Source organism: Nuphar pumila, chromosome 7 (genome assembly GCF_984573655.1).
Source record: "Nuphar pumila chromosome 7, dmNupPumi1.hap1.1, whole genome shotgun sequence".
Classification (NCBI taxonomy): domain Eukaryota; kingdom Viridiplantae; phylum Streptophyta; class Magnoliopsida; order Nymphaeales; family Nymphaeaceae; genus Nuphar; species Nuphar pumila.
The window spans coordinates 126,483,510-126,710,280 of NC_143255.1; the positions used below are offsets into that span (position 1 = coordinate 126,483,510).

At 36.8% G+C, this 226,771-nt stretch overlaps 2 protein-coding genes across 5 annotated transcripts; one reads left to right on the top strand and one right to left on the bottom strand.

Annotated features, from left to right (window-relative positions):
- Window positions 1–6,453: 6,453 nt before the first annotated feature.
- LOC149833413 (glycosyltransferase family protein) lies at window positions 6,454–65,100 on the top strand. 4 transcript variants are annotated; one of them, XR_016433168.1, is made up of 13 exons: window positions 6,454–6,584; window positions 36,504–36,580; window positions 46,237–46,312; window positions 46,425–46,497; window positions 46,582–46,633; window positions 46,751–46,812; window positions 60,690–60,753; window positions 61,789–61,846; window positions 61,948–62,034; window positions 62,930–63,023; window positions 63,936–64,060; window positions 64,211–64,252; window positions 64,872–65,100. XR_016433168.1 is itself a non-coding variant. In XM_090012825.1 (12 exons), exons 1-11 carry the CDS (start codon window positions 6,472–6,474, stop codon window positions 64,026–64,028), a joined length of 849 nt encoding a protein of 282 aa, XP_089868951.1. In that variant the 5' UTR covers window positions 6,454–6,471; the 3' UTR covers window positions 64,029–64,060; window positions 64,211–64,348. The 4 variants fall into 4 exon arrangements, 2 of the variants coding, with proteins under 2 accessions (XP_089868951.1, XP_089868952.1); XR_016433169.1 differs by having other exon boundaries at window positions 63,936–64,039; XM_090012825.1 differs by lacking the exon at window positions 64,872–65,100 and having other exon boundaries at window positions 64,211–64,348.
- A 23,998-nt stretch (window positions 65,101–89,098) lies between these two features.
- LOC149833414 (uncharacterized) lies at window positions 89,099–217,443 on the bottom strand. Its single transcript, XM_090015101.1, has 7 exons — window positions 216,969–217,443; window positions 197,390–197,489; window positions 144,888–144,956; window positions 107,013–107,124; window positions 89,990–90,072; window positions 89,722–89,783; window positions 89,099–89,583 (listed from the first exon to the last, which is right to left on the bottom strand). Exons 1-7 carry the CDS (start codon window positions 217,169–217,171, stop codon window positions 89,484–89,486), a joined length of 729 nt encoding a protein of 242 aa, XP_089871227.1. The 5' UTR covers window positions 217,172–217,443; the 3' UTR covers window positions 89,099–89,483.
- Between the last annotated feature and the right edge of the window lie 9,328 nt (window positions 217,444–226,771).

Here is a 226,771-nt window from a genome sequence, read left to right on the forward strand (position 1 = left end):
TTAGATCCAATGACTTACACCATTACTACTTAAACCTTGTAAAAAAGAAAACCACCATTACTACTTAAACCTTGTAAAAAAGAAAACCCTACCCTTTCTCTCCTCTCTCCCTTTCTCCTGCTTCCACTCCTCTCTTAGACGCACATACCTCTTCTCCTCCAGCTCCTCTCTCGGACGCCCATACTACTTAAACCTTGGTTGTGAACAACACCTAACATCCGTTTTCTGGTTGTTTAGTGGAGGACGATAGAAGAGGCAGAGGGAACACAAGAAGGAATTGGAGGGACATGAAGTTTTATGTTATCCTACATATGAGGGACCATTTCCAAATGATAAATTTGAGTATTGTAGCAAACAGAAAAAGCGACCAAAGATTACAAAGCCCAACAAAAGATTACTAATGATAATCTTACAAGTTTTAAAAAATGTCTCAGGTTAACATTTGAAAAACCCTCATCTAGAGGTGAGGAGATGAAACCCATAATATTTTAACAAATTTTAAAATATGCAACAAAAAAACATTGTTCATTGAAGAAGAAGAAGAAAGAGATCCTTACGAAAGGGGGGCATGGGTCATCGATGTTGAGGAGATGACACAAGTGATGGTCGATAGTGGCGAGGAGGCGAGGCAGTCCACTATGGTAGTGGTGGCAAGCACAACGTCAGTGGCAAGAGAGGAGCGGGAGGAGAAGTGTAATGCCTGCTATTTTTCGTGAGTATTCCTATAGATGATAATTGGATAATTATAATGAGTGCTATAAAATTTAAATAGATTACATCTTAGAAAAAAAATCTCAAAATGACTGTGTCTTGCCGACCCTAGTGGAAATCGCTTTCGAATTCATTTTTTTAGTGAAAATAGCATTTTGAGAAAAGAATTTAGATAATTGAAATAAATTAGTGTTTAAAAGAATTTCATATACATTTGAAATAATTTGGATTGTATGTAGAGTCATTTAATTTAAATTTGAAATGTAAATTTGAAAATTTTGAAATTCAAAATATCAAATAAAATCAATTAATAAAATAAAGAAACAATAGAATAAAAATTTGGATTTAACTAAAATCCATAAAATAGTAGAGGTTCATAGGTGGGTTGTCCCCTATGGGGCCATCTTATTTGGCACCTCAATATTTAGTTGAAAATCAAATTTAAAACTTTAAATTAAAGACTTCTTAAAAGTTACAAAAAACTAAATTTTAAAGAGCAAAGTCAAAACTTACTAAAAACTAAAGGGGAGACCTCCCAAGGGGGGGAGCCATCCCATCCTAAAAGATTCTAGGATGGGTTGGTTGACTAAAAAAAAAGAGAAATAAGAAAAGAAAGGAGGAAGGAAAGAAAAAGAAAAAATAAATAAATAATAGACCAAATCAAACTTGCATGCCAAGCAAGCAAGTTTGACAAAATTAAAAAATTGAAAAGAGAAACCCCATAACAGGGTGACATCCAACTTATGGGGGCTATACTTTATATAATGTATATCTTAGTACATTATATGAATTAATAACCTAAGCTAACTAGATAGGGAAAAAAATTGATTAGAAAATTTAGAAAAAAATATATAGAAGAAAGGAAAGAAAAGGGAGATCTAAATCAATGGCTGAGATTTTCTCTAGCCCCTTGATCTAGCTCCATGTATTATAAAAAGAGAGGTGGGGCTCATGCCCCCCCCCCCACCTGCCCCTATTTTGTCACTTTTGGTTTTTGTTCTCTCTTCTCTAACTCTCTAATTCTCCTTCTTTCTTGTTCTTCCTTTTTTCTAGTTTTCCTCTTATACACAACCAAGAGAAGTACACACATACGTTGGAGGGAGCCGATTTGATAGAAAATTTTATTTTTTTAACTAGAAGAGACATTTTTCTCGAAAAAGGTAGGGAGTTTTATTCTCTACACATAGATCGAAACTCGTATGCACGAGTTTATTTCAATTTCTAAATAGATGTATCTTGTACCGAACCTCCCATGTGAGGATTCAATGATACATTCCTCAAATTTAGAGTAGAGGCGATTTTTTGAATAAAAACCCTCTAACAAATCGGTTTGGTTCAATTGATTTTTATAAATCTTAATTAAAATTGAGTTATGACATTAATATGCGTATATACACTCTGAATGAGAGGTGTACACAAGCATATACGTGTGAGAAAGGCTCTGGTTTTAAGCCTTAACAAGAAAAAAAAACAAATATAGGACATACATTGTGTTTGAATACGGGCATAGCCAATTAGCCCGAAATTGAAGTATGAAGGGTTTTCAAATGAAAGCCCTTCGCAAACCTTAAAATATATTAATGAAGAAGGGGTTGATCTACTTTCTTAGAGAAAATTCAGTTCGATGCCTAGAAAAAAATGTTTTGTTTGAATTGAAAACTCAAGATATGATGTCAACCATGTGTGAGGGATTTTTCAAAAATAAGTCATTTTTGAAATACAATAGGATAACATATAATTGATTCTTTGTAAAAAAATTAGTTAGAAGGCTTGATTTAATGCCCATATTCGCATTTTATGCTGTCAATTAAAAATATGTCAATGTTGTTGTGAAAAAAATAAATCTATGAATGAATCTAAGAAAAATACCAAAAATATTTTTAAGAAAATAATTTTCGAGAAAACGAATCGATTTCCCAGCCTAATGGCTATGAAAATGAGATTTGTCTATAGAGAAATATGTAATATCATGATTTTAGATTTTTAAAATAATATTTGAAGTGCTGTTGAATAAATTTTGAAAATTTTAATTCGGTGGGCTATTTCTGCTCACCCGAATGCAAGTTTCTCGTTATTTTGTATTTTTGGCCTGATACTCGACCAGTAAAACGTTCGTATCTTTCTCATCTAGAGAAGTTTTTATGAACAGTTTGCTGAGTTGAAAAATTAACAAAAATTTATAGAATCCGTAAAATTTTGAGCTCCGTTCTCAAAATGAGCACTGAATTGTGATAGTCAGAACAAAAAAGTATAGACGTGCACTAAACTAGTTGTATCTTTTTCATACAGAGAGATTTTTATGAACGGTTTGTGGCATCATAAAGCTGACATAATTTTTTGTAACTTATCAAAATTTTAGCTCTGTCGCATATAGTACACATCTCTGTAATAGTCATAACAGTAAGATAGTTTAAGGGTCTGATTAGCAATACATGTGATATTTTGTAAGGCATTCAAATATGCTTTTATGTGAATTAAGTAATGCTGCATATGTACTGTTAAATTTTTTTTATATGTAGATTGAGTGTCCAATTTGGGGCAATAACTGAATGAAGTGTTTCCACACTACTTGGCTTTTATCGCTATTTGCTATTGAATTGAACGAAATGAGTACGGATTATAATTGAATATAGATGCTTTAATTGTTTATGACTAGTGCATATTGATGAATGGATGTTAAAGTTAAAAATGAATTGATGCATAGTTATTGCTTCGCATTTCAAACATGTGTTTCTCAAATATGGGTTTGTTGGACAATGACTTACGACATTAAGTTCTTTTAGCATAGAACTTGTTTAGCACAAACACATTATATATATATATATATATATATATATATATATATATATATATATATATATATATATATATATATATAATGGGTCTATGCTAAACTCATTTGATGTTAAACTGCATGTTAAATGGGTTTTTGGCCTTTTTCATTTTATTTTTTAATTCTGATCGTACTTGATTTTGTAGGGATCAACTCTTGAAGCGTTTGATTCCAACACAGGTAGATTTTTATAATATTCAAAAAATCAACGATCCAAAATCTTTGTAAAATTTTGAGGCTCCAAACATCATTATTTTCATTGAAAACACATGATCCAGGTGTGGATTCTTAGTAAATCGATCATGCCCAACACATTTACGAGGCCAGACCACATAAAAGGCACTGGAAAAGCCCGAAAAAAACAATTTAGTACGTGGTTTAGCAGCAAATGGGTTTAACGCAGACCCATTACTCGTAATGGGTATGTGCTAAACCCATTTGGTGCTAAACCGCATTCTAAATAAGGTTTTTGGGCTTTTTTATTTTTATTTTTAAACGTTGTTCGTACAAATGTGATCTATGTACTTGATTTTATAGGGATCAAATCTTGAAGCTTTTGATTCCAACACATAGGTTGGTTTTTATAAAGCTCAAAAAATCAACGGTCTAAATCTTCATAAATTTTTTACGCTCCAAACATCATTTTTTTCATCGAAAACACATGATCTAGGTGTGGATCTTAATAAATCGACTATGCCCAACACATTTATGGGGGCTGGAACTGCATAAAAAGCCATGAAGAAGCCCAAAAACCCATTTAGCATGCGGGTTGGCATCAAATGGGTTTAGCACCGACCCATTACTCTCTCTCTCTCTCTCTCTCTCGAGTAATGGGTCGGTGCTAAATGCATTTGGTGCTAAACCACATGCTAAATAGGTTATTTTGTTTTTTTTTTTTCATTTTATTTTTAAATTCTGACCATACAGATGTGATCTGTGTACTTGATTTTATAGGGATCATCAACTCTTGAAGCGTTTGATTCCAACACATGGGTGAGCTTTTATAAAGTTCAGAAAATAAAAAAATCTTCATAAATCAAACATCATTTTTTCATCGAAAACACATGATCCAGGTGTGGATTCTTAATTAATCGACTATGCCCAACACATTTATGGGGGCCGGAACCGCATAAAAAGCAATGGAGAAGCCCGAAAACCCATTTCGCATGCGGTTTGGCATCAAATGGGTTTAGCACAAACCCATTACTATATATATAACACCTTAGACAAAGGGCCCAGCCAGCAGTGTTCAGACAGGATTGTTCTACATGGTCTTGTCTGCGTAATCAAACGGCAATGTCCCCACCCTTGCTGTCGATTGCATCTTGATCCTGCGTGTTAAAACGAGCCCATATAGATCACATTTACGCGTGAGCTTGTCGTTGATGATTAGTTTTGTGGCTCAGATTATACAAATGGGAGCATCCGAGCTGCCGCCCTTCTGTCATAAATAATTGTGACGGTGAGACTAATTTCACAAAATTTGGTCTCGGGATCTTTTCTTGACAAGTGGAAATCGCACCATATATTAGTGGGGTTCTATGTTTCACGCTGCAGAAATGAGAATCAGTGGAAAGTGAAATCCCTCCAAAGCCTCCCCTTGGACGGAAAATGCATACCAGGGGGAGGTATGACACCGCTTTCCATTGGAATCCTTTATTTGGATGAAAAACTTATGGGCCCCACTCGCTCCTTCCTGCTTGACATTAATATGGATGGAAAATATGTCTTTCACATGAAAGTGGAGGGTGAAACAAACGGCCCTTAGAAGTTTTCGTATTTTGTGGGGAAAATTTCGACAAAGAATTAACAAATATAAAAACAAAAAATACAAAACGTATAAAAAGATGAATGTATAAAAATTAAAAACAGTTTTTTCTTGGGTTAATATCGCTATCTTTGCAAAATACACGGCCGTTTTCAAAATAATATTTGAGGTTTTAAATTAGTCCTTGAAAATATTGCGATAAAAACACGATATATTCACAATATTGGCCGTATTTGTTACATAACTTGAGTCAAAGTAGGGGTGTCAATGGGTAGGGTTTACCGGGACCCGACCCGTACCAAACCTCATAGAGTCCGGGTATGATGGTAAATAAGAAGATCCGATTAAAACCTGGATCTGGATCCAAAGGTTCGATTAATACATGGATCTGGGTATATTTTGTGAAATTTTATAACAGACCCGGCCCCACCCGAGTTCCGATTAAGACCCACAAATTTTCAATGTAAAAATGCTAAAAAAATATTACTTTATCGAGTATGGACCGGGTCTGTTTCATGTAGTTCTTATTGGGTCAGGGTACGGTTTCTCTTATGGTGTATCCGATTAGACCTGGGTCCAAACCCGGTATCATACCCAAAAATTGGAGCCAGGTCTAGTTCCACATGGGTCCGAACCAAACCCAACCCATTGACACCCTTACTAAGGAGCGTAAATGGATAGGATATGAACTGTTTCTGATTAACCTGAACATAAATTTTAAGCAAGAGATCTGAATCCGGATTGAGAGCTAACCGATAAAGTAGAGAAACATCCGGATCAAAGTTTTGCCTGATAATACTGGATCCGAGAAGAGAAAGGAACATGTTTTTTTTGCAGGCAAAAACAATAAAAATGATCAGATTTTATCTGGGCCTGAATGTAAGCCCCATATAAAAAATTGTCATCTAAATCCGAATCCAAGAAGGCCTGGCCGGAAGAATCGCAACCCGATTCAATTACTCATTCGGATCTGATTTTGAGATCCATATCCGAGAAACATAACCCAGAAAAAACTGTCGGATACGAATCAAAGATGCGAACCCATCCGATCCATTTGCACGATGAAATTTAGACTGTACCTCCATCTTCCTGCTCTTCAAAAACTCTCTTTCTCTCTCCTCTCTCTTTGATTAGAGGGGCTCTCCCTTAGCTCCCACCGATGGAGTTTTTGCAGGAGAATTCTGGCCGTTGGATCTCTATTGTCAAGTTCCTCCTTCCGTTCATCTGTTGTCTCGTCCTCTCCAACTACCCGAGCTCCGTCATGGGAATCCGGTAAGGTTTCTTTCTTACTTCTGATTTTTGCGCTTCGCGGTTTCCCTTTGCATGAATTATGCTAAAATCGCGAAATCTCTCCCAAAAATGTAAATTTATAAGGTTTTTGTGTTTCATGGGAGAATTCCTTAGGGGTTTTTCCATTAGAAAAGTAAGGCGAATCTGGAATGGTTTCTTTGGATAGAAAATTTGTGCAATCCGTAACTTTTAGGGGTTATGGATTCCACAGACGGTTCTTATAGGGTTTATTGAAGATTATTTTATTTGTTTTAGAATATTGGCAGCCGTCGAAATTCGTCCTTTTGATCTAAAGGATGAATGCTGGATTTTGAATCTTCAAGTCGGTCTGACGGCCAGAAATTTGGGGTCGTTTCTGTCGTCATGGGTGCCGTCTGATGTTTGGGGGATTTCCTTCATCATGTCAAAGCAATGCACGTTGAATTCTGACATTTTCCCTGTTGGTTATAGAAAACTGTTCTTTCATGTCTGAAGTGGGATTTGTGTCAAAATTTTCACACTTATAATCTCTGAAGATGAAGTTCTTGATTGAATATTCTCCATAACGTGCCAGCTTTATTGTTGATTTTCACGAATTTATTTTTCTTTTTTGAGCCATACTTATAATATCATAATTATATTAGACAAGTGTTACAACCCCAACTAACCCTAAAAAAATAGTGTTTTTTTAAAACAATTGTGAAAACTATCCTAAAGATTCGGGACCTCATATTTAATATACCAAACCACAAACAGACCAGACCATGCATTAGATCCAATCAAACTTTATTAATCAATAAATGTCAAATAGGCTCAGAACAAAAGTTGTCTATCACATACGAGTCATCATGTAGTAGAACCAGAAACTACTCTAAGGGCTTGCAGTTTCAAGCCAGCTAGTTAGGACATAAGGGCTCAAAACAATTTTATGAAAATGGGTAAGAACCAAAGTTTTGCATATGGTTTTTATTGATTTAGAGAAGGCATACGATAGAGTACCTAGGGACGTTCTCTGGTGGACAATGATGAAGAAAGGTGTTCTCTCAAGTACATTAGTATAATTAAAGATATGTATGAAGGAGTAGTAACCAATGTCCGCACTTGTGGAGGGGTGACAACCAATTTTCCGATAACGGTTGGGTTACATCAAGGATCTGCTTTAAGCCCTTTCCTATTTGCGATAGTGATGGATGAGCTTATGAGATCAATTCAAGAAAATGTACCGTGGTGTATGTTGTTTTGATTGATGAGTCTAGAGCTGGGGTTAATGCTAAGTTAGAATTATGGAGACAGACATTGGAAGCTAGAGGTTTTAAGTTGAGTAAGAGTAAGACTGAATATATGGAATGTCGGTTTAGTAAGCAACGAAGTAGTGATGGGAGTGTAGTGAAGCTTGGTGAGCAAGATATACCGGTGAATGATTATTTCAAATATTTGGGATCCATCATTCAAAAGTATGGAGAAATTGATGGAGATGTAAATCATAGGATAAAGGTTGGGTGGATGAAATGGAAAAGTGCTACTGGAGTGCTGTGCGATCGTAGAATGCCATTGCGGTTGAAGGGAAAGTTTTATAGGACGACTATTAGACCCGCTTTACTATATGGTACGGAATGTTGGGCTGCCAAGAGACATCATATTCAAAAAATGAGTGTAGCTGAGATGCGGATGCTTAGATGGATGTGTGGAAATACAATAAAAGATAAGATTCGGAACGAAGAGATACGTAAGAAGGTAGGTGTTGCACCCATTGAAAATAAGATGCGAGAGAATCGTTTACGGTGGTTTGGACATATTCGGCGAAGGCCTAATGATGCTCCAGTTAGAAGGTTGGAGAAATGGGAAAATATATTAGTTAAAAGAGGTCGGGGTAGGCCTAGGAAGACTTGGATGGAGATGATAGGAAAGGATATGAATGCTTTGAACCTCACCGAGGACATGGCGTTGGATAGAAATGATTGGAGGAAAAGGATTCATGTGGAAGACCCAAAATGAATTTCTTTTTTGGTTCATATCGCTGACCCAAATTGTTTTGGGATGAAGGCGTAGTTGTTGTTGTTGTTGTTGTTGGGTAAGAACCAAAGTTCTTTATATGAATTCCTCTAAAAATTCAAACAATAATAAAATAGCATAAACCAAATTCATGCATAAATTTTAGAGGAATATCAGAATAACAATTTATCACAATCAACTTATCATTCAAGCATCTACACAAGATATCATGCGAAACAAAATAAGCATGAATGCATGAACTAATGTTAAACAGTAAATATGCATAATTCAATGCACATGCATGAATAACTTATTAAGTTATTTACAAGGGTTATTTTTCATGCATGTCCCTATTAAATGCATACAATTTTAGTTTTCACTTTTTCTTAAACTCGCGGATACTCAAAACGAGCACAACATTCCCAAATTCAAAATTAGGTTCTCAATTGTAGCTTAACAAACAATTTGTATTTTATTACTGAGTTTCACACTTGTTCTTCGACTAATATCAGGAATCAATACTATCCATCAGAACATTAGAAATCAACTTCTAATGCCGGAACATCAGAAAAATCAACATCCACTAACGCTACTTTCTTAGTATACCAATAACTACAGTTGAGTCAACACCACCACCCTCAGGCAAAGTGATTGAATATCCCTAAAACTATGATCGGAAAGTGAACCGACATATCAGGTCCAGGAGAACACTCACATACGGAGTTTTAGTATCCTCACGGTCCTACCAAGACCGCCATCAAGGATTCCCACACTGTGAAAGGGACATCAAGGAAGAGATTAATTATACTTTTTGGTCTCTTTTACCTTTTTAAACAATTTCAAGTTCTTTACACAAGAACCGTTTTGCAAATCAACATGTAAAACCACTTTCGGGCCCTAGCCCCCCACATTTTAATAATGTAATAAATTTTGGAAAACAAAAAATTTTCAAAAATAATTTTGCAATGTATAAACAAAATCAACAAGTAGAGCAACACTTGCTTCCGGCCTACACGACCTGCAGTGGTTCATATCTGGCCACCAAAGTATCTCAAAAGTGATTTATACATCTTTTGCAAAATTTCAGTGAACATGCAACACACACCTTATTTCAAACATGTTCATAATGCACATTCAAACACAAAAAATGAATGTATATAAGGCTAAACACATACACATGAGAATAGATGCTTGTAACACGCATTATCATGATCAATGCTACTTATAAATACCCAAACATGCACATGATCATATTTATGCAAACATCAAAATAAACTTCAGATTCATGCGTATGATATGCAAATTTACAACATGACATTCGACTGCATGAACATGTATAATCAATCAAATATATAATTAATTACATAAGCCTGCAACTCGCGTGAATGTCAGCCTGTACGTAACAAACTTGTTCAATTTATATAGCATGAAACTTAACAAATTCTGGTCAACTTTACATATTTTTTGGACTTAGCAAATCTGATCAGATTGCAAACACATAATACATCTGTCAATCTGATCAGATTGCTCACACACCACATATCAGTGTCTGAACAAATTGCACATGCACACATACATCGGCAGTCTGATCATATTACACATGTACACACATCGGCAGTCTGATCAAATTGCTCATGTACACATATCGACAGTATGATTAGATTGCACATGCATACACATATTGGCAGTCTGATTAGATTGCACATCTATACACAGATCGACAGTCTAATTAGATTGCACAACAAAACACGATGGCAAATTTGATCAATTCGCACACACAACACACAGTGCATTTAACAACCCTAACTCGTACCCATGAAAAAGTGACATTTTTTTTTCAAGTGCGAAAACATTCTCAGAAACCCAGGGCCTTTACAGTTACAACACATTCACAACCACGAGGGATCTTATACTCATACCAAACTTTATTTATTAAAGTGCATAGAGTCTGAGACATAAACAAATAAAATATAAATAAAGTAGAAAGAAGAGCCACGCTGTTCCAAGAAAAGCCTGCCAAATAGTCACATAGCCGTCGTAACTCCTCGCAAAGCAAATCACCTCACTGGGTCTTTGAGGCTGCGAAAAACATAAAAGTAGGGGTGTCAGAATCCAAAGAATTGTGTGTACGAATCCCTTTAATGAAACAAATAAGTAAAAAGAACACCAATAAGATTCATGTAATATTTTAGAATGATGCAATTATGACAAATTCATAACTCAAGTAATCATTTAAACAACCGTGAACATAAATTAAGCATTAAGAACAATTATCATGCAATAGAAAACACATATCATATAATCACCAATATATCTCAAATAAGGAATAAGTAAATATGCATGATCTAATGTATAACAAAAATATGCATGATTTCAGTGCACATGTATGAATACATTATTATCTTTTATCAAAGTTTTCTTTTCATATGCATGTTTCTATTAAATGCACACAATTTAAGTTCATCTTTTTATTACCGTTGCTCGCGGATACTCTAAACGGGTAAAAGTTTTCGAGGTCAAGTTAGGTTCTCAATTGTAGCTAAACACACAATTTGTATTTTATTACTGGGTTCCAAGTTTATCCCTTGTAATGAAATATGTGGAAATAAAAACAATGTCTTACAATGGATATTCACATATAGAAAGCAAAAAACAAGTCCAAAAAGGACATACACAAAAGCCAACAATGGCTTGCAAACATAAATTCTTATAAATGCAAGAAAGGGCTTCAAGAAGCCAATACTTTACAAAGGGGGAGACCCCACTTATTTATAGGCAAGGAGTGAGAGAGAGGGAGAAAAGTAAGAGAGAGAGACCACATTGGGAGTCCCAACAAGGTGTCATTGGGCTCCCAACGGTGACAATTGTGACTGTTGGGGGCCCAACGACTCTTAGTTGGGACCCCCAATGTGAATTTATTAAATGCATTTTAGGAAAAAGAAAAAAAAAAAATAAAAGAAAGAAAAAGGAAAATAAAAGAGAAAAATAAAAAAGACTACAATGCCCCTATTGGGCAAAATTACATGAATACCCTTATCAGATATGATTGAATATATATATATATATATATATATTGATTACATGTATTTTAACACCCTCCCTCAAGCTTTACGAGGATATAACCGAAAGCTTGTTGAGAAGGAACATAAAACAAGGAGCAACAAGGGCTTTAGTGAAGAAGTCTGCCAACTGGTACTCGGATGTGACGTAAGGCAGTGCTATGGTTCCTCTTAGGTATTCATTACGAACGTAGTGGCAGTCCATCTCGATGTGTTTAGTACGCTCATGGAAGGTGTGATTGCTTGCGATATAGATTGCGCTTTTGTTGTCACAACACATCTTCGAAGGAGTAGAGATGACTATGCCCATATCACTGAGGAGACTTCTAAGCCACACAAGCTCCATGGTTGTATTGGCCATTGCACGATACTCCGCTTCTGTTGAGGACAATGATACTTTGTGCTGCTTCTTGCATCTTCATGAAATCATAAAGTCATTTAAGAAAACACAAAAACCAGTAGTTGAGACTCTATTATTGGGATTTCCTCCCCAATCATCATCAGTATAAGCAATTAAATCAAGTGATGACGAAGAGGAAAGAAAGACTCCCTTAGTTATGGTGTTTTTGATGTATCTGACTATCCTTAAGACTGCACTCATGTGCACAGTCGTAGGTGCATGTTGAAACTGACTGAGTGAACTGCATGAGCTATGTCTGGCCGAGTGATGGATAAGTAGGTCAGAGACCCAACAAGTTGGCGGTATGGAGTAGGATTCTCGAGGAGTGTTCTATCTTCCAACCTTAACTTTGCATTGATAACTTCAGGGGTTTCTGTCTTCTTATCATCGGAGATGCCAGACTTGGAACAAATGTCAGCAGCAAGTTTCATCTGAGAGAAAATGTACTCTCAAGGAGAGTACGCTACTTCAATTCCTAAAAAATATCTTAAGAAACCAAGGTCAGACATGTCAAAATTCTCTTTTAAAACTTTCTTAATATCATTGATTCCTTGCTCATTACTTCCAGTGATGATCATATCATCAACATAAAGTAGTAGAATAACTACTGAAGACCCTGCACTTTTCACAAACAAAGCAATGTCAGTATAGCATATAGCATGAGCGAAAATTCAAACTTGTCATTACATTGCTAAATCTATCATTCCAAGCCTTTGGAGCTTGCTTTAAACCATATAATGCCTTTTTAAGTTTGAGAATTTTATTTTCACCAATACATACTCCTGGTGGAGGATCCATGTAAACCTCTTCATTTAATTCACCATTTAGGAATGCATTCTTAACATCTAATTGATAAATAGGTCATTTTTTAACTGACGCAACCGCAATAAGAGTCCTAACACTAGTCATCCTAGATACGGGAGCGAAGGTTCCTTCATAGTTTGTACTGTATTTTTGAGCGTATTTTTTTGCTACCAACCGAGCTTTATAGCGTTCTAATGACCCATCACTTTTTAGTTTTAATTTTGAAGACCCATCTACATCCAATAGATCTCTTTCCAGTGGGTAATGAGGTTATTTCTCAAGTTTTTGCCTTTTCAAGGGCACTAAGTTCTAACTTCATGGCTTCAACCCACTGGGAAATGTTTTTGGCTTCATTATAATGTGAAGGTTCATGAAAAGAGTGTAGCGCAATTAAACACGCTCTATACTGTGGTGTTAGAGACTCATAGGAAACAAACCTATTAGGAGGATTGAAGATTCGGCCGGATCTCCTTAAAGAGATTTCTTCTATGTTGGAACCTTGAGAGTTTTTCTAAGGCACTCATGGGAACTTGTTGACCACGCCTAACATAGGTTTGGATGGGTCTATCACTTTCATTTTCAACATTGTTAAGAGGAATATCCTCTAGATCATTCAACAAATCATTAGAGATTTCCTCTTCTTGAGGAGTCACATCTTCTTGAGAGAGAAGATCAAATAAGAAAGCATATTCACTTTCGTCAATATCTTTAGTTTTCTCAAAGCCATTTTCATTTTCTAAAAAGGTTACATCTTTAGATACATATAGTTTGTTATTTTTAAGGTTGAAGCATCTAAAACCCTTTTGATTTTCTCCGTACCCTAAGAAAACACATTCAATAGCTTTAGGGGATAATTTATCTCTTTTATGTGTAAGGACAAAATATTTTCACCCAAAAATTCTTAATCTATTGGAATCGGGTGTTCTTTCAAATAATTTTTCATGTGGAGATGTATTTTGTAAGGATGAAGATATCATTCTATTTATCAAGTAAGTTGAAGTTAAAGCGGCTTCGGCCCAAAAACTTTTTGGAATTTCTTTGGAAATAAGAAGTGCCCTAGTGGTTTCCAAAATGTGTCTATGCTTTCTTTCGGCTAGGCCATTTTGTTAAAGAGTCCTAGGACATGATCTTTGATGACAAATTCCATTTGTTTTTAAATAATTTTGAAATTCATTTGATAGATACTCTCCATTCGAATCAGATCTAAGAGTAGAGATATTACTTGAAAATTGATTTTTGACTATCATATGAAATTTCTTGAAGAAGTCAAAGACTTCGGATTTTAAATTGAGAAAATAGATCCACACATATCTAGTGTAGTCATCAATGAAAGTAACATAATAGGAGTATCCTCCTTTCGATATGACCGGAGAAGGGCCTCAAACGTCCGAATGGACTAACTCAAAAGGTCTTTTGGACACAAAAGTTCTATTTGGAAAAGGATTGGATTTCGTTTTTCCAAAAATACAATTCTTGCAAACAAAATGTTTCTCATTACAAAATTTTTTTCCAAAAGGAAAAGAGTACATTTTTGAGAAACTTGGATGTCCAAGTCTTTGGTGCCAAGTTTCAATATTTTTATCTTGGACATGATTACAAAAAGAGTTAGTGAGAAGTTTCAAGTTGCTCATGTAATAGAGATCTCCCCTCCTATGGCCTTGCCCAATCTACTTCCCGGATCAGAGATCCTGTATAGAGCAATCCTTAGTTGAGAAGGAGATTTCACATCCATGATCACATATTTGAGAAACGGAAAGGAGATTTAAATTAAGTTGATGTACCACTCTTACGTTTGGCACAAAGAAATCTTTGGAAAAATTTAAAGTTCCAAAACTTTTTACTTGTAAAGATGTACCATCGGTGGTTGAAACATAAGAGTTTTCAGAGTTATTACACAAATCGGAAAGCGCATTTTCAAGAGGGGTCATATGAAAGGAAGCTCCAGAATCAAGAATCCAAGAAAACATACCTGGAGGAGAATAAGAAACTTTGGCGGCACCCGAAGTTGATGGCGATTTGAGTATATTTTGAAGTGCTTCAGATAGTTGAGCAAGAGAGAATGACTCTTTCCCTTTGATAGTCTCCTCCTTCTTTTGAGTAATTTCTTTAACGAAGGCAACCTTACTTTTTGGTGCTTCATTTAGCTTAGGGCAATTAGGTCTTATATGACCCGGTTCTTGGCAATGATGGCAAATGACTTTTCTATAATTGCTATTATAGTTATTTTGCCTCCCAAAGTGTGAAGGCTTATAGGCTTTCACATGATTGCCAGGTTTAGACATGGCCAAAACTTCATCTCCTCCTTTAATCTTGGCAAGACGAGTTTCTTCTTGGCATATTTCGGCAATGACATCTTCCAAAGGAAGAGGCTTAGATCTATGAAGTAGGAAAGATCTAACTTGTTCATATTCGGGCCTAAGCCCATGTAGAAATTGGAAAAAGTGTTCTTTTTCCATTTATTCTCTTCTTAGTTCCACATCTATACTAGAAACCCACTTTGGTTCTAGTAGAGATAGCTCATCCCATAAGGGTTCAAGGGTGCTAAAGTAATCTCTTACACTCATTTCCTCTTGCTTAATAGGTCGTATTTTTTCTTGGAGAAAGAATTGACGAGCAAAGTCTTTTTGAGTATACATACCTTTTTATAAAGAATCATGCTTCATTTGCCATCCGAAATTTAGCAATGTTGGCGCAAATTTTAAGCTCCACATTGTTCATGAACCAAGCAAGAATTTTTGCATGCTTGCTTTCCCAATCTTTCACTTTAGATTGGTGATCTTCAATGGCCTTCATGCGGGCATTTCCTTCAAGAGCTTTTTCTTGATCACCATCCATCTTGGTGAGTTGGAGTTGCGGTTCCGGAATAGTGACCATGACGTATCCCCAAAGCTTTTTACCCTTGAGGTTGTTCTCCATGGCGACGGCCCACATCATGTAGTTGAAACCATTAAGTTTCAAGGAGAGATCAATCTTTTGTTCTCCTTCCATTTTAAACTCAAGAAGACAAACCAAGAAAGAGAAATACAAAATGAAAAATATAACTAGTCAACTAGCTATATCAAGAATCAAGAGCATACACTTGGCTCTGATATCATGTAATGAAATATGTGAAAATAAAAACAATGTCCTACAATGGACATTCACATATAGAAAGCAAAGAACAAGTCCAAAAAGGACATACACAAAAGCCAACAATGGCTTGCAAACATAAATTCTTATAAATGCTGGAAAGGGCTTCAAGAAGCCAATACTTTACAAAGTGGGAAACCCCACTTATTTATAGGCAAGGAGGAGTGAGAGAGAGGGAGAAAAGTAAGAGAGAGAGATCACGTTGGGAGGCCCAACAAGGTGTCGTTGGGCTCCCAACCGTCACAATTATGACCGATGGGGGCCCAACGACTCTTAGTTGGGACCCCCAATGTGAATGCATTAAATGCATTTTAGGAAAAAGAAAACAAAAAAATAAAAGAAAGAAAAAGGAAAATACAAAAGAACAAAAAAAAAAGATTACAATGCCCCTATTGGGCAGAATTACAGGAATACCCTTATCGGGTATCTATATATATATATATATTGATTACATGTATTTTAACAACCCTCGACCGAAACAGCCTTCGAAACATTAGAAATCAACATCTAATGTCGTGACACTATGAAAATCAACAACCTGTTAAAATGTAAAACTATACATATATGTATATATAATAATATGATATATATATATATATATAAATACATTTTTCATTTCTTTATTTTCTGTAATTTTTTTCCTTTATTTTTTGTCTTTATGTCATCTAGTTTAGTTTGAACTAGAATGACTGTTGCTAGTCAAGTCCTGTCCAGACTTGACTAGCAATAGAGCTGTTGGACTGACACATTCCAACAGCTCTTAATAGAGCTGTTGGACTGTGCCCAACAGCTCTATTGAGTCCTCTTTCAGCTGTGTATATAAAGGGGTGCAGCCCCTCTTGTATTTTATTCCAATGCTTCTTAAGCAATTGGTTTTTCATATCAATAAAGAATACATTTTTATTTTTATTTTGTTTCCAGTTATACCCTTTTTAAGGGTTATGCTTTAGTGTCATTCTTGACACTTGCCCTTGTTAATCTAAGCTCGTGTTTCGAAGATCCCTATTTCATTTCATGGTATCAGAGCCGCGGAAGTACTAAATCTTGAGGAAAAGCTGCCTCGGTTTTCATGCCCGTTTGCAAAAGTGTTCGCCACTTGAAGAGAAGTGTTTTATCACTTCATTGGAGAAGATTTCACATCTTGTTGTATTGTTTTTTTTTCTCTTTCTTTTTCATTTTCCTTCTTGTTTCTCTTCTATCCCTATTCTTTCTCTCCTTGTAATCGATGGATGACAATGATAAAGTCACCATCATGCCTATGAAACTAAGCGATACGAACTATGTAACATGGGCTTCAATCATGAAGCACCATATATGGGGAAAAGGCTTATGGGGGATTGTGGATGGTTCCGATTCGGAACCTAAGCTATCTCTTACTAAAAAGGAGAGAGATAAAGAGGTCCCTCTATCGGAAGAAGAGAAAATCAAGGCTATTGCCTCATACGAGAAGAAATGGAAAGAATGAAGAATATCTCATGCGAAGATAATGTGGCTTATCAATAGCGTTGACATTAAAAAATGCTCAAGTCTTGCCAAATTTGATCATGCCGATAAGGCATGGGAATACCTTAAGAATATGTATTCCCTTAAAGATATTGCACACGTGTGCAACCTCCAAGAAAAAGTTCGAATGATGACACAAGGAGACAAAACTATTCGTGAATATTACAATGGGTTGTCCGAACTTTGGGAAGAACTTTCCCTTTTAGAACCAAAGTGGCATTGTGCCGAAGACATCAAGCTTCGTTAGAAACAACTCGATGCTGAACATTTTTACCAGTTTATCACTGGATTAAGGCCGGAATTTGAAACCACTAAATCGGCCCTACTTCACCGGGGAAAAATTCCTTCTATTGTTGAAACTATTGAAGAGTTAACAATGGAAGAAAATCGTCTCCGGAAAGGTTCTTTAAAAATTGAAGATGATTCCGTTTTAGCCGTGTCTAGACCAGGGAATCATGTTCGATCATATAGGCCTCCTTACTTTAACCGACAAAATGGTGACTATGATAAGAAGAAAGTTATTTGTCATCACTGTCATGAACCGGGACACTACAGGCCACAATGTCCCAAACTTAAGGAGCTGAGAGAAAAAAAAGCTGCAATTGCTGGATCGGAGCATAAAGATCAGGATGCACTAGTTTCCCTGGCCCAACTAATGGAGATTCTTCAGCCTCTCATCAAAGGTGCCTCTTCCTCATCTGAAGCTTCAATCGGAGCAGCAACCTCATCTTTTTCTGATCTAGGTAAAATTTCTTGGCTTCTTGACTCTGGTGCATCTTTTCATATGACCCCAAATAATCAAAGTCTATCCAAATGTGTTAAAAATAAAACAAGTGTGTCAAAGGTCTTTACTGCTGATGAGACTTCTCTTGAAATAGAAGGAATAGGAAATTTTGAAAAAATTTATAAAACAAATTTTTTTTTATTCCAGAAATTAGACATGTTCCCAATATAAATTTAAATCTTTTATCTGTATCTCAAATTTCTGATTATGGGTGTAATATTTCTTTTTCTTATCATGGTTGTTGGGTACAGGATCGCCAGTCAGGCAAGCTGATTGTGGAAGGCCATAGAGAAGGAGGACTCTATTACATGGATTTTTTGGAAATGCCGAAGAAAGCTTTTTGTTATAATATTCAAAAAATAGAGTTCGAACTGTGGCATAAGAGACTTGGTCACCCATATATAGCCAAAATCCAACATTTTCCAAATCTAGGGAAATTTTGTAACTCTGAATCATTTGATTGTAAAGATTGTATTCTCGGCAAAATGAAAAGATTACCATTTCAGAACAGAACCTTTTTCTCTTCAAGACCACTTGAATTAATACACTCGGATGTTTGGGGTCCTGCACCAGTAATTTCTAAAGGAGGATTTGTTTACTATGTTATTTTTGTCGATGATTTCTCCCGACATACGTGGATGTACTTTCTCAAACATAAGTCTGAAGTATTTTCATACTTTCAAACTTTTCATAATATGGTTAAAAACAAGTTTCAAAATGATATTACTATTTTTCGCACAGATTCAGGGGGAGAGTTTTTATCCACAGATTTTCAAAATTATCTTAAATTGCATGGCATCACACATCAAAGATCTTGTCCTTATACACCTCAACAAAATGGACTGGCAGAACGAAAACATCGCCATATTATAGAAACCACTAGGACTTTATTAATAGCAAATCAAGTCCCGAAAGACTTTTGGGCAGAAGCTGCCTTAACTGCCACCTATCTCATTAATAAGATGCCATCTTCTTCGTTACAAAATATCACTCCCATTGAAAAACTTATGAACATTTCTCCAGACTACTCTAGACTAAGAATATTTGGGTGCAAATGTTTCATATTTACTGACAAAAATGATAAACTTTCCCCTCGTGCGATTCCCTGTGCCTTTTTAGGATATGCTGAAAACCAGAAAGGTTATAGATGTTTTGACTTCAAAAATAATAAACTATATGTGTCTAGAAATGTTTCCTTTCTTGAAAAAGAGAGCTTCTTTGATTTTAGAAAATTAAAAGTCGTCACTGAGTACTCCTTTTTGCTAGATCTAACATCAACATCTGATGAATATGACCTTGACTGTAACTTTGATGATGATAAAAGAATTATTGATCTTAATGTTGAAAATGAAGAAGTTCATAGAGATACTAGTATTCAATATTCCAGGCGACAAGAGTCTAATCCTCCATGTGCACTTGAGAAACATTCTAACATTCCAACTAGACAATCATCCCGAATCTCGAGGCCTCCAGGAAAGTTTGTATCATATGAGTCTTTTTCACCCACATATAGGGCAATTATTGCATTAATTCACTCATATGAAGAACCATCCACATATTTTCAAGCAAAAAATGATATCAAATGGATAGAAGCCATGAAAGCTGAATTAGATGCACTTGAAAAGGCTTCTACATGGAATATTCATGATTTTCCTCCAGGGAAGAAAACTATAGGATGTCGATGGGTTTATAAAATTAAAACCAAGAGTGATGGTACTCTTGAAAGATATAAAGCCCGTTTAGTAGCCAAAGGTTATGCCCAAGAATATGGGATTGATTATGAAGAAACCTTTGCTCCGGTGGCTCGTATGACTACTGTCCGAACCTTAATTGCCTTAGCTTCTATCAAAAAATGGTTTATTTTTCAAATGGATGTCAAAAATGCTTTTTTAAATGGAAAGCTAGTTGAAGAAGTACATATGGAACCCCCTTCTGGTCTAAGTATTCCTAAGGGTAAAGTCCTTCGCTTAGAAAAAGCTCTTTATGGACTTAAACAAGCACCAAAAGCTTGGTATGATAGGTTTAGTCGTGTTATGATTGATATTGGTTTTCAATTCTGTTTAACTGACACTGCTTTGTTTATTAAGAATTCTGATGCAGGGATCATTGTGCTTCTTCTCTATGTGGATGATATGATCATCACCGGAAGCGATAAACAGGGAGTTGAAACAATCAAAACACTTCTTAAATCTCATTTTGAAATGACTGATTTGGGCTTGTTGAAATATTTTTTAGGCATTGAAGTTGCTTATTCTCCTAGAGGATATTTATTATCTCAGACTAAATTTGCTTTTGATATTGTTTTCAGGTCTGGTATTACTGATGATAAGAAAGTTGACACTCCAGAAGTTGTTAATGTTAAAATGAAGATTGATGATGGAGAACTTCTTGTAGACCCTACTCCTTACAGACAACTTGTCGGAGCACTTTCCTATCTATCAATTACCAGACCAGATATAGCACATGCTGTTCATACAGCAAGTCAATTTCAACATGCTCCTACTTCTGTTCATATGGGAGCAGTCATGCGTATTATCAGATACATCAAGTCCTCTCTTTCACGAGGACTTTTCTTATCTTCCTCCTTTTCTCTTGATTTAATTGCATATACTGATGCTGATTGGGGAGGTGATCCCAATAACAGACACTCAACCACTGGCTTTTGTGTCTTTTTAGGGGAATCATTAATCTCGTGGAGGTGTAAAAAGCAGCAGAAGGTATCTCTCTCATCCACCGAAGCTGAATATAGAGCCATGGCAACCACGACCATGGAAGTAGTTTGGCTCCGACGACTGCTTGCTGACATGGGAGCTGAAGCAACAAAGACTTCACAAATGTGTTGTGACAACAAAAGTGCGATCTACATTGCCAGTAATAGAGCATTCCACGAACGCACCAAACACATCGAAATGGATTGTCACTACGTCAGAGAGGAATATCTACACGGGATAATTGATCTGCCATATGTCACTTCAGAATATCAGTTAACAGACTTCTTTACAAAGCCTCTCGCTGCTCCCCGATTTCACTTTCTTTTAGACAAACTTTCGCTCATTGTACCGTAAGTTTGAGGGGGAGTGTTAAAATGTAAAACTGTACATATATGTATATATAATAATATTATATTATTATATATATATAAATACATTTTTCATTTCTGTAATTTTTTTCCTTTATTTTTTGTCTTTATGTCATCTAGTTCAGTTTGAACTAGAATGACTGTTGCTAGTCAAGTCCTGTCCAGACTTGACTAGCAATAGAGCTGTTGGACTGACACAGTCCACATTCCAACAGCTCTAAATAGAGCTGTTGGACTGTGCCCAACAACTCTATTGAGTCCTCTTTCAGCTGTGTATATAAAGGGGTGCAACCCCTCTTGTATTTTATTCCAATGCTTCTTAAGCAATTGGTTTTTCATATCAATAAAGAATACATTTTTATTTTTATTTTGTTTCCAGTTATACCCTTTTTAAGGGTTATGCTTTAGTGTCATTCTTGACACTTGCCCTTGTTAATCTAAGCTCGTGTTTTGAAGATCCCCATTTCATTTCACAACCATAATGACACTTTCTTGGTATACCAAAACAACAAATGTGTCTACACACCACTCCCAAGTAAAGTGACAGATTCTCTCTAAAACCGTGGTCAGGAGAATAACTTTAATATCGGGTTCAGGGGCACAACAACGCACGCAGAGTTTTAGTATCCTCACGGTTCTCCAAAACCGCAATGTTCAAAATTTTCATACTGTAGAAGAGACATCAAGAAAACGTAAATTACACTGTTTTTTTAATTTCTTTTATCTTGTTTTTAATTCATCTCTTTTAATTTGCAATTCAACATGCAAAATTAATAACACAAGCTCGCAAATCAACATGCAAAGCTATTCACGGGAGTACAGCCCGTGGCAACATAGAACAATGCAATTAAAACAACAATATCACATTTGATTTTTGCAATGCATAGAACAACTAAAACAAAGAGCAACACATGCTCAAGGCTCACACGACCTACGATGATTCATTTTGACCATCAATGCATTCTTATGCAAAAACCATGAATAACATGCCACTATGCATTTATTTCACATGCTCTATCAATGCACAATCATATATGACAATATAGAAATGTGCATGAAACAACAATATTCATATGCATATGCATGAGTTCACAAATTCATGTTAAGTGCATGCTTTCATTAATGAATCATTTCAATTAAACATGTGAACACTCATGCAATTATTTAAATGCAAAATCATATCAATTACACATATACATGAAAACAACCGTGCATTAACACTTGGATTAAGCATGACGGACTAAGTGGAAGCATGTGGAATCTTATTCTTTTGCATGCATCAGAAATCAAATTTCGAATAGCAAATCTGAAATTTTATGCACACAATATCGACTATGCCCATTGTCTGGACACTACATCCTCATAAACTGATGAGCATTTCACATTGAAACTTTTAAAACATACCGGTTCATAAGTATGCAAATCACAAAAACATGAGAAAAGTTTCCATATTTCGAATCCATTACAAAAAAAAACTCCGTTTCAACCATTTGCACCCAGCCAACTGGGTCGGCTGGGGTTCAGCTCAAACCCAGCTGAGCTCAACCGGCCAGGTCTGACCCGAGTAGATCCTGGCGAAGCCGGGCAGGCCAGCCAAACTCAGTTCGGCTGGGCTACCAGCCAACCCAGCTATAAAAAAACAATTTTTTTTTTTTTTTTTTATAAAGGGGCTGCCCAGCTAGCATAAGGCCAGGTCTGGCCTGGCCCGACCAACCAAACTGAGTTCGGCTGGTCTGCCGACCAGACCCCAACCGAGCCACCCATAGGGCCTGGCAAGTTAGGCAAGCCTGACAGGATTTGGCTGGTCTGACAGCCAGCCCACCCAAAAATATTAAAACATTTTTTTTAAACGTTTGTCGGCCCATTGGCTGGCCTGGCAGGGTCTGCCTTGCCTGCACCAGCCTACTGGGCCTGGCAGGGCCTAGATTTGCCTCTATCGAGCCAGTCAAAACTCAGAAAATTTTGTTTCTATAAAAGAAAATTTTACATCGGATATGCATGCGTATGCGTGTTCAGATTTAGGCTGCAATGTATATGAAATTTTCACCTCTTAAGTAAACATGGTTCTATTCAGTTTACATACACATACAAACCCATACCACATGTATACATTTAGATACTTATTCAAAATCAAGAATACGTGCACATTCAGATTTGCATAAATTCATAAACTAATAAACCACCATTATACAGACTTTTAATGAAGAATGCATGCGCAGAAAATATTCTATCACATGCTTACATTGCATCTAACGATCCATATCATAGACTATCCATGAAAAATCGATATTCATCAAAGGACAAGCTCTAAATAAGCACTTCTATCATGAATCAAAATTCTGTTTTACCATAGAAATAAGTATATACAGTATTTTGTTTTTGAAAAGATGAATATAATAAAATAAAGAGAATACATCCATGAAAGAGGATCCGTATTTTAGAGTAAACATCTAGATTTACTTTTTTTTCATGGATTTCCACCAAAATATTGTATGGAAATCCAATCTATATTCAATTTCTCACTTGAATCAAGAGAAAAAACCCGTACTATACTTGTAGATCGAAAAAGAATATGAATTTGATGGTGGAAACGTTGGATGATTAAAGAAGAAAGACCCTTCTTCCTCTTTCTCTCTTCTCCTTTATTTTTCTCTCTCCCTCTTTTTCTCTCTTTCTTTCTCTCTACTGAGTTGACATTTTTTTTGTACTATATATAGAGAAGTAGGGGGTGATGCCGCCCCCCCTTTTCCAGCCCCTTCTAGATGAGTCAGAGAAGATAGTGCAGCCCCATATGGGACTCTCTCACCCACTGAAATTCCGAAACTTTTAAAACTCTAAAGTGTTGACTTTTCAAAGTTTCATTTTAAATGGACTTTCTAAAACCCTCTTAGATCTTCAGAAGTGTTTAAGGACTCTACTAAGAGTCTTAAACAAATATCAAAATAAAATTTCAGAATTAAATAAAATTAATTAATTATTAAACATTAAATAATAAATAAATATCCAAAAGCTTTCAAAAGTTGACATATTAACTTGGAAGACTTCTTGACATTAATTAACTTCAATTTAAAGGTATCCAATGAATTTAAAGTTGGAAAAATGGTTGGGCATGAATTTGGATCTGGATCCAAGATCTAAATCCATCTCCAAAAATCCAAATGGGTCTTGAGATGGATCAATACCAGATTAATATGGGTCTTTGATAGAGTCTAGATCCATATTAATTTGGATCAAATCCATCAGATCCGGTCTGATCCAAATCCGAATCAGAACCGACAAACTACTCATTTTCCAAATAAACACGATTTTCGGGTCAGCCGTAACTCGAATCAAGGAAAATAAAATATTGTTACATTCAGAATTTCGAGACGCATCCAACGATATATAACTTGAATTTCGCCTCTGAAATTCATCCGAAAATAACCCGAATTTCGCTTAAATTTAAAAGTAAAAAATAAAACTTTTTCTCACGTTTTAAGTGGCTCGTTTAGGCCTTGACAATGAGACCTGGGCCAAGCCCAGACTCAAAAGCATCGGCCAAAAATTGAGAAACTACCGATTTTTCTTCTATACTTGGCCAAATTTTAAAAAATCTCAAATTTAACTAAGTGTGAAAATATGCGATATTACAGTGCAGATCTGATCAAATTACACACACGCAACCCAGTGCCAGATTTGATCAGATTGTACACACGCAATATAGTGCAAATCTGATAAGATTGCATATACTCAATATAGTGGCAAATCTGATCAGATTGCACACACGCCACCCAGTGGCAGATCTGTTAAGACTGCTCACAAAAATATATCGGCAGATCTGTTAAGACTGCTCACAAAAACATATCGGCAGATTTGATCAGACTGCATCAAACACATATCGGCAGATTCGATCAGACTGCACAAACACAGTATATTGGCAGATCCAATCAGGTTTGCTTATATGCTAAAATCGGCAAATCTGATCCAAACAATAAATTTTTTTCAGAACATAAAAAAAAATCATCATATATCAAGGTCGACTAGGGCAATATATATATATATATATATATATATATATATATATTCAGCATGCAAGGCTATAAAAAAAAATCAATAGTATGTATCTCACACTATATGCATATCCAAAATCAACAAAAGTTGAACACATGCTTAAGCAAAAAATAATAACACATTAAACAATGATGAATCACACAAAATCCAGTCATAAAATCACATATAAAACATTTATGGCTCTGTGAGCTGCATAAGACATCATCAAATATCAACTTTCTTATAAGAACAATGTAAAATATTAAATATCTTGCAACTAAGAACATGCCACAAGGCCAGAGTTACCGGAAGCGCCTAGGCAAAAGGGGAAGCGCGCTTCCCCGAAGCGCGAAACGTCGCGCTTCCGAAGCGTGAGGGGAAGCGTCCCCCTTTTTTGGGAAGCACGCTTCCCTTTTATGGGAAGCGCGCTTCCCCCACGCTTCCCCCACGTTTCCCCCACGCTTCCCCCTCGCTTCCCCATTTTTTTCATTTTTTTTCGCTTCCCCTCGCTTCCGGTTCGCTTCCTAGGTCGTTTCCGAGACGGTTCGGAATTTTCTTCTAAGCGGTCCCACGCTTCCCCGCTTCCTAAATTTTTTAAAGTGCCTCGCTTCCCGCTCCCACTTCCCGTATCGCTTCCCGCTCCCGCTTCCTTGACTGGTAACTCTGCACAAGGCTCATTCTTTCATATTATATAAACAAAAATATTATGACAATAGTTGCACTTGATTTTCAATCGGTTTCCGCCCATTACTTGAGTGCCCCATTGCCATGCTGGATCATCTGATGCTATTTTTGTTGGAGGAGCGTGAAGCCTGATTTCTACCTTTATATAAATCTCTAATTTTTGCGGGTCCAACTTCGCGGTAAGTTGGCGGGGGGTTGCAGGGGGCAGTGCCAGGCAAAATTCTTTTAGAGGGTTGCTTTGTAATTTTATTTATAATAAAGATTTTTTACCTTAACTCACTTCAGTGTTGTGAAAAGCGTTGAGGCGTAGCGATGCGCTCCACCAAAAACTGAGGCGAGGCGTAAAGCGTAAGCCTCAATTTTTTTTTTAAAACTTTAAAAAAATTATAAAAAATTATCTAAAAATATAAATAAAAAATGCTTTATTGATGAAGTAACAACCAATAAGAAATAGAAAATCCCAAATAAGTACTAAAAAATATGAGATTAACATATAAAAGTAACTAAAAAACTGATTACATAACTGGAAAACTAATTATATAATTGAAAAATATAATATCCTATAAAGCAACAACCGATAAGCAATAAAAATTCTCAAACAAGTAGTAAAAAATATGAGATTAAGGTATAAAAGTTAGAATATATGAGATTTAAAAACTAATTAAATATAACATATAAATGTTTCTTCTTTTTCTTCTTCTTCTTTTTTCACGCCTCAGGCTGGCGCCTTGAGGCGTAGAGGGCCTCGCCTCAAGGCGAGGCATACCTTTTGCGCCTCAAGGCGCGTTTTTAATAACACTGACCCACTTGAGTGAAAAAATGGTGAAAATGCACTTTTACTTTAGCAAACCACAAATGCCCTCTCCCTTGCGTACGAATCGTTCCCCAAATCACTCTCACGAGTTATAAGGTGCGTGAATACCTCTCTAATGGCTTCTATACAAACGAGGGATTCGGCCCTCAAGATGTCTTTAAAGCCCAAAACTATAAAATTATGATTCAACCCCTTTTTAAGTGCATCAACTCTCTATCGTACGATACGGTACTGTACGGTACAAATATGATACATATAAATATGATACATATGATACATGTTGAGATTAAGAGGTTTTAAGTTTAAGTTTTCTTAAACTGTAGGTTATTTGATATTTCTTGTTTAATGAGGGACTTGTATGTAAATTTTTTACATTGGCCTCTCTCTATTTAACATAGAGATTAGCCCTAATCAAAATTAACGAGTTCTCTCTCAGCCAATCTCTCTCTCTCTCTCTCTCATCTCCTCTCGTCTGCCTCGGCTCTGGTGCTCCTTATTCAAGTCGCCAAATGGTATCAGAGCAGTGGATCTTGGGAGCCTGAAAACGTGATCGTTCTACACCAAATCGTAAACAGGTGTGGTTATTTTTTTTTATCTAATTGCATAGATCTGATCACAGATCTGATGTCTGACTAATGTCATGACACATATCTGTAATCAAATCTACAGATCGATTGCAGTTGGGAGTTACGGAACAACAGACGTGATTTTCTGTTTCGTGGAAGGTTTTTTTTTCAGGTGTGATTTCTGTGCCATGGAAGCAACCTGTTAATCAGTTTTTTGTTAATTTCTGTGTTGTGGAAACAACAGTCGTGATTCCTGTTTTCGTGGAAGTTTTTTTTTTAGCAGGCGTAACCTGTGTGCCGTGGAAGCAGCATGCTAATATTATTTTTTTGTCGTGGAAGCAGCAGGCGTGATTCCCTGTTTTGTGGAATTTTTTTTGGCTGTCGTGGGATTTATGTGTTGAGTGCAGGTGCTAAAATCAGACCATGAACAAGTTGTCATGTTGGACGCTGTTCTAGCTTTCTCAGATCTATATTTCTGAGTTGTTTTTCCCATTGTGTCTGACGTGGGTTGAATAGTCAGGTGCGGTTGTGGTATTGGCTGATGCGTGATTGTGAAACACGCTGCTTTCTGTGTCAATTGTAGCCTGTCGTGAATTTATTTATGGTGTGGCAACCTTTGTGTAGTCGTGGACTTGGCTGACGTGTGATTATAAAACACACTGTTCAAGTTTGGATTTTGTTTTGGCAGCTGCAATAGCATCAAATATTCAGTATGGGTGAAACTTCGAAATGTGATTCCAAAAATGAATATATTGGGGAGTATAAGGCTTTTGCAAATCCCTTCTCGTATGGTTCTTCTGTGAGATTAAATGAAACTAACTATGCCAGGTGGTCCAGAACTTTTATGATGTCGGTATCTGGACATCGTAGAAAACATATTGTGTTGGAAAATGAACCTAATGAAAAGGTGAGAAAATACGTTACTTGGGATGAAGATAATGACATCGTTATGTCATGGATCATGAATAGTGTCGAACCCCATATTGCAGATGATCTAATTTATTATAATACAGCCAAACAGATGTGGGACAATCTTCGAGATACGTACTCACAAGAGACTAATGTGAGTCGTATCCTGCAAGTTGAACAGGAGATATATAATTTGCAGCAGGGAGATCAGACCTTGGCCCAGTACTATGCCTCCGTCCAAGCTGCGTTTGAAAGACTCAATGCTAACAGACCTCTTTGTTGTTCGAAGCAAAAGGATCATCAAGAACAAACTATGGTTGCTCGGTTTCTTATAGGTTTATCTTCAGAATTCTCTGTTGCAAAAGTCCAAATGTTGACTGGATCAAATGTACCTACTCTTGCTGATGCATACAATCATCTGAGTAGACTTGCGATCTCTCTTCCATAATCTCACCCTGTGTCCCAGTCATCTGCTCTAGCTGTCTCATCTAGTTATGGGCGTGGAAATATTCAGAATATCAGAGGACGAGGTCGTGGCAGAGGTATGGGAGGCAGAGGAAAACTTCAATGTACATTTTGTGGAAAATCTGGACATTTAGAAGATCGTTGTTGGGATAAGCATGGTCGGCCAACCTCTTCTTCATCAAAGTCAAATGCTCCAAAAGCAAATGTTACTACACTAGAGGCAACAAATGCACATGATAATACCTCTGCAAGTGACAGTATTACCCTCAGTCGAGCAGAATATGATGAGCTGATAGCTCTTCGCCCTTCGAGCTCCTCCTCTCCTGTAGCCGGTGTTGCCTGCTCAACAGGGAATCATCTTCATCTGAATAATAGTAAGTGGATTATTGACTCTGGTGCATCCAAACATTTGTGTGGAAATTCGCTTGTCTTTTCAGATCTAAAGGATATTATTGTTCATCGAGGAGTCTCATTAGCCGATGAGAGTTTCTCACCAGTTGTTGGTCAAGGAAATATTTCTATATCCTCCACCTTATAGTTGAAAAATGTTCTTCATGCTCCCAACTTTCCTCAAAGTTTACTCTCTGTTAGTTGCCTTACAAAAGAACTAAACTGTAGAGTGATATTTGATCCGATGGGTTGTCATTTTCAGGATTTGCTGACGGGGAAGAAGATTGGTGGAGGCTATGAAGAAAATGGAGTCTACTACCTACATCATCCAGTGGGTAATGTTTATGCTGCAATAGAACACTCATCCAGTCCTGTTCAGTGGCATCGTCGTCTTGGTCATCCTTTATTGTCAAAGCTTCGTTATGTCTTTCCTCAAATTCCTTCTACTACATCATTTCAATGTGAAGCATGTCAGTTGGGCAAGCATCATCGAAGTTCGTTCCCTTCTAGTCAGAGTCAGTCCAGTCATAAAGTTTTTGAACTTCTTTATGCAGATGTATGGGGTCCTAGTAAGATTCCTACTAGGACTCAGTGTCGATATTACCTTGTTATTGTTGATGATTTTTTTAAGTTGTCGTGGGTGTTTTTAATAAAAGAACGATCTGAAGTTCCAATTATTATCAAATCTTTAATTCTTGAAATAAAAACTCAGTTTGAATATGTTGTCAAGATTGTTCGCATTGATAATGCTCTTGAGTTTAAATCAAAAGTCCAGATCATGGCATTCAACCCCAAACTACCTGTGCCTATTCATCTCAACAAAATGGGGTGGCTGAGCGAAAACACAGGCACCTGCTTGATGTCGCACGAACCCTTATGATACAATCCAACGTTCCTGTGTTATATTGGGGTGATGCGATTATCACTGCTTGTTATCTGATCAACCACATGCCTTCATCTTCTGTGGGTGATCAAATTCCATTACATATCCTAAAACCTAATGCCCTACTCCTCTTTCTCACCAAAAAATATTTGGATGTGTTTGTTTTGTACACAAACTTGGCCTTGATCGTGATAAATTAGCTGCTCAAGCTACAAAATGCATATTTATAGGTTATCCAAAAAATCAAAAGGGATATCGATGTTATGATCCAATTTCTCGCCGAGAGTATGTCAGTGCGGATGTATCTTTCTTGGAATCCATTCCATATTACTCTAGTACCAGTTCCCCGATGCAAGTTGATCCAGCTGAGTCTTTTCCATTACCTATACCTCATTTTCCTTTAGAGTCTGTGCCCTCATTACCGAACGAAACTTTATCCTCTTCACGATTTAATGATCCTCCATTGGTATATGTGCGTAGAGCTCCACCTCCTCCAGTGCCTTCATCTTCTTCTTCTCCTGAGGTAAGTACTACTGACAATAGTGATCTTCATGATGATGATAATAGGCCAATCCCTCTACGAAAGGGGACACGACAATGTACCTTATATCCCATATCTCATTTTGTCTCCGATGTCAGAATTGAAAATCAGAAGAAAACTTTTATTTTAGCCTTACCTGCTGAAACTATTTCTCTGAACTATCAACAGGCAGAGCTAGATAACAGGTGGAAGTTGGCTATGCAAGAAGAAATGGATGCTTTATTGTCTCAGCATACATGGGATTTAGTTGATTCCCCAGTGGATGCTGACATTGTTGGATGCAAATGGGTATATACAATAAAGTACAAATCGGATGGTTCTATTGAAATGTACAAGGCCAGATTAGTAGCAAAAGGGTATACTCAGACTTATGGTATTGATTTCTTTGAAACTTTTTCTCCTGTTGCACGGATGGGCACCATTCGTCTTGTTCTCTCAGTAGCTGTTCATCATGGTTGGAGCTTGTCTCAATTAGATGTGAAAAATGCATTTCTATATGGGGATCTATCTGAAATAGTTTACATGCAACAACCTCCAGGATTCGAGGTTAAGGGGGCGTGTCAGAAGGTGTGTAAATTGAGAAAGGCGATTTATGGCTTGAAACAAAGTCCGCGTGCATGGTTTCAAAAGTTGTTTGAAGTGATGTCACACTTTGGTTTTAATAGGTCAGCGGCAGATTATACACTATTTATCAAGAAAACTAACTTAGGCATAGTTGTTATGGTGGTATATGTGGATGACATCATTCTTACAGGAGATGATGTGAAAGATATTAAAGCCACAAAGGCTCATCTTCAAAAACACTTTGTTACAAAAGACCTTGGTTCACTAAGATATTTTCTGGGTATAGAAGTTGCAAGGAGCCGTGAAGGGATGGTTTTGTCTCAACGGAAGTATGTTCTTGACTTATTAAAGGAAACTGGAATGTTGGGAGCTTAACCAGCTAATATTCCCGTGGATCATAAAGTTCACTTGTTTGAAGAAGGGTCGAAACCAGTTGATAGCAAAAGCTATCGCTCACTAGTAGGAAAGCTACTATATGTAACTGTGACCAGGCCTGATATTACTTTAGTAGTAAGCAAAGTTAGCCAATTTATGGACAAACCAACTGAGGTACACTGAAATGCAGCTATAATGATTCTCAGGTATTTAAAATCTTCTCCTGGAAAAGGGTTATTATTCAAGAAATGTGGAACTCTGGAGATAGTGGCTTACTCTGATGCTGACTATGCAGGATCTGTAGTGGATAGAAAATCTACTACAGGATTTTGTGTGTTTTTGGGAGATAACTTAATTTTATGGAGAAGTAAGAAGCAAAATGTGGTTTCTAGGTCGAGTGCAGAATCAGAATATAGGGCTATGGCCCAAACAACTGCTGAATTAATGTGGGTTCGTACTGTTCTACATGATCTTCAAGTGAAGGTTTTCTCTCCTATGACCATGATGTGTGATAATAAGGCTGCCACATATATAGCGAACAATCCTGTCTTTCATGAGAGGACAAAGATATTGAGGTTGATTGCCACTATGTAAGAGATATGGTTCAAGCTGGTCATATCACTACCAAATATCTAAAGTCGGAGGACCAAGTTGCAGATATGTTTACAAAGCCTCTTGCTAGACCAAATTTCTCAAAATGCTGTGACAAGCTGAGCATGATTGATATCTATGCTTCAGCTTGAAGGGGAGTGTTGTGATTAAGAGGTTTTAAGTTTAAGTTTTCTTAAACTGTAGGTTATTTGATATTTCTTGTTTAATAAGGGACTTGTATGTAAATTTTTTACATTGGCCTCTCTCTATTTAACATAGAGATTAGCCCTAATCAAAATTAACGAGTTCTCTCTCCGCCGACCTCTCTCTCTCTCGTCTGCCTCGGCTCTGGTGCTCCTTATTCAAGTCGCCACAATACAAATACGATACACACTCGTATCACTTTACGAGTGTGTATTGTATCGATATTCCTCATAGTAACAATACGTATCGTAAATACAGTATGAAACATATAACATTGCTCTCAACCATCAATAAACCTTTTTCAAAAAAGAAGAGCCCTTTCTTTTTGGCCTTTCTCCCTTGGTTCATGCCTCCCCAAAAAATTCTTTCTTTTTTCCCTTTTTTAGGATCTATCTCAAAGACCCCCTCATCATTGCCTTCACGCCCAAAGCAACCGCCCATTCTCCCCCAATCAGTCCTCACCTCGTGGTTAACGGCCATGAGTGGGAAATGATGGGACTCATCCTCCCCCTTCGGTCAGAAAACGCTGGCCTCGTTGGAATCCTGGTTTTCCCAGCGGTTCAGTATTTCAGCTTCCTGGACGTGTTTTTTCCTCCACGTCCTCTTTTCAGACTTATTTCGAGGTTTCCGGTGGAGGCAAATTCCTTCTGATCGAACCTTCTCCCACTGGCAGGATCCTTCTGCTGCTGTCATTGCACACCACCCGCCCTGTTGCATGGCTTTTCCCTTCATGGTACAACCCTTCGTCTCTGGCCGTCAAGCTTTGTCAACTCAATTTGACCACATAGATGTGTTCAACATGGTTTTTTGCTAAGGATCAAACCTCGTGTCATTTTGATCTAAAAATATGATTTTTTTTTCATAACAGAATTGGCAGAATTAGGGCCCCCCCCTTTTACAAACGACCTTTAAGCCAACCAAAACCGGCCTGTTTAAACTACCAGGCAGTTATTCAACCACCTGTATACCAGTGGGTTCGAACTTGCAACGTCCCATTACATGGTGACTTGTACAAACTGCTCCTACCAGATGGTCGGAGCCCCTGTTGGTATCTAAAAATATGATTTTTGAGTCGTGAAATTTTAATGCATTTTGGGTTGTTTTTAAGCCCTTAAACAACCTGTTTTCATGTCACAATGGCATGTTTCAAAACCCATTTTCTACTAAACAAACCTTCTAGATCACATCCATAAGGTCCAATATACAAAAAAATCTAAAACATATGAAAGTAAGGTGATTTATACTTGATAATTCCATGCCTTTAGTAGCACCAAATATTAACCTTATATATATGTATGTATATATTATCATAGTCACCTATATCGTTTAAGGTAATTTTCTGGTGAGGTTTTTTCTTAGAGATATTTTAAAAAAACTGACAAATCTCATAAGCTTAAAGAATTGAAAAAATATAAATAATAGTAAGAAAAAATAAGTTGTCTATTGTTTTTCTTACAAAAATATAAAAGAAACAAGTTTTAAAAGTTTTTAAAATACAAAAGAAGCAAAAAAAAATCTGTTTAAAATATATAAAATAAGTTTTTTTAGATTTTTTTTGTAAAAATATCGTGATAATGTCACAATATTTTAAAAATATAGTGAGATTTTTCTGATATTATTGGCTATCTTAAAATTTCAGAATTTCTCATATTTTCAAAATATCATCGATATCGGTGTCAATGATGTGTATGTGTGTATATATATATATATATATGTATTCTTATTTTCTTAACCAAAATCTATAAAACATATCATCTCAAGTGAAAACTCTTAAACAACAATTCTAAATCACTATAATTAAAAACATCAAATAATAAAACTAAGTTGAAATTGAAATGTAATGCAATTAATGACAAATTTTAAAAGAAAAAAAATTCAAGTGTAACAAAAGTAATCAAGATCATAAGAAGAGATAGATAAAGTTAATGACACAATGTTAGACTGTGTCCAACACTCGTTTGATTGTTACCATGAAGTGTCTTGGTGTGTTTGAGTGTTGTTTTGTGTTGACATGGGATACACATGTAAGTTTATTGTCCATGTGACATGGGTGGGTTTATATATGTATATAGAGCAAGGTTGTAAGTAGAGTATTGTTATCCGTATCGGTCCGGCTAATAGTAACATTGTATCGTTTTGTATGGTAAACATATCAATTTTTTTAATAAAAAACTTTAAAAAATCTAAAAAAATAAGAAAAAATTAGTAAAAATTCTAAAAAATCATCACATCGAATGATGATGAATTACACAAAATACAACCATAAAAACACATATGAAGCATTTACGTTTCTATGAGTTGCATAAGACATCATCAAACATCAACTATCTCACAAGAACAATGCAAAATATTAAATATCTTGTAATTAAAAACATGCACAAGACTCATACTTTCATACTACATAAACAAAAATATTATGACAATAGTTGCACTCAATTTTCAATCAGTTTTCACTCATTACTTAAGTCCCCCATTGCTATGCCAGATCATCCGATGCCATCTTTGTTGGAGTGTGGAGCCTGATTTCTACCTTGATATAAATCCTTAATTTTTGCGGATCCAATTTTGTGGTAAGTTGCCAGGGGGTTGTATGGGGGCAGCGCCCCTTGCGACAAAATTTTTTTGGATTAGCTTTGTAATTTTACTCATAATAAAGATTTTTTTACCTTAACCCATTTTCTTGAGTGAAAAAAATGGTAGAAATGCATTTTTTTTATCTTAACCCACTTTTTTGGGTGAAAAAACAGTGAACATGCACTTCTAATGGCCTCTAGACAAATGGAGAAGTTGGCCCTCAAAAGGCATTTAAAACCTAAAATGAAAAAAAAAATGATTTTTTGCCTTTTAAAAGTACACTGAAGGTGTATGTAAAGATACGCTTTGTATCATATGATACAACACGATACAAGAGTGTATCGTACGATACACCCGATACGGGTATGTACACACTCGTATCGCGATATGAGTGTGTATCGTATTGTACCATATCGTACGATACGGCACGATACAAACAACCTTGATATAGCATACTTGGTTTGTCCTACCAAATTTGAGTATAGACAGGATGTAAATGGGTTGGATTTTGGTCATATACAGGTATTATCAAATGCAACTAATCGGTTATGTCACAATTAGAGTGGATTTCAGATTTGGATTCTAATATAAAAAACTCAAACTGAATTCAAGTCCAAATGCTTAAATAGGGACTAGTTTTGAACTGAAATCAGATAAGCAGGCAATCCATTTCAAGTTTACCAACAAAAGCTTTCTGCATTGTTGTCACAAGCATATTCCGTCCGTTTCAAAAGTCATTATCAGTCTTGACTCTCACTGGCACCTTACCTTTTTGAAGCTGTATAAGAACCTGACCAGATTGTGTAAAAAATCTGAATCCCACTCTGATTGAGCAAACAGACCTGATTGGAACTTTGCAGTGAAAAGTTTTTCTATTGAAACAATTCGACCCAAAACCTGTTTTGTAGTGAACAGGTAATAACAATGACATCTACCAAATCAGATCAAGGAAAAAACACCTGCAGCTATCACTTTTTGAAGCGGTCCATACTGGTTGATAATCAAATTGGAACTGGTTGTGGAAGGACATGGCCCATATTGGTTTGTTATATGCTTTATAAATGAAACCATATAAATGTGATTTCTAGAGTTTATTTAGTAGAAAACACATGCAAATTTGGGGATTTTATTTTTAGATAGGATCTAAAGAATCTAAAAATCAACAGCCGGCCCATATTGCACCAAAACTTCGCGATAAATGATCAACTTTTTTTTTTCAATGAAATAATTAGTCTCAAACCATGTTTTTCTGTAAACAAGAGATGATAAACTCATATCCATGCTTCATGTTTTTCAATGAAATATGCCTGTAGTTGGGACTTTTTGAAATGGTCCATGCTTGGTCTGTACTGAAGTTGATGAGACCTGACCAACTCATAAATGTTGTAATGGCATTAGTGCTTGATTTATCTATTGAGGATTGTACGGTGGAGTTCATAAAGCACTGATTCTCTTTGGTGTTGATTACTTGATTTCTTTTTTCATGCCGATCTGCTTATTCTGTTCCTTGGCATATTTTGCCAAGGAATTGGCTGCATAAATTTTGTATTATTCTTGTAACAATTTGTATCATTTTTATGTAGGAAAGATATTGGGTTTCAGCTGAAAGAAAGGTGCAAAGCAACTGTTCAAGGAAGATACCTGCTTACAGATGATAATGGTTGGTGAAAGACTGTTCCTTTACTGTAGCAGTTGTGCTCTAGGTGCATCTAGTCATTGGTAGTTAGTGAATTCAAAGTTTCAAGGCAAGACAGTTGTAGCACTACCATGGCTACAGATGGTTGACAGCTATAGAGGCTCCAGGAAATGCATGCAGATTTTCTAGTCTAGTTTAACTATATCGTGATGATGACAGAAGTCTCGTAGAAAGCTTTTCTTTCTGCATATATTCAAATTTCAAAGTTGGAACCTTCACTATCTTGAATATGGAGCCAAAAAACAACTTGCAGTTCATGAAAAGAACCGTTTAAATTTTAAGTATCTCGATCAACCCTTTATGAATTGAACTCGCACCAACTTCTTTACCAGATTGTCTTCTTTAAATATTGAAGAAATTAAGTAAGAAAGTAATAGTAATTCTCTCAATAATATTACAGATTTTTTTTATTCTGATATATTATTTTATTTTGCATACTGAAAATTCTGTAGCATGATCTTAGGAGTACTATCCTGTTGTCATTGGGAAACCATGACATGCAGAGAATATTCTTTTCATAATTGTGGTTTTGAACTTTCAGTAGTTGAGTTTGAAAATTGATACAGGTATTTATGAACATGTAATACATTAAAGGGGTTGTCAACATATTTGGTTGTTTTGCCATTTACTGAGAAGCCGTGGTCTAGTATAAAGCTGTTCAACTATATATATATATATATATATATATATATATATATATATATATATATATATATATATATATATATATATATATATATATATATATATATATATATATATATATATCTTTTGATGTAATAAGTAAATACCATTAGGGGTATTTTTGTCATTTTCTTAATTGTAATTGGATGTGCCCATTAAGGACACATCAGTCTTTTGTTTTTTATATTTTTTATCTTTTTTGTTAGCTAATGTCCTTAGCAAAAGATAAGGGCATTAGTGTCTTTTGCCATTAGAGTTGTTGGGACCTCCCCCAACGACTCTATTTCTAGACGTTGGGGAGAGTCCCAATGACTCTATGGCCTCCTCTGTTGTATAAATAGGGGGCTTTTCCCTCTTGTTTGTTTATGCTTGTTCTCAAGCATTCTCAATAAATTCTTTATATTTTTTATGTTGTCGGTTAGAACCCGAATTCCCACGGACGGTTCTAAGGATTTCAGCGAGCTGGACATGAGGCACGACTGTAGAAAGAGATGCACACCACGAGCAAGAGGGGCGTGCAGCGTTGGGAGAGATAGAGAGTCGTCTCTCCTGGTCAGCTACACAGAGAAGCATGAGGTAGATGAGGGGTCGACAACAAGCGAGGGAGAAAAAACATTCCCTCTGAGTCGATAACGAGCGTGAAAGAGAGATGAGGGACAAATACATTCCCTCATAAAACAATAACAAGAACCAAGAATGAAGCTTAGAGAAATCTCTAAATAAACTTAATTAAGTATAAACTAAGCAGGATACAACTATTTATAGAATTACAAGAGGACAAAAAAGTAAAAATCATAAGGGGCGTTTCAGCCGAGATGGGACTCTAGGCTAGTTGACCTGTACAGTTATAGCTTGGGTAGGACTCTAAGCTGATTGATCTACGCAGTCCTAGTGGGGTTGGACTCTTGCACAGTCTCAGCTTGGGTGGGACTCTAAGCTGGGAGGCTCTTCTGGTCTCTACACACAGTCCCAACCTAAGTAGGATTCCAAGCTGGGCGGCTTCTCTGGATCGGATCCAAGGCGGTTTGTAACAAACCACCCCTCTCAAACTCGCCTTGCCCTCAAGCCGAGAACTCTTGATACTGAGCTGCCAGCCGGTCTTCCTCTTCTTTTTTCAATCTCGTTCTACCTTGTGGATTATCAGTCCGCAATATGGAACCAGATCTCGGTGCTGCTCTATAAACTGAATGAACCAAGCAAGATCTACCCCAACATGCGACTGAAGCCAAGAATAATCTTTCCGAACCAACCAAAATCATCTAACGGGCCTCTAAAGTGGAACAAGTTAAACGGATTTAGAGTGGCTGGTTGAGACAAAATATGGATCCATTTTGAAGGAATTTGATTGGGTTCAAATAAGTTGAAGGTCTAGAGTACACTTGGGTTATATAATATGGGTTTGAGACGGGTTTGGATTTGATTAGGAAATTGGATATGGGAAGGTTTTGAGATTGGATTTAAGAAGCTCAGGTTTAGATTCATTTTAAGGTTTGAGGGTCCACAGTGGGTTTAGGAGGGCCCAACATAGCAGATTTGGATTCACGACAAGAGTTTGGATCCAAATCTTCTTGAATTGGATTTGGGTCTTGAGAAAGGTCTTGGATGGGTTCTAAGGGAGGGATGTCTGGATTAGGTCTCGATTGAGTTTCATCTACTGGGGTTTGAGTAGGCTGAGGGGTGTCAAAAAGCTTTTCCTTTTCCCTATTGAGTTCTTTTTCAATATCTAAAGCATGCTGAATAGCTTGCTCAAGAGAAGTGGTTGTCATGCTTTTCATTTTCTCGGATATACAAAAATCAAATCCTTCAATATACCTGATAATCCACTTCTATGTGGTTTCCTGAATCTGGGTTCCCCATGTGGCGCAATGAAACATCTTTGTGTATTCTTGTATGGACATAAAGCCTTGAAAAAGGAAGAGGCATCAAATCTCCATCATCAAATCTTCATCCATTGTCTGCTTGTGTCCTGTTGTTTGCCTGCAGGACAGATTATTGCTGGTCCAAAGTTCAGGTGGTGCAGAGGGATAGGCTAGGGTTTCAGGGGGGTTCTAGGTTTGGTCGTCTGGTCTAGGGTATTAGGTATATAAAAATATTTTTTTGGGTTTTTAAAAGGTCAGAACTAATTTATTTCTGGGATAGGATAGGCCATTATAGGTTCAGTTCAGTTTTCTAGGTTTTGACAGGTTCTAAAGATCGGACCAGATCTCAGCGATCCGGATGAATTTTTGGGATCTATAAATTGGGTTTGAAAGCTAATAAATGGAAGTTCCTAGGGTAAAAATTTCAGGATTTATGGATCTAAGATCAAGCCTAGGTTATTTTTTGAAGTTTAGAAAACATCAGGTCGTCAGGATCCAGTCGCTGGATCTGACAGGTTTCGGTAAAACAACGATATCTAAAGATCAAGATCTGATTTTTTTCAATCTATAAATTGGGTTTGGTTTAGGACAGATAACTCTATTTAGGGTGATTTTTTTAGGATTTTTAAGGTTGTCAAAATGAATTTTAGAAAACTGGACTTGGATGCATGCCTGTACCGATCCTTCTCAAGAACATGCAAAAATTTGGCCTGACTTTCGAAAGTTGGATCAAGGTCACAAGAGGTCGGATTCTAACGATTCCAAATTCAAATTTGAAGTACAAGAATCAAAGAACTTGATGCCAATGAGATCTTCTTGGAACAATCAAGGGAGAGATCTTTTGATGCAGATCACTACGGTCGATGTAGATCACTGTTGGTCACAACTATATTTGTTGTGTGGAGTTGTGAATGGCTTGGGCCCTTTCTGCATTGACCATGATAGTCTGGTTGGTCGACACGATTTCCCATAAGCGATGCTCTGATATCACTGCTAGAACCTGAACTCCCACAGAGGACGGTTATACAGATTTTGGCGAACTGGACATGTGGCACAACTCTAGAGAGAGATGTACACCACGAGCAGGAGGGGCGCACAACATTGGGGGAAAAAGCGTTCTCTCCAAGTCGATGACGGGTGTGAAAGAGAGGCGAGGGAGAAATACGTTCCGTTAGAGAACAAAAACAAGAACTAAGAACGAAACATATACAAATCCTTGAATAAGCTTCGTTAATTATAAACTAAGCAAGATACAACTATTTATAAAATTACAAGAGGAAAAAAGAGTAAAAATCATAAGGGGCATCTCAGCCTAGATGGGACTCTAGGCTGGTCGACCTGCACAGTTCCAGGATGGTTGAGCTACACAGTCCCAGCGGGGCTGGACTCTCGCACAGTCCCAGCCTGGGTGGGACTCCAGGTTGGGCGACTCTTCTGGTCTCTACACACACAGTCCCAACCTGAGTAGGATTCCAGGCTGTGCGGCTTCTCTGGATTGGATCTTGGGGCGACCTCTTTGGATTAGATCTAGGGTAATCTGTAACATTGTCTCTCTTGCTCATTAGTGACATTGTATTTGTGATTGTATATTTACCCATAAGTGGTCTCCATTGGTATATGTTGTACTTTGACCATAAGAGGCATTTTATTTGTGATATTTCATTATATGGTATTAGAGCTTTGGTGCTCTTGGGTTGCAACTTGTACGTGACGATCAAGAGGAGAATCATGAGATTGGTGGAACATTGGTTTGTTGGTTCGTTGCCTTGGGAAGCACACCATCCAACTTCTTTAACATTTTTTTTCTTGCAATATTCTTTTTTCCCTCTCCTTGTCTCTATCTCTTTTTATTCTCCGTTATGGTTGATAAAGAAATTGTAACAGTTTTTTTCATCAAATTTGATGGAACAACTATAATATTAGGGCCGCGGCGATGAAAAGAATTTTCATGAGTAAAGATATGTGGCAATTTGTTGATGGTTCAATTGTGATATTAATGTTCTTATTGCACGGTTCTATGTTGCCATGGGTTGTGGTCCCGTGAAGAGCTGCGCATGTTGATTTGCGAGTTTGTGTTATTAATTCTGTATGTTGAATTGCAATTTGAAGCAGATGGATTAATAACAAGACAAAAGAAATTAAAAGATCAGTGCAATGTACATTTTCTTGATGTCCCTTCTATAGTATGAGAATCTTGGACATTGCGGTTTTGGGAAACCGTTAGAATACTAAAACTCTGTGTGCGTTGTTGTTGCTCCTGAACTCGATATTGAGGTTCTTCTCCTGACCACAGTTTTAGGGAGAGTCCACCACTTTGCTTGGGGGTGGTGTGTAGACACAACTGCTGTTTTGGTATACCAAGAAAGTGACATTATGGTTGTTGATTTCCATAGTGTCCCAACATTGGTTATTGATTTTCAATGTTTCGATGAATGATGTTGATTCCTGATATCGGTCGAGGGCTAAGTTGGGAACCCAGTAATAAAATACAATTTATTTGCTAAGTTATCCTGAGAACCCTACTTGACCTCGAGAACTTTTACCCGTTTAGAGTATCCACGGGCAACGGTAATTAAAAAAAAGAATTGAAATTGTGTGCATTTAATAGAGACATGCATATGAAAAGAAAACTCTGATAAAAGATAATAATTTATTCATGCATATGCACTGAAATCATGCATGTTCCTGCTATATATTAGATCATGCATATTTATTTGTTCCCTTAGTTGTTTTATATTGATGAATGCATGATGTTTGTTCCTTAATGCATGTTAAATGTCTTTACTGCATAATTGATGTTCTCTATTGATAATAAATGTTTCTTCTTATTTAACACTGGTTGTATGTTGCTTAAATGATTACTTGAATTATGTATTGGTCATAATTGTATTCCTCTAAAATATCGCATGAATCTTATTTATGTTCTTTTTACTTGTTTTATTAGAGAGATTCATACAAAGAATTCTTTTGATTCTGACACCCCTACTTTTGTGTTTTTTTTGCAGCTTCAGGGGCCTAGTGAGGTGACTTGCTTTGAGAGGAGCTACGAGAATTGCGCCACTACTTGACAGACTTTTCTTGGGACAACGTGACTCTTCTTTTTGCTTTATTTATATTTACTTGCACATGTCTTTTAGAGTTCATGAATTTAATAAATAAAGTTGTGTTTGGTTTGGATGATGGGTATAAGATCCCTTGTAGTGGGGGTGGTTGTGTTTGAACTGTAAATGCCCCGAGTTTCTGAGAATGTTTCCGCACTTGAAAAAAAAATTGCTACTTTTTCACGGGTACGAGTTGGGGTCGTTACATAGGCCACCATTGTCATAAACCGGGGCACTACATGTCTCAATGTCTTAAGTTGAAGAGAAAAGAAGAAAAGAAAAGAAAAGAAAGTTACATCAGTTGGTTCAGAATCAAAAGATCAAACCAATCAAGATGTACATATATCTATGGCATAATTAATGGAAATCCTTTAACCTTTTCTCAAAGGAGCATCCTCCTCAATTGAAGCCTCAACCAGAGCCGTTATCTTATCCTTCTCTGATCCCGATAACTTTCTTTGGCTCCTTGACTTTGGTGCTTCTTTTCATATGACCTCAAATATCAATAGTTTGCCTGAATATCTTAACAATAACTAAGTGTGTCAAAAGTTTTCACAGCAGATGGTACATCTCTTGAAATAAATGGAATAGAAAAATTTGAAAACCTTAAAAAATCCAAAAAATTCTTTATTAAAGAAGTTAGATATATTTTCAAACTAAATCTAAACCTTTTATCTGTCTAAAATATTTGATTATGGTGTACAATTTCCTTCTCTTCTCATGATTGTTGGGTACAAGATCACTGGTTACAGAAGCTGATTGGGGAAGGCCATAGAGGAGGAATCTACTATATGGATTTTTTGAAATTACCTAAGAATGCCTTTTGTTATAATGTTCAGAAATTAGATTTGGATCTATGACATAAAAGACTTTGCCATCCTCATATATCTAAAGTCCAACACTTTTCAAGTTTAGGAAAATTTTGTAATTCTGAAAGTTTTGCTTGTAAAGATTGTATTCTTGGTAAAATGAAAAGATTATCATTTCATGATAGAACTTTTGTTTCATCTAGACCACTTGAGTTAATATATTCAAACGTTTGGGGTCACGCACTGATCATATCAAAAGGCGAATATGCATATTATATAATTTTTGTTGATGACTTCTCTAAGCATACTTAGACCTACTTCCTTAAACATAAATTAGAGGTCTTTTCTCATTTTCGCACATTTCACAAAATGGCTAAAAATAAAATTTAAAATGATATTTTCATTTTTCGCACTGATTCATGCAATGCAGAGCTCTACTGAGTGAAAAATGCATCGAGTGTAGGAACGCGGTATGCGTTCGCTTGATCAGTGACGTGCGATGGTAGCACGACATGCGATAGGCATCAATATCGTCGTTAATGCATCGCTGTGTGGCAGCACAAACGTGGAGCATTGTTTGGTTAAGCAGTGTCAGCGAATCAGATGATGTTGCCTTTGGAGATTTGGTTAAGGACCTCTCGGCTTGCAAGATTGTTCCATGCGTAGCGGTTGGACGCACGGGGGTGCATGTGGGTTAGAGTTAATTCTCCCAGGAATCACATTAGGTGATTCCAACCGAGTATGGTGACTTTGGGCTAGGCGAGTGAATGCCTAGGCGCCGGCGAATGAGTCTGGATGGTGCTCTTCTCTATGGTGTTCAATCATCAACTGGTCTTTGGACTGGGTGCCGCAAGGTCTTGTTCTTTCGGTGGCGAGGTTTTGCTATGTCGTGCGCATGGAGCTGCAATATGCTTCATGGCACGCAATGCTAAGGCAAAGTTTGTGCCTCTTTCGGAAGTGATAGCTGGTATGAGACGGCTATGCACTAAGTGACATGGACTATATGGAATGCGCATTTAGAAATGCGCTTGATCAGCTTCCGCTAGGCAGCTGCGCACGGGGTGGTGCGCAGGGCTAATGAAAATGATTCAACACATGGAAAGGTGTTGGTACGTGGCCTTTGGCCGTTAGACTAGCCAACTTGGGCAGCTTAGCGCATCACGGGTTTGCGAAGCATTCTATGCCCGTAACAAAGCGATAGAAAGGCTTGCGGTGGTAAGGAAGGACCGTCGCACCACATTGGCTTATTGGAAAAAATAAGCCCTTGAGAGTCTAGGCATAAAACAAAAAATTCCTTTCTAATATTTTTATTTTACAGACCTTGGAAAAACCATTTCAAGCAAACTTAGATTGAGATAATAAATAACCTCGAGGAGAATAAGCAACTTCAATTTCTAAAATATATCTCAATAAACCTAAATCAGTTATTTCAAAATGATTTTTAATAATTTTTTAATGTTTTCAACTCCCTGTTTGTCGCCTCCGGTGATGATCATGTCATCCACATAAATGATAAGAATAATAATCCCATCATAAAAAATCTTAATAAACAAAGCAGTGTCAGTCACACAAGTTCTGAATGTAATATCAAGCATAACATGACTAAACCTGTCATACCAGGCTTTTGGTGACGGATGATGATCCCACCTCTTACAAACAACTTATTGACACACTTTCCTATCTCTCTATTACTAGACCTAATATAGCACACGCTATACACACAACCAATCAGTTTCAGCACGCTCCCACTTCTGTTCACATGTGAGCAGTTTTGCGTATTGTTAGATACATCAAGTCTTCACTTTCACGAGACCTCTTTTTGTCTGCTTCATCCTCATTAAATTTAATTGCTTATACTAATGCTGACTGGGAGGTGATCCCAATAACAGATACTTAACCACTGTTTTTTGTGTGTGAATCCTTGATTTCATGGTGGTGCGAAAAATAGTAGAAGGTCTCTCTTTCGTCCATCAAAGCTGAATACCAAGCCATAGCCACCACAACAATAGAGATAGTTTGGCTAAGAAGACTGCTGGGTGATGTGGGAGTTGAAGTGACACAAGTTTCACGCATGTGCTGTGACACCAAGAGTGCAATTTATATTGCCAGCAACTGAACATTCCATGAACGCACCAAACATATTGAAATAGATTGACACTATGTCAAAGAGTGGTATATACATGAAACCATTGATTTGTCATATGTTACATCATAATACCAATTAGCAGATTTCTTCAACTAACATCTCGCTGCTCTTAGATATCATTTCCTCTTAAATAAACTTTCACTCATTGTATAGTAAGTTTGAGGGGAAGTGTTGAAAAGTGTACTCATCCATGTAACTATATATAATATAATATATAGTTTTTTATATTTATTTATTATATTTTTATTTTTGTTTATTTTCTTTTTTTTTTCTTCCTTTTTTGTATTTTTATTGTTGTCTAGCTCAAATTGAACTAGACCTTAAACTAGTCAAGATCCAACTAGATCTTGACTAGTCAAGGTAGCCATTGGAGCTAATCCAACGACTACAATTAGAGCCGTTGGACTAGCTCCAACGACTTTACGGAGCTCTTTAGAGCTCCTCTCTCTCCCTCTCATTTTGTGTATAACTAAGGGGTGATCCCCATCTCCATTGTAATAATGCTTTTATGCATTTCATATAAATGAAATAAAGTTTATTTTATCTTTTGTGTTCTTCCATTTATGCCTTTTTGTAGGTTATGATTGTAGTGTCTTCAATAGACAACTATTACAAGCATTTGTGCTTTCGTGGAAGATCCTCATTTCCTTACAGGGACCTCCCCAACAGCTCTATTTCTAGCCGTTGGAGAGAGTCCCAATGGCTCTATGGCCTCCTCTCTTGTATAAATAAGGGGCTTTTCCCTCTTGTTTGTTTATGCTTGTTCTCAAGTACTCTCAATAAATTCTTTATATTTTTTATGTTGCCTCTCTTGCTTATTAGTGGCATTATGTTTGTGATTGTATCTTGACCCATAAGTGGTCTCTATTGGTGTATATTGTACTTGCCCATAAGTGATATTTCATTACAAAAGCTTCAACAGGAATTTTCTTATTTTGTACGGATTAATTTTGCTGCACCATCTGATTCCAAGTTAACTGAATATATCTTTATGAATCTATTCCCCTACCATATTTTGTAGGCCGTGTATGTAATGCTTTCAGCATCAATCCTTGGACACGGTGTTGTCCTGAAGCAGGAAAGCAGTTCCTTTGTCAGTGAGTCTCTTCCAGCTTCTGTTTATTTTTGTGAGCACTTGTCCAAATTGCATCTGTTGCAAGAGAAATCAATTAAATATTATGGCTTGGTTTTTACCTTATCTATTTGCAGAGGGTGCAATCTTGTCTCACAATGCTGTAACTCGTATGAATATTGTGTATCTTGCTGTCTTGATCCAGCTAGGGTAGGTTCATAGACTATTTATCGAGTTATATGTAAATGAGAATATATATATATATATATTAATAGTTTGAGATATTCTTTGCAGACTAAGCCGGAGCTTGCTTTGAAGATGAGGATAGCCAAGCCAATAACTGCAGGTTTCTGCTGCTCATTGAAGCTTCGTGCATGAAGGATGTGAAATGCTTGAACTTTCAACATATTTTGACAGACATTCTGAAACTATGTGCTGATCCTGTCCTTTTCCATATGTGCAGGCACTTATCAAAGTGTTTTTAATTTCTGTGCTGGAAGGTGCCGCCATAATTCTGCTAGTGTGGTAAATAGTTTTTCACAGTAATCTTTTTCTTCTCTATATTTGTCTTGTTTTGATGCTCAAAGAGCAGTCCACCTTATCATAGGAACATCCACCATTCTATGTTCTGTAAAATCATCTTGATCCTTATTTTTGTTTTCTTGTATAATTAGTAAAATCTCTTGCGTATGCTTTGAATTCAACAGAACCTCTTTTCTTCTTGCAGAATAGTTCTTTACCATATAAATAAAATATTCTCTTTTTTTTTCTTTTCGTTTCCACTGATATGAATCTTCCCAATCAAGAATAATAATATCATTTACTATGCTTTGGTATACACAATAATCTGGATTGATTCATAAAATAAACTTTTTTTTTACTATCAAACAAACTTAAAAGAATGAACAAATAATAACAATATATTCATTCTCTCAGAGAGAGAGAGAGAGAGAGAGAGAGAGAGAGAGAGAGAGAGAGAGAGAGAGAGAGAGAGTATATTCTGAACTCACATAATAGAATGAAAGGGGAGCTAAGGGAACCCTGTTGATTCATTCATGGGTCCAATTGATATGCGACTGAATCCTGTGTCAGAGTCTAATGCAAGGTATGCATTTATTTGCATGACTTCATGCACCAGGGATGTGATATAGAGGGAAGCTGGCAGTAGCATCATCAGATTCCAAATTGCTGATACATATGGATCCTTGGCATATTGAAATGACTCCATTATTAGTATCGATCTAATAGCAGTAGGTTCATACCTGCTAAATCTTCTATGGATGTGTGGGCCAAAGCAACACTTTCCATTTTAGGGAGGTGTTTGTATCTACAAATGCTTATCTCTAACTACAAAACTGGTGGCCCCTTTGGCAAGCTACAGTGGCAAAATGTAACAACCCCAATTCATACCCGTTGAAAAGAGGCAATTTAAAAAAAAAAAAATACTTGTGGAAACATTCCCAGAGGCCCGGGGCCTTTATAATTATAACACATCCACAACCATAAGAGATAGACATGTACACAATAATATAAATAAAGCAAAAGTGTGGAGCTATGCTGTTCCAGAAAGAGCTCCTCGCAAAAGCAAGTCCTATTACCAGAGTTACCGGAAGCGCCTAGGTAAAAGGGGAAGCGCGAAACGTCGCGCTTCGGAAGCGCGAAACGTCGTGCTTCGGAAGCGCGAAACGTCGCGCTTTCGAAGCGTGAGGGGAAGCATCCCCCTTTTTTGGGAAGCACGCTTCCTTTTTATGGGAAGCACGTTTTCCTTTTATGGGAAACACGCTTCCCCCTCGCTTCCCCATTTTTTTCATTTTTTTCGCTTCCCTCTCGCTTCTGGTTCGCTTCCTAGGTCGCTTCCAAGACGGTTCAAAATTTTCTTGTAAGTGGTCCCACGCTTCCCCATTTCCTAAATTTTTGAAAGTGCCTCGCTTCCCGCTCCTGCTTCCCGTATCGCTTCCCGCTCCCGCTTCCTCGACTGGTAACTTTGCCTATTACTAGGCCTCAGAGATTGTAAAAAGACAAAAGTAAAGGTGTCAAAATAAAAAATCCTGCGTACATGTCCCTCTAATAAAACAAACAAGTAAAAAGAGCACAAACGAGAATCATGCAACATTTTAGAGGAATGCAATTATGATAAATTCATAATTCAAATAATCATTCAAGCAATATGGAACAATTACTAAGCAAGAGAAAACAATTATTATCAATAGGGAACATCAATTAAGCAATAAAGACATTTATCATGCAATAGGGAGCAATATCATGCAATCACCAATATATCATAAATAAGAAAACAAGTAAATATGCATGATCTAATGCATAACAGGAATATGCATGATTTCAGTGCACATGCATAAATAAATTATTATCTTTTATCAGAGTTTTTTTATATGCATATCACTATTAAATGCACACAAACTTTAGTTCTTCTTTTTATTACTGCTGCCTGCAGATATTCAAAACGGGTAAAAATTTTAGAGGTCAAGTTAGGTCTCCAGTTGTAGCTTAACAAACAATTTGAATTTTATTACTGGGTTTCATACTCAGCCCTCGACCGATATTAAGAATCAATACCATCCATCAAAATATTAGAAATCAACATCTAATGTTAGGACATTATGGAAATCAACATCCACTAATGTCACTTCTTTTGGTATATCAAAACAACAATTGTGTCTACATACAACCCCCAGACAAAGTGACAGAATCTCTCTAAAACTGTGGCAAGAAGAAAAACCTCCATATCGGATTCAAGGGCACAACAATGCACACAGAGTCTTAGTATTCTCACGGTTCTTCAAACCACAATGTCCAGGATTCTCATACTATAGAAGGGACATCGAGGAAGCATAAATTACACTGTTATTTTTTTTTATTTTTTTATTAATTCAACTTCTTTAATTTGCAATTCAACATGCAAAATTAATAACACAGGTTTGCAAATCAATATGCGAAGCTCTTCACGGGACCACAGCCTGTAGCAACATAGGACAGTGCAACTAGAACAATAATATCAAGTGTGATTTTTGTCATGCATAAACAAGTAAATAAGAAGCAACATATGCTCGAGGCTCTCACGGCCTACGATGATCCATTTTGATCATCAATGCATTCATATGCAAAAACCATGAATAACATGCCACTATGCATTCATTTCACATGCTTTTCAATGCACTATCACATATACTAATTTAGAGGTGTGCATGTTTAATATTCATATGCATATGTTTAATATTCATATGCATGAGTTCACATATTTATGCCAAATGCATGCTTTCATTCATGAATCATCTCAATTAAAACATGTGAACACTCGTGTAATTATGTTCATGCAATAACATATCAATTTCATGTATTCATATGCACATTAAAGTAAATTCGCATTTACAACTTAATTAAGCAAGATATATCAAGACTAAGCATGTGAAAAAGTTTCCTCCTTAGCATGCATAAGCCAAAACTAATACATTAAGAAATCTGGAAAACTTTGTTCATCTAGCTGAATTTCTGCATGCCCAGATCAATGTATTTCATGTGAGAAATATGAACATTCGTCATGCTTGAAACCGAACTTCAACTACGCATAAATCTATACATAAAAAAAGGTATTCGAAGCATGAACGGTCTTATTTTCTTGCATTCATACATAATCACATGATTATACATTCATATAGTCCATTAATATGGCACATTCTGGTCAAAATACACTGCCCAGAAAATTACTTTATAATTTTTTTTTTAAAGCACCCGCCCCAGCCAACCCACTTGACTGGGCCCTGCTAGGGCCAGTTGCCCAGCCAACAGTAGGTCGGCTGGGTTTTCTTTTCTTTTTTTCATTAAAATCTGACCAGACTGAGCCCAGCCGATCCAGTTGGCTGGGGCTCAGACCCTGCCCAGCCGACCAGTTGGCTGGGCCCGATCTGGGCCAACTGCCCAATAAGAAAATGTTTTTGTTTATATATATATATATACACGTTTTGCTTTCTTTTCTTTGATAAAGCAATTTAGATTCCTCTGCTAGATAAAAAAAAACAGTTAACTCCTATTTGGATCTATCATCCATATAGTTTCTTTGTTCTTTTCCTACTATAGAAATTAAAAGTTTTAAGAGTACTTGCAGAAGGGGCCACTGAGTCATGTAATCTATATGCAATATGCCATCGTGTCCACAATGGTTGGGCTGCCTATTGTCTATGCAGTCATTGGGGTCAGATATCATATCACTGGTTCCAGTAAGTGATTAATGATAGTAGTTTACAGGAAGTTGAGCATTCCATTGATGAATCTCTCGTAACTACGGTTCATTAGTTGTGCTGCCACACGTCTGAAGGTTTTATGGAGCTAACTGCAGTATAGGAAGAGGAGGTGGGAACCATATATCCTTAACAAGGAATTTATATACGGATAATAGAATGAAAAGCAATTACATATGGATCCAAGAGTCAATCAAAGTGTGAAGTATAACATCCAGGAGGTGAATTGTTGGGAAAGCAGGTCTCCTCTTGGAGAGCAAGCTCTCAAGCTATTGCAGAAGCTTCAGATAACTATGTCAAGCATCAACAAAATTCCACTTTGATGGACATGTACAAACAAGTAACTGAATTAGCATATTCTATTCAGTTCTACCCTATTTTGATAAATATCTTTCCTTTCTATCGACTGGAAGCTGTATTTTTTTTTTATTTAAGACTATTCAGACCGAGCCCAGCCGACCCAGCCGGCTTGGGCTCGGAACCAGCCCAGCCGAGCCCAGTCGACTGGGCTTGTCAGCCCAGTGGCAGCCCCAACACTAAAACACCTATCCATTTTTTTTCATGTTCTTTACTTTCCGTTTTCTTTTTTTTTATCTGTTTGACAGCGTGCCAGCCCCAGCCGGCCAGTCGACTGGGACTAGTCTACTCTAGATTCAATCCAGCCGACTGAATTGGCTGGAGCCATCATATATATATATATATATATATATATATATATGTGTGTGTGTGTGTGTGTGTGTGTGTGCACATGTGTATTATAATATTTTGCACATTAACAGCAGTCCAGCACCAATCTGGACAGTTGTTTGGGACTGGACAGCAGACTGTCCTGTCCCAGCCAACTGTCCAGGCTGAGACTGGACAGCTGTTCGTCCTGTCATGGACCAAAAACCTCCAAAAATCCAAATTTTCTACATTAACTGAATGTGCACATATATTTATTTTCATAGATCTGGTTTAGTTTTAAGAATCATAGCCCCATGTCCACCTGTTCATAAATATATACCAGTCTCGGGGACAGATCTGTCCAGAACAGACAGCATGAACAAGAGCTCAAATCTGGCTAGATCTGCCCATCATCACGATGTCCAGATCTGCTCGATAAAAGCATGGAACAAAACTGTCCAGACCTGTCCAAAGTGTCCATGCAAGGCAAAAACATATATATGCATATGTATACATGCTTCTCTCTCTCTCTCTCTCTCTATATATATATATATATATATTGGAAAAAATATAAAAACATGCAGAAAATCTTAGGAAAACAAATACCAGATGATCTAAGCCTTCCTACATCAATTACCATGGATTAAATCATGAAAAATCAAGATAGAATCCATGGTTCCTTATAAAAACATTGCCTAAAGCTTATTTAGGCTCTTTTTCTCTTCCGAGACAAAAGAAAGACCCGTACCTTTTCTTGAAGCTTTCGAAAGACCGAAAAACAACGGATGGTTGGAGAGGAAGAGGATCTCCTCCTCTTCTTTCTTCTTCTTTTCCTCCTTCCCTTCTCTCTTTCTCTCTCTTTATTTTCTTTCTTATTTATTTATTTATTTATTTTTAATCATTTCATAGAGGAATAAGCCCTTATCCTTCCAACCCCTTCTAATGTGGGCTGGAGAGAGAACTGAAAAGAAGTCGTCATTATGTATATGTCTGACCCGATCCATTTATATAATGGAAATGGATCGGGTCCAGACCCAATTAGTGTATAATGTAAATTAGCATGTTATTAAGGGGTATTTCTGTACCCTAGTTTTATACACTTAACATATTAATAGAATGAAAGGTGCAACCATGACAGACTGACGCCCTTTCTCTGGAATCTCTCTCTCTTTCTCTCTTTCTCTCTCTCTCTCTCTCTCTCTCTCTCTCTCTCTCTCTCTCGGTGACAGGTCTGTGTAGAAATCAAGGGCTCCTTTCTTACATGGTATCAGAGCCAACGTGACGTCTGGGAGTGAAGGGCTGCCTCGTTTTCACCCTATCAACGTGATAGTCAACAACCGCATGGATCTGCGTGGATCTAACCAAGTCTGGGTGTGAAAAGGTTGATCTCGGTTTCACGATGACAGGTTCCCCTCTCTTTCTGTGAGAAACTCGACCACGTGAATCTGGAAACGTAAAGTGCAGGTTCCTCTTTCTTTCTGTGAAAAACTCGACCTCTGTGATTCTCTTTCTGACTGCCTGTGATCCTCTTTCTTTTTGTGAGAAACTCGACCTCTGTGGAAACGTAAATCTGTTTTTATTTCAGATCACTGTGATTCTCTTTGATTTTCTACAATCTACACTTCTGAAATTTTTGTTAATCTGTGATTCTTCTATTAATCTATGTTGTTTTCGTGGGTTCTGAAATTATTTTTTATTGTATTTTCTGGAAACGCGTTATTCCTTTTTTGTTTTTTTCTCTTTCTGTCTGCCGAGTATCACCTGGTGCATCAGCCTGCCGAGTATCACCTGGAAACCACGTGAACTTTTTTTCTATCATCTGTCAGCCGAGTGTCCTGTTAGCTGAGCCCTCTATTTTGTTTCTCATACCTAAGTGTCAGTTCAGGTTTTCTCTGAAATGGATTTTACTCATGCACAGTCATGTCTGTCCTCAAGTTTTCTCGGTCAACTAGTCTCTGAAAAACTGAATAACTTCAATTTCTTAACCTGGAAAAGACAGATCATCCCATTTATAAAGAGTCAGTGTCTCTCTGGTCATCTGGATGGATCGATTCCACCGCCTCCAGAATTCTTTTCGCAGGAAAAAACGGACGATAAAGGAGAACAATCTGTTGTTCTTCACAAGAATCCAGAATATGTTGCTTGGATGAAGAGGGATCAATCGCTAGTGGCATACATCACTTCAACTCTCTCACAGGAGGTCCTTATTGCTCTTTCTGATGATTGTTCGGCAAAGGAACTGTGGGATAAGTTAATTCAAACATATTCACAAATTTCTCAGGCAAGAATTATGTTTCTTAAGCGAGAGTTTCAAATGCTGAAGAAAGATTCCATGTCTATTATGGAATACCTGAACAAAATAAAAGACATCACAGACCAGCTGGCTGTTGTTGGGTGTCTTGTCAGTGAAAAAGATAAAGTACAACAAACCTTGAGTGGATTGGGGCTAAACTATCATGTTATGACGACAACCTTACTATGTTTACCAGAACTTCCAAAGTTTGAAGATCTTCGTGCGAAATTATTGCAATATGAGATGACTCTGAAAGGATCTTCTGAAGATTCTCATGGGCATTCAGGAACACAAGATGTGCTGGCTATGAGAATGAGTTATGGTCGAGGACGAGAAAGTTCTTTTCGAGGAAAAGGAGGCCAAGGGAGAAACACCTATGAAGGTCGTGGCATACTTCCAACACCCAATATACAAGGACAAAGACCCATTCCCACCTGTTTCCTATGCAACAAGAAAGGGTACATTAAAGCAAATTGTTGGTTTAATCCTCAAAACAAAGGGAAAGCTCCACAAGCAGAGGCTAGGAAGGATGGAGAAGTAAAGGAGTTGATGTTGGCAGCCTTGGCAGGATTGAATATGAAGCAAAATGACAAAGGAATTAGGTATGTCGACTCTAGAGCAGCTACTCATGTCACGGGTGATGTAGGTAAACTCTTGACTCTTACTCCTTATGTTGGTAAGAATAGCATAGTCACAGGAGATGGATCTCATCACTCAATCTCACATACTGGAAATGCCATTATACCCATGTCAAAGTCCTCTCTTAAACTTTCAAGTGTCATCCATGCACCTAATATTCAAAAGAACATTGTTTTTGTCTCAAAACTCGCTGATGATGCTAATGCTTCAGTTGAATTTACTCCCTCTTCTGTTTATGTCAAGGATATTCGCACGAGCAAGACATGCGCTGAAGGAAAACGATGGGGCAACATGTACATCTTTCAAGAAGATCCTTCCTCCATTCATTTCGACTATTCATCCTTGAAGCCTCACCAACGTCAATTTTTTTATCCTGATTTTATATTTACTATTTCTGAATGTAATAAGCCAAGACTTTGGCATAGTCGTCTTGGCCATTGTGGTCGCCATTTTATTGGAAAACTTGTCTTGAATAATCTTATTCTTAAGTCCAGTCTGAGTTCAGAGGTCGTTGATACAAAGTGTTCTAGTTATTTATGTAAGAGTCATGTTTTACCATTTGCTTCCATTAATAAAAGAGCTTCAAGGCCATTTGAGGTCATTTGTTCAGATGTCTGGGGTCCTGCCCCAATTACTTCTCTTTCTGACAGTAAATACTATCTTATTTTTATTGATAGTTACTCACGTTATACTTGGATATTTTTTATGAAGCACAAATAAGAAGTCTTTGGATTGTTCCAGAGATTTCATTCTTTTGTTCAAAATCATTTCTCTACTAACATTCTCAATTTTCAGTGTGATGGAGGAGGTGAATTCTCCTCGAGTGACTTTGTTAGTTTCCTTCAACATAATGGGATAAAGAGAAGAGTGTCTTGCCCGCATATACTTCAACAAAATGGGATTGCTGAGAGGAAGCATCGACATATTGTTGAGACTGCAATGAGCATGATGCACGAGAGCAATCTCTCTGTATCATTATGGACTGAGGCTTTTCACTCCACAGTTCATGTGATAAATCGATTGCCCATGAGTATCTTAGAAAATAAGTCACCATATTTCTCTCTTTTTGGCATACAACTTGATTATCATGAATTACGTGTGTTTGGGTCTGTTTGCTATGTTCACATTGACAGCTCACTCAGGCACAAGTTCCAAGATAAAGCCTTAAAATGCAGGGTTATAGGATATGTAGAAGACTACAAAGGGTACAGGTGCCATGATCCCCTGAGTAAGTGTGTCAAAATATCAAGGAATGTAATTTTTGATGAAATGAACTTTGATGATCAGGATGCTAATTCAACCCTTCATGCTGATAACTCAAGCCCCAACATTGAGGTATACTACCCATGGTTAAATTCAAAACTCTTTTTCAATCGTAAAGTAGATTGTTCAGAAAATTGCAGTCAGAAGGAGACACATGGGGAATCAGCCAATGAAACTCAAACGGAAGAGACTGTTACACATGACTTGGAGCCAGCAACGTATAAGGGTATTGTGTACACCCGGCGAGAGAAAAAGCCCTCATTCATTTCTTGTACGAGTAAGGATCCATCTGGATCACCCGCTTCACAGACAATGGATATCAGAAGATCCTCACGGATTCGACATCCGCTTGACAGGTGGGTAAGTTATAAAAAAATTTCATTGGATTTTCAGTTGTTCTTGACATCCATAAGTAAAGAGGATGAGCCCCTCATGTTCTATCAAGCTGCGAGCTCTAGAAGATGGGTAAAACAATGAATGAAGAAATGAAGGCCTTACATGAATGTGGGACATAGGAGATTGTACCTAGACCACTAAACAAAAATGTTGTTGGGTCAAAATGGGTGTACAAAATAAAGTATAAACCAGACGGGAGCATTAAAAGGTACAAGGCTAGACTTGTAGCCAAGGGATTCACACAAGAGGAAGGCCAAGACTTTGATGAAACATTCAGTCCTGTAGTTAAAATGGGGACCATTCTCATTGTGTTGAGTCTAGCCATTAAACATGGATGGACATTGAGCCAGCTGGATGTAAAAAATGCATTTCTGCATGGGGATTTAAAAGAGGAGGTCTACATGGAACAACCCACTGGATATGCAGAACGAGACGCCAAAAAATATGTATGCAAGTTAAAGAGAGCACTCTATGGTTTGAAACAAGCTTCTTGTTCCTGGTTCGACAGTTTTTCTCTAGAGATACAACAGCATGACTTCTCTCGATCCCTTCTGGATCACTCATTATTTATTCACAATGAACAAGGAGTCGCTACTGTTCTATTAATATATGTAGATGACATCATCATCACAGGGAACTGTAAAAGTCACATTGAGCAGGTGAAGAAGTTATTAAATCAGAGATTTAAGATGAAAGATTTGGGAGAGCTACGATATTTTCTTGGGATAGAAGTTGATAAAAGAAATGATACACTCACCCTCACTCAACACAAATACACGTTGGACATTCTCAGCAGAGCAGGCATGACAGATTGTAAGCCGTTAACAACTCCAAGTGTCATTCATCAGAAACTGAGTTCAAAGGAAGGAGATATATATGAAGATCCCACTAAGTATCGCAGCTTAGTTGGCATGTTGCAATACCTGACTTTTACTAGACCTGATATAGTATATTCGGTTAATCAGCTATCCCAGTTTATGCATGAACCTCGTATGTCACATATGGAGGCAGTCAAACATATACTTCGTTACCTGAAGGGTACAGTTGGTGATGGGCTGATATGCAAGAAAAAAGAATTAGATCCAGGCGGGGGCCATGAGGGCCATGAGATCGTCACTTATGCTGATGCTGATTGGGCGGGTGATCCAGACGAACGACGATCAATATCTGGTTATTGCAGCTTCATTGGGCCAAACTTGGTATCCTGGAGCAGTAGAAAACAAAAGGCGGTTGCTAGATCAAGCACTGAGGCTGAATACAAATCGATGGCCACTGCCACGGCCGAGGCTACATGGATAAGACATCTCCTGACAGAAATGGGAGAACTGATTGCTCGGTCACTGTTGTTGTGTGACAATCAAAGTGCCATCAACATGTCCTTCAATCCCATCCACCATAGTCGAGCAAATCACATTGAAATAGATCAACATTTTATTAGAAAAAAGGTTGAAGATAAAGAGATTGAGCCCATGTATGTGCCAACTGAAGAACAAGTTGCTGACATCCTCACTAAAGGGTTGACAATGGACAGATTTTGGTTTCTGAAAAGCAAGTTGTTCATGGTTCAGCACCATTCACAACTTGAGGGAGGCTGAAAAGAAGTCGTCATTATGTATATGTCTGACCCAATCCATTTATATAATAGATCGAGTCCCGACCCAATTAGTGTATAATGTAAATTAGCATGTTATTAAGGGGTATTTCTGTACCCTAGTTTTATACACTTAACATATTAATAGAATGAAAGGTGCAGCCACGACAGACTGACGCCCTTTCTCTGGAATCTCTCTCCCTTTCTCTCTCTCTGCATCCCCTCTCTCTCTCTCTCTCTCGGTGACAGGTCTGTGTAGAAATCAAGGGCTCCTTTCTTACAAGAACTTCCCCTTTTGGGACTCTCACTTTACTAACTTTTCAATTTTTCTAAAACTCTAAAGTTGACTTTTCAAAACTTCTTCCTAATTTCATTAAACTTTCTCAAACCTTCTTAAGCCTAATACACCTATATAAGGACTCTCCTAAAGACTCCCAACTAATAACCAAAAAGTGAAATTCAGAATTAATTAAAATTAATTAATTAATTAATTAATAATAATTAAATATCTAGAAACTTCCAGAGGGTACCTTATCCCTCTGGGAGTCTTTTTATCTCTAAATTAACTTTAATTTAAATATAAAAGTGAATTTAAAGCTGAATTTTCATTGGGCATGGGTTTTAGATCTGAATCCGGATCCAAGATCCAAATCCATATCCAAAATTCAATTGGGTCCTGGGCTGGACCAATTCCAAATTAATATGGGTCTTGGATAGAGTCTAGATCCATATTAATTTATATCAAATACATTAGATCCAGTCCGATCCAAATCCGGACCCGACCCGTCGAGGATGTCCTTTTGCGAAAAAATGTGATTTTTGGGTCAACCGTAACCCGAATTCAGAAAAGTAAAAGATTGTTACGCTCAGAATTTTGAGACGCATCCAACTATATATAACTTGAATTTCGCCTCTGAAATTCATTCGAGAATAATCCGAATTTCGCTTGAATTTAAAGGTTGAAAATAAAACTTTTTATTACCTTTCAGTGGGCTCATTTAGACCTTATCGATGAGACCTGGGCCAAGCCCAGACTCAAAAGCCTCGGCCTAAAATCGAGAATCTACCGATTTTTCTTCTATACTTAGCCAAATTTTCGAAAAACTCAAAATGACTAAGTGTGAAAATACGCGATATTACACAGAATACCTTTATATTTGTTAAAATTGAAACAAAGTTGCATAGAGTCTTTGAATGTTGATTTGACTTTCTAGAGTTTATTTTAAAGATTGATAGCTTTATGACATGACATTTCAATCATTCAAATCTAGTTCCACATTTTAGATAATCAATAACTTGCATTCTCGTTGTTCTTTTGTCCCAAATGCTATGAATCTGTAAATATTAGCAAGCTTATGACTTAATAGGAGATTGGTTGGAGGATTGCATCAGTCAATTCTAGATCATGGTAATAAAGCTTTTGTCAGTTACATACGGATCATTCTGCTGAATTTGGTTAATAACCAACTTCATCCAGTAAGGATGAACCGAGTGCAATATCTCCATTAGTTTTGGGATGGTACATGTTACTACTAGTTTTTCACTATAGAAAGTTTATCACTTCGAATGTGGAAGTATTATTTATGATTTAGCCTCCAGTCAGTCTAAACCATTGGTTGATTAGTTCACGGCACTTGTGGAATTTTTACTACTGGACTGAATGCTATTCCCTCCCTTCTCAATCTCCCAGTATTTTCGTTTCCAAAAATAAGTGAAAACACTAAAATAGAACAAATCTCCCACCAAGCTCAAATAGAGAGAGATGTTTGTGTTGATGCATCTTTCTTCCCACTTTCTACTAATAAGTGAATAGAGAATGCAATAGCCTCTCTTGCCTTTACAGTTGGCATTATTTACCAAAAGTATGGAAAATCCATTAAAATAAAAAGAAAAAAGATGGAGGTGCTAAAAGATGGAACCGAAGTGCTTCGTGGATAACAGAGAATTCAGTTGAAATAGATTGGGGCAAGTATTTGTAAATCGTTTCTTCCATTCAAGATGATTGAAAAGATGTTCTATTAAACTTCTTCAGCTTTTGGAATAGTCAATTGCACCATCATATTACTAGCTTTGCATGGTCGAGCAACCAAACTCTTTGCATAACAATACAACCCATTTTATTTTTAGATGCCTATAATGTTCTTTATTTAAAGTGCTGCTAAGATGTATAACTATCTAATATTTTATCATTCAAATGAAGTATTCTGTCTTTTTGCTTTCCAATTGGTTGTTGAAGATGGTATGGGATTGAATAAGATAGACTAGGCACTGAGAAGCTATGTAACATTGGTACTTCAGGCCATGCTCGTGGTAGGTGCTTAAAATGCTAGGCCTACCTGTGTCAACATTGGTACTTCAGGGCATGCTCGTGGTAGGTGCTTCCACATGTGCGTGTATTATATACTGTACATATGTGCGTATTACATTTATATACTTTTATATTATTCTATTTTTTGCTTCATTTTTAGCATCATATCCCTGGATACGGAGTCAATATCATAACTGTGGGGTCTTGGGTTCAAATCATGATTGCAAATATTGGCAATCTATTTAGTTTAGTATCTGAGCATGGTTCGTCACTGATGGCTACACAACTTGAAACATTAGAACAACATAGGAAAAAGCCTAAAAGTCGCATTTTCTTGATCCATGCTTACTGAGCTGTAAAGGTGACCTTTCAAAGTACTCTTTATAGGGGAAGGAGTGGGTCATGCCTCTTCATCCCCCTAGATATGGAACTAAAAGCTTGAGGCATGAGTACACAACCATACATATAACATTGTAAAATACTTGAAAATACTGAAAGTTTAAAACATGAAGTAGTCAAATATTTAAAGCCTACATTAAATTTTGAACATAAGCACTATAAAGTAAAAGGAAAAGTCTAGAACTAATATGAATCGAATTTGGGTTAAAGACAACCCATATCTAAATTAGGCATGGGTCTGTTTTGATCCGAGTCAGACCTGGGTCAAAGCAGATCCAGGTCTGAATTAGACCTGGTGTCTGAATCAGACCTGGGTCAAAGTGAACCCAGTTTTACCAGGTAAATATATATATATATATATATATATATATATATATATATATATCCACACCCCTTACCTAAGTTTTTTGAAAGTGCTGTGTTGCTGCACCGGCACTTGCACCTGCATCTGGACCCACACCTATGTAAAAGTTGAAAAATTTTAGAGCTCAATGCGCTTCTAAATTGTTTGCAAAAATATTCTGAATTAATTTACACAAAAATTTTGCTGTGGTTGATATCTCATATGCCCAGATAATCCGTATCTTATTTCAGGTTCATGAGAATGCTTATGCAAGCGAGTTTCATCACTGCTTTTCTTTGCAGATAAACTTTTCTGGTAAGCTTGTCTACTTGCTCTGGCGATCACATGATAATGCAGTAATGCATGTATTAGCCAGTAGCTTCTTTTACTAGTAAAACATCCATGCCATCACACCCAGAAACTGATTAGTTATATGCTATGTAACATGGACACTTCTAAAAGGGAAATGCACCCGTGTCACAGCTGCGTTGGTGCGGGTGCGACACTGGGAGTACCAGCTGTCCGAAACAGGACTCGGTTAACCCTAACCAAGTCTAGCTTCATCTATATTATATACATGACACACACACACACACACACACACACACATATATATATATATATATATATATATATATATATATATATATATATATATATATTATCTTCACCTCACACCCTCTGCACCCGCATCTGCATCCGCACTTATGTGATATAGGTTGTGGTGTTTTTTCTCTGACTTTTGTTATCTTCCAACCATGCTCAAATTTCATTCTCAGGAAAAGTGTCAGAGAAAAAAAAACACCACACCACCTATATGATATATCCTATGTCACAGGGATTCGGCCAGACAGGTGCCGCACCAGCGTTGATGCGACACGGGTGCGGCACCCGGTGCGGTCAACGCACCCAGGGTCATTTTGGTCTATTTTTGGATATTTAAAAAAAATTGCCCTATGAAATGGGCTGCAGAATTAAAAAAAAAAAGTCTTGGGTGGGGGGGGGGGGCGCTGCCCCCCTATAATCCCCTGCCAAGGGTGGCCCCCCCTGACCCCCCCCCGCTGACTGCGCAGCGAGACCCGTGCCGGGGGGACCCTGGGACCTCCTTCTATATATATATATATATTGCCACACCCCCGCACCCAAGGTTTTTGAAAGTGCCGCACCCCCGCACCCGCACCCATGTGACATAGGATATATCACATTGACTTGTCCATGATGTTTTATTGGCTTACTTAAATTTATGTTCCAACAAAACCTGTATATAAAGGATTATTTACGGAAATTTCTCCATATTATGAATTTGAATTTTCTTGCTTTTAATTTGATGAGCAATCTTTGGTAATTCAGGGTCTGCAGATGCCAATCTAGAATCTAGGTTGACAGGCATTAATGTGATTGTGGGAAGGTGAGGTTATTCTCAAGTGTGTCATCGATGATGTAGAAGGCATGAATTGCTCATTGGTGTTAAACTAATTTTTATTTCTCTTTTTATGATGTGGAGAAAAGGCAAGGGGAGCCATGCAACTCAGTCTGCAAGTCTAAGGGTCAATCATGTGTACCAACCAAACTACTGGTACTTAACAAATGTGACATGTAAGTTATCTGATTCTTTTCCTGTTGGTTTTCTGTGGGAAGAGTTTCAAATTTTTCATCTTAAATTAATTCATCAATGAATACTCATAAAACTAATTTGTTGTAGTTGCTTTTCCTTGTCCATTTAGGAGAGCCATTTTGCCTATATGATCAATTCTTTGTTGAGGCATGCTCAAGGCGCTATATTAGCTACAACTTTACATTGCCTGAATATTTTTTTCCTTTCAGAACTGGTATATTTCTGTATGGAGCAATTAACTAGGCCATGACATGAAAAATTGTTGCTTGACCAGTTTAGGCATGGTCTGCAGTTATTATTGTCCGGATGACCTTTCTAGCTAGGTGCATGTTGATACTGTCAAATGGATTTATGACCTGCTTCTGGGAGACTGAAATCCTCACCAGCCTTACTTTTTTCTTCTTCTCAAGGATTTTCATTAAGCAAGCTAAAGTGAATTATACTTCCGAATACAAGAACGGCCAAGGGAACTATAGAAAAAGAAAATTAATGTATTGCCTTTCGATCACTAAAGACAAAAAATGCATGAAGGTGCATCAGTCCTTTTATTTTTGGCATGTTTTTGCAAGTATGTTCATGTCAACAGTGAGGATGTACACTCTTTTACAAATACTTGATAAGGACATATTTAGAGGTATGTATTATTAGTTCGTCACTTCCTGTCTAGTTACTTGTGTATCCAGTCTCCTATAGTTGAATATCCTTTAAATTCTGTCTGTGCAGGTGTCATCAAGAACTACTGATTTTAGTTGTAAAAAAGATAAAGAAAGATATATGCACATATAAAATTTTACTGCATATGGTTCATGTTATAAACTTGGTGGTTATATTTGGTAAAATTGTGGTTGCATTTGGCTTCTGTATGTTTCAAAACAGTATGCAAAAGTACATGAACTGCAAGTGTGGATGTATAGCCAGCATTGGAGCTGACCAACCTGCAGAAGTTGTTGATGATGCCCCGAAGGATCTGGTGTGTATGACCATTTAGCCTTCATTTTTCACCATCTAATGTTTATGTTCTGAATGGTTCCTATTTGTATAACTTGGAAGCTCTGTCACAGACATTTCCAGTATTTTGAAAATGTCATGATTTTAATGTGATATTTCAGTGAATGATATTTTACTGAAAATGAATGATTTTAACACAAAGCCTATGTCGAAGATATCACATTTATAATGTTATTTTAACCCATTATTAACACGATAAAAAGTTTTTTGTATAGAATTTTATACTATCAATATGTTTACTATATTTAATTATTTATTCATATATATTTTGTATATATCAATATTTTCTTGAGGTTTTCCTAAGAAATCTAGATTTTCAAAATATCATATGATTTTGAACATGGTTGGAAGATAACAAGTCAACCGAGGCAATCCTCATCCAGTCAAATAACCACATAAAGACCAATCTTTCAATTCTTTTTTTAACGATTCTGTGCCATTCCAATCTTTAAATTTAATTATCAATGACAAATTTGTCTGCATCATGATCTCTCTTTATCAAATTGCAATATGCTTAAGTTTGTTCATAGGACCCAGAATGGTGGAATTGTTAAAACCGAGCAAATAACTCAAGATATTGTCACTGATTTTTTTCAAGAAGTTTAGGGTAATTACCTTGTTTTTTTTTTTGCTTTTGTTGTTTCAAGTAGTTATGGTTTCTAAATGCTGGGTTGTCTTATTGGTTTTCACAAGCTTTCCATTTATAAGAAATGATCCCACTGTGCGTCCATCTTTGTCTTTATGACTAAAAATATATCCTCGATTCCCATTTGTCAGTAGATCCTGCATTCAAGTTTCTGACTTTCCATCTTTTGCATACTTTTAAATGTCCCATTGTAAACTGTTTGCTGATGATAATGTGTTTGGGTCTCAGAATCCTGGAGCATGCTTGTACACAGACAAGCAATCAGTCTTGTCTTGTGATGGCTCACATCCTCATACAAAAAGACTCTGCCCCTGTGCTTAACATAACTCAAGGTGTGAGTTGTTAATACTGAGGTATCTCTTGTAATACGTTTAGGGTTTGTACTGGAGAAAGCTATCCATTCTGATGCTCGCTTCATACAAGTTGTTTGTTAATTCTGTTATTCTCTTGATATGTATGTACAACTCGTACTTATGCTTTTCGTGTACTTCATCCTCTTTCAGGATGCTGTCATTGTGAGCAGCTGCAAATGGGTAGTTAACAAGGTAGAGTTGAATATTCAGAATGCTCGAATTCTAGATTTCCTTCAACATTACATATCATAATCTAAGGTCAATGAAAATAACACATTTTTAGCACATGATTTCTGAATGTCATCTATAATGCGAACAACCCCTTGCATGGTTAGAGCTTCTAGTTTTTTCTAAATGCAATAGGGATCTATTAGGAGCCTTGAATCAGAGGTGTGTTGCGGTTTCCCCATTATGCCCTCATGCTCTCTGCTGTTTGGGAGCAGCGGTGTTGCCAAAAAAATGCTTTGGGAATGGTGTTGGCTGCCCCAACACCACATTTCAATGCCATTCACAAGAGGATGTTTTTGGGAACTCCATTCTCAGCATAACATTTTGGCAACACATGGAAATGATGTTTCCATCCCATTGCAAGGCTCCCAAATAGAACCTAAATGTTTCTTATGCTTTGGTGAGATCATTTCACATTGGAAACGACATTTGGAGACTGGCATGTTAAAAATGCATTACTTTCAACAATTTATTTCTTACGAACAGGAAATATTACTGTTCAAGTAAATGTGAAGGGTCTGTATGGTGAACATTTGATTCTAGCAGATTGATTTTTCACACGCACAAATAATACACTCTGCAGAGCTCTCCATATGGTCCTACATATGGATCTGATATCGAAGATAAAGGTGTCTTATTTGGTATCTTTTGGCACCTTCTGTTATCCTGAAAGGGTTCAAGACTGCACATTCTTTCTCTAATGTGTAAAGTGGATTCTGATGCCTGAATCGGCCGATTCAAATCAATGTGGCACCTCACCGCTGCAATATGCCCCAAGTGGGCCAATACTGCCTGAATCAGTTTTTTTTTTTAAATTCATTTTCTTGTGATCATTATGGTTTTTTGTCATTATTATGTTTAAGCATTGAATGTGTGTTTTAGAATTTGATTGATCCCTATGTCATCATTTTATTCAGTTGTATATTTTATTTTAGATATTTTTCATGATTTTTTTTATTTGTTTTTTTTCTATTTTCATAATTTTTGAATTTAAAATCTTTTTTGGAACAAACCAACCCAAAATTGATTCCATTCAGTCTGATTCGGACCGATTTTCTGGATCTTTTTGAAAATCAACTCTGTTCAGAAACCTAGTTTGGCAACATTGTGTTGGTTTCTTTTTGTGTAAGAGACTGCATTCTCTTCCGCACAAATGTCTTCAGCAACATGTAAAAGCTCTGCTGGGTAGGGATGCGAGCCTTTATGCTCGGTTCGAGCTCGTCCGTGAACATAAATGAGCCAAGCTTCTCAATTAGGCTTGCATAATATATATATATATATATATATATATATATATATATATGTATATATATATCCGAGCTTGCCACTTCTGATCCGAATCCGAACCTTTTACATCCCTAAGGGGGCATTTGCATGTCATGGAAGGGGGCACCTACCACGAGCATGCCCTGAAGTACCAATGTTACATAGCTTCCCAGTGCCTAGTCTATCTTATTCAATCCCATACCATCTTTAACAACCAATTGGAAAGTAAAAAGACAGAATACTTCATTTGAATGATAAAATATTAGATAGTTATACATCTTAGCAGCACTTTAAATAAAGAACATTGTAGGCATCTAAAAATAAAATGGGTTGTATTGTTATGCAAAGAGTTTGGGTGCTCAACCATGCAAAGCTAGTAATATGATGGTGCAATTGACTATTCCAAAAGCTGAAGAAGTTTAATAGAACATCTTTTCAATCATTTTGAATGGAAGAAACGATTTACAAATACTTGCCCCAATCTATTTCAACTGAATTCTCTGTTATCCACTAAGCACTTCGGTTCCATCTTGTAGCACCTCCATCTTTTTTCTTTTTATTTTAATGGATTTTCCATACTTTTGGTAAATAATGCCAACTGTAAAGGCAAGCCAGGCTATTGCATTCTCTATTCACTTATTAGTAGAAAGTGGGAAGAAAGATGCATCAACACAAACATCTCTCTCTATTTGAGCTTGGTGGGAGATTTGTTCTATTTTAGTGTTTTCACTTATTTTTGGAAACGAAAATACTGGGAGATTGAGAAGGGAGGGAATAGCATTCAGTCCAGTAGTAAAAATTCCACAAGTGCCGTGAACTAATCAACCAATGGTTTAGACTGACTGGAGGCTAAATCATAAATAATATTTTCACATTCGAAGTGATAAACTTTCTATAGTGAAAAACTAGTAGTAACATGTACCATCCCAAAACTAATGGTAGATATTGCACTCGGTTCATCCTTACTGGATGAAGTTGGTTATTAACCAAATTCAGCAGAATGATCCGTATGTAACTGACAAAAGCTTTATTACCATGATCTAGAATTGACTGATGCAATCCTCCAACCAATCTCCTATTAAGTCATAAGCTTGCTAATATTTACAGATTCATAGCATTTGGGACAAAAGAACAACGAGAATGCAAGTTATTGATTATCTAAAATGTGGAACTAGATTTGAATGATTGAAATGTCATGTCAAAGCTATCAATCTTTAAAATAAACTCTAGAAAGTCAAATCAACATTCAAAGACTCTATGCAACTTTGTTTCAATTTTAACAAATATAGAGGTATTGTGCCACTCTGGCTTGCCAAAGAGGCCACCAGTTTTGTAGTTAGAGATAAGCATTTGTAGATACAAACACCACCCTAAAATGGAAAGCGTTCCTTTGGCCCACACATCCATAGAAGATTTAGCAGGTATGAACCTACCGCTATTAGATCGATACTAATAATGGAGTCATTTCAATATGCCAAGGATCCATATGTATCAATAATTTGGAATCTGCTGATGCTACAGCCAGCTTCCCTCTATATCACATCTCTGGTGCATGAAGTCATGCAAATAAATACATACCTTGCATTAGACTCTGACACAGGATTCAGTCGCATATCAATTGGACCCATGAAATCAACAGGGTTCCCTTAGCTCCCCTTTCATTCTATTATGTGAGTTCAGAATACACTCTCTCTCTGTTGCAGAAGGAATATATTGTTATTATTTGTTCATTCTTTTAAGTTTGTTTGATAATAAAAAAAAGTTTATTTTATGAATCAATCCAGATTATTGTGTATACCAAAGCATAGTAAATGATATTATTATTCTTGAATGGGAAGATTCATATCAGTGGGAATGAAAAGAAAAAAGAGAGATTATTTTATTTATATGGTAAAGAACTATTCTGCAAGAAGAAAACAGGTTATGTTGAATTCCAAGCATATACAAGAGATTTTACTAATTATTACAAGAAAACACAAATAAGGATCAAGATGATTTTAAAGAACATAGAATGGTGGATGTTCCTCTGATAAGGTGGACTGCTCTTTGAGCATCAAAACAAGACAAATATAGAGAATAAAAAGTGGATAGTTCTGCTCGTGAACCTTTAATTGTCGTGATGCATAAGCTATAACTTTATCATTTTGCATCATCACACAACCCAAGCCGATTCTAGAGGCATTTGTATATACAACAAATCCACCTCAACCAAAAGGCAAAGTTAAGACTGGAGTAGTCGTAAGATTTGTCTTCAAAATTTGAAAACTTTCTTCACACTTATCCATCCATTCGAATTTGATTCTTTTTCGTAGGAGTTTGGTCATAGGCAAGGCAATTCTAGAGAAGTTTTGAATGAATCATCGATAGTAACCTACTAACTCAAGGAAATTCCTAATGTCACTGATGCTTTTCAGATGCTTTTAATCCAGTACAACCTCTACCTTTGTAGGATCTATGGATATTCCATTCTTAGATATCATGTGACGAAAAAATATCACTTTTTTGAGCCAAAATTCATACTTGAAAAATTTAGCAAACAATTGGTGTTCTCTAAGGACTCCTAGTATGATCCTCAAGTGTTCTTGATGTTGCTCTATACTTTCTGAGTAGATTAAGATGTCATCTATGAATACAATTATGAATGTATCTACATAAGGTTGGAATGCTCGGTTCATAAGACCCATGAAGGTTGCTAGCGCATTAGTGAGTTTGAATGGCATTGCTACGAACTTATAATATTCATACCTTGTTCGAAAGGCAGTCTTTGGTCTATCTTCGTTCTTAATCCTAAGTTGATGATACCCGGTTCTAAGGTCAATCTTAGAAAACACTTTTGCTTTTTGTAGTTGATCGAACAAATCTTTGATATGGGGTAACGAATACTTATTTTTTATGGTAGCATGATTGATCATCCTGTAGTCAATGCACAATCTCATCGTTTCATTTTTCTTCTTCACAAATAATACTGGTGCACCCCAACGTGATACACTCGGTCGAATGAATCCTCGATCCATAAGCTCCTGTAATTGCTTCTTTAACTCCTCGAGTTCTACTGGTGACATTCGATGTGGTGCTTTGAAAATCGGTGTTGTTCTTGACAGTAACTCGATGTTGAATTTCACTTCTCGTTGTAGTTGAAGTTCAGGTAGCTCTTTCGAGAATACATCAGAGAATTCTCTTACTACGTCTAACTCTTCTATCGACGCAGTTTTAGGCTCGACTTGGTTGATAGTAACAAGAAAAGCAGTACATCCCTTCTTAATGTACCTTTAAGTTTTCAATGATGATATAACTTTGCCCTTCAATGTGGGCCTAGACAGTTTAAATTCTACAGTCGAACAATTTGGTCTTGTCAAAACGACCTTTCCTTCCTGACATATAACTTGTGCATGGTACTCAAACAACCACTCTATGCTCAATATGACATCGAAGTCAGTCATATCGAGTAAGATTACGTCAGCAAGTAAGTTCTTTCCTGCTATTAGTACCTCTATATTTGGTACATAGGTGATGCATAAAGAATGTTCACCAGTTAGAGTATGTACCTCTAATGGGTAATTCAGGGTTTTGATGAGTATATCTAATTGTTTTATGAATTTCTCCGAGATAAAAGAATGAGTGGCACCACAATCGAATAAAGTAAGGGTTGCTCGCTCAGCGATTAGTACTGTACCTTGCACCAATTCGCCCTTGGTCAGTTGTTCTATAGTGGTGGTATACACTTGCCCTGCCACTGCTTTCTGACCAGCTGGCTTTTGTTGTTGTTGATGCTGCAGTAGTCCTTGTGTTGGTTGTTGCGATGTTTTCGCTCCGCTTCTCCATTCGTTGAATAACTTTGTTTGACATTCCTTCACATAGTGTCCTGGCTTGCCACAATATAAACATCCTCCAGTTTTATGGGGACATGGTTGCTCTGGATGGTAATTCTTACAATTAGGGCAAGGTTATGTTTGCCCTTGTTGTTGTTGTTAAGGCCTCGTGCCCCCTTGTTGTTTTGATCTCTTGTTTGGTGGTACAAACCTTTTGTCACCTGATTGTTTGTTAAAGAACCTTTTCCTAGGCCAGCTCTTCTGACTTAATGATTGTTGAACCCCTCGATTATTCAGGGTTCTCTAAGAATCGTTCAAATCTTGTTCCAGGAGAGTAGCCACTTTTATGGCTTCATCCAAAGTTTTAGGTCCACGTGTATAGACCTTTGTCCTTAAGCTTTGCTTAAGCCCTCATGCAAACTTCATGGCATGTTCTTCTTTGGCGTTGTAGACGTTTGGACAGTATCGTTCCAATCCTCGAAATCTGGTGGTGTACTCTGCTAGGGTAGCTCCTCCTTACTGAAGATCCAAGAATTCTTGCATTTTTTTGCTTCTTTCATGTTGTGGAAAATAAGTTGAATAGAATATTTCGACGAATTGTTCCCATAGCATGGATCCATTGTGGAACTTAACTTCCAGAATGGTATCCCACCATCTTTTCACATTCTCTCTTAATTGATAGGTTCTTAAATCTACCTTAATGTCCTCAGGGACTTGTAGGACTTTAAAAATTTGTTCAATCTCTCGTACCCAGTTTTCTATCACTTCCGGGGTTAGATTTTCTAGTAAAAGAGGGAAGATTCATATCCATGAACCTCTCATATGGAATTTCATTCGAAAAAAAGGGTACAATTGCAGAACGCTCATATGCAACTTGTTGGAGGTTATCACCCATAGTCCTCATTGCTTTCACTTGTTCCACAACCCCAGTGAGATTGGTTAGTGTGTCCATAATCGTGTTAGACCTTTCTTGCCACAGTATCTATGCAAGAAAGTTCTATGTTAAGTGAGGTTTAGTCTTTTCGTCTTGGTACCGTATTGTTGGGGTAAAGTTGCGTGTATCAATGTTAGTTATCCATGCCAAAGATACGTAGAGGTAGTCATATATATATATATATATATATATATATATATATATATATATATATATATATATATATATATATATATATATATATTGACTTTAGCCTCACTATCACAGAAGCAAAGGAAAGAAAAACACAAACATAATTGTCGATACTTGGCCATATAGTGCCTACAAAAACTTAGGAGTTGCTAACTCCTAACAGGTTGGACGCTACTATATCTAGGGACGACCTATATAGTTCTTGCGGTATTCCACTCGATTTTCAGTACGCCTTTTCTTGGGCATGGGTGCTTGAGTAAGTGATGCTGGTATGTACTATGGAGACTCGGGGGTGTGTTGATTGCCCCAGGGGTGTACTCAGGGGATGTCAGTGTGTAGATCGGCGAATCTGGCCCTGGTTCCCAAAACATTGGATTTGGGTCCTCCACTATCAGTGGGAATGACATAGGGTCATTTTGCGAGAGTATGCCCACTTGCATTTCAGCATTACCCTGTCACTTTTCATGTTCTTGTTTATGTTGGCATTCGTCTATGATATGCTCTTTCATCCCGCAATAGATGCATTAACTAAGTTCGTGCAGACATATCTGTCTGGTGTGATCCATATTGCATTGTTTACATATTTGGGCTTCTTGTAACAGTAGTTGCATGCTATATGTCAGAGTGGTGATGGCTTGATTTAGTTGATTGGCTCCTTGAGCCAGGTCATGCATAGCCCCTATCATAATTTGACATCTGTTTTCCCACGACATCTAAACATAACATGCTACTGAGTTTTTACTAGTTATAATAATGCAAGTGATACAATGCAATTGCTGATGTCGGTGAACCTTGAACCAATTTTTTCTAACTTTTTCTTTGATACCAATGTTGTAACACCCCAAAATTTCTAACTTAAAAACTTAGAATTTTAACCTTATTTTTTTTAAATAACACATCAAAAATAGTATAGGTTTTGAAAGAGTCAGACAATATCGACATGTTACAGAAATGAGAAATATGTTTAAAACAGAGTTTCATTGCATAATCATAAGAAGTTAAACCCATTCCATGCATTGTAAATAAAGTTTATACATCATCAAAAGTTTAATGAAATATCCCATTAGAGTGAGAATAGTAACAGTTGGTTCCAAGATCAGAACGTACTTAGAGGTATTTGGATCAAGGTCCCGCCACGTATCAAGCTCTTGCACTGCATTATTCTTTATTACCTGCGCCCCATAACAACGAGGTGAAACTCTTACAAGCAGGTAAGCAAACTTAAGCATCATGCATTATGATAAGAAATCAAAATATCTATCATATTTTTCAATATGCAATTATCAATGTAACTAACATGCTAAAATTATGAAATGACGTATTCATAAGCTTAACAACATCAATAGCATAATCACAATACTGAGATATCAATACAAACAACATAATTTCAAATAAATTGCATTTAACTATGCCAATAAGTTAGTAGTGTTAGCATTAAGTTTTGATAGTCTTACTCCTTCGGGTATGCAGAGGTGGTTATCGCGACAACGAGAGATACTACAATATTTATTATGCAAGGGGTAAATTTGTCATAGTCTTTGTTGTCCGGATCCCCAACCCAAACCGCGGTCTCCTCAGGACCGAGAGATGATTGGTGTATGGGTAAATTTGGATTGCAATCCCTACTGCTGCAGCATCTAAGGTCTACCATCTGTCTGGTGACATGGACCTCCCTAACTTTGAGTGACGGATGTCTAAGGACACCTTGCTCCTCATTTTTTAAGTCGGTACGATATATAGTTATAAAATTCTACATGAGACATTTGTCACTCGAGGTTGTACCATTCACCCTCTCCTAGTGAACCAGTGTGAATGGGTGACATAGGCAACTCCATCTTCATTATGGGTATGTTAGTAGTCATGCTCCCATGTCATATGAGGTTTCAAAGCTCAATAGCCTCATACTTCTCGCAAAGTAGTATGTCATGACAAGGTCTCTGCCCAGCTCAAATCACATGCTCCTTCGAAAAGCACTTTGCCAGTAACGACGTAAATATTATATTTAAATATGTGGGAGTTAGTACAAGTAGTGAGACTTCATCTCACGGGGTGCAGCCACCCAGCTCTCAACAGAGCACTTATTGCCTTTTTGCAATTTAATTCATTCCACAAACATATGAGATGCCCATCATGCCTTAATGCATTAATAATTAGCATGTTAAGTTGAGTGCACTAATATTTCATTTTACAAAGGCATTATGTATGAAACTATGAACATCAATATCACTGGCCTATATGCAACATGTGCTACTTATGCATTTCATTTGGCATATGCGCCTACTTTGCCTAACTTTTCATTTTGTAGGCAATACACACACTAGCACATGAGTGTTGTATATATCCATATGATATTTGGCCTATGTATAGACAAGTATTTAATGTACTTCAAGCATAAGTTGTTAGTCTAAGTCAATGCACATTCATCACATTTACAAGCACATGTATGTATTTTTCATATATAATTTTATCGTATTGTTGCCTAGCCTTTGGCATGAGTTCATAGAGTTTTGATTGCTTCTTGCATGCATGAACTCTTTTCAATATTTGGCTATGGTCTAAATATAGACATATCTAGCCCATTTCTAAGGCGACAATATTTGTGACTCATATGATGGTTGAAATCGTCAATTTCAAATATTGGATGCGAACTTCTTGGTAGCCTCTTTCCTTTGAGCATAACACCCTTACATGTGTGGGTTTCGTATCAAATTATTTCTAAAGATTTGCATACGACTCATATTTGAAAAGAATTTCTTTGGTAGAATATTTTTGACATTTTCCCAAGGTCTAGTTGGTGAATACAGATTCCAAAAAATCCATTTAAGTAAATCCAATTTACACAACTCTATTAAATGAATCAAAAAATCCATTTAAGATGGTCAAATTCATTTGGGTAGATCCAAATCCAAAAATCCATTTGAAAGAATCTAAATCCATTTGGGTAAATCAAAATTCATTTGAGAAAATCAAAATCCAAAAATTCATTTGAGAGGATCCAAATCCATTTGGGTAGATCCAAGTTTATTTGAGAAAATCCAAATCCAAAAATTTATTTGAGATGATCCAAATTCAAAAATCCATTTGAGTGAATCCAAATCCATTTGAGTTGATCTAAATTCAAAATTCATTTGGGTAAATCCAAATCCAAATTCATTTGAGAAGATCCAAATCTATTTGGGTAGATTCAAATCCAAAATCCATTTGAGTAAATCCAAATCTAATTGAGTTGATCCAAATCCAAAATTCATTTGGGTAAATCCAAATCTAAAAATCCATTTGCCATTTTTTTTCAAAAACCTATAGTTATTCAAAAATCTGATTTTTATTTAAAAAAAATACAAATTTTCAAAAGAATCTATTTTCTTTGGTTAGATGGACCACAACTATCTAAATTTCTTCAATTTTATCTTTAATTCATCTATTTTACTTTGAACATCATTCTAATGATCATTGTTGCACGATTTTTCAAAAATTTATTTTTTTTCAATCATATCATGCAAACTTTTGAGCATACACTTTTCCATATCCACGTGAATAAGATTCAAAAATGCAATTATAATCACGACATATCCTTTCACACGAATTTTTAAAAGTACAATTCCAATTTGTCATTAGCACATAAATTTCTAAAAAGTATGATTTGAATACTTCTAAAATGCATGAATGCACATATCTTAAAACAAAATCCCTCTTAATGCCAACTAAACCTTTCTATGGTAATAAACTATGAAAAATCAATTTTCTTTTCATATGAACATAATAAAGAAAATCATATAACTTGAGAAGGGATAAATATAGAAAGAGTAGCAACATGCTCAATTCTTATATCTACATGTGCTATGAAAGCACATGTTTATATGGTTGAGAATAGAGATTAGGAGATAGAAGAGAAATTGAATATTATCAAGATGCATAAATATTAAATTTACTTACCTTGACTTGAGATTTAGGCTTGAGCTTCTTCTTGCTTTGGATCTTTCAAAACACTAAGGGAGTAGAGAAGAGTTCTTAGAGAGGCACCCTTCACTACTCTCAAGTGAAGAAAGAAGAAACAAAAAAAAAATAAAAAAGAGAGAGAAAAACAAGAAAGAGAAGGAAAAGAGAAACTCTTGGATGCTTGAACCTCTCCAAGGGATGGGTATTTATAAGGGAAATGTAATGATTACTTTCTAAATGGATGGTTAAGACTAATTACAAGGAATAAAGGGTTAAGATAGATCATCTCAATTCTCCAACAATTTCCTCCCAAGCATAACCCTTGACCCTATTTTGAAGACCTATTTAAGCTATATATTTTAGCCTGTAGAAGATATTTTGGAGATTCACATGAGATTTACTTAGATTTAAGAAATATTTAGAGATTTTATTAGATTTAGAAAATCTAATCTAATCATGAGAAAAAATCGCCCCTCTCTAGTGTACTTGCATTTGGTTTGATTCAAATTGGTAATTTCTACCTAATTGTACTTTCTAGTTACTTTAACTTTTTATTATTTTATTTAATTAGATTTCAACTATAATTATTATTTAGTTGTCTTTTCTACTTACTTTAACTATGTACCTTTTTATTCCTTTTGAATATTCTTACTTACTTTATGATAACTTCATATTGAGTCTCGCATTATCCAAAATTCAATTACAATGCTACACTTTCAAAATTCCATTTACAAGGTTATACTTTTCAAAATTCATATACAAGGTTATATTTTTTCAAAATTCATATACAAGGCTATATTTTTCTAAAATTCATATACAAGGCTATATTTTTTCAAAATTCATTTACAAGGTTATTTTTTTCAAAAATTTGTTTACAAGGTTATATTTTTCCAAAATTCATTTACAAGAATATATTTTTTTAAAATTCATTTGCAAAGCTATATTTTCCAAAAATTCATTTCTGACAAATTATTCTAAGTTTGATTGATCCTATCAATTTATTCTAGATCTTGGAGATAGGAACCATAAGTAAGATTGACATAAGAAAAATACTTGGACATTCGTGGGTCTTACAATTATGCTTTCATGGCCAAAATAAGTCGTTATTTGCTCTCCTTTTTGCTAGCCTTGTACTCAAGTATAGACTGATCGGGGTGAGTAAATTGGATGCATCGCTCACGATAAATCATATAAGCGTAGTGCTCGTACATCTAATTTATATCGAGTATGACATCGTAACCTACCATATCCAATAGGATAAGGTTGGTAGGGAGGTTTTGCCTAGAAATCATAACTTCTACCTTCGGTAGATAAGTGCGTGTGATAGAGCTATCGCTCGATAGTGTGATAACTTTCAAAATGTATCCCAACAGAATCAGTGTAACATCAATCAAGTTTGCAAATCATGTAGATACAAAAGAATATGTAGTGCTAGTGTCAAAAAGAACTTTAGCATCGAACTTTGCAATAGGGATTGTACCTTTGATGACATTTTCATCATCTTGCAACTCCTCTGCAAAAGTCGCGTAGACGCGGCTTGTGGCTCTCCTTTGTCTTTGTGCCTGGGACTGCTGGAGCTACTGCCCTCACGGTATAGAGGTCGCTCCTTCCTAAGTCAGCTTCTTAGGGCAGTCCTTGATGAAATGCCCCATCTCACCGCATCTGATACATGAATGAGTGGCTTTGTAGCAAACTTTAGGGTGTCTCTTCTTACAGTGCTGACATACTGCATATGATTGTGGTGGTTGAATACCACCTTGTTGCACCCTGGCTTTCTTCGAAGGTGACGCTCTACTGGTCTCAGTGACAGGTCAAGGGGCCTTGTTCCCACTGCCCTTCGACTTGTCGAATCGTCTAGGTTGAGTCTTCTTGGAAGACTCTCAGTCATCCTACGACACAAAAATTAGCGTTACTATCTATTTAGGTTTGTCTTTGGAAAATAAAAGATAAAGTTTTAAATTTTCCCACCTGAAGTATCATGTCCATCTCAATGGTCTGGTTGAGGTTTTGAGGACGACTAGTCAGCACACGTGTCCTCAGTCCATCGTGCAGCTCGTGCACATACTTCTTGGCTCGTGCCTCATCAGTAGTGTAAGTGTGCGGGCAACACTTTTCTAGGTGTTGGAATCGTGTGGTGTATTTCATCACCTTCATCGAGTCCTGATGGAGATCCAGGAACTCCTGTATCTTACAATCCTAGGTATACTGTGGAAAGTATGTATCTGAAAACACCTCTAAAAACTCCTTCCAAGAGAGTGTGCATCGCTCGTCCGGTGTATAGCGCACCTCACGTGTGGTCTCCCACCAACTCTTGGCGTCGCCCTGGAGTCGGTAGGTGGCGTATGAGACCCGCCTCTTAGTGGAAACTTCAAGAATCTCAAAGATCTCATCGATGGCGCAGACCCACTCCTCTGCAGCGTCTGGGTCCTCCTTCCTAGTGAAAGCAGGAGGACTCAACTCCATAAAGCATTTGTAAGATGCTCATTGGGTTGCAGCAACAGGTGGTACTGTAGGACCTTCTCACTGATGGCCAGCACCATTGTCGTTACCCCCATTACCAGCGAGGTTCTAGCAAATGGCGGTCAAGGTCACGAAGGCTACGAAAATAAAGTCCCTCTGGGCAGTCCAACCAGCGGACTGTCGACAGGCCATCTACAATCTCATACATGGATTTGAATTGCTTTTAAGTTTAGCATAAATAAAATGATTGTTAATGTGACCCTACACGACATCTACGTTCTGATTTTTTTGCACAACTATAAAATAAAAGCATACTATTTTTATCTCATACATCAAACTTAACAAAATTGAAATATACTTACAGCGATGGTGGTCGGCTAGACGAACTTTGAGCCATATTTTTCTTACGCTTTAATACCAATTTGTAACACCTCAATTTTTAAAACCCGAAAAATGGTAGAAATTTTTTTTTTTTGAAATACTTTAACGAATACAGTGAAAAAACTCAACATGTTAAAATTTGGCATACTACTTTTCGTGACCATCCATAAACATATAATTATGGAATTTAAATGAAATCAATTCAAACATCCATAAAATAAATCAAAATTCACAATCGTTCATAATTAATTATATTTGTCCTTTGAATTAAAAATTAAATAAATAATCAGAGTCCAAAATTTATGGAGACATAGGAAAGGTAGGCTCGGTTTTCGTCGCAACCTCTCACCTTCGCTTGTGAGCTTATTCACTTCCTTAAAAACATTAAATCATATAGGGCCAAACATAAAATGTTCCAGTAGGGTAGATTATACTAAACTTGAAAAACAAGAATACGAAACAAGAATTGCATCCAACTTTTCATAATTTAAATCTAAAGAACAACTCACACATTTGCATAGTTGACATGAGTATACAATTCATTAATTTAAACAAGTATGTATCAATCATTTCAAACAAAGCAGATGAAATGCATGAACAGTTAAAATGTATGAACTTACCAAATGCAAAAGTTATTAAATGCATGAACTAATTTTTATCTTTAATTATATTTTCTTTCTTAAATGATGCATGCAATGCTTAACTAATGTACATACATCTTAAGTTATCACTTCTTAGCCTCGTGGGTACAACACAGGCATGAACTTGGATCAAAGTCATGGTGCACGGGTATTTTCATACAAGGGTGACTTTGACCTGGCCAGGCACTTTTCACTAGTCTTGGGTGAGGGACGACAATTCGAAAGAGACTCTCAACACCTCCATCCTGATGCATCAGAATTTCACTCATAAGTATTTTTCATCCTACACTACAGTATAATGGAAAGGGTTTCCCCTATCTTCGTGTGTGGGGGGGGGAGCAACTTTTCATGCTCGAACATGACTTGCCCCATGAAGTCAGATGTACTGCTTGCCACTCTTCTAGCAAGCATCTTTTACTTGTGATGTGACATTGTTTTGCTTACATTAATTAACGCCTTTCATGCAATCATGGTAATTTGAATCTAACAGAAGGATTTGTTTCCTTGTTGGGCAATTGATGCATTTATAAACCTTGGCATTAATTCACTCATTCATGCTTATAAACGTATGTGTAAATGAAATAGAACATCCATGTGAATTGCATACATACCTTGGCATACATTCATGCATTCATGTCATCAACCATATCATTAACATCACATAAATTTGCATAATTTAGCAGCATGTAAAACATTAAACTTTCGCAATCACACTACGCAAATCGAACCTCTTGGTTCCTTAATTCGTAGCACCCTTCTAGGCATCATATCTTAATATTGCAACACAAATTCATGCCTTAGGATAGGCATGTCATACCTTGCATAAAATCAAACATCTATATGCATACACATTCTACATACTGATCATAAAAAGAAATTACGCAAAGTATAAGTAAACTATGCAAGTATCGGGGTTTGGTCCTTAGATCGGTTCTAATTTATAAAACTCCTAACTCTTTCCAACTGTTACAGAGTTAATAAAAAAAAATTCAGTCGGTGAATAGAACTTAGTTTTTCACAAATTAAAGAAAATTTTGTCAGCTTTCCATAACCGCGAACCGTTCATAAAAATTTATCCATATGAGAAATTTACGAACGTTTTACTACTATAGACATGCACTTTTTTGTTTCGACTATCACAGAATCATGCTCAGTCCATGAACAGAGCCCAAAATTTTACAATAGGTGTGAACTTTGGTTGGTTTTTCAACACAACAAATCACTCATCAAAACTTCTCTAGTCGAGGGAGTTATGAGTGTTTTAATGGTTAGATGTCTAGTTGAAAAACTGTAATACCGGGTCTATGCATTCGGGTGAGGCCAAACCGGGTCACTCGAATCCATACACCCATAATTTTTTAACATAATTTAACTCAAAAAATTGACTCAAATCACACATTTCAATTCAATATAATTCATAGTAGACAAATCTATTTTTTCTCAGCCGTTTGGCCAAAAAAATAGACCCGTCTTATACATGACTTACTTTTCTCATAAATAAATTTGATAAAAACATGATTTAATAATTAACACGCAAAATTTCTCTACAAATAAAAATCAGAAAAAATAAAATAAATACAGAATATTAGCATGTACCTATTCTACCAACTACAATTAAAATTTACAGGGAATCCATTAACTATTTCAAAATTTTACTAAATTTACCAAAAATTTTTCTGAAAAAACCTGATAAGATTAAATTCACAATATCCAAGGATTTCGACCATGAAAATCCTTCAAATTTTTACAGAATGTCAATAGTATCACACACTACTGACCCAAATTATTTTTTGCAGAAAAATCATAGCCTAACTTACGTATTTTGAAAATCTATGGTTTTATTTTCTGAGAAATCAATTTTTGGGGAAAACGTGTTTTCAATAGGTGTTTTCTCTAGGAAAACCATTCTCTTTCTATATTTTGATAGCCCTAAGCCAAACCCACGTAATTGAGGCTTGGTTTAGGGTCTATGCTTATGAAAAATCAATGAAATTCATGCTACAAATTTTGTTTCGCAAGAGAAGTATAGATCACCCTACCTTTTGGCGAAAAATCTGCTCCTACGCAAGTCGGTTGGCCTTGTCGCACGATCCCACCGTACCACACGAGCCACGAACCCGAAAATAGCTTTATAAGCCTCCTCTTACGTACGTAGCACTCTTCCCTTGCTGAACCAAGGGTGAAACACCAATGGTTTGGTATTGGGAAAAGAGGGAGAGAAGAGATTTGGGAGAAGGAAAAAGATCTAAAAGCAAAAGTATCAAATAGGGGGGTCCATGAGCCCCTCCTCTACTTTTATAACCTCTTTAATTAGCTCAAGGTCTGGGGCTAACCTCAGCCCTTGATCTAATCTTGAATAAGTTTCTAAATCTCACTAACTTTCTTGCCTTTTTCTCTTTTATTTTATTTTTTTTCTTGTTTTTTTCTCTATTCTTTTCTAGCATAATGTATGATATAATTGTATATATAATATATACTATATACATCATATAGGGGCTTCCATAGGATTGGTCGACCCCCCTATGGGAGCCAAACCTTTCCATTTTGCAAAATTTAGCAACTTGCTTGCTTAGCAAGCGAGATGACTAATTTAACTCTATTTTTTTTTCTTTTTTCTTCCTTTATTTCCTTTTTCGTTCTTCCTTCTCATAATTTTTTTTCTTGACTTGATCCAGCCCCCTTCTAGAGAGCTCTAGGGTTGGTGCCACCCTTATGGGCTCCTCTTTGAAAATAGAAAATGTTGACTTTTTTTTTTCTCCTCTTTAGTTTAGGTTTTTGGTAAGTTTTATATTAACTCTATTTTAAAATTTATTTTTGTTTTTATCATTTTAAACTTTAATTTAGGATGCTACATAGGATGGGATGGCCCACCTATGGACTCTGACCCAATTATATAATACACTTAATATTTGAATTTTATTCCACTAAATGAAATCCTAATTTAATTTAAATTAAATTCAAATGAAACCTTTCATAAATGAAAATGCAAATTCACCTGCAATGTAAATACATGGAATCTAAATTAAATCTACATCTAATTAAGTTTTAGTAATACATTTTCAAAATCTTAAGTATTTAAATTACTTAAATTAATTAGTTTCTCTAAGAGTCAATTCAAAATTTTCAAAAACTATTTAGGAAAATATATTTCAAAATTCTAGAAAATCCTAGGCGTGTAAGGGTTATTTTTCTCTATATTTAAAATTTTCAACTAAACCCTACAAACCCTCTAGTGCACTTCTTACTAAAGTTTAGAATTATAATTTATCATATAATAACTCAAACACCAAGAAATCAAGAAAAAACCTCAAAAAAAATTGGGTATTATAGGGACGACCCACCTATAGACTCCTACAAAATCATTAAATTTAATTAATTTATAAGTTTCATTTCACTAAATAAATTTCAATTTAATTCACTTGAAATTCAAATTTAATTAAAATATGGAATTAATGAAATGACTCTAAATAAAATTAAATTAGGCTCAAATGTAAATACATTTCATCTATTAAAATTTGAATATCCATGTATTTTTAATTCTTCAAAAATAATTTCTGAAGAAAGGAATTTAATAGGGTCAATGACAACCCTAGGGTGTGTGGGTGTGTTTCGTACACTTAATATAATTTTCTAAGTTTCACATAACATATAGCATAACACTCAGTTCGTATTATCATTATCAATTTATTTAGACTATTTAATTCATTTTTTTCTAGAAATGTTGTTTCCACATAAATGAACTTCGAAAGGGTTTTCTACCAGGGTCCGCAGGACCTAGTGTCGATTTGAGTGGTTTATTTTATTTTTTTGTAAATTGATTTACAACTCAAGAACTAAATTCAAAGTTATTGAATTTACATTAAATACATATCAATTTACCCTAAATTTGTTTGAAATCCTATCAGACTTTATTTCGATGAAATTTACTAGTTATTTTATTAAATTCACTATTTTTCTTAAACTCGATTCTGAATGTGAATTTTGCTAAAATCAACTCGAATCAACTTTAATTTTTCATAAGATACTTCTTATAATTCATCTTAGGCTAATTTATAATTTTATATTTCTTTCTAGTAAAGTTCATTATTAATATTGTTTTATTCATTAAAAATACACTAAAGAATTGCAGGTATTACATCCGAATTCAATTTAAATTCTAAAATCATTTTTGACAAATATTCACAATATTGTATAACTCAAACTTTAATTGACATTCAGTTAAATCTTAATTTAGATTTGAATCAAAGTCGAATCCAATTATAATATTTGAGACATATTTATTAAATCCGTGTTCAAATCCAAATCTGATCCGGATTCAAATTCTCAAATCGAAATCCAAATTCGATAAACTCTAGAAATTGAAATCAAAATTCAATAAGATTCTAAATTGAAATATACACTCAATTTGAATCCTGATTAATATTAAAACTCAAATTAAATCACATTTTAAATTCAGCTTAAATCCAGGTTAAATTTGATTAAAAAACCAAACCTTGATTCAAAATAAATTCTCAACTTGAATTTTTTTTTGAATCCTAATTAATGCTCGAATTATAATTTAAATTTTTATCTTAATTTCAAATAATATTTTAGCCTTAAGCTCACTATTATTTCTCATAAAATATAAAAAAAATTATGGGTTTTACATCTTTCCCTCCTTAAAGAAATTTTGTCCTCGAAATTTAACTAGGGTTACTTATCGACAAAATTCTGGATGTTTTATTTTTATCATTTATTAGTTTAATAACTATAAAAAATTTATGGGTATTATATTATTTTTCCCAAAAAAAGAATTTTGTCCTCAAAATTCAATATCAATTAACTGAACCTGATAAATTTAAAAATATAATTCATCATACGTATTTGATTCATTAAATCAATTATCTCAAAAATTAAAACATGTATATTTCAAATCATGAAACATCTAAAGATCGATTTCTGCAACAAAAGTTTTTCTATGTTTGCATAACCAAATTTATCTACTGATGTCCCTAGTAGGCATCTAAGTTCTGCACTTACAACACTTAAAAAAATGTAAGCAATTAAGGACAATATTTTCATAACGAGGCATAAAACATAAAAAGAAGAATATACTCAGCGATATTAGTCGATTGGACAAGACTTGAGCCAAACTATTTCTCCGCTCTGATACCAAGTTGTCTTTACATAAAGACATATTAGTATCTCCAGAGAATCTAATCCCTGCTTTGATACTAAGTTATAACACTCCAACTTTTGTATCTCGAAAATCATGATTTTTTTTTAAAATACTTTTTAATTCTTTTATAAAATTACAGCAAAAAAATCAAACAGGACAAAACTTGGCGCATTATATTTTTGTTTACAATCACATTCATACATGCATCAAGTTTAAAATAAATTAATAAATATAAATAGATAAAAGTCAAATTACATCTCAATATTAATAATAAAGTCTATTTAACAAATTAAATTAAATATCAAAGTTTTGAACTATTAAAATTGCTCTCAGTCCAAAACACTTAAAGGTTTGGGAAAGACATGGCTCAGTGTCCGTCGCAACCTCCCGTCATCGTATATGAGTTCATTCACTTCCTAAAAATATTAAAATTCATAGGGTCATACAACACTTGTCTCAGTAGGGTAGAATTATACATAACACATAAATTGAAACCAGTAAGCAGAACTTACTTCAAATTTTCATGCATTTAACAAAAGTAAATATAATAAAATTAAACATGCATTTTTTATATTTCATGTAAGCATATATTTACGAAACTAACTTCAATAAATCATTCATTCAAACATAAATAATAATAAAATGCATGAACAGTTACAAATACAGATGTCGATCTTATGCATGAATCAATTCTTATCTTTAATTAACTTTTCTTTTTTAGATGATTCATGCTATGACTATCTAATGCACATTCATTTAGGTTTCACTTCTTAGCCTTGTGAGTACTAACACAGGCTTGTACCTAGATCATGATCGTGGCTCAGACAGTATTTTCATACATTAGTGGCTTTGACCTGGCTGGACACCTTTCACTAGTCCTACGGGTTAGGGACAAGAGTATCGAGATAGCGCTCCCAACACCATCATCCTGATACATCAGATTTTCACTCATGAGTTTCTTCCCTCTATACTGCAGTCTATTGCTGAGGGTTTTTCCTATCTTCATGTTTGGAGAAGTGCAACCTTCCATAATCAAAACTTATTCTCACGAAGCCATAAGTATCACTTGCGCTCTCCTTGCAAACCCTTGCATTAGTTTTACATGTTTCACTTCTTAAATTAAGGCATTTTACATGCAACACCGTATATAAATCCACAAAAGAGGATTCAACCACTTTAGGGTCAATGGATGCATAATTTACACATTAATTTCGATAACATGTTCATACTTCCTTCTTTGCAAATGTACGAGCATATGCATAAATAAAACAATAGCTTTTCTTAATCGTTGCATGCATCCACTACATTCATATCAACATCATTATCAACGTGATCACCATGACAGTCATATAAAGATAAAATGTAGCAGTCCATTCATATTTTTCATTAATTCGCAATACAGACACCTTGGTCCCTTAAGTATTGAAAGGCCATATAGACAAGCACATTCATTCGCATAGCATTAAGTTCAAGCCCCATAAATGGGTACATTATTTCCTGCATTTTTTTTTAACAGTGCATATACAGTCTAACATCCATTCGTAAAGCACGCATTTCAAAACATAATTTACGCAAGTATTCGGTAGCCGATTCCATCTTGCAAAAACTCAACTCTATCCGACTGTTACAGAAGTTAAATAACATTTTTCATTTGACGGTCAGAGCTGAATTTTCACAATTTGTAAAGAATTTTGTTAGCTTTCCAATGTCGCAAACCATTCATAAAAATTCATCCATACGAGGGAGTTGCAAACATGTAAGTGCAAAAATGTACTTTTTTGTTTCGACTGTCATATAATAGTGCTCAGCTCATGAACATAGCTCAAAATTTTACAATAGCTGTAAAATTTTGTTAGCTTGGCTGTCCAACACAAGCAACGGCCACGCCAACGGACTCCTTTCGCTTCTTAGATGAACATAGAGGTACCTCTTGTTGGTATAAGAGGAGAAAACCCAAAGGGAGTGCATGGAAAAAGAGGGGAATCAAGAGGAAATAAAAGAAAACAAGGAAAAAGGGGGAGCATAACTCAAAAGGCCAAATAGGATGGAGCGTGAATTGCTCCTCTATTTTTATAGGGCTTAAGGGAGGTCAAGGGCAGGAATAAATCCTAGCCCTTAATCTAAGATCATGGTTTGTTTTCTAATCCTTACTTTTCTTCTTTTTTTTGTTTTTTCTTTATTTCTTTTCCCTTTTTTTTCTTTCCATTTGGTTAACTTCGGTTTTATATTATATCATATTATATATATCATATAATATGATCTACATGGGCTGGATGACCCACATGGGGTTGGCCCCCTTTCCTAATTTCAAATTGTCAACTTGCTGCTTGGCAAACAAGTTGACTAGTTAAGTCTTTATTTTTATTTTTTTTTCTTCTTCTTTCCTTTCTTTATTTCTTTTTTCCATGTTTTCTTCTTCTCTTTTTTTTTTGTCCAGCCTTTTCTCCTTCTAGAACTCTCTAGGAGGGGACACCCCTCTCATAGAGAGCCAAAACTTGCAAAAAGGCAAGTTTTGACTTTAATGCTTTCTTAAGAAATTTGGTAAGTTTGTTTTTAAAACTTGATTTTTAAACTTTGAGTTTTGTTTTAGTATTTTAAACTTTAAAATGGAGTGCCACATAGGATGGGATAACCTACCTATGGACTCCTACAAAATCATTTAATTTAATTAATTTACAAGTTTCATTCCACTAAATAAATTCTAATTTAATTCACTTGAAATTTAAATTTAATTAAAATATGGAATTAATGAAATGACTAAATAAAATTAAATTAGGCTCAAATGTAAATGCATTTCATCTATTAAAATTCGAATATCCATGTATTTTTAATTCTTCATTAAATACATTCATTCTAAGGATAATTTGTATTCTTCAAAAATAATTTCTGAAGAAAGGAATTCAATAGGGTTGATGAAAACCTTGGGGCGTGTGGGTGTGTTTTGTATGCTTAATACAATTTTCTAAGTTCCACATAACATATTTGTATTATCACTATCAATTTATCTAGACTATTTAATTCATTTTTTCCTAGAAATGTTGTTCTCTCAGAAATGAACTTCGAAAGCATTCTCTACCAGGGTCAGAAGGACCGAGTGTCGATTTGAGTGGTTTATTTTATTTTTTTGTAAATTGATTTCCAACTCAAGAACTAAATTTAAATTTATTGAATTTATATTACATATATATATCAATTTACCCTAAATTCGTCTGAAATCCTATCTGACTTTATTTCGGTGAAATTTATTAGTTATTTTATTAAATTCTATCTTTTTCATAAACTCGATTCTGAATGCGAATTTTACTAAAATCAACTCAAATCAGCTTTAATTTTTCATAAGATATTTCCTATAATTCATCTTAGGCTAATTTATATTTGTACACTTCTTTCTCGTAAAGTTCATTATCAATATTATTTTATTCATTAAAAATATACTAAAGAATCTCATGTATTACATCCAAATTCAATTTAAATTCTAAACTCTATTTCAACGAATATTCACATTATTGTATAATTCAAACTTGAATTAACATTCAGTTAAATCTTAATTTAGATTCGAATCAAGCTCGAATCTAATTATAATATTCGAGACATATTTATTAAATTTGAGTTCAAATCTAAATCTAATCCGAATTCAAATTCCAAAATCGAAATTCAAATTCGATGATCTCTAGAAATTGAAATCAAAATTCAATAAGATTCTAAATTGAAATATACACTCAATTCGAATCCTAACTAATATTAAAACTTAAATTAAATAACATTTTAAGTTCAGCTTAAATCCAAGTTAAATCTGATTAAAAATCAAAACCCTGATTAAGAATAAATTCTCAACTTGAAATTTATTCTAAATCCTAATTAATGATTGAATTATAATTTTAATTTTTATCTTAATTTTAAATAATATTTTAGCCTTAAGTTCACTATTATTTCTTGTAAAATATTAAAAATTTATGAGTTTTACATACAGAGCATGAATTAAATGCTAAGTGAAGAAATAAGCTTGCGTATATGGCTTTTCGCTAATTAAGGGACCATAGTCTCTATTTTGCGAACTTAATAAAAAATGTTAAAAAGATTGTACCTGATGTAATTTATGTTCATATGACTGTCATGATGATGATGATGTGAATGTATGGATGCATGCAATGTTTAAGAAAAACTTTACTTTTGTTTATGCATATGCGCATATGCTTAAAAAGAATGAAGTATGAGCATGTTATCGAATGCAATGTCTTAAAATATGCATCCATTGGTCGTAAAGTAACCGAATTCCTTTGTAGAATTTCTATAAAGTATTAGATGTAAAATATTTAATTTAAAAAAGTTAAACATGTAACACTAAAAAAAAGTGCTCGTAAGGAGAAGGCAAGCGGTACTTACGGCTTCATGGGAATATGTCTTGAGCAGAAAAGATTGCTCCTCCTCAACCACTAAGATAGGAAAAACCTCTGTAATAGACTGCAGCGTAGAGAAAGAAACTCATGAGTGAAAATTTGATGCATCGGGATGATGGTGTTGAGAGCGCTCTCTCGAAACGCTTGTCCCTCACACGTAAGACTGGTGAAAGGTGCTCAGCCAAAACAAAGCTACCTATGTTTGAAAACACTATCTGCACCATGACCCTAATCTAAGTATAAGCTTGTGTTAATATTCACAGGGCTTAGAAGTAAAACTTAAATAGTTGTGTATTAGATAGGCATGACATGCATGTAAGAAAGAAAATTTAATTAAAAATAAAAAATAACTCATGTATAAAATCAGCTTATGTAAAGGTAAGTACATACATTTTTAACTATTCATGCATTTTTAATTGTTCATGTCTAAATGAATGCTTGACTGAATGTATTTTCACAGATGTATGCTTGAATGAAATAATTAAAAATCTATGTTTTATTTGTGTTATATTTAATCTTGTTGATGGCACGAAAAATTAGAGTGATTTCTATTTACTTATTTTAAATTTTCATGTTCTATATAGTTCTACCCTACTGAGACAAGTTTTGTCTGACCCTTTTAATTTATAATGTTTTCAGGTAGCAAGTAAGGTCACATGCAATGGCGAGAGGTTGCAACGAGAATCGAGTCATGCCTTTCCCAATCTCCGAGTGTTTTGGACTGAGAGCAATCTTAATTGCTCTCAACTCTAATATTTAATAATCTTAATTGCTCAAGACTAATAATTAATTTGTTAAATAAACTTTTATTATTAATTTGGACACACATGGACGTTTATTCAATTTAAGAATGTTTAAATTTCTATATTTAAATGCATGTATGAATGTGAATGTAAACAATAATGTAACACGCCAAAGTTTTTGCCTTGACTAGGTTTTCGCTACAATTTTGTAAAAATATTTCAAAAGCATTTTAAAAAAAATCACAATTTTCAAGATACAAAATTTAGAGTGTGACATTATAGGTGCATAGATGTTTTCTAAACTTATATTTGGTGAATTTATGATTTATTCTTTCTTGTTGGATAATGTAAAATTTCATAAAGAACTGCAAGTTCTTAGCCATCCTTTGACATTTTGTCAAATGGTGAAGCTCAAGCTTAATTGAACGGTGTGATAACAAAACTGCCTTACTAAAGATGACAAAATTTATTATCGATTGCTTGAGTTCTAAACGTTTAACATTAATTTAAACTTTATGAACTTAAAGTTAGAGTTTATTAAGTTAAATTATGGCTTGAATTATTTTATTTTAAATTATAATTTGAAATTGATGGTTGGTGCGGTGGATGTAAATTAGTGATGTATCTCAGATCCGTTAGATATTTTTCGCATTAAAAAAATTATATTTTGTTTTCGTTTTGACAAAGAGATCTTGTCTTTAGTCTCTTTCACAAACTCAATTCTAGTGAGCTATTAAACACTAACGCTTGCCCACAAACTGACTCCCTAAAGCTTAGTCCTTTGAAGTAAAACCATAGATCCTGTATCACTTTCCTTTAAAAATATATATATTTTTTATAAAGTGAATTTGGGGTCATTACACTGATTCTCAATATTGAACAGCCATAAGTACAAATAAATATCTTCAGCTTATATACATAAAATTGTTTTCTTCTTTAGGAATAACACATACAAAGATTGAACCTGCCTCATCTCCTTTCAGAATGAAGAACAAAAAACTGCTACCACCGTCCCCAAAAGGTACAGAAGAATCAGAAGTTCTTCCTATAACCCACAACCTCCCAACTATTACAGAAGTAAACTTGATTAGAATGTAATCAAATAATGAAGCAAATAGAAGGAAAATGGTTACTACAAACCAAATGCAGTCTCCAATTACAGGGCCACTGCACTGCAAGCCTCCCATCCTGTTGAACTGTTACATGGTGCAACTCGTAATTGTCAAGGCAAAGGAGTCCAACCAAAGAGTTTGTTTATCCACGAAAAAATGCACACGCTCAAGGCTGCATCGGGGGTAGGATGGAGTTGGCCAGCTCTTCATTCACCTTAACTGGAAGTGGTGGCATCTGCTTCATTACATCCGGCATATCGTTCAAGCTGTGCAAAAAGCTACCCATCAACATTTATACATGTTATGGTGAACATACAACTACAAATGTGCATGATCACGGTGCATGGGTGCTTTTATGTGTGTGCATGTGCGTGAGTGTGCGTGAGAGAGAGAGAGAGAGAGACTCATTCAAGATTGTGAGTATATTGTCCCGAGTTTGACAGAAGAGACTCGTGTTCTCCTGTATCTGCAAGCACATAAACTTGGTCAGTATGACATTTATGTGTGCATAAAAGCTGCTAATGACCAGTGCATGATCAGTGACAGCAATTATGTGCTCCTATGCGTATGTTTCACATCGAAGCAACAGGGCTTCCTGGTGAACTTTTTCAGCAGAAGTAATGACGTATTAAGTAAACAAGCAATTTTAGTGGAGGAAAATGGTAGATGTACCTTGAAAGATGCAAGGTTACTTGTGATCTGGTTGAAAACCTGTGCATTTTGTTCAAGAAGTTGGCCGGTTGCACCACCAATCGCTGCAACAGGAAATTATATTGTCAGGATATTGAATGCACTAAAATATACAATTGAAAACCCCTAGGTGCATAACTTATTATGTCACATGGGTACGGGTACGAAAGGTACAACACGGCAATTTAAAAAACCGTAGATATGGGACACACACACACACACACACACATATATATATATATATATATATATATAATCTGATACTTTGAATGTAAGAGGGAGCAAAATGAAATTTTCTAAAAAAAGCAGAAAAGGGAAGGGGGTAGTAAGATATTTTTCCTTTTTTATTATTATTATAAAAGGAAGGGAAGGTTTTTTCCTTTATTATAAAACATATATGGCTATATATATAAATACAGAGAGAGAGTCTTTTTCTTAAAAAATAATAACATAATTAAATATACATTATTCATACCCTCGTACCCAAAATTTTAAAAATTTACATGTCATACCTTATGTACCCGCACCTGAACCCATACCTGCAACCGTACCTATGTGACATAAAATGCTTATCAATGTTATAATTATCGCACCGGAAGGGCTGGCAAAATGGTTGTATTGTATCATATCATAAGATATGGAAAAACCTCATTTTAAAAATCACAAGAAATAAAAAATACAAAAAAACAGAAAAGTTCTCAGAAAATCAAAAACATAGAAAAGATTGTAGAATGAAATATCAAAAAAATAAAATTTAAGCATTATGAACAATTAAACATGCCCTTACTACTATAACATGTGAAACAATATTGTACCAAACTAACTAACAAAACAAAAGGTTTACTATTAAACAATAGCATTAGATAACAAACAAAAGAAAAAAGTTTTGAATAAACAAACTACAACAATAACATACTTCAAAAATAAAATAAATTTTAAAATAACTATAAAAAATTAAAAATATAACCACAAAGAGAAATAAAACACATAAGTAGCCAAACTACAATATTAAGTAAACTTAATTATGAAATAAATTGAGCATGTTACATTATCAAATATAAAAGCTATAATTATGATGTTATAACAATGTATCCATTACATATATCAAAGGAGTCCAAAATTAAACATTAAAAAGTAAAAATAAAAAAAAGTGATACATTATTTCATAAGTAGTAAGCATTAAAACAAAAAAGAAGTTTCATAATGTCTTTCATTAATTACAATAAGCACAAAAGTTGAATAATTTGTGCTCTTCCATAATAGTACTTCTTTATTGTCTTCACTAATCACAATAAATTAAGAAGACATTTTTAATTTTTTGTTCCCATAGCTTATGAAATAAGTGAATAAGACTACTAAGACCTATTCATATAAAAAATTGCCACTAAAGTGAAAAAGGATCCAAAATAAATTACCTAACAAAATTCAACAAAAATATGTGAAAAAATACGATCCAATACACTGTTTTTTTATTAGGGGCATGTCGAATCACATGGGCTAACAATACTATGATACTCTGTATCATATCATACATGTTAAGATGGATATATTTTTGTATATATATATAAATATGTATGTATATTTTGTTTAATATAATATATATTTATATATGTAATGCCCTAATTTTTTAAACCAATATTTTAAGAAAATTATTTTTTTTTAAATCTCTACACGATTTTCAAGAACACAATGGAAACTCTTTTTAAGTATGGTTCAAGCCTTGTGCGAGTTACAATTACAACACACACTTATAGAATCAAACCATAGTTTGAATTAAACGAATCAAATACCAGTCTAAAAAAGTATCAGAGTTTAGAGGACTTAAAATAACTAAATAATAAATATCAAGTCCTCTCAATAGCCTAAAGAACTGTGACCCTCTTGGTGCCACAATGAGACTTCCTGTCATCACCCTCAAACCTACTCATTACCAGAAATATTAAAAGTAGAGGCATTAGACCAAAGCCTCAGTAGGTAACACAAAAACATGTGAACACAAATATATTTCAATCGCAGAAATAAGCATTGGCCCACTTTCAAATAACATTCAAATCATACAACATAACATATCAGAATTAAGCACAATTTACATTTACACAATCAATCATGCTTGCATTCATATTTTCAGAATAAATATGTTACAATGCATCATGCCAATGAATTAACAATTCATGCACAAATTGAATGATTCCATTCTTGATTCTTTTATTCTTCTTTTCCTTACTCTAAAGGTACACTTTCAGGTTCTTAACTCTGATTCAACCAATCCAAATGAGGGATTTATTATGACATGTATTTTATTAACTGCGTTGAATTAAAGAATCTGCGACCTCCCACGGAGGTTCCACTGGAGAGGTCCATGATCGAGAGAAATTCGCAATGGTTCAGCACGAAATTGATTCTTACTCTGGAGAGGATACCAGGTAGTCTGAGCTCCCTACGAACGAAGACTGAGGACCAAGGGAGACGTCATTGCCTTCCAAAAATCAATAACAGTCAACAAGTCAAATGTACCACCACTCTCTCTAAAGTGGTCCCAGGTTTAGTGGACCAAGTCTGAATGGGTCACAGGTGTTATTTAATTATTAAGCTCATCAATTAAATTTCATGTGCCCACAGCATACACACTCGGGCTCACAAGCCCAATCTCCACACCGGAGATTCCATAATTCAAGTTTGTTCGAACTCATTCAAACAGTGCACAGTTCACACCATAAGCACGACCTCCACGAGGAAATTATACGATTATGTGCATACAACAACTACGCTTTCATCCCAAAACAATTGGGGTCGGCGTTATGAATATGACTATGTGCATGAATATCTTTTTTTTCCTTAGTGCTCTACAGGCACCCATAGGTTCCACCGAACCCAGTCTCACACCCGAGCCATACACATACTCATATCACACATCTTTATCACCATATCATATGCCCACATGCATACATAACTATGTCACACGGACTCGGCTCCAAGGTTGACGCACCCGCGTCGACACGCACCGACACAGGTGCAGCTCAAACTCGGTCAATCCGACCTTGGGTGCGGTCAACGCAACCAGGGTCATTTTGGTCCATTTTTTGGAAAAAAAAATTTAAAAAAAAAAATTCTGAGCTACAGAATTTAAAAAAAAAAAAACCTGAATTAGGCTTCACAACTCATCACTTGTCCCCTAATGGGCACAACTTTGACCGAGTCTTATATATATATATATATATATATATATATATATATATATATATATATATATATATATATATATAAAGCCGAGTCCCCGTGTCCAAAAATTTTGAAATTGTTCCGCACCCGTGTCGCATCCGCACCCATGTGACATAGATACATAAAGGTTGCACACACATGCAATCATGATCATGCTTTAAATAGCAAACAACATGTGTAACCAATTATTTTATACTAATCATGCCTTACGATGCATCATGCTTGTCATATGAATGGTTATCAATCAAGAATAATATGAAATACATTCAGTTTATATGCATATCATACCAAATTTCAATATAAGTATCCATAAACATACTGCACAAAGTAAACCACAACTAGGCACCAATACATGCAATACTGTGCAGTTCAGATCCTTGTTAACTTGATTTCGGAAAACCCACCAAAAAACACAGGAACTGAATTTCACTCTCACAATTTTACAGGGACTGTCCCAACATCTTAGGAACACAATCTAAGAAACAGAACTGCAAAATCAATCGTAATGAAACCAGAAAAATTCTGAGACTGAACCCTGTTAAAAAAAAATATAAGATTGATCCTGTCAACTGAAGAAATTCATCCCGGATTGGAGAATTTCCCACGACTTATAGAGAAATCTTTTCAGAAAAACCTTTTTACAGGATCTTCTGATACATGCTAGCTTTCACCCATATTTCTCACAATTTATTTTGATCGATTTTGATTGGGTTTTTAGAACTTTCAAAATCTCTAGTCGGAAGAATCCTGCTGAGAGGGCAGAAAACATGTGCTATATTGCAATGGACGTTTCGGCCTCAAAACTGACCCAAACAGAACAAAACAAGATTTTAAATTCAAACTCTGCATTTGTAGAACACTCCAATATTTTTTTTATTTATTGACTTCATTTTCATAAAGATATCAATTTTTTTCTGAAACTGGTCGGAACTAAAAACAAAGACAGAATAACCAAGATTTCAAACTCATGCAAGATAAATTAAACAAGAACAAGAATCATGTTATAATCCATTCAATCACGATTTTCAATGCTCTAATCATATTTATAGCATCATAGAACATATCTTTGATCATATTTATGCTAAACTTGCTAAAATTTTAACATCCATCATCCAAAAATCACAAAATCTTCATGCAATATCTCAAATACAATTTTATCTATGCAAGGATCACAAGAAACCTTAAACAACATGAAACCATGCTACACATGAACTAAACTACTATATATGCTCAGATCAACTTTCTTTAACATAAAACATTGAAACTCTAAAACGTTTTTGCTAAAACCTTCTTCAAAAACGATTTTGCATACAAGAACATGGATTCAAGCATATATCGAATTTTCAGAACTTTTAGAACTTATATTTCATTAATATAATATAATCTTAGCATCTTAATCATTCTGGAACAAATAAGATCTAACAAATAACAAGAAAACAAGTTTTCCCAAATCGTTTTTCATATTGAAAGCCCAAAAATAGTCCCATTTTGAAAACCATTTTTCTTTTTTATTCGATGGTGACATGGATCCACCAAAAATGTGTTCTCTAAATTGAAAAGAAATATTAAAGAGGTATTGCAAGGTCTGGTCCCCATTTGTTCAGATTTGAAAATCGTTCCTACACATATCTCATGCGTTTGGATAGATCTGTCTACACGATTGATGCACCTACCTTAATCGGGTTCTCAAATTTAAAATGACCTTCGTCTCCCGTCTTCAAACCTTGGAGGAGCTTCAATGACGGCTGGAAAAACTCCAAGAAGAAGGAAGAAGAAGATGAAACAAGAAAGAAGAAGCGTGAGAGATAGGTTTAAAAAGGCCACCATAGGGGCCGTCCCCCCCCCCCCCTAACAACCCATAAGAGATAGAACTCTATCTCTTCAACCTCTAGGTGGGTTGACCCACCTAAAAGTCTCTCCTAAGACTTCTAACTCAAAATGAATTCATATTCAAGACTTCCAACCAACTATGGACTCTTTTAGAGTCATACTAAATTAAATCTCTAACTAACATGGAGTCCACTAGAGGGGGACGTCCCACCCTCTCTATAACCCTCCAATTTAGTTTTAATTAATTAATTTATTAATTAAATGTTCTCTAGAAAAAGAAAAGTGGGCCCCACCTAGGTGGCGTCCCACTTGGGGTCTAGATCCAAGTGATCTGATCCACAAACTCCCGATCCGAATCCAACCCAAATTGGGTTGGATTCAAGAACCAAATAAGAATCCAAATCCAAAGTTTAAATTAAAGATTCATATCTAAACATGAGATCCAAAACAACATTTGATCCAAAACTTAGGTTTGGATCTGAACCTAACTCATCCAGGATCCATAAAACCTTAATTCACCCCTAAAACTCGTGAGCCACCCTAGCAGCACCTAGCACCCCACTGGGCTAGGCGTGAGCCCCTATGCCTCTCTTGGAACCTAGTTTGAGTCCAAAACACAGCCCGGTCAACTTAGAACAAAAACCAAAACCGCAGGTGTTACAATATATATTTTATATATGTATATATTTATATACATATATATACATATAGTTGTATATAATATATATATATATTATAGTCAACTTAGGTTGACTGTTTCTAGCTGTTGAAAAGGGTCCAATGGCTAGATTTCTAGTTGTTGGAAAGAGTCCAACGGCTAGATTTCTAGTTGTTGGACCCTCTCCAACAGCTAGAAAAGGTACTCCCATTTTCTCTCTTCTCTACCTTATTCTCTATAAATAAGTGGGTGTGTGCATGAGTGAGTTTTAAAAGAGTGATCGGTAGTTCTAGATACTTTTTAGTGTTCTTGAGTACATTTTGTAGTGTGAAGTTTTTATGTATTTTATTGTTCATTATGAATGAAATCATTTATTCACAAAACTTATATTAGTTTGTATCTTGTTAGTATTCAAATGTATTTCGATTTGGCATTTGGATTACAATTTGGAATATCTTGGGTTTCATCATAATTTTGATTCTTTGGTAATATCATGGATATTTTGTATGCTCTTATGTCCCATATTTTTATGTGGCTTCAATGATTGACTTTAAGATATTATTGTCATTGTGCAAAATTAATTCTTTGAAAAACATCGGTTATGCTTGAGAATACAACAACAACAACTACGCCTTTATCCCTAAACAATTGGGGTCGGCGATATGAACCAAAAAAGAAAATCATTCTGGGTCTTCCACATGAATCCTTCTCCTCCAATCATTTCTATCCAATGCCATGTCCTCGGTGAGGTTCAAAGCATTCATATCCTTTCCTATCACCTCCATCCATGTCTTCCTAGGTCTACCCCGACCTCTTTTAACTAATAGATTTTCCTATTTCTCCATCCTTCTAACTGGAGCATCATTAGGCCTTCGCCGAATATGTCCAAACCACCGTAAACGATTCTCTCTCATCTTATTTTCAATGGGTGCAACGCCTACCTTCTTACGTATCTCCTCGTTCCGAATCTTAGCTTTTATTGTATTTCCACACGTCCATCTCAGCATACGCATCTCATCTACACTCATTTTTTGAATATGATATCTCTTGGCAGCCCAACATTCCTTCAACCGCAATGGCATTCTACGATCGCACAACACTCCAGTTGCACTTTTCCATTTCATCCACCCAACCTTTATCCTATGATTTACATCTCCATCAATTTCTCCATACTTTTGAATGATAGATCCCAAATATTTGAAACAATTATCCATCGGTATTTCTTGCTCACCAAGCTTCACTACACTCCCATCACTACTTCGTTGCTTACTAAACCGACATTCCATGTATTATGTCTTACTCTTACTCAACTTAAAACCTCTTGTTTCCAATGTCCGACTCCATAATTCTAACTTCGCATTAACCACAGCTCTAGACTCATCAATCAAAACAATATCATCAGCAAACAACATACACCACGGCATATTTTCTTGAATTGATCTCGTAAGCTCATCCATCACTATAGCAAATAGGAAAGGGCTTAAAGCAGATCCTTGATGTAACCCAACCATTATAGGAAAATTGGTTGTCACCCCTCCACAAGTGCAGACATTGGTTACTACTCCTTCATACATATCTTTAATTATACTAGTTGTAACGCCCCAAAATTTCAAACTTGTAAACCTTTCAGAAAAACAGACAAGAGACTAAAAAGAAATCTCTTTATATCAGAGATGGTTTATGAAATCAGCGGAAGACTATTCTTTTGTTAATTTCAGAAAGGCAAGCTGACAACCTTGGGCGCATTAGCTAAAAGAACCAAAGCTCACAACCCATGCTACTTGCAAACACTTGAAAAAGCCACTTTCATTTAAGTTCTCCAAATAGTACAAAATTCGGATATCCCAAGGAAAATTCGTTACAAAAACCCAAACAATCAAGACGCGAGTTAAGGGCAGGAAGAAGCACGTCTTGGAGCCATCTTGCTATCGCGCCATCGCCCGTGGTGTACCTAATCATCACTTGTACCCATAGAATAGGTTAGTTTTACAAAAAACTAGTAGGTGCACAAGAGAGACTACAGAAAACTGAATTATGTACATTTAATTCAGTAGGTTACGCAGTTAAAGCAGATATGCAGTTAAACAGGTAAGCAATGCACGCAAATAAATAGTGCAAATGCGTAAGTAGTACAAGCGAGTAAGTAGTGCAAGCGAGTCAGTAGGGAAAGCGAGTCAGTAGTGCAAGCGAATTTCACGACCCAACAACCAATGTGAACAGACTTTATGTTCTGATATTACTGGCCTGCGGGTACGCGCAGGCAAAATGTAGAAATAACTGAGACTAGTTCGGGCGTCTGTTATTCTATGTATTTTCAATAACCTGAATAGCCAGTTGAGTCTGCTCCAAAGGGAACGACTTTAGCCGAGAGAGGATTCCATAGAGGCTGAAAAGCAGTGCCACGAATGCATCCAACTTCTGTAGAAGTGTTGAGCTAACTATTGTAGCCCCTTTCCCCTTAACTCCAATGACTGGGGAGGCCGGATCATTGCCCGTGAGGTGGTTGTTAACAACCTGTCCATTGGAGTTCTGTACTGCTCTGTCCTCTCCCTTGACAGAACAACCAGAAGCGAATGGGTGTGTTAGGGGTTGCTTAACTAACGACCCATCCTATGTTGTGATCTTTAAACCACTCGAGCATCTTTCCTGTGAAGGCGAATGTAAGGTCATTTATGTGATTACAGCATTGTGCATTTAGCATTGTTCGAGGTCGCACGACCGTCTCATCCGATCATCACAGTACTAGACGTGTCGTGCACGACTACAAGTACTCTAGGATGAAGGGGGTATAGCTCCTCAATAGAAGCCTCAACAGGAGTGTTTCACAAAGACATAATGTTTATCTTTTGAAACAGCAGTACCTTGTGCCAACATTATGCATGCGATTTTATAAAATCTCATCCGCAATCGAGGTATCTACATGGCACGCATGACTCGATACCGGCCTCGATAGACGGGATACAGGTTTCTCAACAGAACCCCTGCTAAGTAGTTCGCTCGAACCCCAACTCGTCTGCAGGACTGCATACTTGAAGAGTCAGGATTCTTGCAAGGTATCCCTCTCCTTAGACGAGGATGTAGCGCTAGCTCCCAACTCAACTCTCATCGCAAGAGAGAGAGTGGTAGATGTTCCTTGCATCCTCTACGAGGATGCCTTCAAGGCATACGCAAAGAGCAAGAACTTGCGTGTCATCTGCAATAGCAAGGCAATACCAACACATGCAAAAGCAAGAACCCAGGCACAGAGCAAGACGACAAGGTAAAGGCGGTAAGCAGAAGTGCAATGCTAAATCTCGAAGCGATGCATGACGGCAAGTAAAAATTGCAAGCAGGAGTGCAATGCAAGATCTCGACGCGATGCGCGACGATAAGTAAAAACTATAAGAAGGTAAAGGGCAAGGACCGCGAAACTGCGTCCTTGAGTGAAGTTCATACTCGTATAAATATATATATATATATATATATGTATATATATATATATATATATATATTCATTTAATGGTCGTTTTTAGTTTAATTAAACTTAATTCAATTATCCAAGTCTTCTGTGCAATCTTCCCCTACCTTGGAGAGTTACGAGCTTGCTGGCGTCTGCGGATGTACACGATTGACGGCTCGAGTCGCGGAACGCGAGTGGGATCCGTCGTAGCTGCAAATATGCGATATTAACATGTAACCCAGACAAAAGAAAAAGCAAGGAGAAGACTCGACTTCTTCGATACATAGGGCTGGGGCCAACTGTCCCAATTGACTCGAAAAAAGGATGGGGCATGGCCAAATGACCCTTGCTGCCAAAAGAGGGATGTAGCCAAAGCGAGCTGATGACCTACGCTTACTAGGAATTCTTCGTTGAAGACCAACAATTACAATGATCTATCCCTATCACGATGTAGTTTCTGAAGATTACCCAGGCCTGTCTGCCAAGGGTATAGGCTCATGCACAAAGGGCAGGGGGCCATCGGCCCCTGCTGGCAAGCAAAAAGGGCAGGGGCCGATGGCCCCTGCTAGAACAATAAAAAAGAGGCAAGGGCCTGCAGCCCCTGCTGAAATAAACAGGGCAAGGGCCGATAGCCCCTGCTGGAACAGCAAAGAGGGGCAGGGAGGAGGGGCTCGGCCCCTCCCCTGCCGTGACAGAAGCAAAGAGGGGGCTTAACCCCTTCCCTGCAGTAACGGAAGCAGGGAGGGGGCTTAACCCCTCCCCTGCAGTAACGGAAGCAGGGAGGGGGCTCAGCCCCTCCCCTGCAGCCAGAAGGGCACTGGGAGGGAAATCGGCCCCTCCCGTACCCTTCACGACACAAGGAGGGGCTCCGCCCCTCCCTCGCTAAAAGGGCTCGCAGGGAGGGGGCTTTACCCCTCCCCTGCAACCTAGGGCAACAGGGAGGTGGCTTAGCCCTCCCCTCCCTGCGTAACCGAGAAACGAGGGGGAAAGAGAGGGAGAGAGACGAAAGAGGAGAAGAAAAGGAAAAGAGGGGAGAAGAGGAGGCGGTGGCGTACCAGGGGGGGTTTCGAAGGAAGCTCGTCGGAGAGGAGCTCGCTGAACGGAAGGGGGGTCGCCGATGTCGATGGTGGCGGCTGTCGGGGGTCGTCGGCGTCGGTGATAGTGGATGAGCAAGAGAGAGAAACTGAGAGATAGAGGGAGACGAGAGGGTCGGTGAGGGAGAGAGTCGAGGACGAGAGAGTGAGAGAGAGATTGCAGGGAGCGAGAGGGTAAGGGAGAGAGACGAGAGGGCGAGAGGCGGTGAGGGGGGGTTCGTAACCCTCCTCCTGCCTGCCTCGCTGTCTTTTAATGACAACGAGGGGCGGTGGCCTCGGGTTGGGTCCGGATCCGGCCCATATCAATTAATTTTTTTTTTTAAGTTCTCACGCTAATGTACTTGATAGAAACACCTTTCTTCATCATTGTCCACCAGAGAACGTCCCTAGATACTCTATCGTATGCCTTCTCCAAATCAATAAAAACCATATACAAATCTTTGTTCCTCTCTCTATTTCTCTCAATAAGTTGTCTAAGAAGATGTATAGCTTCCATAGTTGATCTCCAAGGCATAAAACCAAATTGATTCTCCGATATCATGACAACCTTCCTCAACCTAGACTCAATCACCCTCTCCCAAAGTTTCATAGTATGACTCATGAGTTTTATACCACGATAGTTTGTGCAATCTTGTATATCACCCTTATTCTTATATAGAGGCACCAAAGTACTCTTCCTCCACTCATTAGGCTTGAGAATGATCTTGGATATTTTTATATGACTTGTGTTCATTTCTCTTTGTCATTCGTGTTACAAATGACTCGTGCATTGGATGCTTTGTTCACATATATTTGAATGCATTTTGTATGTCATAATACTAACTTGTTTTCTCCTTATGGAATGTATTTGCCCCGTAGTGGGTTCTTGTGCTTGTGCCCCTTAGAAGGTTTATATTTGATGCATTTTGAGTGATATTTAATAATGTAGTATTAAAATTCACAGCTTTTGTATAGCCTATGTAGCTATAAGTTATTACATTATCTTATTGTTTTGAGTATTCATGATTGGTGATAATTATGTAAGCTTTTGGGTTTATAATGGTTCTTTAAGAATCTCTATAGGTGTTATTTTCTTAATGTTACATGTCATTGTTGTCTCATAGTGGACTTATGATTTAAATCTAAAAGGCTTCTTTTTAAGATCATATATATTGTTCTTGTCTTCTCTTTGAGAGTTATTGGATCATTTATGTGTGATGTGTCTTAGTGCACTTATTCCTTGATTGGTGGATTTATGAATTCATTTTTGAAGAATTGCTTATATTAAGCATGATTCTTATTTGCTTATTAAAGATTGTAAAAATTAACATGAGACATAATGTTTGGCATATGATTGAACTACATTCATTCTAAGATTTCATCTTCTTCATTGGATTTTTTATTTGAAACTTTGTCTTTTCAAATTAGTTCCTTTTATGAACTCACCTATTTGGAAATTTATTTATGTATGTATTACCTTTTTATGGCATTTGAATTGTCCATCATTGAATTTTATATAATGCATTTGTTTTTGGCCTTATTCTTATTGGGTCAGGGTTAGCCGTTGAGGTGAGTTATGTGTGCACCTCGTATCATCCTATCAATCTAGATACTCAAGTTTATGAGTGGCGTGTTGTCATTTGCCTTGGGTCTTGATGATAGATGATTAGCCTCTTAACTTATTGTTATTGAAAATCCAAGTTAGTCGTTGGGGTGAGTTTTGTGTACACCTCAGGTATGTGTCTAATTGGTACGTGATTGACCTCGGTTTCTATAAATGTATTTTAACATTCTTTTGCTTATATGGTCATTTGATGCTTGATATCTTGTGATGATAGTTATGAAACCATGGAGTTTTGAAAGATTGTTAAAATCTTTATTCTTATTGATGTCATTAATTTGTTTTTCATTACAAGTTTTCTTACCTCAAGTGTCTTCTCCTTTTTATGCCTCTTATCTAAGTGTCATTATATGTAAACAAGAGATGTCTTTTCACACCTTCATGTGTGTTTTTAGTCCGTTGTTGGCAGTGAGATTATACTCTTGATCTACTCGTTGATACACTTGCTTTTTTTAGTGTCAATATATGTAGACAAGAGATGTTTAATCACACCTTCGTGTGTGATTTTAGCCCATCATTGGCTTTATGATTATACTCTTGTTTTGAGTGTCATTATATGTAGACAAGAGATGTTTATACACACTTTCGTGTGTGTTTTTTACCCTTTAGTGTCATTATGTTTGTACTCTTGTTCTAGTCTTTAATACATTTTATTTTTTAGGATTGGAGATCTAGTGAGGTGATTGCTTGTGATGGTCAAACTAGTGTTTTAATTTGAAAAATTCATTCATTATGATGTATGAGATTTTTAAAATCTCTTAGTAATTTTTCTAAACTCATTTGCTCTTTTACGAGAAATGGTTATTAAAATATTTTCATGCAATTTGCATTATATATGCTTTAGTTGCAAGAGTTATTCCATAATTAATTGTCTTGCATAATTTGCATAAGGTTATGTTTTTTCAAGCATATATTCAATAAAAAATATATACTTTTTTTTTTGCTTGTGTTGCCCTTTGTTGGCTCTTTATATTGTCTCATAGTGGACTTGTGTTTATAAACTTTTTTGCTTGTATTGTGTCTTTGTGTTGTTCATACTTGGACTTCTATGTGTTTTTGCACTTTGTTTTTGTAATTCTACATATTTCATTACATGTTTTTCTAAGCATTTCATTAGTGAAATCTCTTATGTGTATGCCCATAGTGGCTATTGTGTGTATTTGACCTTGGTATTATTTTATGAAAAATTAATGTTTTTTTAACACCGTTGTCTTTTATGTATTCCGTTGTGTAAAATTGTCTTGTGATTTTAAATCTTTTGTAAATTCTTTCTTTAATAATCAGGTCTTTCTCGTGATAGATATATATGTGCATGATTTTCATAAAATAACTTTATAATTGTTTGCATCTCTCTTAATATTATTTTATTATAGTCGGTTTTGTCAATGACTATCATGTTTAAAGTTAATGGTTCAAAATCAATTCTTACTTTAAATGATTTTGAAAATGTTAAATTGACTTATCAAATATTTTGTACATATTTTATGTTTGTGTGCTTGGCCATCATCTTATATATATATATATATATATATATATATATATATATATATATATATATATATACATATTTCTTGTTAGATTGCACTTATTTTACTCTCTTTAAAAGTTCTCCAAATATTGGCGGTATGGATGATTCTAAAGACATTTCGAGAATATCAAAAATTGATGATATTGAAGATCCTTTATGTAATGGAGCATGTGATTGAGTATCCCTTGAAGAGGCACCAAATGGAAAAACTTGATGAAGTCTATGAAGACATTTTATATACTGGGTTTCTTCTTTTGTAATTTCAAACTTGCAGTAAGTCATTGTAAGTTTGAGGAGGGTGTTAAAGATGGATGTATATATATACGCTATGTCACATGGGTGCGGGTGCGGGTGCGGGTGCGGGTGCGGGCGCGGGTGCGGGTGCGGGGATTCGGCACTTCAACAAAACCCGGGTGCAGGGGTGCGGCAGGGGCAAAAATGTAAAGATATATATATATATATAAAAAGGGGGTCAGCTGCTGTCAGCAGCTGACAGACAGCTTCTGCAACTGACAGCTGTTGTCAGCAGCTGACAGACAGCTGCTGTCAGCATTACTTTTTTTTAAAAAAAAAATTTGCAGCCCATTTGGGCAATTTTTAAAAAAAAAAAATCCAAAACAAGAATGGACCTAAATGATCCTGGGTGCGGTCAACGCACCCAGGATAGGGTTGACCGCACCCGGTGCCGCACACGCACCCGCGTCGAGTCGCGTCGACGCGGGTGCGGCACCCTGCTAGCCGAATCCCTGTGACATAGTATATACGTATGTGTATATATTGTTTAATATAATATATATTTATATACATATATATAATATAATATATATACATATAGTTGTATAATATATATATACTATAGTCAACTTAGGTTGACTGTTTCTAACTGTTGGAAAGGGTCCAACGGCTAGATTTCTAGTCGTTGGACCCTCTCCAACAGCTAGAAAAGGTACTCACATTTTCTCTCTTCTCTACCTTCTTCTCTATAAATAAGTGGGTGTGAGTTTTGAGAGAGTGATGGGTAATTCTAGATATTTTTGAGTGTTTGAGTGCATTTTGTAGTGAGGTTTTTATATATTTATTTTTTATGTATTTTATTGTTCATTATGAATGAAATCATTTATTCACAAAACTTGTATTAGTTTGTATCTTGTTAATATTCAAATGTATTTCGATTTGGCATTTGGATTGCGATTTAGAATGTCTTGGGTTCTGTGTCATTTTGTAACAATACATGGGCTAACGATACTACAATATCATACAATATGGTATGATATTTACAACCCAGATTTAAGATATAAACTCCACTGGAAGTGCACGTGATGGGGGAATTCAAATCATGAGCCACACAAATGCAATGCCTAGATGAGGCAGTGACTAATGTCACCATCATTGAACTTTATCCCAACTGCATGAGGTTGGCTTTTCAATTTCTGTTTCTCCATTCCTCCGTATCTAGAGCTCCTATCTGCTCCTACAGCATCCTTCCAAGTTTTCAATTATTTTCCTATATTCTGTTATTTGCATTGCTCTAATGATTTTTACTAGTGCTGTGACAGTAGACATCTACAGCAAGATAATTTTTATTTAGGGTAATTTCCTGATACAGAGCCACCTTTTACTTGATATTCCACGTCAGATACCATCTTTTCCGAAATTACTGATACAGGCAAAACGTTTCCTGATAATGGTCAAATAGAGACCTGTTGTAACCTATGGTTAAACTCAACCAGTTAACTTGACTTAGATATATTAAAACATGGAAAACACCCTTTACTGATTCTCTTTCTCCATTCCCTACCACTCCTGTTTTCTTGTTGTGCTCAGCCCTACTTCCTTTTACCATGAATCCCGCACTTCTCTTTCTCCATTGTTTTTAGCTTCTTCACCTTACCCGATGGTCCCACATCTCGTTGTTTTCCTAGGGTCTCCACTACTCCCCCATCCTCTTTCTAGCGTCTCCACTGCCTCACCTTTTCCTTCTCCAGTCTTTAGACAACCCACATTACTAGCACGATTGTGGTTGAAAGAGGCCCCACCGTTGCTATGATGCTCCTACTAGCATCTCCACCATGACCGGAAGAGGCCCACATCCAGATCTATTGGAGCAAGTACTTGAGGAAGCCTCTATTAACCTGAATATATGATATCAAGAATTGAAAATATGGATTAGATCTGGCTGCAGATCTGATTTATGAATATTAGTCCTCGTTTCCTATCTTGATACAATTTAGATTGCACCATACAGTTTCGAATCGTGTTAGTAAATGAGACCATGCAATCTGGACCACTGAAAATGAATTAAACACTTGATTATCAAGTAAAAAGAAATAAGTTGGGTTACACCTAATTCTGGCCCAAACTTGACTACACTGAATACCCATATCTGGCTTAGATCTCGTTATAAAGTTCCAAAGTCATTTGCACAATGCAACCTTGTGATATTGAATCTGCCCAAAACAAGTTAAACCCATTGATTTTCAAGAAAAATGAGTCGAGCTAGACCCAAATTTGACCCAAACCCAACAATAAGACTTCCCAGTTCCAACCTAGATTCAAATAAACCCAAATATATTTGTTATGGATCTGATGCAAATTCATATATATGCTATCCAATATAAAATTGTGCCAGATCTGATTTTGGATCTGGTTTTTGAGGAAATGTTCTCTTTTTATCCCTGGATCCTACTCATATCTTACAATAAAGTTCTGAATCTGGTTAAAGAAATGAGAACCTGTGATCTGGTGAAAACGAGTTAAACCTACTGATTTTCAAGTAAAAAATGGGCCAGATAGCCCATTATAACCCAAACCCCACTGTAATGCTTATTCCGTTTCAATCTGTGATCAAGTAAACCTAAATGGCTAAATATATTTGTTTTGGATCTGACCTATTTGGATCTATGCTACCCATAAACCAAATATGGACCTGATCTGTTTTAGATGTGCGCAGGAGCTCCATAAACCTGCAATGCCAAAGGGTGGTTCAGTACTCAGTAGGGGTAGTTAAGCCATTTCATGTTTCAAAGGGTGATAAAATGCTTTTAGTGGCCATATAAGGGAAACATAGAAAGAACTTACACCTTCATAGGTTTCCCACCATTTGCTTTGAGGAAGCCTAGACCATTGACAGGAAAAGTCGTGTCCGTATCAGAAATTTCAGAAAAGGTGGCACCTGACCTGGAATATCACGTAAAAGGTGGGTTCACGTCAAGAAATTACCCTTTTATTTATTGGTAGTACTGTCATACAATGCTAATATATTTAAATTTATTCTTCTCTATTACTTCATACATTCATTTTAAATACACATCAACACACACTCTCGGTTTGTATTATTTTTTAGTTGCCTTACACTTTGTAAAAACACTCTTTTAACAGTGATGCTCATGTGATGCAACGTAGGATACATTTTCCTTTTTAACATTTTCTTTGTTAGCATGATCTTCCCCTTTTTTTTACAGAATTTTTAGTCAAAAAATTGTGTTTAAATCAGAAAACAAAAGAAAGGATTTCATAAATCTTCTGCACATCAGAGATTGAAATTACTAGTCCATTTTCTATAAATCAAACAATCTGCTTCTACACCAAAACATAAAAGGTTTTAGGTGTAATAAATGCAAATATTTAGAAGACTAACCTTTGTATGAAATACCATCATCACTATCCATAGGAAGCATTGGTATGGCGTATGAAGGAACATTCTGCCTCGTGCCCAAGTGACTTGGCTTTGCTGGATCATTACCTTTTTCCTTTGAAATAATACAAAAGATCATTCAACATGCCATCAGTATACATGGATTGTTGTATTTAGACAAGTTACACTTAAATAAAAGGATGAAGACTGATACAAGTACATAACCAACGAACTTTGTACAATAAACATGGACAAGGAGAAAAAAACATAAATCATGACTGGACTGTATTGGAGAAGAACGAATCACAAATGATGCTCTGGCATTTAAATTACAGTCACATAACAAGCCCTTCATGCTAATAATGTAAGTATTAAAACGATTAATAAAGTTTCAACAATTAGCTCCTAGAAATTACATGACACACTTCTATGAAATGCACATAGCAATGAACTTTGTATAATAAATATGGACAAGAGAAAAAACCCATAAATCATGACTGCACTGTATTGGAGAATATGAACGAATCATAAAATTATGCTATGACATTTAAATTATAGTCACATAACCAGCTCTTGATGCTAATAGTGCAAGTCTTAAAACAGTTAACAAAGTTTCAACAATTAACTCCTAGAAATTACACGCAATAGCTTTTACAGAACTCTGGAATGCACATAGCAAATCCATGTTGCCTTGCTCACGAGGACTCTGATCATCTGATAGGGGCAATTTTGCAAACGTTACCAAGTTGATGGGGTGACACAAGTTCAAAACCCATGGGTGTGCATCCTTTGTGGCACGGCTGAAGCTGCATGTACTCCCTAGCAGGCAAGGAAGACCTAGGGTTTGGTGCCAATGAACTCAGTGAGCAGGGATGTTTTTCCCCGGTTATCCAAGAAAAAGAGTTCCATGTCAACTAGACATGTCTATGGTAGATTAATTGTTGCAGATCCTGGTGAATGGAAGTTTAGTTATTTACCAATACTCACAACCATGTTAAATTTAGGTTTTCAGAGGTTCCTGCAGAGAGAAAGAAGACGAGAAAGGTTTGAGTTGAACTCTCACGATTCCCAATATGGGAAAATCGTGCTTCATTGTGACTATTTATATTCACTTTACACTAAAATACATCTTTACTAAAACAACTTTATTAACACAAAATACAAGGAGACTAATAAAGGGTATTTTAAAAACACAATATATAATAAAATACAATAGAAAACTAGGAGACGTGAATAGTAACATCGTGAACAGTGACATGAGTGATATGGATCTAGATCACCTCAAACCTCACGCTTTAATAGCCTCAAGTTGTACATGGTTAGCAACCATGGACAACTTGCTTCTTAAATACCAAAACTTGTTCTTTGTGAGGCCTTTAGTGAACAAATCAGCCACTTGGTCTTCAGTTCGGACATAGTTGGTCTCAATCTCTTGATCCTCCACTTTTTGATGAATAAAATGTTGATCAATTTCGATATGTTTTGTCTTTCCATATTGAATGGGATTTACTGAAATCTTGATAGTTCCTTGATTATCACACAGCAAGAGTGTCAAATCATACATGTGTCTAATCCATGACATCTCAGTTGTAACTGCAGCCATAGAACGATATTCAGCCTTTGTATTGAACCTCGCAACAGCTTATTGTTTCTTACTACTCCATGAGACCAAATTTCTTCTAAGAAAAACACAGTATTCAGAAATGGACCTTCTCTCATTAGGATCTCCTACCCAGTGTAACCATTAACATATCTTCATGCGGTGCCATATTTCTATAGAGCAAGTCATCTCCAATAGCGCCCTTTAAATATCAGAAAATCCTTTTCACACCCTCCATATGTGATGTTCTAGGCTGATGCATGAATTGTGACACCTGATTAACAGCAAAAACAATATTTGGACGAGTGAAAGTGAGATATTGCAGTATTCCAACTATGCTTCTGAACTGTGTTGGGTCATGAAACAATTTTCCACCATTCGCGCCCAATCTCTGATGAATGAGAACTGGGGTTGCAGCAGGTTTACAATTTTTCATATCCGTTTTATTTAGGAGATTCATCGTGTATTTGTACTAAGTTAAAATAAGAGAATCAACTTGTCGATCTACCTCTATCCCAAGAAAATATTGTAACAGACCAAGATCTTTCATCTTAAAATTTTTGTGCAAGTCTTCAATATGTTCACTACAATTGCCAGTAACAATTATATCATCAACATAAATTAGTAACACAGTGACAAAATTGTTACCGTTGTAAATGAAAATTAAATGATCTAATGAGGACTGAGTAAAACCATTGCCTTGAATTGCAACCGAAAAACTCTTGAACCAAGACCTTGTGTAACGCCCCAAAATTTCGAACTTGGAACCTTTCAAAATAATTGAAAGAGACTAAAAAATCTTTTATTTTTCAGAGTTTTTGGTTTAGTAAATCAGCGGAAATGATTTTTCGAGAGGAAAAGAGAAAAGTCGACAACCTTGGACTCGTTAGCATAAAAACCTTTATTTCACAATAGATTGAATCCCCGCAAAGCATCTAGAAAACCATATGCATTAAAAGGAAATAACAAATTTATACAAAATAGGATTTTCTGAGGAAACCCTTATACAAAATGCAAAACTTCAAAATGTATCCTAAACGCAGAATGTCAGCAGAAACAGTGGGATCTTGAAACCATCTTGCAATCGTGTCATCGCCCGTTTCGTAAATTTAATCATCACTTGTACCCATAAAATGGGTCAATTTCATAAAAAACGGGTAGGTGCATAAGTAAGACAATAAAGAACAAATCCAGCAAAAATATTTAATTCATACATGATCAGCAATTCAGCAAGTAATGTGAACAAATCTAACATATGCATCAAATTCATACATGATACAAAACTCAGCAAGTAATACGATAAATCTAGCATAAGCAGTTAATTAATACATGATGCACAATTCAACAAGTAATGTGAGCAGGGTAACTTTTATTTCAATATTAGCTGACCTACGGGTACGCACATGCACGAAACGTAGAAACTGATCCGAGGGTTTATTATGCCATGTATTTTCGATACCACGGATAGCGAACAGAGTCCGCTCCTAAGGGCACGGCCAATGACCGAGAGAGAATTCTCCAAAGGCCACTCATTCAAGGGATGCATCCAGCTTCTGCAGAAGCCCATGGGATCTACCACTTAGGATAATTTTTTGTAGTCTCATCCCCTAACTCCGATGACTGGGAACACCGCGTCATTTGCCCGAGGGGTGGTTGTTAACAACTTGTCCATCGAAGTTTTTGTATCATCCCATCCTCTCCCTTGACGAAAAAAGTGGGTGAATGGGTGCGTCAAGTTTTATTTAACAGAAGACTCATTCTGCATGCTCTGGTCTTTCAAACACACTCGAGCATCTTGCCTGTGAAGGCGAATCATCACCATTTATGTGATTTTCATTTCATCATTGTGCCTTTGTACATTGCGAGGTTACCATAAACCTCTCATCCAATCATCGTAGTACTAACATATCATATATGTCTAAAAGTACGGCTACGATGAGAGGAGTATAGGTTTCTTATAAAGAAACCCCAGCTTTAATGTGTTGTGAAAAAAATGATGCAACAAATATTTAGTTTGACTTGACATACTCTGGTCTTTCAAACCAACTCGAGCATCTTGCCTATGAAGGCGAAACATCACTATGTAAATGATTTCCACAATGTGCCATTCGCATGCTTTGAGGTTACACGAACCTCTCATCCAATCATAGCAGTAAAAACATATTGTACCTGTCTAAAAGTACGACTACGATGAGAGGGGTATGGGTTTCTCCAAAGAAAACCCAACTCAATGTTTCGCAAAGACATGATGTAATCAAATAACTCATTTTGACATGTTTTGTAACGACCCCAACTCATCCCCTTTGAAAATGCGAATTTTTTTTTTCTAAAACAGTGCGGAAAACTTCCCAGAGACCCGGGGTCCTCACAGTTCCAATTCCAACTGGATAGCCACAAACCACAAAGGAACTTGCAACTAACATCTATAACTAACAATTACCTTTATTCATGAAATAAAAACTAATCTCAACAATAAAGTGTCTGACTCAAGTAACTACTGATGACAATAAGCAAATAACAAGAACACTAGACTGAAAAACCAAAACAAAGAGCCACTCTATCCACAAAGAAGACTGTCAAAACTCGTTGTGACTCTCGCGCCCTCGCAGTAGCTGTCGACTTTACTGATCACCTGTTCCTGCGAAAAACCAATGAAGTAGGGTGTCAGAATCAAAATCCTGAGCACAGCTACTTCTTAATGAAACAAGTGAGATAAAGAGTCAAGATGAGATATCATGCAACAATTAATGGAAATACATACAAGACAGTTTATAGCAATTGAGAATTTATTCATGCAACAATCCTAATTGCTAAGCATGCACAGACAGTAAAGCAGCAGCATCTACTAAAATTTCAGCATGCAACAAGAATTAAACATTCAACACTTACCCTCATGTACTGAGTAAGGAAACCATTAAAGTATGCATGATCTAATGCATAACAGGAAAAATGCATGTCTTTTATGCAATGCATGAATCATTTTATTATCTTCCATTTAAGTCTTTTGTTTCCTTATGCATGCCCTATTAAATGCATACAACTTTAAGTTTCTCTTTTTAATTACCGTTGCCCGCGGATACACCAAACGGGTACAAACCCCGAGATTAAGTTAAGTTCCCAGGGTAGCTTAGCACACAATTTATATTTTATTACTGGGTTCCAACTTAGCCCTCGACCGAATCACCTTCGGAACATTAGACCTCCACATCTAATGTCGGGGACACAAGGGACACCCCACGCCCACAAGTGTCACTTCCTCGGTACCAAAAACAACAGCTGTGTCAAACACACCACTCCCGGGTAAAGTGGCGGACTCTTCCTAAAACCGTGGCCAGGAGAAGGAACCTCAATATCGGGTTCAGGGAACCAAAATTAAGCACACGGAGTTTTGTATCCTCACAGTCTCCCCAAGACCGGATTTCTAAGATCCTCATTCTCCAGATGGGTGATCCCAGAAGGTATATTACACTGTGCATTATAATTCTTTTATTTAAATTTAATTTCTTAAGTTTTGCAACATCATATGCAAAAAGAAAGATAAAAGCTCGCATCTACCTCGCGAGAGCCATCACAGGACTCCGGCCTGTGGAAACATATAGAACAGCGCAATAAAACTGAAATATTAATAAGGCATGATCTTTGCAATGCATTGAAATGAGTAAGGGAAACATTTCCACAACTCGGGTTTACCAAACCCGCGATGATTCATCATGATCACCGAAGCACTGATGCAAGAATCATAATCATAAGTATGCAGTGGTATTAACATGCCTGCAAGGGATAGGCATATACGTACCAAATTAACCCATTGACAATAAACATGAAATATGACATTCCCATATGCAATTTACACAACCCATGTTATACCCCATTTTTCTGTGCATATGCATGGTATGCGCATGCATGCCTCTTTATGCAATTATCACCACATATGGTTCTAATCATGAATTGTAATGAGATGAATAAAAGAGCATTCATGCGTTTATGTATATGCAACCACACCTGTTAAGTCCATAAATAAGTAAGCACTCAAACAACTTTGTCATGGAATAAAGTGTAAGCATGCTCAAACACACATATGAACCACATCAACGCCTAACATGTGAAAAATTAAAATTTCAGGTACATGACTTATTCCCAAGGTTTAACATGCCGTAAGAGATTTAAAAGCCTAACTTTACTAATTTCAGCCAGCCCTGTTTTTATAATTTAACACACTTATATCATTAGCATGCTACAATACCCACATGAGAAAAATTTTGTATCTAACAGCGCAGCCCAGCCCAGCCGACCCGGTCGGCTGGGTCTGACAAGGTATTCACAGGCCCCTTTTGGGCCTGTGTAAGCTGCCAGGAAGTCCCTCCTATACAGAAAAATTTTCTGTATAAAGTATACCCAAAAGTTTTCTCAAGGCCAGGGCCCAGGCCAGCACCCACTGACTGGGTCGACTGGGCCTGCCCCAGCCCCGCCAAAACCATCCACACCCACCCAGCCAAGCACTTGGCTGGGCCTGTCGGTTCGGCCAGCAGCTGACAGTCAGCCGAGAGCTACTCTGCTGGCTGCCAGCCAGCCAAACCAACAGCCGAAACCTCACTAAAAACAGATTTCACGGTTTTTTTTTTTTTAAGAACAATGCCCAGCCCAGCCCAGCCCAGCCGACCCTGTCGGCTGGGTCCACCAGCATGTGCACAGGCCCAGTTTGGGCCTGTGTATGCTGTCAAAAAGAACAGCCTACCTGCCACAAGAAAACTGATATTTTTTTTTTAATGTTTTTGTTGCAAGCCTGCCCAGCCGACCTTGTTGGCTGGGCTTAACAGCATATACACAGGCCCAGTGTGGGCCTGTGTATGCTGTCTACAAGAACAGCATAAAAGAAATTTTATTTACGCAGGCTTAACAGCATATACACAGGCCCAGTGTGGGCCTGTGTATGCTGTCTACAAGAACAGCATAAAAGAAATTTTATTTACGCACACTACCTGTTAAAAATATCATGTATATATTTTATTTTTATTTTTGAAAAGGGAAGAACACCCAACCCAGCCGACCCTGTCGGCTGGGTCCAGAAGCATACACACAGGTCCAGTTTGGACCTGTGTAGGCTGTCAAAGGTGACAGCAAAACCCACCCCACAAAACTGGATATATTTTTTTTTTGTGAGAACACATGCCTGCCCCAGCCGACCCTGTCGGCTGGGTCCAACAGCATGTACACAGGTCCAGTTTGGACCTGTGTATGCTGTCAACAACAGCAGCACCACTTACTTTGCAAAACTGAAATCTTCCCTTTTTATTATTTTTTTTTTTTTTGAAAAGGATACCCAGCCCAGCCGACCCTGTCGGCTGGGTCCAAAATATGTACACAGGTCCAGATTGGACCTGTGCATGCTGTCAAAAACAGCAGCAAAACACCTCTTTTGAGAAATCTGCCCCCTAGTATATCATATATATGTATCTATATATATATTTCTCTAAAACAGCAAAAATACAGCCTATACGAAACGGGATAATGGTGGAAATCGAGGTTCATTGTTCCTCTATGGATTTCCATCAAAAGAAGCATGGAAAATCCAATCTTTACCCTATTTCTCATTTGTTTCAAGAAGAAGTAATACCTTTTTGGAAAAAGAAAAGAATAGAGGCTATGGGGGCGTGTGGCTGAGCTCCAATGCTTCCAACCTCCTCTTCTACCTCCTTCACTCCTCTTTGCTTTCTCCTCTTTCTTTCTCTCTCTCTCTCTCTCTCTCTCTCTCTCTCTCTCTCTCTCTCTCTCTCTCTCTCTCTCTCTCTCTCTCTCCTATTTTTTTTCTCTCCAGCCAAAAGAAAGGAAAAGGGCTGCCGCCCCCCCCCCCTTCCTTCTCCTATTTAATGCTGGAAACTCATTAGTGAGTTTCCAGATTTGGGTCTCCCACATTAGGGAGTTTCCAAATTCTAGACTCCTTCCCTAATGTACATTTGGTTGACTATTTGACCTCCTAATCCTAAAAGGTATGGAATCCTCAATACCCTTTTTTAATTAGGGAAGAGGGCTAACCCTAAACCCTATTAACTCTATTCCCGAAATTAATAAAAATCATTAATTTAATAAATACAATTTTTTGAATTTACTTATTAATGGGTACTCAAAAGTTCCCAAAATTGGTCATGTTGACCCTGGAGACTTTTTATATAATAATAACCCCAATTTAAAACTCCCAGCTGAATTTAAAGTCATAAAAATGTTAAGCTTGGATTTTGGATCGGATCCGGATCCAAGATCCAAACCCATACTCATACAAGATTTGGATTAAGACTTATATCCATTCCAGATTTTTGTAGGACCTAACTAGGACCCAAATCCATAAAAATTTGGATCCTATACCTTGGATTCAATCAGATCCAATTTCGGATCCGTGCCAACAAACTGCTAAAATTTTAGAAAAACGTGATTTCTGGGCCAACCGGAACTCGGATTTGAAAAAGTAAAATACCATTGCACTCAGAATTTCGAGACGCATCCAACGATATATTACATAAATATCAAATTCCGAATTTCGCCCGAAAATAACCCGAACTTCGCTTGAATTTAAAGGTTGAATTTAAAACTCTTTGCCACACATCGATTGGCTTGTCTAGACCCTGATGATGAGACTTGGGTCAAACCCAAACTCTAAGACCTTGGTCTAAACTCAAGCCTCAAACGATTTTCTTACCAGACTTAGCCAAATTTCAAAGTTTTTCATGAAGCGACTAAGGTCTGAAAACACGAGATCTTACATGTTTAATCTTTTGAAATAGAAGTACAACTTGCATGATATAAGATCGCCACGTATCTGAAACACTTCTCCCAAATGCGCTGACTTGGGGAAACTTAGTTGCTATTTCGCAACTTACAAGGCTTTCAACTTTGCTTTGCAAGACTGCGTGTTTGAGAAGTTGGATCCATGCAAGGAATCTCACTCTTAAGAACATACGCAAACTTGCGTCTTTTCAAAAAGAGCGAAAACAATATATGCTCTTATGCGTCCTACGAGGTTGCATTTATGTAATCATATCTATCAACATGCAAGCATGTGCACATAGCGCGGCGGCAAAGAAAAGACAGAAAGTAGTAAATGCAAAAGCAAAAAGCTTGTGGACTAAAGCGCGACGGCAAAGAAAAGACAGAAAGCAGTAAATGTGAAAGCAAAAAGCTTGTGCATTAAAGCGCAGCGGCAAAGTAAAGACAGAAAGCAGTAAATGCGAAAGCAAAAGCCTGTGCACTAAAGCGCGACAGCAAAGTAAAGACAGAAAACAGTGAATGTGAAACCAAAAGCCTGTGCACTAAAGCACGGTGGCAAAGTAAAGACAGAAAGAAGTAAATGACAGAAAGGAAAGGACAAGGATCGCAAAACTGCATCCTTGAGTTAAAAGGATACATATGTATATATATTTGTCCCTTTTTCCATTTTAGTGTTAATTGCTTAATTTAGTTCGTCCAATATCCTTTGTGCAACTTTTCCCTACCTCGGGGAGTGTCGGGGTTGCTGACGTCTCTAGGTATAAGTGACAAAAGGCTCGAGCCTCGGGGCGCAAGCAGGATCCGTTGCGCGAGCTGCAAAAAATAAAAAGTCAAAGAGTGATTTCTTAATCGAAAATAAATATCGACCAACGCGAGGGAGGGACAGGGTTCGAGCCCTGCCCTATCAGTCGGATAATAGAGGGAGGGGGCAGGGGTCGTTCCCTTGCATGTTGACTTGACAGAGAAAGGAGAAGGGGGCAGGGGCACAGCCCCTACCCGTTGTACTATCAGGAAGAGAGGAAGGGGCAAGGGCGCAACCCCTGCCCGCCGTCCAGACAAAAGGGGCAAGGGCACAGTCTCTGCCCGCAGAAGAGGGAGGGGATAGGGGGCACAGCCCTTGCCCGCTGTCTGGTTCGAAAAAGACGCAGGGGCAGGGGGCACTCCCCTGCCCGCCGGCCTGCTGAAGGGGAAAGAAGGGGCAAGGGGCAGGGGCCCACCGACCACCAGCTTGACAAAAAAAAAGGGGAGGGGTGGTCGCACCCCTCGGTTAAAAGGAGAAAAAGGGAAGAGGGGGCAGGGGCTTCGCCCCTGCCTGCCGACCAAAAACCCAGGAAGGCAGGGACGTCGCCCCTGCCTACCGGCCGGAAAAACAAGAAGAAAAAGAAAAGGAAGAGGACAGCGAGGAGGGGGCGGCACCCCCTCCACGATCCAACGCGCAAGGGGAGGGAGTTGCGCCCCTCCCCGTCCTCTAAGAGAGGAAACAGAGAGCGGGGAGGAGGACGGCGCCCCTCCCCCGACTTAGAGCGCAGGGGGAGGGGGTTGCACCCCTCCCCGTCCTTTGAGAGGGAAAGAAAGAGAGCGAGAGAGACGGAGGGACTGAGAGAGAGAGAGAGGGAGCAGGGAAGAGGGCAGCGCCCCTCCCTTGCGAACCCTTAACAGAGAGAAAAAAAAGGGCGACAGAAAGCGGCGTCACCCCTCCTCTGTAAAAAGGAGAACCAGGGAGGGGGTGACGCCCCTCCTGTAAACGCCCCAAATTTTCCAAGTTCATCTCTGGACACCCCCTTTTCATAGATACCAACCCCTTTAGCACAGTATAGGAGTCTAACCCCTAGGACCATTCCAATTTAGGTGTCATTTCATCCCATTTTTACCAGAAAACTATCATTTTACCCATAGGTAACCCTAGATCCTTATCAGTTAGGCCCAACCAAACTCATTTTAAGCTTAGAAGAGCTAGAATATCAATCATTTCTAGCTCTCCTGAACTCACAATGAGTAGACCCTGTTCATTTCAGCAAAATTTGGTTCATTTCATATGAAATGAGCTCATTTCTAGCTCAAATTCAACCCAATTGTCCCAGAATTAGTTAATTTCAGTAGATCCTATTCCCCTGTGTTTAACTTAAGCTCATCAGGAGTTCAAGTGGTCCAATTTCAGTTCAAACTTGTTTTCCCACATTGTTGGAGTTCATTTCCACTCAACTCAGCTTATTTCAGCTAGAATTGAACTAACCTTAGTCAGTCTAGCTAAGATTTAGTTTGTTTAAGCTCTGAATTAGTTTATCTTAGTTCAGTTGATTGTGATTTTAGCTCAAACCTAATGTTTTGTTCACTACACCTAGAATACTCTTGTTACTTACTTCACTCTATAGTGAATTTCTCACCATTTTACTTAGAATTGTGTCTGTTTTCAATCATCTGGTTTGGGAGTCTAGTTGAGATAGTGTCTTCTTAGTTCATTTGAGCTCAGAAACCTTAAAACCCTGTTTAAGCCAGTTCAAACCTTGTTTTCCAAGTGTCACTCTTCACTCCACTTCACGTCCCTGCCCAGGAGGGCAAAATCGTCTATAATTGTGTTCGTGTCTCAATCAAGGGTAGTTTGGTCAATTTCTAAGGCAGGGGTAATTTCTAGTCTGGACTCGGATCAATTCTTTTATCTGATATTATATCCATATCCGAGATCCAACCCATATTTCAATGTGGATATTGGATACCTGATCTAATCCAATGTTGGATCTGATGTCCAGTATCCATTTTCTATTCCGGACCTGGACCTTTTTGTTTAACTCACTTTGTTATCTATTTCCAAGGTTCATTTTGTCTTCAGAACTGGATCTCTACATTAGATATCCAGGATCCACCCACCGATCATTTACTATTCAAGATCCATCCTTTAATTCTTATTTAATATCCAGGATCCATCTCCACCATCTTATCTTTGATTCGGGATCCATTTTCCAATCTTATCAAGATCCAGGATCTGCCCACCAATTTCAAGCATGGATCATACTCATTGTCTGAGATCCAGATCCATTTATCATTTGAAACTTCGGATCCATATCCAAATTCAAAATTTTCTTCTCATCCAGTTTCAAACTTGTGTTCAAAGATTGATCTTTACATTTTAATGTGAACCTAGTACTTTTATATTTCAACATTTGATATTTCGAAATATCCTTTTTCAAAACAATGTGCACCAGACCTAGATCCAAATTGGATTTTAATCTGGATTTTTTTTAGGTTTGAATCTCAAAATGGATCTTAGATCCAATCCAAACTAGATGAGGCCCACCTAGGTGGCGTCACCTCTAGATTATTCTTCTCATTTTGTTTTCTTATTTTTGTTATTTTAGATAATTAGTTGATTTAGGATTGTGTTTTTGCTTTTATCTCTTAATTTTACTCTTTTGTTTTTACTCTTTTTATTATTGGATGTTAGGAATTTTTAATCATTTTATTAAACTAGATGGGACCCGCTTAGGTGGCGCCACATCTATAGTCTTCTAGTTCATCGTCATTTCTTTTTTTCTTAATTCTACTTTCTAGTGTTTTAATTCATATTGAATTTTACTTAGGCTGAAAAGGAAAAAAATCAAAATTGATCCAAATGTGGACCCCACTAAGGAGGTCGACTCCTCTAATGTCTTCTATTTTGCTAATTATTTGCTAATTAGTTTTAGGAAATGTGGGACCCCCTAGAGTTTCCATCTTCTAATTCTCTCTTTGTAAAAAGGGACTCAAGGGAAAGGGACGTCCAAGCCAAGAGGCAAGAAAGCAAGCAAAACCTCTCTCTCTCTCTTCTTGATTTCTTTTCTTCTTCTTCTTCTTCTTCTTCCATAGGTGTCGCCCCCTCCCCTCTAGCCCTTCTTCTTTCTTCTTCATTTTCTTTTCTTCTTTGGTTGCAGCAAAGAAAGGTCATCCAGATCAGGTAATCCCTCTTCTTTTCTCTTTATTTTCTCTTTATTCCATTATTATTGATCATAGTTGCTGCATTTTTTTTTACAGCCACAAGAAGGCTGGGATTCGGCTACTCATAGGCTGAATCCCTCTTTTCAACCGACTACAGCAAAACACCTTTCATGCGTTAGTTTTCTTTTTAATTTGCATGCATTATAGATCTAGATTTGCATCACTTTTGCATCCATATATAGAATCAAGAATATTTAATCTTTTCTTTTTCTTTTTATGCATGGGTAGATTAGGTTTTGTAATAACCCAAAATTTTGAGTAATTTTATGCATTTTGGGTCCAAGATCCATTACCGGATCCAAAAGAATATATATAATAAAAGATTTGGGTAATTGGGGTTTGGACCCACATTGGAGCCAAATGGACCCAGCCAATGGATCCTACAGTTCAGTGCCGACCCGGATCCATTTGGATCCCTCCTTTTAGGTTGACCCAGATCCATGTTAGGATGGATCCAACACCATAAAGCTGACCCGGATCCACGTTAGAGTGGATCCGGCATTGCGGGTCACAGTTCGGACCCGGGCCTGGCTGCGTTATAATCAAAGGCAGGATTCAAGAATCGTGCCTAGGGCACGATTCTTGCAACACAAGAGTTTCAAGAGAGGGTATAACTGTCGGTCGCCTCTCGTTAAAAGGGGATGAAGGGGGGGTCTCGCTCCCTTCATTCTGAAGAATCTTTTCCCTCTGCTGCTTGTGATTTTCCCTCTATTTCAGTTTCTTGCATGTCGGCACGGGCACCGTCATCGGCAAGCCTCCTGACCACCTGCTGCCACCGTCGCCAGCAACCAATATCGTTGGCGACCTCCTTCTCACAGCGAGGAACCGACGCCGGAAAACCTCCTCTCGCTGCAGCAACCTCCTCCCGTCGTCGGAAAAAGGTAGGATCCTATGCTTTTCCTGTAGGTATCGACTGACATCGGTCTATGATTGGGTTTGTCAAGGGAAGGGAACCGGGTTTTCGCATGTCTTAAGCACCGATGGGGTTCTTGTACCTATGGTTGTATCGGATCACCCAAAAATTTGGGGGTTCCGATTTCTTGTAATCGGACAAGCCCAAAATTTGGGGGTTTCCGATTCTTGGGTCTGATAATCTCCGATTTGAGGATTTTCGATTCTTGACCCCAGAAATTGTGGGTTTCCAATGGGAGTATCGGGTAAGTTCATATTTGGATTCTGATTCTTTTGGTTGAACAATCGTTGAGCATGTTCTTTTCAGGTTATGTAAATATTTTTTTTTAAATATTGATTTCAATTGCTGTTGAACAGCGGTGAAGGACTAGTTCATTCACCAAGGGAGGGTTATTTCAGATTTGGATCCTTTAGGGTTTATATTTATTTTATTGTCTAATTAGCTTTCTGTTTGTGGAAATATAATGGACTCGCATTTGGAATGCTCATGTACCGACATGTTTGGGGTATGCTTCCATGGTTACATTACCACGTATTTCTGAATGGATTGTTTGGGCTTTAGTTATCCATGCTTGTGTAAGGTTGTCACTAATTAAGGTACATTTGTCTTGACAGCCCAAGGTGGTTGTTACACTCTGACCACACATCCTTATATTCGTTCTTTTTGGACAGCCGAATGTGTTTGTTTGAATTTTTGATGAACCGAGCATCTTTGGTTAATATACTGTGTTGTATATGATTGTGGCTGATTGATGGTTTCCAGTTGTTTTAAGTCTAGGTTAAATTCAGGAAAATTAGATTAAATCATTGAGTTGGAAATGAAATTGCAGTAACTATTGTTTTATCAAGTGTTACGAATCTGGGTTATGCAGCGTTGCTTATTCACATGCATGTTATTGGAAACATTTTATTCCATCTATGTATAACATGATGTATTGAGTTGTTTATAGTTTACCCGGGCTTTGAAATCCTAAACTTGACTTTCTTAAACAGGAAAACTTCTCAGTGTTCTTAAATAGGAAAGATTGTTTCTAAAGCTCACATGTAATGCAAGTTGATCTTATACAGAGAGTATCCCATACATAATGCCCAAACATAAAAACAATGTAAACATATGGTTTATATGATGATCTGTTGACAGTTAAATACGGGAGTAATATGTTATTTTATGGATGGTATTAAATCTGAATTCCTATCATTTTGTTGACGATGATTAAATTTGATTATATGATATCTTGTCTTCTGTCATCAAACTGATTTGTTTTAGGTTGATTAATATCCAAGATAACTATATGTCATCTTATTGACTATATCAAATTTGTTTCAAGGTTGAATTAATCATGGTTATTATATTTGAATACATATCTTTTTGTTACCTATTATCATGCATGATTTCAACTTATTCTATTACCTATGGTTAGACTTGAGTTCTAAGTTAATTTATTTTCCATCATCAGTATCGACTTCAAGTAGTTATGTTGACTGTGACTGGTTTACATGAAATACCACGTGCTTAAACTACTTTTTGTAAGAAAATGTATTAATTGAACTGCTAGAATGCAGTATGTTAGTTGTGTTGAGGAATGGGGTTGTTATTGTTAAAATGTAAACTGTAATATATATATATATATATATATTATTTAATATTATTATATTTTCTTTTATTATTTTCTTTTTCTAATTTTCTTTATTTTCTTTTTTAGCATCTAGTTCAATAGAAACTAGATATTTGATCCAGTCAAGTTCCTGCTGGAACTTGACTGTGCAAATAGTTGTTGGACTGTAGTCCAACAGCTATAATAAATGTTGTTGGACTATAGTCCAACAGCTATAATAATAAATGCTGTTGGACTGTAGTCCAACAACTATATTAAGAGACGTTGGAATCCAACGTCTCCTTTTGGAGAGCTCAAAATGAGCTCTCCTCTCTCTTTCACTTTTTTGTATATATAGGGGTGAACCCCTTCAATGTAAATTACAATGCTTCTTAAGCATTTTGTTCATGAATAAAGTATTATTTATTTTTCAAGTGTTCTTCCTTTTATACCCTTTCAAGGGTCATGCTTGTAGTGTCTCCAATAGACACTTGTTGGTGAGTTATTTGTGCATTTGTTGAAGACCACCATTTCATTACATGGTATCAGAGCTACGAAATCCTTAGATCTTGAAGTGCTTTTGCCTCGATTTCCGTGCCACATTTACAAAAGGTGTTTCATCACCTTGTTCTTGGCTCAAGAAGATTTGTTTGAAGAAAGGCGAACTTGTGCTACAAAAAATTTTGGTTTTGTATCCTCTCTTATTCCTTTGTCTACTCTTTTTCTTTTCTTTTTATTTTTCTCTCTCTCTCCTCCTATTTATTCCTCTCTTACCGTTGTAAAAGATGGATGACAATGATAAGATCACCATCATTCCAATGAAGCTAAATGATACTAACTATGTAATGTGGGCTTCGATTATGAAACACCACATTTGGGGAAAAGGTTTATGGGGTATAGTGGATGGTTCCGATTTGGAACCTAAATTATCTCTTACCAAGAAAGAGGGTGATAAAGAGGTTCCTCTAACGGAAGAAGAGAAGAGTAAGGCATTAGCCACTTATGAAAAGAAATGGAAAGAATGGAGGATAGGGCATGCAAAAATTATGTCATGGCTCATCAATAGCATAGACATTAAAAAATGCTCTAGTCTAGCTAAGTTTGAGCATGCTGATAATGTAATAACCTCAAATTTTGTAATTTATTTATTTAAATTTATTTGAAAACAACGAGTATTTTTCTAAATTTGGGCCTCGGATCCGTTACCGGATCCATAAAAGAACGTGTAAATAACCCACAATGGGATATTAAAACTATACTTATAATAGTTAAATAAATAATTAATAGTATAAAAGAAAAGAAAAACCGAGTATTTAAGGTTGGATCCGTGTTTGGATCCAAATGGATCCAACATATGGATCTAAGATCCATAAAATGGTCTTTATATCCATATTCATAATAAAACTAATAATATAATATATAAATAAAATTTAAATTTTTATTTTTTTTTTAATTATCCGAGGATCCACAGTTGGATCCATTCGGATCCAACTGATGGATCCATATGGTTGGGGGTCGGGTTACGGGCCTCGGGTCCGGACCCGAGCCGCACCCCCTATGCAACCCTTTTAAAGAAAGGGGCAACCCGATAAGGGTTGCCCGATAGGGTTGTAGCAGAACAAAAAAGGGGAAAGAGGGGGGGTTACGCAGGCGTAACCGAAACCCCCACCCATCTCGGCAAGAAAAGGGGGGGGGGGGGGGGGGGGGTCGGCGATAAATGGGAAGTGGAAGAGGGGGTCTCACCCTCTTCCCTCGTCTCCCTCGTTTCTCCCTTCCCTCATCTCTCTCTCTTTCGCTGTGTGTGCGCACGTCGGAGGAAGGAGCCCATTACCGGCCATCCGCAGGCGTCAAGGGCCCCTCGAGCATCTCCTTTCACAGCAGTTGGAAGGAGCGTCACCAGTCGGCACCCCTCTGCGACAGCCGTCTCCGGCCACCGGAAAACCACCGTAAGAGGTACGGGTTTTATTTTGGCTCGAATGGGGAAAAAGAACCTAAATTCGATTTAGGTATTGTTTTAGGGAATCCAAAAATATATATATATATACATATCTGAATACTTGTTTTCTAGGTTTGAACTATGGGAAAACTGTATCTTCTATAGTGTGGGTGTAGTTGGTTTTTCCTGTTGTTTTTCAGTTATAAATCTTTTCTTAAATCGTGGGAAGGTTCCGTTTATTAATGTATGTGCATTTCATATCTAGATCGACGGTGGCATTGTGGTATGTTAGAATGCTACATTTGTTATTTACTGAACCTCATTTATGTGACCCATCCATTTCCCATAATGACCCCCTCCTGTTTGTATTTCAATTTTTGGTGTCTACTATGAGTACGTGATGAAATTGGCAGAAGCTGGTACGCAGGTTGTTCTTTTGTTTTTCCTTTATTGATAAACATTAACAGGCATAGTGTGTCTCAATCGTTGCCAAGCCAGAGTTTGGTGTCACGAATTTCCACATTTCCTTCAGTTTCTTTATTGGCATATAAGCTATCTATTAATTTGCCATTGAAATTCCTTTGAGTTTGGAATATTGTGTTTGAATGTCCCCTGATACATGGATGCTGAAGGGGGGTGCTTGGCAGCCCAACCAAGCTGGGCTTGGTTGGGGTAGCTGTCGGGCACGCCGGAGGAAGGAGCCCATTACCGGCCATCCGCAGGCGTCAAGGGCCCCTCGAGCATCTCCTTTCACAGCAGTTGGAAGGAGCGTCACCAGTCGGCACCCCTCTGCGACAGCCGTCTCCGGCCACTGGAAAACCACCGTAAGAGGTACGGGTTTTATTTTGGCTCGAATGGGGAAAAAAAACCTAAATTCGATTTAGGTATTGTTTTAGGGAATCCAAAAAAAATATATATATACATATCTGAATACTTGTTTTCTAGGTTTGAACTATGGGAAAACTGTATCTTCTATAGTGTGGGTGTAGTTGGTTTTTCCTGTTGTTTTTCAGTTATAAATCTTTTCTTAAATCGTGGGAAGGTTCCGTTTATTAATGTATGTGCATTTCATATCTAGATCGACGGTGGCATTGTGGTATGTTAGAATGCTACATTTGTTATTTACTGAACCTCATTTATGTGACCCATCCATTTCCCATAATGACCCCCTCCTGTTTGTATTTCAATTTTTGGTGTCTACTATGAGTACGTGATGAAATTGGCAGAAGCTGGTACGCAGGTTGTTCTTTTGTTTTTCCTTTATTGATAAACATTAACAGGCATAGTGTGTCTCAATCGTTGCCAAGCCAGAGTTTGGTGTCACGAATTTCCACATTTCCTTCAGTTTCTTTATTGGCATATAAGCTATCTATTAATTTGCCATTGAAATTCCTTTGAGTTTGGAATATTGTGTTTGAATGTCCCCTGATACATGGATGCTGAAGGGGGTGCTTGGCAGCCCAACCAAGCTGGGCTTGGTTGGGGTAGCTGTCGGGCACGCCGGAGGAAGGAGCCCATTACCGGCCATCCGCAGGCGTCAAGGGCCCCTCGAGCATCTCCTTTCACAGCAGTTGGAAGGAGCGTCACCAGTCGGCACCCCTCTGCGACAGCCGTCTCCGGCCACCGGAAAACCACCGTAAGAGGTACGGGTTTTATTTTGGCTCGAATGGGGAAAAAAAACCTAAATTCGATTTAGGTATTGTTTTAGGGAATCCAAAAATATATATATATATACATATCTGAATACTTGTTTTCTAGGTTTGAACTATGGGAAAACTGTATCTTCTATAGTGTGGGTGTAGTTGGTTTTTCCTGTTGTTTTTCAGTTATAAATCTTTTCTTAAATCGTGGGAAGGTTCCGTTTATTAATGTATGTGCATTTCATATCTAGATCGACGGTGGCATTGTGGTATGTTAGAATGCTACATTTGTTATTTACTGAACCTCATTTATGTGACCCATCCATTTCCCATAATGACCCCCTCCTGTTTGTATTTCAATTTTTGGTGTCTACTATGAGTACGTGATGAAATTGGCAGAAGCTGGTACGCAGGTTGTTCTTTTGTTTTTCCTTTATTGATAAACATTAACAGGCATAGTGTGTCTCAATCGTTGCCAAGCCAGAGTTTGGTGTCACGAATTTCCACATTTCCTTCAGTTTCTTTATTGGCATATAAGCTATCTATTAATTTGCCATTGAAATTCCTTTGAGTTTGGAATATTGTGTTTGAATGTCCCCTGATACATGGATGCTGAAGGGGGGTGCTTGGCAGCCCAACCAAGCTGGGCTTGGTTGGGGTAGCTGTCGGGCCAGCCCGTTGGCAGACTTGGTGCAGGCCTGACAGGCCGAGCCCACTGGCAGCCCATTCGAGTTGGGCTTGGCTGAGCAATACCCTGTCTTTTTTCTTTGTGGGTCTCGCTGCACCTGCCAAGTGCTAGCAGATTCCACCTGAAACAAAAAGAAAAGTTATGTTAGTTCAAAAAAAAAAAAAATGGGTGTGTGCTGAGCTGTGTGCATCAGCAGGTCCAGCCTACCGGGTTGGCTGGGTGGGGTTGTTTGGGTGCCAAACCCAGCTGATCGGGTTGGCTGGGTCATTACTTCTCAAATAAGACTACATTATACTTGTGTTAGTCCAGCTTTGCATGGTTATATGGTTCTTTTTATATATATTCATGTGTAAGTGGTCATTTGCTTCATAATTGTTAAATTTCTTAGTAGCATAACGGATTTATGTCATGCATCCTGTCATACCTATTTACACGGTAATTAAGAGGCATATGGACGTGTAAAGATTGTTAGGCATACACCCATGTAATCTGTATGACACAAACATTATGGGTGATTCTCATAATTTAGCTAAACATGTAATCGTACATGCTGTTTTCCACGGCTTAAACTAAATATTATAGGCTGAGTTAAATTAGCTTGTGTAAGGTTCAGTTCTTCTTGAAATTTTCATATTTATGTTTACCTAATATTCAGACCTATGGGTGTAAGAGCATGATATGTTTTGTTTTTCTGCATTGCACACATTAAGATAAAATCAAAGTATTTGTTGCAAAGCTACATCTTATGCATATTGTACACTAACTTGATGTATTGACACGTGCACCACCACTTGAAGGTTCACATGTTGATTTAAGTATGTAATTTCATCAAAGTGTGTATGTAACATGAACATGTATGTTAAAGCATACATTGACAGGCTAAATAAAATCATACATGGGATATGAGCATATGTATGGAATGAAAGCATGAAATTTAAATTGAAATTGTGAACTCATGCATATTTATATGTATGTTATTGTTTCATGTACACCTTTAAATTGTCCTAAATGAATGCGCATTGAAAAACATGTGAAAAGAATGCATAAGTGACATACTCTTTATGATTTTTGCTTATGCATGTGGTAATGATCAAATTGGATCATTTGTGGCTGGATGAGCCGCGAGGACTAGTTGTTCTCCGTTTTAATTGTTTTTGGATGCATTGCAACAAATCAAATGTGATATTGTTGTTTTACCACACTGTTCTATGTTGTCACGGGCTGTGGTCCCGTGAAAAGCTTAGCATGCTGATGTGCAAGCTTATGTTATTAGTTCTGCAGGTAAATTTGCAAATGTAAAAGAAATGGATTAATAACCAAATAAAATTAAATAAAGAACAGTGTAATTCACTTTCTCCTTGACGTCCCTGCTTTAGCGTGAGAATCTTGGATATGCGGTTTAGGGGAAACCGTGAGGATACAAAAACTCCGTGTGCGTTTTGTTGCCCCTGAACCCGATATTGAGGTTTTTCTCCTATTCACGGTTTTAGGGAGAATCCGCCACTTTACCCGGGAGTGGTGTGTTAGTCACAGCTGTGAGTTTGTTTTGGTATACCAAGAAAGTGACGCCGGTGGATGCTGTTTTCTCTGGTGTCCCCGACTTTGGATGTTGTTTTCCAAGGTTCCGATAGATGGTGTTGTTTCCTGATATCGGTCGAGGGCTAAGTTTGGAACCCGGTAATAAAATACAAATTGTGTGTGAAGCTATCCCGAGAACCCTACTTGACCTCGGGGATTGTACCCGTTTGGTGTATCCGCGGGCCACTGTAATTAAAAAGAGAAACTTAAGGATTACGTGCATTTAATAGAACATGCATATGGAAAGAGGAAAACTTAAATGGAAAATAATAACTGGTTCATGCATTGCACATAAATCATGCATATTCTTGCTATGCATTAGTTCATGCATGTTTACCTGTTCACTTGGTTGTTTATGTTGATCATTGTATGATGTTGAGCTCTTTTGCATTTAATTGCCTTATTGATTAAGTTGTGATCAATGTTACATATTTCGTGTTCCCTCCTGTTAAATGTTACATGTTTAATTATGCATGAATGGTTAATTGACTTAGGAACTGAGTATAATCGTATTCCTCAAAATATTACATGGATCTTATTTATGCTCTTTTTCTTATTTGATTCATTAGAGAAACCTGTACGCAGAATTCTTCGGATTTCTGACCCTCTTATTTTATTGGTTTTTCTCAGGCACAGGTGAATCAAGGAAGTCGACTCGCTTCTGAGGGATACGAGGTCACATTTGTTTCAGACGGCTTCACTTACGGACAGAGTGGCTCTACTGTTATTTTCTTTTAGTTCTTCTGATTTCCTGCAATTTGATATTTCACTTTTGACATGGAACATATTACTCTTATTGATTCATTAATAAAAGAGTTCAGTGGATTAGTTATGATTGATAAATGTAAGTTGCTTTGTGGTGTGTGGTTATCCAACTGAAATTGGAACTGTACGGACCCCAGGTCTCTTGGAAGTGTTCCGCAACTCTTAGAAAAAAAAATATTCCGCATTTTTCAAAGGTAGGAGTTGGGGTCGTTACAGATAAGGCTTGGGAATACCTCAAAAACATGTATTCCCTTAAAGATATTGCACATGTATGTAATTTACAAGATAAAATTCGGACAATGACTCAAAAAGATAAAACTATTCGAGAATATTATAATGAGTTGTCCGAACTTTGGGAAGAGTTGGCTCTTCTTGAGCCCAAATGGCATTGTGCCGAAGATATCGAGCTTCGCCAAAAGAAACTCGATATGGAACATTTCTATCAAGTTGTGAATGGTCTAAGGCCGGAGTTTGAATCCACCAAATCGGCCCTTTTACATCGTGGAAAAATTCCTTCTATTGTTGATACTATAGAAGAACTCACTATGGAGGAAAATAGACTTAGAAAAAGTACTCCAAAAGTTGATGATGACTCCGTTTTAGCTGTATCGAGACCGGGGAATCATACTCGTACTTACAAGCCACCTCATTTTGGAAGGCAAAACGGCGACTTTGATAAAAGAAAGGTTATTTGTCATCATTGTTATGAACCGGGGCACTATAGGCCTCAATGTCCAAAGTTAAAAAGAAGAGAAGAAAAAAGAGTTGCATCTGCTGAATCTGAGTCAAAAGATCAAGATGCACCTGTGTCTATGGCTCAACTGATAGAAATCCTTCAACCTCTTCTCAAAGGGGTATCCTCCTCAACCGAAGCCTCAACTGGAGCGGCAGTTGCATCTTTCTCCGGTCTAGGTAACTTTCCTTGGCTTTTAGATTCTGGTGGTTCTTTTCATATGACCCCAAATGTTAATAGTCTATCCGAATGTCTTAAAAATAACTCAAGTGTGTCAAAAGTTTTTACAGCCGATGGCATATCTCTTGAAGTAAAAGGAATAGGATGTTTTGAAAATCTTCAAAAATCCAAAAGATTTTTTATCCCAGAAGTTAGATATATCCCTAAACTTAATTTGAATCTCTTATCTGTCTCACAAATATCTGATTATGGATGTAATATCTCCTTCTCTTCTCATGGTTGTTGGGTACAGGATCGCCAGTCAGGGAAGCTGATTGGAGAAGGCCATAGAGAAGGAGGACTTTATTACATGGACTTTTTGGAATTACCCAAGAATGCATTTTGTTATAATATTCAGAAATTAGAATTGGATTTATGGCACAAAAGGCTTGGCCATCCTCATATGTCTAAAATTCAATATTTTCCAAGTTTGGAAAAATTTTGTAATTCTGAAAATTTTTCTTGTAAAGACTGCATTCTTGGCAAAATGAAAAGGTTACCATTTCTTAGTAGAACTTTTGTTTCCTCACGACCACTTGAGTTAATACATTCGGATGTTTGGGGCCCCGCACCAGTTATTTCCAAAGGTGGTTATACATATTATGTCATTTTTGTTGATGACTTTTCTAGACATACTTGGATTTATTTTCTTAAACATAAATCTAATGTTTTTGCTAACTTCCAAATATTTCATAAAATGGTTAAAAATAAGTTTCAAAATGATATTTCTGTTTTTCGCACTGATTCAGGGGGAGAATTTATGTCCAACGAATTCAAAGACTATCTCAATTTACATGGTATTACACATCAAAGATCATGTGCACACACTCCACAACAGAATGGCCTAGCCGAACGCAAACATCGGCACATTATGGAAACTACTAGGACATTGCTAATTGCAGATGATAAGAAAGTAGACACTCCAGAAGTTGTCAATGTTAAAATGAAAATTGATGATGGAGAACTTCTTGATGATTCTACTCCTTATAGACAGCTTGTTGGAGCTCTTTCTTATCTTTCCATTACTAGGCCAGATATAACTCATGTGGTTCATACAATCAGTCAGTTTCAGCATGCTCCCACCTCCGTGCACATGGGAGGGATTTTGCGTATTATTAGATACTTAAAATCCTCTCTTTCACGAGGACTCTTCTTGTCTGCTTCATCTTCATTAAATTTAATTGCATATATTGATGCTGACTGGGGAGGTGATCCCAATAGTAGACACTCAACTACTGGTTTTTGTGTGTTCCTAGGTGGAACCTTAATTTCGTGGAGGTGCAAGAAGCAGCAGAAAGTCTCTCTTTCCTCCACCGAAGCTGAATACAGAGCCATGGCAACCACCACTATGGAGGTTGTTTGGCTCAGACGATTGCTAGCGGATATAGGAGCTAAAGCAACGCAAGCTTCAAAGATGTGCTGTGACAACAAAAGTACTATCTACATTGCAAGCAACCGGACATTCCATGAGCGCACTAAACACATTGAGATGGACTGTCACTATGTCAGAGAGGAATACTTACATGGAACCATTGATCTGCCATATGTTACATCAGAATATCAATTAGCAGACTTCTTCACCAAGCCTCTCGCTGCTCCTAGATTTCACTTCCTTTTAAACAAACTTTCGCTCATTGTACCGTAAGTTTGAGGGGGAGTGTTAAAATGTAAATATTAATATATATATATATATATATATATATATATATTATTTAATATTATTATATTTTCTTTTATTATTTTCTTTTTCTAATTTTCTTTATTTTCTTTTTTAGCATCTAGTTCAATAGAAACTAGATATTTGATCCAGTCAAGTTCCTGCTGGAACTTGACTGTGCAAATAGTTGTTGGACTGTAGTCCAACAGCTATAATAAATGTTGTTGGACTATAGTCCAACAGCTATAATAATAAATGTTGTTGGACTGTAGTCCAACAACTATATTAAGAGACGTTGGAATCCAACGTCTCTTTTTGGAGAGCTCAAAATGAGCTCTCCTCTCTCTTTCACTTTTTTGTATATATAGGGGTGAACCCCTTTAATGTAAATTACAATGCTTCTTAAGCATTTTGTTCATGAATAAAGTATTATTTATTTTTCAAGTGTTCTTCCTTTTATACCCTTTCAAGGGTCATGCTTGTAGTGTCTCCAATAGACACTTGTTGGTGAGTTATTTGTGCATTTGTTGAAGACCACCATTTCATTACAGTTATATTGGTTTCACACATATGATGGAGTATATAGTGATATATGGATACGAGCTTTGCCTAAGAGGGCAATATATGAATGGGTTACCCGACATGGGTACTTGAGTTATCGGCTTGCGTGCTATGTTAATAAAAGTGATGAAAACCTAATTGTAATTATTGTGTGCTTGACTGGTTTAAAAGCACCGGAGCACTCTGAGTGGGATTAAGAAATCAATATGGAAAAAAGTATATGGATGGTTTATACACCTTGGTAAAATGACTAAGGTTAGGATCTACTGCTGCGGCAGTAGAAGGAAGTTGGGAAATGTCCTGAACTTCGGGAAAATGATTAACTAATGAAACCAGTTTTGAGGCTTACCTTAGAGAGGGTAGGTGGTACAAAACTTCGAGGACTTGTGTTGTATTTCGAGCGTGAAGCGGCTCGTTGGTCCTCGTCCTCGGAGTTAGGGACCAGGACTACCTATGTGTCCTAGGTGGTAGTTTCATGTCTTCTGCAGAAGTTAGGGATGCATCATGTCTTAAGTTGAGCCCTTGGGAGATTCTATCGGCTATTAGTCGCTCCCTTGGGGATTCAGTCTCAGTTAAAATGTTCGGGTTAATAAAATACTCTTGAATAATATACCCCCGAACGTTCTCTTCTGAGATGGTCGCCTGTGTCCGTGCGTACCCGCGGGGTAAGATAATTTAAACACAATTTAATGCAGTTAGGTATCACAGTGAGTGAAAATACTGGAGAGATATGTTTATGTTCTTTAACATGCTTTATATTTTGAGCTTGTTACGATATAAAATTGTGAAATGTGTAGATATGAGGTAGTTAAAGAATTATCTGAGAGTTGTACAGGTTATTGTTATAACTGTTGCAATACACATTCACTTGCTTATTAATGTTGCACACGATGCTTTATCTGCTCAGTTATGGTTGTTGGATAACTATTTACATGCTCATGTATATGAATGTTGGTTTTTGTGGCATAAACTGCTTACTTGTGTAAACATATGTCGAGAATCACCTTTAACACCCACATCACATGCTAGATTCATGGTATACCTGCATTAAAAGTTACAGTTGTCCTACTTAGACGTGGTAGTCTAATTCATATAATTTTTATCATTTTCAGGTAAACGAGTAGACTTATGAGCGGTTGCGAGATGAGGCATTGGATCGAGATTGTTGATTTATTGTTCCATTGATTCCTAGGGTTTATGGTAATTTAAATGTTCATATCATAATGAAATGAAATACCTGTGTTGAGTTTTCTCTCAAATGTAATGTTCTGAAATGCTTAACCGTATATTGGTTATTCTTTCCGCTGTTATATAAAAAAAAATCACATAAAATTTGGGTTAAAAATTTCAGAGCGTTATAGGTTTAATCTTGTTTAACAGTTATGCTCTAAAATATTGATTTTGACCTTCACGCTAGCAGCGTTATTTCATGTATTTATTTTTTTCTTTTCAAGCTAAATTTTTTATGAGATATACATGCATATGTCTAAGTGAATATGGCCAAGTTTCACCATTTTTCAACATCTTTTGACGTGTTTTCAAAAATAAAAACTGAAACCTGTTTTCTGCACCGTCAGGGCATTGTTCGTAATCAGGGTCATCATGTCGGAGTCATATCTCCCTAACCAGAGATGATTTTTCAGATCCGTAAAAAGGGACTTCTTTGTCATCATGTCTAGTTTATTCTTGATAAATTTGGTAATTTTTCATATCCGTTTGCTATTTTATTTTAGCCCAAAACCGAGATTGGTTACAAAACAGTCTTGTTCTGCAACGTGCTTTTTACACTGTAACCTACTTTCACTTTTTAATTCAATACCTTTTTCTGCGTACTTATTAAAAAATTTCTTTTGATTGTACATTGTTTCTAGAGTTGTTAGGAGTCTTCATGCCAATTTTTAGGATTTTAGGACGTCATTTGGTATTTTATTTGGCCACGTTTCTCAAACTAGTTTTCTGTAGAATCCTGTTCTGCAGAAATAAGGGCAGACATGACCTTTTGTTTATATTATCATTTTCATAAATAATTTTATAGTTTTAAAATCTGATTATTTTCTTGATTATGTCAGGGTGCTTTCCACTCAATTTGGTGTAAATCTGAGCTTGTTTAGCTTTCGGATTAGGCATATTTCAAAACCCGTTTTTAAAAACCTAGTATTTAAGACTAATTTGACAATTAGTCTAAGTTCCTAGGGGTATTTTAGTACTTTTATCATCAGTTCTAAAATTTCATTTTCTGAAATATGATTAGTTTAATAATCTATCAAATCGTGCATGGTCATTTAGATTATTTAAGAATTTTGTTTTATGAATGCATGAAAAGGACTTATTTCGGGATAACATCCCTCAATTTCTAGATATTGTTGGATAAATCCCCAAAAGCCTACATATTTTTACTAACATGTGTTGATTTTGCAGAAAAGTTCAAGATTTTGTTTTTCTTTTTTCTTTCATTTTTTATTATGCAATTCCTCAATGTAAATTGTAATCAAAGAGCCAAAAATAGTGAAAATTTCTTTTATTTATGCATAGCTTAGGATTGCATATGCATATAGTTTATTTATTAATATTATTATTGTTTATCATGCATATGCACTTTTCAAATTCCACAATGGTGAAACACGAATGACACGTGCACCTTTTTTTAAGAAGTTAATAAACTTATTGGAATTCGTATTCGTGGCCATAGTCAAAATACGAATGACATTTAAGTTTTATTAACCTCTTTTAAGTTACAAAAGCCTAAACACTTAGGTTATTTTTCAAAGTCATTGCATGCTACTTAAAGTGTTTTTCCAAAACCCTCTTAGGATTTAAATGAAGTATATTTAAAACATATTTGTAGCCATAGATACGTGGCGAATTTATTTCATTTGAATCCTACAAGGCACAAAAACCCCCCTTTTATCAAAAAAAGTTTTCTAAAACACGGGGATTTATCAATGATTTTTCTCAAATCTTTCAAAAGGCATTTTGGTAAATCGCATCCATGCATCATTTAGACTTAGGTTGCATCATGCATGGGCCTACAAGGCCATACGCTCAATCATTTGATCCTTTTAGAAATTCAATTTCAAAATATCCCAAAATATTTTCCTTTCAAAGTATTTTCAAGAATTTTAGGCATGCATCATGTTTTCAATAAACTTTTTCAAAGGACATATCATATGTGTGTGTTTGATTCTTTCTGCATTCTAGGACTTAGAATAATTTCTTAGGCATTTGAATAAACAAGGCATATTGTTCAATCTTTGGTTCGATTATCCTTGATTAAGGCGCTAAGAACGGTTGAACCTCGTACCGACAGGCGGATTACATCTCTCAAGTTTTTCCCACATTTTTCAAAATAAAGGCGAGTTTTCTAAAAACTTTTTCGTAAAATTTTGCATGTAAACACCTCCCTGGCGAAACAGGGAGCAAGGAGAGGGACGTCGCCCCTCCCCTGACTCAGAGCGCTGGGGGAGGGGGTTGCGCCCCTCCACCGACCTCAGAGAGAACAGGGAGGGGGTGGTGCCCCTCCCTGCAAACCGAGGAAGCAGAGGGAGACGAAGAGAAGAGGGAAAGAGAGACGGGGAGAGGAGGGGGAAGGGGTACATACCTGCGAGGGGTGGCAGGAAGGAGGGGGGTAGAGGTTATAACGCCCCAAAATTTCAAACTTGTAAACTTTTGAAAATACTTAGAAAACCTTTCATTTTTCAAAGTTTTTATCAGTGGAAACGATTTTTTTTAAAAGCAAAACAAGTTGACAACTTTAGAAATGTTACCGTAAAAATCCCTCATCAAAACATTTTAACAAGAAAATTAGTGAGCCGAATATTCATTATAAAAACTATCAATAGTATAAAAGTTCGGGTTTCCCCTTATACAAAACTCAAAACCAAAACAGATAACCAGGGCTCAAAACTGCGAGCAGGAGAGTGAAGTCTCAGGCCATCTCGCATCCTACCATCGACTGTCTGGTAGACCTACTCGTCACCTGCGCCTATAAAATGGGTCAGTTTCACGAAAAACTGGTAGGTACACAAGACAATATGGAACTAAAATCTAAAGCAAGACATATTATGCTAGCATGATAAGTAGTTCAAAGCAATATTTAAGCTACGCTTAGCATGAGCAATTAACTACGCAGGAAATAATCTATCTCCAGCGTGAGCATTTGATTCACACAAGCAAATTAGCAGCTAACTATCACAAGATAAGCAATTCATAGTCACAAGCTATAAGCAGTTAATTAACACAGATAAGCAGTTAATTAACATAAGAGGCCCAATCACAAGTATTGTGAATAAAGCTAAGATATGCATCAAATGCATTCACGATACGCAATTCAACAAGTTAACATGAACAAATCTAGATTCGACAAGTAATATGAATTGATCTAGATTCAACAGTAATGTGAGCAGGATAACTTTTGTTTCGATATTATCTGACCTTGCGGGTACGCACAAGGCACGATACGTAGAAACAGCTGAGACTAATATGAGGGTTTATTATGCCACGTATCTTAGATACCCCGGGTAGCTAGCTGAGTCCGCTCCTAAGAAGACGGCTAATGACCGAGAGAAAATTCTCCAAAGGCCACTCATTCAAAGGATGCATCCAACTTCTGCAGAAGTCCATGGAAGCAACCACCTGGGATAATTTTTGGTAGTCCCTTTTCCCTAACTCTGATGACTGGGGACGCCGAGTCATTTGCCAGAGGGGTGGTTGTTAACAACATTTCCATCGAAGTTTTGTACCAATTCATCCTTTCTCTTAATGAAGTCAACGGGTCGAATGGGTACATAAAGTATTACTTAATTGAAGACTCATTCTATATGCTCTAGCCTTTCCACTCGAGCATCTTGCCTGTGAATGCAAAAACATCACCATTAGGTGATTTTAACGCGTCATTGCACGTTCGAGATAACAACACACCTCTCATCCTACTCACTGCATTACGTAGCGTACCTGTCTAAAAGTACAACCACGATGAGAGGGGTCAACTTGTGAGGGTGAAAACATCACCATTATGTGATTTCAATCACGTGCCATTGCATGTTTGAGGTAATCATAGACCTCTCATGCTACTCATTGTAGTACGCAACGTACCTATCTAAAAGTACAACCACGATGAGAGGGGTCAACTTGTGAGGGTGAAAACATCACCATTATGTGATTTCAATCACGTGCCATTACACGTTCGAGGTAATCATAGACCTCTCATCTTACTCATTGTAGTACGCAACGTACCTGTCTAAAAGTACAACCACGATGAGAGGGGTCAACTTATTTGTGAGGGTGAAAACATCACAATTATGTGATTTCAATCACGTGTCATTGCACGTTCGAGGTAATCATAGACTTCTCATCATAGTACGCAATGTACCTGTCTAAAAGTACAACCACGATGAGAGAGGTCAACTTATTTGTGAGGGTGAAAACATCACCATTATGTGATTTCAATCATGTGCCATTGCACGTTCGAGGTAATCATAGACCTCTCATCCTACTCATCGTAGTACGTAACGTACCTGTCTAAAAGTACAACTACGATGAGAGGGGTCAACTTACTTGTGAGGGTGAAAACATCACCATTATGTGATTTCAATCACGTGCCATTGCACATTCGAAGTAATCATAGACCTCTCATCCTACCCATCGTAGTACGCAACGTACCTGTCTAAAAGTACAACCACGATGAGAGTGGATTTTTCGAGGACAACCCAACACAGAGTTTTGCAACATAATGTATAACAGATAAGTCTGATATGATAAAACTTTGTGAAACAGATAACATCATACATGTTCTAGGATCGCCACGGATCCGACATATCTCTCCCAAGTGCATCAACACGGGGTGGGGCTAGATGCTAGAATGCTTCAACATGGCCCTGCACAACTGCGCTTGAGAAGTCGAAGTCTCGTACGGGGAACTCTCTTCTCGAGACTAAAGCACCTGTACGCAACTTCGCATCTTCCTTGAAAAGAGCGAAGTTGGTAGGTGTCCCTACGGTGCTTGCATTGGACGAGTCAAAAGAAGCAAGCCTACGCCCAAGGTAGGGCGGCAAGAAAAGAGGCAGAAAATAAAAGTACAAAAGCAAAGCCAGCAACAAGAAAGTAAAGACAAGTAAAACAAGAATGTAAAAACAGGAACTAAATGTGAAAAGAGCCTGTGCACATCAAGCGCGACGGCAAAGTAAATACAAGCACAGTAAGGACGGAAAGCAGTAAATATGAGAAAGTAAATGTGAAAAGAAAATCCTGGAAACATAAAGCGCGACGGTGACAGAAAGTAAAAGCAGAAACGTAAAGACAGAAAGTACATGCAGAAAAAGTACATACAGAAAGTAAGCCTGGGCATATAAAGCGCGGCGGCAACAGAAAACAGTAAAAACAAAAAAGTAAATAGGACAAGGATCGTGAAACCGCATCCTTGAATTAAAGGCATACGTATATAGATATACGTATATATATATATATTGTCCTTTGCGCAACTTTTCCCTACCTTGGGGAGTCACAGTACTGAGTTCATCTTCGAGCGTAAGTGATGACGGTCTCAAGCCACGGGGCACGAGAAGGCTCCGTTGCGCAAGCTGCAAAGGTACAACACATTAGTACGTAAGAAGAAGAAATACAAATGAAAGGAGGGGCAGGGGCGTAGCCCCTGCCTGTTGATTCAAAAAGGAAGGGAAGGGGCAGGGGATGTGTCCCTGCCCGTTGCATGTGCCGACTAAAGGAGCAGGGGCAGGGGACACGCCCCTGCCTGATTGCTGCAGAAAAGAGGCAAGGGGCAAGGGCAGAGCCCCTGTCCGCAGGCTGCCTGCCAGGAAGCGCAGAGGCAGGGGCCCGAAATGAGGAGGTGGAGGCAAGGAATTCGCCCCTGCCTGCCAAGAAGGCAAGGAGGCAGACGAAGGTAAAAAGGGAGGGAGGGGCTTCGCCCCTACCTACTGGACAAGCAAAGAGACAGTGGCGAAGCCCCTGCCTGACGACAGTGAAGAGGTAGGCTCACAGAGGCAGGAGCGAAGCCCCTGCCTGACAACAGTGGAGAGGGAAAAGGGCAAGGGGCTTCGCCCCTACCTGACAAGATCTGAGAGGCAGGGCGACAGCCCTACCTGTCATGAACAGAGAGGCAGGACGTCTGCCCTGCCAGCCAGATGGATAAAACGGCAGGGGCCTCACCCCTGCCCGATCAAACTTCAAAACGGCAAAGGCTGAGCCCCTGCCTGACGAGGTTCGAAGGGGGGAAACAGCGACTGAGACAGGGGTGAACCCATGTCTGTCGCGAAGGAGGGGCCGGGTAAAACCCCTGCCTGCCGACGACCAAGGAGGCTGCAAGGGCGCTGCCCCTGCTCGGTTGCCAAAAAAATGAGTTGCAGGGGGCGAAGCCCCTGCCTGACAGAGTGAGGGTAGGCAGGGCTTCGCCCTACCTACCTATCGTAGAGGGAAAAAGGCAAGGACAAGGGACAAAATGCAGGGGCATCGCCCCTGCCGAAAAGAGACGGGCAGCAAGGGCGTCGCTCCTACCAGAAAGTGACAGAAGGAAAGAACGAAGAGGGAGAAGACAACGAGGGGGAGGGGTTAGGGTTTACCTGCGAGGGGAGTCGTCGGCGTCAGGTGGCCTCCGGTGAGGCGAGGTGGATGCCGACAGGGCGCTACCGGTGTCGAGAAGGGAGAGACGAAAAAGAGGGGTTGGGTGCGACATATAAGGAACGAGCGAGGGGGGAGAAAGGGAGGTCGTCGGCGAGGCCTCCGGCAGGGGGAACTCGGTGCGGTGTTAGGGGGCGTCAAACGAGGTCGCCAGAGTGCGAGGGCGGAGAGGGGGGAGCAGGGAGGCTGCAGCGAGAAGAGAAGGGGGGAAGGTCGGGGGGTGTGGGGTTTCCTGGTGGCGGGTGGTCGGACACAGAAAACAGGAGAGAGAGGGAGATGATCGGTCGGGGTTGGGTACCCGATCGGCGTCGCCGGTGGTCGGAAAAAGGTGAGTGGCGGTCGTACGAGAGAAGAGGGTGGATGCGGCAAGGGAGGGGGAAGGGTTTCTCGTATGAGAAACCCTAACCCTTCGAGTTTCTTAAATAGACTCACTGGGGGGTATTAAAGGTACCCAGATCGGGTCTGGGTCGGACCCAGATCCGGTAACTACTTTTTTTTTTAAACCATGGGTTTTACAGAGATCGCCTCCGGCGAGGCGCGAGACGCAGGGGGAGAGAGAGAAGTCGGTGGGGGGTCTCCTGAGCGTAATAGGAGACCCCCTCCCCCTTTCGTGCTTATATAGAGCACAGGGGGGGGGGGGGAACGAGTCCGGATCCGGATCTAACCCGGGTCTAAACTTTTTTTTTTGAATTTTGCGGGTTTTACACCCTGAAGCTTGCTTCAGTCCATAAATAGCTTTTTCTAACCTGCAAACATGAGTTTTGGGATCCTTTTCATCATACCCTAGTGGTTGCTCCATATAAACTTCCTCCTTAAGATGCCCATGTAAGAACACATTCTTTACATCCAATTGACTTAGTTGTCACCCATGATCAACTGCTAGAAAAACGATGATCCGTATAGTGTCTGTTTTGACAACAAGACTGAAGGTCTCATTATGATCAGGGCCATACTCATAAGTGAATCCTATTGCTACTAGGTGAGCTTTATATCTCTCGATAGTTTCATCGGGTTTATATTTTATTTTATACACCCATTTTTAATGAACTACATTTTGATCAGGCGGTTTTTTCACTATCTCATATGTCTAGCATTCATGCAAGGCCTGCATTTCTTTATTCATAGCTTCTATCTACCTATTTGACTGCACTGCATGCTGAAATGTTTTGGATTCTTGCTGTTATCCGATTTGAGCAAGGAAGCACTGAAAATCTATGCTGAAATTTTCATAACTTACTCATCTTTCAATCGGATATCTCACCCTACTTGATCTTCTTATTGAATGAAGTTGTCTCTCTTGATCTGACAATTGTTGTTGTTCTTGCGGAATCGACTGGCTTTGATTACACCTTGTATAAACGCATCCCTCTTTAATTTTCATGATGTGCTTTCTACGTTGCCTGAATCGGTTTTTGTGTCACAATCCAATTCGGTTGGTGGATCTTCTAAGACATCTTGGTTTTAATCAAGAAAAAGATTTGACTGATATATACTTCAATATTATTCTTGTCCTGCAAAACATAATGATTGCATTGATTATTAGAAAAGTTTCACTCATCAAACACAACATTTCCTGATATTTTAATTATGCCTAACCTGGAATCATAGCACATATAACCATTGTAATCATCAGCATATCTAACAAAACGACAAACATGGGCTTTATCCTGAAATTTGTTTCTTAGATAGTTGTCCACATGAGCATAACACACACATCCAAATGTCTTTAACTCATTATAATTTGGGTGCTTCTCGTATAGCATAAAATAGGGAGAATTGTTCTACAAAAGTTTCATGGGCAATTTATTTATGACATATACAGTTATATAAAATGCCTCGGTCCATAACTTTATGGGAACTTTACTCATGAATCATGGACATCACACTCTCTACAATATGATGATGTTTTCTTTTAGCAATGTCATTTTGTTGAGGTGTGCAGGCATGAAACTCTTCGACCAATTCCATTAATTTGTAAAAAATCAACAAATTCCTGTGACGAGTATTCACCACCACCACACTGGAGATTTAGAATATTTGATGAAAATTGAGAATGAACATAAGCCCAAAAGGTTTTAAACACACCAAAAACATTTGACTTATGCTTTAAGAAAAATAACCAAGAGTAATGAGAATAATCATCAATAAATGATACATAATATTTGCTACCAAAAGAGGAAGGAAGTGGAGATGATCCCCAGACATCAGAATGAATAATATCAAAAGGTCTCTAAGCTCTTTTATTATATGAATTAAATGGCAAAACATGACTTACAAACTTGACAATTAGGGCATAGACTATCACAAGACTTCACCCAAGATAGATTTGGTTAAAAATTTATTTGAAACTAGTCTTTTAAGAAAAACTCCACCACAATAACCTAACCTACTATGCCAAACATTTGACTGACTGGACTTTAAAATACTGAAAACACATGAAGAGGACTCAGGCTTCGAGTGACGAGCAGTCAAGGGATCTTCTTTGAAGACGTACATGTCACATCTTTCTCCCTCAACGAACGTCTTCCTCGTTTGAAGATCCTTGACATACACAGAAGATGGAGTAAATTCAACATACGAATTGGTATCATCAACAAGCTTAGAAGCAGAGACTATATTCTTTTTTATTATATTAGGAGAACACAATACATCAGACAACAGGACATAATATGATTTAGACAAAGGAAGGACAATATCTCTAGAGTGTGTAATGGGGTGGCGTCTACCATCTCCAGTAACAATATTATTTTTACCAGAATAAAGAATCAGTTTAGAGAATTTACCTGCGTCACTTGTGACATGGCTAGCCTGAATCAACGTACCAAACACCCCAATCATTTTGCTTGAAACTGAGTCTGAAAAGAGCAGCCAACAAAAGCTCCTTGTCAAGGCCAGTTTGCCCCTTGTTTTACCCTTGATCCTTAGGTAAATATTTGCCTTTAGCTTCAGGATTGTACCTCAGATCATCTTTGAACCAACATTTTGCTTTTACATATCCTTTCTTCTTGAAAATATAGCATGTAGGAATATTATTATTGAATGCACATCTTCATCCTGAAAGGATGTTGGGAGTAGGAAGAATTCCTCGACCTCCCTGATTGTAGCCTCTACCACGTCCACAACCTAAAAAGGATCTTGTAAACAACACATCATGGGAATCTGCTTCAGTCTTTTCTGTATCTGACATCCCCTTCAACGACATCTCATAACTGAGGAGTTTGAGTTTAAGGTCATCAAAAGTACAAACGGTCCCAATATATTATAAAGTAATGGACAACACATGGAATTCGGGTCCCAAGCCAACTAGATCTTGATGAAATTTGTCCTTCTCTGACACTTGACATCCAATTAACGCTAGTTGATCTATAATGGACTTGATCTTGTTGAAATATTCCATAATAGACATGGATGCCTCCTTCAACATCTAAAATTCTCTTTTCAAATAAATGATCTTGGCCTCTAATGTATTTCATAACGTCATCGCAGTACAATCATCTGGAATTCCCACCAATACCTCCTAAAATAAGGTCAAAGTGATGTAGGCCACTAAGGCTTGATCTATCTTCATCCAGTTGACAAAATCGGGATTCCTAACGGTCCTCGTTGCAGTTACAGGCCCTTTGTCATCTTTATCTTTCTACATAAGAAACTCAGATGGAGCAGCAACTGATCCATCGAAGTGACCAGCGAGATCCTGACTCCTAATAAAAGGAATAATTTGTCTTTTCTAGGTAAGGTAGTTGGAGTTATTCAATTTTTCATAAATTAATTAGCCAAGAAAGTTAGCAGAGATGGATCCTTAAGAGGAACTTGAATCCATGAGAGGTGAATAAAGAATCAATGCAAAAAGAACAAAATGGGACAGCAAATAATTAAAGAAAATAAGATAATCAATAACCAAGATATAGAAAAATAGTGATAGTAATTGGCAGCAATAACAGTCATGTCCTCTCTTTTTTTTGGAAAAAGGAACGTGCACAATAATCAGATATAGTGCTACAAATAGAATATCTTAATGAAATCATGCGTCAAGGTCAACTTAGAATCCCTTTTTTTGTTGAATGACAAAAAACAGGAATTGTTGGCTTTAGGTGACATCAATTTGTTTTTCAGATCTGATATATTTTTCAGATTTTAAGCCAGAAAAATGCAAACTGAAAACACAAACGAGCCAAAATTTATAAAAGAGCTTTCAAATCAAAGGAGAAAATAAAGAGTCAAGAAATATGCAAATCTGATTTGAAGGGGAAGAAATAACAAGAAAATGAAGATAAAGAGAGATTAGGGAATCAAGAAATATACAAATATGATTTAAGAACCATGAACCAAGAGAAGAGACAAGGATTTGAAAGAAAAGGAAAGAAAAGAGAGGAAGAGAAAAAAATAGAAGACTCAACTGTTACTACCTGGAGAAAGAAAAAATGAATCTTGAAGATCACCAAGATTTTTTAGCCTCACTCTGGATCATAGCTCTGATACCATGTTAGATTTAGGTTTTCTGAGGTTCCAGCAGAGAGAAAGAAGACAAGAGAAAGGTTTGGGCTGAACTCTCATGATTCGCAATATGGGAAAATTGTGCCTCATTGTGACCATTTATATTCACTTTACACTAAAATATATCTTTACTAAAACACCCTTATTAACACAAAATACAAGAAGACTAATAAAGAGTATTTTAGGAACACAATATATAATAAAATACAATAGGAAACTAAGAGACGTGAACAGTAACATCGTGAACAGTGACATGAGTGTTATGGATCTGGATCAAGATCTAGATCCGACCACCCTCAAACCTCATGCTCTAATAAACCAGGTGCCCACATTGTGAGTCTTTAAGAAGATTTTATCCCTTTTGTTACATAGGTGCCTACCATATCGTGATGGATGATGCAATTCTCACTTCTATTTACATATATGAGATGGTTACCATTGGTATCTCTCATAGGGAGACAAACTGACGGATGGCTATCCAATTCAATTTGACAGCAAGTTTCAAGTTCAGACAAAATAAGCATAAAGATTTGTAATACTGCAACATAATCATGATAGCTTTCAAAACATAATTTTTTATTTTCATTAGAAAACCAATCTTGAGAAGAATCATGATAGTTTTCTAAACATAATGTTTTCCTTTCCATTAGAAAATCAATCTTGAGAAAATCACTTATTTTTAAACCTTTCCAAGAAAAACCCTTTCTAATATTATTGTGAGACCAATATTGGTCATTTTACAAATACATGGACAAGCACAGAAGCACAACTGCACATGCACACACACGCACACACACACCATTCCAATTGTGCAAACCAACTGCAGTAGAAAACAAGGCAATGTTGTTGGAACAGGCAATATGCATCTAAAAGGAAACATATATAGATGCAATTTCCAATAGAAAGATCTCACTGTACTCGGATGCTACAATGTATTTCTTAATAGACTACTCAGCAGCTATAATATATTTCTTAACAGCCATGAAGTCACATCACCCATCATCAAAAAAAGGGTTTTTTGAGATCTTTTTCTATGATATCATTAGGAACAAATAATTAGATAAAATGGCAAACAAATCTTAACTCTCAACAACATGAACAGATTTAGGACTCCACATCCAGGACTCTAATGATATATGATACCTTCTTATCTTTACTCTTCCGGGACCAGTTATGGTCTTCAGTCTTTCTTCTCTTACCACTTTCCTTTCTCTGAGAAAATTAACAAGATGTCAAATTAGCACACAGCTAACAGAGTAAAAAATTACAAACCATTTTCTGGCAGCAAAATACCTATAAGTGTTTCCACATTACAACTATGCCACAAAGGTGCGGGTGCAGATGCAGGTGCGGATGCGGCGATGTGGCACTTCAAAAAAACTTTGGTGCAAGGGTGCGGGGAGGATATATATATATATAATTTTTAACCCTGTTAGAAGAATTCGTGTTACATAGATTACAAGCTTATGAGACTTTAAACCTTTAAGTAGGGAATAAGTGATGCATATCAAAGAAGAGAAGCCGTTTGTGCACAAATAGGACACTTTTCGTTTCTTGGAGCAAGCTTCAAAATTGGATAACTTGCTTGATTCATGAATCTTTAAAACCTTTTAACACCACTACCGCATCTTCACCTAACGAACTGTTCTCAAAAGCTATTACAGTGGAAATCTATGTATATTTTCTTTGCCATTGAAATAGAACCAGTTAGTTGGTAAAGAATTTGTTTGTTCGAGTGGTTGGCAAGGTACAAAACCTTGTACCTAAACAAAAGCTAAACTGGCGATAAATTGAAGCAGTAGAACCAAGGTAAATCACCAGCTCAGATGAAATTTTGTAAAATAAAGAAATTCTATAAAGCTTGGTTGAAGAAGAAAAGGAAACAACCATAAAGAAAGGAATATATGCTGAAATATAACTAAAAATAATAAAAAGAAAACATTTACAACTAAGAACCAAAAAATGATTTGGCTTTATTAGATCATGTCAGTAGAGGATTACCAAAAACTACAAAAATACTCCATAACAGGAAATAAAAAGGAAGGAAACTCCACAATTGGAAATCAAGGCCAATTTAGACACAGAAAAATCTGAAAAACAAAAATTATTTATATCTGAGTAACATATATAGAGCAGCAAGAACTAAACCACTGCTTAATCTTTTTATTTTTTCACATATTGTTCCTTTTCCATGAAAATTTTATCTCAAAAAAAAAATCTACTTTTTAAATCAAATATCCATAAAAAATCAGATAGAATTAGTCAATAAGGTTAAGAATTTATTTCCTTGTTTGTAACGGGTAGCATTTTGAAAGAAATGATGACCTAAGGATGTTCATAAACGTTTACACCAGAATTCCATAAATCATTTAAAAGGCATTAGTACTAGAAGGTAGGAGCCATACATCAGAGTTAGAGGAATATTTACACATTAAATACAGGAAGAAGATTATGTTAATGACTATGCATGTGGGTCACCAACCAAAAGCCGTTGAAGAAAATGGTGCAACTGAGGGCCTCAAAACTCAACCTTATTAGGAAAAATTGGATATGAACCAGGTGCAGGAACATGTTGGAGAGGATATCAACAGAATAGATAGTCACAGACTAGTACATCATGTGTGGCTAGAACTGTAATATCTGCAAATTTCCTAGGATTTTTAAATAAACAAAAATAGAATTTCAAGAATAAAGTAGCCATTGTTATTTTACCATCAACTGGCATTTAAGTGTAAATTATTGTTAAATTTTCATTTTTCTTGCTAATTATGGTTTAATTAGCATTTATTAGTTGATTAGCAATTATTTGGTAATTTTATTTAATTACCATTTGATTTATTATATTTAATTGGCATTAATTGTTAACTGGATTTAATTAGCATTAATTGTTAATTAGATTTTGTTATCATCTAATTATTAGGCATATTTAATTGACATGTGTGGTACCTTTATTTAAATTGGCATTTAAGGGCGTAATTGATGTTTTAAAATTTGAAGGGGGAATTAAGAATTTTAAATTGGTGATTAATTGCCCAATTGGGGTTTTTGGACCGACTTGGACTTGGCCACTTGAAATGGGGTCTAAGTGGGGGTTGATTTTTGGAGAGCTCTCTAGAAGGCCCAAGAGCCTAGAGAGAATCAAGGGATGGTGGGGGACATGGTGGTGGCCAAGTGGGCTAAGTGGGCCAAGTAGTGGAAGGAATATGCCTTGCATATTCCCTCCACTACCCCACTCCCCTTGGTCGATCTCCCATCTCTCCCTCCATTGAGTGGAATCTTCTAGAAGGTTCTAAATGATTTCCTCCCCCACTCGCATGGGCTATAAATAGCCCCTCACTCTCATCTCACTCTTTGCACTCTCTCCTCCACGAGTTCTGGAGAGAGTGGCTCTCCCTCTTTCTCCCAAATTCTCTCTCTCTTGCTCTCAATCCCTCTTGCATTCACAGTTTTGGAAAGTGGAGCTTGGAGGAAGGATCTCTCTCCCTCTCTCATCTCAATCTCTCTCACCCTACACAGTTTAAAGGAAGATGAACTCATCTCACTCCCTCCTACGGGATTTGAAGAAGCCATCGAAGATTTTGAAGGACCTCTCTCCCTCTTGGTCTCTTCATCGCGGTCTTAGAGGGGGAGGTGCTGCCCGATTTTTCGGAGGAACTGAATTCCTCAATTTATACATTCACACGGTTTTGGAGGCTCTCTCAAGAGGGATCTCTTATTTCATATTTTGGGATTTCTATCTACTTGATTGAAGGTAAGGGACACTTTAACTCCATGATTATTGTAGAGACCTAGAACATGCTTGTTAGATGTTTATTGTAAAGTAGAATTCCTACTAGAATTGCAGAATTGCCCAAAAATGTATGTGTATTTGTTTACATGTAATATATATGCATTCTTGTTGATTTTAGAAATGGATAAGCATTTATGTGGATTTTAGAAATATACATGCATTCTTATTGATTTTATAAATATGGGAATGCATGTGGATGCATGTATAATTTTAGAAATATGGTCATGTACATGCATTTTTGTTGATTTTATAAATCTGGAAATGCATGTGTAATTTTAGAAATATGATTATGTAGATACATTCTTGTTGATTTTATAAAACTGGAAATGCATGTGAATGCATGCATAATTTTAAAAATATGATCATGTAGATGTATTCTTGTTGATTTTATAAATCTGGAAATGCATGTGAATGCATGTGTAATTTTTGAATTATGATCATGTACATGCATTCTTGACAATTTTATAAATCTAAAAAAGCATGTGAATGCATGTGCAATTTAAAAATATGATCATCTACATGCATTCTTGTTGATTTTATAAATCTACAAAGGCATGTGAATGCATGTGTAATTTTTGAAATATGATTATGTACATGCATTCTTCACAATTTTAAAAATCTGAAAATGCATGTGTCCATTTGAAATTTCGAAAATACATATATGTATATGCATTTTTGAGGAATTGAGAAATCTAAAAATGCATATATGTTCATTTGGAATTTAGAAATACATATATGTATATGCATTCATGTTGATGATAGAAATCTGAAAATATGCATGAGTAACTGATGTTCCTATACAAATCTGGAATTTCAATGCAAGAATAGAATGTGTATTTAAAAATCAGATTTGGTATAGAAAACCTGTGTCATGTACAAGGACACATTAATTTCAGATTTATGAATATAGTTGTCATGTACATAGACACTTGAAATTCAGATTTTTGAGAATGTATTGGTGTCATGTACATGTACACTTTAAATTTATGAACATAATTGTGTCGAATACATGAACACTTTAAATTCAAATTTATGAATATGTTTGTATCATGTACCTGAACACTTTAAATTCAGAATTGATGAGCATGATTGTATCATGTACATGAACACTTTAAATTCAGATTTATGAATACGTTTGTATCGTGTACATGAACACTTTAAATTCAAAGTTGATGAACATGATTGTGTCATGTACATGAATACTTTAAATTCAGATTTTTTAGAATGTATTGGTGTCATGTACATGTACACTTTAAATTGAGATTTGATGAACTTGATTGTCACGTACATGATCACTTTAAATTCATATTTATGAATATGTTTGTGTCATGTACATGCACACTTTAAATTCAGATTTATGAATATGTTTGTATCATGTAGATGGACACTATTCAGATTTGTGAATGTGCATCTTGTACGCAGGCACTTTAAATTCAAAATTGGTAAGTGATTATGCTATGCATATGTAATACCCATGCTTTTTATCAGATAGATAAACTTGAGATTTAGATCCTTAAGTAGGTACAAGGATATTTTTAGCATCGTATTGGTTTATTTGTATTTGGATCTCGGGTATCTTGTTTGGATCTTCAATGTCGGATCACAAATATCTGGTTCAGAACTTCGATATTCCATTTGGATCTTAGATATCGATTCGCGAATATCAAAATGGATATTTAATAATTGTTAGGTCAAATGGATCGGATCTCTGGTATTGGATCCTCAATATCATGATCAAATTGATATTGGATCCAGAATGAATGGAGTGGACCCACGAATTTTAAAACGGGTCTTAAGAAAAACCTTAATTAAAATTCATAATAGTTTATTTTGGAACCATACCCATCTACTGAAGGTTTGGATCCAAATTACATTATTTGGATCAATAGTTTCAAATCCTAGTAATAAGGAGAAATTTTTTCGGATCCAGGATCCATGTGTAAATAATATCATATATTTATATATTGTAATATATATTAAAAAAAATTGTGTAGGGATCCACAGTTGGATCCATTTGGATCCAACCTGTGGATCCGCATTTCAAGCTAGACCCAGGTCCAACACACGGTTGGAACCCGAGTCGCGGGTCACGGTTTTTGGACCCGGGCCGCGACTCGTGTAGCGATAAAGAATCAAAACCCGTGGTTAGGGTTCTGAAGGAACCCTAACACGAGTCTGGCAAAGGGGAGGGGGTTGCCTCTCTTCAAAAGGGGGGTCTCGCCCCTCTTCCTCTCACGGTACCTCTCTCACTGTCTCCATGTTCCCCTCCCGGTCTCGACTTCTCGCAATGGCAACCACCCTCACCGGAGCCGGCGACCTTCTGCCCGCAACAACAACCTCTGATCATCATAAAAAGGTAGGATTCTGTAAATTTTTTGGGGGGTATCGAGTGTGTCGGGTGTGTGTGTGGGAAACCAAAAGAAATCTACGATTTGGGGGTTCTGGCAACCCTAAACCTAAAACCCCAAATCTACGATTTGGGGGTTTCGGATTTTTTCTTATGAGGGGTGTTTTTGTTTTTGTTGGATTTCTGGAAAAGGGGAAGGGTTTCGATTTTTGTTGTGGTTTCGACTGCCATGAAAAAAAAAGGGTGTTTATTTTCAGTTAAGGATTTACTTTTGATCTTTGCTAAGGGAGTTCGATTTCTGCTAAGGAGGTTAAGGGTTCAGATATCGTGAACTCAGCATAAAAAAAAGAAAGGTTGCCTTCGTATAATTCCTATGTTAATTAAAGGTTTAAGATGCCGATCATAGTTCAAGATGCTAAAGCTCATTTCATGCTTCGTATGCTTACCCAACGGCTAGCCCATCTAGGCAATCTACACGTGTTTCATCCAGCGTTTCTATTTTTATTAATTGATTAGTTACTGTTTCTGATAAGAGTTTACATTTCATGTTTTGTGGAAAAAAAATGCCAGGAGAAAAATAATTGGTAGTGCTTGTTTGGAAATGGCATTTAGAGCACATTTGTTAATAAATTTGCATTCAGAGTGCCTAAAATTAAATAATGTGCCATGCATTTTTCGAGTACCATGCTATTATATTGGCTTTTAATTGCCTGGTTGTTGTGTGGTGCTCGAATGCTACTTCATTGTTCAAGCAAGACAAGGATGCTTGTATACTATGGACACTTGGATCTATGTCAATGCTTCTGCCCATTGGTATTGCATGTTTGTTGTAGTGCAGATATACTTTATACTTTCCCATGAGTATGCACATGATTGCTGGATTAGGGCCGGTAAATGAGTGTAACTAACCAAACACAGGTTATTCAGCCTAAACACCTTTACAGTTTGATATTGTTTGGGCATTCTATTTGTAGTGGGAAATAGGTGATGCTACACATTTGGAAAACATTGGGTTTTAGGCCTTATTAATAGAATGATGGGAGTATGTGTAAATTGCCTATATCTGAAAGCCATGTTCATAAACATTACCTAGAAATCATCTGCCAACATCAACTATTAACTTATTTTGATTCTAGTGACAAATGAAAATGGTCGGGGTACTGTTGGTGATAACTTAAGGACCACTAAGTATAATTCACAAGTATGACACAGGGGGGCTGTATGCTCTTGTTAAATGACATGATTCTGGTTTCCTTTTCTTTTGTTTGATGTTTGAGTATAAGGTCGGATCATGCAGTCATTGGTATTAAATGAGTTATGTTTTCAATTGTATCATGCCTACTCTAGCTGTTGTGTTATGATTGAGATAAGTTGTTGTGGCATAGGAAGTTTGTTAAGGGTTCTGACAAAAGCCCAACACACACACGATTGGATATATATATATATATATATAGTTGCTACAACACGGGTTGGGACATCTTGCCCAATGGGCAATATGAGTTGATTAACTGAGATTCTTGGGGCTGTTAACTTGGGTACAAGTTTCTTTAGGAAAAAAAACATGCATATATCATTTGCATTGTGTGCTGCCCGTTGTAGATTCCAGATTTTTACCTGCTTATGATTAACACGTTTTGTGTGATCGATATTCAAAGGCAATGTTAACTACATGGGTATTTTGTGAATATGTATCAATCTGAAATGTTGGGTCATGTTGCAATTGCACAAGGGGGCATATGTTTAAAGAAACCAGAGTTACCAGTCAAGGAAGCGGGAGCGGGAAGCGATACGGGAAGCGGGAGCGGGAAGCGAGGCACTTTCAAAAATTTAGGAAGCGGGGAAGCGTGGGACCACTTAGAAGAAAATTACGAACCGGAAGCGACCTAGGAAGCGAACCGGAAGCGAGAGGGAAGCGAAAAAAATGAAAAAAATGGGGCTTAGAAAATGGTTTTGATTAACCTTTCTGCTATTGATGCTTAGAAAATTCTAGAGGGATGAATGAAGAAGATGGGTTTTGGTAAACGTGGTTTAAAAAAAGACTTGGTCCCAAGTTTGAACTATAGACAACTTAACCAAGGCCCATCAACTTGTAACACTATTAAGTATGAATTACATAAATAGGTATTATCTTTGACACTTTCAACCATTTAAATTATGAAATCAAATTCTTGTTGACAGGCCTTTACATTTAAAACCAAATAAGTTACCCCGTGGCATGTGTTTCAAAATTTAAATAGCTCCTGTTTCCAAAAACTGCTGAGACAATGAGATTACATTTATCTCAATGTCACATGGATATGGCCATATATAGGGGATATAAACATTTTATGCATTTGGTCAAAATTAATATTCACAATGCTGTACAATATTATTGTCAGGCTGCCACACCGAGTTTCACTTGGCCAAAATTTGAGTCAAGATTAACTATATAATTTCCACTACAAAATGTAAAACTACATTAAATATTCTTGTTATCAGTTACATGAAATAAAAAGGACAAGAGAGAGAGGGGGGAATATTCTGAGAATGTCAGCAATAAAAATTAACTAAAATAGCATGATTTTCTTGTCCAATATGAGCAATATAAATCATGTCTGTGTGTCTTGTTACCTATTCCAACAAAAAAATGACCATTAAAAGGTCATGAGCAAAAAATATGAAGCACGACATGGACCTAGGAAGTATAATAAAAAAACTTTGCTAATGGAATATTTAATTCTGTGGAATTCTGTGGTGAAAATAGGAATAGGAGAAGAGAACTATCTGTCTTAGCAGGGTCATAAGATCTCCACCAACACAATACTCTAATAACAGACATAAATGTGTTGAAGTTTCATTATTGCTGGCAGGCCAGCAGGGCCATTAGCAAGGTGGGAACTCAATCCCACCTAACCGATTACTGTTGGCAGGCCAGCAGAGCAAGGTGGGAACTCAATCCCACCTGACTGATTAGCTGTTGGCATACCAGCATGGCCATTAGCAAGGTGGGAATGAGCTTCCCAAAAAGCCAGACTGGTGTCAGCATGGATGAAGGGGAACACATCGGCAAGTCTGATAGAAAACCCATGCCGACCCCTTTTCACCGAGGACCCAGCAGAGAGAGTGAGAGAGCGTGAGAGAGAGGAGAAAGAAGAAATAGAGTGAGAGAAGAGAAGTGAGCGTACCTGAATGGATTCATCGCCAGAAGTAGGGAGGAGGTCGCCGGAGGTCGCTGGAACTCGAAACTCGCCGAAAACTCGAGAGAGAGAGGGGGGGGGGGAGGGGGACTCGGATGCGTGAAAAAATAAAACCCTAAGCCCTCAGGGTTTTGTTTTTTCACGGGTTTTGTAAAATGCCGATTTTACCCTTAGTTAAAGGGCATATTCACGTGTTGGTTTTTAAAGCACACGTGTAAAAAAAAATATTTAAGGGCAAACTAGTCATAACCTTGAAAGCGTCCCCTTTTAAAGGGGTACGCGTCCCCCATTAAAGGGATACGCGTACCCCTTTAAAGGGAAGTGCGTCTCCCTTTAAAGGGGGACGTGTACCCCTTTAAAGGGGGACACGCTTCCCTTTAAAGGGGGACGCGTACCCCTTTAAAGGGGGACGCGCTTCCCTTTAAAGTGGTATGCGCTTCTCATTTGAAATGTGTGGTTCCCCACGCGTTTCGGAAGCGCGACGTTTCGCGCTTCCGAAGCGCGTATCGGGGAAGCATGCTTCCCCTTCTATAGGGGCGATTCCGATAACTGAAAGAAACCCATAAATGTAAACTTTCGTATGACATAAGTATGGTGGACTTAATCTGATGAATGGAGTTCTTCTCATGTTTTAGTTTGATTTTAGCATGTTGGATATGAATTCATGCTTGTTATCATGTTATTGCAAAGATTGTTTTGGGAAGTGCATACATGATATGAATGTGTGCAGCCCTGAAAATTCAATTTTTAGATCCGGGTTATGTTCATGTTGATAGAAGTTGAGTTTGCGTCAGATCTGGTCTTCAACAAAGAAAGAAAGAGAAGAAGAAAGGTAGAAGAAAAAGAAGAGGGAAAACACAAAGTCGTGTGGTTGCACAGGTGCATGATTTTTCTTAAACATAATCGTGACCTGTTTTGTGTATATAAACATTAGGTTACAAGACAATACATTTGTGGACATGATTGTCCAACAACAAAAGGCAATATTACATCCATGCCCCAGTAAGCACGTCAATGAGATGCACAATACGAGTTTGGGTCTGGGTCAGACCCAAACTGGGTCCAACTACACGACACTTAATACCCTCCCTCAAGTTGTGCATGGTCTTGAACCATGGACAACTTGTTCTTTAGGAACCAAAATCTCTTTTATGTCAAACCCTTTGTAAACAAATCTGATGATGATCTATCTCAATATGTTTTGTCTTACTGTGGAAAATGGGATTAAAAGATATTTTAATGGCACTTTGATTATCACACAATAAGATAGATTTGGAGTTTTGTTCCTCCAATTCATTCAACAAATGCCTTGTCCAAGTAGCTTCAGCAGTTGCAGCCGCCATTGATCGATATTCAGCCTCAGTACTTGATCTAGCTACTGCTTCTTTTTTTCTACTGCTCCAGGATACTAGGTTTTCCCCAAGAAAGATGCAATATCCGAAAACCGATCTTCTTTCATCAGGATCTCCTGCCCAGTCTGCATCACTATAGATCGTAACATCATGCATGTTTCCTCTTTCCAAACTTTTCTTATATACCAACCCATCTCCAATGGTACCTTTTAAATACCTCAACACTCTCTTGACTGCATCCATATGCCCTGTTTGCGGCTCATGCATGAACTGCGACACTTGATAGACAGAATAAACAATGTCAGGGCGAGTAAAGGTAAGATATTGAAGCATACCGACTACACTTCGATATCTTGTAGGATCAGGGTACAAATCTCCATCCTGTGAATTGAGCTTTTGATGTAAGACATTCGGTGTAGACAAAGGCTTGCAATCTTGCATGCCAAATTTATTCAATAAATCGAGTGTGTATTTATGTTGTGTCAAGGTCAAGTAACCATCCTTCCTGTCTACCTCGACGCCAAGGAAATAACACAAATCTCCTAAATCTTTCATCTTACACCTCTGACTTAATAGTCCTTTTATTTCTTCAATGTGATTGATTGAATTCCCTGTAACTATAATATCATCAACGTATATTAACAACATGGTGATTATGCCTTTACCCTTGAATATAAACAATGAGTGGTCTAAGAAAGATCTACAGAACCCATGCCTTTGTATTTCTAAGGAGAAACTCTCAAACCACGAGCGTGAGGCCTACTTCAAACCATATGTGGCTCTTTTTAGTCTGCATAAATATGGGCTTGGGTATCCCTCAACATATCTTGGAGGTTGTTCCATGTAAACTTCTCCCTTCAAGTCTCTATGAAGAAATGCATTTTTTACATCTAACTGACTTAATGTTCATCCATGTTTGACAGCTAAAGACAGTATAATTCTTATTGTCCCCATTTTGACCACGGAACTGAAAGTCTCATCATAATCCTGACCATATTCCTGTGCAAACCCCTTTGCAACAAGTCTTGCTTTGTATCGTTCTATGATACCATCGGGTTTGTACTTGATTTTATAAACCCACTTGGAATCAACAACATTTTTGTTAAGAGGTCAGGCCACAATTTCCCATGTCTGACACTCATGAAGCGCTTCCACTTCTTCATTCATTGCCTCAATCCATTTGTTTGATTTCACAGCTTGATGAAACCCTACGGGTTCATCATGCTTATCAACCTGAGACAGAAAAAGTTGAAGATCCATAGAAAAATTATTGTAGCTGACCCACCTGTCAATAGGATGTCTGATTCTATTCGAACTCCTCAGGTTTCTAGCTGGCACACAAGTATCTGATCCAATGTGAGGAGTAGAAGGGGCACATTTTTCTCTCCAAACATACACATACCCTTTAAATTTATCAATAAGGTGAGATTGTGAGTCTACCCCTTCTTCAGTGTGTGAAGTTCCACTGACCTGATCACCAGATTGAGGTAAGCATGCTTGACCTGAGTCAATATCATTTCGGTCTGCTGGATGTGTTTCTTGAGTACACTGAGGTGAGCAATCACCATAAGCATCTGCAAATAATTTTGTATTCATCCACGGATGATAAACCTCTTCTCTGGGAATCCTCTGACAGGTATTAAACGCTACATCTCCAAGATCATTCTCATCAAACACAACATTCCTGGAAATCTTGACACGCTTAGTAATAGAGTCATAACACCAATAACCTTTATAATCATTTGCATATCCCACAAATTTGCACCTGGTAGCATTTGGTTGGAATTTATTCCTGAGAGAGTCATCAATATGAACATAACAAATGCATCCAAACACACGCAGAGCATCATAATCGGGTTGGATGCCGAAAAGAGACAAGAACGGTGAACTATTTTGCAAAACTGTCATAGGCAGACGATTTATAATATGGACAGCTGAATGGAATGCTTCTGTCCACAGACTAATGGGAAGATTACTGTCGTGCATCATGCTCATGGTCGTTTCAACAATATGTCTATGCTTTCTCTCAGCAACCTCATTTTGTTGTGGCGTATGTGGGCAAGACACTCTACGCTTTATTCCATTACTCTTGAGAAAATCAATAAATTCCTTCGATGTATACTTACCACCTCCATCACAATGAAAATGCAAAATATTGGAAGAAAAATGGTTTCGAACAAAGGCATGAAAGTTGCAAAATATGGGAAAGGTTTCAGACTTATGCTTCATAAAGAATATCCAAGTACAACGAGAGTAGTTGTCAATAAAGATGAGATAGTATTTGCTACCAGAAGAGGAGCATACGGGCGCAGGACCCCAAACATCTAAATAGACAATTTCAAAGGGTCTTGAAGCTCTTTTATTTATAGAATCAAAAGGGAGTACATAACTCTTACGCATCTGACAATTGGGACACTTTTTATTACTGTCCTCAAGAGTTAAACTTGATTTAGGAATTAATTTGCTTGATACAAGTTTCTCAAGAAAAGAATAACTGCAATGACCAAGACGATCGTGCCAAAGACTTGGGTTATTACATTTAGAAAGACTAAAAACGGACTCAGGATCTGACTTAGATGACTCAAACTGAAAGGACTTAGACTTCAATAAGGGCTTCAAGACGGAACTGGTACGCGCAAATGGATCTTCCTTGAAGATGTACATATTTTCTTTTCGCTCCCCTTCAACGAATGTCACCCTCATTTGAAGATCCTTGACATACACAGAAGAAGGAGTGAATTCAACATAAGAATGTGTATCATCAACAAGTTTGGACAGAGACAATTTTTTTTTTATGTTAGGAGCATGAACAACATTTGACAAATCGAGAGATGAATTTGACAGAGGAATGATTGCATTACCAATGTGAGAAATGTGATGGTAAGATCCATCTCCAATAACAATACTATTTTTACCAAACTAAGAAACCGAGTTCGAGAGCTTACCAACATCGCTGGTAACATGGGTCGTTGCTCCTGAATCAACATACCATGATCCTTGATCATTCTGCTTCAAGTGCAAACCAGACAATGCTGCTAACAAAAGTTGTTTCACCTCCCCATCAGACTTGATGGCATTATCTTCCTTCTTACTCTTAGTGTTTTGCAATTTGCCTTTATTTTGAGGATTAAACCAGCAATTTGCCTTAATATGCCCCTTTTATTGCACAAGTAACATGTTGGGATAACTCTTTGATTTTGATTCGTCGCATTAGAGATAAACGACATATTGGGTGTGGGAAACAAACCTGGACCTGCAAATCTGCCACGACCTCTTCCTCCTCTGAAGCTATTTCCTCCACGACCACGACCGAAGGAGAACCCAGTGGCTAAAACATCTTGGGAGTCAGATTGAGTACCAGAATCTTCAGCAATGCCTTTCAGCGACATTTCATATTTTAGAAGTTTTGCCCGGAGGTCCTCAAATGTGGGAAGCGTGGGCAAGCATAACAGTGATGTCACTAATACATGATAATCCGGGCCTAAGCCATTCAGTGTTTGTTGCACTTTATCTTTGTCTGACACTTCACTTCCAACAATGGCTAGTTGATCTGTAATAATTTTCATTTTATTCAAGTAATCCATGATAGATAGAACGCCTTTCTTGAGAAGCTGGAATTCACGCTTAAGAAATAAAACTCTTGCTTCAGATATTTGAGAGTACGTATGTGTCAACTTGTTACACAATTCCATCGTTGTGCAATCGTCGGGAATAGCAACAAGTACTTCCTGAGACAGGGTAGATGTTATGTAGGCAATTAATGCCTGATCCTTTATCGTCCAAGAGACATAATCCGATTTGTGAACAAGCTTGGTAGATGTAGCTTCTTGTGCGTTTGTTTCCTCCTTTGTGATGAATTCTAGTGGGGCAGGTATTGATCCATCCAGATGACCAAAGAGGCCTTGGCTCCTAATAAAATGAACTATCTGTCTCTTTCAAGTCAGGAAATTGGAATTATTTAATTTTTCATAGACGAGTTGGCTAAGTTTGATGACAAACCAAATTGGGTTGAAGAGGAATCCATGACTATGAGACACGGGAATATAAAATGGAAAATACTCTAAGTGGAATTCAATGATTGTGGGACACTGTGAGAATTCAGTCCAGAAGAAAACTGATTCTGACAGAATTCGGATCTGCTTTTTTTTATTATCTGCCTTTTTTTTACAGAGACAGACATTGGAAGCTAGAGGTTTTAAGTTGAGTAAGAGTAAGACTGAATATATGGAATGTCGGTTTAGTAAGCAACGAAGTAGTGATGGGAGTGTAGTGAAGTTTGGTGATCAAGAAATACCGGTGAATGATTATTTCAAATATTTGGGATCCATCATTCAAAAGTATGGAGAAATTGATGGAGATGTAAATCATAGGATAAAGGTTGGGTGGATGAAATGGAAAAGTGCAACTGGAGTGTTGTGCGATCGTAGAATGCCATTGCGGTTGAAGGGAAAGTTTTATAGGACGACTATTAGACCCGCTTTACTATATGGTACGGAATGTTGGGCTGCCAAGAGACATCATATTCAAAAAATGAGTGTAGCTGAGATGCGGATGCTTAGATGGATGTGTGGAAATACAATAAAAGATAAGATTCGGAACGAGGAGATACGTAAGAAGGTAGGTGTTGCACCCATTGAAAATAAGATGCGAGAGAATCGTTTACGGTGGTTTGGACATATTCGGCGAAGGCCTAATGATGCTCCAGGTAGAAGGTTGGAGAAATGGGAAAATATATTAGTTAAAAGAGGTCGAGGTAGGCCTAGGAAGACTTGGATGGAGATGATAGGAAAGGATATGAATGCTTTGAACCTCACCGAGGACATGGCATTGGATAGAAATGATTGGAGGAAAAGGATTCATGTGGAAGACCCAAAATGATTTTCTTTTTTGGTTCATATCGCTGACCCCAATTGTTTTGGGATGAAGGCGTAGTTGTTGTTGTTGTTGTTGTTGTTGTTGTTGTTGCCTTTTTTTTTACAGATATCAAATCACGTAAAAGTTCAAAAAATATCAATCCGATATTACTGAATCAAGTCACCAGATCATGCCGTGTTCGATTAGCATTAATGGGCTAAGAAATTTGGTCGTGTTCGAATAGTGTGGACCAAGATCACGATGAATCGTGATTTCAGATGAATCAACGATGAGTTTTGAGATGAGCTGACAGGAAACACGAGTTTTAGTTGGAACGAATTCTAAGATGGGTTACGTAGGGTTTCAAAGGAGAACCAAAAACTTACAAGCTTCAAAATGAGTCACGAATAGGGTTTCAATCAGCCTAAGGCAAAACACGTGTTTCAGATGAAAACACGAGAAAGAGTTTTAAGAAGGCTGCGTTCTTTAGAAGAAAACATGATAGGAGAATCGGGGATTGTCCTTTGGAAGAAAACATGATAGAATAGGTTGCGGAAGAGAGAAGAAATCAAACAGAGAGAGAAATAAGAACACTTTCCTGACCGGAATCAGATTACCTCTATGGTCGTACCTTTTTTGAAGCAACACCGAGCCCTAGAACTAGCCTCGCTCTGATACCATGATAGAAGTTGAGTTTGCGTCAGATCTGGTCTTCAACAAAGAAAGAAAGAGAAGAAAGGTAGAAGAAGAAGAAGAGGGAAAACACAAAGTCGTGTGGCTGCACAGGTGCACGATTTTTCTTAAACATAATTGTGACATGTTTTGTGTATATAAACATTAGGTTACAAGACAATACATTTGTGGACATGATTGTGCTACAACAAAAGGCAATATTACATTTGTGCCCCAGTAAGCACGTCAATGAGATGCGCAATCCCAGTTTGGGTCTGGGTCAGACCCAAACTAGGTCCCGCTACACGGCACTTAATACATGTGTGTGGATGTTAACACATGAAAAGTTTCATGTGCCTACATTGATGGGACATATTTATTTAGCGTGCGTTTATGAATTGGTTTCAAGTACATATGCATACATAAAATCGATGTGTGTTTGGCATGTACAATCATTTATAAATGTTCTCATGTACTTATGAATTTTGGATGAATGCATGTGTGTTAAGTGATTACATGAAAGCACTTGCACATGGATGGTGAACACGTGTATATGGCTGTGGTAGCTCATGCACATTGTTAAATTGATATGAATAAATGTGCATTTAGAAGCATGTTGACATCATTGCATACATTGCAAGTTGTTATGGTTTTTACGTATGATGCATTGATGGTCTAAATGAATCAGCACAAGCCTGGAGAGCCTTGAGCTTTGGTTTGCTCTTTCTTTAATTGTTTAAATGTATCACAAAAATCACATTTATACTATGGTTTTAATTGTGTTGTTCTATTGTTGCTACGGGTGGTAGACCGTGAAGAGTTGTGCATGCTGATTTGCGAGCTTATGGTTGCATGTTGATTTGCAAGCCTATGTTATTAATTTTGCATGTTGATTTGCAAATGTAATTTTATTGCTCTATGTTGCACTGTTCTATGTGGTACCACGGGCGAGAGTCCCGTGATGGTTCTCGCAGGGGTAGATGTGAGCTTTTGCCTTGTTTTTGCATGCTGAATTGCAAAACTCAATAATTGGCTTTTAATAAAAAGATAATGAATAAGAACAGTGTAATATACGTTCTGGGATCTCTCATCTGGAGTATGAGAATCTTAGAGGTCCGGTCTTGGGGAGACTGTGAGGATACAAAAACTTCGTGTGCTTAAATTTGGTCCCCCTAACCCGATATTGAGGTTTCTTATCCTAGCCATGGTTTTAAGGAGAGTCTGCCATTTTACCTGGGGGTGGTGCGTTTGACACAGTTGTTATTGTTTTGGTACGAAGGAAGTGGCACTCGTGGGCGTGGGGTGTCCCTTGTGTCTCTGACATTAGATGTGGAGGTCTAGTGTTCTGATAGATGGTGTTGTTTTCTGATATCGGTCGAGTGCTAAGTTTGAAACCCAGTAATAAAATACAAATTGTGTGTTAAGCTACCCTAGAAACCTAACTTGACCTCGGAGATTTTACCCGTTTGGTGTATCCGCGGGCAACGGTAATTAAAAAGAGGAAACTTAAAGTTGTATGCATTTAATAGGACATGCATATGGAAAAGGAAAACCTTAAGGAAAGATAATAAAGTGTTCATGCATTGCACATAAATCATGCATATTCCTGTTATATGGTATATGTTCACATAATTGTTACATGTTGATGGGTGCATGATGTTTAATTTATAATGCATGATAAAAGTTTTGTTTACTAAAATTGTGCATCATGGTATTGATTAATGTTATTTTATGCCTAATAGATGCACCATGTTGCATGAATGCTTACCTGAATTATATAATTATCATAATTGCATTCCTCTGAATTATTGCATGAACTCGTATTTGTGGTTATGAGATATTTAAATGTTGTTATTGATGTTACCTCCCGTTAGCTTCTGATAAATTGTTGACTGTCGTAGCGTAGACCTTTGCTTATTTTTGTATATGCTGAAAAACACCTTCGGCACCCGCATCACATACTTGACACATGATATACCTGCAAGAAAAATTGTATTTATTCCTACTTAGACAGTTGTAATCTAATTCCTATAAATATATCATTTTTCAGGTGAAGAGTAGAGCTTATGAGCGGCTGCGGGATGAGGCATCGGATCGAGATTTTTTATTTACTATTTTAGGGATAGTTTGAGAAACTTTGATGTTATTATTCATTGATAATGAAATAAAATAAATGTTTTGGTCTTGCTCACACTGTAATGTTCTGGAATGCTTAACCTTATAGTATGACTTGTTTCCGCTGTTATAAAAAAATTTATTTTCTCAAAATTTTGGGTTAAGATTTTGAGGCATTACAGCATATGAGCACATACATAATCTATGGTGAATGATTATAATATGTGTAAGAGCACATAAAAAGCAGAATTTTGGTAATTGTTGGTGGTAGGTATTCAACACATAAAAGTCAGAATTTTTGGTAAGTGTTAGTGCTAGGTATTAAGCACATACAAATCAGAATTTTAGTAAGTGTTTTTAATATCGTGTATTTTTTCATGATTTTTAATTTCAAAAATTATAAATTTTTGACTATGTATTTAATGAAATTGATAGAAATCATGAAAAATAACCTTAAATATAGGTGACATCAGCTGGGTCTGGGCATGGACCAAGGCCCACTTACAAGACCAAAATGAGCCAATTGATTAATAAAGATGATGATTCTCCTTTAATTCAATGCACTATCTGTTGTGGTTTCGTATATATTAAATATTTGAGACCCCAGGTCCTTGGGTTTTGTTTTTGCAACTGTTTTAAAAAAAATACTTTTTTACGAGGATTAGTTGGGGTCGTTAGTGTGTTGATGTTAAGTATTGAGCAAACCAAAATCAGATTTATGGTAAGTAATGGGTGCTGGGTATATGAACACTTAGAATCATAATTTTTATGAATATAGTGACTTAGGTAAATGCATTGAATTTAATACATGATGGCATTTTTTTTGCCATGTGTATGTATGACAAATATGATTTAAAAATAATGTTTGGAATGAATACATATGAGGCATGATGATTATACGCAGTTATATTATTGAATCATGACTATGAGGACAAGCATGCTCTTATATGCTATCATGATATGCTAAAATATCGCATGATGATATTACTTGTTGATTCATAGAGCTAGAAGGCATAAATGCACTATTTGATTGCTCATAGTGGAGGTTATATTGTGTCTTAATGTTTATATAAATGTGTGGCATGTGATTTAATTGTACATGTTGTTGTTGAGTGAGCTGGGGTTTTTGAGAACTCAAGGATTGTGAAAAATGCATCATGTTACGAATGATACATGCACAAATAAATTATTTGATTCACCTTCATGGGTGAAATGCTCGAATGGCTAAAGGCACCAAAGCATACTGAATGAGTTAGGAACATGTCAAAATAATGAATAATGCATCTACTTGGAATGCGTAGTGTGGGTGTAGCCTATTGAGATTAGGTACACTTGTGAAAAATAAACCCGGTAATAAAGAGGTCTTAATAACCTATTCATATCTACGGTCTACCCTGGAGAGGGTAGGTCGTATAACCCCGAGCGACCACGTTGTTAATATGTTGAGTGATAGTATTGCTGAATCGCGGCTCACTTGGTATCTTTTCTTCAGGAACTAGGATACCTGGGACTACCGAAAATTGTCCTAGGTGGTAGAACCCCACAACAACTGCATTTAGTATATAATGCATCATTATTGTACGATACCTATGCGAGGATTCTCCTCGGTCACTAATCGCCCCACATTGGTTTTTGATTCAGCCAAACACTCAGGAAAGATAAAATAGATAGCATAATAAACACCCAATGTTTGTTTCTTCTATCGCGAGTAGTTCCACGAGTACCCGATAGAATGAGTAATAAAGAGAAACAAAGACCTTATACATTGATCGGTTTCTTGTCTGCTAAATTGAAAACAGGACCTAATAATGCAAACACTTAAGATTTGATAATTGCATATTTTGGGAATGTTGCATGTCATTTGATATCCTTACAAGTTGGTTTATGAATTTATCTCATAATTGGATATTATGTTTTTTATGATTACAATTGTATACGATTGAATGGATGTATACTTGGTACGTATATTTTAGTTATATACAATGTATGGGGTTATTGTTAACCTACCACACTTGATAAGTCTGACCCCTTATATTTTACCATTTTTAGATGATGAATAGATGTTGCAGGCGATGGTTGGATGGGGTGGCAGAGTCGAAGAATCACATTTCTATCATTTCATTTTCTTGGACTTGATGAATGTTGAAACTCTTTTAATATATTGTGAATGACAACTTTATACGTTTGAGAATTTCAATGCAATTATGGTTCAAAACTGAATGGTATTTGGATATTGACTTCATTATTGGAGTCGATCTGTGTGGACTTGAACCCAAGTCTAATAGGAATTGGATTCAGTCCTTATGATTATGTATTTACCTGTAACCCGCCCAGGTTTTGTTAAGCATAAACTAAAAGGAATATGTTTTGTTGTTTACTCCAAAGGTTATAAGTACCGTATCGTTACCCATATCGGTTGGGCCAATAGTAGCATCATGTCGTATCATAAATTTTTAATAAAAATTTTCAAAAAATCTAAAAAAAATAGTAAAAATTCTAAAAAATCCATATCATATCTGTAATAACCGTAAAATTTGAGTGATTTTTTCATATTGGGTCCAGGATCCGTTACCCGGATCCAAAAGGAAATATATATATATATATATATATATATATATATATATATGGGTATTAAGGGTATATACGTAATAATAAGGTTTAATAAAAGAATAATTTAAAAAGTGTTATAATTAAAAAGATTTGGGTAATTGGGGTTTGGACCCAAATAGATCCAACAAGTGGATCCACCATCCACTTCAGACCCGGATCCACGTTCCTTGTGGATCCAGCATACGAGAATCGACCCGGATCCACGATAGAACGAATCTGGCATTTCGGGTCACGGTTCGGACCCGGACCCAGTGCGATAATTATAAAACATTGTATATAAGAATCGTGCCTGGCATGATTCTTGTAAAGAAAAACAAACAGCCAAAAACGAAACAGGGAGGAGAGGACCTCGCCTAACCCACCTCGCTCGCCTCCCTCTCGGCTCTTCCCTCCCACCTCGCTGGAGCCCTTCTCCTCGCCGTTGATGATTCTGTTTCCCTGCTGAAAGCCATCAACGTCGACAGCGTCGGCCAACCTATGTTGTTAACGCCTGCGGATTCTATTGTCGGCGACCATCTTTGCGCATCTTCAGGCGTCAACCATCTCCTTCTTCAATCATCGGAAAAAAAAAACAGGTAGGATTCTTGTATCTCTTCTTGAAGGGTATTGAATTAGTCTGGGTGTGATTGGGTTGGTCAAGGAGAAACCCTGTTGTTGGCATGCACCGAGTGTCAGACGAGATTCTTGGCTGCCGAAAAAGCCTAAGTCTCGAATTTGGGTGGGTTCTTGCCAAACCCTAACTCGGCAAATCCGATCCCATCGATTTGTGGGTTCTTGCATAACCCTAACCTGGAAAACCTCAAATCCGATTGATTTGGGGTTTTGGCTGAAGCACTGGATAGCCCCAGCCGTGGGGTTTCCAATTTCTTGTATTTGATAACCTCATATTTGGGGGTTCGATTCTTGGGGTTAGATGACATAATTTAGGGGTGTCCATTCCAGTTTTTGGGTGGAGGAAACGTTGAAATTTTAGTATGCTTTATTATATAACGCATATCATGCTGATGAAATTCCTGTTGATTGATCATGTCAGTCTTATCACATAACACATACCCTGTCGATGTGAGTTCGGTGGGTCGATCATGTTAGTTTTATTCTGTAACACATTTCATCCCTAGGTTAATTCTTGGTTAGCCGAATGTGTCCATTTCATTCTGAACGTATAGCTTACTTATAGTAAATTATGTTAACCGATTCTTGCGTCTGTTCATTTTGAGAATATGTTTAAATTAATTTCTGCTAACCGATCATGATCGTTTCACTTGTAAAATATGGCATCCTTATGCTCAATTCAGGTCAATAGAATGGTGTACAATTCGACCAGCCTCGCGAACTGACTTTATTGATAGTTTCTGATTAAAAATGATCTGCATATCCTTGACAAAAGTATATATTATGACTTGAGTTTGAAATGCCTCATAGGTTGGTTAAATTGATTTGAGGATTATAAACTAAACACTTATAGATATTTATAAATACATATGAGGTTAAAACTCTGTATCGGATTTTGGAATTGACTTAGGCTCTTATGCATTTAAATAACTATACATTGAGATAGTGGTTCTGTGATTATACCACATGGCTTTCAAGAAAACTAGAATCTGGTTCGCATGTTTTCAAGGTTGAAACAGCAGATCAGACTTTGTAATATGTTTAAACAGTGAATTGCATTCACCAGGCTTCTCTAGTGTCGTGACAGATCTACATGAAATACCATATGCTTAAACTGTTTTTTTTGTTTTTGTCAGAAAATGTATTATTTGAACTGCTGGAATGTTGTATGTTAGTTGTGTTGAGGAATGGGGTTGTTAAATTGGTTTCACACATACGATGGAGTATATAGTGATATATGGATATGTGTTTTGCCTAAGAGGGCAATATATGAATGAGTTACCCGACATGGGTACTTGAGTTATTGGCGTGCGTGCTATGTTAATAAGAGTGATGAAAACCTATTTGTAATTATGGTGTGCTTGACTGGTTTAAAAGCACCGGAGCACTGTGAGTGAGATTAAGAAATCAATGTGGAAAAAAATATATGGATGGTTTATAAACCTTGGTAAAATTACTAAGGTAGTAAGAGGAAGTGGGGAAATGCCCTGAACTTCGGAACAATAACTAAACAATGAAACAAGTTTTTGAGGCTTACCTTGGAGAGGGTAGGTGGTACAAAACTTCGAGGACTTGTGTTGTGTTACGAGCATGAAGCGGCTCGTGGGTCCCCGTCCTCGGAGTTAGGGACCAGGACTACCTATGTGTCTTAGGTGGTAGTTTCATGTCTTCTGCAAAAGTTAGGGATGCATCTTGTCTTGAGTTGAGCCCTTGGGAGATTCTCTCGGCTATTAGTCGCTCCCTTGGAGATTCTGTCTCAGTTAGAATGTTCGGGTTAATAAAATACTCTTGAATAATATACCCCCGAACATTCTCTTCTGAGATGGTCACCTGTGTTCGTGCGTACCCACGGGGTAAGATAATTTAAACACAATTTAGAGCAGTTAAGTATCACAGTGAGTGGAAATACTTGACATATATGTTTATGTTCTTTTCCATGTTTTATATTTTGAGCTTGTGATAATATAAAGTTGTGAAATGTGTAGATATGAGGTAGTTGAAAGACTATCTGCGAGTTGTACATGTTAATGCTATGATTGTTGCAATACACATCTCACTTACTGATTAATGTTACACTTTGTTCTTATTATGACTGTTGCATATCATACCTCTCTTGCTTATTAATGTTGCACACTATGTTTTACCTACTCAATTATGATTGTTGGATAACTTTTTACATGCTCAAGTATATGAATGTTGGTTTCTGTGGCATAAACTGCTTACTTGCTTAATTATATGTTGAGAATCACATTTGACACCCACATCACTTGTTAGATTCATGATATACCTGCATTAAAAGTTACAGTTGTCCTACTTAGACGTGGTAGTCTAATTTCTATAATTTTTACCATTTTTCAGGTAAACGAGTAGACTTGTGAGCGGTTGCGGGATGAGGCATTGGATCGAGATTGTTGATTTACTGTTCCAGTGATTCCTTGGGTTTATGGTAATTTTAAATGTTCATATCATAATTGTAGAAGGAAGAAGCCACCTATGTAGAGAGAGAAAAAAAAAAAAGAGAGACGGTTGCACAGAAACTTACTTTTGTTATATCTCGAGTAGGGCTTCTCTCTATTATTAAATAGAGAGAGGCTAAAAGACAAAATTACAACTAAGTCCTTATGAAAACAAAAATTCAAAACACCTCTAATATAAAAGAACTTTAACCTAAAAACCACCTATTCTCAACACTCCCCCTCAAGCTGGAGCATAGATATCAATCATGCTCAGCTTGTCACAACATTTTGAGAAATTTGGCCTAGCAAGAGGCTTTGTAAACATATCTGCAACTTGGTCTTCCGACTTTAGGTATTTGGTAGTGATATGACCAGCTTTAATCATATCTCTTACATAGTGGCAATCAACCTCAATGTGCTTTGTTCTCTCATGAAAGACAGGATTGTTTGCTATATATGTCGTCGCTTTGTTATCGCACATCATGGACATTGGAGAGGAAAACTTCACCTGGAGATCATGAAGAACAGTGCGAACCCACATCAATTCAACAGTTGTTTGGGCCATAGCCCGATATTCTGATTCTGCACTCGACCTGGAAACCACATTTTGTTTCTTACTACTCCACGAAATCAAGTTGTCACCCAAAAACACGCAGAATCCTGTGGTAGATTTTCTATCTACTACAGATCCAGCATAGTCAGCATCAGAATAGGCTACTATCTCCAGAGTTCCACCTTTTCTGAACCATAACCCCTTTCCAGGAGAGGATTTTAGATATCTAAGAATCATTATGGCTGCATTCTAGTGTACCTCAGTTGGTTTGTCCAAAAACTGGCTAACTTTGCTTACTGCTAAAGCAATATCTGGCCTGGTCACCGTTACATATAATAGCTTCCCTACTAGGGAGCGATAGCTTTTGCTATCAACTGGTTTTGACCCTTCTTCAAACAACTGAACTTTATGGTCCATGGGAATATTTGCTGGTTTAGCTCCCAACATGCCCGTTTCCTTTAATAAGTCAAGAACATACTTGCGTTGAGACAAAACCATCCCTTCACAGCTCCTAGCAACTTCTATACCCAGAAAATGCTTCAGCGAACCAAGGTCTTTTGTAACAAAGTGTTTTTGAAGAAGAGCCCTTGTGGCTTCAATAGCTTTCACATCATCTCCTGTAAGAATGATGCCATCCACATATACCACCATAACAACTATGTCAGAGTTAGTTTTCTTTATAAATAGTGTATGATCTGTTGTTGATCTATTAAAGCCAAAGCTTGACATCACTTCAAACAACTTTTGAAACCATGCACGAGGACTTTGTTTCAAGCCATAAATCGCCCTTCTCAATCTACACACTTTCTGACACTCCCCCTCAACCTCGACTCCTGGAGGTTGTTGCATGTAGACGGTCTCAGATAGATCAACAACAACAACAACTACGCCTTCATCCCAAAACAATTGGGGTCGGCGATATGAACCAACAAAGAAAATCATTATGGGTCTTCCACATGAATCCTTCTCCTCCATTCATTTCTATCCAATGCCATGTCCTCGGTGACGTTCAAAGCATTCATATCCTTTCTTATCACCTCCATCCATGTCTTCCTAGCCTACCCCGACCTCTTTTAACTAATATATTTTCTCATTTCTCCATCCTTTTAACTGGAGCATCATTAGGCCTTCGTCGAATATGTCTTAACCACCGTAAACGATTCTCTCTCATCTTATTTTCAATGGGTGCAACGCCTACCTTCTTACGTATCTCCTCGTTCCGAATCTTATCTTTTATTGTATTTCCACACATTCATCTCAGCATTCGCATCTCAGCTACACTCATTTTTTGAATATGATGTCTCTTGGCAGCCCAACATTCCGTACTATATAGTAAAGCGGGCTTAATAGTCGTCCTATAAAACTTTCCCTTCAACCGCAATGGCATTCTACGATCGCACAACACTCCAGTTGCACTCTTCCATTTCATCCACCCAACCTTTATCCTATGATTACATCTCCATCAATTTCTCCATACTTTTGAATGATAGATCCCAAATATTTGAAAGAATCATCCACCGGTATTTCGTGCTCACCAAGCTTCACTACACTCTCATAACTACTTCGTTGCTTACTAAATCGACATTCCATGTATTCTGTCTTACTCTTACTCAACTTAAAACCTCTTGCTTCCAATGTCTGTCTCCATAATTCTAACTTCGCATTAACCCCAGCTCTAGACTCATCAATCAAAACAATATCATCAGCAAACAACAAACACCACGGCACATTTTCTTGAATTGATCTCGTAAGCTCATCCATCACTATAGCAAATAGGAAAGGGCTTAACGCAGATCCTTGATGTAACCCAACCGTTATAGGAAAATTGGTTGTCACCCCTCCACAAATGCGGACATTAGTTAATACTCCTTCATACATATCTTTAATTATACTAATATACTTGAGAGAAACACCTTTCTTCATCATTGTCCACCAGAGAACGTCCCTAGGTACTCTATCGTAAGCCTTCTCCAAATCAATAAAAACCATATGCAAATCTTTGTTCCTCTCTCTATTTCTCTCAATAAGTTGTCTAAGAAGAAGATGTATAGCTTCCATAGTTGATCTTTCAGGCATAAAACCAAATTGATTCTCCGATATCATGACAATCTTCCTCAACCTAGACTCAATCACCCTCTCCCAAAGTTTTATACCACGATAGTTTGTGCAATCTTGTATATCACCCTTATTCTTATATAAAGGCACCAAAGTACTCTTCCTCCACTCATTAGGCATCTTATTTGTTCGCCAAATCTTGTTAAAAAGATTTGTCAACCATTCTAAACTTTTCTCTCCCAAGCATTTCCAAGCCTCGATAGGTATACCATCTGGGCCAACTACCCTTCTTGATTTCATTTTCTTCAAAGCCTCTGCAATTTCTTTCTTTTGAATCTTGCGCATGAAGTCACAATTCATCTCATGAAAAGGAATTGAAAAGTCTCCAAGATCCTGAACATGACTTTCATTAAATAGCTTATCAAAATAATCTTTCCATCTCTCCTTAATCTCCTCATCTTTGACTAAAACCCTTTGTGTTTCATCTTTGATACATCTAACCATACCCAGATCCCTCGATTTCCTATCTCTCATCTTTGCAAGCCTATAAATATCCTTCTCACCCTCTTTGGTATCCAACTTGTCATAAACCTCCTTATATACCTTATCCCTCGCATTCCGAACTACTTTTTTAGCTTCCTTCTTTGCTATCATATACTTCTCCAAATTCTCATTATCACGATTTTTACTTAGATTTCTATAACTCTCTTTTAACCTTAATAGCTAATTTGACATCCTCGTTCCACCACAATGTATCCTTACCTAGCGGTGCACCGCCTTTAGACTCACCCAATACCTCCTTAGCCACCTTTCTCATGCCACCCGCTATCTTATTCCACATAGATTATGAATCCTCCTCGAGACACCAATCAACTTCCTTAACTACCCGCTCTACAAACATTCCTTGTTTAGCTTCTTTCAGTGCCCACCACTTAATTCTAGGATCTATCATATGTCTATCTCTTTTGAGGTATTGTCTAATTCTAAGATCTAAAATTAAGACTCTATGTTGTGTAGCTACACTTTCTCCCGGTATAACCTTACAATCGATGCAACAACCCCTATCTCTCTTTCTAAGTAGGAAAAAATTTATCTGACTCGTATTAACCCCACTTTTAAATTTTACTAGGTGAGACTCCCTCTTCCTAAACCAAGTGTTTGCTAAGATCATATCATAGGACAAACCAAAATCTAAAATCCTTTCTCCATTTTCGTTTCTTTCTCCTATACCATAGCCTCCATGGATACTCTCAAATCCATCCCTACTAATGCCTACATGCCCATTAAGGTCACCGACGATGAAAAGCCTTTCTCCATAAGATATCTCTTGTACTACTCCATCTAAATCTTCCCAAAATTGACGCTTAATGGAATCATCTAAACCTACTTGAGGTGCACAAACACTAATAATATTCGTACCTAATACTAATTTAATAAGTAAAATCCTATCACCCTTCCTACGGACCTCAATTATATTATCTATAAACTCATGACTCATAACAATCCCTACTCCATTCCTATTCCTATTTATTCTTGTATACCAAATCTTATATCCCTAAGGTTCTATCACTTTTGCTTTCTCACCTACCCATTTGGTCTCTTGTAGACATAAAATATCAATCTTTCTCCTACACTAACATCTACTAACTCTACCAACTTACCAGTTAAAGATCCTATGTTCCAAGTGGCTAACCTAATTTTATGGTCTTGGACTAACTTCTTTACCCCCACCTGTCCAACAAAGTGAGGGAACCCTTGCCTATTTGACACCACACCCGGGCGCCGGTGTGACGCGTCGCTTCCGGGCGATGACCTAGCAACCCTTTCCCATTTTTCACATCTAATTGGCACAGGCTCCAACCATGCTGAACAGCAATTGAGAGAACAAGACGGATGGTACCCATCCGTGCAACCGGAGAAAAAGTTTCAAAGAAGTCAATACCATATGTCTGAGTATATCCTTTCGCTATTAATCTGGCCTTGTACCTTTCAATAGAACCATCAGATTTGTACTTTATTGTATACACCCATTTACATCCAACAATGTCAGCATGTGCTGGGGAATCAACTAGATCCCATGTATGCTGAGATACTAAAGCATTCATTTCTTCTTGCATAGCCAGCTTCCAACGATTATCAAGTTCTGCCTGTTGATAGTTCAGAGGAATGGTTTCAGCGGATAAGACTGAAATAAAAGACTTCATCTGATTTCCAATTCTAGCATCGGAGACAAAATGAGATATGGGATATACGGTACATTGTCGTGTCCCCTTTCGTAGAGCAATAGGCATGTTATCATCATCCTGAAGATCACTATTGTCAGTAGAACTTACCTCAGGAGAAGAAGAAGATGAAGGCTCTTGCGGAAGTGGAGCTCTACGCACATATACCAATGGAGGATTATTAAATCTAGAAGAGGATGGAGTTTGGTTCGGTAATGATGGCACAGATTCCAAAGGAAAAGGAGGTATAGGTAATGGAAAGGACTCAGCTGGATCAACCTGCAGTGGGGAACCGGAACTAGCGTAATATGGAGAGGATTCCAAGAAAGATACATCCGCACTGACATACTCTCGGCAAGAAATAGGATCATAACATCGATAGCCCTTTTGATTTTTTTGGATAACCTATAAATATGCATTTTGTAGCTTGAGCGGCTAATTTATCACTGTCAGGGCCAAGTTTGTGTACAAAACAAACACATGCAAATATTTTTGGTGAGAAAGAAAAAAGTGGGGCATTAGGTTTTAGGATATGTAATGGAATTTGATCACCCACAGAAGACGAAGGCATGCGGTTGATCAGATAGCAAGCAGTGGTAATCGCATCACCCCAGTATAACGCAGGAACATTGGATTGAATCATAATGGTCCTGGCAACATCAAGCAGGTGCCGATGTTTTCGCTCAGCCACCCCATTTTGTTGAGATGAATAGGCACAGGAAGTTTGGGGTTGGATGCCATGATCTTGGTAAAATTGTAACAAACTTTTTTATTTAAACTCGAGAGCATTATCAGTGCGAACAATCTTGACAATAGATTCAAACTGAGTTTTTATTTCAAGAATTAGGGATTTTATAATACTTGGAACTTCAGATCGTTCATTTATTAAAAATACCCATGACAATTTAGAGAAATCATCAACAATAACAAGATAATAACGACACTGAGTCCTAGTAGGAATCTTACTAGGATCCCATACATCTGCATGAAGAAGTTCAAAAACTTTATTACTAGACTGACTCTGACTTGAAGGGAACTGTAAACACCCCAAATTTTCACTCACCTTCCTGATATATCCATCAATCATCACATTTCGGTTCTCCGAAACCAATGAAGAGCAAAATGGTCATTTTCTGATATTGAACCTTGCAGAAAGTCCTAAATTTCATTCTCGAGTCTCAAAACTTCTCTATTTAAACTCAGAGACATCTTCAAACTGCAAATTTTCAAAATCTCATGCTTAACCAAAAGTCAGAATTTTCAAATTCAAATTCAGAGTGGCAACTTTGTAGGACATGTCTTTTGCATAGCATTTCATATCATTTCACTGCACAGCATTCATTTTGAGATCCAGAACTCCTGATTTTCAAAATTGTCAATCCAGATTTGATTTCTAAACTTTTCAAAATTGATTTTAAAACCCTGGGTTTCCAAAATTATCAATTCTTCCCATTTTACCCCCAGAACCCCGAATTACGAAAAGTTTTCTCAAGAAAACAATATGGATGGTTTTGATATTTCAAAATTTCGCCAGTTGAAAAGAGGGGAACACAACTTCAAAATTCATAAGACCTTATTTCAAACTTTTACAAAAAGGCCCTGAATTTCTCCACATCTTCCAAGTTTTGAAATCAAGCCAAATTTTGCTTCGTGTTTTTTTTTAAAACTAACCTACTATTATGAAAATTCCAAAAAATCCACTTGGCTCTTATTTCAAATAAGTGACGTGGGACCCGCCTCGATGTGGTGTCACACTAGAATTTTCAAATATTTCTTTTATTTTCAAAACAGTGCCCATCCGGAAGTGGAATTCTTTTATTTGATTTAATTTTTAATGAAATAATTAGTGGGCCCACGTAGGTGGCGCCCCACTAAGGCTCCTTGCCAAGAAAAGCAAATTTTTTTTGTTTTCTCAAAAAGTTTTCAAATCTAGCTGAGATGGCACCACTTTAAAAAAAAACGTTTTTTTTTTTGCATTTTCCTTTTGTCTTACTTTTTCAGCCCCAAAGGGCACCACCGTAAAACCCCCATTTTACCTAAGTTTCAAATATCATCTTAAGAATAGGAGTCGTCCCCTCTCAAAACGGTGAGTTCCCTTTCTCAAAAAAAATTCAAAAAAAATTAAAAGTTTGTTTTAAGAGTTATCAAGATCGGCTAAAGGGGAGGAAAAGGGGGGTTTAAGTGGCGGCTATTAAAGAAAGGAGAGGGGGTCCAGCAAGGCCATGGGCGATTTCCCTAAACCCCAATTCTCCCCTGTTCATGAGCTCCTGCTCTCATCTCTTTCAGCTCACCAACAGGAGACCAGTCGTGTCTTCAGCTCAGCAGCAAAGGCGTCGGCTATTCTAGCTCTCCCTTTTTCACAAGGCCTGCCTTCCTTCCCTTTCGACAGAAGAGACCAAGAGGAGTTCCCCTTTTCTCATTGGTCTCCCACTTTACGAAGATTCAATTCCCCCTGAAGGAAGCATCCTCCTCAGCCTCTGTAAAGCTCAGCTTACACCGATCCTGTGGAAGGACATCCAGCAGAAGACGCAGGCTTCCCTCTTCTTCAGCCCACCCCGATAGGAAGCGTTCCTTCAACCTCTACCGAATCCAGGTAAAGATCCTCTTCATCTCTGCATTTGTGTGAATTAGGCTTCACGTTTGTGCCATTCGCAATGCAAGTCCGTTGCAGCAATTGATGTGGCTTGCACCTTGTTTTTTTTTATGCGTCTGGAATCGATGATGCCCCTTTAATGGCATTCTCGATTCAGCATAGTCCTCTAATCGTCATTTTCCTTAAAAAGTTTTTTTTTTATTTCAGCATCTAAAATGTCTTCTCTTCATTTCAATTCGGGACCTTCACACCTGGATTACCCTGTTGCACACCCATGATTTATACTCATTTCAAAAAAAAATTGTTTTTTCATGAACTTCAGTTTTTCGGTCTTCTGTAAGGGCAGCAATTCAGGTTGCAGGCATTAGTAGTGGTAACCTTCTCGTTGTCTTACAACCTTTTGCTTAAAGTTGGTTTAAAACATTCAGTATGTCATTTTTTTTTTTTAGATCTATATGGTTTTTCATCGAGTTGCCTGCACATCATGGTGTAAAGCGATAACCAATAAGGTTTATCCTACAGTGAACGGTGCTTTTAACCAGGGCACTATAGTTAATTTCGGTGTTAATCTTGAACTCATGTTTCCCATAATATCATGTCAGTGTCGACCCCTTGTGTGCACATTGGATGAACTTCATGATCTGGGTTCATTAAACCGTCTAACGATATACCATTTAATATGGACTTATGATCAGCTTAGGCAGCACTTCGGCACCCTTACAATTTTTTTTTTTACACAGCACATGTTTTACACCTATTTATCATAGTTTTTTTATTTCTTTTTTTTTTTACCTGTGTTAAGTCCCATTTGCCTCCTGGTGGACTACCCTGTCAATATACCTAACGTCACTTCTTACCATTTGTGCAACTCCTGTTCTTGCTGTGCCCATAGGGGTCTCTAAAGGGGTATCGTTTCCCGTTTTCATTAGTGGGTAGTGTAGTGCAGGGCACACCGCTACCAGTTAGAGGAAGAACCAAAAAAAAAATTCTTTGTTTTGTTGGCAATTTCCATAGCCATTTGTTTTATTATCAGACCCATTGCAGCGTTAGATACAATTTTTTTTTCTGCAAAACTTTGGATAAAAGGGATTGTCATGATTCGAACCTCTGCTGTATGAGATCATGTTGCTGTGAGATTTGCTGTGGAAGTTTGACCCAGCAAAGAGGATTATTCAGGCTAAATGGCATCTATGTTTGCCCAGATGGGTGGAACTTCCAGTTGTGATATAACTTCAACCTTCCTGTGTGAGCATTTAAACAATGTACTAAGATATAGATGCTAAGCATTTACAACAACCTATTCAAGGTAGTTGGGGGTCATTTTCCTAACTGTCTTTCACTTGTATAACATCTGCGTGTTGTATGCTCCATCACAATATCTGTTTTATCTGTAACATGCTCACCATCATATCGGTATGCTATCAATCTGTTACAATAGCAGTCAAGTAGCCCCTCCTTATTACTGCATCAGCCATATAGTGCGTTCTGCAAAAGCTCTTTATAAAAGTTTGTTGATAAACTTAGCAGGTTCGATGGTGTATAATGTGATTTAGTTAAGTAAGACTGATTTGCAGGTTTATGTGATAGTTTTTTTTACTGCACTGTGGCAGGCCATTTAATATATATATGTCATTAGTTTAATCCTTGTACATCCCATATTTTTTTATCATTTCAGTTTTCAATATAACAGGGCACTCCATTTACTGAATATATGTTCTGATTCCTCTTATCTCCTTCTATTTACTATAGGCATTTGTTTTATAATCATTTTCTTTTATGTCACAGATAGTATATACCATATATCGATATCATTTGTACCTTAGGTGTTTCAAAATTTTCTTTTTTTTCTTTGTTCTGTCACCATGTATATGTTTTACTGCTAGGCGTTTATTGGCTTTTGGGCTCTTCCCCATCATTCCCATTCACAAGGGTGTCATCCATGTGTTTTTATATCCCCTGTCATCACCCAAGTCACAAACATTTTCAACTTATATGTATTACATACATTTTCCAATCAAACATATTCTGGGCATTTCCTACTCCATTCCATCATATCCGTTTCTCATTTAGTAATACACTTAAGCCTAATTTTAGACATCCTTCACTTAGCATAGGTATGAACTTTAGGTATTAGCATGAGTCCAATCACGTAGTTAGTTCAAAATGTAATTTTTTTTTTTCGTTTTCTTATGTACTTCTTGTATTTCCATTCCTTGTACTAATCCACCTTTGCAGGAAAATCTGGAGGATGCTGACTATTTTAATTTTGTATTTCTTTTATTCATTTTGCTTTATGTCAGAGATGTAATAATTCAAGTTTGGAATAATATTTACTTTTACTGCTTGCTTAGATTAGGTTGCATCTCATATAGTTTGATTTCAGCAATATCCTGATTCTATGATGCATATATCTCAATTTTCAAAATTCAACGTGGATGAACATGAATGGAACGTGCACCAACTCTTAGAGAGTTGATGAACTCGGTGGAGTCCATATTTACGACCCTGGTCGGAATATGGACGAGACCCAGATCCATCATATTTATACTAGTCACACTGAGCCTACGAGACCCAGATCCATCATATTTTTACTAGTCACACAGAGCCTACACTCTTAGGCTATCTTAAAAATGCACATCAAGTTTCCAATTCTTCAAAACATTGTGAATTAACTCAAATAAAACCCTGAACATATTCATGGCCACATTCAGAATATGTGAAGGATTTCCTTTGGCTTGATACACATTTTCCAATAAAATCTCTCAGAAAATCTTCTCAAAGTGCATTCATTCACTCATATCATTTGCATCATTAAATCATTGGTCTTCTCATGACTTTCTTGAGAAAATTTCATTCTCAAATCGATTTCTCAAGAAATTTTGAAAATTTTTCGAAATCGGTTTTTCCAAGGCAAGTTTTTCACTGTTTTCCATGGAAATCAGTTTCTCAAAGGAACTTCTAAAATTTTCAAAGTCGGATTTTCCAAGTCAAGTTTTCCCGTGATTTTCCCTTAAAAAATGTAATTTTCTTAAGATTCTTTTCAAAGGGAATTTCTCATCTTTTTCAAAATCAAAATCGATTTACAAGTGTTTCAAAGTTCAGATTCTCAGGATTTCAATTTCCTCAGTTTCAATTTTCCTTCTCTAAAGAGTTGTCCAATGAATTTTGCCCATTTTCCTGAGAAACTTTTCGAAGCTAGAATTTCCCTGATCAGCATTTTCCCTTCAAATGTTCATCCTTTTCCTAAGAATTACTTACATTTTCTCAGGATTTTCAAACTATTCATGATTTTCCCACATCTTCATGAACTTTCTCGAGATTTCCAATCCTTTCCATTTGAGTTTTCTTGAGAAATTGATTTCCATCATTTGCCTTAGAGCTATTTCCAACTCTCAAGCATTTTTCAAGCATACATTATAGTTTTCCAACTTATATTTTACAAAATCTCATAGCACATGCCTGAATTCTTTGTGCATTTATGATAGAACACAATTTCGATAATTTCACTAAGTCAAGCACAATTTTGGTCCTCGGTTCGATTACCCCTGTTAAAGGCGGCAGGAACGGTCGAACCTCGTACCGATAGGTCGAGCTCCATCCCATGAATTTTCCCGCAATTTTCAAAACGGAGGCGAGTATTTCAAAACAAATTCCAAAATCCGGTCAAGTTTGAATCGCGAAAGCATTTTTCCTCTCTCTCCCGCAAGGAAGGGAAGACGAAAAAAAATTTGCGACGATAACAGGAACGAACTTCGATGATGCTTGCCCAACTGACATGCTTCACACTGAAATGATGTGGTGGAAGGAATCTGAGGAAAGACCGACCGAAGCTTTGACAATGAAGGATGACCAAGACGACGATGCCACTGAACAGGACTGAATGAATGTTCCACTGAAGCATGAACAGTACCCATTGGATGATGTAGGTAGTAAATTCCATTTTCTTCATAGCCTCCACCAATCTTCTTCCCCGTCAGCAAATCCTGAAAATGACAACCCATTGGATCAAATATTACTCTACAGTTTTGTTCTTTTATAAGGCAACTAACAGAGAGTAAACTTTGAGGAAAGTTTGGAGCATGAAGAGCATTTTTCAACTGTAATGAGGAAGATATAGAAATATTTCCCTGACCAACAACCGGGGAGGAGCTCCCATCGGCTAATGAGACTCCAAGCTGAGCCATTTTCTTCATAGCCTCCACCAATCTTCTTCCCCGTCAGCAAATCCTGAAAATGACAACCCATTGGATCAAATATTACTCTACAGTTTTGTTCTTTTATAAGGCAACTAACAGAGAGTAAACTTTGAGGAAAGTTTGGAGCATGAAGAGCATTTTTCAACTGTAATGAGGAAGATATAGAAATATTTCCCTGACCAACAACCGGGGAGGAGCTCCCATCGGCTAATGAGACTCCAAGCTGAGCCTTAATATCCTTTAGATCTGAAAAAACATATGAATTTCCACACAAATGTCTGGATGCACTAGAGTCAATAACCCACTTACTATCAGTCGGATGAAGATGATTTTTGGTTGAATACGCAACACCAGCTACAGGAGGGGTGGAACTCAAAGGTCGAAGAGCTATCAGCTCATCATATTCTGCACGACTAAGGGTGATACTACTTTCATTTGCAGAGATATTCTCTTGTACATTTGTTGCCTCGATAGTAGTAACATTTGTTTTAGGAGTATATGACTTTGATGAAGAGGTTGGCCGACCATGCTTATCCCAACAATGATCTTCTAAATGTCCAGATTTTCCACAGAATGTACATTGAATCTTTCCTCTGCCTCCCATACCACGTCCACGTCCACGTCCACGTCCACGTCCTCGTCCTCTGATATTCTGAATATTTCCACGCTCATAACCAGATGAGACAACAAGAGCAGATGACTGAGTCACAGGCTGAGATTGTGGCAGAGATATCGCAAGTCTACTCAGACGATTGTAAGCATCAGCAAGAGTGGGAACATCTGATCCAGTCAACATTTGAACTTTTGCAACAGAAAAATCTGAAGAAAGACCTGTAAGAAAACGAGCAACCATGGTTTGTTCTTGATGGTCCTTTTGCTTCGAGCAACAAAGAGGCCTGTGAGCATTAAGTCTTTCAAACGCAGCTTTGACAGGGGCATAGTACTGGGCCAAGGTTTGATCTCCCTGTTGCAAATTATATATTTCTTGTTCGACTTGCAGGATACGACTCACATTCGTTTCTTGTGAGTATGTATCACGAAGATTGTCCCACGTCAGTTTGGCAGTATTATAGTAGATCAATCCATCTGCAATATGGGGTTCGACACTATTCATGATCCATGACATAACTATGTCATTATCTTCATCCCAAGTAACATATTTTCCCAATTTCTCAGTGGGTTCGCCTTCCAAGAGAATATGTTTTCGACGATGTCCAGATACCGACATCATAAAAGTTCTGGACCATCTGGCATAGTTGGTTTCATTCAACCTTACGGAAGAACCATACGAGAATGGGTTGGCAAACGCCGTATACTCCCCAATATGTTCCATTTTAGAATCACATTTCGAATTTTCAGCCATACTGCTTCATTTTAACAGCAAGTATTCAAGTGGAATTTTTCAACACTGTAAGAAATTAGTCCTGCTGAAAAAAAACCACAACCAGCAGGGAATCACTCCTGCTGCTTTCACGACAGAGGGATAGCTTGAACTAACACAGCATGAAACAAAAACTCGACACAGCAGGGAGTCACTACCAGTGTTGTACCCAAACACACCACGATAATATTCAGTTGCAACGCAGATGATCACGCCAACTGTTGTTCCCAAAACATATAAGGCATAACAGCCAATAAGACTTCAGAGGACAATAAAAGAGATCATACATATCTCGATCACACGCAACAACTATAGAAAATAAAATTCAGAATTACGGCAGGCACTTAATCAGCACAGATTCATAATCACGACAGGCACTCAATCAGCACAGAAAAACATGAAACTCACGGCTGGCACGCAGCAACACATAGACTTGCTGCGTGACCCAAACAGCCAACAGCACAATCAACACAGCAGGAACAACCAGCAACATAAACAGCACAGCAGTCACGGTAGGCACGCAACAGCAGGAACGCAACTCGTCAATGTCCAGGAAATCACGACAGGAGAAAAAAACTCCAGATTCCAAAATAAAAAGGAGGTTACGGCTCCAGGAAAATCCTCGCTGGGAGTTCCATCCTTAGATTTGACGACAGATCTGGGTAACATCCCAGATCTGTTATCGGATCTTCCACAAACGCTGAACAGCAAACCTGATTTTACGCCGTCGAGGTTTTTCTTTCTTCGTTGGTGATGATGAGCCTCTCGTGGGTGATGATGATCCTCTCGTGATCACGCTCCTGAGATCAAGTGCTTTGATACCATGTAGAAGGAAGCAGCCACCCGTGTAGAGAGAGAAAAAAAAAAAAGAGAGACGGCTGCACAGAAACTTACTTTCGTTATATCTCGAGTAGGGCTTCTCTCTATTATTAAATAGAGAGAGGCTAAAAGACAAAATTACAACTAAGTCCTTATGAAAACAAAAATTCAAAACACCAATAATATAAAAGAACTTTAACCTAAAAACCACCTATTCTCAACAATAATGAAATGAAATACATGTGTTGTGTTGAGTTTACTCTCAAATGTAATGTTCCGAAATGCTTAACCCTATATTGGTTATTCTTTCCGCTGTAATAAAAACAAAAACAAAAAAATCACATAAATCTGGGTTAAAATTTCGGGGAATTACAATATCAAATAATGATGAATTGCACAACCATAAAATCACATATAAAGCATTTATGTCTCTATAAGCTGCATAAGACATCATCAAACATCAACTATCTCATAAGAACAATGTAAAATATTAAATATCTTGCAAATAAGAACATGCCAGAAGACTTATACTTTCATACTACATAAACAAAAATATTATGGCAATAGTTGTACTCGATTTTCAATCATTTTTCACTCATTACTTGAGTGCACCATTGCCATGTCGGATGATCTTATGTCATCTTTGTTGGAGGAGTGTGGAGCCTGGTTTCTACCTTTATATAAATCTTTAATTTTCGTGGATTTTTTTTTAGAGTAGCTTTGTAATTTTACTCATAATAAAGATTTTTTTACCTTAACCCATTTTCTTGAGTTAAAAAATGGTGAAAATGCATTTTTTATCTTAACCTACTTATTTTGGTAAAAAAACAATAGAAATGCACTTCTAATGGCCTATAGACAAATGGAGAAGTTGACCCTCAAAAAGTACTTAAGACTCAAAATAAAAAATTTAATTTTTGGCCTTTTTAAAGTGCGTTGAAGGTGTATCGTAGGATACGCCCTATAACGTATGATATAACACGATACAGGGGTGTATCGTATGATACACCCAATACGGGTAAGATTGTAAACCCCAAAAGTAACGATACATATTGTACCATACTGTACGATACGGACAACCTTGATTTACTCTATTAAAAAAAAATTACACGTATTTTCGAGTTAAGGATTTTGGGTCATTACAAGAACTCATGGAAAATTAATTGGAGTTCCAGATTATGAAAGAATACATGGCATAAATGTTTACGAAAAACTAAATTTCTTGGAAATCCTAATAGAGATGAACGAAAGGGAGGAAAAACAGATTGCAATTATTGATGTTTGTTATAATAACATGATTATTAGCTTTCTAGAGGTTCTCTTCAACCAATTTTGTTATTTTTCTTTCCTCCTTGTCCTTCGGGTTCAGTCAATTTCATTGTTGATCATCAAACATCTTTCTAGTAGGAAAATCATAGTTTAAAAGCTGATCTTGTAACGAGACCTCAACTGACCCTCAAAAAATAGTGAAAAAAATTTATTTATTTTTTTTAAACAATTGCGGAAAACCTCCTAAAGGCCCGGGTATATCGCAGATTTAATATAACCAAACCACAAATCGTTCCATGCATTGAATCAATTGGAAGTAATAAATTGAACTTCATATAATTAATCAATAAGTTGAAAAGTCCAAAAAACAAAATTGACTCTACAAAAAATCTTGCACTCTAGTCAGAACCCAAGCACCAAGTCACAAGTCTCGCGTCCTCCAGCTAGTCAGTCCTACACATCAATGAGCATCTGTGCCTATAAAACAGTCTTAGAAAACAGGTAAGAACCGTAGTTCTCATATGAATTCCTCTAAAAATCCAACAATAAAGGAAACAACATAAATTAACTCACCCACAAATTTAAGAGAAAATCGCAAGCAATAACTTACCACAATTAACTTATCATTCAAGCATTCAATAAATATCATGCCAAATCAAATATGCAGAAATGCATGCAACTAATGTTGAATAGTAAAAGATGCAAATTCAATGCACATACATGAATAACTTCTTAAGTTATTTATTAGAGTTGCTTTTGCATGCATAGCTCTATTAAATGCACACAAATTTAATTTTCACTTTTCTTTAAACCCGCAGATACTCAAACAGGCACAATTCTTGAGGTTCAAGTTAGTTCTCAAATATAGTTTAACACAATTTGTATTTTATTTACTGAGTTTCACACTTGTTTCTTAACCGATATCAAGAATCAATATCATCAATCGGAACATTAAGAATTAACACCTAATGTCGAGACATCAAAAAAATCAACATCCATTGACACTACTTTCTTGGTATATCAATAACTAGAGTTGAGTCAACAACAACACCCCCAAGCAAAGTGGCTAAAAGTTTCCTAAAACTGTGGCCGAAAAGTAAACTTCACATCGAATTCTGAGGCAAAATTGTACACGGAGTTTTAGTATCATCACGGTCCCCCATAACCGTCATCAAAGATTCCCACATTGTAAGAGGGACATCAAGAAAGAGTATAATTACACTATTTTACCATTTAAATCAATTTCAAGTCCTTTACACAAGAATCATTTTGAAAATCAACATGCAATAACAAATCGGCCCTGGCCTCACAATTTTACAGTATAATTAATTTTTTTGAAAAACCAATAATTTTCATAAATCATTTTGCAATGCATAAATAATTCAGTAACGCATGAACAACACATGCTCCTGGCCTACATAGGCTCACAGTGGTTCATACATAACCGCTAACATATCCCAAAAAGTGATTTATGTAAATTGCAAAATTTCAGTGAACATAAAACACAGTTTCACAATTTATATTCACAATGCACATTCATAACACAAAAAGAATGCACATTTAGCCAAGCACATACACATACAAATAGAAAGCTTGCCAACCACACTATTCATGATCAAATTTATGCATATGATCACAGTCATCCAAACATCTAGTTATATTCAGATTCATGTGTATGCTAAGAAAACTATGAACTCATCTGTTTAGGATCAGATTTTTGTACCTAATCAGAAAGTACATATTAAGATCGGATTCATATACATGACCAGCTAACTGCAAACATGCACACGATCAGCTTCATGTGCATGAATCGGCTAACAGTAGTAAATACGTAATTCCTTATCAGATTCATGTACATGATCAACTAATTACAAACTGTACATGATCAGATTCATGTACATGATCAGCTGACTACAAATTGCACATGATTAGCTTCATGTACATGAATCGGCTAACATAATGTGTATGCAATCTCATCAGATCCATGTCCATAAATCAGATAGCAGGAATATATACAAGTGCTGATCAGATTCATATACATGATTAGCCTCATGTACATGAACCGGCTAACACTGTAACGACCCCGATTTATAAGTTGATTTTTCTCGTAAAATTCTTTTTTTTTAAACAGCAGAATATACAAATCGGGATTGTCACAGTTACCGTATCAAACCACACATTTAACTAAATTACAGAAATCAGAGTACAGCTATATCAATTAAAATAAAGTTCATATTGTTCAATTAAATAAAAAAGTGCAACTGGAGTGTTGTGCGATCGTAGAATGCCATTGCGGTTGAAGGAAAAGTTTTATAGGACGACAATTACGCTCGTTTTACTATATGGTACGGAATGTTGGGCTACCAAGAGACATCATATTCAAAAAATGAGTGTAGCTGAGATGTGTATGCTTATATAGATGTGTGGAAATACAATAAAAGATAAGATTTGAAACGAGAAGATACGTAAGAAGGTAGGCGTTGCATCCATTGAAAATAAGATAAGAGAGAATCGTTTACGGTGGTTTGGACATATTCGGCGAAGGCCTAATGATGCTCCAGTTAGAAGGATGGAGAAATGGGAAAATATACTAGTTAGAAGAGGTCAGGGTAGGCCTAAGAAGACTTGGATGGTGTTGAGACTAAGATGTTTTTAGTAAATAAGTTTTTTCTAAACTAGAGGTTATTTGAAACTTATTCTTTAATGAGGGACCTGGGTGTAATTTTGCTCTTTGGACTATCTCTATTTAATATAGAGATTAGCCCTAATTGAATGTACGGGTTCTCCTTTTCCTTTGTGCAGCCATCTCTCTCTCTCTCTCTCTCTCTCTCTCTCTCTCTCTCTCTCTCTCTCTCTCTCTCTCTCTCTCTCTCTCTCTCTCTCTCGATCTGAGTGGTAGGTACATCTTCAACATGGTATCAGAGCCATAGCTGATCGTGGGAGCGTGATCGAGTGTGATCAAAGCACAGTCGATCGTGGAGGCTTTCGTGATCGTGAAAAAAAAAACGTTGATTCAATGAATATTTTTCAATCAGGTCAGTGATTAAATTTTTTTTTAAGATCTGATGACAGATCTGGTCGTGGATGCTAGTTGTGGGTTTCGTAGCCCCTTGGTGCTGTTTTTTTTTGTGATTACCTACTGCCGAGTTGGTAGTTCCTGCCGTGATCCTTAAAAAGTTTGGTTGCTGTTGGTGATTCTGAAAATGATTGTCCTGCCGTGATCCTTCAAAAGTGTGGTTGTTGTTGGTGATTCTGAAAATGATTGGTTGTCATTTCGCTGTGAGTTTTCGTGACTACCTACGCTGGAAGTGGATTGCTGTTGGTGATTCTGTACTCTGTGTGCTCTATTTAAAAGTCGTGAATCTGATTGCTTTTTGCTGTCATGATGTATATGGCTGGCAGATGGTCGGGAGTTAAAAAAATTTTATGTTATCACTGGTTGTGCTCAGATTCTATTTAGTGAGCAGCTATCGTGATTCTTTTGACTCAGCAAGCAGCTGGGTGCTGTGTCGTGATCCATTTAACTCAGCTGTTTTCTTTTAAACAGCATGTTAATAAATTTTTTTTAATCAGCAGGCGTGATTCCCTGCGGTGTTGAAGAAAAAAATATTTATTCTATTTGTGGGAACCTTGTCTTTTGGAGTGGGATTCTGTGTTGGGTATTGCTACTGGTTGTCGTAGAGGCTGATGTGTGATGGTAAAACACACTAGGTTGTGTTGGATGTGTGATCTTGATTTGCAACCTGGTGCCATCCTTGGTTGAGATTTCATTGGTGAAGTCAAAATTTGATATAGTCGGGCTTACAGTTGATTGTGGGTATGCGCGGTCGTGGTTGCTCCTGCATTTTGTGAATCAAGCACATCAGTTTATATTATGGCTCAAATGGTTAAATCAGATGTAGATTCCTCCAATGATTGTGTAACTCTTAGCAGGGCTGAATATGACGAACTCCTTTCTTTACGATCATCCAATTCGAAGTCTTCTGTTGCGGAGGTTGTGTGCTCGGCAGGTAATGGCCAATCGGCTCAAGGTGGTAGGTGGGTCATTGATTCTGGAGCCTCTGGTCACTTGTGCGGAAACTCGAGCAATTTTTTGAGTTTAAAACCTGTGGCAGGTCAAAAAGGGGTATGTCTTGCTGATGGTAGTTCTTCCCCAATTGTAGGGCAGGGAAACATGTCTATTACCCCTACTCTTCAATTGTCACATGTTCTTCATGCTCCTTCGTTTCCACAGAATTTATTATCAGTCAGTCGAATGACAAAAGAGTTGAATTGTAGAGTGATTTTTGATCCTATGGGATGCACCTTTCAGGACTTGTTGACGGGGAGAAGGATTGGTGGTGGCTATGAGGAAGGTGGTCTGTATTACCTACACCAACCAGAAGTTTCGGCCTATTCTGCTGTTACATCATCCTCAAGTCCTCTATTGTGGCATCATCGTTTGGGTCAACTTCCAGTGACAAAACTTTGTCGTGTCATCCCTCATGTACCTTCTTCAGTTTCTTTTCAGTGTGAAACATGTCAATTAGGAAAACATTGCCGAAGCTCTTTTCCTTCCAGTCAGAGTCCATCAAGTCAAGGATTGTTTGATCTTCTTCATGTAGATGTGTGGGGTCCGAGTAGGATTCCGAATAGGTCTCAGTGTCGTTATTATCTAGTTATTGTTGATGACTTCTCGAGACTATCGTGGGTGTTCGTGTTAAAAGATCGGTCTCAAGGTCCTATCATTCTTAAATCTTTAATTGCAGAGATAAAAACTCAATTTGACATATGTGTTAAAACTGTTCGCACTGATAATGCTCTTGAGTTCAAATCCAAAGACTTACTTCAATTCTATTCTGTTAATGGGATTCAACCTCAATTTACATGTCCCCATACCTCCCAGCAAAATGGGGTGGCTGAGAGGAAACATAGACAAATCCTTAATGTTGCTCGGTGCCTTATGATTCAATCCAATATGCCTGCTACATACTAGGGCGATGCGGTTTTGACAGTCGGGTTTCTTATAAATCGCATGCCGTCAAGTTCTGTAGAAGACCAGATCCCAATTCAAATTCTCCGTCCAGAGACTCCTCTCTTTCCTATTCCCCCTAAAGTTTTTGGATGTATGTGTTTTGTGCATAAGCTGGGTCCTGATCGAGATAAACTTGCTGCGCAGTCTATTAAATGTGTTTTCTTTGGGTATCCTAAGAATCAAAAAGGATATCGTTGCTATGATCCTATATCTCATAAAGAGTATGTCAGTGCGAACGTTACCTTCTTTGAGTCTATTCCTTATTTTTCGAGTACTACTCCAAGGTTACAAGAGAGTCAGGGTGATGTTTTTCCTCTGTCAATTCCCCCTTTTCCTTTAGAGTCGTTCACTCAAAAGCCTGTGGCTCCATCCTCTGGGGAGTCTCGATACAGAAACCCTCCTATAGTGTATACTCACAGGTTACCACCTACCTCCATGCCCCCATTATCTCCTTCTCCTGAGGCAAGTAACTCTGAGGATCCTGAAATTTCTGCTATTGATGAGGATCGTCCTATTGCTCTGCGAAAAGGGAAAAGACAGTGCACCCTTCATCCCATTTCTCAGTTTGTTTCTGAAGTTAATCTTGGGGCTTCTATGAAGAAGTTTATCTCGGCTTTGTCTGCCTCCTCTGTTCCGCTTCATCACAGTCAGGCTCTATTCGACCCCAAATGGATGCAGGCTATGAAGGATGAGATGGATGCCCTATGTTCTAGGGGCACTTGGGATTTGGTGGCTCCTCCAACTGATGCATATATTGTTGGCTGCAAATGGGTATATACCATTAAATATAATTCGGATGGGTCAATTGAACGGTACAAAGCCCGGTTGGTTGCAAAAGGTTATACTCAGACTTATGGTGTTGACTTTTTTGAAACTTTCTCCCCAGTTGCTCGTCTTGGCACTATTCGTCTTGTTCTTTCTGTTGTTGTGCACCATGGATGGCCCTTGTTTCAGTTGGATGTCAAGAACGCCTTTTTGTATGGGGATTTGCAGGAAACGGTCTACATGCAACAACCCCCAAGCTTTGAGGTTCAGGGGGAGTGTAAGAAGGTGTGCAAGTTGAAGAAGGCTATTTATGGCCTGAAGCAGAGTCCAAGGGCATGGTTTCACAAATTATTTGAGGTAATGTCGAGTTTTGGCTTTGTCAGGTCAGCCTCAGATCACTCCTTGTTTATCAAGAAAAACAATGTTGGAATAGTGGTTATGGTGGTATATGTCGATGACATCATATTAACAGGGAGCAATGCCCAAGATATTTCTGCCACAAAAGATCATCTTCAGAAACACTTTGTTACTAAAGATCTTGGTCACCTTCGATATTTTCTGGGTATCGAAGTTGCAAGAAACAAAGAGGGCTTAGTGTTGTCTCAAAGAAAGTATGTGTTGGACTTATTAAAAGAGACTGGAATGCTAGGAGCCAAGCCAGCTAATATTCCAATGGATCCCAAAACTCACATGTTCGATGAGAAGTCTGAGTATGTGGACAGTGCCAGCTTTAGATCCTTGGTGGGTAAGTTGCTATATGTGACTGTTACTAGACCTGACATTTCATTAGCTGTGAGTAAAATCAGTCAGTTCATGGACAAACCTACAAAAGTTCACTGGGATGCAGCTATGATGGTTCTCCGGTACTTAAAGGCATCTCCTGTTAAAGGTCTGTTGTTTAAACGAAATCCATCTTTGGACGTTGTTGCTTACACTGACGCAGATTATGCAGGATCTGTTGAAGATAGGAAGTCAACATCTGGATTTTGTGTGTTTGTGGGAGGAAATCTTGTTACCTGGAGGAGTAAGAAACAAACCGTTGTAGCCAGGTCAAGTGCTGAATCTGAATACCGAGCAATGGCCCAGACTGCAGCTGAGATTATGTGGGTAAAATCAATCTTGACCGAGCTTCAGGAGAAAGTATCCCTGCCTATGTTGATGATGTGTGACAATAGAGCGGCTACATATATTGCCAACAATCCAGTGTTTCATGAAAGAACTAAACATATTGAAGTTGACTGTCACTATGTTCGCGACTTGGTTCAGGCTGGGTATATCTGCACCGATCATGTATCTTTCGAAGATCAAGTAGCTGATGTTTTTACCAAAGCCCTGGCAAGACCAAATTTCTCAAAGTGTTGTGACAAGCTAAGCATGATTGATATCTATGCTCCAGCTTGAGGGGGAGTGTTGAGACTAAGATGTTTTTAGTAAATAAGTTTTTCTAAACTAGAGGTTATTTGAAACTTATTCTTTAATGAGGGACCTGGGTGTAATTTTGCTCTTTGGACTATCTCTATTTAATATAGAGATTAGCCCTAATTGAATGTACGGGTTCTCCTTTTCCTTTGTGCAGCCATCTCTCTCTCTCTCTCTCTCTCTCTCTCTCTCTCTCTCTCTCTCTCTCTCTCGATCTGAGTGGTAGGTACATCTTCAACAGATGGAGATGATAGGAAAGGATATGAATGCTTTGAACCTCACCGAGGACATGGCATTGGATAGAAATGATTGGAGGAGAAGGATTCACGTGGAAGACCCAGAATGATTTTCTTTTTTTGTTCATATCGCCGACCCCAATTGTTTTGGGATGAAGGCGTAGTTGTTGTTGTTGCATTGTTCATTTATCCAGTTACGGAACCATTCCTAAAATCTAATGTCCAAGCCAACCAAACCCTCAAAACACAAGAAACCAAAACCACCACCTCGACAAGCAGTGTGCAAAGTTCGTGAACAACTAAACAGTGTAGGATCACTCAGCCTCCTTAGAACCTAAAAATTATTCAAGTAAAGGGATCAGACAACCCGAGTGTGAGCAAGCAATAACATACTTGCATAATATACGATATCAAAACACATTCAAACACAACCTCATATATCAATCATGTAACACATATCTTAGCATGCATTAACATAAAAAATCATGCTAACAATTAAAATAACAAATCAGTTATATGCACATACATTCATGCTAAGTTTTTCATCAACACAATAAATTATACATATGCATGAACATGTCCAATATGCATGAACTTACCATTTCAGTGAAATGAATCTTCCATGCAAAAATAATTTCTTATCTTTACTTATTATTTTCTTGCTTAAATGATGCATCATGTTGTATCTATATGCAATTCAAAATCTTGTTTCTCTTGCCAATATCTGTCTGTGGGTACAGCACAGACTCTCTCAGATGGAGGTACGGCCCAGGTTTTTATTTTCAAACAATTGTGTCTTATCAACCTGTGTGACCCCCCAACTGTGCATACTCCGGAGACGGAATATAATTTTATTGAGAGAGTTTTCAACTCCTGCAGTCCCGATATATCAGATTTTCCTCATGAGTCTTACATACCACATTGCGGACAAATCATGGTAGTTCCCCCGGTTACTGGTCCTCGAAATGGGAGATAAAAGCAACCTTCCATGCTAAGCCAAATATCCCACAAAAACATCTACTATACTTACTCTCTCAATAAGCCTTAAGAGAATTAATTTTATTTTGATTTTTTAATTAACTCTCTTGTTAATCGTGCCAATGAAAACATGAAACCATATTCAGGGTTCAAATACAACAATATTCATGGCACTCAATCCATGCTTTTGATTAGTCGCTACCACAAAATCAATACAATAATGATATCACTATGCATTTACACAGTCAAGGTAGACTAATCATTGATATTTATGCATACTCAATTCAATCAATAATGACATGCATTCATTTAACATGCATATCAGTCGAATATCTCATTCAAGCATCAACAAATATGATGCGAAAAGTAAAATACAACCTTGCATCAACACATGCCATAATGTGGAGTTCGGATCCATGTTAACCCAATTTTGGAAAACCCATAAAAAATCACAAGAACCGAATTTGACTCTCAAAATTTTACTGGAATTGTCTCATCATCTTAAGAATACAATGCAAAAAACAGAATTGCAAAATTTGTTGTAATAAAATCAAGAAAATTTTGGGACTGAACCCTGTTCAGAAAAAATATTAGACAGATTATGTTAACTGTAGAAATTTAATCCAGCTTGAAGAATTTTTCAAGATTTACAAAAAAATCTTTTAACAAAATTTTTTTTTACAGAATCTTGTTATACATGTTACCTTTTACCCAGATTTTTCATAATTTATTTTGATTAAGGTTTTAGAACTTTCAAAATCTTTGGTCGGAACAGTCCTGCTGACAGGGCAGAAAAATTGTACTATGTTGCAATGGACGTTTCGGCCTCAAAACTGAACCAAATGGGACGAAACAAGATTCTAAATTCAAGTCTCGGATGTGTAGAACACTCCAGTATTTTTATTTTTCTTTATTGACCTCATTTTCATAGAAATATCGATCTTTTTCTTAAACTGGTGAGAACAAAAAACGAGAACAGAATAACCAAGATCCAAACTCATACAAGATCTATTAAGCAAGAACAAGAATCATGGTAAAACTCATGCCATCAAGATTTTTAGATGCTCTAAACACATTTACAATATCATGCAACACATCTTTGATCATATTTATGCTAATCTTGTTAAAACATTAACATCCATAATCCAAAAAAATCAGAAAACCTTCATAGAATATCTCAAATACAATTTTATCTATGCAAGAATCACAAAGAACATAAAAACGATATAGAATCATGGATTATTTATAAAATAACATGTTTAATCATGTTATACATGTCCTAATCTACCATATATGATCAAATTAATTTCTTTATCATAAAACATCAAAACCCTAAAACGTTTTTGGCAAAAACCTTCTTCAAAATGATTTTCGCATATTTTTGGCCAAGATCTATGCAAGAGACATATTTACAACATCAAGATCTATGAAAAAACACTCAAAAACATGCTTATAGATTCATTATTCATGTTAAATAATCAAATAAAATACAGATCTATCTATTCACACGATTTTTGCTTTTTAGGGTTTCGAAACTAGTCTTTTCCAAATCGTTTTCTCAAAACCAATCTTCCAAAACACTGTTTTGGGTTTTCGAAAATCCTTTTCACGTAGATCTAATAGCCATAGATGTTCTAGGCATAGATTACATGAAGATCCAAGCCCTGGATCAAAAAAAAGGTATGCTAATGCATCCCGAAATCGAACATCATAAAAGTAGAGATTCCCAACCGAAAACGTGCTTCCTGCAACGACACCGTCACTTTTTCTCCACTCGTACCTTGTTTCGGACTGGATTAGACCTTCACCAGGGTGGTTGCAGAAATGGAGATCTGGACTTTTCTAATAGTTTGGAGGAAGGAGATGTGAGGAAGAAGGGAAAAGGTAACTCTCTCTTCGCTCTTTTTTTTCTCACCTTTTTTTTTATTTATTTAATTAGGTCTAGAAGCGGTTGACGCGCCTCTAGAGTCCTTAGGTGGATAGGTCTCTCAAAAAGTCCAAATCATTTGGACTTGCACCCTCCTTTATCTTCTATTAACTAAAAACACTAATTTCATACTTTCTTTCTTTCTTTATCTCTTTGTTTGTTTGTTTTTGTTATATATATTTTTTTGTATTTATCCTCCTTCCAAGTGGCGTGACCTTATGTGGGGTCCATATTGGATGTCCATCTCATGAGACTCCAAATCCATAATTATATTAATTTTATTTTTTATTAAAATTCATTATTTATCCATAATTGGATATTTATTTGATTTTCTTACTGGATTTTAAATCCAATTAAGATTCGATCCAATAAGAGTAAACCATATCATATCCAATATCCATTTATTTTAATTAGTAAAACCCACATCCTAATGAGGGTCCAAATCCATCTTAAATTTTTATCAAATAAATTTAAATTCCTACATATTATTAAATTCTCATTTCATGCCTAATTAAATTCAATATTAAATTTCATTTCAACTATTGACTCAATTCAATTTGTAATTTCAATCTCAAGTTGGAAATTAGATAAATTCTTAATTTCATCAATATAATATATAAATAATGATTTAATAGTTCTCAAAAAATTGCAAGTGTTACAAACACAAATACACATTTGTGCTAATCAGATTCATGTACATGATCAGCTTCATGTACAAGAATCAACTAAGCAGAATTATCAAAGTATGCTGATCAGATTCATGTACATGATCAGCTTCATGTACATGAATCGGCAAATCAGAAACACACAAGTGCTGATCAGATTCATGTACATGATCAGTTTCATGTACACGATCAACTTATACACGAGTCAGCCAACAAAAATATATATATATATGCTAGTCAGATTCATGTACATGATCAGCTTCATGTACATGAATCGGCTGATAGAAAAAAAAAACATGTAGAAGCATCAGGTTTAAACACATGGTCAACTAGCTGGAATATGCATATCAGATTTGAATAAAGGAATTGGTAACTGACCTATACATGTATGATTCACAACATAAACATAAGTCAGCTGTCATATATGTTAGATTCATAACATGAATCTTCTAACATATATATCAGATTCAAACATGAATCAACTGATATATATATACCAAATTCACTAGCATGAATCAGCTGGTATATATATATATATATAAAGGTTCAAGACATGAAATTATATGTATATCCAACTCATTCATAACAGACAGACAAGAAAAATAAACATATCTAATCCATGCTCACAAAAATCAGCAAATAGGGAAAATTCATCAATGAGATTCAAAAACATAAAATCAGCAACTGTATGTGATCAGATTCATGCTCATGGATCGACAAGCAGAAAATTAATTGCATATTTATATGATGCATGCTAATGAAATCGACAAATCAGATGTGATTAGATTCATGCTCATAAAATCGACCACCGAAAAGAAACACCTATTTCAGATGCATGAACTTAAAATCAGTAAGACTGAAATACATATATATTTTCTAATGCATGAGCATGAAATCAGCAAATTTGAAATATATATATATATATATATTTATATATATATATATATATATATATTTTATGCATGAGCATGAAAATCGGCAAAACTGAAATATATATATATATATATTGGATGCATGAGCATGAAATCGGCAAATCTGAAATATATGTATATATATTTATTTATTTATAACAAATTTCCACCCTTTTTTTCCTCTATAAACCCATACTTGAATCGATTTATACAATTCCTTTCCAATGTGGATTCAGAGATAAACTTGTACCTTGATTCGAAGTTACGAAAAAGACTAAAGGATGAAAAATCGCTGGATGTTTTTTTTCTTCTTTTCTCTCTCTCTCTCTCTCTCTCTCTCTCTCTCTCTCTCTCTCTCTCTCTCTCTCTCTCTATATATATATATATATATATATATATATATAGAAGTCGAATTCTAGAGAGAAAGGGTTTTATGCCCTTTTTATCCCTTCTAGATTTTTATTTTATTTTATTATTAGTTTTTTTATCCTTGGAATATTCTAGGGGGGGACACCCCTTTCTAGGTGGTACTTATGGGGTAGAGTTCTATCCAAGGTAGAACTCTGCCTCATCCTTAGTCTTAATTTTAAAGCGGTTGTTTTTAAAATTTAAAATTTATTTTTGTTTTAAAATTGACACGGATGGATTATAGATCAAGATTGGATCAATGATCCAAATTCATATTTAATCCAATTGGATCTCAACCTGAATCGAATCTTAGTCAATATGGATCCTCGACTCGGTCCAGATCCAAATTAACATGGGCTCAACAGCGCTGGTCTAGTCTGATCCAAACCAGAAAAGACTAAAAATAGAGATCGATCATTTTTTTAAAACGCATTTTTCAGGCCAACCGTTATCCAATTTCGAGAAAACAGATCTCCTACAAGATCTACATTCCAAGGCGGATCTAATGATGGTCTTAGCTTAATTTTGCTTGAATTTAACTTGAATTTCGCTCGAATTTTAAAAACAATAAATTTCACAGATTTTACTTAACACAATTAGATCTTATTTGTGGGCTCTGGACCAAGTCCAGACCCAGCTGTCGTCACCTCATATATAATTATTTTCTACGATTTTGATTAAATTAAATATGAATATTTATTTTAAAATTTTCATTTTTAGGCTTAAAAATCATGAAAAATTATGAGATATTACAGATCTAGGAGGGAACCATACTGCATTATTAATAAAAAAAATGAGTAAGTTATCATAAGTAGAGGATACAGATGATGTTCCTGCAAGTAATCTTTAGCTACCTATTTTAACTAAATAACAAACTAGACAAACATCAATCATCCAATAATGATGTTGATGCATTTGTGGGCCTTGGGTTCGGACATGGGACGAGTCAAAAACTTCAATGGGCTAACTAGGGTAGACAGGGTGGTTGGGTTCTGACAGGTTTCGTGAGAAAATCCAGTTCTCCCAAATGGTGCAACAAAAAAATCCAAAATTTTGGAAGTTGGTTCCCGACACCCTAAGGTAAGCTCAATACAAATTTCAGGTTCAGAGGACATGGGAACAGGGAGTTACAGATTTTTTAAGTGGCAGAAATTTCCAGGCCTGTGTAGGAACAAGCTGGTTTTGGTTCAGGCAATCTCCACTAAAAAAATTAGTTCTCTGCATTGGAGACTCAAATAACCATGAACATTAGAGGGTTGATTAAAGACACTATGAAGTACCTTAGATCCAAAATTCAGGTCCACTCTTCACGGATTGGTCTAGGGAATTTTTTGAAGTCTGACAGGTTTTTTGGGACTGCAGAATTTAGGTAAAGCTTAATTAGGTTTCGGTGGGTTCAATCTCAGATGGGTGATAAGGGAAAGTGATGTGGACATATTCAGACCTCCGGGACTAAGTGGGGGACTTCCAAAAGGGGTTGAACATGTTGAATGAGGTCTACTTCACCAGGGGAGGCTTGGGACAGTAGGAAGTTAGGAACACATTGGTTCTTCGAACTGGGTAGTGTGTAAACCCGACTAAACCTTAGGCAGCACCCGTAGACCCAATGGAGGTTCTCACGTCCTATGGGGAGGTCTGGTAACCAAAGAGAAAGAGAGGTATAGAGGGAGAAGGAGAGAGAGAGACGTGAGCTACGAGACAGAAAGAAAGAGAGAGCGGGGTGAGAATTAGATAGAGAAAGATGTGAAATAGAGAGAGAGAGAGAGCAATGGCCAAATTTTATATCCTTCAAGAAGGAGGTACAAGGCCTTTATATAGGCATAGAGGGCCGTCATTAAACCCTTACATAAGTCACAAGAACCCTTTTACTCTCCTAATTTTGGTTAAACCTCCTCGGACTTCAAATTGACTTTGCTATTTCTGGAATCCTGACCTCCAGAAATAGCCAAGCCCCTTCTTCCATTCTTAGCACCCTCATAACCCACCCTTTAAGAGGGGTTCATGCTCCTCTAGCATGGTCCAAAAATAGGGGTGTCCCTTGAGTGGGCCCAACCAAGCCCAATTGACCTAGCTTACTAGGTCCCTAGACTTGGGTCTACCCGATTCGTATCAGATGTACTTGAATATTTCTAAACAAGAATGAAGCTTTCAACTGAGTAGAAAGCAAATGCTTCAAGCAATACATGAAAACATATGATCATGAGACAAAATAAACAAGTTGGAAACAAATGCACAACTGCTTCTACTCACCAACATCCACTTGCATCGCAAAGCTACATCTCTAACTGTCTTATCTTTCAAATAAATAGCAATTTTGGCATAACGGACAATACTTGATTCAAAGGCATACCTGTATACCAAAACATGCATATCAGCAAAGTACAGTTGAACATTACAAGAGATGCAAATGGCTAACTTAAAAGGATAAAGAGATGGTGAACATTGATTATGATTAAGGCATTAAAGTAAACAAATTGCCACCTCTAGTCCATACTATATGCATGATGTCATCAGACAGTCAGAGAAATAAATTAATCTGCTAGATGAAATCAAACATTTTCTAGCCAAAGAATTTGTGTGAAATTTATCAGTTACAAAGTTTGGCTCCTTTTGCAGAAATGTGTAGTAAAAATGCCATCATGCTGACCCACTACCATTTCTAATCACCAAAAAAAAATGAATGGAATGACATAGAAGAGATTTCATTAATGAATGTGATACCACTGCAATCGCGCACAAGTGATATCTTCTACTGTAATAAATATATACTTTAAAAAGGGTAGAATAAGGTGGCTGGAGAACAGTTAGCCTCAAACTATCTTAACCAAGGAATCTCTGGTATGAATTCCATTGTGGGCAACGCCTAGCTTGACTTAGGTGACACTATTCCAAGCTAATCAACAGAATAAATTTCACAATTTTCAAATCTTTATAATGCATTTCCTGATAAATGATAAAAATTAAAATCATATGAAATCAATTAGACTAGGAACATAATGGGGGAACCCATAACATGAACTATATGAGGAAAAAAATATCCAACCACGGCATGAAGAAAGAAAATGCAGCCATAAATTGCTCTCTTGAGCACTCCAAATCTTGCAGTAAAGAATAACAATAGGTAAACAGAATTATACATGAATATCGTTGCTGCCAACATGAAAATTCTATACAACCAGATAAGAATATTTAATTGACAGTACACCTAAGATTGCTGTTGTCTTTCTGAAATAAATCCATCAAAAATTCTCCATGAAAATTCATAAGGGGAAGGTGATCATATATGGAAACTCCATTATACTTGACATCTAATTACTCACTCATTGTATAATTTTGCCAATATTCCTATGAAGCGAACAAAAAGGACAAAACTACAATTGAAGATATGTCATCCAAATCTTCACAATTGCCTGCTATGGAGCTTTTGAAAAAAACCAGTGCCTAGAAGTTACGACTCAAGGAAGTGCTACAGATTGTCCTCCAATTAATGAACAAAGGAACCATTCAACCAAAATCAGAGAAACATAACCTAAAGGCCTGTTTGGTTGTAAATCTTGAAAATTAAATCAGGTTTTGTACTTTTCAGATTTTTAAAATTTCAGGTTTTTTATAAGTGTAATGTTTGGATACACTTGAAAATTTGGAAAAAATATCCAGATTTCAATACTCTCTCTCTCTCTCTCTCTCTCTCTCTCTCTCTCTCTCTCTCTCTCTCTCTCTCTCTCTCTCTCTCTCTCTCTCACACACACACACACACACCTGGTTCCAAACCTATTTATTTAGCGGATTGCAATCCGGGTCTGGCTGACCCTGACACTGTTTGCTCTAAATCAGATGTGTCTATAAACGGACATTATATACACTATTTCTGTCAATCATGTTTGCCCTGATTATCTTTGGTAAGACTGGATTTGGAGTCTGGGCAAAGACCCAACCCGCTTGCACCCCTGCCCAACCCAGCTTTGACTTGACACATGCATCACAGTTAGGGATGGCAGTGGACCGGGGGAAAGCGGGCCCCCGCCCCGCCTCGCCCCGTTTGGACCGGGGATGAAGGGTATGAAACGGGGATGGAGGCGGGGACGAAGGTTAAAATCCATCCATGTCCGAGGGTGGAGGCGGGGATGGACGTGCACTTTTCCCCGCCCCGCCCCCTCCCCACCACGATCCCCGCCCCGACCACTTTTCCCCGCAATATCCCCGCCCCGCCCCGCCTCATCCCCGTTTGAACCGGGGATGGAGGACATGAGGCGGGGATGGAGGATAAAATCCATTCCCCGCCGGGGATGGGGGCGGGGGTGGAGACCTTGTCCCCCGCCCCGCCCCACTGCCATCCCTAATCACAGCAAGGCGCATGTGAGGGGAGCTACTAAACTTAAAAAAGAGGGAGAGAGAGAGAGAGAATGGCTCCAAACATTGGTGGGATATGCGAAGAAGAGGGCACATTCTCGGGCCTTCTTCTTTATGGTGATGTGGTGGGTTTCTTTGGAAGAAGAGAAGCACGAGGAGGGAGGACATCATCGCGCTCTACGTGTTTGTTTTCAGGTCTCTAAGTGAAAAACACCGATGGACATTGTGGGGAAGGAGTCTGAGTGGGGCAGAATCGACAGCGAAGATCTCTGCCGTGAACGACGAGGAGGAGGAGCAGGTGGAGAACGAGGGAAAGGGTCTGATGAAGGAATCAACAATGTTGATAGTCCCGATGAAAAGCGGATGGGCTTGCCTCCCTCTTTTCGCCCCCTTCTATAGTCTGAGAGAGAGAGAGAGGCATAAGGAAGGGGGGAGCGTATGGGTGCCTTGCCCATGTTTTTGGATAAAACATAACCCAAGTTTTTTTCCCAGTTTCAATTAATCCAAGTATTCACTGGATTAAAAGATTTCTATTTTTTTAAATTTGATTTTCAAATATCTTATTTTGCTAACCAAACAATAAACAATTACATCCGACTTTTTTTTCTAGCATCTTATATATCCGGATAAATGGTGCAACCCAAACAGGGTCTAAGGTAAAAGAAAATAAGAAAGTTGACATCAAGATTCTCTAAATACTTAAATAACAAAAAATACTGGCAGAGCCAAAATTTACATAACCTTTAATTGCAAAGTAATCCTAAAAAACCATCATTGTAATTGGTAAAGGTGTATACAGGCCCATGGTGTCATGATCCATGAATAGGACATATTTGCACAAAAAGTGGAAATTTTCTACATTAGAGTTAAGGGCTTGACTAATTAATGGTTTATGATTTCTCTTTGGATTCATTAAAATTTAAGTGTTTACTTGATGCAAATCCTTCTCCTTTTTGTCCTTACACTCCTGTTTCAACTTCTAAAAATGCATATCCATTCCTATTATGAAGTGTACTGCTTTGTGTCAGAGCTGTCAAAATTCATTGGCAAGCTACAATTGCAGGCGAATCTGAGAAACAATCTTCTAGAGAGAAGAGAATAACATTTCATCTTGATCTTGTTTTCTTGAAGTTCTGTTACAATTAGAGGTATACAACTTTGAAGACATATTTAGAAGGTGAGAAACAAATTCATTTTCATATGAAACTAAACACTTTCTCATGTAACACCACTCCAGACATTAGATCAATTTTCCAAAGCCAATGGGAAAATAATATCGGCCAAAAAGGATTTCCATAGAGTTTGAAGTCTCTCCTCTTCAACCACTTCCCCACTGAACCAGTTTTAGGAATGAAAACAAGTTGGATATAGATATTACCATCAAATCTATATCATAGTCACAAATATCGGTATTGGCTATATCTTGGCGGGGCTATTTCTCGCGATATTATAAGTTTGGTGATAAATCTCGGAAAAATCTTGGGGCTTAAAAAAATAAAAAATATATAAAAATAACAAAAATAAGTAAGAACATATCATGTTTAGATAATTAAATACATATATAATGAAAGAAATAAGTAAAAAATGCAAAATAAAGAAGAAAAACACATTTAAGATATAGAAAATAAATAAAAACAGTAACAATAGTCGATAATATTGTTATATTATCACGATGTTATTAAAATATCGCAATATTTTACCTATAATATTGTTTGTTGAAAATACAGCGATAATATTGCGATATTTTGAAATATCGCCGATATCTATGACTATGATCTATATGAATTGGAATTCTGACTTTGTATCAGACTGAATGTAGTTCATCAATATCCATTTGGGATTGATTATTTATTTGGATTTAGATTTAATCCTAGACTGTCACCAAAAAATCATATAACAAACACACAAATTTGGATCCAGGTCAAATCTGACTTTCCATAAACACAAAAACTCAGATCATGCATCTTTTATAAAATGCCAAAACATAGTCACCAATATGGGACTTGGTCATTTCTTAGAAATCCTTTAGGAGATTTTAAGATGTGGTCTTTCTCGGAAAATCCCAGCATTTAAAAATAAAAACATATAAAAATAATACAAAAGAAAATAATAGGCTTTAGCAGTGCCATTCTTACAAATATATAAAGAAAAGTTTAAAGTTTTTCATAACATAAAATATAAAAAAAATTAAATTTAAGGAATTTTAGAATTTATATCTTGATATTATTGCCATATGGACACGATATTTAGGTTATGGTGATATTTTCACATTTTTATCAGCTGTTACAAAAGAAAAAGAAAATATCATGATACTTTCAGAATATAGATGAAATCGGTGACTATCTGCAAAGCACGCTATGATCACTCTCATATGTTGAAATGAATGCCTTTTCCAACTTTAGTCTAATTGTAATTCCACAATCAAACTCCATGCCCTTTGTTTCAATTTTCACTTGAAACTAACAAATAGGAATGCCATTGATCATGTCTTTCCTGTTGGGGTCAGACTCATCCAGGATCACTAGGGTCTCGAGTTGAGCAGACCTATTCTGGATCCACACCCACTGAAAAGGGTCTAGATCGGCTTCAGCAGGATTCTGATCCATTGAAGGACAGAGTTTGGGCAGGGTCGTCAGGTGGTGATAGGTCACAGGTTAGGTTTCTAATAGAGCAGGTTCGGGTAGTAGATATGAAGCCTAATGGTATCTGGCCACAATTAGGGTCAGGTGATGAGTCTGGGATCCACACCTTAGTGGAATCGTCAATGGATTGGATTGGAAGGAATTAAAAATTGTCGGTGGAGAGGCTTGGGTCTCATGATAGTTGGCCAAAGGTCAGGTATGGATCAGATTAAAGAGAAATCAGTTTGGGTCTCAGTTGGAGATCAAAATCATGGGTGTGGGTCATAGATTGGGATTTGGGCTGATAAGGGAATAGCGACGGACAGGTCCAGATTTAGACTAAGCCGTTAAGGTCATGTAGGAATACAGAGGTGATTGTTTGAGGTTTATGGACTTGGTGATCAGGTTAGGATCAAGCTAGTGTAGACAGGTCAGTACAGGTTCCAAGTTGGGAAAGTGATTAAGTGTTGCATTGGACAGGAATGCTAAGGTTGGCGGGATCTGCTGGGTATGAAAAACGGGAATGGGTCACCAGTAGGAAAGTTGGGAGACTCAGGAAAATTCAGGTTTTGACAGCGATCCTAGTCCTGATGGTTGTTTTGGTGAAGACAATAGCAGACTTGAATTGAGGTGGGCTGCTAGGCAGTTGGCTAGGTTTATGATACTGTGGGTTTGGGTTAGATAACTAAGGCTGAGTCTGCTAATGAATTTGGGTGCATAGGACTATAAAATGGCTTGGGTGAGGCAGGGAAGAGAGGGATGAGTATAAGAGAGATCGAGTGGCTGGTAGTCGGTCGAAGATCCTAACGAGCACACCGCCATACAATCAGATTCTCATGCACACGCTCACACTTGGGTCTTGAATGTGCACCCACTTGAGAGAGCACTAGGCCTTATAGATCCACCAAGCACCTTCATGACAGCACACACACAACCACACACAGCCGATTTGAGGTGACTTGACCTCCTCAAGGAAAAACATTAATAGATTAAGAAACTCAGGATAACTACAAATGGCCCCATGAGGAGTTTATGTAGTGATGTCTCCCTCTAATTCTAGCCCCTCTCATAGACATTCACAATTCCCCAAGAGACATTACCTTCCCCAAGCACACCAACTTCCATTTTAAGCTTATTCCTTATCCAAGGGAAACCGACCTTATCCTCCATGCAACATGCATGATACAACCCTTATTTTCAATGCGTACCGGTGCTATAACCTACACAGCCAATCATAATGACCGATTATGAGGTCACTTGGGTATGGATTTTCAGGTCATTTGATCTGGCCCAACTTCCTTGCCAACACATAGTAGTCTGAGCTGGAATTGGACATTGACCAGGTTTGTTATACCATTGTTGGTGTCTGTTAATGTACATGCAGTATATACTATGTATTTTGAATGTGTGTGTGTGTATATATATATATATATATATATATATATATATATATATATATATATATATATATATATATATATATATATATATATATATATATATATATAATTTGGTAACACATGTAATAAGTAAATTCCCATCAAGGGCAGTTTTGTCTCTTTACATTTTGTAATAGGGTCTGCCCATAAAGGGCAGATTTGTAAAATATCTTCTTTTACTTTTTAGTTTTTTTATTGTTTTCAAAATATAGCTGTTGGGCTAGCCCAACGACTAGTTGGACTAACTGTCACCTCTCTTGTATGCTCTAAAATTGAGGATCTCCCCTATTGTATAGCTAATGCTTTCTCAAGCATTTTACCATTTAATAATATTTATATTTTTTATGTTGTGGCCTTATAGTGGCTTGTGTTTCTGAGATTCCTTGTGGACTTGTATTTTGCCCATAAGTAGCACTTTGTATTTGTGTACTTTTGTGCTCTTGTAGCCCTTAGAGGCACTCTTTTATATTCAATCTTGTTTTGTTACATGGTATCAAAGCCCTTAAAGGCACTCTTGGCGCATTAATTTGACTATTACCTGACCTCATATTGCTCATGCAGTTCATACTGCAAACCAGTTTCAACATTTTTCTACCACAGTTCACATGAGTATTGTGACAAGAATAGTTAGATAATTACGGAATTCTACTTTTAGGGGTCTTTTATTGTCTTATTCTTCCTTTTTTTGAGTTAATTGTTTATTCTTACTCAGATTAGAAAGGAAATCCAAATAATAGATGCTCTCAACTACTGGTTTTTGTGTCTTTTTAGGTTACTCAAATGTTTTGGAAGTGCACAATACAACAGGTGTCGTTATCATCTATTGAAGTCGAGTACCGTGCAATGGCTACTACAACATTAGAGATCGTTTGGCTGCAAAGATTGCTGATGTAATATCTCGTAAATTTTTCCTATATTTTTAAGTTCGAAAATGCAATTTTTAATAATTATATTTAATGTCTAAAATTGAAAATAATAAATTATTATATATGGGCTGACGTCAATATGGGTCTGGACATGGTCCAGGGCCCATTGACAAGATCCATATATGAAATGTAACACCTGCGAATTTTATTCATTTTAACTTTTAAATTCGAGCAAAATTCAAGAGTTTAAGTTGAACTAGGACTCTAGTTAGATCCGTCATGAGCCATATATCTCGTACGAGATCCGATTTGGCGATTTTGGATATGGATTGGTTCAAAAAATGTGTTTTTCAAATTAGACCGGCCTCTATTTTGGGTTTTTTTTACTTGAATCGGAGTCGATCGGCCTATATATATATATATAGTTTGGCGTCAATATGGATTTGGACATGGTCCAAGAGCCGTATATCTGGTAAGAGATCCAATTTGGCGATTTTGGAAATGTATTGGTTCAGAAAATGTGTTTTTCAAATTAGACCGGCCTCTATTTTGGGTTTTTTTTCACTTGGATCGGAGTCGATCGGCCTATATATATATATATATATATATATATATATATATATATATATAGGTTGATGTCAATATAGATTAGGACATGGTCCAGGAGGTTTAGGAGGTTTTAGTAGTATTTTAATTCGTTTAGGAATTCTAATTTTTAAAAACACATTTTTAGAAGAGTGGTTTTTAGAATTTTGAAAAATTAAATGGAGTTTTCAGGAAAAAAATGTGTTTGACCTAGATTTAGAAGTATAAAAAGTATTTTTTAGAGAGAGGTTGGCATCATCCCATTGGGAGAAACGCCAGCCTCTTCTCTCCCTCCCCTCTTCTTTTATTCTCCCTCTCTTTTCATTCGATCACCAGTTCTTCCCCGTCTCTTCCCTTCGGCGATCTTGGTTTCATTGTTCTTCTGATCTTTACTATCGCTGGTACTTCTTGTTAAAATATGTAATCTCATATGTAATTATCTCATATGTAATCTTTTTTTTCTTTTCTTTAGTCTAGTTATGTATTTTAGTTAGGATAGAATTAATCTAATTAGGATAACGACTTTTTTAGACTTTTTAGCCACTTTGCTTTTTGACCAAAAGTCAAAAAGCAACTTCATGATTAGGATTTTTTTAGACTTTTTTAACCACTGCTTTTTGACCAAAAGTCAAAAAGCAACTTTATGAGAGAGTTGTTGGACTCCCAACGAGAGAGTTGTTGGACTCCCAACGGCTCTAAATAGAGTTGTTGGAAGCCCAACGACTCCCTCAATGGCCTTTCTTTATCAGCTATAAATATGGGGGCTTTCCCCCTTGTAAGATCATCTTTGGAGTTGGGATTTCTCCCACTTAATGAAATACATTTTTCTTCATTGTGCATACCCTTTTTTTGGGTATTTTGTATGAACCCTAGTGGTTCTTGTGATTGAGCACTATTTGTGAACCTTTATGGTTCTTGTGAGAGACATTTTTGTGAGTATGTTGAGAGTTTTTGCTTGTGGACTTCATCTTCTTACATGGTATGAGAGCCATTGGTGGAAGCGATCAAACTAAGTTCTTTTGGTGTATTGGGAAGCATGTCACTCAAGTTTTTAAAAAGGAAGTAAAGTTTTTTTGAAGTTGTGATCGTGTGAAGGCTTGAAAGCTTGGAAGGATACTTGTATTCACCGTTTGTGGTAGAGTATCATCTTCATTATCCTTTTATTTTCTCGTTCTTCTTCTTATTTTGTTTCTCCCAAAATTGTAAAATGGATGACAATGATAATGTCACCATTAAGCCCATCAAACTCAATGATTTCAATTACGTCACATGGGCTTCAATGATGAAGCATCTTATATGGAAAAAGGAATTATGGGGATTAGTTGATGAAACTGATATGGAACCTACACTAATCCTCACCAAGGATGAATGAGAGAAAGAAATACCTCTCACAAAAGTAGAAAGGGTCAAAGCCATCTCCACTTACGGAAAAAAGTGAAAGGAATGGAGAATGGGACATGCCAAGATTACGTCTTGGCTCATAACAAGTGTTGACATAAAGAAATGTTCAAGCCTTGCAAAGTTTGAACATGCTAACGATGCTTGTGATTACCTTAAGAGAATGTACTCTCTTAAAGATATTGCACACATATGCAATCTTCAAGAGAAAGTTCATAATATGGTGCAAGGGGACAAGAGTATTAGAGAATATTACAATAGCTTTTCCGAGTTATGAGAAGAATTGGCCCTCCTTGAACCAAAGTGGCATTGTCCACAAGACATAGAGCTCCGTCAAAATCAAGTGAATGTGGAGCACTTCTTTCAATTCATTAATGGATTGAGATCGGAGTTTGAATCAACCAAATCCGTTCTTCTTCATCGAGGAAAAGTTTCTTCCATAGAAGATATAATAGAAGAGTTAAGTATAAAAGAAAATAGGCTCAAGAAAAGAATTTCCAAAAGTGATGATGATTCGGTTCTAGCGGTATCTAGACCGAAAAATCATGTTCGTTCATACAAACCTCCACACTTTGGGAGGACAAATGATGAAAAACAAGAAAATGATTTTGAAAGAAGAAAAGTCATTTGCTACTATTGTCGTGAACCGGGACATGTCAAGACTTAGTGTCCAAAATTAAAGAGGCCTTATGAAAAGAAGGTCGTTACAATTGAATCTCCGCAAGAATCAAGTGAGACATCTATTCGGAGCATGTCTCTAACACAATTGGTGGAGGCACTTCAACCACTTCTCAAAGGAGCTTCTTCATCTACCAGGGTCGTTGTCTCTTCCGTCGGCATCTCCGATCCCGGTAAATCTCTTTGGCTTCTTGACTCAGGTGTTTCTTTTCACATGACACCCAACATAAAAATGTTATATCAATGTCATAACTCAAGTGGATCAAGTGTTTTTACTGCAAATGGAACATCTCTTGAGATTAAAGGAATAAAAAATTTTGAAAATACTTCTTAAAACTCAAAAGGTTTTTTTATTCCAAAAATTAGATATATTTCTAAACTTAATCTAAACCTTTTATCTGTTTTTCAATTAACTAACCATGGGTATAATGTTTTTTTCTCCTCTCGTGATTGTCGAGTGCAGTATCACCAGTCAGGGAAGCTGATTAGGGAAGGCCACAGAGAACGAAGCTTATACTACATGGATTTTTTGGAAATACCCAAGAATACACTATATTGTAATGTTCAAAAATTAGACTTGGATCTATGGCACAAAAGATTTGGCCATCCTTATATATCCAAGATTCAGTTTTTTCCAAACATGAAAAAATTTTGTAATTTTAAAACTTTTACATGTGAAAAATGTATTCTTGAAAAATGAGAAGACTACCTTTTCAAGAAAGAACCTTTGTTTCTTCACGACCACTTGAGCTAACACATTTAAATGTTTGGAGACCCGCACCTGTTACATCAAAAGGTAGTTTTATGTATTATATAATTTTTGTAGATGACTTTACACGTCATACTTGGATTTATTTTCTTTAACATAAATCCGAAGTTTTGTCATATTTTCACATATTTCATAATCTGGTCAAAAATCAATTAAAACATATGCACATTATAGAAACAACAAAAACGTTACTCATTATGCATCAGGTACCAAAGATTTTTTGGGCCGAAGCAACATTAATTGTTGTTTATCTTATTAACAGGATGCGCTCTTCCTCTATAAACAACATTTCTCCTACTGAAAAACTTGATAAGAAAACTCCAGATTATTCTAGGTTGAGGGCCTTTGGGTGCAAATGTTTTGTGTTTATAGATAAAAATGATAAACTTTCCCCACGTGCTATTCCCTGTGCCTTTCTAGGATATGCAAGTCATCAAAAAGGTTACAGGTGTTTTGATCCTAAAAATAACAAATTATATGTCTCGAGAAATATATCGTTCGTAGAAAACGAAAGTTTTTTTGAAAATAAAAATCCTACGAAAATAGATGAGTATTCCTTTTTATTGGATTTGGTTTCAAGGATTAATGAAAGCGATATTGATGAAAATCAAGATGATCAAAATGATATGACAGATGCAGAACCAGTTAATAACAATCAAGATTATATTCAATATTCTAGGCGAGGAAATTTAGAAAAATCATGTGCTTTTGAAAAATATACTAAGGAACAAGACCAAATATCAACTAGAAAGTCGTCCAGAGTCTCTAAAGTTCCTGGAAAATTTGTGTCTTATGAATCCTTTTCACCAAAATATCAAGCTTACATTGCCTTGATACACTCTTATGAAGAACCTTCTAGTTATACTACAGCCAAAGAACAACCCGAATGGGTTAAAGCTATGACAATAGAATTAGAAGCCTTAGAAAAGGCAAATACCTAGACCATTCAAGACATTTCACCTAACAAAAAACCTATTGGTTGTCGATGGGTATAGAAAGTTAAAACCAAGAATGACGACACTCTTAAGAGATTTAAAACTCGGTTAGTTGTCAAATGCTATTCCCAAGAATATGGAATAGACTATGAAGAAACCTTTGCCCCAATAGCTAGAATAATCACGGTTAGGATCTTAATAGTTCTTGCTTCTATAAAGAAATGGCATATTTTTCAAATGGATGTTAAAAATGCATTTCTCAATGGAAACCTAGCTGAAGAAGTGTACATGGACCTACCACCTGGTATCAATATTCCTCAAGAGAAAACTTTTCGCTTAAATAAGGCTTTGTACGGACTTAAACAAGCTCCGAAAGCTTGGTATGATAAGTTTGGTCAGGTTATCCTTGATTTTGGTTTTCAATTTTGTCTCACTGGCACAACTTTGTTTGTTAAGAACTCTGATGCAGGTAACATCATCCTCCTTCTCTATGTTGACGACATGATCATCACTGGAAGTGATAAACAAGGAGTTTATAATATTAAAAAAATTCTCAAAACGCACTTTGAAATGAGTGATTTAGGTTTTTTAAAATTTATTCTTGACATAAAAGTTGCATATTCCTCTAGAGGATATTTACTGACTCAATCTAAATTTGCTTTAGATATTGTTGTCAGGTCAGGTATCTCAGATGAAAGACGCGTTGACACTCCCGAAGTTGTAAATGTCAAAATGAAGATTGATGATGGAGAACCGCTTGAAAATCTAACACCTTATAGACAACTTGTCGGGGCGCTATCATATATTTCTATTACAAGACCTGATATTGCACATGTCGTTCACACAGCAAGTCAATTTCAGCATGCTCCAACTTCTGTCCATATGAGAGTTGTTTTACACATTATTAGATATATTAAAAATTCTATCTTTCGATGACTGATTTTGTCTGCTTCTTTCACCTTAGAACTAACTGCTTATACTGATGCAGATTGGAGAGGGGATCCTAATGATCATCACTCAACTACTGGTTTTTGTGCATTTTTAGGTGAATCATTTATTTCATGGAGATGCAATAAGCAACAAAAAGTCTCTCTCTCGTCAACAAAAGCCGAATACAGGGCAATGGCTACAACTACTATGAAAATAGTCTGGTTACGACGCTTGCTTTCTGATATGGGTGTTGAAAGTACAGGAGCTTCAAATCTATGATGTGGCAACAAAAGCTCTATCTATATTGTCAACAATCGGACATTCCACAAACGAACCAAGCATATTGAGATGGATTGTCACCACGTACGAGAGGAATTTTTACATGACACCATTAATCTTTCCTATGTCTCCTCAGAATATCAATTGGCAGATTTCTTCACCAAACCTCTCGCTGCTCCTAGATTTCACTTTCTCTTAAACAAACTTTCGGTTCTCCAACCGTAAGTTTGAGGGAGAGTGTTAAAATATGTAATCTCATATGTAATTATCTCATATGTAATCTTTTTTTTCTTTCCTTTAGTCTAGTTATGTATTTTAGTTAGGATAGAACTAATCTAATTAGGATTAGGATTTTTTTAGACTTTTTAGCCACTTTGCTTTTTGACCAAAAATCAAAAAACAACTTCATCATTAAGATTTTTTTAGACTTTTTTAGCCACTGCTTTTTGACCAAAAGTCAAAAAGCAACTTTATGAGAGAGTTGTTGGACTCCCAACTGCTCTAAATAGAGTCGTTGGAAGCCCAACGACTCCCTCAATGGCCTTTCTTTATTAGCTATAAATATGGGGGCTTTCCCCCTTGTAAGATCATCTTTAGAGTTGGGATTTCTCCCACTTAATGAAATACATTTTTCTCCTCTTTATTGTGCATACCCTTTTTTGGGTATTTTGTATGAATCCTAGTGGTTCTTGTGATTGAGCACTATTTGTGAACCTTTATGGTTCTTGTGAGAGACATTTTTGTGAGTATTTTGAGAGTTTTTGCTTGTGGACTTCATCTTCTTACACTTCTTACCCTGTCGTCGGAGCATGCGTTCAACCACGGGAACGACAACTTCTTTTCTCAACCCCTCCATCGGAAGCGACTGCAAGGTACGTTTCTTCTCCCCCGTTTCTTTATTTATTTCGCATCTAGTTTAAATTGATTTCACATTGCATATAGCATAGGTTATGTTCTCCAGTTTTATTGCAGGTAGAATAGCGTAAAAGTTAATTCAACATCATATAGTTAGCTTTTATTTCGTAGGTCATGCTGTCTTCTTTTATATATATTGTTTGTGCACGTTGTTGCAATATAACTTGCGTAAAAGCCGTCGTTGATAGATCTGATCGTTCTTTGGTATTGACGCTAAACCAAGTCTGACCGGATCCTGATCACGCCTGAACAGGCACAGCAGTTTTCTGTTCGTCTTAAGCGAGTTCTGTGAATCTGTGCATACAAGAAGGAATAATTTTTCTAGCCAGATCCATCACCAAAGCTAATCTGATCTAGCCATTGAAAAATCCAGATTAACGTGATTTTCAGATCACGTTTTTCTTTATATTTTTTCTCAGATCCAGTGTTAATTCGACATGATTAGATTCCTTCAATGACGCTGATTTGCGTGATTCTTAAATCAGCGTAAAGTGTTGATCACACGGATATTTTTTTAGCAGATCAACACTGGAATCCATCTCTACTGTATCACATTCTAGCGTGATCTTAAGATCACGATCTTGGATCAACCCGATCGGCCGGCGCGTCAGCAGTCGTGCGAATCACGTGGTCCAGCGTGATCAACGCTGACCACATTATTCTCAGATCTGCATGTGTTGCTGCAGCGTGTAGTAGATTAGATCTTATTGTTTTCATAGACAATTAGTTAATCAAGTAATTTAACGTCTTTATTAGTACTTTAATATTGCAGCGTTAGTAGTTAAAGTTGTTTCGCTTTTAATTATTTTCAGTCAGTAGCTTAGATCTGATTTTTACATTGCTTCATGTCATTAATTAGGTAGAGTGATCTACGCTTTCTTATAGTTAATTTGTTAAGTTTAGTATTGCATAGTTAATTTGTTAGAGTTTGTTTCAATCTGTTTTGTAGTTAGTTAGAATCTTTTAGTTTGTAACATTGTAGTTAGTTTGTTAAAATTAGTTGAGTTTGTTTCTTGTTATAACTGACATTGGTTTTTAGAAATAGTTTCCTGCTTTTGGTTTGTGTTTTTTTTTTGGATTTTGCATGTTTTGTAGGGTAGTTTTCGTGTGTGAAGGGCCCTCCAAAGATCCCCTTAGGGACGTGCGCCTCAAGAAAGGGACCCTTAAGCCTGAAGATTTAACTGTAGCATCCAAGCGAATAAGAGAGGCTAGATCGCAAGTGAAGGAGACCTTGTCGATTTTACTTTTCTTTATTTTCTATTTTTTTTAGGGCCAGAGGCCCATTTACTTTAAGTTGGGTTGTAATAAGTCCTTTTTATTTATGAGCCCTCCGTAGAGGGTAGAACATTTTATTTTACTTTTCATTTAAGGGCAATAAAGATTGCATTTGTGTGGGGTACAAAAGTTTTTTTTTCGCGTTCCCTCTATTCGACCCGGACCTCACCACTAGTGTGAACCGAAATTTAAAATTTGATACACGGTTTACGCAAGCAAATTTTATTAAAAAATATCTTTTAAAATACTTTCACGAAAAGTTGCATCGAATTTTTGACGTCGTTGCCAAGGAACGACGATTTAAAAACTGAGTACCCACTTTATTGCATTTCTCGCGTTTATTTAGGATTGCTAGTTTGCTTTCGTTCATTATTTAGGATTGTTTAGTTTAATTCCCGCTGATATTTAGGGCTGCTTAGTTTGCTTTTATTAATTTATTAGGACTGATAGAATTGTTAAAATATAAACATGTAATATATATTTTATATATAATAATAATAAAATAAATATAATATATATATATATATATTATTTTTTCTTTTTCTTTTTGTAGTTCAATTTGAACTACATAGTCAAGATCTATTTAGATCTTGACTAAATCACTAATCGTTGGACCTAGTTCAACGACTATAAATAGAGTGGTTGGACTAGGTCCAACGACTCTATTGGAAGAGCTCTCCATGCCCACTTTCTTCTTGTATAAATAGGGGTGATACCCTCCTTTGTAAGCATAAATGCTTCTTAAGCATTTTGTGCATCAATAAAATATTATTTATTTTTTTCAAGCGTTCTTCCATTTATACCCTTTCAAGGGTCATGCTTGTAGTGTCTCCAATAAACACATATTTGTAAGTTGTTCGTGCATTTATGGAAGACCACCATTCATTACATGGTATCAGAGCCACAGAGACCTTATATCTTGAATTGCTTCTACCTTGATTTTCGTGCCTCATTTGCAAAAGGTGTTTCATCACCTTGTTCTTGGCTCAAGAAGATTTGTTTGAAGAAAGGACTTGCACTACAAAAAATTATATTTTATCATCTCTCTTATTCTCTTCTCTCTCTCTTCTCCCGGTAAAAGATGATGACAATGATAAGATCACCATCGTACCCATGAAGCTAAATGATACTAACTATATAATGCGGCCTTCGATTATGAAGCACCACATTTGGAGAAAATAATTATGGGGTATAGTGGATGGTTTCAATTCGGAACCTAAACTATCTCTTACTAAAAAAGAGGGTGATAAAGAGGTTCCTCTAACGGAAGATGAGAAGAGCAAGGCGTTAGCTACTTATGAAAAGAAATGGAAAGAGTGGAGGATAGGGTATGCAAAAATTATGTCATGGCTAATTAATAGCGTAGGCATTAAAAAATGCTCTAGTCTTGCTAAGATTGAGCATGCCGATAAGGCTTGATAATACCTTAAAAACATGTCTTCCCTTAAAGATATTGCACATGTGTGCAATTTATAAGACAAAGTTCGGACAATGCTTCAAAAAGACAAAACTAGCCAAGAATATTACAATGAGTTGTCCGAACTTTTGGGAATAGTTGGCTCTTCTTGAGCCCAAATGGCATTGTGCCGAAGATATCGAGCTTCGCCAAAAGCAACTCGATATGGAACATTTCTATCAATTTGTCAATGGTCTAAGGACGGAGTTTGAATCCACCAAATCGGCCATTTTACATCGTGAAAAAAAATCTTTTATTGTTGATACTATCGAAGAGCTCACTATGGAGGAAAACAGACTTAGAAAAAGTACTCCAAAAGTTGATGATGACTCGCCTCATTTTGGAAGGCAAAATGGTGACTTTGACAAAAGAAAAGTCATTCGTCATCATTGTCATGAATCAGGGCACTATAGACCTCAATGTCCAAAGTTAAAAAGAAGAGAAGAAAAAAGAGTTGCATATGTTGAATCTGAGTCAAAAGATAAAGATGTACATGTATCTATAGCTCAATTAATGAAAATTCTCCAACCTCTTCTCGAAGGGGTATCTTCCTCAACTGAAGCCTCAACTAGAATGGTTGTTGCATCTTTCTCCGGTCCAAGTAATTTTCCTTGGCTTTTAGATTCTGGTGTTTCTTTTAACATGACCCCAAATGTCAATAGCCTATCTGAATGTCTTAAAAATAACTCAATAGTGTCAAAGGTTTATACAGTCGATGGCACATCTCTTGAAATAAAAGGAGTTGGACGTTTTGAAAATTTTCAAAAATCCAAAAAAAATATTTATTTAAGAAGTTAGATATATCCCTAAACTAAATTTGAATCTCTTATCTATTTCGCAAATATTTGACTATGGGTATATTTGACTATGGGTGTAATATCTCCTTCTCTTCTCACGGTTGTTGGGTACAAGACAGAGTTACCAGTCGAGGAACCGGGAGCAGGAAGCGAGGCACTTTCAAAAATTTAGGAAGCAGGGAAGCGTGGGACCACTTAGAAGAAAATTCTGAACCGTATCGAAAGCGACCTAGGAAGCGAGGGGGAAGCGAAAAAAATTGGAAAAAAAAAAATGGGGAAGCGTAGGGGAAGCGCGCTTCCCAAAAAAAGGAGGACGCTTCCCCCTCACGCTTCGGAAGCACGGCGTTTCGCGCTTTTGAAGCGCGCTTCCCCTTTTACCTTGGCACTTCCGGCAACTATGGTACAGGATCACCAGTCAGGGAAGCTGATTGGAGAAGGCCATAGAGAAGGAGGACTCTATTACATGGATTTTTTGGAATTGCCCAAGAATGCATTTTGTTATAATGTTTAGAAATTAGAATTGTATTTATGGCACAAAAGACTTGGCCATCCTCACATGTCTAAAATTCAATATTTTTCAAGTTTGGAAAAATTTTGTAATTATGAAAGTTTTTCTTGTAAAAAATGCATTCTTGGCAAAATGAAAAGATTATCATTTCTTAGTAGAACTTTTGTTTCTTCACGATCACTTGAGTTAATACATTTGGATGTTTGGGGCCCCGCACCAATTATTTTCAAAGGTGGTTATGCATATTATGTCATTTTTGTTGACAACTTTTCTAGACATACTTGGATTTATTTTCTTAAACATAAATCTAAAGTTTTTGCTAACTTACAAATATTTCATAAAATGGTTAAAAATAAGTTTAAGAATGATATTTAAATTTTTTGCACTGATTCCAGAGGAAGTTTATGTCCAAAAAATTCAAAAACTAGCTCAATTTACATGGTATTACACATCAAAAATCATGTCCACACACTCCACAACAAAATGGCTTAGCCGACCATAAACATCAGCACATTATGGAAACTACTAGGACCTTGCTAATTACAAATCAGGTTCCAAAAAGTTTTTTTGCTGAGGCGGTCCTAACTGCCACCTACCTCATCAATAGGATGTCATCTTCCTCATCAAAAAATATAACTCCAATAGAAAAACTTGTCAATTTAGCTCCAGATTATTCTAGGTTAAGAGTTTTTGGAAGCAAATGTTTTGTTTTCACCAACAAAAATGGCAAACTCTCTCCTCATGCGATAAAAATCTTCATCGAACATTCCATCTTCAAAATCCAGAATGATGTCTAGCAGTCATTGTGACATTCTCCTATCCATTTCTCTTAAATTAGCAACAATATCAACAGAAACACTAGCGAAAATATGAGTCACATAGTCATGCAGAGTTTCCCTCAACTGCAATATGACATTTTCACATTTGAATCTATAAAGCTCGTCACGAATTACAACTCCCACAAAAACAACACTTCAGCAACCTCTTTTTACACAGCCGTTACAATATTGTCACACTATACCTTTTGCTCCCTCCAACACATGTAACTAAAAAACTTCGAAACAATGAATAATTTATATAAGCATGCAAAAATAGCATATGAGAGAGAGAGAGAAGCAGTAGGCAGAAGATGAAGAAGAGAGATAGGAAGAGGAAGAAGAAAAAGAAGATCAAGGGAAGAGGAGGAAGAAGAAGCAAAATGAGAGAGGAATAGAAAAACCCCTAACATTACTAGAGGTTGGACCTCTTACCTCAGAGTTTTCTCTTTTTATGGCCCTCTTCTACCTTTAAAAATGAAGACCCCGCCTCCAATTGGCATGAATCTAAACTTTTTTGAAGTAAATAAAGCACCCAAAGATCGGTTGAGGGATGTCCTGCACAAACACACCTCTCTAGAGGGTGGATATGGATATATCTTTCAAAAAATAGACTTGTATGACTTGGATTTTGACAAAATTATGAGAATGCGTAAATTTTTAAGGTAATTTCACGCAAAAATCAGTAGAGGAATTATTTTTCTTTCTTTCTTTTTTGGATGTGAAAATAAGGTTAAAATGCCCACTTGTGGCTTAAGAAAGCCAGCCAAAATAGGCCAAACAAGAGTTTCCAGACACAGCTGACCTGTCAGATATGGTTTGTATCGTATGAAATAGAACGATATAGACTCCTACCATGTGATGCAGGTTGATACAACTTTATAATCGTTTCTAAATGATACAGGACCCTGTATCACGTCAGTTCTTCTTCTTCTTCTTCTTCTTCTTCTTCTTCTTCTTCTTCTTCTTCTTCTTATTATTATTATTATTATTATTATTATTATTACTAGTAGTAGTAGTAGTGCTACTATTACCATCATTATACTAGTAGAACCAACTGAAGAGACTGTGGAATTGAAAATCAAACGAAACACCAATTCAAGAAGGCCAAAGAAGGAAGAGATTAAAAAAATCACAGAATTCTCCAAAAATCATCAGGAAATCCATAGGTTTGCAAGAACCGGTCGAGAATCGAATCGAGAGAACCCCTTACTTGGCGAGGCCGTCTTCGAGGATGGATTGCTCATCGGCCGTCCAATCAACGGCGATTCCAGGGTTGTGTTTGAGCGTTTGGGCGGGGCCTGAATTCTCCGTGGCGGTGGCAGCAGCTGGCGCTTGTGAGTTTGGGTTGCTGTGGCCGTTGAGAGCGACGGGGCCCTGGCCCACATCCTGCGAGGGGTTGGCGCTCGCAGCCATCTCAGAGAAGCAACCAAAACCCTCCCTCGCTAACTAAATCAAACGGAGGAAAAGGAAAACAAGGAAACAGCAAACCTTTAAGAACCCCCTCCCTCCCCAGATGCAGAGGGTGAGGTTAGGGGATTCTCGCTCTTGCCCCCTTTTTCACTTTGATTTTTGGGGGGTTTCTTCGCTGAGGAATTTGGTTTCCGTGGGAATTTTATGGAGGGGATTTCCGAGTGAGACTGAAGGGAGTCGCCGATGACATCGTCGGTTAGCGGTCCGCCCGTACTGGAGGGAGGTTCATAAAGTATCGGATATATAGAGAAAAGTTGAAGGTGTTTTTTTTTTTTTTTTTTTTTTTTTGGGGGGGGGGGGGGGGGGGGGGGGGGGGCGGGCTTCGGATCTGTACTGTCGGAAAATGACTGAATCCACACCCGCATCCATTTTGGGATAGACGGATATGGTTATGTCACAAATCCAATCCAATTAGACAAAACTATACTCTCTCTCAGTCTCATAGCCATTTGTGTTCGCTCACGCACTGTTAGCATCTAGACTAAAAGCGAATCTAGTTAGGAGATGTCCCAAATCCCAATGTGTGTTATGTGTAAGAGTCAAGGTATGGATTCAATAAAATAAACGGTTATTAGATTCACGGTCCAAGGTTGTGTTAGTTTGAGTAATTAGATTAAGTTACCAGTGTTTGAATCTAGATCCATCTAGATTCCGCTGGCGTTCACCACTAATTATATTCCATTGTTGCAAGGAGAGTTACAGCTTTTGATGAATGCAATTAAGCTTTTAGAGGGGTTTTTTTTTGTGCAACCACGGTACCCAATATCACGAAGAGAACTATGTCAGATGCCAAGCCACAAAAGGCAAGGAAAGATTGAAAATAAAAATAAACTTGATTCCTACATGAAAGAAAAACAACAAGATTTTAAATCAATCAATAATAACAAGTCCCTATAATGAGTATTTATAAGAGAAAAACAAAAGCTTAAATTCTTCTAGGGATCTTAGATGGATCCAATATTAAATAAAATCTAAATAAATAAATAAGATATCTAAAAAAAAAATGAATCTACAAACTCATCATTTGCTTCACTCTTGCATCGTTTTTCCTAGCTTTAAAAAGGCTCATCATCTAGTTGGGTCTAACTTGCACTTCTTATTATGCTTCATTATTAAGAAATAATGAACTGCTATAGTTGTTGACAAGTTTAAATATGCTTAGCAAATGTAACACTTGCGATTTTGATTTAGTTTACTCTTTAAATTTAAGTTAAAATCAATTTTAAATTTAGGCGAATTACGAGAGTTTAAGTTGATCGGGTTGTGTTTTGAACTCAAACTAGGTTCCAAGAGAGACACAGGGGGTCACGCCTAGCCCAGTGGGGTACCAGGTGCTGCTAGGGTGGCCCACATGGGTTCAAGGGTGACTCAAGATTTTATGTATCCTAGATGAGCTAGGTTAAGATCTGAATCTAAGTTTTGGATCCAATGTTGATTTGGATCATATGTTTGGATATGGATCTTTAAATTGAGTTTTGGCTTTGGATTCTTGGATCCAACCCAACTTAGTTTGGATTCGAATATGGTGTTGTGGATCTGAATCACTTGGATCTAGACCCAAGTAGAGTGCCACCTAGGTGGGACCCACTTTGCTCTTTCTAAAAAATATTTAATTAATAAATTAATCAATTTAAATTATATTACAAAGTTATAGAGAGGGTGGGACGTCTCCCTCTAGTGGACCCCACATTAGTTAGCTAAGATAGAGTTTTATTCGAGTAGGACTCTAAAGAATCCTTAGTTGGTTATAGAAGAGGAGTTTCAAAATTGTTAGAAGACCTATTGAAAAAGGCTTTTAGGTGGGTTGACCCACCTAGTGGAGCCCACCTAGTAGTTACTAGAGATAAATATTATTTCTAATAGAGGGGAGAGAGAGACTCATAAGGGGAGAATGGCCCCCCTATGGAGGGCTTTTTTAGCCCTCTAACCCTAGTCAACTATCCTTCTTCATCATCTTCTTCTTCCTTCTTCTTTCGTAAAACTTTTTCAGCAGCCATTGAAGCTTCTCCACGGTTTGAAGATGAGAGACTAAGGTCATTCTATGTTTAAAAATCCGATTAAGGTAGATACATTAATTACATAGACATAGATCTATCCAAACGTATGGAATATGCATAAGGACGGTTTTCATATCTGAACCAATGAGGATCAGACTTTGAAACATCTCTCTAATACTGGTTTTCAATTTAGAGAACATATTTTTTGTAGATTCATGTCGCCATAAAATAAAAATGAAAAACGCTTTCAAAATGGGGCTATTTTTGGGCTTCCAATGTAAAAAATGATTTGTAAAAAAACTTGTTTTCCTGATATTTATTAAAATCTTATTCATTATACTATGTTTAAAATATTAATATTAGATTATATTGATGAAATATAAGTTCTAAAAAATCGATATATGCTTCAATCAATATTCTTGAATAAAAAAATAATTTTAAAAATATTTTAGAAAAAACGTTTTGTGGTTTTGATATTTTATGATAAAAAAAGTTGATCTGAGCATGTATAGTAGTTTAGTTCATGTATATCATGATTAAACAACATGTTAATGCATAAATAAACCATGATTTTATGTTGTTTAAGGATTTTTGTGATTCTTGCATAGATGAAATTGTATTTGATATATTTTATGATTCTTGGATGATGGATGTTAATGTTTTAGCAAGATCAACATGAATATGATCAAAGATGTGTTGTATGATGTTGTAAATATGCTTAGAGTATAACAAATGGTGATTCTATAGATTATACCATAAATCTTGTTCTTGCTTAATGGGTCTTGAATGAGTTTGAATCTTTGATATTTTGTCTTCATTTTTTTTAACCTGTTTAAAATATATGTATATATATATATATATATCTTTATGAAAATGAAGGCAATAAATTAAAATAAAAATGCTACATCTAGAGCTTAAATTTAGAATCATGTTTTTTTGTGTTTGGGTCATTTTTTAAGTTGAATTGTCTATTGCAACAAAATACAGGTTTTCTATCCTGTCAGCAGAACTGTTTCGACCAGAGATTTTAATAGTTCTAAAATCCCAATCAAAATTGATCAAAATAAATTTTGAAAAATCTAAGTGAAAGTTAATATGTATAAGAAGATCCTATAAAAAGTTTTTTGTCAAGAGATTTTTCTGTAAGTCTTGAGAAATTACCCAACTAGGGATCAATTTCTTCAGTTAACAAAATCTATCTTATATTTTTCCTGAATAGGGTTGAGTCCTAGAATTTGCCTGATTTTATTATGACTGATTTTGTAGTTATGTTTTTTAGACTGTGATTCTGAGATGCTGAGGCAATCCTGGTAAAATTATGAGACTGAAATTCTGTTCTTGTGATTTTTTTTATTTTTTTTTTTGGGGGGGGGGAGGGGGGTCAAATTGGGTTAATAGGGATATGAACTGCACTGTATGACATGTATTGGTGCTTAGATGTGTTTCGCTTTATACAACATGGTTATGGATGCTTACATAGAAATTTGATCTGATGTGCATGCAAACTGAATGCAGTATATGTTATTCTAGATTTATAATCATTCTTATGACAAGCTTGTCAAGGAATATTGTGCATCATAAGGCATAATCAGTGTAAAGTAATTTGTTATGCATATTTGTTTGTTGAAGCATAATCATGATTACATGTGTGTACAACCTTTATATATGTATATGGGCATATGTTATGGTGATAATGATATGTGATATGAGTATGTGTATGGCTTGGGTATGAGCCTGGGTTCGATGAAACCTATGGGTGCTAATAGTGTACCAAAAAAAGAAAAGATACCCATGCACATAATCACATAATAGCCTCATAAAGTCCATGCTCACGGTATGAACTGTGAGTTGTTTAAATGAGTCAAAATCGACTTCTGTTATGGAATCTCAGGTAGAAAGATTTGGCATGTGAGCTCGAGACCAATGAGAGTTTCTCTTAGTTACGGATCGCTCCAATGGAACCTCCGTGGGAGGTCACAGATTCTTCAATTCAACGAGGTTAATAAAATGTATAGCATAATAAATCCCTCAATTGGGTTGCTTAAATTAGAGTTAGGAACCCAGGAGTTTACCTTTGAGAGGGTGGAAAAGGGAAATATAAAAAAATAAAAATAGAATCATTGCATTGTTTTAGTTTGTGCATGAATTGTAATTTCATTGGCATGATGCATTGTAGCATGTTTAGTATGAAATTATGAATGCAAGCATGATTAATTGTATATATATAAATTATGCTTAATTCTGATATGTTGTATTGTATAATTTAGATGATATCTGAAAATGTATCAATGCATATTTCAGAGATTGAAATATAATTATGTCCACGTATTTTGGTGTTACCTACTAAGACTGGGGTCTAATGTCTCTACTTATAATATTTCAAGTAATTAGTAGGAATGTAACATTTGCGATTTTGCTTTAATTTATCTTTTAAATTCTTGTTAAAAACAGTTTTTAATTACGGCAAAATTCGAGAGTCTAAGTTGACTAAACAATGTTTTGAACTCAAACCAGGGTCCATGAGAGGCTTAGAGGGGTCACATTCAACCTAGTGGGGTGCCAAGTATGATTAGGGTGGCTCACAGGGGTTCAGGGGTGACTCAAGGTTATTTGGATTTGGATAAGGTTTTTAGATCTGAATTATTTTCATATTTGAACCCACGTGGGATCCACTCCAGGTTCTAGAAACCTCATTAGGAGGGTTTTTAAACCCTATAGGACTCTAGAGAGGTTGGGACACCCCCTTAGTGGACCCGATAACTAATTAGATTAATTAATAATTAACTAAGATAAAAATAATAGTAAATTAAATTAATTACTTAATTAATTAAGGGGTTAGTCAGTGTATTTTTGGAATAGGACTCCTAGGGATCACATTAGCTGGAGTCCATTTTGATTTGGACTCTAAAGAGTGGACGACCACCCCTTGGTGGGCTTTTATAAAATAAAAAGAAAAAAAAAGAGACATGTCAGTTTCATATTCTTCTTATTCCTATTTCACTTCTTTCTGTCTTCCTTCATTGAGCTTTTTCATTAGTAATTGAAGTTTCTCTAAGGTTCTAAAATGGGAGACGAAGTCCGATCTATGTTAAAGAATCCTATTAAAGTAGGTACATCAATCACATAGTCATAGATTTTTCCAAATGCATGAAATATGCGTGAGACAAATTTCAGATCTAAATCAATGATGAATCAGACCATGAAACATCTCTCTATGATTGTTTTTCAATCTAAAAAATATATTTTTATGGATCTTTGTTACCATAGAATAAAAAAAAAAGGAATTTTTAAACAAGAATATTATCGGGCTTCTTTTATAAAAAATGATTTCGGAAAAGTTTGTTTTTTGTTATTTGCTAAATCTTATCTGTTTCAACATGTTTAATGTATTAATCTTAGGTTATATTGATGAAATATAAGTTTTATAAGTTCTGAAAAATCGTTATATGCTTGAATCAATGTTTTTGTATGTAAAAAATTATTTTAAAGAAGGTTTTGGCAAAAACACTTTTAGGGTTTTGATGTTTTTGATAAATAAAGTTGACCTGAGCATATATAATGGATTATTTCATGTTTAACATGATTAAACAACATGTTATTGCATAATGAATTCATGTTTTCATGATTGTTTAAGGTTTCCTATGATTCTTGCATAGATGTAATCATATTTAAGGTATTTCTTGAAGGTTTTATAATTTTTAAATGACGTATGTTATTGTTTTTGGCAAGATTAACACGAATCTAAGCAAATATGTGTTGTATGATGATGTAAATATGTTTAGAGCATAAAAAATCGTGATTATATGAATTTTTACCTTGAATCTTATTCTTGCTTTATGTATCTTGCATGAGTTTGAATCTTGGTTTTTTTATCTTCATTTTTTTATTTCAGCCTATTTTAGAAAAATCAATATCGCTATGAAAATAAAGTCAACAAATTAAAATACAAATACTGGAGTGTTCTACACATCCAGGGTTTGAATTTAGAATATTGTTTTGCTTCGTTTGGATCAGTATTAAGGTCAAAACGACCATTGCAACATAGCACAAGTTTTTTACCCTGTTTGCAGGACTGTTCTGACCAACAATTTTGATAGTTCTAAAGATCAAACCAAGACTGATCAAAATAAATTGAGAAAAAATCTGGGTAATAGGTAAGATATATAAGATGATCCTTTAAAATGGTTTTTGTTAAAAGATTTTTCTATACATTTGGAGAAATTCTCCAAACCGAGATGAATTTCTACAATTGAAAAAATCTATCTTATATTTTTCCTGAATAGAGTTTAGTCCCAAATTTTTTCTGATTTTATTACAACAAAATTTTAGTTTTGTTTCTTAGACAGTGTTCTTGAGACATGGGGCCAGTCCTAGTAAAATTAGAAATGTATAATTCATTTTTTGTGATTTTCGATGGGTTTTCCAAAACTGGGTTAACAAGGATCCAAATTTATACATTATAACTTGTATGGATGTTTAAGTGTATTTTACATTATGCAGCATGGTTATTAATGTTTATCTTAAAATTTGAGCCGGTATGTATACAAACTGGATGTATTTCATGTTATTCTTAATTTATAATCATTCATATGACATGCATGCTAATAAACATTGAATATCATAAGGCATGATTAGTGTAAAGTAATTTGTTACACATATTGTTGTTTGTTTAAGCATGACCTTGAATTTCATGTGCTTGCAAACTTTACTTATGCATGTGAGCATATGATATGGTGATAATGATGTGTGACACGAGCATGTGTATAGCTTGGTGTAAGATAGGGTTTAGTATAATCTATGGGTGCTTGTGGTCCACTAGAGACAGAAAAAATATTCATGCACATAATCACATAATTGCCTAGTGGAGGCCAGGCTCACTGTGTGAACTATGGGATGTGGATGGATCAAAACAAACTTGCTTATGGAATCTCTAGTGGGAAGATTATGCTTGTGAGCTCGGGTGCGTGTGTTATGAGCATATATAATTTAATTTATAAGCCTAATAATTAAATAACACTTATGACCCGTTCGAAACAGGTCCTTTGGACTAGGGCCTACTTTGGAGAGAGTGGGGGTACACACGACCGGTTGACCAATGTTTTGTTTTAGAGGGCAGAAACGTTTCCTGGTCCTCTATCTCTGATCGTAGGGGGGATGGACTGCCATATGTCCTAGGTGGTAAGTCTAAAGTCTCTGCAGACTATGAATCAGTTTTGTTCCGGACCACTGGGAGTTTCTCTCGGTTATGGACCACTCCAGTGAAATCTCGGTGTGAGCTTGCAGTTTCTTCAGTTTAATGAGGTTAATAAAATACATGACATAATATACCTCTTATTGGATTTGTTGAATCAAAGTTAGAAACCCGAGAGTGTACCTTCGAGTAGGAGGAAAAGTGAAATATAAGAAATCAGAATGGAATCATTTAAATATTTTATTTTATGGATAAATTGTTATTTCATTAGCATGATGCATTATAGCATGTTTATCTTGTAAAATGAATGCAAGCATGATTAGTTATGTAGATGTAAATTCTGTTTAATTATGATATTGTGATGTTGCTTGATTTAGATGATATATGAAATTATGCCAATACCTATTTATGTGATCAAAATATTTTGTGTTCACATGTTTGGTGATTACCTACTGAGGTTGTGAACTTATGCCTCTACTTATAATAATTTAAGTAATAAGTAGGCTTGAGAGTGATAACAGTAGGCTCGGGGTGGCGTCAAGAGAGTCATAGTTCTTTACGGTATTTTGAGAACTTGATATTTTATTATTTATTTATTTGATTAAGTCATGTTAGCTCTGATAATGTTTGATATTAGTATTGGATTTATTTTAATTGCAAATTATAGTTTTATTGAATTATTCTAGTCTTACATGTGGTGCGTGTTGTATCTATTACTCACCCAAGGCTTGAACCGTATTTAAATAGAGTTTTCATTGTGTTTCTTAAAAATCATGTAAATGGGTTTAAAAAAAATCTCTAAATTTTCTGATTCAAAGATTGGGGCGTTACACTAGAGGGTGATGATAGTAGGCTCGGGGTTGCGCCAAGAGGGTCGCAGTTCTTTAAGGTTGTTGAGAGGACTTGATATTTTACTATATGGTTATTTTATATTGTCTTGTGAATTCTTATAATGTTTGATACTAGTATTTGATTTTTTAATACTATGATGGTTTGATTTAGTATTCTAGTCTTACTTGTGTGTGTTTATCTGTAACCCGCTCAAGACTTGAATCGAACTTAAAAAGAGTTTCAGTTGTGTTCTTGAAAATCGTGTAAAGAGGTTAAATTTTTTTCTAAAATTGGGGCATTACAACAAATATCTAGAGGATTTTGTACTATTGGGATCCAACCTAAAGAATGAAGAATGATCGTCCATGGAATGATGCGGGCGTAGCATAGAAGCTGACAGGTTTTTATATGAGATATGGATCAAACTAGAATGATCAAATTTAAGATGCACTTGGATCCAATTAGAATCAATCAGTTATAAGTTTGTCTTAATTGGATGTAAATGGATTACAATAGGTATAAGGTCAAATAGGTAGGATATGCTAGGAATATAGCTTGGGTTTAAGGCTGGTTTTATTTGGGTCAATACAAGAGGATGTACTAGAGTATGGGTTCACGTGGATAGGATTTAAGGGATTTTGGTTCAGTGACTTTCAAGCCAACATGTGATTGGGCGATCCTTTCACTCCAATGAGATGATGTAGATGAGATCAGGATGTTCTTAACATTCTCTACATTTTCTGACATGTGAGTATCAATCATGATCCATGGTTAACCAGTAGTATTTTGCCCTTAAGATTTTCTTGACCATCATTTAGATGCCAATGTATCCTCTGAAAGGGCCACCATGAAATTCTTCTAGAACTTTCCTGGCTACCTCTTCATCCAATTACCTAAGGAGCTCACTATTGTAACTCCTTTAGTAGAGGACACCACTAAGAAGGTAGAAGGTCTAGGTCAATCTTCTAATGGCTTTCTTATCTCTAGGATGGGTGTGCTTGAGAAAAGTTTGATTATCTAGAAAAAAATTGATATTATAGAACCTGAGTTTTTCATCTTTTGGAACTTGATAATTGACTTCTTATGATGCTTTTTTTTAAATCACATGTTAGCTTTTCTAGTCTTTTGATAGAAAATGATGTTTGCTCTTTCCCCAATTCCATTTTGGCTATGTAGGCAAGGTTAACCAAATTCTTAGCAAATTGGTTATTGTCTCTTCTAATGTGAGAGAATTCACAAGATTCAAAATCTTTTACCAACTCCGAGACTATATCATCATAGGGGGGTAATTTCTCATTCTTGGTTTGTCACACTCCCATGACTAATTGGATCACCAACATTGAGTCACCTCAGATATGAACCATTTTAGCTCCCCAATCGAATATTTCAATCCTTGGATCAAAGCTTTATACTTTGTTATGTTGTTGGTGCACGTGAAATCCAATTTGAATGTATATGGGATCTTTTCATCTTCGAGAGTGATGGTAATGAATCTAATTCTTGATCCATTGATATTTTGAGATC

Coding starts and splice junctions, on each gene's coding strand:
- LOC149833413 (XM_090012825.1), top strand. CDS start 6,472: ATGGAGTTTTTGCAGGAGAATTCTGGCCGTTGGATCTCTATTGTCAAG. Junction 61,847..61,947: donor ATTAATGTGATTGTGGGAAG/GTGAGGTTATTC, acceptor TGTGGAGAAAAG/GCAAGGGGAGCCATGCAACT. Junction 62,035..62,929: donor GTACTTAACAAATGTGACAT/GTAAGTTATCTG, acceptor GTTTCAAAACAG/TATGCAAAAGTACATGAACT.
- LOC149833414 (XM_090015101.1), bottom strand. CDS start 217,171: ATGGCTGCGAGCGCCAACCCCTCGCAGGATGTGGGCCAGGGCCCCGTC. Junction 144,957..197,389: donor TGCGATGCAAGTGGATGTTG/GTGAGTAGAAGC, acceptor TAATTTTCTCAG/AGAAAGGAAAGTGGTAAGAG. Junction 90,073..107,012: donor TGATGGTATTTCATACAAAG/GTTAGTCTTCTA, acceptor TTCCTGTTGCAG/CGATTGGTGGTGCAACCGGC.